The 288,358-nt window shown below is 32.7% G+C and overlaps 2 protein-coding genes across 3 annotated transcripts; one reads left to right on the top strand and one right to left on the bottom strand.

Annotated features, from left to right (window-relative positions):
• Nucleotides 1–50,509: 50,509 nt before the first annotated feature.
• ptc (protein patched) lies at nt 50,510–157,164 on the top strand. Its single transcript, XM_035363184.2, has 25 exons — nt 50,510–50,873; nt 51,539–51,731; nt 77,716–77,905; nt 79,265–79,334; nt 79,426–79,523; nt 96,688–96,811; nt 115,600–115,692; nt 116,565–116,686; nt 116,831–116,978; nt 117,231–117,371; nt 119,858–120,016; nt 121,753–121,848; nt 122,280–122,527; nt 128,071–128,273; nt 130,072–130,250; nt 131,392–131,704; nt 134,003–134,148; nt 136,524–136,976; nt 137,077–137,214; nt 138,070–138,212; nt 142,179–142,278; nt 143,499–143,771; nt 146,335–146,527; nt 147,686–147,789; nt 154,602–157,164. The coding sequence occupies exons 1-24, from the start codon at nt 50,733–50,735 to the stop codon at nt 147,766–147,768; spliced, it is 4,047 nt and encodes a 1,348-aa protein (XP_035219075.1). The 5' UTR covers nt 50,510–50,732; the 3' UTR covers nt 147,769–147,789; nt 154,602–157,164.
• Nucleotides 157,165–174,246: 17,082 nt separating this feature from the next.
• LOC118192260 (macrophage mannose receptor 1-like) lies at nt 174,247–286,146 on the bottom strand. Of its 2 annotated transcripts, XM_085818571.1 has the most exons (25): nt 285,993–286,146; nt 279,505–279,675; nt 276,276–276,415; nt 268,581–268,664; nt 267,097–267,212; nt 260,251–260,396; nt 249,490–249,701; nt 241,658–241,773; nt 235,349–235,410; nt 231,036–231,203; nt 230,241–230,279; nt 226,890–227,074; nt 223,729–223,900; nt 217,544–217,681; nt 216,659–216,781; nt 210,498–210,649; nt 207,854–207,886; nt 201,727–201,826; nt 199,675–199,916; nt 199,301–199,478; nt 195,288–195,437; nt 186,558–186,671; nt 177,144–177,317; nt 176,672–176,719; nt 174,247–174,457 (listed from the first exon to the last, which is right to left on the bottom strand). In XM_085818571.1, exons 1-25 carry the CDS (start codon nt 286,048–286,050, stop codon nt 174,309–174,311), a joined length of 3,270 nt encoding a protein of 1,089 aa, XP_085674697.1. In that variant the 5' UTR covers nt 286,051–286,146; the 3' UTR covers nt 174,247–174,308. The 2 variants fall into 2 exon arrangements, with proteins under 2 accessions (XP_085674697.1, XP_085674698.1); XM_085818572.1 differs by lacking the exon at nt 207,854–207,886.
• Between the last annotated feature and the right edge of the window lie 2,212 nt (nt 286,147–288,358).

The raw sequence follows: 288,358 nt of genomic DNA, 5'->3' as shown, positions 1-288,358 counted from the left end.
GACCCTTACTACTTTTACCTTAGCTTTTGAGTTCTAATATTTATTAAACATTTCCTTTAGATAAATGTATTCCGACCAGAATAATGAATTTCAGGCGCTGTTCAAGAGGTATGCTTTTGAATGTAATTCCCTTTTTTATTATATCGTGTCTATTTTTTAAATTTCACATACTTCTAAATAAATAGAACCACTGTTCCTCTGCTTTGACAGAAAATCAAAATGTAGCAAATGTAAGATTCACGTTTTAATTTTTCAAGTTTCACGGTTCCACCGTTCACGGTTTTAAAGAATTTGAGATGTAGATGTGGTGGTCTTAGAAATGGACCTGGCATTTCACTGGCAATGTTTGTTTATGTTCACAAGAAATACAGGTATCTTTCAAAAGGAGACCTTTTAAAAATATCGTCAATAGACATAATTTTCTATAATTATTTTCTAATGGATAATGGAATTAATTTAATCTAAAGTCAACTAGAAAACGGCTATTCATTTACTACGGATTTTATTTCTACGGAGATTTAAGAGAAATATAACTGTAATTTTTCTTTCACAATCAGCTGTTATATAAGATTAGCTGCTTTCTGTGTATTTGTCATGTTATATGAATGATATCCATACTTCTTTAACAAAGATACAGCAAATGCAAGTCAAATTATTAAAAATTTACAATTTGAAATATTAATGTTAATTTTCTATCACTGTATAATACTATTAGTGAATGATGAATTTATGTAATATGTATACTTAGAATCTAAAAACGATAAACTTTGAATCTGATGACTCTATCTTCATGTAATTACGAAAGTTTATTAGATGTTATATGCATAGCTCTCTGTAATCTTCACAAACTCTAATAAAATGCTGCATATTTATTACTATAGTTTGAGGTGACTGTACTTAAATTTGTACATATGTTGACTTTTAAGAATTGTTCCCTCCCCCCCAAATAAATAAATAAAATGAAAATTAAAAACACTATTCCAAATTGCTGTAGTTGAAAGATTAAGAGGTTACACTTGGAATTCATTTTCTGACAGGGTGTCAGCTCACAGTTTTAATTTATTCAAAAATCTAAAAGAAAATATCTCTAGAACATCGCCAAATTATAATTGTTACATTCAAAAAAGCTTTTAGTCATAAATATGTTTAAACTTTGTTAATAAGCTCATCTAAGATAAAGTTTGTGTGTGTGATTATGGCAAAGCCTCGAGGGCTATCTGCCTAAGAGGAGGGATGCATTCGTGGAGGACTTTCTAAGAGAAACTAACTCGTATACACGTTACACATGGGGAAAACCACGAAAACGCCCATGCAGCCAGCCCGTTCGCGGGATTCGAACCTCGGACCGAACTACCAGTGTTCAGCGACTTTACCGCTCGGCCGCTGGTGGGCTCTAAGATAAAGAATAAAATACCTCTTAGGCAAGTTTTTATTGTGCTTAATTACATAAAACTGTTTTAATATTACTAAAGCAAAAAGGAACTAAAGGAAAAACCAAAAAGGAAGAAAAAATTCAAGCGTTTTTCAATTAAAACGTTAATAGTTTCAATAATGAAACATAATTACAAATAATCTCAGCCATATTACCTTAAAAATAGCGTGTGAGAAACTTCACAATTATATTTTCCATTTTCACATACACATAAGTTAAATAAGTAAATGAATAATGAAATGCATTTTCAGATTTATCATCGAAACGTTATAGGTAATCACATAATTAGAGAGCAGAAAGTTTACTTTCAAAATAATAAAATAAACAAATAAAGTAGTGATAAAATATACAAACAGACATATTTTTGAGACATTAAAATTCAGATCTGAATACTCCATTTACTATAATTAAAATTATAAATACATTTTATAGTAAGAAAAAAAACATAAATCCCTTTTGATTATGTGATCAATGCGCGCTTTTATCAGCGTGGGTTTTTATCAATGTGGGCTTTTATCTGCGTTGGCTTTTATGAATTTGCGATTTTATCGCTGTGGGTATTTGTCGCGTGGGCAATTATCACGGTGGCCTTTTTTTGTGGGCTTTTATCACGTGTGCTTTCGTCCAGTGGGATTTTTTCTCGGAACCATTTAAATGCAATAATTACTTAAAATTATTTCAACTGATAGCTCAAAGATCTTCGGAGAAAACGATAATATCAGACGTTGTCACTATGGCTGGCTTAGAAGGAATAATTTTCATACGTTTAGAGATACTGATTTTTCCTTTGGATTAAAAAGCATAAAATAATGTGCATGGAAACATTTTATATGTGTGCTTTTGATTTAAATTATCAAATAGTGATAAAACTATTTTTCAGCTTTCATAACAGTCTTAGTTACATGTATGCGACTAAAGTTAAAATCATGTAATGTTACTTAACTTCACAATTTTATTATATATGAATTACGTATATTGAACAGTAGAAAGTGTATATGTCACAATGATTTACTCCGAATAAAATTTCTGATTGACAGTTTTGATTTTAAATCCGGCATTATTAACAGCTCCTGGAATTTATTTCAGTCACTGATAACCAAGACTAATATGATAGTTAAATATTGATTTAAAAAAAGGTAAAAAGGTTCTCAGCTAAAATCCTGTTATTTAAAAAATTATATATATTTTATATGCTCTATATTAAAATAACAATGCAAAATTTTATTACTTACAAAAAGCTAGAAAAGTATTTATTATAAATTCAGAAGAGAAAATGCAGGCTGCCATTATAATAGTGCCATTATAATTGTTCCATATCAAAAATGCTTATATTTAATCGAATTTCCGTTTCATAGAATCAACTACATTTTTTTTTTTTTTTTTTTTTTTTTCTTAATTAAGTTTAAAAATTTGTTTTACTCTTGTATTAATATCTATTTTATTGCCTGTTTTGCTCTACCAATCTTTAGTTTATTATTCTCCACTATTCTAAAATTAACATTTAATTTTCAAATCAAAATTACTAGTTATCTTCAATCAAAGAATATTTCACTTTAGAAGTTAATTTTTGGTTCGTGGTTAAATTTCACGCATTTTTGCAAATTTGAAATAATTAAAAAGTAAAGTACGAAAAACTGTATTTCGCCAAAAAGCACTAAACTCGCCAACTAGTTCAACCTATGGAGAATTGAATTGTCAGCCCTTGACGACCAACTTTTGAGCATTCTTCGAACAGCGTCAGTGGAGCGATAGCGCCGAACGGACGCAAGGGTATCTCAATCCCGGCAGGTAGAGCTGTCCTATACAGCCAGCGGGGCCTGCGTGGCACGCGGCCACATCCACTTGGGTGGTCTGCATCACGTGATGTTTCATTTCTACCCTCCCCCCTTTACTTTTTCCCAACGGCAATTCAACTCTTCTAGGCCTTTCTCCCTGCAGGTTGGTAGAAGCTCCTTTGCTCTTGCAACTTACAGGTGTTTCAGGAAAGAGCAGGACAGCGCCTCGCTTTTTATTAATAAAGCGAAGGTAAACAAAATGGAGCTCAAAATAGTTATTAAGTGTGAAAAGCAGATTTTAAAGCTAAAATGTAAAATCATAATTAAATAAATTTAAAAAAAAAAAAAAAACCGTTTAAAACAAACAAAGTATTTAAAATAAATCAAACTAACTATATCCTGTAACTACTCAATCGGTATGAGTATGCCAAAGGGTCAATTAATTAAATTTTAATGATTATCTCCAGCAAAACTGTTTGAAAGACGATGCTTTTAATTAGGCACAATTTAATTATTTACTAACATATTTTAAAAAGGAAAAAATTAGGTTAAAAATAACTAGAAATAAGAAGTCGAGGTATTAATTTTCGCTAAGAGCTTTTCTCCTCCCCCCTCTTTTTTTAAAGGAAAGAACGTTTAATTCGAAAAATGGAATAAAAAAAGGAGACAAAAGTAATTTAATTTAATTTAATGATTAATTAAAATTTACGCAGTATTTGAACACATAAAAGCGAGGGCTGTATGTCTGAGAGTAGGCTGATGGGCAGTATAAAAAAAAAAAAAAAAAAAAAGAAAGAAAAGGACTCGCATTTACGTTGCACATGAAGGAAACAGAGGGAGCCCCATGCAACTGTTTGTTCTACTCTAATTTAGAAAGTGGGTCAAAAATGCAATATTCAACGGTTTCAGCCACTCAGTCATTGATAAAAGTGAATAACTATCGATCTGATTCGCGTCAAGGCAAAGTGATCAAGCAACTGTTTGGCAAAGGAAAAGGATACCTTCGTGGAGCACTTCCTGAGAGTAAATGATTAGTATTTTCACTATTCATGGGGAAATTGCGCATAGCTAACCTGCTTATATCTACGAAGGTCTTGAGAGGTAGCAGAACACAGTTAGCTAACCTTTTTTTATTTACTACGATTTTAGCTATTACACAGTTGCAGAATTTCACTTCGAAATGTTTCTTCAAATCCAGCGAAATCTACTGCAGACTCGAGAATTTCAACTGAAATTGAAATTGCCGCTTCAACAGACCAACAACTTTATAACAGGATTCTGTTCGAATAAATGCAATGTTTTTATGCGTTGATTACAAATTGTTTCAACTTCGAAACAACTCTCCTTTCAGGAAACCAATTTCAGGGTGAAATATTTACATAAAAAATGAAAAACTGATAGTGGTATGTCCATGATAGATTTTCAAACGTTTCTGGGTCGCAACCCATTCTTCTATAGTCGAAATCAATTATAAGACGACTGAGAAAGTACCTTAATGCAAAAAAAAACATTTTTCCAGGCCATCATAACGTTTGAATAACGATTTCATGTGCTGGTTTTCTGCTTAAAACATGCGCGGGGTTAGTGTGATTGGTTAAAATTGTCAATCATTTGTATAACTTGCCTATATGCAGCTAGTCTGAAATATAAAGCATAAATCATAATTTCAGCTGGATAATTTTATTTAAATCTTTCTTACGGTGTAGTAATTTAGAGCTTTACAAATGCATTTCACGAGAAATACCGTTAACAGAGGAGGTTCATTTTGCGATGGCTACATATGTATGCATATTCATTAGTTATATTCGTAAACTGAAATGCACACTTACACACACGAAAAAACTGCACCCAAATTTTCTGGCACTGATGCTCCATCTGCACGCATTAGAGTACCAAACATCGAGATAGAGGACCACTGTAAAAGAAAAATCCCCCAAAAAACATATTTAGGAATCTTAAATCATAAAACATAATTTTATCATAAACATAATTTTCACATTTTATGGTTTTAATCAACCAATCGATCTTTAACCTCAGAATGAAATACACAATTCATATTAAAAGGCAGCTACCATACTTATCCTTAAGATATTGCATGCATTTACTGTTCAACAAATGATGTGCCTCAAAAATAAGAGCGAAAACTTATTTTCTTCGTTTTTACGTAGTATGGCGTTTTTTTTGTAAGATGAAAAAAGAATCTTACAAATTATATATATACACTCATGTCCATAAATTAAGAATAATTCGGAGTCACGCAGAAATCGAACTCTAAAATAAATATATCACCTGTAAAATCACTACACACATCTTCAAGAATCATATGCAAATTTCAGGAAGTAACCAGATGACACCGATGGTACGTCACAATGACGAGAGTGTAAGAGAGTGATATATAAGGAATACAGGCAAAGAAGTAAAATTGTTCGCAGGCGCTTTATAAACATTTCTGTGCAATAACCGAATAGTTATGACACAAAGGACGCATTTGGATGTTTTTTACGTGGTAGAATTATCGGCCGTCTGGAATGTGGGCGTACCCAACTGGAAGTATCAGACGAACTTGGAATTGCCCAGAGTGTCATCTCCAGGCTTTGGCAACGATTCCAAGATGATGGTAATGTGAGTAGACGTTACAGCACAGGTCGCCCCAGAGTTACAACGCCGAATAAGGACCGGTATTTGGCAGTTACTGCCAAAAGAAACAGGCGGAGCACAGCCTCAGACCTGTCTCGTCAGCTCTCTTCAGCCACTGGTACGACAATTTCAAGGCAGACCGTGTACAGACGCTTAGGGCAGATTGGTCTGTATGCTCGTTGACCTGTCAGATGCGTTTCACTTACTGCAACTCACTGTCGCCTGCGGTTAGCCTGGAGTAGAGAGCATGCATTGTGGACACCGCAACAGTGGGCTTCTGCGATGTTTTTCGACGAGTCCAGGTTTAGCTTGCAGTCTGATTCTCGCCGGACTTTCATATGGAGAACTCCAGGTACCCGTTACCACCAAGAAAACATCATTTAACGACACCGTTACGGTGGTGCAGGAGTGCTCGTTTGGGGTGGAATTATTCTGAGTTCCAGAACTGACCTGCAAGTTCAAACTGGAGCCATGAGAAGCCAAATCTATCGGGACGTCATTCTGGAACAACATGTACGTTTGTTTCGGGACGCCATGGGCGCACAATTTGTGTTTATGGATGGCAACGCCCGTCCTCACCGTGCAAACATCATAAGCGAATGCCTTCAATCGGAGGATATCACCCGTATGGACTGACCAGCATTCTCACCGGACTTGAATCCAGTAGAGCACGTGTGGGACGTGTTTGGCCGACGAGTTGCAGCCCGTCAACCTCCTCGTACATGTCTACCGGAACTTCGGAGAGCATTGCTTTTTGAGTGGTGTAATATCCCCCAAGATCAGATCGATAATTTGATACTCAGCATGCCTAGGCGTTGTACGGACTGTATTGCATCGTCTGGGAGACATACAATGTATTAACAATCATACCAACCATGTAATATTGGTTTCTTGTAAATAGGTTTTTTTTTTTTTTTTTTTGTAATTTGCTCCAGGGAGAAAAAATCGCTATTTTTTTAATAATATCAAACATATAGCATCTTTTTTTGCTCTTTACCTTTTGTTTAATAAATAAGCTTTACAAATAAGTCAAATTTGTTTTGCTTCTAACTCTTCCTTTGCCTGATTTTGCATTATCCTTAATTTATGGACATGAGTGTAAATAAAAAATTTAAAGCGGCAAATATTTTTAGATCTTTTAATTTCAAACATCCTAAGTAACCCACTTTACTAGTTTTCTATAATTTGGAGTAAAATCAATCTACATTACTTCATATTTGAGACTTTGCTTCATTTATATCATATAATACTAGGATTTAACTAAGTATAGCGTATTAACTTAGCCGCTTCAACGCTTTAAATGTATCACAGGCTTTAAATGTATCTTTTACTCACAAAATATTTCTTGTTGTCTTCTTTTTTCTTTGTTTTATTTTTTTATTTATGTGTATCACTTCTAATACATAATTATGTTTTATAACGTACATCAATCACATCCGTGAAATGATCTTGAAGTTTTCTGAAAAATGCATTAATTCCAACTAATTCCAAAATAACGTATTAAAAGCTACGTCCAAAAATAATTAAACATTTTTTGCATACAGAATATCACCTGTCTTCTAATTTCTTCAACTATGGAGCGAATTAAAAAAAATAAAAAATTCAAGCATTGTCCCTGCTTACTATTTTTCTTCACCATCAGCAGGACGTAGGAAAAGGGAGTTCTGCAAAGATGACCTTTGCTTCTATTTTCCAGGGAATAGTTTACTTAAAACAGAAGGATGTACAATGAATGTTTATTACCGTCTTTTGCTATGTAAACATTAATTAAAGTTGTCTAGTTGTCTTTTGACAAGGTGATTAATTTCCGTATGAGAATTATGTGTTGAACACTAAATGCAGGGTATCTCCTGGTTAGCTGTTTTCTTGAGATTTCAGGCCACAACAATGCGGTTTTTAAATCTGAGATCAATTTCTGTGGTTTCCAAGTACACATTTTCGTTTTTGTTGTTTATTCTCTGTTAAATTCGTGTTTTCAAATTTCCATTTTGGTTGAAAGGTTGAATTACGGAAGAATTTTATCTATCCGAATCGAAAGTTCGTTTAAGTGCTTCGTAAAATAAGCCTGGTGTTCATTTACGCATTTTTAATTTTTTTCATTGATGCAAATATGATAAAAAGATGCTATTAGACAATACATGTTTCTCAGTAAGCAGTCCAGTTATTTTAATGATAAAAGTCTATAGTATGCAGATTAGCTTGCAGTGTTCAGCATACCGTTTAAATTAGTTTTTTTTTTAATTTTTTATTTAAAATTGCATTAATTTACTGCTTTTATTACGTTCCATGTTTTGTTATTTACTAGTAAATATTAGTAGCTGTGGTTCTTCCTCACTAGTCATTTCGTAATCTATAAAGTTACTGCATAATCCTAGGTTTTATGTTTTACTTTTATATTTGAAATTTTCCTATTAAAATTTTTCATTGTATGCTAGACTGGTTTCATTTTGTGAGGGAAATCTGTATCTTGAGTCTCTAACCAATTACTTAAGTAATACCTCTGTTCTTATTTTCTGACAAATAATTCTTTACATACTTGCAAGTTAATTCGTCGCTCATAATTATTGGATCTAATTCTTTACTCCATGGCACAAAAGCAAGAAATTTTCATATCCGGCCCCCTGGATCATTTCATAATTTGTTGTAAAGAGACCAGAACCTTTATGTGAGTAAGCAACTTTTCGCCAAGGTTAGGACCTTCTCATGCATGTCCCAGCAGCCTTTCGCTTGCTCTCTGTCAGCTTGTGAAGGGGTCTTGCGATGGAAGAAAAGTCCTTCACGAATCTCCTATAGTAGGTGCAAAGCCCTAGGAAGCTTCTCAGCTGATGGACATTTTCGGGACGTTTCCAGGATTTAACGGCTGACACTTTTTCAGGATCCGTGCACACACCTTCTACAGAGATGACATGTCCCAGGTAAGTCACTTCCTTTCGGAACAATTTGCAATTATCGGGACTCAGCTTCAGATTGGCTTCTTTCAGTTTCTGAAGCACGTTTCTAAGATTTTCTAGATGCTCTTCAAAACTCTTTCCGACGATGATGATATAGTCCAGGTATATCAGACAGGCTTCGTAGGAAAGACCTTTCAAAACAGTCTCCATGAGGCGTTCGAATGTTCCCGGCGCATTACACAGTCCAAACGGCATCACCTTGAATTGCCAAAGCCCTTGTCCCGTAGTAAATGCCGTCTTTTCTCGGTCATCAGGGTGTATTTCCACCTGCCAATAGCCACTCTTTAAATCAAGCGTTGAGAACCACTTGCTTCCAGAAAGAGTGTCTAGAATGTCGTCAATTCTAGGAAGAGGGTAACTGTCTTTCTTCGTAACCTCATTCAACCGGCGATAGTCAACGCAAAATCTTGTTGAGCCGTCTTTCTTTCTGACGAGAACGATGGGAGATGCCCATGGACTTGCTGAAGGCTCGATGACATCGCCTTCTTCCATATCTTTTAACAGTGTTCGCACCTCTTCCTGTTTAGCAAACGGCAGACGCCTTGGATGTTGCTTGATCGAGGGATGATCGCCGGTATCTATTCTATGTTGTGTTAAACTAGTTCGACCCACGTCAGAAGACGAGCGGGAGAAAACAACTTGAAGATCTTTAATGACGCGATCGGCAGCATTCCTCTCTTTATCGTTTAATTGCGCATTCTGCAATAACTCCGATGTAATGCTCTCTGAGGACACGGATTCTGGGATGTTACTCTTTCTTTCAACGCTGGTTACTGGAGTATATGTTGCAACAACTTCACCTTTCTTAATAACTCTCGCCTTCTCAGTTACATTGGCGACTCTCACCGGGATAACCATTCTGGATAGGTCTACGAGTGTTGAGGCTACTAGTACTCCTTTCGGGCTATTACAGTTATTGGGATATTCTATGATGCCGTAGCGGAAATTTCTATTTTCGGCTATGGACCCAGGAAGTAAAAACTCGGTTCTTGCGGGTATTGTGATATCATGTTGAGCTATAATCTTGTGGATAGATTTCACTCCATCATTAATTTCGAACAGGGCTATGCCCTCAGATGTAGAATGCAATTCGTTATTTTCAAAGTGCAAGGAAAAATTGTATTTCCTTAGAAAGTCCAATCCGAGTATGCAAGAATCAGTGATCTCTGCTACATGTGCCGTGTGATGGTAAGCGGAACTTCCAAACGTGATGTTAACCTTTACTTTTCCATCGATGTCGATCTTCTCACCGGACACAGTCTGGAGGGTAACGCAGGGCGGCGTCCAGATAAGTTTGTTTCCCAGTTGTTGAGCCAAATCTCTTCGGATGATGGCAACGTTGGCTCCTGTATCTATTATCATATTGCAGGGAACTCCATTAATATGTCCTATTATGAAAAGTGCATTACTGCCGCCTCTCACTGCAGAAATCTGAAACGCTTTAAACTGGGGCTTTTCATTATCTGGCAACCTCCGCCCCGCGAGATGGCCGCTAATTAGTTTCCCTGCTGTCTGTTAGGAGCGGTCTTAACATTCGTACCCTGGAGTATTCTGCAGTTTCGTCGTATGTGTCCTTCAGCACCGCAGTTTCAGCACTTAACGGTCTGTTTCTTCTCACCAATATTCCGTCTCAAGGTGTTCAGTTGTATAGTTAAATCGCCTAGACGAGCGGTGACTTGATCCCCTGGCTCCTGGACTTGAGCAGCTCTGACTGAGTGGCGGTCTGAACGAGTGGCTTGCTGGGCTGCCTCGAATTTCATGGCGTGCACTAAAGCGCTTTTCAAATCTTTAACATCCGCCATTCGCAGTGCTTTCTGTATTTCAGGGTACCGGATGTCATCGATGAAATATTGCAGCGACAGGATTTCCCTCGTTTCTCTCGGGCACTACGTAAAGGCGAGGTGGGACAGCCTTTCAACATCCGTGGCGAGTTCCTGGAGTGATTCGGTGGGCTTCTGTTGACGGGATTTTAATTGAAGCCTGCTGTAGTCTTTTAAACATTTCTCGCCAAAGCGCAGCTCCAATGCGCCGGATAGAGCTTCGAAGTCAAGCCTTTGGTTTTCGGGAAGCGTCAGCAGAATATCCGCTGCGTCTGCTCTCAGCGAAGCGGCGAGATGACAGGCCTTAGTTTGGGAATCCTATCCATTCGCATCCGCCACTATAGAAAATTGTGTTTTATACACTTGCCAGGAGGTGTTCCCATCATAAGTGGATAACTTCAGAGAGGAACGAGCAGGCATGGGTAAAAATTTAAAACCATCACTATTGTTCCCTGCCGTCGCTACGAATTTCTTTAAAATATCTACTTCTTTGGCTACTGCAGAAACCCTATCATCAATTTGTTGTTCGATTTGGTGTTGGACGGCACAGACTCTTCCTTCAATTCGTTCCTCCACAGCAGAAACTCTCCCTTCTATATGTTCTTTTACAGAAGAAACTCTTTCTTCTATTTCTTCTTTCACCGAAGAAACTCTTTCTTCAATTTGATCTTTTACGAAAGAAACTTTTTCTTCAATTTGTTCAACTTTATTTTCAACTGTGTTAATTCTGCCTTCCATAGCTTCAGATTTATTTTCTATTATGCAGGTAATTTCTCTTTTCATTTCTTCTTGACCTGCTTCAATCTTTTCTTGACCAGCTTGAACGGCTTTCATTTCGTCCTTAACGGAGTCCATCTTTCCTTGGCTGGATTTCATCTCTTCTTTGATTTCTTCTTTAAACGAGGCTGATATCAACTGCCTTAACTGCTCTTCCATCGCTCTTGTTATTGGCATTCAAACCCCACTCCTGACACCAAAAATTGTTGCGTGCGTACGGGTTCGTTACGAAATAAATGCACAAGTCCGATGAAAAATGAACAAAAATTTATTATTGTCACAACAAATATGATTAAACGTCCTCAAATAATCGTGCAGTATCACAATATATCACAGTAGTTATCTTCTAACTACTCAAACGTTCAAAAGAACTTAATTCAAAACAGCTAAAGAAAGCTAATCCGCGAATTCGCTGCAGTCAACAAGAGCAGTTTTCTCAACAACAACAAACTAAGTAATTACCACGAACTGAAATCGAAATCGAAATCGAGTGAATGGTTAGGCATTTAGTAGCCTCTGCTACTTTAACCGTCTCTGTTGGAGATATGCCCTAAGGCGTTGGGAAGAATTAAAAATTAAGGTGATTTACACCGCACCGGCAAAGGTGAAGCAGGAACATGTGCTAATGCACGTGAGTTGGTCAAGTAGACTTTGGAGAAGGAGGGTTAAATCATCTGGCCACCGTACAAGCTGTGATGTATCTTCACTAGTTGAAGAAAGATACGTCGAGGCCAGTCACGTGGCTGGTCACCCACCCAAGTACTGACCCCGAGCTCTGCTGCTGTAAACAGGGGAACCTGTGTGTTGAAAAAGTGAAAGGAAATCGTAAACATAGTGAAATTCCCTCAAATGCTTCTAAGCTGGTGATTACTCTTCACTTTCAGCAAATCTCATCAGTGTCATGGCTGCTTTGAACCCGGCAGTAAACTTCTCAGCCGGATCTTCTCAACGTGCTCAACCATACTGTTCAGAAATTTTTTGATTTTAGGATCTTGGATCCAGTTTATGATATCCTTGTACTCTGTCGGTGGGTTTTCCAATTTTTTCTTTACTCTATCACTGTAGAGAGGTTTCATCTGGGTTTTACTGCTGTCTTCCTCTGTTTCGATGAATTTCGGAAAATCTGCCGGCAAAGGGATCTTAGTTGCTGGCTTCGCCTGCTGCTTCTTTGCTTCATATCGCTTCTTGTACACGGGGCAACCCCTGTATGAACTTACATGCGGTAGTGAGCAGAAGATGCACTTAGGTTTTTCTTCTGGCTTTAGAGGGCATTCTTTACTTCTATGGTGCTGTCCACACTTGCAGCATCACTCAGGATTTGAGCAAAGATGTTGCGAATGTCCATATTCTTGACATCTATAGCATTGTATTACGAGTTTTTTCGGGGCAAACTTCTCGATCTTGACATTAACACTTAAAATATTGTTGAGTCCATGAATTGCACGTCCTTCCTTCGTTTTCTTCAGCTCCAACAGGAAAATCGGAAGTTTCTCGATAGCGTCTTCTCTTCGTCTGGAAAACTGCTTGACTTTAATTATCGGGAATTTCCTTCTCTCCAGATCTGCCTGGATTATTCCTTCCTTCATCGTCGATGGGAGGTCCTTAAGAACAACCTTAATAGGTTTTTCGCTGAGTAACTGGAAAGTATGAAATGGTATATTTCTTTTCTACAAAACCAGAGTTGCTTTTCTGTAATCTGTTCTACTGACTTTAAATTAACATATAGTAGTTTCATTGTCATATCGGCTTCGAATTCTTCACTGCAGGTATTGATAAGGATTTCGTGAATTTTAGGCGAATCCACTTCGCTTTGCTGGAAAACTATTGGGGGTGGAGTTTCCTCTTTTTCAGCTCCTCCTTCTTCTTCCATACCTTCTACTTCACTTAGCTGCTCAAATCGATTTTCCGTCGTAACTTTCATTGGAGCTTCGTTTTCTGATACTTTCGCGGTTTTCTTAGGAGAAATCCATTCTTGTTCCCTGCTGTCTGTTCCTCTTTCAGTTATCTGCCTTGGATAAAATTTTTTCGTGAATGTCTCTACATCCATCTCACCTTTAGTTCTTTTATGAAAGTAATTGCAAATTACGTCAAATCCAAATTTCGCAATCTGGTCCCGGATTTTTTCTTTAGAACATGACTTGAATTTTGGGATGTCCTCATCATTTCCCATTGATAAATCTTCTGGTGTCTGTTCATCAGTAGCTTCTCCATTCGGTGTTTGAATGTCTCTTTTTTCCTTACCAGGTTTAACATCTTTCTTCTTACTTGGTTGTTCGCTTTCCGTATCTGACATAGTTTTCGCTTTTTCGCTTTACTTTTCTTTTCTTTGGCCATAAGGATGAAATCTTCTTTCTTCAATGGATAAGTCTTGTTGGTTTTGGACGAACGCTCGCTTCGGTAGTCCTCTTCATCAGAACTATCGAATAGTGTCCTATAAAAAAGCATTTTTGTTTTTCGGTTTCGCAAATGAATGAATTATTTATAGACACAATTTTTGACAACAGCGTACGTTTAGAACTCCCCAGTAGACTCTACTGACCACGAACTGAGAGGTTTTCCTCCTTTTATAAGATTTTAAAATCACGCGCGAGAATTTTCTAGTACTTTCTCGAAATCAAAAAGAGATATTTATTAAATGTTTAATGCACGCGCTCTTGTATTTTCAATTTTCCGGCTTAGCTTTCTTTTAATATTCGTCACGCGCTGCACTGCGCAGGAAATAAAACCATTTAATTTATAATTGAACTAACATTAGCTTTTTAAATACTAAATTCGTAACCATATTTTGCTATATTTTTATGTTCATATTTTGCTGTTCTATTTGTGTAAAATCCCCGAATTTTCAAGAAATTTGAACTCAATGTTTTGAATTAGTTATATCGGTTAATTTTTGCCGTATGGGGGAGTGAAGCTTTTCATGTTTTATTTTTTAGAATAAGTATAAAATGTTATTAAATAAAACTGTAAGTCTTTGGGGGGGGGCGTATAAAAGCTAAATTTCGAAATTTTTGCAGAAATGGTTTTCTAATTTAGGAATTGTTAAAACATAAATTTTTGCCTCATGTAGAATATTTTTTTTTTTTTTTAAATTTGGAAGTACATGTTCTGCTACCAGCGGTTGCGGAAGATTTTATGGGGATTCTATATAGATACATAAACAATGTAAAAGGTGGCTTTTCAGAAATTTTGATCCTAAACATAAACTTTGTTTCCAAATTACGACTGTGTTTCTCAAAATAACGTAGATAATTTTATGAGAATAGTTTCAGCAATAGCGTTAGAAAGGTTTTGAAAATGCAAAATTAAATTTCTTCCAGGGCTCAGGTAGACGAAGAAGCTTTTTAAATCATACGCTATAAACGTTACATACATTTACATGAAAAACCAGTTACTTTTCTCCAATGAATATTTTCTCGAATGCATTTATAAAATTAATAATTATTGCTGTTCTGCCCGACATAGTTTCCTTAATATATTTTGTTGTTATTCTCCAAATTAAGGGACAATTTAGGGAATTCGTAAATTTCGTTGATAATATGCATCGAAAAAGGATCCAAATTAAAAACTTTTATCATAATATCTTTCTGATTTTTATACACAGCTTCCCTTTGTACTTAATTCCCAAAAGCATAATGAAAAAATTTTGCTAGGAGTTCTTATTTTAAAGTAATTATGTGAAATTATCCATCATAGTTTGAGAAACTCTGTTAAAAAACAATATATGTTTAAGCTCAATATTTCAGGAAATAAAACCAGTTAACGTCTATTTTTTGAACGCCTTACATGTATCTATATATCTGCCTGCCTACCTGAGTGAATGAGTGAGTCAATGAATGGAAATTCCTCATATAGCTCATATAGCAAAGCACACATAAAAAATTTCTTCTTTCCTCGTTCATTTTCACCTAGAATCCCACTTGAAGCAATATCCTAGGAAATTGTTATGCCGATCATCCATTTCGTTTCAGAAATGACATTTTCTATCGAATTTTGTCTGCCTGTGTAATTAACAGTAAAATTTAGGGGCCATCTAAAATTTTTATCCGAAATCTGTTTTTTACAATAAGTTCTTTACCATTAACCTGGCTTGAGTTTTTACTGTTGGATGAGCGGCTAAATTTTAACAAAACTTTCAAAGTGGTTATATTTACAGCAGAAAATAACATCTGTTACTATGGAAAAAATATTAGATCAATAAAAATTCATTTCTGAAATTTAAACCTTTGTCACAGCTAATTTCCACAGATTTCAGTCATTATAAAATTAAATTCTTCAATTCTTTCTTGTCCATTCTTCGCTTTAAGGAACCCGGCTTGTCACCATTTTCACATGCGTTTCACATGCCAGGTGCACTAGATAAAGTTAATTTATATTTTTAAAGGGGGGGAAGTCAGTGAATATGAAAATGTGTCACAGTTAGATATTTTCAGCTGTTATCACCATAATTAATTTGAAGAGATAGGATACAGTTTGGTACACGCTTTTGAAAACTGTGCAAAGTTACATTATGTGTCACTCTGAAAGATATCTATTGAAGATATCTATTGAGATATATCTCGTGTGACTTTGAGATCTTGAGAGACACTTTGAGAGGCCATGTAACTTTGAGAGATATCTATTGAGAGAAGTGGTCATAGTGTCTATGTGAGGTGTCTGCTGTATTCCCTAAATTTTCCTTTCTTTGAGTATGGGATAACTGATTCTCCACTTTAGATAGAATACCGGGTTTCCGCAGGTATTATCTCTATAGTATCCTATCAAATAAGCCGTCTTCACCAGTCAGTTAATGCAAACTTTCATTGTCCAGACGTCATCGTAATTAGGAGAGCCTAATACGGTATCCAAGGGCCCGGGCTGAAATCCCGGAGAAGGCATGGATATAACTGCCTATCCCTTCATAGGAAGAAATGCTGGCAGCCTATTAAGTGCCTCCACAATGAAAATGGCTCCCACTTATGGCCTTAGGAGTGGCGAATGCCAAATAGGCAAGTGCCCGCCACTGGGAAAACATGTTCATTGCAAATGAAAGGTACTACTACAGAATGAGTCCTTTATGGCAGAATACATTTTACAAAACTTGTGATAAAATTACAAATTGACTCATCCGTCTGCAATAAATTTGATACAATGACACATTATCAATGACACATTATACATGATGACCCATTATACAATGACACATTTTCGAAAGTCTATAGACTTTCGAAACGTATATTATCACAACTAAGATCAAGGTTGACTTACAGTACGCATCGCCGTTGTGTTAGTATTTAGTGACGCATGACCAGTTCGAATCGCAAGTACAAGCAATTATGAACCATTTCAAATCTTTAATGCACATACGTACGACTCATACAGTGACCATGCAGACCGGCCTTGACATTTACAAAAAGCATTTGGTAACAACCTCTGTTTTTTTAGACATGGGTTCTTTTAAAAATTGCTTTCTTAGTCGTTTCAATAATGCAATGATTCACTGTTTTTATGACACAATTACTTATAAATATGTGCCCATTTGATATCATCGAATATCATTAGTTAAACCTTGAAAAACTGCGTTTTCTTTTGGGAACATAAGTATTTTTGGAGAGAGGGGGAAATGGAAAGTCCATCCTATATAATATGGCATTAAATGGCGTTTCCATTTTCTTGTTCAGTTTTCGAGCCGTCAGTACACGTGAAAGGCTATGGGAATAAACCGGTGACTTTTTGAGACTTAAACAATTACCAAATGAAAGGCCTAAATAATAACTTTTTTTTGAGGTGTTGGGAGGCTATTAATGCAGAGATGAAACTTTCACACAGCTTTTCATACTTTCTGCGAGGCTTTATACGCCAATAGTGCTCTGAATGAATGAATAAATAAAACAATCTAACTTGGGTAATATTTTACGTAATGAATCGCTGCCTGGTATTTGCATGACTCTGTCTGTGACGTTTCATGGAATCCGCCTGTAATCAACAGAAGTTATATAAGAGAAGCTTTTAGTATCAATGTATGAATCCTTCCCCTCCCCGACGTGGTTGCATGATAGATTACTAGGATCAGAATTATTTTATATTAAAGTTTTCAAGAAGGAGTAAAGGTGCCTTAATTTCTCTCCGAGAAACTAATAAAACATTTATATATATACAAAAACTATACAGGATATTAAATTTATTTAAATTGCATTTTCTTAAAATATGCTTCTGAAAGCTCTATATACATTTTAAATTTCAGGAATCGTAATTTGTACTATAGCTGTTAGGGTATTGTTTGCTTTTGTATGTTATTATTTTTAAAGGTTTCCTTCACTTTTTTTCCATGAGCATGAATTATCGTTTCTGAAGGCAAAAATCTTGTTACGAAACAGAATTTCGCTTAAGTGCCTGATCAGGAGAAAAACAAAAGCAACCAGCACAATAAGGTAGTGGCTTAAAGACCAAACGCCATCAATTGTTGTTAATCAGGAAAGCTACCGAAAAGTAGTTTACGAACATTATTACAAAGACATCCTGCATAAATTGCTACGTAGGATACACAAGATTATGGTCTATGTAAAGTTAGGTTACAATAATCTTGAGTGGACTGCCACGTAATGCAAAATATGTACATTATATACATAAAAGTTGTGCCAATTTCTATATGCGTTAGAAATATGTAAATGAGAGCACACAGATATATATTTTAAGATTATTAAAGTCCAAGAAGTGATAATAGATGGATTTCTATGTGTAATGTCTTACATTTCATAACAGAATAGTGTAATACGTTGGTGATCATTAATCAATTATGCATACTGTTGGTAATTACGTTATGCGAACCAGCAACAGAAGCATATAATTAGTACTTTAATGCATTTTTTATGTTGTTAGAATTTCATATCGTGAATCAATATAATATTTTAGACCTGGTATAATTGGAATCATGTAGTGCAGTGATTAATATAGGGCATTTAGTGATAAAATGCATGAATGCGTTAGTCGATAGTGTTTAGTCAATAGGCAAGTTTAACGATTTAGTTTCCAGAACTGGATGGTTTCATTTTTTATTTAGCAACAAATTATTTTTTAAAGTTAGGCCAACTCCAAAATTTAGTTCATGAGAGTAACTTTTTTAAAAAACTGTTTCAGGTATTATGCATAGTGGATGAAAAGACCAATATGTCACATGCATTTATCTTTTATAATTTTAAAACTGATGGTAACGTATGTTCAGCACTTCTGAACTTAATTTTCTTCAAACTGGTGCCCACCAGCGGCCAAGCGGTAAAGCTGCTGATCACTAGTAGATCAGTCCGGGGTTCGAATCACAACGAACGGGCTAGCTGCATGGGAGTTTTCGTAGTTTTTATAATATGTAACATGTGTACGAGCCAGTTTCCCTTAGAAAGTCCTCCACGATGGCATCCTCCCCTTAAACAGATAGCACTCAATGACTTTGCCGTAATCAAGTAAACCAAACAAACCCTCTTTTGTTGGTACCATTCGAATACTGGCAGCCGTGTTTCCTTAAATCAATGATGTTAAGACTAAACAAGCAACTTTTGTTGATCTTTGTAACATGCCTTTTTAAATAATTTTTTGTGAATTTTTAACATTGCTGTTTTCCTCTTATAGGCAGTTTTCAGCAGTTTTGTAAACCTGAATTTCTCATTAAACCCTTCAATAAGCCGATTGATTATGTATTTAATATTCTATATTTACCAAACGTACATGCTGACGTCAACCGTGTTTTTAATTACATTAATTTAATGAAGTCAAAGCAAGAAATTTTCACTGAAACTGACTCTTTTATTAGTACCTTGAGTGCAAAATATAGTTAAAAAACGTGCTAACAAATATAATCTGGATTCTAAATTTTCACTCCGCACCGATCGCTGTAGTTGTTATGTTTTGCTGCTTTGTTACGTTAGGGTTCGATTTTCGGAGAAGGCGTGGATGTTTGTAAGCATATACTACAGTGAAATACGTTTAACGCGAAAACGCTTAAGACGAAATATTGGTTAACACGAAATAATACAACGGTTCCGACAAACTACTATATATTTTCATGCATTTTGTTTCTCTTAACGTGAACAGATATGCTTTCTGAAACTGAACAAAATACGGAAAACACAGGCCTCGCAGGGAGGATTAAGAGAGGTGTGAAATGAAAGAGAGATGGTTTCACATGTTTCGTAGAAAGGAGGCTAACTTGGCTTTGAAATATCCTCGGAATAGCCTGCGACATTAGCCAGTTTTGTTTATCTAAGCTACTTTCACCTTCCACTCCTACAACCGCCCCACAAACATCTCATCTCTCATCAGTTCGCTTTGGAATTCGGTGACGAGTACATCGCAGTGTGAGTAAAAATCTGTCAGTTTGGTTCATAAGTTGGACTCTGCATGGAATTCAATAACTCCAGGGACGAATGAAAATTGTTTCGTCATGCATGATTCTCAAAAGTATCAGATTCTTTGGCGCCAAAAGAAATGAAGAAGAAGGATATTGAAACTGAGCCGACACTTAATGAAATGTTTGAGAAAGTTTCTTTATTATTGGACTGTCCTACTGTATTATTAGAAGAATTCGTTGCAGTAGTTGATGATAATGTGTGTACAGCCCCAATTATGGCAAAGACATTTTGGAGTTTGTTCAAAGCTCAAAATTATCATCGATGCAGATTCCGAAGACAAAAAGAATAATGCAGCTCCTGTTTCCACGTCATCCGAAAAGAGGAACATCATGAAAAGTATGCGTAGTTATTTAGCCGCACATTCCGAATGGTGAAATGAATAACAAAATGGACGACATTGAACAATTTGATGCTAAAAAAGACAATGCAAAGAAAAATATAAGATTATTTTCCAAAATCTCAATAAATGTTTTGTTTTCCAAAAAACTTGAAAGTTTTGTATTAACTTTCATGACGTTCTTGTAGATGTTTTTGTTTCATTGATTTTTATTAAATGTATGCATACATACATATCTATGTAAACAAATGTACTCTAATAAACTTAAGTTTGTTGAATATATGTTTTATCTTTTCAATATCCTTTAACAAGAAATTCTTTTAACACGAAAAAATTTTTCAGTCCTCTCAGTTTCGTATTAAACGATTTTCACTGTATTGCCTGTGGGACATGGGGGCCACTCTAAATACACAATGAGCCGAAACTTCTTGTGATTAGTGGAAGAGCCTGGGACCCGTAGCATGATAACTGGAATGAAACTGGACAAAGTCGTTCTGCCCCCTGCATGATTCTGAGGGTGAGTGTCATCATGGCCAACTACAGGCATTTTGCTACAGGATCGGCCACGGAAGCTCAGTGATGACGTCATGTGATCTGACGTCACGAACTCCGTCTGAGGAAACAACGTTTGAGTGTGAGACGTGGATGTGTGTCATTGGAGTATCGTATATATTTAGTGTCCCTCGTTAATAACGAATATTAAAAACCGTTTTATTTTATATTATTTATAATACCAGATCGATGCTGTGTCCCAGGATGCCAGTCAAATTATGACAAAGCAGGAACGTACGTTTCTGTTTTTAAATTTCCAAAAGACGTTGAAAAGAAAAGTATATGGTGCAAGAAGATTCCACGAAGAAACTGGTCGCCGTCTGCAAGAAGTGTTGTGTGTGAAAAACATTTCATTCAATTGGATATTATAAGAATTGACGAAATATCAGACAGAGATGGTACTATCTTAAAAGTGCCAAGAAAATGTCCAAAACTGAAGGAAGATGCTTATCCGTCTATATTTCCTAATTGCCCAAAATACCTGACGGAAAACAAACCTACTCCAAGAACAAGTAGATCTGAAAAACTTGCAAAATCAGATGAAATTGCATTTCAGCAATTTTTAGATAAAGACGAGTCAAAAGTTTGTAAGGATCTTAAGTTTTACTAACGTTTATTTTATTTTAAATCTTTACTATCACTTCTTATTTTCTACTTCCGGCCAGAATTATAAGCGTGAAGGAGTTTATGCAAAGTTGTCTGGCGAACGCCAAGTATTTAAGTGTGGCCTTTTTGCCAAGCAGAAGAGAGGAAGCCGTGAGTTCGAAGCAGGCCGCTTACCTTAGAAGTTACGCAGTTGCTACTTTGCCTTCCAGGCCAGAGGTTTTAATCCTCTTGATAAATTAAACGTATTGTAGTGTTCACAGTCTCTGTGCTACATACGCTTCCTGTTATTATAAGGCCAATCTTATTCTAAAGTTAAATTAGAGTTTAGTTTTATTTTGATATCTTTTAAGTTAGATCCCGAGTGGAGGGTCATTGTATTCCGAAGTACGGAAGTCATTGTATATAAAGAAAAAAAATAAAGGGTTTTGTATACCCTTCGTCTGTATCCTGTCTACTTACTACAATTAGTGAACATAGCTTTAGTAAGCTCTCTGTTCTAGTCAGGTCATTGTATGTTTCCGAAGAAGGTCAGAAGAAACATTGAACCTGATAGTGGCGCCCGACGAAGAATAACCATGGCCGAGTTTCAAGAAGGACCTGTGCTGCCTGCAGAAGCGGCTCAGAATCCAGAAATGCCAGCTGCCGCCCTGGAAGGATTTGGTTACATCGTCCAGACCATGCGCGCTTCGATGAAACCAGAAGCAACATTTAATGGAAACTCACCGGTAACCAGTTTTTTGGAAAAATTGGAGAACCACTTCATGATGTATCCCGTGCACGAGTTCCAAAAAGTTACCTTAGCTACCAGCGCTTTGAGGGGCCAAGCGCGTAATTGGTTCAAATGCATAAGCAGCAGAAGTCTCTTGGGTCAAGCGGGAAGTCCCACCTATACTTACGAAAATTTCAAGATGGCCTAGTAAAAGCCTTCCCTGTCGTAAGGTATCGTGCGAAATTAGAAGCGGAACTTTTCAGCATATATCAGCAAAGAATCGAAAATCTTTCCACCTTTATTTTAAGAAAAATTCACGTTTTCAAGCTCTTGTATGGAAACCGTCCGGATCCTGAAATAATTCAAGTGATTTTGCCGAGGTTACTACCCCAAGTGCAAGACTTTATTGAATTGAGAAATCCGACTACACTGGAAAAATTATTTGAGCTAGCAATCCAGTTTGAAAGTAGAAGAACGGCGGACGTCGAAAGAAGACGCCAATATCAACAGCGAAACCAATTTGGTACGCCAAGACTACAGCAAACTCAAGCACATGGCTACGGAGAAAAAGCGAATCAGTGGGCAAGGAAACCCGAGCATTCAAAAACAGCCGGCGAACGTCGACAGTTCAATAGCAACCCAGGAAAAAAGTCTCAAGGCCAGTGGAGAAAGAAGGAAAGCACCGAAAGAAAAAATAATTTAAACTAAAACGGATTTCTGCTGACGAGAGGGTGCGGAAATCCGAAGGCCACGAAAACCCCTCTTCCTACAAGTTAAATACAGTAACGGTGAAAAATTTAACTCTTCCGAAGATTGAAGTCTTGGTAAATAATATCCCGGCCACCGCACTCCTGGATACCGGCGCGCAGTGTTCCTATGTGGCAGAAGTCTTTTTTAGAAAGTATTTTCGCAAATACCGCATATATAATGCGGATAATACAACAGTATTAGCGGCGCAAGGAGAACAATGTAAGTGCGTAGGTAAAGTACCTTTGTACATCCGTATCAAGGACGAACAAGTAAAGGTGATGTTTTTTATAGTAAAGAATTTGCAAGCACACTTAATACTAGGAATAGACTTTCTTTCAGACGCACAAGCTACACTGGATTTTAATGAAGCGTCTCTTAAGCTGACGATGAAACCAGTGCGTGTAGAAAAGGTTGAACCGCCGAGGTTAAATCTTGACCACCTGCCTAATGACGAGCAAGATAGAATCCGACAAGTGGTAAGTGAATTTGCTTCCTTATTTAGTGATATTCCAGGATTTACCCAGGTTACTAACCATAGTATTGACACCGGAGATGCATTGCCGGTTCGTCAAAAACCATACCGGTATGATAAGAATAAGGAAAAAATTATAGAATGGCATATTACCGATATGCTACGTAAAAAGATCGTAACGCCTATCTCAAGTAGTTATGCTAGTCCGGTGGTTTTATGTAAGAAAAATAATGATTATCCTTTGGAGCATCCAAAAAGGTGGAGATTCGCTATTGATTACCGTAAATTAAATTCCATAACGAAATATCCGGTATATCCGTTACCGATTATAGAAGAAATTTTAAGGAACATAAAATCAACCAAATTTATGACAACTTTAGACTTAACGAATGGTTATTTTCAAATAGGGATCAGGCCTGAGGACGTGCCTAAGACTGCTTTTATAACCAAGTCTGGCACTTATGCATTTTTGCGAATGCCGTTTGGCCTTTCAGGCGCCCCAGCAACATTTCAGCGATGCATGGACATTGTGTTAAGACCTGTTCTCGGAAAGTCCACATTTATCTATTTAGACGATATCATTATTACTAGTGATAATCTAGACCAACATGTACAGGATTTAAGACAGGTGTTTTCTTTATTAAATGAGGCCGGTCTAAAAGTTAATGTCGAAAAGTGCAAATTTGCAGCCCCTGAATTAAAATATTTAGGTTACAAAATATCGCAAAAAGGGATCGAGACAGATGAATCAAAAATAATCGCTGTACAAAAGTATCCGACTCCAAACACGGCAAAGAAGCTCTCTTCTTTTCTAGGACTTTGTTCATATTATAGGTCCTTTATAAAAGATTTTGCGGCTATCGCTGAGCCATTGTTAAAATTAAAAAGGAAAAAGGAAAGATTCTCGTGGACGGCCGAAGCCAATAGTGCTTTCGAAAAATTAAAACAAGCATTAACGCAAGCCCCTGTGTTGAAATTTCCTGAAAAGGATGAAAATTTAGAAATTTCAGCGGATGCTTCGGATTATGCGGTAGGAGCGGTACTTTCGCAAAATCAGCAGCCAGTGGCATTTTTTAGCCGAACTTTAAATCAAACACAAAGAAACTATTCCGCGACCGAGAGAGAGGCACTTGCAGTTCTGTTAGCAGTGCAAAAGTTCCGAGTCTATTTTGGAAAGGCGCCGATAACAGTATATTCTGATCATGCGGCGGTAACTAGATTGTACTCTGGAAAAAATTTATCCCCAAGGTTAATAAGATGGGCACTCAAGCTGCAAGAATATAATCTGGTAATCAAGCATACCCCCGGAAAGGAAAATATCGTAGCAGATGCCCTGTCACGAATTAAATTAGACGAACAGGGTAATACCGTAAAAGTTGCAATGCTGACAGCGTGTACAATAAATTCCCGAGAAACTGTAATAACCGAACTGGGTAAGGATCCTGAGTTTGGAAGCATTTATGAGTATTTGAAGGATCCTGAAAATTTTAGCCACCAAGATATTGTGGCGATAAGAAATAGGGCGGCCCATTACGAACTAATAGATGGTCTATTATTTTATACAAAAACTACGAATTCCAACAACGAATTTCGACCTGTTATCCCAGCTAGTCTTAGATTAAATATCCTGCAAGAGCTCCATGACAGCCCTTTAGCTTCTCATGCTGGTATTCGAAAAACTACTCAACGCGTACGCGAGGCAGTCTACTTTCCTGAACTGCAAAAGTTAACAAGGGTGTATGTCCAGTCCTGCCCAACATGTCAAGCCGTTAATTATATTAATTTCCGCCCGGCCGGGTTTCTAAATAGTATTAAATCCGAATTTCCAAATGAAATAATCGGCATCGATTTATTGGGCCCTTTCCCAAAAAGTCAGTTAAACAAAAGTCGCTATCTCCTTGTTATAGTTGATCATTTTAGTAAATGGACCGAAATTGTTCCCTTAAAACGAGCCTCCGCGAAATTAGTTACCGATTCTATTTTAAATAAATATATTTTAAAATACGGGGCGCCCCTAAAAGTTATATCGGATAATGGTCCTCAATTTGTAAGTAATATATTTGAAGACATGTGCCAAAAACTGGGCATACGTCATTTAAAAATGGTCCCGTATCGGCCGCAATCAAATATAGCGGAACGGGTCAACAGAAATATAGTGAAAATTATCCGTAGTTATGTTAAAAATTTTCATAAAAGCTGGGATAACTATGTCAATGAATTTGCTTTCGCCCTTAGGACCGCAAAACATGATACAACGGGCAAAACTCCTGCTGAGTTATTTCTAGGCAGAAAGGTTATAACACCGTTAGATAAACTATTTTACGTGCAACAAAGAGCCCCAGAATTTAAAATGGGTGATATAGAAAAACTAATAAAAGAAGCAAAAAAGAATACGGAAGTAGCACAAAGAAAACAAAAATTGTATTATGACTTGAAACGACGGGGAGTAACTTATAAAGTAGGGGATGAAGTACTAAAAATTAAGCATTCACTTTCTTCAGCACCAGAAGATAAAACTGCCAAATTTTTTCCACGCTTTGAAGGACCATATGTTATAGAAAAAATAACTCACGCTGTTGTAGTGTTAAAGGCAAGAAATGGTGAAACCTGTTCCGCAAACATTGACCAGATAAAACCATTCTATGACCGTAATAAAATGCAAATCTTTTCAGATCTTTTGCAGGATCCGGTACGGCAGACACCGCAGGTACAAGTTCCAGAGGTGGGAAAACGACAAGTACAAGGGCAAGCCAATGAGAGACAGAAGCAAGTGAAAAGAAAATTGCCCCGCGAAAAAATTGAAGGTACAAAGAAAAAGAAGCCGTTCCACCGTCCAAAAAACAGAGTTCACGAACACCCCCAGAATGAAGAAGGGAGAAGGACGACGTATGTGGAAAAGACCGGGAGAAAGGACGGCAACTATAACCCGGCTGTGAAACGGAAGATTGACTCATCCGACAGAACTCTCCGCAGCAAAAGTCGCCGAACTGCGGAAGGGCCATCAGCGGCGGAGGAAAAAGTACAAGAAAAATTTGAACGGCCAACAACGAGGTCCAAGCAGGATCACGACAGAAGTTTCCCGGTTCCACCAAGACCAGCTGCCTTCAAACGGCCAAGACCACAAGCAGAGGACAGAAGGAAGATGTTCAAGGGTGGCCGTAGTGGTGAAAAACGGAAGCTTCCAGAGGAAAGCACTGAAGGGCGAGCCCGTACAAGAAGGAGGATCAACCAAGCTACGGTCTGCAGCACCTTTAAAGATTGGGCCCAGAAAAGGATGTCTGAATATTACAAAGATAAGTAAAATTTTATGTTACTTTACAAACTTAAATTAATCTTTCATTCTTACTGCAAGTGGCAGATTTCAAGAAGTTTTACCTCATGCGAGGTCTACCTTTATCGCCAAAAGGGCGAGAAATGAGTTGTGACCGATTTTCTTATTATGTTTTTCAATTACTCGCGCGTAAAACTAAAGTTGATGTATAATAGCGTTGTATAAAGACTTAAATATTGTAAAAAGTTATTGTATAAATTTTATTTAAAACATTCTAACAAGAAAGAAGTTTTAGTCTGAAAGACTTTTTGAAATGTAGTATTATTTCAATGTAGAAAGAATTGGCACTTGCTTTGAAAAGAATAGAAGTTAACAATGTACTACTAATGTATGTTTTCAAATGTGTAAAATTAACGGCATCTTGATATGTTCTTGTATACATGTGAACTGTTATTTTGAATGTTTAGAAATACCGTGATATGGTAAAAGTGAAAGTAATGTTAAAAATTTGTTATTCGTGTGACTGTAAAGATTAAATCATGGTGAATATGTGTTAAAGGTTGAATGATGTAGTTAGGCTCTCTGACGCTACACTTTAGAGTTAGCCACTTTCAGAATAGTACCTCAGGGTCTAGAGTTGAAATTAGGGTGTGTTAAGAGGTCTCGTATGTTGAATTTTAACACGTTAGTGTTTTGATTGTAGGAGGAAGTGTTGAACACATAGACAGAAACACATTCGTGTTTGGTGTTTTTACAACACATGTCAGAGAGCACGGGGAGAGATAATTAAAATAGTCATGAATGAAATAAGAATGTTAAGAAAAGTATATTCTATATGTTATTTTCAATGTCATTCTGTAACATTTCATTAAACTAGTTTTCCTTCCAGATCTCTGGAAGGAACCAGAATTGAATAAAGCTCCTGTTTAGATGCAGTACAGATGAAAAAGAAAAAAGATTGTTGTATATTCCGGGAGCTGCTATTGTAACAAATTTCTTTCTTTTAAAATTTTCTAGTTTCTAGCTAAGTTATGACTGTAAAAGGTTGGCCTCGCGTTAGTTTCTAGAGCTAAAAGTTTTCAACAAGGTCGTTTTAGACCTCAGTTTCAAACTAATTAACTCTGGCGGGAAGTATGTAAGGATCTTAAGTTTTACTAACGTTTATTTTATTTTAAATCTTTACTATCACTTCTTATTTTCTACTTCCGGCCAGAATTATAAGCGTGAAGGAGTTTATGCAAAGTTGTCTGGCGAACGCCAAGTATTTAAGTGTGGCCTTTTTGCCAAGCAGAAGAGAGGAAGCCGTGAGTTCGAAGCAGGCCGCTTACCTTAGAAGTTACGCAGTTGCTACTTTGCCTTCCAGGCCAGAGGTTTTAATCCTCTTGATAAATTAAACGTATTGTAGTGTTCACAGTCTCTGTGCTACATACGCTTCCTGTTATTATAAGGCCAATCTTATTCTAAAGTTAAATTAGAGTTTAGTTTTATTTTGATATCTTTTAAGTTAGACCCCGAGTGGAGGGTCATTGTATTCCGAAGTACGGAAGTCATTGTATATAAAGAAAAAAAATAAAGGGTTTTGTATACCCTTCGTCTGTATCCTGTCTACTTACTACAATTAGTGAACATAGCTTTAGTAAGCTCTCTGTTCTAGTCAGGTCATTGTATGTTTCCGAAGAAGGTTAGAAGAAACATTGAACCTGATAAGTTTTATTGATTTTTATGAACAATTGGATCTACGGGTAAATTCGTTCAATTTAATTTCAAAACCAATTGTAATAAAAAAACAGTGATCATGTGTTTTTAATTAATTTAAATTTATTGTCAGCACCAAGGGTACTTTCAAGCATAAAAATCAATAGTGATATGAGTTTAAATGTTTTTCTTGGTGATATTTCTGTTCCTGTATCTCACTTCAAAATTATTCTAAATAATCCAGATCATCTTTTACGATGGAGTGAACTGGAAAATATTTTAAGTTTCATTAAAAATATGCAGAAAGATGACTTAAATGAAGTGCTTCATAGTGAAAAAGAAAACTCTGTGTATCATTGGAAAAAATGCATTTCTCCTGATGAAGATATGTATGACAATAAAAAGTTCATATTAGAGCAAATGAACTTGTGTGATAAATCTAAAATGGCTCGAAGGTACAGCAGTGAACTCTTAATTTTTTCGTATTCTTTATACATGAAGTCCTCATCATGTTATTCTTTGTTGTACGACAGCGGTTTATTGTCAGTGCTATCAACCGATCATTTAGGTAAAATTACAAGTATTCTGAATCTCGACAATTCGTTACAAAACGAGAATACAAAAAAGTACATGAGTGAAAAATTCACCAAATTGAACGATGAAAATAGAATTGTAAATCTACTAATTGATGAAATCTATGTAAAGAAATCAATCGCTTATAAAGGGAAATCAATATCAGGTTTTGCAGAAAATAAATCCGATACCGAAGCTACAACTGTACAAGCTTTCATGATAAGCTCTATTTATTCATCTTATAAAGAAACTGTTGCCTTAGTTCCTGTTAATAATATGAATGCAGATTATTTATGCTGCCTGACCCGCAAAGCTCTTCATATTCTGGATGAAGCAGGATTTTCAGTTGTTTCGAAGATTTCTGATAATAACAGAATAAACAGGAACATGTTTCAGAAGTTAGGTCATAAACAAATGTCAGCTCATGTCTGCAACCCTGCAAATAACGAGAAAAAATTATTCTTACTTTTTGATTCGGTACACCTTTTGAAATCAATAAGAAATAATTGAATTAATCAGTTAGACACCCAAAAAACATTTTGTTGTCCTGATTTTGATGATCCATCAAAATGTATAATTCCTAAATTTTCCCATCTAAGGAATATATATCATAAGGAGAAGACCTCAATTGTGAAAACGAGGCCATAAACTTTCATTCAAAAGTTTATATCCTTCAAATTTAGAAAAACAAAATGTGAAGTTTGCTGTAAATATTTTTCATGAGAGTAATGATGCTGCTCTTCAATTATTGGGAAAGAAACACTGCATTGATAATTGGCAGGATAGGGTAAAATTTTTGCAAATTATCAGAAAATGGTGGAACATTATGAATGTGAGCCACCTAAACAAAAGCCTTTATATAAAATGTGAAGACAGCAAAGCATTTACTGCACCTGATGATAAAAGATTCAGGTTTTGGGAAAAAATCTGTTGTTGGCTTGAGCAGTGGAAACAGTCTCGTTGCGGATGTTTAAGCGAGGAAACTTTGCTCTTTATCAGACAACAAATGCAATCATCGATGTAATTAAAGAGCTTTTAGTAAATAGCTCAAAATTTATTTTAACGTCCAAATTTTAGACTGATAAATTGGAATACAGATTTTCGCAATATCGTCAGATGTCTGGAGGAAATTACCATGTTTCAGTTCAGCAAATTCTGGAGTCTGAAAGAAAAATTAAATTGAAGTCCATTCTTCAGCTTCATTCTAATTCATATGGTAACATCTCTTTAAAACAGTTTGTTACAGAATTTTCAGACATTAAAGAAATGAGTAAAGATGTTGATCTTACACTTTTTAATGAAATTATTTGCAATGCTGTAGAATTGGCTGCAGTTTCGGACACTGATGCAGAAGTTCTCACATACATTGCTGGTTATTGCACAAGAAATATTAAAACTAACTGCAGTGCTTGCATAGATTTCTGTGTCTTGGACAAAAAATTATTAGTTGAAACTTGTGATGGTACATTAGCGGAAACAAATTATGCATATATTGATATTGTAAATCGAGGAGGTTTAAAATTCCCGACAGAAAATATGGTGTTGTTGATATGAATTGCATATTTACTTTTCCAAACTATTATATCTGAAAAATACGACGTATGAGAAGCATTTTATCCACAACAATGGAAAACAACACCAGCTTCTTAAAAAAATAACTGAGGCTCATCTCAAAATGAATGATGTAGTGTGTTTTAGTGAGAGATGCTGTGAATGTCATTTGCCATATGAAATAATAATCATGAGTGTCGTCAAGTCTTTTCTTAATATTTGTTTGAACAATTATATAAAAAACATTTCTTTAAAGTCCCTTGAAAGAAGTGAGAAAAGAGAACTGAAAAAGTTCAAGAATCGGTGAAAAGCAATTTTTATGTGAAAAGCACTTTTTATTATCATAGCAATTTACAATCAATATTTAAGAATTATTTTACCATCTTGTTATTTGTCTTATAAAATAAAACATCATAATTTAAATAAAAAATCGGGTTATTCAAGGGCATCGCAAAGAAAAAATACTTAATTGCAGATGTTTGCTTATACCCTTTTCAAATTTATTTATCTAACTTTAAAATAATTGTTATTGCCAACTTAATCATATATATAATTATTATATAATCCTGATGTTTTAAACACTTTTCACGAAATACCCTCATATGCGGTCAGGTCGTAAATTTAGAACCCCTTTTTTCACAGGGGGGCTGAAAAGTAGGAGATAATTTTGCTCGTGGTCTTGAGGAAATGTGAGGGTCGTTTAAACATCTAACTTCTCTACATTCAGTTTTATACAGAGGAAAATACAAATTGAATTCTTCGAATGAATGCAATTTTGTACAATCAAAATGTATTACTTAACGATAAATTGTAAGATAAATAACATCTTTTTTTAAAGCCATAGGTGTAGAAAGACAGATATTTGTTACACGAATAAATTCGTAGTAAATATTGAGTTTTTCATTTCGAATGCTATGTTCCATGTATGCGAAGTAGCTGAGTATGTGAGATAATAGTCATAACCGAATGGCTTTCAACCTTTTCACGGCTAAGGACTGTTTCTCAATTACATTGTGGTCGCTGCTTTTTGGTTAATTTTCTAATGACATATAAACAATAGTTGTTTTTATTTAAGACTTATGAATAAAATAACGCAAACTAGACTGCAGAAAATTCTTAAGAATGAAGTTAAATAATACTGAAAAATACATTATTGATGCACTTTTGTGCTTTATATGTAGAAGTATTAACTACTACTATAATCCTTAAGTGGAATCCTTAAATTATATATATCTATGTATAGGTATATATAAATGGAACCAAATATAGTACAAAATATAAAATATCTTTATTATACAATGTTCATTACCATACGTATATTTACGTAATAACAATATAGTTAGTTAGGTTTCGTACATATATAATTTAATTTTATATTTTGTATTTTTTGTATTAGATTGAGTATTGTATACGTATCTGAAGTTTAATTTGTTCTCTTTTTGGGTTACGACTTTAAGTGAGAAAGAATTGTTAGGGCCTTCATAAGGATTACATTATATACAATAAGGATTACATTATATACAATCAGTTAGAATCCGACTTTTCCTTTCTTTTAATCATTATATATATTGAAATACTACTTGATAAGTATAATAAAATATAGCAGTTTTTTAAGCTACTTATTTATATATCTATTGTTTGGTCTGGTTTGTTTGATTATAGCAAAGCATTCGACGGTTATTTGCCTAAGGGTGCCTCGTGGAGAACTTTCTAAGCAAAACTGACTCTTATGCACGTTACACGTGGGGAAAACCTCGTAAACGCCAATGATGCCATCCCCGTCGATCCGGATTCGAACCCCGGATCGACCTTCCAGAGTTCAACGACTTTACTGCTCAGCCGCTAGTGAGCCACACACACATCCTCACATATACATTAAATAGTATTTACATGTCGTTTATAAAGTATAATTGAGTGCAATTTAATCATAAAGAGTTTGAAAATATTCTGCGGAATTACTTCACTTCGTAGTCTTTTTGTTAAGCTTTACCATATTTCTTAAAGAGAATCTCAATGCTAGTTCCATTTCCAAGCTGTTTATGTACCTTATTTTTTATGCTTTGAATTATATTTAGAAAATTATTTCGCTTAGCTGAAAATGCAGTTTTTTTATTGAAGAATTTAAGGGTAAGAAGAGAATTATGCACTTTTCTAATTATTCTTGAAGCATTTAAATTTTTTTAAAAAAAGCGCACATTAATACGGATCACTGAACTAAAGTGCTCGATACAGGACAGATTAATTAGCTACTAAATTTTGATTTTCGTTGAGTAAAAATGAATTCATCTGCATTCTATTAGAAAGTAAATATTCAAAAAATGTTTTTTTTTCCTATTCTCGCAGTCATATATTTTTCTTAAATATTCAGCTAATTCATATTCAAATATTCCAATCAATTACAATAAGTAATAAATCGATACAGTAAATAAATAATTAAAATCAATTAAATGGAATTTTAATTGATTTTAATTGCCATTTTCCCTCTGATAAACCCCTTTTTAGAGTTCAATAGCAGTCGATCAGCTTTTGTTGGGGTTCATTTTTCTTTATGGTATGCTTTATATGTATGTATTATGCATTGCTCATACTCGTCAGTTGCAGCTTTTAATACCTTTTGGAAAAAAATCAATATGAAAATCCAGAAAATGATTCTTATCGACGCTAAGACTATTATTACTAGGCACTGTCATGCCACAGTGTTTAAAAAAAATCCCATTGCTTAAAGGTAGATTCTATGCTCATATTTTAGTCTAAAATTAAAAGCTGCGAGTCAAAATTAAGGGGGTTGCTCTTAGAAAGCCTCAATTAGAAGTAGTTATAGGATATGTTAATCAATACTTATAATCTTTCAGATTAAACACTTATTCCCTATTTGATCACGTGTATATCAAACAGATATTCGTCATTCATAAAGAAAAGAAAGGTGAATCAAAATGAGTTATATTCTTGTTTTTCCAACTGCAAAAACATCTTAAGATACTATCGGATTTAATCTTTAAATTATTCCAGTAATAATCAGAACAATGGGGGCCATTATTCTTAACTATAATTTACTAATGCAAATCCTATTTTGTTTTCAAATGGCTTTCATTAATTACGTTAATGATATACTGATATACTGATATTGAATGAGACCTAAAAACACTTTTTAAAAAAAAATATATCTCCTCTTATGATCTTTGACACAGCCGTTTACTTTCCCCTTCCGTAATTAACGTCAGTCTCCTGCTCTTGACCGCATTTCCCAAGCCACCCTTTTCACTACTGAAAAGAGTCCTTTTGTTACAACTTTATGGCATTAAAATCTCCCAAAATAGTATATTTGTAGGTTAAAATATTTATTAATAAGAATTTTATTTATTTGCATAAGAGTGAAGTAAAAAAATTATTTCTTGCTTATTTATATTCATAAAGATGTATTTCTAATATAAGTAATAAAAACTTTTGAAGATAAATAGAATTAACGTAAAAAAATTATTTTGGGATTCTGCTAAAATTTGGATATTTAAGGCCTTAGTTGTAAAACACTACTGCAGATATTCTCTTAAATTAATTAAGTTATTTTCATGCTGTATGTGTTATATTTAAATGTATGATTTATGTGAATTCAATCATAAATTTGATGAGTGTTTCATGGTTTTTGCTGTACTGAAGAAAATGCTTTGTAAATTAGTTATTGGAATTAACATTCTTTAAAGTAGTGTGCTTATTGTTAAGATTTGATTTATGTGAAACTATTCATGCATGTTATGATTCTGAAAATAAAAAAGGCTATTTATGCTTCTTATTTATAAACATAATAGTATATTTCTAATGTAGGTAATGCGCCCACCAGCGGCCGAGCGGTAAAGTCGCTGAACACTGGTAGTTCGGTCCGAGGTTCGAATCCCGCGAACGGGCTGGCTGCATGGGCGTGTTCGTGGTTTTCCTCATGTGTAACGTGTATACGAGCTAGTTTCCCTTAGAAAGTCCTCCACGAAAGGCATCCCTCCCCTTAGGCAGATAGCCCTAGTGTGCTTTGCCATAATTAAAATACACCACACTAATGTAGGTAATAATAGAATTTGGATTTAAATAGAATTATCATAAAAAAGTGCTTTATGATTCTGAAAAAAATTGGTATAAAAGGCATTTAAAGACACTGCTAATGGTTAGTTACTTAAATCAGTCGGGTTTTTTTTAAATTGTATGTGCTATGTTCAAATGGAAGATTTATGTGAATTTAATAATAAATTTGATTCTGATTTGATGAGTGTTTCATGGTTTTTGCTGTATTGAAGAAAATCTTTCGGAAATTTTTTAATGCCATTCATGCTGTTTCAAATAATGTAGTTATTGTTAAAATTTGGTCTATATGAGTCTAATCATAACAATTACAGTTCTGAAATAAATTCAGAAAACTAATATTCTCCTTATTTATAATCATGATGGTATATTTTTGACATAGGTATTAAGATACTTTGGATGTAAATAGAATTATTATAAAAAAAATTTATGATTTTTGTAAAATTTAGATATTTAATCCCTTTATAGCATTTAAAACAATGATGCGGTTATTTGTTTAAATCAACAAAGTTCTTTTCAAATATATTTTACATGTTCAAGTATATGATTTATGTAAATTTTATCACAGTTTCAATCTGATATATTCTGGGAGTTTTGTAGTTTTGTTTTGGATATTTATTAATGGCATCAAGTTTAGTTTATGTGAATCTACACTTGCATATTGTTTCTGAAAAGGACATCAGAAAAGAAAATACCTACCTATTTATAATCTTCTAACCTAGATGCTTGTATGTTACGAATGTGTGTACAGGTAATATAAAAAATGTTTGCGTTTGTGGTAAATATTGGATGTTTGAAACTTTTGCCTTGAAATTGTTTCAAACCATAAAAACAATGTTGGGATTACTGATTTAAATTAGAATATTTTAAAACTCAGTGTTTAATATTAAAATGTTTGGTTTATATGAGTGTTGTCGTACAATTTAAATGTTTTATGCTGTTGGCAGCATTTAAAATATAGTTACATATCAAAGGCATGAGAATATCTTCAGGCAGTTGTGTCTAACATTCAGATGTTTGACTTAAGTTAGTTTATTGGAAAATGAAACTAGGGAATTGATTACTTGCTTATTTTTTTATTATGAAGGTAAATTACTAATATAACAATAGCATGCTATAACTAAAATTAAGTAAACATTTTATTATAAAATCAGATAATTTTTTTTTTCCATTGTGTAATTTATTACACACTTTCCTTTATATCATTCTATTAATTTTTTTTTTTTTTTCTGAATTCTTATATTTCCTAATTTTTAAACTCTTGGAATACTATTATGAAATTTTTCTGCAAGATATTTGATCTTTTGATTAAAATAAAAATTTCTCCTTTTTATTTGTGTTTTGTTAATTTGTGAAATTTTCTTGCTCTATGAAAGGATCATTTCTGTGCATGATATGCAAAGCTCATTTAAGAACATTTTACTATTTAAATTATTTTTTAATATTTAAATTTGAATTAAATTAAATATTAAAAAATTGAATGAAAATATAAATTTATAAATGAAAGCATACATGAAGGAGTGCGTGATATTTAATTAATCACACTATGTAAGAGAGAGAAACTTCTACGAAAGTCGATAAATATGTATTTACACTATTTGGTCAATTATTTTTTGCATTTTAAATTGTAATTTTTTTAAAATTTTCTAAATTAGGCATAAATAATATGATCACAAAGATAAAATAACTCCATATTAGGTACATAAGGCATTTCAAATGTGATATAAGAAAGCATATTTTATTATGTTTCGCGACGATGGAAGTTTGATCATCGGGTTGAAATCGTCGAGTTTAGACGGAGGTTGTGACGTCACGCCAGAGCTTCCGTGGCCGTTCCTGTAGTTGGCCATGGTGTCATCAAGGCAGTGCTGACGATAGACGCAATACTGCACATCTTACTGAGTTAAAAAAGTAAATTTGTTTTTGTTAGGCTAGGCAAGTGACTTCACTATCGCCAGCAGTTAACCAACCTGGAGTAGAGAACATGCAATGAGGACATCGTCACTGTGGGTTTGTGTGATGCGTTCCGACGAGTCCAAGTTTGGCTTGCAGTCTGATTCACATCGGAATTTCACAGGGAGAGCTCCACGTAACCGCTACCACTAAGACAACATCATTGAACGACACCGTTACGGTGGTGCAGCATTGCTCGTTTAGGGTGGAATTATGCTGGATTCCAGAACAAATCTGGGTATTCAGATCGGAACCATGACAGGTCAAATTTATCGGCACATCCTTCTGGAACAACATGTATGTTTGTTTAGGGGTGCCATGGGTGCAGGATTTGTGTTTATGGATGATAATGCCCGTCCTCACCGTGCAAACATGCCTTTAACAGGAATGCTTTTAATCTGAGGATATCACCCGTATGGAATATCACCCTGTGCTGCTAACATGTCACCGCGCTCGGCATGCTCATATACTCAGCAACCTATGCGCTCCACAAATATATATTCGCCGGACCTCTACGTGTCCCCCATATCAATGTCCAGCAATCACATGTTATTCCCATCTTATGGCCCCTCGTCTGTAAACACACCCGACAATGTACAGTATATGTGATCAATGAGGCCAAATATGTATCTGACATGTGGTATATGTGTATTATTATTTTTTAAGTGTGTTTTATTTGTCATAAGTCTTCAGTGTTAATCAAGTGTATCCCTCTCCCCCCTTTTTTCCCCTCTGCGTGTGTGTTTTCTGTACATTTTCATGTTTTTGTGTTTTCATACATTTAGTACCTAGCTCTGAGCCCCTCACCTGTAAATCCGTCCCACAAGTCTCATACCTGTAATTATGTAATTAGTCAAGCAATGTTAATAAGTCGCCCCTGTTTGGCCATGTAAACTCCTGCACCCTTAATAAGCTCCCGGTGTGGACTCTTGAGGCCACAGGGAGTTGTTGCCATTAGATAGTGGAAGGCGAGGGACACATGCCTGTTTATCTCTGGTAGCCACCAGGCGTCCCCGTCTTCCGTCACCTACCTACCTACCTACCCGTATGGAATGGCCAGCATTCTCACCTGACTTGAATCCGATAAACTTATATGGAACATGCTTGGCCGACGAATTGCAGCCCGTCAAGTATCTACTACATGTGTACCAGAACTTCGGAGAGCACTGCTTGCTGAGTGGAATAATCTTCTCCCAAATCAGCTCAATAATTTGATACTCAGCATGCCTAGGCATAGTTACAGACTGCATTTCATCGTCTGGGAGACGTACAATGTATTATCCATCATACCAACCATATAATGTTATGTTTCTATAAGGGAAATACTTTTTGTAATTGTTCCCGGGAGCAAAAATCGTAGTTTTTATGAATGGTATCATACGTATACCATCTTTTTCGCTCGTTATCTTTTGTTTAATAAATAGGCTTTGTAGAGTTTCTCACTTTGGAATTCTAAGTTAATGTTGGAAGGGAAGAATCTAAGAACTGATAAGCGAATAATCGCTTTAGTTTAGTGACAAGAAACAACAAGATAGAAGGGTAACTAACCCTTTATTATTCCAATAAGATTTAACAAAACTTCGCCTGGGAGTGTACAAGCAAAGCCCGCACTTGGACTTGAACTTAAAAGACTAAGAATTAAACTAAAACTAAGATTAACTAAAGAAGTATAGCCGAAGCTATCAAGGTTTAAAATGATTGGCCCCTTAACTTATTTGACTACGAAGCTTAGCAAGGGCCTGAGTACGGCCGATCGTAATAACAGCTTTGAGAGAGGGAGTGGCCAAAAAGGCGGACGCGCGTCAATCAGAAACTCTGATTCTCTCTGACTCAGTAAGTAACTTCGTGGTTTAAATACCGCTCCTCCTCATTAAATATTCAGCAAGATTCCAAAACTACGTTCTGGCCGGAAGTAGTTGGCCGGAAGTAAGTTGAAATTAAGAATTTGACAGGAAAGGAACTTTAACTTAAAATTTAACTGTTCATAAAATTAACATAATCCTTACAGCTTTATGAATAAGTCACGTTTGTTTTGTTTGTCTACCCCTTTATTTGCCGTAGCTGGCATAATCCTTAATTTATGGACATGAATATAAATGTTTCTTCTTGAAAAACAAACTGTGAGTATAACATAAAAGTAGGCATAACTGCTTGCCTTCGAAATCGATAGAGTCTTGACTAAATTTATGCTAAACACGAGGCTATTGCTATGCCTAATTTTGTGTTTTACTTTAGCGTGTTTCTCACTCTCTTGAAACTGTTAATACTTTCCAATATTCGGAAGAAGGTTGTTAATTAATTTCCCTGCCTAATTTTTATGGTATTTATATGGCTCTTCTATTTCAAGATAGGTCCACCAACGGACAAATGGTAAAGTCGCTGAACACTGGTAGTTCGGTCCGAGGTTCGAATCCCGCGAACAGGTTGGCTGCATGGGCGTGTCCTCCATGAAGGCATCCCTCTAGGTAGCCCTAGAGTGCTTTGCCATAATTAAATAAATCAACCAAAACCAAACCCTTTCAAGATATTATTAAATGTTACTTCTGAGTATTTTGCTCCCTGTGCTTGTCAATTTAGACGACAGCGTGAAGAAAGATTTAACGAATCACGTGGGGATTGCTCGTCTTCAGTCATTAAAACCGCTATTTCGCTATTCTCATCGCTCCAGCCATTAAATCTTTTCTTTAAATTTAGCGGTCGGCTGTTAAATTTAAGCGACGGGTTTAGATACGACAATATTTCTTACAGCTTCGTAGCAAGACCAGTTTTTCATCCCGGTGCTTCGTTTCGCACCTTTTAATAACACCGCCTGATTAACCAACTTTTTAAAGTCTCGAATGAAGGGTTCTTACCTTTGGATCACTCAGGTTGGTTTGTTTATTAGATTACGGCACAACATTCGAGGGCTATCTGCCTTAAGGGAGGGATGCCTTCGTGGAGGACGTTTTAAGGGAAATGGCTCGTATACACGTTACACAAGGGGAAAACCACGAAAACACTCATGCAGCCAGCCCGTTCGCGGGATTCGAACCTCAGACCGAACTACCAGTGTTCAGCGACGTTACCGCTCGGCCGCTGGTCGGCCTGATCACTCAGGTTGTATGTAAGGAGAATACCAGTTTAACCATCAATCCTTACGGTTACTGGACTGGCTAAATTTAGTGACAAGTCTCCAAGAGGAAATTTTTATTTACTCGCGTGTTGTAGATAGAGCTCATAAACCGTAAAAACATTCCTATTGAGATCCATTGATGAATGTTGGCACTAATGTATTTACAAGTACAGGAAAAATTAAGCAATTTGCTTAGTCTATGTTATTTAAAGGGCGATCAGACGCAGGTCTTTCTAATTCATGAGCAAAATATATTTCTTTTTAAGCCTAACTAAAACTTTTTTTTGACGCGCGTTTGTTAAATAAGATTAAAATTGTCTGTGGACTGTTCAGTAGAAATGATACTTAGTCCCTAACCAATTCACCTGGCTAATCGGCCAGGCTGATATTTCCTGCTGTTGAATTAAACAGTTGTCGTGAGCTTTTTACTTTCCTTTTCGAGTTAGTTAAAAGTTAATCAGTGGTCTTGTGTACGTCTGGCAGAAAGTTCTCTGAAGCAAATTAGAGCGGAGAAAAGGATTAGTGCAAAAGTGCTAGAAGCTAGAAAAAAAATGTGTCAAATATGGATTTTTCGAATTTTTTCTTTACCGAAGGTAAATGATGAATGGACGTCAAACGAGGGATAGCATTTATATGCCAGTACCACAACAAAATCATGCAGATACTAGTCCACATCTGTCTCGAATTTATGTAGTCCTTTAATTCTGTTTCTTGAAATGAAAGAAAGCAATAAGCGTCATTTCTATTTAAGGGAACTTTACATTTCATACAATTAGATTTGTAAATCCCCTTATCATTGATTGAGTTACAGTTTTCGGAGACTTGTTGCAGAATATTTTCAATTATTTTGTAGCATTTTCAATAGACTGGTCAGTACTATGGAGATTATTTTATGGACGTTCACTTCATATGTATAACAGAGCTTAATATACGAGTTTCATTTTTTGTTACGTTAATTCATCTTGCTAGTTTTTATGTACTTTATCGTAAAGGGTTTTGAGAAGTTTGAGAAAATGCTGGATTATATGATGTCCACTTTTAGTAGTGGAAACTGAGTCGTAAAGGAAAATAGTGAATTTTGGACGAAAATTCTCCTCCTCCCACTTAAAGGGCTCAAGGAATCCCTCTTCTTTAGGGGGTATATTGCAAAGTATGCATTTAAGATTATACAAGGATTTTCTTGCTTTAGTATCAGACAACGAGATATCAGTGTGACTGGATTCCATGATTGTTTCTAATGTAAATTAGCATTCTGGTTATTTGATACAAAAAATTGCTTGTTATGAAAAAAAAGGAGGGCCTCTTTAAAGATGTTTTCCTGTAATCAACCGTACTGCAGATTGTGTGGTTCACTATCTCTAATTTTTCGACGTGTTCTCTGCTCTATTCTGTTCAATTTCCATCTGTGAAATCTAAGCTGATATATATATATATATCAGTATGGATGCACACTTTTAAAATAATTCTACTTTAATTAAACTTAGGAGATAATATAATCAATTAATCAATACTGTTTAGGAAATAAATTATATATATATATATTAATCTTGCATTTACAATGCTAGTGGCTCAATTTTTACATATCACCAGGACGAAGCATTCATAGTTTGCTCAGAACTTCATTAGAACTACGAATAATTTCCGCAATTTGCCTCCTTTCCCCAAGCTATGGGCTGATAAATTGAAGACCTGATCGTGATGTTTACTTGCTTGTATAATAACGAAAATTTGATCCTATAAATTCCTTGAAGGAAATATGTTCCGCGCTAATGAAACAGGTTTCATTAGTTAATGAGCGCATCGTCTCATCACTAAATGCCCCTATTCTATCCAGCTGAGTCGCACAAAGTTTTTATTTTGTTTTATTTTAATGAAGAATGCCTCATTATTGTTATTATTTCTCTGCTATTAACCGCTAAGAACACTAGTAATACTTTCCCAACTAGTTGGCGTTACTTATGAATTATTTATATTTTTATAACCATATCATTTACTGGCTCTGATTGCAGTTGTCTCGTGTCATTATGCAATTTAATAATTTCAAATGCTACTCGGATTGTTAACATAAATGTAGGGAGCAGAAAAGGTTATGTTGCCAATATTTTTAGCGGCGAAGAGCCATTATTCTTATGCTTACCAAGCCAATCTAGTTTAGTGACACTAAGATAAAGAATGGAAATAATATTTAACATGCAATTAGTCTTAAAACAATCTACGCCGTTTAAGACATGGAATTAGACTTATGTGTAGATGTTTAAAACGCCATAATATAGTTTTTGGTCAGTTATGGTCATGCGAATAATTAAATATTTTTCCAGTTAGCAGAACTGGCAAATTAATATCGTGATAATGAAATGATAAAGAGAAGTGCAACACCAATACAAATAAATTGCTATTTAATTTACAGCTTCAGAGCGGCAGGTAACTAATTAAATCTAATGCAATTACAATAATAAATTTGACTTTCTTAGTTTGGACACTCGTTACTCGGATTTCAGTTACCAAACATTTCAGATATCCTGATCGCTTGTTTTAATTTCCTGATTAAATAAAATTTAAGTAATTATTTACTTATTTTTAATTTTTGATTCTGTCATAAATAAAATTAAAAAGATGATACAATACATTGTTAATAACGCGAGTAACTTATGTCCAAATATGACTACGATACGCAACCCATGCTTTTTCTTGGAGTAAATAAACAAGCAAACAAAAAAGAGGGGTGCACTTTTTAGAGTTAAAATTTAACAAAAGGCTCTCTCAAGACTGTCAAAGTTCACCATTGCTTCTAGACCATAATTTTCAAGTCTTATAGGATGTAACCATCAAATAGAGCAAATAAATTTATTAATAAAAAGGTAATTAAGTGTTCTTTTACAAAATTACATAAATCATGGTTGTTTTTAATTTTTACAAAATTACATAAATCATTTACAAAACATTTACATTACATTTTACAAAATTACATAAATCATGAAAAGTCGACAAAAAACGCCTTTTTAAAAAAATTGACAAATACCGTACATGATCACCCACGACATAAATAAAAGTTTGATACCTCCTCTTTATGCTGTCAATGAAAATGTCACGGACTTCAGCTGATAACAAATCTCTCATATATTTTACTTTTGTTGCAATTAATACAAAGCTCAGGAAAGGCGAGAAAGTTGTTACCTTTACCTGGATGGTTCCATATATATTCACTCGAAATAAATCGAGATGGCCAAACTCCATTTGCTGAATTTTGTGCTCTTCAGTTTACCATTGGTTACAACCGTTTTGTGCATCCTTAGAGCCTTCGTTATATTGTTTATAGAAACATATGCTGCTCCATTAAGTGAAATACAGTTATATATGTTACAGACCATATTTAGACAATTGTTTAAATTTTCAGTACAGTGGCAAGTCGGTATATGCCATTAATCCATTCCATATCCTTGGGAATATACCAAACGAACTTTTCCAATAGGAAATAATGAAGAAAATAATTTATCCGTTCTTACAAAAAAAATCTTATTGTTATTATATTAATACTCTTTAATACTAAAATGCTGATGCAATGGGGGAAATTTATATTGTACATAGATAAAGACATAGAATTGACACATATACTCTATTGCATAAGATGCTATACATTGTATGTGAATGTTTTTCTCCTATCCAGATCAAAAGCAATTTTGCAACATATTGTAACATCTGTGATCTTTACTAGGCAATTCGTGTCAGCCTCCTTCGCAACGTTAGCAGAATTTACTAATGTTTTTGTTTTTTACTGTCGTAGATACCATCGTACTCGGCATACAATATGTAACAGCCAAATCTTGGGTACGCATGCCATTCTTTTCATACTTTCAACTTTCATATATTTCAAAATTTTCTTTTTTGACTCCATGGTGATAGTAACAAACTTTTCTTTGACTCTTCTTATTCACTTTCCTAAAGTTCGTTGTTAATTCATTGTTCAGTGTTTACTGAACAGTAGCAACAAGCATACTGATATTCATGTACAGTCGTAGGATTGTCACAGTACCGAAAGTTCAAAAACAAGGGCTATGACATTCAAGAAGCAGAGTGCTCAGGCCGGCCTACTCATGAGATGAAGTCCTCCTGCTAGAACTTGTGGGAGATTTGTATGCAACCACTGGAGAGCTTGCTAAGGAGAAGTAAATAAGTGTACTGCGGGCATTTGCGTTTCATCAAACTCAAATCGTATTCCAAAAAAAGTTTCGCATCCAAAAAGGACGTATTTCAAAGCAAAAGTATCCCGAATTACTACTGTATTGCGCATTTTTCTAAATACAACATATCATTAAAAAATTATTATCATGTCATTATTCTTACACATTATATGCTATCGCTTATCTTCTTAATGAAGTTGAGCTTCCTTCCACAAGTTTACATAATGTAATATATTTTTAGAAAGAAATCCGTTTAAAATTCTTTGATGATTTACTTTCATTGTTTACTTTTCAAGACGAAACGTAACTTAAAAGAGGAGTCTACTGCACATTGCCAGTCGTTCGCTTATTTTATTTGAAGTTCATTCATCGCAACAAAGTTTTTGAAATTTATGTAAGTTAAATTAATTAGTTTTCTTCGAAAATTCTGAATAAACAATTTTGTCCCTATGATATTTCGGCTCAGTCAACAAATATTCAAAATTTTAAATATTTTAAAATACATTTAAACTTTTTTTTTCAATGAAGGAACTTTAAAATCCAAAGTGCGAAATTTTTGATTGGGTTGTTGCAACTGAAACCGCCGATTTTAAAGATACATGAAAAGCAGAGAATAAAAAGAAGACTACTTGTTGCCTCAAAGTAATCTCCAGCAGCATGAATGTATTGTTGCGTTGTTATATGGCAAGGCCATTTATAAAACATTTGTAAAAATGCTGACTGGATGTAATGAGGCTCTCCACTATCTGATAAATTGACGCCTCATTGGCAAAACATGAAGCTCAAGTGACGGAAAAATTGCTAGGCCATAGGGAAAAATTCAAGAGCACAATGGAGGATAAGGTATACTTTCCCATTTCAAATCCCTGATTAATTTTTTTAAAGATATCGGCTGATATTGCTGTTTATAATGGGGCGTTATCCTCGAGTAACAGGAGTTCATGCCGTTTGCCGCATGTCTGAACAATACTGAGGTGCATTTATTATAACACCAGCAGAAATACTGAGGTACCAGCAGAACAATACTGAGGTGCATTTATTATACCACCATACAGTAAATAGCACTTTCTATGGATTCAAGGGGTCCCCTGGAACGTCGTCTTTCACTCCTCTGCAACGAACTTGTACGGTTATCGGAGAAAATTAGCATCTCATCTGCAGTCTCGGTTCATGAAAAAGTAAAACGCACTTCTTAACGTCGTGAATTGTTTACATCAATGAGTTCGTGAGGCACTTAATTGTCGAGTTTCTTCTTTTTCCTGTTATTTCCATGTGTTATGAAACAGTTGAAAAGTGTACATTCATGAAACCATTGATAAGTGCATATTGGTCTAGTCTAAGCGATCTCTCATGCAATTTGATGTGAACCTGATTCAGGTAAATCATTTATTTAAATCGAATCATTGAAGGAAGGGCAATGGATACGGAGTTAGTTTTGCAGTCTGGAATTAGCTGAACAAAATTTGCAAACCAATAATGAGTGGAATACCTTATTAGTTGTTCTTCCATAGAACGCTTCATGATTGACTTGATACTTGGAATATTCTGTGTTTATAGCTTGTTGATCGAAACTGCTATAGTAGCATCCTCCCCTTGCAATGTTGTCATGACACTCGCACAAAGAATTAAAACTGTATTGATTTCTTTATAAACTGTATAAACCTCCCAACTTGATTTCATTCTCAATCAGTAGAATCCTGGCATCATTCAAATGAAGAAAGGGCTTGTCACAGTTTCAACGGTATATAGGTCACGAGTATCACCTTTTGGAATTCTGACTACTACTCTGTTTAACGTGTCATCAAGTCTTTATTTTCTGATAATCGATATGCAACGCTGGCGCGAAAAACTCAAGAAATTAACTTTCAAATTATTTCATTAATTCTGGGCATAGTTTCTGGATGTTTCCAGCAACAGTTGGAGTTTGTACAATGAATGATGACATCGAAATATTTCTAGCAGCTCATGCAGATCACTGGATATAAAATACATCGTGCACATGACTCCATGATATTTAAAATAAAGGTATTTGTTTTATCGCAAGTTTTACAAATGTATTACAGTGCAAACTTTTGAAAACTTTAGCTCTGTTATTAATTTTACAGATATAAAAAATGCAATTAAAAATCAGAATTTTTAAAAAAAGTAGGCAGATTATGTTAAATTCAGTTTTTATTCTCCGAATATTGTTGAAATATTTCAGCTGCTATGGATCTTTTAAATGCAATAGTTCTTCGGATAATTTGATATCCACCAATATTCTTAACTTATTTACATCTTCAGTATTCTCATTTTCTTCAACAAAATATTTCCTTTCAAAAGTTAACCTTACCCCCAGCATTCTGACCTTCCATTGAAATTTTGAACACGAACGCGATTCAGTAAAATTCCTGTAGCTAACGGAATTACGTTTTCAATTTTTCTTAGTGCAAAGCAAAGCTAGAATAGAAATTTTAAAATTCATTCACTAATTTCTGTAATTCTAGAAAACTTGATTCTGGAAATTCGTTCGTTTCTCATAATTGTTTCATTTTTTACTTGAATGAGCAGTAGCAAACCTGGAGTTAATAATAATAATAAAAACTAAGATGGTTTGTGAATTTCGGGACTTCGAGATAGAGTACTGAACTAAAATCAGATTTTCCTGCGTAGTCAGGCACGTCTTGTCACTATACTCGACTAGAAGGTATACAATAATTTTATGTTAAGCTTTTAACATATTTGAACGGTTAATTTAATACACCAGGGTACACAGCCCCCCAAAAATAGAAGCGAAAAAATATAGCAAATAATTCTCCGAAATCTTTTATAAATTTTTTAATCTTTTATCTTTTTTTTTATAGTACTTTATATAAAGTACGCTTTTATTCAGAAGTGAAGTCTTCTGGCATTAGAAAATTAGGGAATTTGTTGTATTTCAGTCATAATGCTCATGAAAGGGCCTGTTTAAAAGACTTACTAATAATAATTTCTGAAAGGTTATCACTTTGCGTTTAAAAGACTTACTAATAATAATTTCTGAAAGGTTATCACTTTGCGTTTAAAAGACTTACTAATAATAATTTCTGAAAGGTTATCACTTTGCGTTTAAAAGACTTACTAATAATAATTTCTGAAAGGTTATCACTTTGCGTTTAAAAGACTTACTAATAATAATTTCTGAAAGGTTATCACTTTGCGTTTAAAAGACTTACTAATAATAATTTCTGAAAGGTTATCACTTTGCGTTTAAAAGACTTACTAATAATAATTTCTGAAAGGTTATCACTTTGCGTTTAAAAGACTTACTAATAATAATTTCTGAAAGGTTATCACTTTGCGTTTAAAAGACTTACTAATAATAATTTCTGAAAGGTTATCACTTTGCGTTTCTCAGCGAAATATCGAAGTGACATTGTTTTCGACTTTTGTAAAATGATAGCATAGAAGAAGAAAGAAATTTGAAAATTGGTCATTCAGATTCCAATTAAAGTTAATAAAGAGAAAACAAAATTTAGTGGACTGAAGGATTTTGCTATTATTACTAGGTTATTTTTAATGCCAAAGGGATAGGGCCATTCAGAAGAAAAGTGATAAATTCTATATTCAAAATACTACATAACAAATAACTTTTGAAACTTAATGTACTAACTTTATAAATATCAGTATTTTATTTTCGAGTAACAATGAAGTTATTGCGCGGAAACTGCAGCTCAAAAGACAGATATTTTGTATATAATTAGGAGGCCATTGAAAAGTGTCAAAACTCTGCAGTGACTTGAAACTAAGACGACCCTGTACTTGTTTCACAAGGGTAATTAAAAGCCCTTCATTCACATTCATAGTATCAATTTAAAAGCAGACTGCATATTTAGCACTTTTGTTTGCAGCTGTTCTCCAACTCTTATTGTTCTATTATGTGTATAAGGTGGATAAATTCGTTTGTTGCGAGAAGGAAGAAATTCTACGGAAACAAAAATAACAAATAATGAAAATGGTCACATTTCTCGTCGCGTTTTTGACAGTTATTTCATTGTTGTGAATTAAGGCTGCGAATAATAGTAAAGAACTCATTTTTCTAGTGGAGCATCATTTCAGAATAAATTAATATGTTTAGTGCCGTAAACAATTTTGCAGGAAATTTAGGAACGAAATTCTGAGAAAATAAAATTGAAATGCATGCATACATAATAAAATTGAAATGCCATGAATACAGATCAGAAAAAATTCCATAAGAGTGCTAGAAACAAGCGGAAAAGTGTTCCGCAAATATACTGAACTAGAGAGATATTTTCGTCATTTTTCAAGAAATATACGCAAGAAACGTTCAAGAACGTTTTGAAGCAAAATTAAATGAGCATGTTTTCCTCTATCGGAAGGTATAAGTAAATGACTTTTAAGGGGTAAATGGATTGCTTTTAAAGGATAAGTGATAAATTATCTTCATATTTTTAGGTGTTAGCGTGCCCACAGTACAGGGATATGGTTTATAAAATTTCATTTTAATGAAAGAAGTTATATTAAAAATAGTAATATACGTAAAAAATATTTTTTTTAAATTACTCTAATAAGCAATATAGTATTAAAATTTCTATGATAAATGAAATACTTTATGCTTAGTGGAATTCCATAGGCCCCGTTTTTTTTCTCAGAATGAAAATCTGATCTATTTCCATTTATATTTACTTTAATGTATATGCATTTCGAATATTTTAATCTTTTCTATATACCTTATTAATATACAGATCTTAAAAAACATTATTTAAAGAAAAAAAAAAGGTTTATACCGATCAATAAAATTAATAGATTATGATTAAGCATAAATTTAAAATAAGTGCAAAAATAAAAGAATAATATAAGATTAATTTTATAATATTTTATATTAAAATTAATTTTATAATATTTTATATTGAAATTAATTGTTGCATCTGCCCAACTTAAACAATTATTTTAGAAATTTCAGAAAAAATCTTAATATATATGAAAAGTTTTATGATTTTATATCAAAATCATATAGGAATAAACAGTCATTTGAAAATATTGAAATATTTGCTGTTTTTTTTTTTTTAATTACAGGTGTTAGCGTTCGGAAATGCCTCCAAAATGTACACGAGTTCAGAATTTCTTTTAATAATTTTTTATGATCTGAGAAATGTAACTGAGAGATGTAAGATAGTGCCTGATATTTTTCTTATCACCTTTTTCTCTCGACGGATGCATATTTTGGACAGAATAAGTATTTTTCAAAAAAAAGTTTCCTATGCTTCGTGTGTGGTCTTACGACGTTGGTGACTCGTTGCCTGGATGCTAATGTGAAAGTATCCCCCTAGCTCGGGGACGTGCGCCCTCTGACCAATCAGAAGAGTTTCTACCATCTCATCTATCTTCTGACGGACGTTTTAATGGGTGGAGCATCCCATGCAAATACAATCGGAGGAACCAGGAAAAGACTTTTATCGCTTCCTATTGGCAACAGTGATGAACGTAATACAACTTTATTTGGCTGTTTTTAGAGTATGAAACAGTGGAATCTTTAATTTAAATACAGCAACTTTTTATAACAAGTGAGTTTCTCGGTTTTTATTTGAAAAGGGTGTAAAAACTATATTATTTCCTTGCATTATATGCCGCTTATAAGTTTTTTTTAATACTAGTGGCATGCCAAATTAGGAAGTGTATATTCTCTGAGACGCATAAAAAATTTACTATTTGAAATTAATTAGACTTTTTTTTTTTTTTTTTTCTACGATTAAAATGCACTTAAATTTCATTTTCTTTTCTAACCAATTTTTCACAGTTTTGATTTTTGTGTAATGCGAGTGATATGCATGATTAGGATTTAAGGATGCATTTAATGGATAAACTGTTACGAATGCATAATTCTCCTAAGAATGGCTGTGTTTACTAAACGATACATATTAGGCCGGTTAGCAATTAATAAATACATGCAACGAAATTTTAATAAATACAACTGAAAAAACTTTTTTTTTTTTTTTTTTTTTTTTCTTTTTTAACGTATTTCTACTTTTTCGATCTTCATTTAGATTATACTGGATTACCAAATCGCTGTCCCTTTCTTTAACAACCTCGTAGCCTAATAAGTCTGCTCTACGAATTTCATATTTCCGTTACGTAATTCGTATAATTTATCACTCAAATTGTAAAGTGATTATAAAGGAAAGATAAAGCAATTAAAAACAAATACACATACATATTTTTTATTCTGTTAAAGTTTATACGATTAGTATAACTACTAAAAGTATTTCTAAGATAGTGTAATATTTATGTTCACTACTGAACTGTTTTCCTACACATTATTTGCCTAAGCTTTCGACTGCATTACAAATTAATGAAAATTAATATTTTACTAAGCATTCATAATAAAAACAATGCTTACTTTTATGTTTCTTTGCTCAGTTGCAAATTGTTTTAAGGATAGAAAAAGTACTCAAATGAATGAATAAATATATAGCAAAAGAAATAAATATATAGATGATTTTTTTAAAGTATAGTATTTTCATTTAAAATTCAAATATGAGCTCTCTTTTCTGTTATACGGGGAACAAAATTTGCTTCTCTATTGAAAGCATGTTTATTGTCTTCTTTCGCAAGCTGAACGAACGAATAACACAATTTATTGATTTTCTGATTTTAATTAATAGTTTTTCTTCCAGTATTTCTGTTCAATAAATAAAATTTATGAAGAAATTTCAACCAGAACTAAGTAATTTTCAAATCAATAAAGTACGGCATAATGCTTAGAAATCATAACTAACAAATCATTTGGTTCAATTAAAAAAATGAAAATCCTTTTGTTTACAACTTGCGATAATCTCGCCAAGTGTGGCGCTTTTCTGAATGAATTTTGGCGCGAAATAGAACAATGGTAACCCTTAATTCTAGAGACTTTTCATCGCGGCAACCTCACGTCTGAACAAATCATGTGTTGTAGTGAGTTGGACGTGATGAGTTTATTTAGCAAGTTTGGAACTGAAGAATAGTTACGGAATGGATACAGGGCTGAGGACATAGTGTACGCATGGGAATTTGATTGTTCGTCTGGCCAGTGACTTATTGGAAATCCTTCGTTCGCCCAGCTCAAACCTCGCTTGATAACAGCGGGCCCGCTGGACGCACGCAACATGGCTTCAGCGGCAAAATGAACTCAATGCAAAGACCAATAACTTCGTCTCAGGGTACTAGAGTTCCGCACCGACAGGCATCTCTACGGCCCGACAGCGATCTGCTGACCCGGACTAGCTGGGAGGATGCATCCGTTGGATTAGCGCAGATCAACAAGGTGAGTGTCACTATGTAAGATGCAGTTCATTCACTGTATTGGATGTATCGCTAAGCCTAATCCATGAAAAATGTAAACAGCCTAAGCGTAGTAACGGTCTTCTAGTTGTTTGCCGGTCGCTATCACTATTTTGATCCAATTTCATGCATTTGTATCCTGGCTTCAGAATATCTAGTTTGATACATCCTAGTGCATTTACTTGTGATATTTCTTCATTTCGATTTTACGATTTTTATTAACTATATAGGATGCGTTTTCGTTAGTATTAGTGGTATTCTGAATTATTATTTCAGAATAAGTATTGGTATAGTTCTAGCATTTATTGTTTTTGTAGCAGCAGTAGCATAACAAACATTAATATTTTTTATCTGTCATTAAAATATTTTAATTGTAAGCATTTTTTTACTATTTATTTTTGCTACTTTGCCAACTTTTTCAGATTTACATCTTTATTACACATTCGGCTTAAATAAAAATATCATTTCTTATTTCAAGTATGTTTAATATAACTAATCGATTTTAATGATATTTGAAAATATATTCAGAAAATAAATTAATTTAAACTGAAACATTTTTAAATTTATGAGATAGTAATAACTATGCCTTACAACTGTTTGTAGCCAATTTTAATTCAGGTAATATAAATTGTGCAATTTAATTTTTAGGGTAATGCAACTGGTAACAAAGGAGCATTATGGGCCAGGAGTTGGTTACAGAAACACTTCTTTCACTTAGGATGCTTCATCCACAGAAATCGAGGAAAAATAATATTCGTTGGACTTCTAGTTTTATCATGTTTTTGTGTCGGACTAAAATCAGCAACTATAGAAACAGATATAGAAAAATTGTGGGTCAAAGGTAAGATTTTTCGCTTATGTATGCATTAAAAGTGCATGTGCATTAAATGTTTTTGAAATATTTAGGTAAAATATTAGTGCTTGATCAATTAGATTATGTCTTAGAATCCCTATTTTTTGGAATACAAGTCAAATTTTTATTCCATATGTGTTGTAAAAAATACAGGAATTATTTGAAATCTGCCTTATGCTTCTGTAGTTCTAGAAGGGTATAGAGTTCTGTGTTAGTTGTCTAAATCATATATAAGATATGAGTAGTATCTTATAAACATTGACCAGTTATTTGTTTTAGGCATCACCTTGTGTACTGGCTTAAATTCCTTTACTAATTTTTGAAATAATTTTAAAGTTGGAGCTGAAACTGCATATCCGAAATTTAATTTTACACTAACCTACCCAAATACAATTCATGTAAATGAAAGATCGTAATCAAATTAATTTAAACTTACTTCAACTTAAGTATGAATAAAATTATTTTCCAATTTTAATTAAAATTTCTTTTAAATAATAAATAAGGCACCATTAATTTTTTTATTAACCTCCATGAAGAATTTTATGTATTCATCTCATAAAGAAAGGTGAAAGTTCTATTTTTCCTGTGATATATATATATATTCTGTTTAGTGTTCAATCCAAAGTAAAGTTTGTTCATTTTATTAATTTTATGTTTATGTGGTTTACAAGGGCAGTTTATTAATTTAGAAATTATGACAGCTATTTTTGCCCTTGTTTTTGTAACATTCCCTTAAATTGTTCTAAAACAAAATAATATTTGGTATTCTTCTGTTATCAGGATTGAATTCAGAAGTGTTATGCACATGTGTATGTAAAAATGTTCATATATGTGTGTGTACACACTCATACATGAACACATACATGCTTACATATGTACATTTCTGGACCCGGTACTGATAAGAGAACAGTACCTAATGTTTTTATTTTCAGTTTTAAAAATGAAATCTGCTGGTAGTTAAGTTTTATAGCAGTGTGCCCACCATTCGAATAAAAAAATTATAGTGGTGAATCTTTAATTAAATCTATAATATACAATTTGCATGGGTACTAGAGGAGTTTGTTGTACTCAATTATACTGACTGATAGGTTTGGGCTGGACTAAAGGTTGGGTTGTATTGTTCGCTGTTTAGAACTTAATGAAGTACCAGAGTGATAAAAAATAACATTTTTGTAAACATTTTGCAGGGTGATGATACTATATCAAAGGGTTCATTTTGCTTAGGATAAGAAAATATATGTATCTGGTGCTGTGCTAGGTTCCAGTATTAATGCACACAAGTTATGCTACTTCTAGTAGTCTTCTTTCTTCTAACTTCTTTTGTAAAGATATATTTATAAAATTAGCTTCATTATGTTAGACATTCTCAGTGCTAATTTAAAAAGAATTAGCTATAGTTTTGATTGTAGTAATGTATTTCTTGTTCTTAATGCTTGTTATTAAATTTCTCCTATATTGATTGTGCATTTTGTGGAAATTATGTACATTGATTTGGCTAATATAATTTAATGCTTCCATGAGAATTTATTTTTTGAGAAATTATTTGAACTTATTTCTCATTCTCATTTTTTATATCTTTTATTATATAAGAATGCATTTTTTCTGTAACTGAACTCTAATAATCATGTACTTTCTAATACTATTAAACCTTTTTATATAAGGATCCCATACTAAAGACCCAGGTTATGCATTTGTTGCATGCACAGTCAGATCTGAAATATCATTATCAAATATAGTGTCACTCCAGTTTACCAAGTCATCATTATTATATGTTTCAGTGTTTATCAGGAAGTTGTTTAAATATTAAAGTCATGATTAATAACTTCAGACGGGGCAGCGGGTTTTTTTTTTTTTTTTTTTTTTCCCTGCTTGGTGTACAGTCTCTACAACTCCTAAATTCTGTGACTTGGTGCAGATTCACTGATTATGTAGGTTTTGGTACAAATGCTGACTTCCAGATGTTTGATGTAATATAAATGTCTGACCCATTTTATTTGCTATCTTTCCCAGTTTTTTGCCACATCTTCTGGTTTCTGACAGATTACTGGACATCTTGTTTTTTTTTTTTTTTTTTTTTTTAATATTAAGCTGTTCTTAAGGAAAGCGTTTTTTTAGCAATATATGAAATTATTTATTTATGAAACTTGAATTGTGAAAATTTAATTCCCCCCTTCCGAGTGATTTTCAAAATAATTTTCTTATTAAATTTTATTTAACTTGAATTGTCTTACGACTTCAATTGTCTTATTTTATACATTTGAAGAGTTACCCTATGTTTAATATAATGTGTGCATTTTTGTTTTACATCAGTATAGAGCACATTACTAAGTTTATTCACATAATAGTATGTATATTAATTATTAATTTTTTTTAAAAGCCTTTTGATAAATTAAAATTTTTTATCTCAAAAAATCTGAAAATAATAAATAATATTTGAGTGTAAAAGTCTAAGAAAATTACAAAATAAAAGTAGCCAAAGAAAATAAAATTTTTATTATCTAAGTAAATAAATTTTACATTAAAATTGTAACCATTATACATAACTGAATAACCTAAATCATACATTATAAAGCAAATCAAAGTCAATTTGGAATTCTTTTGATATGGTGCCACTTGGGAACCTCCTAGTTTTTCATATTTCAAAGTTGGCAGCTATACATTTTGTTCATAAATAAAATTTTCAGACAGAATGTTGCTATTCAGATAAATTGATTCGTATAAATTCATATAACACTAATTATGTTAAATTTACTTAGATATCTAAAAAATTACAAAAAGGATATTAATGTATATATTTTAAAAGGTTTAGCCTTCTCCGTGTTGCTGCTGAACTTTATAATTGCATTATTGTATGACTTGTATAAATGTCATTCTACTTATAGTCTCTCTAGTTAGGACTATAGGAATGACCTTGTAATAAGATAATGGAAGTTCACCTTGCCTTCAGTCCTTCACAAATAGGTTGGTTTCTGCATTTTTTCAGTTTGTAAATACTAGCAAGTTTCTTTAGAGAGTCCTCCATGAAGGCACCCCTCTTCTTAGGCATATAGCCCTTGTATGTTTTGTCATATTCAAATAATCTAACAAAACCTTGATTGTTTAGTGATCAATAACAATAAAATGTGTATAAGAATTTTCAGTAAGATAATTTATTTATAATTGTTTATGACATAGCATAAATGAGATATAAGAGATACACAATTTTCATTGAGGGACACAATTTTCATTGGGTGATGATTTTATTGACCTGGTCTGCTTTAATACATATTTAAAGAAATGTAAACAGATATATAGTGAATCATTTATTATCTTTCAATTGCCCTAATTCTGTACTCCTGTATTTTTAGCGATAAAAGGCTGTTTAAAAATTAAAGTTACCAACTTTTATTTAAATGTAGGTAATTGTTATAAAAATAATTTTTACATGTTATAGGATTATGTTAGATTTTTATCCTAAAAGAAAAAAAAAAAAAAAAAAAAGAGTTGCCGTTTTTATCCCAAAAATATGTTGCCAAAAGATAAAATACATATTTTAATTATTTTTAACAAATAATTTGAGTTAAAAAATAAGATTAATTTTATATTTTGTTATGATTTTATAATGAAATAAATTGCGTTTTAAGAATGCCTAAAATAAATTTTAAAAAATGTATACATTGACAAAAGTGTTAAAAAGTAATACTATCTTGAAGCTAGGTTTTAAAGGAAAAATGGGTTTTGTACTGACCCCTTTTTGTGTACGTGATGTTCTTCACAGAATCTCCGAGTATGTTTAATTAAGTGTCTGTTAGTCACTTACGATCTTACTATTTCCAAACACTTCTCAAGTTTTAAAGCCGGAAATACTGAGCCCTTTCGCATAAAAAGTTATGAAGTAAGAGATCTGGTTATATGAAGGAGTGCTTCACTAGGGCAAAAATGGGTCCTTGGGTTCGCCAACTAGAAGGTTAAAAAACTCAAGCTTGCCTTCGAATCTGGACAATTTGGCTAAGTTCCAACGTACAGTCACTCGTCTAAAATAAACAGAACAAAAATATTAAAAATATTTCCTCCTTTTGTCGATGAATACTATCTGGTTTGGTTTCGAATTGAGCGGTGTTAAGGTGCGGGTCTTTCTTGGTATATTTTTTCTGTCTTTTTTTTTTTAACCCCAGTAAGAAAATCACGTCTTTTTTTTTAACCCCAGTAAGAAAATCGTGATTAAATCGTAGGGGGTGTTTTATTTTTCATCTTCATTCACGACTTAATTCACTGTGTAGTACATGGAGCATATTTGCTATTCGACCAAGTTCCTCTCAAAACTATTTGCATAGAAGCTGTCACAAGAATTTAAAAATTGTGCCTACCCTGTCCTATAAGTCTAAATTTAAGAAAATCCCAGTATAATGGTAATACGTGATAGAAATGACGCGTTCCTCTATTATGAATGCATTTGTGTGTATACTCATTTATCCGGGAAAAGAAACGGTAACGGGGAAATTTACTGTCACACGCGTGTGATTCAAAATTTCATTGAATGCGAATCGTTTTCGAGGTTGCTAGTCGTGCTGATTTTTCTGTCTTACGTACAACTATCGATGTGTCTTTCCGGCAGACCGTAATGGGGGGGGGTATTTTTACACCAGTATTACGGATAAATAATCAGTTACCGATGAGTTAAAGTAAACAGATCATCTGAAATTAGCAGTTAACTCACTAACTTAATTACCAGTTATTGTCTCTTATTAATAAGACTAATTATTTATTGATACTAAATTCAGGTGCTTTGGAATGGGGAATTAATGCAACTGTTTTAAATTCAAGACGTGTGGCATGAATTATCTATAGAGCAGCATTTAAGTGTACTATAGCAGTAAAGTAAATGGATATGAATAAAAAAATGTAGCTTTTTCTTGTTTATATCTGTAATTTTATGTACATATGATAGCAATATTAGCTTGTCAGTATATGTAAGTTTAAATTACAAGCAAGAATGTGCGTAATTTTCTCCTTTTACATTCGGTTTATGTATTTTAGATTACTGCTAGGGAAGTTTCGAAATGCTTTGATTTTTCATTAAAATGAGTGTCAGTTTATAGATGCATTTTCCTGAATTCTAAAATTTATCCCTTCGGTATGCAATTTAAAATTATAGAAATATAGGAGTGACGCAAGTATGCTTAGAAAGTCCTTTGACTGTTTTGATGTCTATGAAATTATTGCTACACGTAATGTTGTTTACCATTATCCATATCATATAAATAAATCAATTTATTTTCAAAAAACATTTAAGTATTCTAAACAAACATTCATTTACGTGTTTACCGAACATTCATTTAGACAAAATATTAAATGATATCTTTGTAGAGTAAACTATGCAGTCTTAACCGCGATAACTAAACAAGAGTGCGTATCGCGTGGAAACCATTCGCCAGTTTTTTTTACTTTACTCATTCATCTTTATTCGCAGTTCCCCCCCCCCCAAAAAAAACATAAAGGTTTCAGATTTTAAATTACTTCTAAAGGGGCTTTTTTTTTTAACGTTTTGTATGTTACCTTTTTTTTATTAAATATGTTCTTTGCACTTAAACCATTAAATTCAGTTCAATAGCAATGTCGCAAAATAATTTTAAAATGAGTATATCTTTAGAATTTCCGATACACAGTTCCGCGTGCTGGAGGTAAAAAGTTTTTTTTTTTTTTTTTTTTACTTCCCCATAGAGTGTTGCCATAGCTCGCTTTGAAATCCTTCAGTTTGTTAATCAAAAATTCGTTAAAGGTTTACAAATTTGAAATCGATAATAAAACAAATTCCAAATTTGTTCTTCCACATGCCCATATTCGTAGGAGGATTACGTCATTCAAAATTCGATGGCTGTATGTACCGTTGTTTTATCACAATGCGAGAAATATACATACATTTATGCAGATTTTTCATTATTTAATTTCCTCAAATATAATGCAGGACTCTAACATTTGGTGGCAACAGTTTTATCGCAAAATAATGTTAAATTAAGCATATCTTTAGAATTTCCGATATACACAGTCTCGCGAGCTGGAGATAAAAGTATTTTTTTTTTCCTATATAACGTTGCCATTTCTCGCTTTTAAAACATTGAGTTTGTAAATCAAAAATTCGTTAAAGTTTTACAAAATATAAAATCTATAATAAAACATTCCAAATTTGGGATTTCAGATGCCCATATTCGCAGTAGGATTTCGTCATTCAAAATTCGATGGCTCTATGTACCATTGTTTTATCACAATGCAAGAAATAGACAATCATTTATGCAGATTTTTCATTATTTAATTTCTTCAAATATAATGCAGGACTCTAACATTTTGTGGCAACAGTTTGAAAAGTGAACCGACGTTTATAGGAGTCCGAAGCAAAATCGCAAAACGAAAACAATAGTCCTTCAGGGACAAAGCCCCTTTGGACTAAAAAAATCTGAAAGGTTTCAGATTTTAAATTACGTCCAAAGGGGCGTTTTTTTAACGTTTTGTGTGTTACTTTTATTTATTATTAAATATCACGTTCTTTGCACTTAAACCGTAAATTTCGGTTCAATTTTAAAATGAGCATATCTTTAGGATTTCCTATACATAGCTCCGCGAGCTGGAGATAAAAAGCTCTTTTTTCCCCGTAGAGTGTTGCCATTGCTCGCTTTTAAACCGTTGATTTTGTTACTCAAAAATTCGTAAAAGTTTTACAAAATATGAAATCGATCATAAAACAAATTTCAAATTTGATCTTCCACATGCCCATATTCGTAGGAGGATTACGTCATTCAAAATTCGATGGTTCTATATACCGTTTTATCACAATGCGAGAAATATACATTTATGTAGATTTTTCATTATTAATTTCTTCAAACATAATGCAGGACTATAACATTTGGTGGCAATAGTTTGAAAAGTGAAACGGACATTTATATTGATTCAATGCAAAATCGCAAAATGAAAACAATAGTCCTTCGGGGACGAAACCCCTTTGGACTAAAAAACTCGGGAAATTTCATTTTCGTGGTATAGTAGTAATAATTTCTTTGGTCAGTTTTAGGGCATATGATTTGAACCGGAAGTTCTGCATATGTAAATAAATGCCATAAACATCCGTTACTGTACAAATTAAGTCTATGTTTCTTTCCTAAATTAATATTATGGAAACAGATTAAGATAAAGAAAATGTGTAAAATAGGTAATCCTTTTTTTATGTATTTACGGGCGTTTTTAAAAGACTATAATGGTACAACCTATCAAATTATTTAAAAACTTAAATAATAATAATTATTTATTTATCAAGTTCTTTTGGGGGGATGCAAATAATGGCAGCATCCCTGACCGAATGTAAATTGATTAAGAGCATACAGTGTATCATTTTTTTAAAATACCAATTTAAAAATCGAAACTATCAAAAAGGAATCTCCCAAAACTGCTCAGTTTTTCAGTTATATATAATAACCATTATATGTAACTGCTCATTATATATTTATACTGCTATATATTGGTTATTATATAGCAGTATATATAATAACCGTCATCAAAGCACTGTACTTTCATTTCAGAATAATGGGCCATGAACACAAGAAAAGCATATACGCATTAGCAGCATAATATTTTCCCCCTCTTGCAACAATTATTATTATTATTTTAAGGGGCATTTTGTCGTCTCAAATGTTTGTCACAGAATGCGGATCCCACCGGGAATCATGACACTTGATTTTCGCTACTTGCAGTGGAGTACTTTCTCTAATTTCAAAATACCATGATTTTGTTGTGAATATTTATTAAAAATACATTTTAAACCATGCCAAAAGCATGCTTGATTCAAACTGATGAACAGGGGAAAACACGTTTAAGGTTTGAATACTGCGGAGAAGCAATGACTTCTGCTCTTTAGTATGAAAGATCGAAAAACTCTTTATAAATTTTGAAAATAAAGTAAATAAAGAAAACAAAAATATAAACTCAAGATTTTAACCAAAAGACTTATTGATTGTCTAGTAAAAAGTTATAGCGCCATCTTGCGGCAAGAATGTTGATAAAAGTAGTGCTGGAAACCAGTGGTTGCTGAGTAATTGGATTTTAATGTATATCGGATACGAATGGAATAATAGAGTATTTTTTGGCTTCTTCAGACGAACATGAAATGCAATTATTGAAAAACTGCCTTATTAAAAATAAAACGGAAGTGCGAAATGTTAATATAAGCAGACTAGATTATGTAGAAGAATCATGTTTTATTTTTTACTAAAACTAATAGTTTTATTTTATTTATTTTAAATTATAAGTTTTTCTCATGATCTAGTATTTTTTTTTTTTTTTTTATTTTTTATTTTCAGTTTTTTAAACCTTTATAAAAGCATGGTGGCCATATGGGGAAAACATGCAGTGTTAAAACACGCACACATATATATATATATTGTTAATGCTGTTTGCCTATTCGATTCTATGCCGCATTTTGTTATATATGTATAATAATTTTTCCTTTTGGTTTATTGATAATTTATCTACCCCATCGAAAATTCGGGGAAGAAATAGTGCCTGGAAGGGAAGGAGGACAAAGAGGAACGAATCACGTTTCACGTGAAGCCGTCAGCACCAGGAGTCTCTTACTGTTGCTAAATGAAGTCCTCCATCCCCTTCATTGAGGATCGCCCTCAAGGCACCGACTCTCCGCCCCTTTTTTCCTCTCTTCCCTCATTCTTTGGAAAGTTTAGAGTTGAAATCGGATCTTCCGAGTCGCCGGAAATCGTCCCCTTTTGGATGTCTCCTGGAAAATCTCCGCGTGAATGGTGTCCGAATCCTCCTAATTGAGTCCTTCCCTGAGCAAACGACTTTCTTCCCTGATTTTCTATGACTGGGTGACCATTTGGGGACTTTGTAAATGAAAGCACCCGCATCATGAGTGATGAGTCGTATTCACACGCATCCCCTCCGCTTCAGCTGATAGAACAAACGTGCTGCCATTCTGAGTTTCACCTTTTTCCTTTCTTGGAACAATTTATGAGTGTTTAATGGAGTGCTTTTCTCTTTTCTTTGGACTATTGCTCATTCCTTTTCATTATTATCGATAAAAAAGCGAGCTTTTTGATTTCAATTGAAAAGTTATAACGGGAAAGAAACAGCGACGCGGTTAAAAAGTGCCGGAATCGAACTATTTTGTTAATGCGTTTTACACCTGATATAAATTAATGATAAGATTTGCCACTGTGCAAGATGTTAAAAAAGAGAGGGAAAAAAGTTGGAGGTACATAAATTTGAAAGGAATGGAGAATGACTCAGAAAATGTATTTTGAGTAGATACACTAACGGGTAGTGTATCAATGTATGCATTAAGGTTTTGATAATGCAGTGAATTATGTCAAGTATTGTATAAAGTAATGAAAGAGATCATCATCTGAAAATGATGACTTTCGACGGTGCATTCCGAATATATAGAAAACTTTACTTTGAGTTTTATACCGTTAAATTTGCTCTTGTAGGACTTTATGAAAAGTCGAGTGTGAATGGCAACACCACAAGCTTCTGACATCATTACTCACTTAAATCTTAAGTTAGGAGCGAGTTTCTCATAGAAAATCGTACAGACGTATTACCTCATCGGATAGGTGTGGTTTGATTTGCTATATCCGTCTAAACAAAGAGATCTGAGACTGAAATACTGATCATGGATTGTTATAATTATTTCATGAGAAAACATTCAAAAATATTCTGGTACCTGTTGTGTTCCATTATTCCAGTATCAGTAATCAACCAATTAACATTTTATATTATTCAGATACTGTGGCGCGCCATTATCCCAATATTAGTAATTAATCAATTAGCTTTTCATATTATTCATATACTGTGGTGTCCTAGAATTATTAATCAACCAACTAACATTTAAAATATACAGATACAGTTATGCTTCAGTGATCAACCGATTAACGTTCCATAATATTCAAATACTGTTTTTCCCCAGTATCCGCAAGTTGTACTTTCTAAGATTTGCCAGGGATAGTAAAGAAAGTTATATGAAATAGGATATTATTGTAAGATACATAGATATGGTCAAGTTTAATAGAAAAATCATCTATCAAGTAAAATGATGATAATGTATAATATATACTAGTAGCGGCTGTGGCAGGCGAATGATGCGGCTTTTATGCAAGTATATGAAATATGGTGTATATATATATATATATATATGAAATAAGGTAATGCATATGTATGAAATATGGTAAACTAAAACTTATGCATATGTATGAAACCTAACACTTAATGCTATGTATGCGTATGTAACTTATACACTTGTCTGAAATACAATAAATTTAAACTACTCAGCGTCCCCAAAATTTATTTATTATTATAAAATTTAAAAAAAAAATGTTATGAATGAAAAGTACATTGGAACGAAGTGAGAGGCAAATGCAAGTTGGAATTGGGGAAACGAAAGCAAAGTGTCAAATATTTCTGATAGCCACCTGTGGCATGGCAGCGGCTATCCCCTTGCCAATATGTTTAGAATTATGGAACAGAGTGTTAGCAAAGAAAGAGGAGAATCTGATAGATATCCTGTAAGCTGAGAACACGCATAAAGTTCTGCTTTCTCATTCCCAACATTTGCTTGCATCGGTCCGAAGCATGCAGGTCTGCTAACGGTTATGGCTATTGTGGCAAGTCGATAGTGAGTGGGTTTTTTTTTTTAATTTTTGCTACTAAAATTCTCTCTATGTTATATAGCCCGTTTTTACTTGGCATGTACTTTCTGGAAGGAGGACGGAATGGGGTGGTTTTATAAGTCACTGATAATTGAAATCGCGAATATCAAACTGACAAATATGAAGGCATGAATGTAGAGAGAACAGAACATAAACGTGCGTTTGCCACCCTTTAGCCTTATTGCGAAGTGAATGGTGAAGATGGCTAAACCGGAGAACATACGAACTTAAATTCAGTCATAGCCCTCTTCCTTGGATATGCAACCGTGCGTATTTTTTACTGAAAACAAAATGGTGTCATTGTGAAGGAAGAGATCTTACGCTGGCGCTGTGTGTGGTCCGATAAGGATGCTTCTCACGGTTTATATCGGAAGGGTAAAAAGAAAAACTAAAATAAAATGTTTAGCTGCCGTAGAGATAACGCACTTTCTTTTTTCCTCTGTGCTTTTCGGCATGTTTTAATATTAGACCTTTGCTGCAGTACCGAATGCTAATAATGTTTTTAAAAATACACTTTCTTCCTTATTTGCGTCATTAGTCCTTCAGCTTCATTCATAACCATAAATCTTAACTTTTTTTTTTTTAAATGTATGTGTGCGGTAGTCATGTTATTACCCAGATAGTGATGCTTTATTTCAGGAACTTAAAATTCTGTCAAGAAGTTTTAATTTTCGTGTTTTGCTAGCAATTTTGAATTCGATTTATGAATACTTGTGTGGATATGTTCTAATTTCCGTAAATGCCAAATGGTGAAAAAGCCAGTTTTTTTTGGTTACATTTTTAGGAAGTCCGCAAAAGTACTAGTGGTACTTTAATGGGTTTTGCGAGGTTCTGTGGTATTAAGTTGTACAGGTGTGCGTTTATGAACTGTTACTCAATATCAGGAGACTGAAATATAGAATTATTATTTATTTGTTTTCATGCTTAATTTAATTTTTTAAATAAATATGAAATTGTGAGGAGAAATATGGTATTAATTTGAAAAACTTATTGTAGTTCAGAATTATTAAGATTAATGCATTTTGCATAAATGAACCTATCTAAGAAGTCAGATTCTTTTAAAATGTCAAAGTGTGCCAAAAATTAAATAAATGTGCCAAAAACGTTAAATTTTATGAGAACAAAGCTAAAAGTTTCGCAAAGGCTTCCGAAATATTGGACAACAAATGATAAGTTTTCAGAAGTATGTTATTAACCTATGAAGACAAAAAAAATATTGGAAATATGGACAACTTCAGGAATGTTTGTTGTGAAAGGAACAAAAAACGTTTCACATAAAAACAACAGGACATGAAAAGTTCTTTCCTGTCTAGCGGAACGGTACAAAATTAAAACCCATGGTTGTTTTTAAAAGAAAGATAATGCTGAAATATAATTTCCTAAATGATGTTTTCATTTATGCTCACGAGAAATGATGAGCGGACGAAAGCGATGCGAAAGGAAATAAAAAAATGACTGGCAAAAGCGACCTGTTGCCTTACAGAATCCAGAAAGGTTTTTAGTTTGGAAAATGTTCAGATCCCATTTAGGCTTATTAATTTCATTATTACAGACTTTAGATGTGTGTATCAATAAATCATTTAAAAAAATAAAACGACAATGGAATACGTAGACATTAGAAGGTGAAAAACATTCGCAAAAGGAGGCCAATTGCATCATGCCAGTCTAATAGTGTTTGAGTGGATAATAAAAGCATGGAATAAAATGAAATCTGATGTAATTCAAAAGTCATTTAAAAATGCATTATATCTAACAATCTAGACGGAACGAAAGAAGATTATTTATTTATGGATCAGAGTAACTATGATAACAAAGATGAAATAGAATTCGATGATGTGCCTGATGATATAACAGAAGACACATATGACAAGGTTTTTATGCTATCCGATAATAAAAATTTTTAAGTTCATAAGGTATGTCATTCCGTTTAAATTCATTCCCAAAATACAGCATTTAAGGTGCGTATAGAAATCTAATTTTTGTATGCTAGTTTTTCCCTTATTTTTAAATTTATCATTTTTATATCTGGCATATAACGCCCACTTGTAAATTTCGATCTTATTTTTTTTGCCTGAAAAGTGCGCGTTATAAGCCGAAATAACGATAACTAAGTCATTGCATCAGACGCTTTGTAGGATTCTATAAAACTGATTATCCTTCAGTATTTTTCTGATATTTGTTAAACAGTTAAACAATAATCTCTGATGCTTTACTATTATCAATATTTATCTACTCCCTTAACGTCTTGTCGAATTGAGACATCAACGTTTCCATTTTCATTCTAACTAGAGGCTATGTTCCCTGTCATGCCCCCTTCTTTCCTTGGAAACGGTTGAAAATCGAGCTTTTTAAGCGTTCTGCAGCTATATTTTTGCAATAGTAATATGACTGAGGATTTCATCTGCCCCCCCCCCCCCCGCCTTAGTCGGAGGCGTAACTGTGGCAAGCGGCCTCCTTTGAAGGTCGCTCCATTTTGGCGGTAGGTGAGCTTAGCCTACTGGCAGATGACCTTTTTTTTTTTGTGCAAAGGGGTTCGCCCACAAATTACGAGAATTTTATATTCCTGAGTGAATATAAAGGTTTGTTTACTTTATTTTGGTTGGGAAAGGCTTCTTCTGGCACTTGCAAAGACCAATTTTACGTTATAGTTTTTTCACAATATAGTCACTTGTATTTACGCCTTTTGTTTCTTCATTTTTTTATTGTATTAGGGCATTTATTGACGATGTTTAATTCGAAATGAAACGTGCATCTACTATGTATTAATGATGTAGGAATTTTATTGTGTAATTGTTGAACTCTAACTCCCCCTAGCATTATACTATTCCTTCAATTTCTGAATCCACTTCCATGTGATGAATCGATCGCCTTTCCACCGTTTTAGTGTTATGCACAATAATCTCAAGATTTATTCGTTTCAGTGTGAATAATGTACCTTAATCCATGTTGCAGGTGTCGCAGCGGCTCTTTTGTGTTCTGCGTTCCATCCCCCCTGTTTGTACAACCCTTGGGTCGGGCACGTTTGACGTTTATGGGGACAAGGGGCGCAATTTGTGGCGTTGCCTTTTGTAGTTAACTGTTTCGTGTGGCATTTTTCCGAGGATCACTTCATTGTTGAAGTCGGTGTTAGCGACTGTATTTTTGACTTGCTATTTTGGTGTCGTGGTCCTTCTTTGGCATTTGTAATATTAATCTGCTCTTCTATTGAATGAACACCCTAGATCGCAGATTAAAGACGTTTATTACTTCGAATCCAATATATTTTTAGAGTTTTAGAAACGACTTTTTTTAAACTAAGTTTTGAGCACTTTTTGAGACTTTTTAAAAACTAAGTTTTGAGCACTTTTTTGCTACTTTATGAGCTCCTTTTGGAGCTATGATTATTGGACGAGAATATGACAGATTCTGAGAACTTATTATCTGTATTCTTTAGGAAAAAATTAGATTAAATATGGTGATTAAATATATGATTATATTTTGATAAAAATTAGATTAAATATGGAAAAAAATAGATTAAATATGACAAATTTTGTAAAGAAGCCCTTTTACATGAGACTTTCTGCATTATGTAAGGAATCTTCCAGCGTTTTATGTTGCACTTGTGAAGAGGATTTCACCACAAATTTCAGTCAACCAACAACTTTGAGAGAATTTTAACCATTTGGTGTCAAACAAGCTGATTTGCAAATGAAGGAGTGATAGAACAGTTTTCGATAGAAAATATGTTTAACTTGCTTTCTTTAAAGTGTTATTTAACATTAATTCTTCTTTTTTAAAAACAGTATGTATTATAAACTTGTACATTTTAACATTTTCCTTCTTGTAATACGATGTTATGTCGCGATGAATTAAATTTGCCTTCATAATTTTGATTTCTTGACTTTTTTACATTAACTGGGGGAAGAACTCTGATCTCCATTATTTACACCACTAACGGCATATTTGTAATGTGGGCACAACTGACTGGATGTAAGTTTTGCATATATTATTAATGCAAGGAAGTCAAAAAAGAAAGAAGAATTAGTTTGTTTCCATAGTGGTAAAATAATTTACATATTTCCTTCCAACTTTCGGCGGAAACACGTTTTCGCTTAGCATCCACAAAAATGTTGGGAGACAACACTGAAGAAAATTTCTTTAAAATGCTTTATCGCAATGGAGATGATGAATTTATTGAATTCTTGTAATTTCGATTTGGATTTCAAACCGAAAGGCAAGTAAAAATCAACTGTCAAGTTGTTTAAAAATCTTTAGTGTTGTCAAATTCTGCTTTCTATACTAGGTATAACCCTAGTATAGAATTTTATACCTAGTAGTTAACGCACGCCGTTTCAGATTGTGACTTATTGATAAAATTTATCAAAGCAACTTTGGTTTATTCATCAAAGCAAATGCTGCTTTTGTTGATTGTTGAAAAATAATGGCTTTGGGGTATAGTATCATTTTAGAAACGTACAAATTCTTGTAATACATACAGTGTTCTGTATATTCTCAGTATCTTGTAAAAGACACTAATTCCTAGAACATTTTGAGTTACGTATTATTAAGCAGCTTAACAGTGACTTAGTGAATAAAGCTGTGAGCATTAACAATGGTTTTAGTTTTGATTACAGTTGTTCCGGGGAGTTTCTTTATTAATTTCTCTAAGAATGCACCTTTTCCAAGACAGATACCTACGCAAATAGCATTTGAATACTTTTCTTAATTAGGCATGTACTTAACACTAACCAGTTCTTAGTATAAAGGAAAATAAGTTGGCGTATTACCATCCGTTCGACAGGTAATAAGATATCTGCAGTGACCAACCTTGCTCATTTAGCCAGTCCATAAAGACTGCGTTCTGATTTTAAATGTGTATTAAGATTTAAATTTCTCCCAATTTAAAAATATTTGGTATAAATAGCGGCGTATTTCATTTCGAGCAATTAGATGTTCTGAGTTTTTTATGCCAAATTTCTTACCACCTTGTAATCGTTATAGAACGAAACAAAATATCTTCAAAATATCAAAAAGTGTGGGAATTATAACGGTTTACAATCAGACTAAAATCGGTTTTCCGGAAAATTTTTTCAAGTTTGTTATTGTGGTATTTCAAAATATTAATAGAAAGACATTTTTAAACCAAGGCTTCGAAGAAAATCTCCTAAAACTATTTAATGATTTAATAAATTAATTAGCCGGTAAAAATTTAGTTTAAAATGTTTACTGCCCCTTTTTACTTTCTTGTACGAAGTAAAAAGGAAGTATTGTAATCATGAAAAGTTTCAGGCAGCATATTTCAAAGAAAATATCCATTTTGACCGCTATCGAATGCAATTTAACGATGTTTTTGCGTGATATCTGTACGTAAGGACAGAATAAAAGACTTGTTTCCTCCAAGAAAATTATAAAACTGCTGTAAAATTAATTCTGAATAGAATTTTTCGTGGCGTCTATACGAACGTATGTACGTACGTACGTATCTCGTATAACTCAAAAACGAGTAACCTCAGAACGTTGAAATTTTGTGTATAGGACTGCTATAACATGTAGATGTGCACCTCGTATTTTGGTTGCAAACGGCCGCACCAAACGTATATTTATATATATATCCACTCTGTTACCCGGCTCAGTGATCTCAGTTTCTTTACTCTTATATGTTTGTCAATTGTACATTTTTTGCTTTAAAAATGATTGATTTATGTTGTTCTCATCTTCCGGTTAAGGTTTTTATGCCTTTAGTAAATCTGTATGCAATATTTTTTAGAATTATCAACAATTTTAAAGTTGTTTAAGTGCCGCTAAGACTTTTTTAGATGGCGGCCATTGATTGTTTACATTGGAAACAGCAGCCTAGTGGATTTGTTGCCAATCTAGAGAAACATAGCTTCGCAACAACAAAGATAATGCCTTCATGTATTATTGCCAATTAAATCATGCCTAATCCTTTCTGGAATTTTTTCGAGGAAATAAGTGTTTGAGATTTACTTCGTAATTTTTAATATAGATATTTTGAGTTTTTATGTATTTTTGCCTTCTCGCGAAGTGAGAACTGAATTAATTGAATGAGAAATACACAATCGTCTGTGAAAAACTGTTTCTTTTCTGTTTTGTTTGCTTAATTTCTTTTATGCATCATTCTAGCTTTATTATAGTATTTGAATAGAACATATGGCAACGATTAGATAATTCTATTCTTTAAATGATATAAATTTTCTGCATTATGAGTTATAATGTGAACAAAATATAATACTGTTAAGTGAACCTAGTGCCAAAATGTCGCTATGATAAACAAACAGAATGAATTTTAAAAAATACATTTATTCTACTGTGGTTTATGCGCTGTCGGCGAAGTAGATTTAATTCAATCCGATAAGTTTAAATGAAATGCAAGAAAAAATGCGTATAATTTAATATTTCATACAAGGAAGTCATGTGGTGTACACATCAGATTTTTTTCTTTTTGTTTTGCCACTCTGCTATTTTCTTTTGAAGATTTATTTGGAAGATTCCAAGACCACGACCTCTACAGGTTTAATAATATATATAGCATTTTTTGATTGGTAAAATGTTCTTTTGGGAAACTGCTGTTTTTCCCGATGATATGAAAATTTAAAGGAGGGATATTAATGCTGATTCTAAATATAAACGGAAAATTTCTTTACTTGCATTTGTATGTGCATTCATGTTATATATACTGTGTGCACCGCGGAGTCCAGTTTAGGCAAATTTCAAACTTAGAGTAGAATGGATAATGCAGAAAAGCTATTCAATTCGAGGAATCCGTATCCTTCCTCGAAATCCGTAATTTTCCATTTTCCCCCTCTGTGGAGAATCGGTTTCAGTTTGAATTTTATATATTACTTTTATTTACATCTGAGAAGTGCAGTTCTCAAAAACCTTGCTTTCATTACTCCATTACATTATGATTTGAGCTTGTTTAATACACAATGATTGAATACCGATTTATTTATCAAGACTACATCTGTTGCATTTTAAATTGAGTTAAATGAATCCAAACAGTTAAGTTATGAGTTCGAATAAAATTTTATTTACCAGTGGCCATTTTCTGCTGTTATCTACAAATGCGGGATAATTTAAGAAGAAATGACATATTCAGCAATATATTATTAGTTGAGGATTGGCGTACTTGTATTTCACTCCAGCGTATTGTCGATAAAACCAGTTTTTTCTTTTCAAGTGGTGGATTTTTGACTTTATCCGGTTGAGCACTATATTTAAAAAATTAATACGGTTATTGTTCAGTTATCTCTCGATACAGTAATTAAACATTATAACAGAGTAATTCAAAGCTAATACATATTCTTATTCAACAGAGTTACAAATATTAATAATCGTTTAAAAATATGTATGTATATAAAAATATTCTTGGCGATAGTTGTCTCCATATATACTAGTGCTTAAATTTGATATCACTTTGGTAAAAAATTTTTATTGAGGAAAAACTTCGAAGTAAGTTAAAATATATATTGCCAATAAATAAAAGTAGATTGCTGAAATCTCATACACCGTGCACATTTTTGTCAGCAAAAGTATTTCAAGTGTATATCGGTCAACATAGTAACTGTAACCGTACGAGGCCTCGCTCTCCACACGATCTCATTCACGTAGTTGGAAGTACGCTCTGCCAAAGAATGAAAATCCGAACCGACCACACACGGAGTCCCTTGGATAAAGCAGCTGGCGAGATGGGGAGATTCGCCAAGGAGGGGTGGAAGGCAACAGACGCCAGTGTGGGATGGGCAGGAAATGCCCATTGCTATGGAAACCGAGCGCATCAAGCAGCATCTCACTACTAGACGCAGAATGGGGGAAATTCTTTCGGGTTCTGCACCGTTTTCCTCCCATTTTTTTCCTTTTTTCCCTGGCCGCCGTGCTAGTACGGTTCTACATTTCCCCTACGGTTTCTTAGCATCTTATTTTTCACGAGGCTTAGTGCGTATGTAAACAAACCCTGTTTTGCCCGCGAAATTGTGAAATCAAAGTACTTTGTTTCTAGCTGAGTTATATTTTGGCGGAATTTTTAGCGTTTTAGGAGATATTTTAGTTACTTGTTTAGCTTGTTAGCGAAGTGCGTGGGCATTTTTATATATCTTGGAGAAAAAAAAAAAAGAGAAAAAAGATTTATAACTTTTCCCGTTCACACCTTATGATAACACTTCATAAATATGTAAAATGCAATTGCCATGTATTTTCCCCCCATCTTTTTTTATTCTAAACTTAGAACGCGTTTTTAAAGACAAAAATTTGCCTGCAAATATTTGTGGAAGTGTGGGAGAAAAGAGCGTTTTCAGTGTTCCAGCTGTAAAAGTTGGTTTAGTTTAAAATGCTTGATTCTAAGTTCATTAAAAGATTCATTTTTTATTACTCATTATTCATTTTTGCAAACTTTTATCACTATTATTATTATTATTATTTTTAAACGCAGAATATTTTTTAACTATACCGCGAATTATTAATGCTTTTGTTTTTCCTTTTAAGAAATGTGCATAATGATAAATGCACATAAAATTATTTTTACTTTCCAGTAGCAAATTAAAACAGTCAAAACGTTTTCTGTAATATATCATAAACAATTCTTTCATTTAAAAAAAAAGTAAGTGCGTTTTATTTTGATAATTAACCACATATCATTTAATTTGTATACCAAATCAGATTTTAAAAGGCTGTAGAATGTAAAGATTATTTCTGAATGTTGATTTCCCATTTCTGCGCTGCTGAAATATGTTAAACACATTTTTTAACTTCAAATTTCTGCATGACTGAACGCTGTAATGATTGCACTTTTCCCGTTTAAGACAAAATTAATGTAAACAGCTCTAGCAGTAATTTTTTAGCCATTACTTGTTTATTAATTCCGAAATCCTAAAAAAAATTACCATTCGAATTTAAGAGCTTCACTGTCATAAATTTAAGTTATTAATATTAGCAGTCCTGAATTAAGTATTAAAGTAGATAAAATTGTTGATTAATATTTTAAAATTTTAAACAATTTAGAGCAAATACAGTGTTTTACTTTTATTTCAGAATTACATTGGAATTTTCGCTATTTGAATATCATGATCTGTTCTTTTGATTTTATATTTAACCTCTTTACAAGAATGCAATTATTAATATTGTTGAGGAATGGCCTTGCTTTGGCTATACTTTTAATTTTAGATGCTATAATTTTATTATTGTTTTTGTATATGATTTTCCTTTCTGTGAAACGAGAATCTCTCCCCTTCCAGCAATAACTTTTTTCAATGTATAACATTTGTATTTTATCTCACATTATGTATCAAGAAATATTTTATCTGTGTATGAAGATAGAAAAATGAAATAAGTGTTTTTAACTTACGTTACAAATTATAGACTCAAAAAGACAATAGTGTAGAAATGCACATGTACAAAAGTTACAAAAGTTCATGTACAAAAGAGAGTGGATAATGACTTTATTTTAGAAATGCAGAAAGGTTTCCCTCTCGGCAAAAGTTTAGAACCCGTTGACCATCAAATTACTAAGTTACACCAAAGTTGTGTACATTCTGTGCTATGCACATATTCTCCATTCGATTTTTCCGTTACAGTTTCAGAATCTTAACGCATGAATTAACAGCTTATCCCGTTCTGGATCTTTCACTTTGTTTACGTTGAACCCACGTAACAAATGGAGTATGTTCTTGTAATTCCTTTTTCTGCTGTGCCATGAAATATAGTAGTAGTGACTATAAACTGGTTAATGACTCAGTGAGTGAGGAGTGGAGTTAGTTTGCGGAGGGAGAGGAGGAAAAAAGCAGAATAACAAAACATACCTCTCATATTTATCATTAATTATGGCGCGTGTGGGGTCGTTGATGTCATTACGGTATGAATGAAGAGGAATGAAAGGCTTGGAGGGGAACTTCCTCTATGCACTTGGCGGGATTGTTTTGAGGATTACGTCAAAAAATCGTGTCTTCGGATGCGCCAAAACATCTTATTTTTCTTTTCTTCTCATTTGCTGATTCCTTCAATATGCGTCATTGTTTGTTTGTTGGGATACTTTTGGGTTTCGGTGCGTTCATGTTCAGGAGTTCTAAAGTCCGCAGATATTAGACTGGTATGTGTTCTGTAGAACAGTTTACGGTGAAAAAAATGCTATCTTTATTGTTATCTTTTTTTTTTTTTTTTTTTTTTAATTACGTCGTTTATTGAATACGTTGAATTATAGTAAGTCAATTATGAAGCATATCGATTTATTACAAAAAAGTTTCGTACTCGAGTTCGAAATTATCTCACCACGCTCATGTTAATGGTTCATGTCGAGAGCGTTGCAGATTTCCATTTAGCTATCTAAGAAAACCTGATAAGCCACAAAAAAATGGTCTTTTTTAAATACTATTTCGAATTCTAGAAAATCAAAGGTAACAATCAGTGTTCCCCATCGTCGTCTCACACCCTACAAGGGCGCAGTTTGATTGTTGAGGTGAGAGATTCGGAAATGAGCTCGCATACTATGTATATGTTATGGAGGGGACATATCAGCATTTTAGAAAGGCTTAAGTTAGGCATGATCTTCCCCTGGGGGAAAGAAAAAGTTGGGAAACACTTCGTTTGGATGTCTAAAGTTCGGCCAGAACTTTTTCAAATATTATGATTTTAATCGTAACTGGTGTCTTATGCTTCTTTTCGGAGTAAATTAAAATTTTCTATACCTTGGAATAGAAATTAAACTTACCGTTTAGTTTAACGATATTTTTCATGATGATTGATTTCAGTAGCATGAAAGGCCATGAAATTTGTCCACTTTTATTTTTTAAGTTCCGTGTTCTACAAGGGTAGATTGATCCTTCAAGCATTAGCATTTCTTTCGCAATGAGACATCTTTTTGCAGATTCAAACTTTGTAGTCTTTATGCCAGCGAATAAATACTTTTGGTACAAATTTTGAAGGAAACAAAACAAAAAGGAAAAGCAGAATACAGTCAGTCGACATAGGTAATCTAGCCATTGAATGGAAATACAGAGGGTGTTTTCACATTTTTGTAACGATTTTGATTTTGTCCATGAATTTAAATTTTATTTTTAAAAAATACAATTGTGACTTGCATCAACCTAGAATAAAGTTTAATTTGGTCTGCAGCATTAAAAATGTTCTTTTCATTAAAATGTCGCTGAAAAATAAACAATGGATCGAAGGCTATATTTTTGCGTTGAAGTGAAATACTCTTATTCAATTATTATGAAAAGATGTGAAAAGCAGGGTTTTAATATTTCTACACGTAAAATAAGTGACATAATTAATATGAAAAGAAAGAAACGTCAAAGTTTACATCTGACTAGCAAACGGCAAAAAATGCATACCCAACAAAGGTACGTACAGCTCTTATGAAATCTGAAGTCGCATCTTATGTTTAAAGGAAAGTCCGGCTCAAAGAGCTATTTCGAAATCTGTTAAATATCTCTGTAGGAACTGCTAACAAAATTATAAAATCTGATTTAAAACTAATCAAAACAAACAAAAACACCACCACCACCAAAAACGCATGATGTTCATCGCCTAACACAGAAACATGTTTCTCAGCGGTAGACTATTTGGAAATTGCTGTTTGAAAATTATTTGGCTGGGGAAAAATGGAAATATATAGTTACAATTGATGAGGCTTAGATATATTTATCCGACTACAATAGAAAAAGATCGATTTACTATCGATAAAGAGGAGAAAAAAGACTTATTTTGTTGGTTCAGAGAAAACAAGAAAAGTTTTTCTAAAGGTTCTATGGTTATTATTGGATTCTTTTATGACGGAAAACTTAAAATTAAAAAAAAAAAAAAATGGTTTACTATGAGATATGTTTTAGCACCTATTTTTAAAGAAGAAATTCCATCTTTTCATCCAAACAATCTTCGCTATGTTAAGTTCCATCAGGATAAGGCTCCAAGCTATACCTCTAAATCTACAGCACTATTTTTTGAAAAATGAGAAATAAAACCGTAATTGAAGCTATTTCCTTCAAATGCATCTCACCTAAGTCCCCTGATGTGTCTCCTATGGGTTTTGAAACTCCTATGGACTGTGCATTTGGACAAGCTCTTTATAAGCGGCATCCCAAAACATTGGATGAACTCTGGAATATGAAGGAGGAGTGAATAAAATCAACCTTCATGTTTTAAGACAAGGACTTTTATCTTGGAAATCAAGATGTAATATGAATGTTAAACAAAAGGGTTATCAGATTGAACATATTAGAAAATAAAATTCTAAGGTTCCTTTACATATAAATCTTTCCAAAATTGATTCAAAAATGTGTGAAGACCCTCTGTACAATCCTGAATGAGTAGCAGTCATGATGTCAAGTGATGTGAATAACGAAGAAAAGTCAGACTTGAAATTCAAACTATAAACATGAAATTTTCTAACAGGTGTGACTAATTATGGACAAGTGACACTGCCGGAAAGCCTGTCAGAAACAATCAATCAGCCTTGTGATTTATTGACATTTTTCTTAAGTAGTGTCCATTCCTACTGTGACGTTTGTTCTTGTGTATCATTAATTATTTTTCTTCTCTCGAGTATTTTTAGAACATTTACGTAACATGAATTTCAGCCTTATTGAAACATCTAAAGGCTAACAATGCGCAGTCTATAACTACTGTCGCTATTCGCAGTTTCACGTTAATGTGAGATCTCACATTAATGTGAGATCTCACTTTGATATTTTAAAGGTATCTGACTCCTTGAGTTATTTATCATTTTTTTACCCATTAATACGTACACAATGTAAACATTTTCTTGAAATATATATTTCTGCAGTCCAGTTGCTTCAGATTTTGTAAAACAAATTATAATCTAAGTCACTGTTCCGAGTTAGTGAAAATTAATCGAGAAGATGTGGTTTTGTGCGGAAGGTGTGCTCCACTAAACTATACAAAGAACTATTTAGCCATTGAAGCAATGAATGCTTCTTGTACATAAGTGCCACTAAACCGTTGAAAACAAGTAAAATAAAATGTTAGTAATTAAATTCTATTTTTATTCTGAACACCATTATCGTAATGTTGGTTTTAGTAAATAACTGTAATCATTTATTAAAAATAATGAAACAAATGTAAGGTAATTTGAATTTAATTACGAAGGGAGTTGATCTATCATAATTAAATTAAGAAAATACCTGCATTTTTTTAAAATTTATAAACTTGGGGCCTGTTGAATAGTATCACTTCGCTACTTAAATATACCTTTATTACCCAATATTTCCACTATCATTTCCCTGTTCATCATCGCACATACAGAACTAATCACATAGTAAGCAGTTATTTATGTGTGTGTATTGCTTGCTCGCGTGTAGCAATTTGTTATTCAATATATAAAATTGCCAATATGACAGTGCTCTGCACACTTGCTGTGCAAGGTAAAAAATCCGATACAAAGGTAAAATGAAGCTAGCGTCTAAGAGAGACTCACTTTTTAAATAAAAAAATAAAACAAGATCGAGATTTCCTAAAAATTATTGTAGATTCTGGCTCTGCTTCGTCCTCCCGTCATCGCTGAGTAATTTGATGGAACTCCAAAATCGTTTGTTCAGACACGCATATAAAACAACCTTAATGAAGTATCATGAAGCGATTATAAAAGCTGGAAGAACACGAAATAAGTACTTCTGTACTTGCCAAACCATGAAAAAAAAAAAAAAAAAAAAAAAAAAAAAGAAAAGAAAGAAAAGAAAAGAAAAAAAAATCAGTTTTGTGATTAACCGGGGGAAAAAAGTATGCTTTAAGTCGAGACCATTTGTTGCGGCTATTCATGGACCGATTTCCTTAATTTGGCTATTAAAAGAATCGGAGCTCAATGGTGTACAGTCTGCTCATTATCTTACTGCATTCAGATGAGAATGATGAAATTTATACATTGCGATATTCATTCACAAGTTACTTTTTTTGGAACATTTTTTAACTGTCCATGTGTGTGGTTCCTACCTTTGTGACTACCTAAAAGGGGTATACAGTTTTTGCTCTTTGAGTCTCCACCTATCGTCGCTTATTACTCGAAACACTATTAAGATGCGATCATTCTTTCCCCCTGATTATTCGTATATATTATTTATTATGTTTAAGATGAGCATTTAAACAGAACCGCTCCAGTATTTTGATTTAGAATTTTTGTGGCCTGTAAGGAAATCGAGTTAAAAATGCTGGATTAATAAATGTTTATGCACGATAGATTGCTTCGTGCATCTTGACTTTTAAGGAATGTTTCTAAGCCACCGTAAGAATACGAAATTTGCTTTCGATCGTTAAATAAATTTTTTTCTTGCTATATAACAGTTTTGAAACTAGTGACTGTAACGTAAGATTTAACTCGCTGTAATGTAATCTTTCTGGATTTGTTTTGCCGATCACATATAGTACGGAATATAAAAGGAAATGATGAAATACTTTCATCAAGCAATAAAGACATAATAATCGGAACGATTAAATATTATTCTAAGTTTTTTTTCATGCTGAAAAGTTCTTTAACGATGGTATATTTGTCTAGGAATAATGGCACTGTAATAATCTTTAATTAATATATTAAGTAACTTGAACTGTTGGATAATGTAAGTAACAATGGTCCTTATATTGTTGCTTTATCTTTCGACTTCACATGCTATCATGAACTAATAACTTAACATGTTGCATTTTTGCTTTTAATTATTCCTTTTTAATAATTTCATTTTAAATTGGCTAATGAGTAAATTCATTTCAATAGAATTCTAACTACCTTTTTTCAAAGGAGATAATATATAATAATTTACTAGAAAATAAATTATTTTATTACTTTGCAGCTTTAGCGCAAGTATTAGGCAATTTATTGCATATAATTACTTTATATATATATATTTTGAAAGTGGTGTTAGTAATAAATTCAGTGCATTGGTTTGAGAGCAATAGTAAACAGTTGGTTCTTTAAAAAAAAGTGTTGCAGTTTGAAAACTTCAATTAATTTATCATTCATGTTTCAATAATAATAATTAAATAAACAAATAAATTAATTTTAAAAATATTAAAAATTCTTTTTTTCAAAATTTGGTTTAATACGTGAAACAAATTTAAGCAAAGCATTGTGATGATTTAAGAAATAGTCTCTCATAAATTATAAAAGTCTGCAGCATAAAATCGTATATTTTAAATGAGCTATTCAAATAGCCGAGTCAAACCGGGCGGATGCTGTGATACCGTTGCATCGTAAGTTAAATTTACGTGGAGAGATGTGTACTTATTTAATAAAGAAAAGACTGTTCAAGACATAGTTGTGCATTAATTTTACTGGATCATTTGTTTTGCAGAAGGTGGTCGACTAGAGAAAGAGGTGAGGTATATGCGGAAGACACTGGGCGAAGGAGTCGGCAGCACAAACCAAATCCTTATCCACACTCCAAAGCAAGAAGGAGCCAACGTTCTGCATCCTGACACTTTGCTCGCTCACCTACAAGTGCTCAAGGCAGCTATCCAAGTTTCCGTGGAGGTCTTTGACATGTGAGCACTCCTCCTTTTTTTTATCCCCCCCTTTTTTTTTCTTTTTTCCAGCTCGCTTCGTATTTGCAGTGACACCGTATTACCTTGCAGGATCAAACTCTGCATCGTATCTTTTGTACGATTCGACGTACATGCCTATTAAGGGATCACGGTAGTCAGTTTCTTTACCCCTTCCGTTAAGTGTAACCAGACCTGTTCTACCTTCTTGCAAACGAAAAATATTCAGGAATAGTTCAAATGCTCTTGAAACGCCTGTTTTAATGTTTGGTAGTATTGTTATTTACAAAGTCAACAGTAATCCGTTGATCTAGTCAACTTTTCAATGAACGTTGTGCCATTAATTTTTTGCCTGGCAAAATAAACAGAGAAGTGGACTGTAATTTTCGTGATTTTAGATTATAAGGTGCAAATTTATTCATTTTCTATGCATTAGTCCCTTTCTTCCAAAATTGTTGCAACTGTTCGAAATTTACAAATTAATTAATAAAGTAAAATTGTTTTAAATGGTACTTTTAAGCTCAGCATGGTGAAACTGTAACGGCCAGGTGGTTGTAGATTGTCCGAGTACTAGATTTTTAGTTATATTTCCATGGAATTTATAAATTTTCAAGAAATCGCTAAATTAATCGCTAAAATTAATCCCTAAAAATCAATTAATTTATTGACTGACTGGTTTTGAATATTTTCTGCGACATTCTGGAATTTTGGTAATTAAACTAGTAGAATTTTATAGGAATCTGCTTTCTAGTAACTTGATTTTCGAGATGTGTTGGGGACTAATTTCTTTTGTCACGAAATGTTTGTGATCGAAGAATATACGCAAAACTATCACATTTCTAAGTAAAGGTAATGATGTGAGGAAAAAATCCGAAATTCTCAATCTTATGCAGAAATTAAAAATGTATCCATCTAATTCAGAAATGAATAACAGCAGTTTATTAACAGTTTAGTAACTTCATGTTTCAGTCTGGCTAAGTAATTAGTTTTTTAACATCCGCTGTGCATATTTTTCGACACCACTGTACATATTTTTCGACAGTATGCTCTTAAATAGTTTGTAATGTATGTGCTTGTTTTTAGATTATAAGATGCAATATAAATGATAAACTATAAAATTGGAAAAATTGTTATGAGCTTCATATTCTCATAGCTTAACATTTTTGGTTTTCAGAACTTCCAATAAAAGCCATCATTTTGGAGATTAACAATTGTACATTTCAAACGTACTAATTTCTATAACATTCTATCTTTTTTGTAAATTTTATATAATCTAAAGAATGACCTAGTTTGTTCAAGTTATGTTATTTAATTGAACCATGTGGATGTCTTTTGTAAATAATTGGATTTTATTTTTTTCAGCCCCTGGAGCTTAAAAGATCTGTGTTATTCTCCAAATTTTCCTCTTTTTGATAAACATTATATAGATATGGTAAGTTTCTTTCTATATTTGATCACATTTTATTTTTAGAAGTTCCTTGGCCTGTTTTCGAGGTTAAATGAATATTTTCCCTTGTTTTCAGCCCTTAGAGAATTTATTTCCCTGTGCCATAATTACCCCTTTAGATTGTTTCTGGGAAGGATCCAAGCTTCTAGGCCCAGAATTTCCTGTTAAAATTCCGTAAGTCAAATTTTTTATTTTTAAGCATATTGATGACCATATATATTATTCCTGTAATTAAAAATTTTGCAGAAAATGCTTGAGGTGCAGTTATTTTTTAATACAGTCAAAAGTCTTTAATCCGGACTCGTCAGGACTTCGGCAATTCCGGATTATCGGTTTTTCCGGATTATAGATCATCAGTTTAAATCTGGTAAGATGGCATGCAGAAATTATAAAATTAAAAATATGGAACCATAATTTAGGAAATAAAGAGCAATTAAGATCTAAAGGGTATCAGAATTTACAAATAAAAGATTAATATTTATTTGTGTATTTTATTAAACATTTCTTTCAATGCGCGCATGTGTAAAGCATACATTACGCATAGTCGAAATTAGAAAATTGTAACCAGAAAACTATTTGGTGTGTATTCGTGATATTTATAATGACAAGGAATTTGATTTAAATCCTATCAAAGACGGAGTACATCGAGATGAAATGCTACATTTAGTAAGGAATTACAAGCCGAACAAAATAAAAGCATCTGCCCTGAAGATAATGATAGCGCTGACAGATCAACTTCTAGTTCATTGCGCGCGGCGACATCTCCCCCTCCGCAGAGCAGCGTGAAATTGATAAACAAATTTCGGAACGGTTAGAGAAACAAAGGATATGCCTTTATCCATTTTTTGCAGCAATTCCACTTTTTGTTTAATATACATCAAAACATGCTTTCACTTTGTAGATCCTTTTGCAGCTCCAGAATTGGAAATTCTTTTTGACATAATCGAAAGTTCAAGCTTACTTTTATAAAATTGCTCTAACAGTCTGCAAAAAATAGTAAGCGGGATCCAATTAGAAGATTAAGGAACAACGTAATCTGCAACATTAAGTGAAATAGATAATTTTAGCTTAGCTTATACCGCCCTTTATACATTAAACGCACATGCGTAAAGGTATTATGCACTTGCGTGAATGCATATGTGCATGCGCAGAAAGTTTGTAGCTTTGAGGTCTGGATTATAGATCATTCCGGATTATGGACGTCCGGACGTTCCGGATAATGGACATCCGGACGTTCCGGATAATGGACGTCCGGAAGACTTTTGACTGTAAAAATTATTAACTAGTCAAAGTAATATCTATTAGAATACACCAACTTTGGCAAGCACTCCTGGCATTCCTAGTAGCATTACTAAAATGCTTGTTTTAGTATCTGCCATAGACAAACTCTTGTGCCAGTTTCTATTGCTCGAAGTCTTTAAAGAAGTCAACCCTATGGAACCACTTTTATGACAAAGAATAAAAGAATTCGAAAATACAGGAATTTGTTTCTAATCAAAGACTACCAAGTTTACATTGTTGAAATGCCCATTTTTTGAAATGTGACACTGTACTGAATGATTGAAAGGTGCTTTAAACTCCATTTGCATTGCATGCAATCATTAGCTTCCAATTATAAAATCTTTTATAAGCTACATTCCATGCGAAAACTTATTGTAGCAAGTATTGCATCATTATTACTACAATAGCCTCATATGTACTATGAATTTGTTCTTACCAATCTGTTCAAACATTAATGCTGGAGAAGTTCAAATTTGTACCTTGAAATTCAAATTTGTAATTGCAGGGTGGCGTCTATTGACTGCAAGGTAAAATGCTGGTGTTGTCACCTGCTATCAACTATCTACAGAGTATGTGAATGTATTCTAACAGCCAAATTCAAATATTGCTCATTTTATGAATGTGATATATCTCTTCTGCAAACTTTTTTAACAGTATTTTTGGATTTTACATCATGAATCAAAAGATTTGAAAAGAGCAATTCAGTATTTTATTGCATCTGTAATTGCAGTACGATTATTATTTGCCATACAATTATCAAGTTCATTTTGATAAGCGTACTGCAAAAGCTTCCGTGATTGTAGACATAATTGAAATGCTGTTAATTTAACTTCGTGAGGGTCACCATTTTCTCCCCTTCTATAATATAAAATATATATGTATTCTTTTTGGAGTGCCAATTACTAGAAGTTTTGGAGAGCCAGAGTTACTAGAAGATTGTTTTTGAATATTATGTTAGAGCTCCCCTTGCCTCCCAGAGAAGAAGTAGTCATGGAATTTTCCATTTCTTTTTTTTCTTTTTTTTCTTTTTTTTATTTGACGTACATTATACCAGGAGCATATGATAATCACACTGAACTAGCATAACTAATTTCAAGTTTTATAGCTATATGCCTGTTAGGTGAAGACTGTGAGAAGAGAGAACAGTGAAAGTTAGCAAGCGACTAAATGGATTTTAATTTTTCTTCCTGAATGACTTTTATCGAATTAAGTTGTTGGATATTAAAAATGTCAGCTGAATATGAGATTGGATAAAAGTTTGACATCTCTACCTACTACTACAATATTTCATATATTATCTACAAATAAAAGCCAAATGATCAAGAAGAAATATGCTGTAGTTAGAAATCTGTGATTAATGATTACATGGTATTTCTAAGCTGAAGTAAACTGATGAAAGATAAAACTAGATGGAACTTTAAAAAGATAACAATGCAGTTAAAAATGAGACCAAAATCTAAAATTAAATCAAAATTTTTATTTTACATGTATGTAATATTTAAATAAAGATAATAAACGTTTAAAAATGATTAAAAGTGTAATGCTTGCACATATGTATGATATGTAAATTAAGCAACAATTTTAAAGATAAATAATAATAAGAACTGTACTTTTGTTGAAATAAAAACCAGCCCATAAGTTATACCAGTGTTTTCCTTTCTTATGTATAATTATTTGTCAAATTCTCCCTTCCCCTGAGGTCTAATGAAAGGTCTAAGGCTTTACAATTCATATAAAATTAAAAGAGAAAGGAAGAAATATAGTACAAACAATTCATCGAAAATTTTATCATGATTTATTATTTTTTTTAAATGCAGCCAATCGTTTATGGGTTTTATATTTGTCGAGAAAATATGTAGCCAGATATGTAGTGTAGAGGGTGGTTGATAAAATATGTAGCCATAAAAAATGTATGCATTTAAAGTTTTTAAATGAATATCTTTTTCACTGAAAAGCAATCTGCAGTTGTGATATGGAAGATAAATGAAAGTGTCATGAATTGGCTATAACTTCCTATTTTGTTAGGGTAGTATTTTGATTTCATATCGAAATATGTGCAACCTTTTTCAGATGTTAAAATCACGATTATTTAATTGCAAAATTTGGATATAAAGTAGCTGTGTGTCACAGTTATGTATATCAAATATCATGTAGCACGTTTTTTCCCGTACCAGCAAATGTTAGGTATCAGCAAGGTGTTAGCACAGAAAATTTATCCACTTATAATATTCAGAGCATTGAGGATGCCGAGTACTTTTTTTAAGTGGAAGAAGTCCGTTTTTTTTTTTTTTTAAGAGTTAAAAAAGAAAAATAATTTCGTACATTTGTTCCGACGCTGTGAGGCAGCATGTAAATAAAACCGTGACCGCGGACTTTATTCTTAGTTCGAAAGAAAATAATAAGGCCTTACTATCCATTTGGCAGGCAGCAGCTTGGTTTCTTTGCGCGTTTCCCCTTTTTATTATTATTTTATTATAATTCTTCCCAGCCTCTCCTTGTCGAGCTTTGAAAAGAAGCCGGGGTCTCGGGCCAGACCTCCCAAGTGGCTGAAGGTTTCTTATTCTTAGAACGCAAAGGTAGCCCGTCTTTTACTACTTACTTCTTACAGTTTCTCAGCCTGGTTCGATTTTTATTTTTATTTATTTTTAAAATTTTATTTTAGCTACCTTAATTTCTAATTTATTTGATGTTCTTTGTTGTAGTGCTCTTGAACTTGCTTTTTTATAGCAAGAATGGTATTTTTTTAGTACATTAGTCAATCGGTTTTACATCGCAGAACCAAAAATAGCATTTGTTAGTTTTTGAGATAGAGTCATGAATCGTATTCTTATTTCTGTAATTTTGTTTTTGTCGCTATGTTGGTATAACATCTGGTGCATATGTTGGTATGGAGCTTTTCTAATTCGATATTACAATTGCCGTCATTTCTTGCGTAATGAATTCTCTGTTCTGTAAAATCAGCCCATCTAGTTTATAAATCATCATTTTAACACTTTACATTTACATTACTACATACCAGGTTGTTCAAAAAGTTCTCGGAACGGAAATGAAGAAACCAATTTTTATTTGTAAAAATGACTTTATTTTTCAACGTTGTTTCCCTCAACTTCAATACGGTCATCCCAACGGTCTTCTATTTTATGGATCCCTTGACTGTAGTGGTTTTTCGGCAGCTCTACAAAATATCCCTCCACGGCAGCTATTACCTCTTCGTTTGAAGAAAATCGTTTTCTACGGAGATATTGTTTGAGGCGTGGGAAGAGCCAGAAGTCGGAGGAAGCTAAATCTGGCGAATAGGCGAAATGTTGCAACAATTCGTACTTCAATTCAGTTATTTTAGCAATGGTTTTTTTTGAGCTGTGTGCTCATCTGCGTTATCTTGGTGGAAAATGATTTTCTTCTTCTGTAATCCGGGTCTTCTTTCACGAATTTTTTCGTCTAATTGATTCAAAAGGTTACAATAATAATCCGAATTAATTGTTTTGCCAGTTTGAAGGTAATCTATAAACGAAATTCCTTTCGCATCCCAAAAAACTGATGCTAACACCTTCTTGGCTGATTTTTGCACACGAACTCGCTTCGGCGCCGAAGAGTCGGGTTCACATCACTCCTTAGCCTCCTGTTTAGATTCAGGATCATGATAGTAGACCAAAGTCTCATCCATTGTGATAAATCGACGGATAAAGTCGCTTTTCTTCTTCTTAAAACGCTCCAAATTTTGCTGGCAAAGTCGCATCCGAATGTGTTTTTGCTCCATCGTTAGAGGATGCGGCACCCATTCTGCACAGTTTTTTGAAACCCAAATAAACACTCAAAATATTGCTCACTGTGCCTAATGAAATGCCTAAAGCCTCTGTTAAATCTCTTTCAGTCAATCGACGGTCTTCCAATACCATATCTTGTATTTTTCCGATGATTTCCGGTGTTGATGCAGTTTTTGGACGTTCCTCTCGCGGGTCGTCTTCTAGGCTGGTAGGACCACTTTTGAATAAACTAACCCACTTGCAAACCTTTTTTTTTTTGAAGGAGCAGATTCACCCAACACGTTCACCATTTCAGTATGAATTTCTATTGCCTTTAAACCTTTCCTTACAAAGAATTTCATAACTGCACGTTGCTCAATTTTACCCATACCTGAAAAAAGGCACAGCACGTTAGATATAAAGGGCGGTTAAACAATGAATAAATTAACAGATCGAAATGAAACTTTTGACGTGTTCCTAAGAACAAATATGAAAATGGCGTCGAAGTTTTAGGTCTAATATTGAGGAATAGATGGCGCTCCGCGAACTTATTGAACAACATTGTACATTTATTAATGAATTTTGTAATTAGCCGCTTGAAAAAATAGTTCATGTTGGGAAAGTAGGTTACCCTACGTCTTCCATAAATGATTTTTTTCTATGTAACTGGTACACAGAAAATGCATAATAATTTATCACTGAGTATTATGCGGTTATAGTACTTTCAGTACTATGCAGAAATTGTGGTTATAAATAATTACTTACTACAAGCGTACTCGTGAAATCAATCGATTGGATTCTAAAAATGATTTCCTAAATACCTCATCTTTTTTGTTGGAATCGTGCCTTTGATAACAGTTATGTGTACATTCCAGAGAGGCAAGAACTTCAAAATAACACTATGTCAAAATTTTTATTAAGAGCAGACTGGCAGGTGCTAACTAGAACTTGATCAAAATTGAGCAAAATCCACACTTATGCAAGATCGATGTAATAAGGAGTAAGGGTTAAGGCATATTTGTTACCTGCAGAGGCATACGATCGTTGTGGGACAAAATTGACAGTCTTGCGTAGAATCGACATCTGCATAAGATCGATCCCGGCATAGAAAGGATACGGCGTAGAGTCGATACAGTCATACTTTATGCTTTGGTACAACGTAGACAGAGCTTATAATTAGCAGTGGTGCATAATCAAACGGACAAAGAAATGTGACTGAATTATATTTTAGGTTACCTACTTGAGCTCGACACTGGCATAGGATCGAAACTGCCATGTCGATTGTGTTACAATTGAGAGGCTGTTGATCCTATGCGGTGTCGATCCTCCAATTATTATACTGTTTTATGCCTTTGACTTATAGCCATCATTGAAATGAGATCTGAGAGCAGTAGATTTTACACTGTTGTATTTCGTCTAGCTTGTATGACCTCATACATGCATTATACGCCGAGTGTATAAAAGCGCTTGCTCCTAATTGTTATTCTTGTAATTTGGCGTCAGATTAATTCATTATCTTCTGTTACATAGAATTAATTGGCAGGTGTAAGATATTGTTTATGGCAGGAGGTCAGTGTACTATTCAGGACCCGATTAAGACCTTCAGAAGCCCCTACATTTATTATTATTATTATTAATTCCTTCTCTCTCTCGATTTTGGTTTAGCTGCAAGATGCATTCCGGGGTAAAATCGGTAGCGGGAAATTTTTGGTGCTGCCTTTCCTTGATACGCCTAAGCACATACTCATATTGTTTTATGATTATTCCGCCCCTTATACTAGTTAACTCAAGAAACTCTGCTTAATCAGAAAAGTAACGTTTTGATTTTTAAAACATTTAAAAGGTTCGAAATTTCAACTTTTCTGGTAGTTTTGATTTATAGTTAGATCCCAGTCTTTCCTTCCCTAGCATCAGAAAAATACTTAGGACTTTGGAAACATTTCTGCTGCTACTTTATGTCACTATGAATGTATTAGTCTCTTCCTTGGTAATTGTTACAAAGTGTAAAACCTAATCTTAGTCCTCAGTGTTCCATTTTGGCAAAAATACCATGTTTGACTTAACTTCCGAATTTAATCATTCCTTAACTGCATTAGAAACTGAGCAATTTAAAAGCAACAAATATATTTCCTAGCAGTTTAGATCTTTAGTTTATGTTTTTAACGATATACGTATTAACTAATATGAATTAAACCACATGCAACATTATTGTAATTATTAAAAGATGTTTCTTAACTCCATATAATTTGCACTTGGTATAGAACCATTTGTTGTTTAATTGTCGGCTCAGTTACTGCTTAAGAAGTTAATCCTAACCAGAAATTACACATTTCGTGTACTTTTATAGGCTTTATATTACTGTAAATTGTATTTCAAAATATCTTCATTTATAATAAATCACTGAAACTAACATTAAAATAGATCAATTTCAAAATTAAAGCGTTCTGTATTTAGATATGCTTTGTAGGTGCATTAATAAATGCGCATTGCACAAAATTGCATTTATCTGCTATACTTAAGCAGCTTTACAAAATTACTTTTTAATCATTCCTGTCAATGTGCAATCTCCAAGAAAAGAAGCGAGAGCGGAACAAGAAAAGGGCGCGCAAAATGTCTTTAATCATGCAAATGCACAACGTCACCGCGCAACACCTTTTTAACACCCCACCGACATTTTGATAAATGATAAATAAGGTGAAAGCGCACGTTGTCTTTTAATTATTTGACCATTTTTTGAGGTCTGGTTAGAGAGTTTTGATTACGCGCGGAACTGGTTTGTCTTAAATAACGGGTAAAATATTTTTGTTGGTTGTCACGATTCTCGTGTTTTTTTTTTTTTTTTTTTTTTTTTTTTTTTTTAAGATGGGATTTAATCGTGTTTTCTTCCGGGCGAAGAATTAAATTGACAAACCTCGAATGTCGAATTTATTTTTTTTCTCCCCTTTTTTACTTGTGATCGCTGTCGTACGGGAGTTGGAAGAAGTTTACTAGCCAAGAATTGCGTTTATGAATCTACTGAAGTAAATTAAGTCGAATTTTAAAGAAGGCTAATGCTATTATCAAAGCTTTAGAAAAAGTCGACGCCTTTACATTTCTTCTTTGTGTCCTTTGAAGTATTATTATTATTATTTATTAAATAATTGGGACATTTGTATGAGAAAAGAGAAATTTTGTTACATTATGAAATCTAAACGTATATAGTTTACGTATAATAAAAAGTGTGTTTTCGATTTGAAAAGTGGCTGCCATCGTCATCTTGTAGAGTCATGTTTTTTTGAAGCAGGAGACGTGAAAAATGTGCATTGCCTTCGTCGGACTCGAACCCTGGACCTCTCGAATTCGCGTCGAATATGCTTTCAGTAACACCATTAAGGCATGCGGCAGAAGACAGAAAATGCTTTATATGAGGCTTTGTTAAAGAGAAAATGCTTTATATACTCCCCCCTTTTAAAGGGTGATTGGGGATGAGGGGACCCAATCGCCAAACATTGGTGACGAATTATCGTCCACCCCTTATAGTTCGGGCGGTACTTGTAGAGTCATTAGACTATTTTAAAGCAGGAGACATTGAAAAATGTGCAATGCCATCGCCGGGACTCGAACCCTAGATCTCTCGAATATGCGTCGAGTATGCTTCCAGTTGCACCACGAAGGCACGCGGAAAGTAGAGAAAAAGTACCTTATAGCTTAATGCCATTAATTACTATTTTTGCACATAGGAATATATTAAAATGTAACTGTACAAGTATAAAACTCTGAAAGGTCTTGGAAATTCAGCGAAGAGGGAAAGATGTGAGGTTTGAGAAATAAGTGAAAGGGACCATGTTACCTGGTTGGGGCACACGTAAATTTTTTTATGCTAATAATAGAGTCTATGGTAATCATATTGGTATATTTTGAAATTTATGATGTCTATACGAAAATTTTCATATGAAAACGTTTTTTCCAGTTAAGTTAGATGCGACTAATTTGTCACGTGAATCAATTTATTTATATCGTTACGGTATTTATGAGGGCATTAGTTTTAGTGAAACGCTACGGAAACTATATCTGTCCTTATTTTGCATCTTTACAAATTCCCAAATTCAGGGTTATTTGTAATTGCTAATACAGCAAACATCTGTGCGTCGCTGGTAGGATTTATTTGGACATACTCTGGAAAATTTATCAGCACTACAGATGAAGGAAAACGGTGATGATATTTTAACAAGATAGCTCACTTATCGCTAACAACCGTAAAGATTCTTATCGAGATCCTTTGAGAAAATACTCCTGCTTTTAAAATTTCCTACAAAGATAGAGATCATGTGCGGAATTTTCTCAATCGAATTTGCAACTGGGGGATAGGACACTCAGGACGAAGATATGTCATGTAAATGCGATGAGTAATAACAGTCTTCGGATTTAACCACATGTGACTTTTCCTTTTTGGGATTTATGATGTTTTGTTAAAGATATTGTTTTTGTGCCTCGTCTTTCTGTTAATTTCGTGGAGCTTCGCAATCATACTATGGCTGTGATCGTTACATATACACATTGGCATAGGTTGAGGCGCAGTGGTTTATGGCATAGATGCTTTCACAATTATAAAGGTGGGCACACTGAGTATTGTGAAATATATGGAAAAAGCTTGGTAATTTTGCTTTCCTTTCAGAGTAAGAAATATAATATCGGTTGTGTAGTTTATTTTTTAAGAATTTTTAAAACATTTCACAAAATGATGAATTATCTGATTTACTAGTTTAAGTGAATTTTCGCTTGCTATATTCTTCTCTCAATGTTTGTTAGTATTAAGAAATTAAAAATATTTTTTGTACATTTAAATTTCTCTTCACCAGATTGCTGTCGAAATGCTTGCTAATTTAGAACAGCATGTTTCTTACCCATCACTTGATCACTGCTCGTGGTCTGCCTCGCGACATCCATCTTAAAATAGACGTCTGTTGTCCGATGTAACGCTTGTCTGCTCTTCAATGATAGGTTCTAAAAGCGATAGAGCGTAGCTTTAAATTTGTTCTGGTCAACGGCCAGCTGGTTTGATTTCCTGTGTGGTAGAATAAAAAAGAACACTTTCAACCCTTCTCGTTTCCTTCTTCGTGTCAAAATGGCCCTATCGATTAGATTTTCGAACACCGGCAAAATACTTCAGCCAGAGATCGATTCTGAGCTTTATAGACTGTAGTTTTGTGTGGCTAATAAACATCCACCAGTATTTGAGAGGATGAGACTGCGAAGTATTGATAGTTTATCTGATTTCTTAGTCAGAATGAGCCGGCTGCGTAATGTTCTTATGCTTTTGGTCAATTGGAGAGGTAATTTTCCGTTAGAAATTAATCTACGGCAGTATCTCTTTCAAAGGAAATAATCATAGAATGTTCTGCTATAATAAATGATATGCCCTAACCTAATAAATGATATGTAGCGTGTTATTATGGAATCGTAGCATTTTTATTCAACATAATCTTGCGTTATTGGAAAACTGTGGGAATCTTGGTTCTAATTTTACTTGAGGAAAATACAGAAAGGAAAAAAAAAAAAAAAAAAAAAAAAAAACCTGTTGTTTTTCTCCACCAAAATAAATAAATAATTGTGGAGAAAAACAGTAAGTAAATGTGGAACGTAGTTTTCTCTTTTAATTTTTTTTTCATATGGTAGACTAGGTAACCTTATATATATATATATATTATATTGTACTCATTATCTGTAAATTTTAAAAATTCTTTAAATTTTTCTTCTGCCTTAAAAATACCTGTGTGTTTTAATTATATTCATATGCATACAAGTTGAAGGAAGAAAATACTTTTGATCATGTCAGATAATTGAGGAATAGTTTGAGCATAGTGCCCCAGGTCTTCTTAATCATTTCCTCCCCATTTTTGTATTATAACTTTGTGTGAATTAGTTTACTGTGTCATTCTCCCAAAATTTCTATCTGTGTTAATTATCATTACAGTGCGTTTTCTGTATTTTTGAAGCATTATAAGAATTTTAGTAACGTGTTTAAAACGTTTACTGTTTCGCATTTTAAATCGTCGAATTATCTCCGTCGAATTTTAACTTCAAAGAATAAAACAAATTTTGTGTTTGGCACAGTATAAATTTCTTGGTTCTTGGAGAAATTTAAAGAAAGTGACCAATGCGACAGTTTCGTATACCAGGCAAAACTTTAAGATAAGCAGAATATTTATATAAATAAAATTTCCGAAGCACTTTAGTGTCTTATGCCTATTTTGCGGGGGGATGTCCTCCATACGATTTCCCTATTAATCTCGCGCTGCAGGTGAAGTAACAAATTACCAGTATTTAATTCCTTATTTAAATTTGTTCGTTACACAAGCTGGAGTTAAGTTATTAGACAGGAATTTTTTTGAAATGTCACCGAAGTACTTTACGGACGCGGAGAAGGCAATTAAAATACAACTACCCATACTAAATGCGGAAGTATGGCAAACCTAGTATTATTAAGCATTTGCAGTTCTCTTGATTTGGTTTTCGTATTTTCTGAAATATACAGCAGTTTAAAAATTGAAGGGCTCAGTGGGGGAAAAAAAAGCACAGACTTCAAAAATGATTAACTTGGGAGGAGGAAAAAAAAATAAAGGTGCATGAAAAATCTCCTCCTTGTAAAGTAAAAATGTGATGCACTATTGGAATTTCGCGTTACATCTAAATGAATATGGATATTACACGATTTTTATTGTATTCAGGGGGGGATAGGACGCTGAGCTGTTTCTAGTGATTTTATTTGAAAATAATATAAGTAAAGCTGTGACAATGCCCTTTAGACGTAATGCTGCTTAAAAGTGTTTCAGGAATCCAGTATTAAATTCCGTGTTAAATATAATTATATGCACTAGTGTATATTGCTTGATTGGACGTCTTTAATGTGCTTTAGCATTGCACATATGTTATATATTATTATTCCTTTTTGTTATCAAAACTGAAAAAATGCTTCTGCAGGACATATTGAAGTTTTTCAATCCCCTCTGAAGTGGGATATGTATCTTAAAAGCATTTTGTTTTAAGTATAACTTTTAATACTATGGCTTGAGTTACTAGAAAAATTCATTAAGAGTAGATTATCTATATACAGTATTATGTACACGATTTAAGAGTTAGTTTCGAGAAAACGCAGAGCATTGAATAATATTTTTTTAAAAATTTCGAGTGATATTGCTAAGTGGGGAATGAAACGCAGCAGTCTTGAGGATTGCCACGAGGAGACTGGCGACCCAGATACCACAGAAATGGCAAAAATCGCGCCCTTTTTCAAAATGAATTCTTTTATAGGATGTCAATGAAACTAAGCTTTCGAAAATTTTTAACTAAAACGTTTCAGAGGTTAGAACTAAACGTTGTTAGGTTAGAATTCGAAAATTTCGAATGATAATAAACGAGATTCCATTTTTTTCAAGATTAATAGGAGTCCAAGATTCGAATGTCTCATCTCTAATACGTATTGTTTTGATGATAGTTTTTAAATGACATTATTTCAAATTGCCTTATTTTGCAACGTAAACTGAAATTCATAGACACGTGGCATTTGATTTTCCATCGGGCCATTCAGTTTCTGTACTCATTCCGTATGTGTTGTTACATTTGTGAATGTAAAGGAGATAGATATTCGTACTGTGCAGAGAATGAGACAACAGTCAGTAAAAAAAATGTGTTCGTAGGACCAAACGAGACATTTTATCCATTGTGGTTGGTTGCCTTTTCTAGAGAATTAATCTCCCTGTGCTGTTCTTCTCAGAACTTGACTTTCCTTTTGAGATGTGTTTTTTTCTGGTAATATTTTCCCTCTTTTCACCCCCCTTTCCGTTCAGCTCTCAAGCATTCTTTTGTATGGTTAACGGTTTGCTTATCTTTTGAGTCGCCCCACAGTATTCGGTTCTTATTCCGGGTGGTCTATTGTGTTTTTCCTTCCGATAATAATAAATGAAAAAAATGAAAAATTTTAAATGTCGATATGTTTTTACTGCAGTTTTCACCTTTGTCCCATCATGGGTTGTGTCAAAAGGTGAGAATGGGCTGAAAAAGCAGCAGATACCATTTGAGAAAAAGTTTGTATTAATTCGATCACGAAGTCAGCTTTTTAAGCCTGTCTTTGTGTCGCAGTCATCTTATACGGCATTTGTGTTTGTTGCACCATAGTTTCAATATAGCCGTTAATGTTAAAAGTGATCAGGTATTTCACTTTAGATATCAACTCTAGCCTTCTAACAAAATAATGAAAAATTGTTCCTTTTATGATTTTTAATAGTCAGGCATTTTTATAGCTTTTGTGGCCACTTCAGAATTTCTTTTAAGAGACCTATTTCTCTTAAAATTTCTGGCAAGTGTAATTTATCCTTCTGGCTCTTTTATATATAATATTTAGCCTTTTGCAGCTTTAAAATCATTATTTTTTTATCATGTGTTATATCTGACATCTTTTTTCATATTAGATTTGTTTGTCGACTGAAGACATGGATTTGCATTTTTCTGCACATCTTGTTTGTAAATTTGGAAATTTTTTTTAAGCAGCTGGCCCCTTTTTTTCCTTTAAATTTTGAGTTTTGGATATTTAAAGTGCAGTTCTTCTTTTAACCCAAAGGAGCGTTAGCACACAAGGGCTATTAATTTCGTTTTGGCATTTTGCGTCGATTCCCTATCAACGGCGAAACACTTTTAAAATTGTTGCCACCAAATATTATCGCCCTGTATTATAATTAAAGAAATTAAATAATGAAGCATCTGCATAAATGTATGTATGTTTTTCGCATTAGGATAAAAAACGGTACCTAGAGCCATAAAATTTTGAATAACGTACGTCTCCACTCGAATATGGGCATCTGGAATTTGTTTTACTATCTTATTTCATATTTTGTAAAGCATTTTGATTAAGAAACTCAACGATTTCAAAAGGAGCAATGGCAACACTGTATTGGGAGGGGGGAAACATTTTTATCACCAGCGCGAGACTTAATCGTAAACGTGTATCGGAAATTCTAAAGATGTGCTCTTTTAAATAGTTTGCGATATTGCTGCTGGTTTAAATTTTATGGTTTAAGTGCGAAGAACATGATATTTAATAAATAAAGGTAACACACAAAGGTAACATTTATTTAAAAAATAAACGTTAAAAAACGCCCTCTGGGGCGTAACATAAAATCTGAATGCTTTCGGATTTTTTTTATCCTTTTAAATATTCTATACATTACGTAATTTTCCATCTTGTGTCTTTTTAAGTATGTAAATTAATCGACAAATTGAAATGCTCTTTTCCTTTTCTTGATGCAGTGTAATATTCCAAATTTTCACTGCGAAGCCATATCTCTTTCTGTATAAAGTGTATCGCCTTGAGACTGGAGAATAATTTTTGCCTTAAGTATGGTGAAAGAATAAAATAAATGTGTTGAATTTCTTTTACAAGCATCACAGATGATTAGTGAATGATATCTTATTGAACTGTTCTACTTTAATCCTCTAGGTTTATTAAATGTTATAGTGGGAAAAAATCCACTGTGGCATACTAGATGAATTTAGCTTAAGATATCTGCAATTCTGTTTCGTATAGGAAGCCTTCCATTCTTGTATCTAAATTGGGATCAGCAGCTGGTTCGTAAGTAGCTAGGTTTCGGTATTTTTGTCTTCCATGTGTTATTTCAGCAATAGATTCAAATTTGTAATCTCCAGCTGTATTGCTTTCAGAGGAGAGTCTTTGAAGGGAGGCGAGGCAAGTTTGGCCATATTTACTTTTTTTTTTTTTTTTTTTTCATTTTTGAGATTTATATTATTAGCAGTTTTTGCCAAGAGGTCGGTTTCATTCGCGTTAAACATCCATTGTTCGATAGTTGGCTTTTAGTGGAATATGACGAAGACGCCGAGTAGCAACCCGTAGCACTTTGAGTTTCTTTATAGATATATAGATTCACCTTTTTTAATAAATAATTATTACGTAAGCAAAGCTCTTTTAAATATTTCCTATAATTGCTTGCCATTAGTATGTTAATCGCATCCCTCTAATGTGTATGTCTGATAGAACCAACCTGTTATGACCAAGGTCCGGATTTCGGTGACATATTCAATTTTTTTCAGTATTTTCCTCTTTTAAAGCATTTTTCAAATTTTAGAGCTTTTTTTCAGATTATCATATTCTAGTATTGAAACTGAATAGTTATTATTGAAATAACACTGTCTCTTATGAACAGATAAGAGCTTTCTTACCTTTTAAAATGGAGAAGGGGGGCTTCTCAGCAATGCGCGTTAATGTGGCAAGACTTTTTTCGGGCATGGAGTAAATTTTAAAATAACTAGCTTTATTTTTCTGTTTTACAACCTTCGAAAATGTTTGATTGATATTTTTGTCCCCCTCCAAAATATTGCCATTCCTACTAATTATATTTACCCTCGCAAAATGCCTCATATAAATTGTTGCTCAAGGTCATAAGTGTTTGTTGGTCACATACTTTTAAACCGGTGTCGTATTTGTTACCTTCCCTCAACAGCGCATCGAAAGAAACATTTCCGCGAATATTCTCTTTCGAGATATCTGACTGATCGACAAAAACCATTTCTTTGGGGAAAACCTACGCGGAATACAGCTTTAAGCGAAACGTTTTAATTTAAATTGCAAAATGCCCCGCGTGGCTAGCCGAAGTTTCATGAAAACATGCTTCGGCTAGGAATCTTTGAATGATAGGAGAAGCTCATTTATCGAAAAAGTTTCTGCTAGCCTCACACGTCGTTAGATGTGATATCCCATAAGTTGGAAACAACATTCTCGCCAAATAACTCGCGATGTTATCGCGAAGTTTTGAAAAGTTGCACAGGTTGTTTTTCTTTGGCATGCACTATCAAAATAATCCAAATAATATTCCTCGCGGTCCTAATTCGTTCTTTGTAAGTGCTGGTTCATTAGCTGAAAACTGCTCTGTAGTTCTTTATTACAAAGATTTATAAATTACGGATAATTCCTTTTCTCTTCGATCATACTCATATCTTTGAAAGAATACTTACTGGAGATGTCTTTCTCACTTTCTGTGCCGGCTTACTTATGACGGTTGCTTTTACCAAATTATCTCATCACATTACAATTAACAATTACTCTATGCCGGATACTTTTATCTCAATTAACAGCACTCTTCCAAACGTAGTTCACACTGTTCCGCTCTGTTCATGACGCAATGACTGCGTTGCGTAATGGTGGGAGAAGGCATTCGTCTACTATGGTGGTAAAACTGTCGGATGCTGCCCTCCCAGACTTTACTTCCCTTGACAATTCTGTCTTGCGCTCGGATCAGTGATTTGTGGCAGTCAGCTGCGTCATCCTCCTCTTCCCTCTTAGAGCCTGCTGATTTGTTTTATTTCTGTAATTTTTTCCTTGTCATTCTCCCTTCTCTATCTGAACTGATCTGTTGACTGGTTTTGTTCGCAGTATGGAGCTAGAATTGCATTCATTTATAGTCTTCGGACGACGAATTTACACTATTTTAATTTCACTATACATGACGTTCACTATAGCGGAACTGCAATGCAAATTGTGCACTGGTGTTGTTATTACGTAATAGTATTTTTCTGTCATCGGTGCGGAGGAGACAAACTTGCATCGGGAGCATGCATGTTCTGTCCATCGCCGAGATTGCTTCAGAAATAATGCGTATTGGCGGTACGGATTACACCCCCCTTTTTTGCATTGTTTAGGGATAATTAGTGGAATAAATACGAGTTATTTCAAGACAGTTGAGAATTATAATTCAAATTATGTTTTTTAAATGCGTTGCAGATAGAATACTCTCCGGATATGCATGTAAGAAATTTGCCACTTTTTAATGCTTGTTCTCGTAAATTTGTTTTTTATTCTCAAGGATTTCAAATGTAAATGAATGTAGGAATATAAGTTAATGAGAAATCGGGAAACCCAAATTGTACAGCGAACTCTGCGGTTTTTATTAATTTTCAGCATGCTTGATGGTCAAAAATATGAAAATATGTGCGTATCAGGAATTCTATAATTTATAATAGAAATTATAATTGTAATAAATCTTGTAAACTTTTTCCTGCATGGGTACAAAAATGCCCTCAATGATTTTGCAGATTTGTGAATTTAGCTTCGTGCCGAGGATATGTCAGATAATCTGGATCATACTTTAATGGAAAATTTTGCATTAAAGGAGCTGCGTATTATTTGAACTATTGTAGAAATCCCACTTGCTTCAAATTTGATATAACTATGATTCCTGAATTTAAGAAACCCTAGTTATAAACATACAGCAGAAAATCAATAGCTGTGAAAGGAATCATTTTATCAAGTATATCACTTTTTTTTTTAGGATCCTGAATTCCAATGTCCAGTGGACAAATTTAAATCCCCAAAGGCTCATAGAAGTGATGAAGAATTTTGCAAATTATGTGCCTACTATCACCTTACATACCATAGAGTCTTTCATGAAAAGGGTGAGTTATTTTTATATTATATACGTACTTTTATAGCTTTTATGGAATGTTGTCTAAATATTCTTTGTGAAAGAATTTGCGCTGGGTTTCCTTGTTACACGTCAAATATGAGACTTGATTCTCAAATGGAGGTAGTATTGTAGAGACATTAGGATTTTTTTGTAAGCAGTTATAACAAATGAGCAAGGCTTTCGCCGGGAATCGAGCCGCGGACTTTTGGAATATGCGCCCTGCGTGCAGACCACCACACCACGAAGGCATGCCAAGAAGGTGGGAGAAATACCTTATATACAACTCCCTTTTAAAGGGCGACTGGAGTTTTTAGGGTACCCAATCGCCAAATCCTGGGTGTGGAGGACCATCATCCAACACCTTTTTAGTTCGGGTGCCACTGTAGAGACATTAGGATTTTTTGGAAGCAGGAGTCATGAAAAATGAGCAGCGCCTTTGCCGGGAATCAAACCACGGACCTCTGGAATACGCGCCCAGCGTGCAGACCACCATACTACGAAGACACGTCAAGAAAGTGGGAGAAATAGCTTATAGTATTTTTCTGTAGACTTATTATTTTTTTGTTGCAGTTTATCAAACTGGCGGGACATGGTAATGCATATAGAACGACTTTTTTCCTAATAATTCTGGGATGATTTAAAGACGGTTTATTGAAATTTAGAGCTATAATGTAGAATGCATTGTATAACTGTTTTAATAATAGTTTAGAAAGTAATATTTTACTGTTCATTTGAAGTTAGCATCAGTAAAAAATGATCGCTAACATTAAATGTAAAGAAATTGGCTTGTTAAATTGGATATTCTGGATCGTTAAAACTGATTATTTTACCGTTTCTAGAATTAACATTGCAAATAATCTTCCCCTCCTTGCAAGGCGTTTAATTGGTGTAAATATTTGCTCATTGACCCAAGCATTCTAACCATTGCGATGAGCATTTACTCATCTCAACGCTTAGAATAAATTCGTTATATATATTATTGAAAAATGTTATTTAAAAATAGAATTAAAGATGCCTTAAAATTTAAAACCTCGTGTGAAACATTTATGTTCCCCCCTTTTTTAGAAGAACGGCTGTTTAACCTTCCGAGCGTTACGGGTTTAGCCCTGAAATTTTAAAGTTCCTCAAACTGTCATGAATAAATGGTGTTTTCTTGATTATAATTAAAAAATGACTCTCTGACTTAGTACCTTGAATTCTCTTTTTTCTTATACATCCAACCCGCAATCTGATGCATTAAAAGCTGGTTCATTTGCACTTTGGTAGCTGAGGCTGATGTTTCGGTAAACCATCGAAACTAGCCCTGTGAAAATTTGCAAATATAACGCTGATTTTTGTTGTTTGACTATAAGGTATTTCTCCCACTTCCCTAGCATGCCATTGTAGTGTAACGGCAGACGTCCGTGGTTCGATTCTCGGCGAAGGCGGTTGCATATTTTTCATCTCGTCTGCCTCCAAATAATCCTAATGACTCTACAAGTGGAGCCCGAACTGAAAGGTAAATGATGATTCTCCGCACCCAGGATTTGGCGACTAGATCCCCTAAAACCCTAGTCGCCCTTTAAAAAGGGGAGTATATAAGGTATTTCTCCCACTAGCGTGCCTTCGTGGTGTAACGGTAGCACGCCGGGCCGGTATTCCAGAGGTCCGTGGTTCGATTCCCGGAGAAGGCGGTTGCATATTTTTCATCTCGTCTGCCTCCAAATAATCCTAATGATTACTAAATTAATATTTGTTCGGCGTGTTATTTTAACCTTAATTATAAGTAACTTGTTTGTTTACAAAATGGCATCATTTAGTGAAAAAGCGATGTGCGTTCTCTGTTAAGGTCATGGAAAATAAAATCTCCGGAAGCAGTTCACAGAAGATTCTGACATGAATTTTATAATTCTCCACCAATGGAGAGATCAATTAAAAATTTGTTGAAACATTTTTAAAAAACCGGGCATGTTTTGTTTAAAGGAGGCGCAGATAGGCTAAACGCCAGTGATGAAAATGTTTCCGCCGTTCGAGATGTGTTTGTGCGCAGTCCCAATAAATCCATTCGTAGTGCCAGGCTGCAGACGGGAATTCCCAGGTCGACTGTTCATAGCATTGTTCTTGAATGGTTGAAACCGACTGCGTATAAATATATATGCGACTGTATATAAGTTGGAGATTTGTCAACAAATGATCAGTTTCTTCAAAAAATCGTATTCAGTGATGACGCAACATTTCCTGTTGCAGCAGAGGTTAATTAACATAACTGCAGGATTTGGTTATTCGAAAACTTACACTGCGTAAGGGAAACTGCTCGAGGTAGCTCTTTTGTTAACGTTTTAGCGGGTACTAACTTATAACAAAGTGATTGGTCCCTTTTTTTCCAGAGTCATCAATTAATTCAGACATTAACTTTGATGTGCTGAGATTGTTTGTTGTACTGCAATTAGAAGAAATGCAGGAAATGTATTTTCTTAACAGGATATGATGCGCCCTGTCATTGGACTATGCATGTGCATTATATGATGAAACATTCTCAGATCGTTAGATTGGTAGACAATTGGTGGACAATTTCATGGCCACCCCGTTCTTTGGATGTCACACCACTCGACTTTGTTTTTGGTGTGCGGAAAAAATGTCACCCGGAAAAAAGGGAAACGGAAAGAATGTCCCCGGAAAAAAAGGAACGGAAAAAATGTCACTCGAAAAATAAGAAACGGAGAAAAAGGAACTCTAAAATCTCGCCAAATAATGTCGCCGATTGGAGTTGGGTGAACCTGCCAAATTGTAATTTAGCGGGCTCTCTTGAGGGAGGTTTTAAGGTAAGATAAAACTTTTATCACCCAGCTTGGCGATCTTTCTAAACATGACTTATATTTTCTATTGCAAACGAAGGGTGACATTTTTTTTTCCGTTTCTTATTTTCCGGGGACATTCTTTACGTTTCCCTTTTTTCCGGGTGACATTTTTTCCTACAACCTTTTTTTTTGGGGGGGGGATACTTGAAGAACCGAGTTTATGCTACAGAGATTTGCAGCATCGATAAATTAAAAAACCAAATCACCACAGAAACAGCTACCGTGACTCTTAATATTGTCTAAATCGGAAATGGTCTTCATATTCTGTGAGCAACTAGTGGTGCTCATGTTGAAGTATATTAATATTAAATTCTCTAGAGTGCTAAATAAAATTCATTCAGCCCTTTTTTTCCCTATCTATCATTTAGTATTATTTAAAGCATATTTCTATCTAGTGAATAAATTATGGATACCCTGTATAATCAGAAACAGGGAATTAGCTATATTCCTGGAAGCTGACCAAGATAAATATAATAACCGTTTAAATTCATATTAGGCTGGGAGCTATCTGTTTCTAAACTAGCAAGGCAGTTTTGCATTGAAGTTCTTTTATAGTTTCCTCTGTTTTGCAAAATACTTTAAAGAATTCCATCAATTTATATATGAAACTGTCAAATATAGATTCCAACACATACATCCGGCACCTGTATTTATTATTTTTATTTGACTGAAATTATTTCTAAAGTATCTTTTGTAACATATTGAGAAAAGATCTCTCTTATTACTACTTTTGGCAGTTTGGTGTTATGGTGTCCAGTTTGGCTAAATATTCTACAAAAATGCGAACAGCTTTTAATGCTTTACAAATGGTATAGAGATACGTTAGATTATATGATACAGAAATAGAGTGATTTGAATTTAGTGCTCATTAAAGTGGTAAGATATAATACAATCAACGGATATACGCGTTGCCAATCTATCACTTGCAAAATTTTCTTTCCACTGTCAACGCCGCGCGTAATTAAGATATTCGGTATTTATTATTCCACTTGTGAAATAAAAAGTAGTTTCATATACTCTTGTACGTGCTTCTAGTTTTCGGGTTTCGCTCGTAGTAAAAAGAAACTCATTCCGACCACTCATCGGCTTGAATGAAGCTGTACTCACGTAGAGAGGAGGGGGCTGGGAATAAGAAACAGATTTCATTAGATCAAAGAGCTCCAACGTTAGTGGGATAAACCGATGGATAGCTCTAGGCTGCGCCTGATATTGACCACCCGCCTCACGATCGGGGTGGTCCCTCGACTACGTCATGCTTCCCACTCCCCTACTTTCCTCTCTTTCGCCCACCACCGAAGCTGGAAATGCCACCCCACCCTTTCAAATCTTCCCCCTTCTTCATTCTCCCCGCGATACTTCGGGCGAATATTTTAATTCTCCTTTCTCGTCCACATCCTCATATGGAGCGAGGCTGGTAGAGTGAGCTGTTTGCCTACTTGCCAGAGCGCGTGCTTAAGCAGGTTGCACTGTTGACGGATGTGAACGCATAGTATCTTTCAGCATAAAAAGATAACGGCGGGAATCTCAGTGCAGAATATAGTATTATCTCATGTCATAAGCCTTCCACACTTCGACTGTTGTACTTTTCACCAACAGACATAACATCGTTCTTTCGCCGTTTTAATGAATTTTTATAAATGTGAATTTGGTGCATATTTTTCTAAACGTTGGTATTCTTATATATTCAACTATAGGTTCTTATAATAAATAGCTCACATGTATCTGGATGTAAATAATTGCTAGCACGTTTAATTTGTAAGGTTCAATTAAGTTGCAAGTAGCTCTCCTTTCAACATTTTATAACGTACAGCGTTTCTTCTTTTCTGCTAAAGTGCGCTGGCGCACACCGATTTCGTTCTTTGGATGTCACACCACTCGACTTTGTTTTTGGTGTGCGGAAAAAATGTCACCCGGAAAAAAGGGAAACGGAAAGAATGTCTCCGGAAAATAAGGAACGGAAAAAATGTCACTCGGAAAATAAGAAACGGAAAAAAGGAACTCTAAAATCTCGCCAAATTGGAGTTGGGTGAACCTCCCGAATTCTAATTTAACGGGCAGGGTTATAGCGGGCTCTCTTGAGGGAGGTTTTAAGGTAAGATAAAACTTTTATCACCCAGCTTGGCGATCTTTCTAAGCATGCCTTATATTTTCTATTGCAAACGAAGGGTGACATTTTTTTCCGTTCCTTATTTTCCGGGGACATTCTTTCCGTTTCCCTTTTTTCCGGGTGACATTTTTTCCTACAACCATTCCCGGAGTTACATTAAGGGCCGTTCATAACGGATAATATCTAACACAACTGAAAGTGCTCTTTGTCGGGGGAAAAAAAAAAAAAAAAACCAGTTTTTCTTCATTTGAAAAAACTTGTATAGAGGAAGGAGCTAGTCGATACATGGAACCGACTCCGCAGCTCAGATATGTGATCGACCGTTTAGGTATCGTCGGGCCTTATTAACTGTCAAGATTGCCGCCCCAGTTTTGATGGATAACACCCAGGGAACGTTACGAGGGTCTGTCACCTCTTTTCTCTTCCACCACCTACTCGAGAGAACTTTCGCCTGTTTGTGTATTTTGAGTGCCCCTTTTGCCGTACAGATACATTTACAGACATCCATACTTTCTCTGGGTATCGAACCTGGGCTCATTGGTATGGCAATCAGTGTCACTAACCGTTATACCGTCTGGGTGCTACATAATTCTAACGTAATATTTTGTTCATATTTTCATTTAGATTGCAGTCACTTATTCTTTTAATGGAACCTTTTGAGAAACGAAGATGTTCTGCACGGAGTAAAGAACAAAAGTTTTAAATTTTTACCTGACATATACTTTGCAAGCTGTTTATTTTCAGGAAGTGTCCTAACTTACTACTGTTTTATAATAAAACACTAAAAGTTGCTATGTCTCATTCACTGATAGGGAAGTTTCTTTTTGTCTACCTAGAAAATGACATCAGCTTTGTATGTCAATCATGCTCAATCCTGTTCTTCATATAGAATCCTACTTTTATGGAAGGCATGATGTTCTTTATATGAGTATACAGCAGCATATAGGTTAAAAGGTGTGTCTGATGAATAACTCATTCCTGAAGAATAATGTTCTCAGTAAGGAAATGCCTTACCTCCTGGAGGGAATTCTTCACTGCATCACCACCCACATACTTCATTGGTGGGTGGGGGGCTATAGAAACAACTCCCCTTCCGGCAATTTATCCATGAAGAGGGAACTTAGTTTGTTGACGCGTGTGCAGAGATTTTGACCTCACCCGAAGGTTTTACGACGAAAATGGGGTCACAAAATAAATGGAAGAATAGGCTTATGTGTGGCACCTCTGTCTTGTCTTGGAAGAGTGGATTAATTAGAGCCATTTCCTTTATCTTGCCGCGCCTTTCCGTAACACTGTATCTCATCAATAATCTCTAATGCCTTTTAATTATAAATTTTGAATAATGAATAAATGAAGTAATAACTTTTAATGAAGTAATAACTGCCAGATTGCTGACAGAATAAGCAAGCCAGTGTTAAAAAAAGGGCTTTAAATTTTGGAAATTTGTGATGCATCTTTTATTCTAGTATTGAGATATTTCCCGCGCATCTTACAACTGTTGTGAGAATTAATCATGAAAGGAATTATATGGAAGAAACGCGTACTAAATTTTTAATAATAATAGTAAGAAACTTCCTGTAGGTTTTAATTCTCCTGAAAGACGCTTACATTTCAAAAGAAAGTACAATTATTCTTTTTTGGAATTTAGAACTGTACTGCATTAGAATAGTTTTTGACTGCTGACAAATGTTCCTTCAAACAGAGGCGGCAAGAGGAAGTAAAAGTTTGTAATTTAGTGTTAAACTACATTTATGAGTTGTGGGCATCACAGATTAACGTAAAAGATCAGTTTAAAGGATTTTCTTCCTTCCAGAAATCTAGTTTATGAATGAAAATTAAAAAAAATAAATAAATAAATAAATAAATAAATAAATAAAATAAAATAAAATCTTTTTAAATAAAAAGACAAATAATAAAACCAATAAGCAGTTTTTCCTCTGTTTAAATCTTTGTACAGGTATAAATTTTTGTCTGTTTACATTTTTGTAACTGTATTGTCTATTTGCGAATAAAAATGTAGACTGAATTCCTTCCCATCATCATCAGTATGTGGACATCTAGAGTTAGCAGCACTTAACTCAATATTATTATTATTTGGCTGCCTAATTTATTCATACTAATGATGATGCATTGCAAAAATTATCTTTAGGGTTAATCTGCAAAGTCGTATTAATATGCAACAGTATAATTCCCAGTACTTATGTGCAGGATGAAGCAAGGCATTTTCAGGGGTGCAACTGGCCCTCATTTTTATGGAGACTATGCTCGTCCACATAGGCGTAATCTTGAGTGAACTGAAATTTCTTTTCCCATACAGAAGGAGAAATAAAACAGATTAAAAATAAATAAACGCTTCCCCTCCCAATTTTGCCCACTTTATTTGGAGGCTAACTTTTGCTTATATCCAGTATCTTCATTTGGCTTACATTTGGCAACCATTTGCTAAATTTATCATATTAATTAATAGAACCAACTTGTGCAGAGAAGACTACTTGCACTTTCTTCGTTTGATCATAGTTTAAATGAAATTACTCAGTATGCAATACAATTTATGCAATTTTGATCGTGCTTAAAAACTGAATACGCAAAATAACCTTGAATTTGAAAGAGAAAAAATTTTACTCTTTGTAATTTAAAAAAAAAAAAAATCTAGATAAATTAACTTGAAGAAAACTAAAATGCGTGAATTTATAAATAACTCCCTTCTTTAATAAGTATTAAAAGTAATTAGTTCATTCAACTTGCTTGACGTCTTTAAAATGGAAAGACAAAGGTAAAGCTTTCAAATTTTATTCTTGGAAGATGATACTTTTATTTAATTTAAGGTTATTTAATTAAATTAAATTTCACAACAGAAATTATAAAAATTATTTCATTAATATATGTTATGATTTGTAATTATTTAAAATTAATCGAAGCCGCAAGTGTAACATGTATGACAAACGGTTACATTCAGACTTTTTAGTTCAATCACTTATTTGATATTTCAAGGTTAGATACAGAAACTGAAGTCAGCATTAATGAATTGTTAAAGCTTTAAAGACAAAGCAATTAAAAAAAATTCTTACACTGAACTATAAAGCTGCGTTCTGACGACGGTATAAAGGGGATAAGTGATTTAAGCCACTTATGCGTTGCCAGACAGCCAGTCTGTACTACGTCACAAAATCTGGTTTAGGGCTCTTTGGCATAAAATGAGTAACTCTTTGGCATAACGTTCGAAGTTTTCAACTTTGGAAGCTACTCTAAGTATGTACGACGTGGACCTTGTGTCGCAGGTGTAAACAGAACTTCCGCATTTTATTCCTTATGACTATGTGACATTTACGTCGCCGCCTGAACGCAGCCTAACAGTGAACTAGTGAGGTAGGTTTGGAAGATTGATTCGAACTGTTTTTCACGAGAAAAGGAAAGACTACACAAAATGTTACTGTACCCGGCCCTCCCCCCCAAAAAAGGGTCGTTTAATTAATTATGCAAAGCATTTTAATGAAAAAAGATACCCAGTCAAAAGACTGAGTAGCAATGCTAATACAATATGTTTCTAAGGGATAATACCCATTTATCTTTTTATACACTTTGTAAGAGCAATGCTTCCTAAATTGCACTTCAATTTATTAAAATTTTCAGAAAAATGCAAGATTCTCAAGTTAGTTGGCTGCAAAGGCGTTTTGTTATTTTTCTCCATGTTTAACGTGAATGGCAGCAGTTTCCGTTTAAATGTCCACTAAAGCATCCTCTTTTTATTGCTTTATCATAAGCTGCTAAAAAAAAAAAAAAAAAAAAAAAAAAAAAAAAAAAAAAAAAAGCAAAATATGTGCACTGATAAGTTTTGATCGTAATTTGTTGCAGTATGTTTGGAAATTTTATAATTCATCAAAAATTGCTGGAACAGATTGGAGAGCCGCATATGGCGGCGCTCGTTTCGTAATAAACAGTAGATTTATTAACGAAACATATAATTAAAATTAACGAACACATTTTTGCTTTAAATAATTGAATTGCTTTAAATTAATACTGAATTGGCGAAGTAATCAACGAAAGACAAAATATTTCGTTTCTGGACATTGGAGAAATTGTTTCTAGAAGAGACATTAACTATCGAGACAACATGAAAGACATCCGTTGAGAATACACTCTACTAACTCTACTACATCTACTACTACTATACTCTACTACATCATGGATGTATGTAGATATAGATTGTAGTGGGAGAAATAAACTGCATCTTATAATCAAATTTTTTGTGTATTCTGAATAAATCAAATAAATTTGAGTTAGGTGGGGATCTGTATTTTGGTCACCATGTAGTTCTGCATGAAAAATTAAATGATAGATTTTTATGAAAAACCCTGCTAAGCTGATAGCATTTTAAACATAATATTTTCAAGCATTAATTTGAAATTTCTCTTCTCCGTGCGATCTCCATCTTCCCTTGTTTTTATTCTTTCTTTAAAACTGTGCACGGATTGAGAGTAAAGAAAAATATGCGGTTCTTTTTTTCAGAACACAACAAAATTCTTTACTTGAGTTAAAAGCTACATTTATTATTCTAAAGAGTATAACTAAAACATAATTTTTCATATTCTGTTTACTCTTTTAAAAATCAGTTGTCAATTATACAGTTACGAACGGATAAAAACGGGAATTACGATATTTGATTTTCTAACCGAATAAAATATTTTCAGTGCGGAACGGAAATGTTTAATACTTTTCAATGCAGGATAACAGCAATAAAAATTATTTATTTTTGTTTATGAACAGTAGCATTAATTAATAAACTATGAAATAACCTGTTGGTTTATTTGAAATATTTCTTTCTAATCACAAACTCTCTTTTGCTTTTAAAATAATACAATCCTCTAGTTTTGTCTCTTTGTAGTTATATAGCTGCGGCTCTTGTCGAGGCAATTTTGGCCACATTTGACCTAAGGTGAAAGAACTATCTAAAATACATATTCAGAGCTACGTTAAGTGCATTGAAAAGCATAATGATGGATATACACACGGCTTTCGCCCTCAGAAAATTAGTTCACTGTTGGATATACTATTAACCAAAGCAGCGCAACTCTATTAATTTGCTCCAAGTTACAGAAAAGAATTGTAAAAATCGAAATTTCATCGTGTTGTTCATCGATCGAGAAAATACCATTTTGGATTTTAAATAAAAGTTGGAATGGGAAATAGTCTGCCTTAAAGCTCTTGTTGTTCAGTTCTTTTTTCACCTTTAATAGCATTCATTCTCATGCAATAATTTTTAAAATATGAATACTAGAAGAGATGCAATTATATTTTTTTGCGTATATACATGCACAATCGATTATAGAGGCCTTCTTAAGTTCTTGATCTTATTAGACACTGAATTGAATAAATTTTAATAAAAGAAATTGGAATTCTTCAAACTACTCAAAATCTCTGATATAGATGGAGTGTCAGTTTACTGTATTAAACGAATTCTTAGGGAAGAGTGATATTACAGACCTACATAATAAGATGTAGAACTACCAAATGCAGGCTGCCGTGTAGATGCTAATTAATAAAAGTCCGTATTCATTGTAGTTCTTATTAAAAATTTCGAATCAAACTAAACTTTAATTGAGTGAAATAAAAATAAATTTTAAGAAAATAGCACACAAAATTATTTTTAGTGCGTAACTGATCTATTTTTTTCATTGTATCATCAAATTTCTTTTTATAAGATTTTAAAGTTATGCGATACAATGCATAATTTAGTTTTTCTGGGGTTCCCCATTGTCTGTGCTTGTGCCTATGCTCAGGCTTTTTGTTTTGAACTCTGACGGCTGTCGCTAGACAGCAATTGAAAAAACCATCATTATTATGACTGTTAAACAGCTGAACAACTATACAAACAAATGTTGGCATGATTGAAACTTTGTCAGAGCATGTAATGGGAATGGATTCCAAAGCTGAACATGAAGTCTTTGCTACAGAAAAATGTCTGAACTGTATGAAAAGGCCGAAGTTCTACAAAAAAAAACATCTGCAGACATCGGGATTGAAATTTTTAGGCAATAAAAGGTTAATTGCGATAAATATTCATTTTAAAAAATAATTCGTTATAAAGGCATTTAAATTTATAAATTGCATTTTTTCCCTTGAAAAATAGAAAGAAAATAGGATTTTTTTTTGGCGGGGCGGAACTTATTACCATTTTTTCTGTATGCATTTAGTTTTTCAATCAGTTCTATTTCAAGCAGCATGGGATAATAATGGAACGATTAGACAAACTATGCGAGGTATTGCTGTATCTCAGTTTTAGGTCAATCTTTATGAAAGACATTTATTTTCAGTTTAAAGTACAGTTTTTTTTTTTTTTTTTTTTTTAAATCATTCTCAAATCCGTTCAGCATTATTTGGTAATTTTGTGTTTGAAATAGCATAACAAAACTGAAGACTTTTCCCTTTCATTTTGATTTTAAACTGTAATTTATTTTAAACATGATCAAATTCAGTATTTCACCATTGTTCGACTGTTCTATCGAAGAAAGAAGTGCTGTCCATTAATACGCGAAGTTTAGCAAGTTATTGCAAAATGTGCATTCAAACTATGGAAATCCGACATTCGGGGACAGTTGTGCATATGGATAACTGGAGAAGAAAACTGGCCAACCAAAGTTGTTAAGTGTCCTATTACTCTCATTTGTTTCTTTCAGTGGGGGGAGAATTTTGGCTTCAAGTCCACTATTTTCCTTTCCAGTTCAACATCCTCCGGTTGAAAGGGGACATCATCTTGCTACGAGAGTAGAACTGACCGCCTCAGGCACTCATAAAACATTTTTAATATCAAGACATTTCCAGTTAGCAGGTCATGTTGTGAGAACTGTAGAGGGGCGCCATTTCATCTGTTTGCTTTCTTTTTTGTTCGATCTTGTGAAGTCTCTTTTAGATGTTACTTCGCTGATAAACCTTATGCGTGTGTACTACGACTGTTGTATGATACACTGGTTATTATAAATTAAGGAAAAATCACAAAGATATCGATAACTCCCTCAAAAATAAGGCAAACCGTGTAAAATTTGAATATGTTGCCAAGTAAGAGTAGCTGAATAAAACTGCAATATGCAAATTATTGGCGCTGCACTCGGAATACGTCATCTGCGAGGAGAATAAAAGTCCATGTTTGAGAGCAAGCCAGCATATTTCACTGTGATAGTGACATCAGAAATCTGAGATAGCCACTTCGTAACAATGACCTCCAGGCATCATTTGCCTGCAGAACTACTATGGGAGACTAGAGGCAGGATTTAGTCGAACAGAAAAGGCTAGATGGCTAAATGTGAGTGCTTCTGTGGTTCATAGACTTTGGAGGCGATTTCAAACCACAGATTCGGCATTTAGGAGGTTCAGCCAAGTACGGCCAACTGCTACGACGAGCGCCGATGATCGATATTTGACATTATGTGCACTCAGGAACAGAACCGCTACTCCGACTCTTCTTAGATCCTCCCTTGCTGCAGCCACCGGAAGGTTGGTGTCAACGTCAACTGTGTGTAGAAGGCTTCAGAAAGGTGGTTTGTATGCGAGGCGACCAGCCATTTGCGTGCCCTCATGTTACGCCATAGGAGGGACCGACAACATGTCTACTGGACGCCTGATCAGTGGAGGGCTGTTCTCTTTATGGATGAGTCTAGGTGTAGTCTAGAAAGCGATAGCAGGCGTTATTTGATATGGAGAGAATCTGGAACCCGTTATCATCCTTCAAACATCCGTTAAAGAGATGTATACGGAAGAGGCAGGGTCTGTGTTTGGGGCGGAATCTCTTTGGGTGGACGCACAGACCTCCATGTCTTTCCAACGGAAATCGTGAATGCTCCGGTTTATAGAGATTTCATACTTGATGCTTATGTGCGCCCATGTGCCGGGGCAATAGGTGATGCTTTCCTGTTACAGGACGATAACGCAAGACCACACAGGGCTCACATTGTAAATGATTATCTTCAACAGGAAACAATTATGCGCATGGAGTGGCTACCTCGATCCCCGGACTTGAATCCTATCGAGCACGTTTGGGATGCTTTAGAGAGACGTCTAACTGCTCTCAATCCGCCCCCCTCAGACCCTTGCTGCGCTTACATTTGTGCAAGAGCAATGGCTGTCGCTTCCTATGGAACCGATAGAGCGCATAATTGAAAGCATCACGCATCGCTATATGTGCTGTATTCCTTCTAGAGGCGACCGTATTCCATATTGAAGGTACTTTTCATATAGCAAACTGACACCTTCGATTTGTTCATTTTATACATGTGCTAATTTCTATACTACCATAATGGTCTGGTAATTTATTTTTATGTTATTTGATACCTTACTATGTGTTGTATATTGTGGGTAAGTTTAATAAAATTCTACATTAATAAAATTCTACTTTTTCAGTAATCGTGATTTTTGTGATTTTTCCTTAATTTATGATAACCAATGTAATTCTTTTTTGCATTATGTCAACCTATGTCCATACAAAATTTCGTTAAAGTCTGTTTGGTTGTTTTGAAGATAATCCACGAAGTGTGAAAAATCTCGTCATCTTGAGCACCGATGTTGGACTTCGGGATCAGCCTTGACAGTTTCGGATTTGTCTTGGTTTCGAAAATTGTCTGATTAATCAGTTTCACAGCTTAAATGTGTCACCTGCTGTAGAAGGATTTTTGTTTTCAACTATGACCAACATTTAAGTCTTAGAAGCCGATTACAGCAGTGGTCTTCTAATTGTATTCCGTGGAACCCCAGGCTTCTGCAACCTTGGGGTTCAAACTCCGGGGGGAGGGGGTTTCGTGAGTCAAAATAAAAATTATAAAGCACTCATACTAGCTGACTAGCGTTTATCAACTAAAAATACATATTTAGTAATCTTTGAAATGCAAGCATACCCCATATCATTGCAAGGGTAGGTGAAACCTGGAGCACGAGTTAATGCTATTAATGAGTATATAGAGTTTGACTTGTTTTGGTAACACAAACTGCATAGTTTCGAATTCCTAACAGACTTAAAGCGAATGATCGCTGTGCCTGAAGCAACAAAATAGTCAAAAAGCTTTAAAGCCTTTTTATTGAAATAAAATTTAAATATATATGTGCACTTATTGTGCTTGACAATATGAACTGCCATCTGTGGTCATGTATTTTAAAGAAAGTCATATTCAAATTTAAAACTAAATAAAAAATAAAGTACTCTTTTTGTCTTTACATAAAATGCCTATTACTTGTACTTTTGTAATAGTTGAACAAAGAAATACCCACGAAAAAAAAAGTGCCTATTACAGATTGATTTGTTTTAAATGTTATTTTATGATACATTGTTTAAAGTTTGAATGGGGTTCCCCGAAAAGTCTTTGTAATTCTAAGGGTTCCGTGAGTTGACAAAGTTTGAAGACCGCTGGATTACAGGACGAAACCCTGAAACAATATTTAATCTTGAACATGAATTCTAGATTTCATGTAGTGATTTATATGAACATACATAATCCAACAAAGGGTTTAAGAAAAAATATTAGCTAATGAAAAGTATGCGAAAGTGAAAAAATAACAAGGATTCCAACCATCTACATCATCTTCAGAGTAGGAATGCTGCAAAAGGTATACCGTCTACTTTTTAATAACTAAAATATTTTGTTGTAAATGCTGTATAATTCTCTTTTATTCCTTCATTCCAGCTTTAATCTCTTATACAATCTCGTGCAGCATCAATCACTTTTATTTATTTTTTTAATTGGGGTTCACAAACAGATTACAGAATACAGCATCACGTTGATAAAAATACATTTATTATAAATATACTTTACAGAACACATTGTATCGCATTGCATCAATGCAAAACACATTTTTCGGTTGATTCCAAAGGGGTCATATGCACGGTGGCGTGGCAAATGCGGTCAAGAGCAGGAGACTGACGTTAATTACGGAAGGGGAAAGTAAACGGCTGTGTCAGGGATCATAAGGGGAGATATATATTTTTTTAAAGTGTTTTTTGGCTAGTTTATACATTCAAAGGAAAATACAAGTTACTCACTGAACTTCGCACACTAGTCTGAATAACCTTTAAACCCGATGAACAGTACATTTGTGTGACAAGGCGAGCTTTCTGACTGTACAATCTGTTTTACATTTAGCGAGCTTGTGCCGAATAAGTTTATTCGCCATTTTATGTAATTTCTGCAATATTTTGTAATTCTTTTATTTTTTTCTTTTAAATTTTATTTTTTTAAAGATAATTTCTTTTTATTCACAAATATTTATATTTTATTTTTCTAATAAGTGAAACATTTAATTAAATTCTGATATTTTGTTTTCATAAGATAAAGTACGAAGCCTTTGTTAAAATTTTCATCACTGTAGCTCACTGTAGTTCAGTGACCGTATTTTAATGTGCCATTTTACTCGCGAGTCCATTCATCCGATTTGAAACTTGGGAATGAATTAATCGATCTTTCCATTCAATTGGTCCTATCGACTTGAATACAGTGAGCCTGAGTAAACGGGAAGTATCTTTCATAAATATAAAAACCATTATAAGCGCATTTCTAAATAATAATTTTAAAATATAATTTTCACAGCTGTTTGACGCTGCTTTCATTTTTTAATTATAAATATAAATATATGTACTGAAAATTACGAAGAGAATAACACATACGTATCTGTTATTACGAGAATAAGTATTGCTAATGTATGCGATAGGGCTTGAAAACTAATTTTGATTCACCTTTCTTTTCTTTATGAATGACGAATATCTGTTTGCCATACACGTGATCAAATAGGGAATAAGTGTTTAATCCGTAAGATTATAAGTATTGATTAACATTTCATATAACTACTTTTAATTGAGGCTTTCTAAGAGCAACCCCCTTAATTTTGACTCGCAGCTTTTAATTTTAGACTAGGATATGAGCATAAAATCTACCTTTAAACAATGGGATTTTTTTTTTTAAACACTGTGGCATAACAGTGCCTAGTAATAATAGTTTTAGCGTCACTAAGAATCATTTTCTGGATTCTCATATTGATTTTTTTCCAAAAGATATTAAAAGCTGCAATTGACGAGTATGAGCAATGCATAATACATACATATATAACGTAAGCATACCATAAAGAAAAATGAACCCCAACAAAAGCTGATCGATGCTATTAAACTCTGAAGAGGGGTTTATCAGAGGGAAAATGGCAATTAAAATCAATTAAAATTCCATTTAATTGATTTTAATTATTTATTTACTGTATCGATTTATTATTAATTCTAATGGATTGGAATATTTGAATATGAATTAGCTGAATATTTAAGAAAAATATTATGGCTGCGAGAATAGGAAAAAAAAAACATTTTTTGAATATTTACTTTCTTATAGAATGCAGATAAATTCATTTTTACTCAACGAAAATCAAAATTTAGTAGCTAATTAATCTGTCCTGTATCGAGCACTTTAGTTCAGTGATCCGTATTAATGTGCGCTTTTTTTAAAAAAAATTTAAATGTTTCAAGAATAATTAGAAAAGGGCATAACTCTCTTTTTACCCTTAAATTCTTCAATAAAAAAACTGCATTTTCAGCTATAACCAAGTGAAATAATTTTCTAAATATAATTCAAAGCATGAAAAATAAGGTACATAAACAGCTTGGAAATGGAACTAGCATTGAGATTCTCTTTCAGAAATATGGTGAAGCTTAGCAGAAAGTCTATGAAGTGAAGTAATTCCGTAGAATATTTTCTCTTTATGATTAAATTGCACTCAATTATACTTTATAAACGACATGTAAATACTATTTAATGTATATGTGTGGATGTGTGTAGCTCACTAGCGGCTGAGCTGTAAAACCTGGCAGGTCGATCCGGGGTTCGAATCCGGATCGACGGGGATGGCTGTATTGGCGTTTTCGAGGTTTTCCCCACGTGTAACGTGCATAAGAGTCAGTTTTGCTTCGAAAGTTCTCCACGAGGCACCCTTACCCTTAGGCAAATAACCGTCGAATGCTTTGTTATAATCAAACAAACAAGACCAAACAATAGATATATAAATAAGTACCTAAAAAAACTGCTATATTTTATGTATACTTATCAAGTAGTATTTGAATATATATAATGATTAAAAGAAAGGAAAAGTCAGATCCTAACTGATTGTATATAATGTAATCCCTATGACGGCCCTAACAATTCTTTCTCACTTAAAGTCGTAACCCAAAAAGAGAACAAATTAAACTTCAGATACGTATACAATACTGAATCTAATACAAAAAATACAAAATATAAAAATAAATTATATATGTACGAAACCTAACTAACCATTTATATTGATATTACGTAAATATACGTATGGTAATGAACATTGTATAATAAAGATATTTTATACCTTGTTCTATATATGGTTCCATTTATATATACCTATACATAGATATATATATAATTTAAGGATTTCATTTAAGGATTAAAGTAGTAGTTAATACTACTACATATAAAACACAAAAGTGCATCAATAATGTATCTTTCAGTATTATTTAACTTCCTTCTTAAGAATTTTTGGCAGTCTAGTTTGCGTTATTTTATTCATAAGTCTCAAATAAAAACAATTATTGGTTATATGTCATTAGAAAATTAACCAAAAAGCAGCGACCACAATGTAATTGAGAAACAGTCCTTAGCCGTGAAAAGGTTGAAAGCCATTCGGTTATGACTATTATCTCACATACTCAGCTACTTCGCATACATGGAACATAGCATTCGAAATGAAAAACTCAATATTTACTACAAATTCATTCGTGTAACAAATATCTGTCTTTCTACACCTATGGCTTTAAAAAAAGATGTTATTTATCTTACAGTTTATCATTAAGTAATACATTTTCATTGTACAAAACTGCATTCATTCGAAGAATTCAATTTGTATTTTCCTCTGTATAAAACTGAATGTGGAGAAGTTAGATGTTTAAACGACCCCCAAGACCCCGAGCAAGATTACTCCCTACTTTTCAGCCCCCCTGTGAAAAAAGGGGTTCTAAATTTACGACCTGACCGCATATAAGGGTATTTCCATATGCACTATCCCTCCCCTTGTCGCGAGTTTTGGTGGTCCGAGATTCTCGTTCTTAAAATATGGTAATCCTAGCTAGTGTACATATTATATTTGGGATGAATTTATAAATCTGTGTGTAAAAATTATGCGTGGATATTGTAAGGCTGTGGAACAATTATTTATAAACTGCAACTATAAAAATGAACATTGTCGGAGGTACCATTTCAAATCGTAGTTTAGTTTTCCATCATAGCCAGGGGAAAAAAAAGTGTCGGCTAAGAAATCTTTCAATCGCGCTTTCAGATGAAATGGCACTTTGCCAAGCATCTTGTGTGGTCTTCTGTCATTGGGGTTAGTAGTACGCAAAGCAAATTGTATATACTATCGGATCCTTCAAGCGGCACTTCATAAATTTTTCTATTCGTGCACCCTGTTACTCATCCAGTAATAGAGAAATCGGGGAAATTGTGCACTTCGTTTTATCCAACATTCTAGTTATCTGGAAAGGTAACTGAAATTTTAAGCATTCACTGTAGATGTGATTATTAATTCTTTTGTATGCTCTACTATCAATTCATTTTAAATAGAATTATAACATAAGTTAAAGAATCATAGTCTGTGTATTAATTTACATAATCTCCTTTCAAATCAAGTTAAACTTTCAATCAGTAATCAGTTAACATATTCTGTTTGCTTAAATAAATTTAATTTCTGACGAATTTGTAGGTGGTACGTATTAGAATCGATTTATTAATTCTTCGATTTCTAATTATTACAGGTTTATTAAAGTTATATTTTATTTCATAATTATTATTGTTCTAGGCGGGTATTACCACTGCCTACCAAAAGAAGCCTTGCTTGAATCCAGCAGATGATCAGTGTCCACCAACGTCTCCTAATAAAAAAAGTAGTCAGGTTGGTAATTCTACATGCTTTTCAAGCTAATAACGTGTAGAAATTTTTCTTGACATCCACTTTTTTAAACAATTAAACAAAATTTTTAGGGCAAATACTCTTTTTAAGATTCTTATATTTGCTTTATTCATGAAGCATTTAAATGACTTTCAGTCAAAATTTATGTAACATGTATCATTATTGTTTATATTTTTTTAATAAATTAAGCAGTGAAATAATGATTCTATTAAAAATCTAACTAATAAATCTGTACTCATTCTTTTGTGCTTCTGAGACATTAGAAATGCCAAGTAATGCATACCATGATGAATAAAATTTTAAGAGGTTTTCTAACTTAAGTATCAAAGGATTTTGTGTTAATGTATACAAAGTACTTAAAGTCTGCAAGTGAAGATGTGATTATTAATTATTTTGTATACTCTACTATCAATTCATATTAAAATTCTAGAATTATAACATAAGTTGAAGAATCATAGTCTGTGTATTAATCTGCATAATCTCTTTTCAAATCAAGTTAAACTTTCAGTCAGTAATCAGTTAACATATTCAGTTTACTTAAGAAATAAATGTTTTGTTAATGATGCAATCATTGTATCAGATTCATATACTTATATTTTACTTTAAATCTTGATGTTATATAATTGGAATATGTGGTGTTTAAGAAAGAGGCAAATATAAAATTCTGCTAAGTGCTTTAATTAAATGTAACTTCTCAGAAATAGAAAAAATAATTGTCCTGTCTTTTATGAACTAAGTCTTTTAATTCAAAAGGAATTTAAGAAGTGTTTTAGAAACAATTAAAATTTTGTGATACATAATTACATATTTGTCTAGATTATGTATTGATTACTCATTTAGTTTGTTTATTGCAGCCTTTAGATATTGGGGCAGAGTTGACTGGTGGTTGTCATGGTTTTGCAGCAAAGTATATGCACTGGCCTGAAGATGTGCTGGTTGGTGGAGTTACAAAAAATAAAACTGGATATATAGTAAGGTAATTTTGATTTAAGTACTTTTTCTAAATAAGGTAGAATTTTTCCTTTTATCTTTTATTCTTTATTTTATTTTTTTACTAATTTATTTTTTATAAACTGTTTTACTTCAGTCCATTAAAAAAAACAATGAATTTATGTTTCAGGGCTGAAGCTTTACAAACAGTAATTCAGCTTATGGCAGAAAAAGAAATGTATGATTATTGGAAAGAGCATATTAAAGTTCATAATTTAGATTGGACACTTGATAAAGCTAAAAAGGTTCTTGAAGCATGGCAAAGAAAATTCACAGAGGTATGTCAATATAACTTCATATATATTTTTACCGATGCCTACTTTATAGAGGGATTAAAATTGAGACACATAGTATTGATTTTTAATTGTTTATATTGAATTATTATATTTTTTCCACCAATTTTTTAATGATTATTATTTACTAATTTTTATGCTTACTAGAGGCTAAGTAAGTAGCATTGTAAAAATGTATTTTATTGTAATTATATCTGAATTTTTGTTGATCTGTTTAAGTAGTGTTTTTAATTTTAGGCTGTATTGCGTGAGGCTCAAGTGCCGAACATAACAAAAAGAAATACTATGAATGTGTTCTCTACAACTTCTTTGGGTGATATAATGAAAGATTTTTCTGAAATGAGCATCATGAGATTTGCTGTTGGATGCATTGTGATGGTACATACATATTTTATTTTGATTAATTTTTGTTAAATGTTTTTTTTTTTTTTCTTTTTTTTTTCTCTGTTCCATCAATAAATACGTCTGTGTTACATATGAAGTGAAAAAGAAGTTAGTTTGACTTAATAGTTAAGGTCACAAATTCTGTTCCTATACTTTCTGCAGCTTCATTTTTCACATGTGTAAGTACCAGCTTCGAAAATTTGATGATTAGCAAAATCAGACTGCTATTCCTTGGTCTTGCATTGACATATTGGATAAAGCATAGCCCTTGCAGAATAGGGACACTCTCAGTTTTTAATACTTCTCTTCAAAAGATGATCATTGGGAAAAAGATGTGTAAAAGCCTCATATTCATGATTTTTGATCAAATTTTAGGCCGAATTGAGCAAAGGTCCAATATCATCAGATATACCAAAATCACTGATCAACAGAAGATGCTGCTCTTGCCCTCTTTCCTGTACCCGAGACTTATTTATGAAGGTATTTCATTTACTGTATATCCAGACATGGGAATAAGCAGCAGTAACACATTCATGCTATTATCTTCCTAAATCCATAAAGGAGGTATGCATGGACTGTGATTAGTGAACTTACATTGACTATTGGAATGAAAATCCCGGTTATAGTAACTGAAAGAAAGTGGAGGAATTACTTTCCAAAGATTAATTTTTCTTTTATTCTAATATTCAAGATTGTGCTGATGTCTAATATATCATAAAGTGAAATTTAGTGGTATTATAAGTTATTTACATGGAATGGGTCTGAGAACCTATACATTAGAAAATTAGATTCTAATGTTAATGCTAGGTCTTTATAGTAGATTCATTTAAGATTTTTGATTAATATTTTCTAATAAAAAGAAGGATAATTGGGTAAAAGTATATTTTAGGGTACCCCTTAGCGAAACTTGATGATTTTTGGTGGTACATGGATACCCAGTTTGTGCAATTCTTTGACTTATTATTTTGGCTTGAGTAATGGCGATTTTTGCGCCAAAAATCGTTGCTACACAAAGACAAAATAACAAGACAAAGAATTGCACGAACTCTGTATCCATGTACACATCGACCTATTTTCACTTAAAAAATATCCACGAATTGCACAAAAATGGCATCGCACACTCCCTTGACTTTATCCATGTGCACGTCGATCTATTTTCACTTAAAAATAGTCCCAAAATTGCACAAACTTGCATTGTGCACTCCCTTCACTTTGTCCATGTACACATCGATATATTTTCACTTAAAAAGTCAAAGAAGCCCCCAATTCTACAATACAGGCAAACAAAAAAATACATAATCTCAATAAACTACATTTTAAACCAAACAATAACATAAAAATGGAAAAACATGCTATACATTTAAGCACTACAAAAAGCAAACATCCACTTACCCTATTTAGAAGTTCTTTCATCTTTAGTCTGTGGCACACCAAATTCCTTAACTGCAAAAAACTTCCTAAAATTATCTAAACTCGAATCCGTATATCGGCATATCCGTACATCAGCACATCTGAACCTTTCTTCCTACAAACTCATTCAAATCCATCTAAATGGTTTTTACGTTCGACTAGGCACATATCCTTCCTATATACAGAATGCTTATAATGGCTACTATACTTATTCTAACCAATAATTGTTTTGAAAACCAGCTTCCTTGCACTGACTCAGACATTTCCTGCACTCATTCTGTTATATGTATATTTTTGAACTGTTTTGAGGCAAGATATTCGTGTTGTTTTTAATATTCTGTTTATATACTTTTTTTTAATAAATCTAGTTTCTGCAAAAAATCATAATTTGGAAAGATAATGAAGGAATAGTTACTATTCTCAAGATAACTTTTTGATCTCAAATAATAAATGATAATACTGTCTTTCTGATCTCAAATGATAAATGATGATACTATATATACCTTAATATTTTTTTAAATATAATGGAATGTTTATGCAATTTAACAGATATCAAGTTTGGTTTCCTCAGAGTGAAACTATGTATGAGAATGATCATTTATAATTTTAGTATAATTATAGTTATGTATAATTAAATTTCTATACAATATTCTGTAGATGTGTTATTTTTATTATATTTTAAAATGTGAGGTATAAAAATTGATTTCAGATTTGATTTGTTGAAGTCATATGATGTACACAAAGCTTAAATTTGCACTTTTAGCTCTTGTAATGACAAATTAAAAACTTTCTTTGCTACATATTAGTCTTGTTATTTAGAAATTAAGCTGATAAAATTCAAAAGTAATACTATCAGAATAACAGTATTTGTTATAAGAATATATTTTTACGGTTACTGGTTCTTAATGACTTTAGATCTTTTTAACTCTTTTAAAGTAGCATTGATTTGAACAGTTGATATATGGATATTTGATCTTTGTTACAGATATAATATCTACATATTTGTTTCTTATTTTTAAGGAGTATTTATTTTTCCCATGTTATTTTATGCCTTTATTTTGATCTTGCAGCTTTTTTATGTTTTCTTCTTTGGCATGAAGTGTTGTGATCCTGTAAATTCTCAGAGTGGTCTTGGCATAGCAGGTGTTATATTAGTAGCACTTTCTGGGGCAGCTGGTCTAGGATTTTGTGCCATTCTTGGCATTAGCTTCAATGCTGCCACTACTCAGGTAACATCATCAATGGAATCTTTCTGAACTTTATGTTTGAATTATAAGCAATTTCCATTAAATAATTTTGTTTCTCTGATTTTTTAAAACATTCTTAGTTTCTTTATCTTGTTTTAGTTGGTGGAGCATTTTTATATCACAATGTATATTAAATATATTTTCATTATTACTATAATAGAGTTGCATGCCAAAAATGTTCATATTAAAAGTAACTTGCCATTCAATTGAAAATTCTGGTCTCCACCAGAACATATGGATTGGATAACTTGGGCAAAATAGACAAGGGTTATTTGCCTAAGAGCAGGATGCCTTCAAGGATGCTTTTTTAAGGGCGATTGGTTTGTCTGACATTACATATATAGTAAACCAAGAAAATTTCCATGTAGTTTGCCCATTTGCACCCAGGTTAAGCTACCAGTGTTCCATGATTTTGTGGCTCCACCATTAGTGGGGCGTATGTGCCAGGAATATGGACAGTTAGTACATACATGCAGAAATATGTCCATGTGGCTAATACCTATTAAATTTATTTATTTATTTTTATTGTGTTTGCCCTAAAAATTTGTCTTTTCTGCCATACAACTTCTTGCAGTAATGTATGTGGTGATATAGACTTCTGATACATAAGTTTAAAAAAAATGTACTTATCTCTCAAGAAATCTTGTCTCTGTTTTAAATTTATATAATAGTTATCTTTTGTTTTGTAAATATTTTTGCAGTAGTTCATATTAAAGTTTCAAGATATAGAGCAATATGTTGTGGTCCATAGGTTTGATTATATCTAGAGAAGGAGGAGAAAAGACAAATGTTATCATAATTTCTTTTTGTTTTGTGCAAATGAAAATGAGCAACAGTAATTTTCACCAGTGTGCAAATAACTGAACATATGAGCTATGAAGCTTAGACATAGGAGTCACTTGCCAATAGCTAACAAAAATACCCATTGATAGTTTACATATTTAGTAATCAATTGAAGAATTATTTTAATTTAATGAATAGGGGAGACTTCAGAATAACAAAGTACTTAAAAAGTTTTCTTGTTGACTAATAGTGCTCTCTATATAGTAAAATTATAGATAGGGTTTAAGAAAAATTAATTACTTGGGTTGGATTAACCATTGTGAAGGAATGCTTTTGGTGTAAAAAAATACTCTGAAACACCTGGTGCAGAAGGGTAGAAGCTTTGCTGAGGTGTGAAGGCACAGGCATAAATATCATTGTTCATGTTCACAATAATTGACAAATATTTCTCTTGTTCAACATTTTTTTTTTTTTTTTTTTTGAACAGAACTCTGTATCAACTTTGCTTACTTTTTGTTTCATACTACTCTGCTAGGAATTTCTTGGCAACTAGCCAAGTAAATTTTTTAATCTTATTACTGGGATAAATATTAATTAATTTTTCTGTTAAGTTAATTTTCATTGCTATATCCACTTCATACTTAAAGGCTTTGTGGTCATATTAATCAAATTTTACTTGGGTGTCTAATATTTTTTAGAACCATAATTATAATTGGCCACATATTCTCATTATCCACATCAAAGGAACACATCCATGGGTATAACAAAGGGTTGCTATGTTTAGGATAGAAAGAATATTTATTTATTATGTACTATTAAATTGTTTATTTTTCTGTTATTATTTGCTGTATAAATGGTACTTTTAAGTGCATTTTTATATTAATATAAAATTTTACATTTTTTGTGTGTTAAGAAGTTTAATTATTTAATTACAGGTTGTGCCATTTCTGTCTTTAGGGCTAGGATTAAAAAGCATGTTCCTTATAATCTATCAATATATCCTTATTTCTAAGTCAGAATCAGCACAGCAGGTAAGTTCAGATAATTGTTTGCATAAATATGCCTCTCTGTTACAATAAATGATTTCAATAAGTTTTAAAGTATGTAGTATTCTTAGGAGGCTTGGCACTTCTTAAAAAAATAATTTGTATTTAATAAGTTGTGAGAGAATGTTATATAGTTTAACCCAGTTAGTGATTTTTTTAAATATTTTGAAAAGTGTGAAATGATTTAACAGCAAGTTTTCTGCTGTAGTGATTAGATTTAACTTAAGATTTAATTAAAGCAGGTTTTAACTTTAGAATGATGTTGATAAAAAGGATTATTTTTATTTATTTGAAATTTAATTTGCATGTGTTAATTATTTCCAAGCGGGGAACAAATTATCTGTAAATTAGGATAAATAAAATTTTACTGTAATTCATAACACTTTGTATCTATAATGGATATATTTCAATTATAGGAGCTACTAACTGGAGAAGTTCTTAAAAGAACTGGTGTTAATGTTGCATTGACATCCTTCTGTAGTATGTGTGCTCTTCTTGCTGCTGCTATTATTCCTATACCTGCTTTAAGAACTTTTGTTCTGCAAGCTGCAATAATTGTTGTATTTAATACTGTTACTCTATTGCTCATCTTTCCTGCAGTCATCAGTATAGATGTCAAACGTAGGAGGTTCAAACGGGTGGATATACTTTGTTGTTTCAGTTGGTAAGTTTTTTTTTCATTCATTTTTTCCCCTTGATTGTCTTTCAGTGTAAAAAAATGTGGTCACGTGAATGTAATAAAACAATTTATAAAAAATATTAAAAAAATTTCCACTGTTTTCTAATCTTTTAAAGATTTGATTTGAAGACCAGAATGCTAATTTCTTATTGTTAGTATTATCCTGGTTTTGGTATTTTCTAATTATCTGCATCCCTATCGGAACGTAGGCAACTCTGGAAAGCATTCTCAATTTTATTGGTGACTTTGTGAACTTTTACATTAAACTAATACATGAAAGGCAATAGCTATTTTCAAAATAGTGACATATTAAAATTTCTATACAAAAACTATCAATTAATAAAATAAAAAGAAACTAGTAAGATCAATAAAAAAATGCTTACCTTCTTGAGAAATTCCCCTTTATGCTGTTCTCCGTATGTACATAACAATGTATTTTCATTAAAAGAATATCAGGGTCAAAACTAGACATCTTGTCACCTCATAGATTTGTCTGTTTTCTTGAGCCAATTATGTAAAAATGTCCATAGTCATCCTTGCATTCTTATTTGCCTTAAATTCTAATGACAAAATTTTAACATGTTTTTGATTTGAAAATTTTAACATGTTTAGTTTTGTGATTGAACTCAGGGAGTCACTTTCCATACCTTCAGCATTACCACTTCTGCATTCCATGCCACAGCATTACCATAAAACAGTGAGACTGTGTACTTTGCTTAGCTCTATGATACTGGTCATCTTTGAAAGCTAGAATTCTTGCAGGTACAGTCAAAAGTCTTTAATCTGGACATTCATAATCCAGACCTCAAAGCTACAGACTTTCTGTGCATGCGTAAACACGTGATGCGTTTGCGTTTATGCATGTGCGTTTAATGTATAATAGATGGTATAAGCTAAGCTAAAATTATCTAATTATCTATTTCAGCTAATGTTGCAGATTGCGTCGTTCCTTAATTTTCTAATTGGATCCGGCCTATTATTTTTTGCAGATTGTTAGAGCAATTTTATAAAAGTAAGCTTAAACTTTCGATTATTTCGAAAAGAATTTCCGATTGTGAAGCTGCCCAAGGATCTACAAAGTTAAAGCATGTTTCGATGTCCATCAAACAAAAAGTGGAATTGCTACAAAAAAAGGATAAAGGCATATCCCTTGTTTCTCTAACCATTCCAAAATCTGTTTATCAATTCCACGCTGCTCTGCGGAGGGAGGGGGGGCGTCGCGGTGTGCAATGAACTGGAAGTTGATCTGTCAGCACTATCCTTATCTTAGGGCAGATGCTTTTATTTTGTTTGGCTTATAATTCCTTACTAAATGTAGTATTTCATCTTGATGTACTCCGTCTTTGATATGATTTAAATCAAATTCCTCGTCATTATAAATATCACGAATACACACCAAATAGTTTTCTGGTTACAATTTTCTAATTTCGACTATGTGTAATGTATGCTTTATGCATGCACGCATTGAAAGAAATGTTTAATAAAGTAAACAAATAAATATTAAGCTTTTTTTTTTGTAAATTTTGATACCCTTAGATCATAATTGCTCTTTTTTTTTATAAATTACGGTTTCATATTTTTAATTTTATAATTTCTGCATGCCATCTTACCAGATTTAAACTGATGATCTATAACCCGGAAAAACCGATAATCCAGAATCGCTGAAGTTCCGACGAGTCCGTATTCAAGACTTTTGACTGAAAAGAACAGTTTCATTAACATAACAAATGTCTTTTAATCAAATCCATGTCCTTTTTTGTAAAAATTGTTGAATCACTCTTTAACTGACTCAGTAGGAATGCTTTTTAATTCTCCATTTATTGTATTCTATGAGATTCCATGCCACAGTTAAAATTTACGCAGCCAAGCAGTTGAAAAGCAAGCTTTCTTCACTTTTAATCGAAGTGTTTTTATTATTATTGTTATTATTGTTATTTACTTCTCGATTAGAACCATTCATTGAAATTCACAATTCACTTAGATGCATGAACACTGAATTAAAAATTTTAGCAAACTAGCTTTGACCTTAGGAAACTTTCCATGTCATTCCTTTGAAATGAACTAACACAATGCCCACAGATTTCTGCTCTTTGTTGAACTTTTTTTTTTTCCCCCTATCATGAACAATTGTATTTAGTGTTATTACAGGAATTTCTTTGCTAATCAACTTTTGCCAAACTAATATTCTCATCAAATTCTTTAAAGAATTGAATTTCATCTCTTAATGAGAGTGCCTTTCACTTTCAAGACATTTTGCATCAATTAATTCTCCTCTGCCTAGTTTGCTTAATGCAGCATTCTGTTCTGAAGAAAAAAACATATATATGTTTTTCCATCCTAGTATCCCATCTATTCATGAACTGGTTTTCAACTCCTTCTTCAGACTGTGATGTCTGATGTTCTTGTGTCCTTCTGTTATTTTTGGAAAAATACTTGAATAGTAGGATTGTGAAGAGTAAGACCAGTCCAATAAGGCAAGCAAAAATAATGTGCAACTGAGGTATGCAAACATGAAAGAAATATTTTACTTTTAAAGTAAATAGCACTGAATCGGAACCAAGATGAAATTATGTATAAATGCAAAATGCATATAAATTATGCTGTACTTTACTTTTTGATGTCATTGTGGATTGCCTAATAACTATTTTGGTGACATACTGCATTGCCTCATGAATAATTTTTCATGACTTTTTGGTGAAGGTTCAGATAATCAGAAAAAGTACTCTATACAAATGTTCAATCAAAATGAAATATTTTGAAGGCATTAAAACTTGTGGGTAATGTTCTATTATTAGAACCGGATTCAGGAATGTATGAAAATGTATGCTTGTGTGTATGTATGTGCATATATGTATATATGTATTCACACACCTATTTTCTTACATATATATATGCATATATGAAGACATACATGCTTGCATGTATGCACACATTTCTGAATCCAGTGCTGATAACAGAACTTTAGCAACTTGTGAAATAACAGCATATTGTTCCTCTTTTGGGAGACATTTCTGGGTACTATTCGGTTTCGAGGGCCGTAAAAAATCGCCAAATTATTGTTGATGCCAATGCTGCCAAAAAGAATTAAGGCAACCCTAATAATTGTGGCAAGAAAGGAAGTATAATAGTAAATAACTACCTAAGATTGATGTTTTAATTTAGATGAAAGGTTAATTTCATATAATACTTTTTCATTATTAAATTTATATGAAAAAGGCTAAACATGACTGAATGGAAGCATAAGATTAAATAACTAGTTCAGATCATTATTATAAAATATATAAAAATTGCTAAACATAACTGAATGGATGCCTGCATTGCTATTTCGCTACCGACTTATCGCTAAAACATAATTTCATCTCGTTGGTTGTTCAAACATAATTTTCTATAATGAATGATGCCTTTTCTTTGAAAATATTCTCGGTAAAGTGCAGAATCGCTCAGTTATTTGTTTGCCACTTTTTACAAGGGTAAAAACAATTGGATTTTCGTCAATTTACTTTTACTTTTTAAGTAAAAATAAGTCTATATGTACATAGATAAAGTCAAGGGTGTGCGCAGTGCCATTTTTGTGCAATTCTAGGATTCTTTTTTAAGTGAAAATAGGTCTATGTGCACATGGATACCGAGTATGTGCAATTCTTAAAAACGCATCAAGCAGTGGGTGATTCTGCACTTTACCCAAAATTCTTGTCGACTTTTCGTCATGGTCAATTCCCAAATTGTTAAATCCATAGGATATATATATATAAAAAAAAAAAAAAAAAAAAAAAAAAAAAAAAAAAATCAAAAAAGGATTTAAAAATTAAACTAGTATTTCAATGGCGTCTTAAGAAATATAAAACTGTATAAACTTACGCAATCTGAAATCAATGCGTACGCTAGATTTGGCACACTGTTAAATGGGTGCATTTGCTAGATTTGGCACTTTTGCGCATACATTTTCCCTGCAATTTTCTTACAGCCCTCAAAACAGAATAGTACCCATTTTTGTTTTGAAAAGTATCATAGTGCTAATGGATCTGTTATAAATCAAAAGTTTACACTCAGGGCGGGTGCCAGGACCTGTCTCATTTGATGCACCCTTACTAGGTAGCAGACTTTAGGGGCAACAAAATTTTTAAAATTAATTAAGGAACGTGTGGCAATTTTGGAGCTCCAGATAGTTATACTGTATGATTTATTAAATTGCGTAGTGATCCCTTGATACAAGGGATTAATTAATTGCTGAAAAATATATTCTTCTTAAATAAAGTAGAATTAAATTAAGATCAAAATGGCTGTAAGGTAGAATCATTCATCTAGCTATCTGATTGTCTTTTTATATACTTTAACTAGTTGTAGAAACTTTAAATCAAGTAAAATTCCATAATAACTCATGTATCTCTTCTTTTTACTACTTGAAATTGAGGAGGAAAAATAAAACAATTTGACATACAGTTTCTGAGAAGGAGTAAATGGGTGCATAAAACACTTAAAAGCATGTTTGAATGGATGCACTGTTTATTATAATATTGAGCATTTTGAGGAAGTCGGTTATAATTATTAGTTTTAATAATATTATTCTTACTCACACAAACTGCTTTATTATTCATTTGCACCTTTTGTGTAACCAAAAATCAGAAATTTCTAAATCTTACAGAAAAAAGCTAGAGGGGGAAGCAAAGAATATAAATGCAAATCAATGTAGTAAAATACTGAAAGTTATAAATGATTTTAGTGTAAAACAAAGGTTTAATTTCTTTTTTGAGAAGAAAGGTTTCAAAAATTACCTTATGTTATTTGGATACATTATGTAATTATCAAACACATAACAAAATTTCATCTCCCCCTTGAAAGTTCTCTACATTTTTGCATCAACTCTTCAGCAGGATGAAATATTAACTGGTAAATTCATTTCACATTTGAAAATAGTTTTGTCTCTAAATAATTTTGCCATCTATGTATACTTTCTATTGATTTACTTCATGTAATTGCTATTGCTCAGTTTTTTGCAATGAGTTCAATAATTATGCTCTCTATTGATTGAGGTGACATAATTGCTGTTGCTGAACTCTTCATGGTGTAAGTTCAATAATTGTTGATTTTGTGAAGTTTGCTAACATAGGTCCTGATTACTGATAATTCCTGGTTAATTTAAGAATAATAGCCCTTCTGAGTTATTGCTCTTAAATTATGTATGGAAATATTTAAGACTATATTGGGAATGCTTAAGATATGTTGTATTTAAATATTTTGTGATTTTGTTCTTAAATTTTATGCAGCACAACTATAAAGACTTCAATGCTTAATTATAAAACTAAAAACTTAATTATAAAACTAAAAAGACACACACACACACACAAAAAAAAAGCTTTATGAGCAGGAGCGAATACGAGCTCAACAATAGCATAAAAAAACGCACAAATTCTCTGGTTTGACATTAAAATCTGAGTACTTCCAGATTTTCTTTTCCGTTGGCTTTTTCATTTAATGAGGAATTATTTGCCTTATATTGAAATAAAGACACAATTCATTTTGTTGTTTAGGAAGAGTCAAACACCAGCAGAGTATGACAAGCAACAAATGAAATCTCTTAAACATTCTCAAAGTAGCCCATCTGTTGTAATTCCAATTCGACAGGCTGTTACTCATGCATTACCACCTGATGGAAGTCATGTTGTTACTGTCCTTGCTCCTTCAGTTAACCAACAACGAAAAAATCGTTTACATGACACAGGAATAAAACAAGGTATGTAGTCTTAACTAGTTCATTGTATTAAATTGGCATACTGCTTAAAATTACTTTTTCTTTTTAATGAAATGCACATCTTAATGTAAATAAAATGAATTAAAACTTAGAATTAAAACTAAAATTAAAATGTGCTTGTATGCTATGATAGTTTTCTAAAACAAACCAATCTATGTGTTTTCTTGTAACATATCACAAATTATTATTCAAAAAGCCACTTGTTAAAAATCTCAAAAAGATTCTAATGCTAACATTTGAATGGGTATATATCCTGCTGTGCATTAACATTCCTCACATAATAATATCATTTATGTGAAATGAAATATCCGTCTAGGAAAATGGCCAGGTATTTTCTATTATATTTGTGAATGAAGCTTAAACTTGTCCACTAAAAAGCACTTAATGTGCAATGCATTGTAATATTACCAGCTTTTTAAATATGTTGTTTTACACATGTTCATTATTTTCATTTGCAACATTCAGCCTGGAATGAGATCATAAATTAAATAAATTCTCTTGGGTTTTTTAATTATATTGTAAAATAGACCAACAAAAATTTTGAGCTGTACAATTTTTGTAATAAATTTAGTAGCTATAGTGTTTTACTATTACAAGGAATTTCTGCATTGCTGGCACTGATGATCATTGTGAAGAAGCATTTAAAATAAATTTTTAGTAGGATTACCTTTTTTCATATTCTGTGCAAGAGAATTTTCTTCTAGATTAACCCTCTGACTGCTCAAATTGTCGACCGAAATCGCTTCAAAAATTGTGTAATTTTTTTTTGCATATTTTAAATCTATATATATTGGAGAATTGAAAAATGAACTTTTTCTTTCTAGGAAATACTTTTTATATAGATTTTTATCAAGAGAAACTAAGTTACCAAAAAAAAAAAAAAAAAAACAATTTCAGATGTACCTAAAAAATTTTAGTTAAATTTAAAAATAAATTTCAGTTGAATTACAGTTAATTTCTATTTATTGCATAATATGAAAAAGCAAAATGTATAAAATTTAAGAAAATATAAAGCTCTGAGGAATAACTACCTTAGAAATGCAGTTTAGTATGATAGAGTTCAAAACAGGATTCAAGGCAAAGTCCAACAGCACAGTCTTTGCACCAGATTCAATAAATCTAATTAATGATCAATCTAATTATTAATCTAATTAATAATTCAATAATTTAATTAAGTAATGGAGATAATCGCTGAACGTTTTCTAGCAGCCATTTCTGTGAGAAAAAAGTGCCAAAAGTGAAGCTTGAACAGTAATACCACAGGCCTTAAAGAAATGCCGCATATTTAGTGGACAACTAAGGATATCTGTTGGCCAAGACATAAACTAAACGTCTAATACTGTATATAATTTATTTCAATGGTTAAATGGGAGAAAAACGGGATGTACTTCTCAAGAAAGGAAGAAAAACACATGCCCGCGGAAATCACGGGATGAGCAGATTTTGCTACATTTGAGTTGCCTGTGGAAATCGCAGATGAGCAGCCAGAGGGTTAAACATTGTTTATGTTATGGTAATGCAGCCTTATGTTTTTTAAAGTGGTTTTTTTTTTTTTTTTTTTTTTTTTTTTTTTTTTTTAAACTATTAGAGATAGATTTGCCTCAGGTATAGGCCTATATTTATTCTTTTCCTATGAATGTGCTTAATGTGACTTTTTGATAATGTTCTTCTTAATTCTGTAAACTGCCCTTTTTTGAGTTTGTAATTTTATATGCTAATTTTTAACACATGTATAAAATTTTTTCTTTGATTTGGAGCTAAGTTTTGGTTTTATTTTTAGGTTCATCGATTGAAAATTTATCTTCTAGTTCTTCATCGAAAGACTTATTGACAAAGAATAGAAGAATGCAAGACCACTGCATTGATATTTTTCATACAAAAAAGTGTTTAGAATTATCTTCATTAACATGGATTGTGAATAACTATATTGCTCCATCACTGCAAAGAACTACAGTGAAGGTGATTATTATTATTATTATTTTTCAAATATTTTAATTTTAATTTTATATTTATGTCAAAATTATTTGTAAAAGTGATATTGTCTCATGCTGTCAATGTTGTAACTTATATAACTCTCAATATAATTTATTATAACATTCCATAAAGGTATTTTATGTTATGAATTATTAAAATTCAAATAGAGGAAGAACATATAAAATCATTCATTTCCTTAATATTAAATATTCATTTCAGATGTATATTTTTTGATATATTGATATACTTAATGCATTGAATAAGTTAGTTAAATCTTGTGTAGGAGGATGTGTAAGAAGGCAAAATCTTACATGACGTGTAAGAAGACAAAATCTTAGCATTTTTGTGTGGTTTTTGTATGGGTACTTTTCCCCATTTCTTTTTGGTACTAAATGCTAATAAGCTTTTTACTATAAATTTTTCTTCAAAAATCACTAGGAGATATTTCCCGTAGTATTTTACTAATATTACTTAACAAGCATTCTATACTCACAGTATATGTATCTCAGATTTGTTTTAAATTTTTTTCTATGTATACACTCATCATATTCAAGTACACACAGATACATTATAATAAATGCATGCAGTATCTTATTTCAAAGTTTTTAATTTAATTGGTTTTGACTGGTAATGTTTAAAATCCTCTTTGTCTCAAATTTTTTGTTTGCACACATTTTTGGTCCAAAATTTCTTGTTTGTGAAAGTTTTTAAGCATTTCCCATAATTATTATCATTAACAAAGTCTTCTCATCAAATTTGATCTATCATTTCATATTCTATTAAATTTTCTGATTTTGTATGTATGTTTATAATGTTTGCATTTTTTAAATTGATAAAAGTATATTTTTAGTAAAACATCATTTTATATTGAATGATGAGATATGTAACTAACTTGCTCAATGCAATTTGCATATCAATATATCCAAAAATATACATCTGAAATGAAGAATATTTTAATGTTAAGGAAATGGATGATTTTCTATGTTTTTTCTTTCTTCATTTCGATTTTAATAATTTAGATGCATTATGATGAATGAATATGCATACTGGAAAGCTACCTGTACTGCCATTATATTTGTTTCACTTTTTAGGTTAACATTTATTTATTTATTTATTTATTTTACAGTTTGTTACAATTGTGTCATGTGTCATTCTACTTTGTTTTGGAATTTGGGGAATTTTTCATGTGAAAGATGGCCTTGATTTGACTGATATTGTTCCCAGGAATACAAATGAATACAAATTTCTCAGCCAAAGAGCCAAATATTTTGGCTTTTTTAATATGTTTGCTGTGACTCAGGGTAATTTTGAATATCCAACAAACCAGAGACTGTTGTATGAATACCATTATGCATTCACAAGAATAGACAAGATACTAAAGAATGATGATGGTGGATTGCCAGATTTTTGGCTTACTATGTTTCGAGATTGGCTTTTGGGTAAGTTTGTTATAAAATTTAAAATGTTAGATATATGTATATATTATTTTACAAATAATAATTTTGTAGTCATTTGAATTTATCAACTTATATTATGAAAAAGAATTTGACTTTTAATAGTGAAGTGCAAGGCAGTAGTTTATTTTTTTTTTAAATTTACTTGTGAAATCAGCCTAACAGTAATCTGATTAGCATGTTAGAATATTAGACTTTGTGATTTTTACAAGATGGTGATTTGTTTGAACTTGAGTCAATTGTAGAACTTGGGTGAAACTGTGTTTTTCCGAAGCATAAAGTTAATGTGAAAGACTTTCCTGCAGAATGTCCTCCACAAAGGCATCCATTCACTAGATTAGCCTTCATATGCTTTGTAGTATTTGTTATTTTTATTTTCTATTTATTTTTTAAAAGCCCTTAAAAAGTCAATATATATAAGCTCTCCTTCCTCAAGCAGATTCCCTCCTATGCTTTTCCTCAATCAAATTTACTTGATCCTTTCAACCTTAAGATTTCAAAAATAAGTAGCGAATTTTTAATACATACATTAATTTTTCATTCATATTTAAAAATTGAGCCATAAACTAACAGTATGTATTTTTAAGAAATTGTTTAATAAAAATTTGCAGTTTTAAAATACCTCCTGTAAGGTGACTACCCGTGGTTCTAAATTATTTTAATATCCTATGGACGGAGTGATGTTAAAGAAGGAATATTCAGTAGTGTTATGTACTTAATTCTCAAAAGTACTGTTCACTTTTATAAGGAGTTTTATTAGGAAGTTAATGGCCTAAAAAGTGTCACTGTATTTTTATAATTTTTGCATAAATAAACTGTTATTTGTGATTGAAAATCTTGAACTAAGAATATTTCTAAATTATTGCAAATGAATCTATTTAGCTAGAAAAATGTAGTGATTAAAAATAACTGCTGTAAACAGACAATTTCAAAAATATTTTTAAAATGGTAGTTGATGATATAGCACTATCAATCAGTGATACTTGATGATATGAATGATAGTTAATGACATAGCACTGTTTTTCCAGAATTTCCATATGCTGTTTCCCAAATCGTGCTGGAAAAATAAACTGTAATAAACAGATGAGAAATATTAATTTGCATTAGCTGTCCATTTATAAATGTCCGTCATTTGTTACATTTGGTATTTTTGGTCGTCAGAATATGTATTTTCAGCCACTTGTAAATAACACTTTAAAAAAGAAAATAGGCTCTCTCACTCTCTCTCTTTCTCTTCTTCTTTTTTTCTTTTTCTTTTTTTTTTTTCTTTTTTTTTCTTTCTTTCTTTCTTTCTTTCTTTCTTTTTTTTTTTTTTGTCAGCACATACAAAGTCATACAAAACTTTTAAATTATTCAGCTCATTTCAAAATTACTAATGTTAAAATTTATAATAATATAGTCTGTTAAACTTTGTAAAAACAACCTTTGGCAAAGAAGTCAGAATGTTAACTAAATTTTGTCAGGAAATTATTATTTTTTTTAAATGCAAAAAGTATCTGCTTGCCAGTTTTTAAAATCATTTTTAGCATAGCCAATTTTAACTGATGTTGGTTCTGTCTGAATGTATAAATTATGTTCGTTTTTACCAAATTATTTTTAAAATTTAAGGCTTAGAACATCTTTTAAGATGCAATTTTTTCCCTTTGATTTTTTTGAAATTACATGCAAACTTTCCAAACAATTGATATCTTAATGAATAATATGCAAATAAATTTTTGCTTTTTAAAAATATTTATAAGTTTTCATCTTTACACTGTAAAACAAATCATAAATACTTCAATTAACATAAAGTATTAAAATTATAACAGTGATTATTATCACATTAGTTAGTCCTCCAACTACCCTCAAAATACCTTATTTCAGGATGGGACAATGCAACATCTTGAGATTTTCGAAAATTAACTGTTAAACTGTCTCTGGTGTGATTCAGTGCAGAAGCAGTGTAGAATACATAAAATCTCTAAATTCTTCACTACATTTGATGCATAGTAAAGCTCAGCTTCGTAGTGACAAGTATGCTTTATATAATTGCATTTTCCCTAAGTTTTTCTGTATTATTTCTTTAGTTTTATAATTATCATTAAATGTTAATAAAAAGGGTATGACTGTGTGAAGGCTGTCTGCTGTGCAGACCTTGCAGTCTGATTTCCATTGGCCACTTCAAACTAGTAAGAATTGACTCAAAGTCTTTAAAGCATTAAAAAATATTCTAATGAATATATTATTCATTGTGTATCAGTTATTCAGAATTGAATTTGACTTATATTTGATCTGTCTTTGCAGGTTTACAAAAATCATTTGATGAAGACTGGAGCAGTGGCTGTATTACTCAAGAAGGCTGGTGCACTAATGCATCTGATGATTCCATCTTAGCTTATAAGCTTTTGGTTCAGACTGGACGTATTGATAATCCTGTTGATAAATCTCTTGTGAGTTGATGATTATATAGTCTTATATTATTAACAATATTTCTTTCATAATTGGTGTAAATTTGCATATGTCAAGACTGTTATTTGTTTTTGAAATGTAATAATAGTTATGTACTGTGCTGAAAACATATTCTAAATATAAGACTTCATAATTACTTATTTTAAGAATTCATGACAAATGTCTTTATAGTATCCAAATTTTTTCATATTGAAGTATAGAATAAATTCAATAATTTTTTCCCTCTACATATTTCACAAGTGCTGAGTCTTTGATGACATTAAGTTGATTTTTTCGGGCTATTAGGAAGCTGGTCATAGTTAAATGAAAACAGTGATGCTTACCTCTTTCAACTGGACAGTTGTCTGACTAAAGTCCCTATCACATATGCTTCCGCAATGTGGGAGTGGTCTTCGAAAGGGACATTTCTCAGAACCCACACATTTCCAGGAAACCCACATAGCTAGCTTACCATTTTCACTTACTACAAAGATTTAAACACCAAACAGTAATTGATTATTGCTCAGATGGAATGGTGTGATCCTTCAGAAGCAGAACTTTCATCTGATTGGTTGATCTCTATGCGAGATAGAGCTGCAGGCAGTAAGTTTTCAGCGAAGTTTCAAAATATCCCACATAGTTAGGTGGGACTTCGCTTCCAGCAAAGCCTTTTTCTTCTAGGAATCCTCCCGTTTAAACCTATGCTACCAGAATCTTGTTTCTCAGAAAAGTCCCATCTAGCAGGGACTGTTGCTAGATGTGTTAACCCCTTAAAACTAAAGCCATTTGCTGGAGTCAAAAATTGGCCCCACATTATCTCAATCAAAATGTACTGCTGAGGTAGGTAAGATGCATAGGATGAGAAGATAATTTTTTAGTAGGTGATTACCACTTGTCTTCACATTTAATCTCATGTTACTTTTTCTTTTGGGAGTAATCTTTCTCCCTCTACTCCCCTCTGATATCCGGGATCCTCACCACTGTATCACTAATGCTATGTCTGTGGTTGACTATAATTTACTGAGCACAAAATGTAAGTAGCAGTCATAAGTAGTTAACATAGCACAAAATGGTTACCGATATATACAGTCAAAAGTCGTTAATTCGGACACCCATAATTCGGAATGATCTATAATCCGGACCTCAAAACTAAAACCTTTCTGTGCATGCGCCGCGTTGACACATGCACATAGGCGTTTACGCGTGTGCGTAAGACCTTTTACGACTGCACATATGAGTGTGCGCAAGTGCAGAATACGTTTTCGCGTGCGCGTTTTATATATAATGGACATATAAGCTAAAATTATCTAATTATCTATTTCAGTTAATGTTGATGATTGCATTGTTCCTTAATTTTCGAATTGGATCCGGCTTATTATTTTTTGCATGACTGTAAGAGCAATTTTATAAAAGTAAGCTTAAACTTTCGATTATATCAAATAGAATTTCCGATATATATTTGTTAATATGTAAAGGATCTAAAGCGAAATTATGTTTTGAAATCCGAAATATGTTTATCAATTTCACGCTGCTCAGTGGGGGGAACGCCGTGGCAGACGCGTAATGAATTGGAAGTTGATCTGTCAGCACTATCCTTATCTTCAGCGCAGATGTTTTTATTTTATATGGCTTATAATTCCTTACCAAATGCTTTTCTTTTTGCAAATTTTGATACCCTTTAGATCATAATTGTTCTTTATTTCATAAATTACGGTTTCATATTTTTAATTTTAGAATTTCTGCATGCCATCTTACGAGATTTAAACTGATGATCTATAATCCGGAAAAATCGATAATCCGGAATCGGCGAAGTCCCGACGAGTCCGGATTAACGACTTTTGACTGTATCTGTTAAGATGACACGTTAAGCCTTTGGTGAAATATATATGAAAAAGTCTTATTGGAGTTTGCCTCTATTTTGGTATGATTTGATTGTAATTTCATCGTTATTGATAGTAATTTCATCGTTAATATTACAGATTTTAATGGATAAAATATTTCGAGGAATTATAAATAATCATGGATTTTGAAATGTATTTAATTTTTGTGTGGTCAAGATAAGTATAGAAAAGATTTTGTCTTTTTTGATTCATATTTAGATTTGATTTTCCCAACATATTGGGGGAAGAAAATTTATCACCTAAAAATTTAATTTATAGTGGAGGCAGCAACAAAAATTCAATTTCTGAGTTTTTAACGATCTCTACTACAAAAAATGCAATCAGATCACTATATATCCAAATCACAATCAGTAAATTGGACTAAAAATTTTATTTTGTCATAATATTTTGTGCAAATTGATTTACTTCACAGAAAACTTGAAATGTTGGCTTTTAGAAAAGAAACTTTTTTTTTTCAACATTGAACTTTTTTTTAGGTTAAAACAGTCAGACTTGTTGATAACAATGGCATCATAAATACAAAGGCCTTCTATAATTATCTGACAGCTTGGGTCTCAAATGATGCACTGGCCTACTCTGCTTCACAAGCCAATTTTGTGCCTGAGCCTCGTCGCTGGGTGCATGATCCTCAGGATGTAGAACTTAAAATGCCTAAAGCTCAGCCTCTTGTATATGCTCAAATTCCATTTTTCCTCAACAACATGGGAACAACTGAAGAAATCACGGAAACCATACGTGATGTGCGGTTAGTTTGTGAGAAATTTGAAGAGAGAGGACTTCCAAATTTTCCTACTGGCTTGCCTTTTATTTACTGGGAGCAGTATCTTGGATTGAGATACTATTTTTGGCTTGCTATGGCCTGCATATTTATTATCATCTTTCTTGTGATAGCAACTGTTTTGTGTAATCCTTGGGCAGCATTCATAATGGTAAATATATATCTCATAATTAATTGTACTAATGTTTGAAACATCAAGAAAAATGTTTTAATTTTTAAGCATTTTTTTCCAACTTCTCTTGTACTTTCAGGTATTCCCTTTAGCTGTGATAATTATAGAGTTATTTGGATTTATGGGATTGATGGGAATAAAACTTAGTGCAGTCCCTGCTGTAATTCTTATTGCTGCGGTTGGATTTAGTGTTGAATATGTTGTGCATATAATGATGGTAAATAAAAATTTAGACTTTTTATACTTACTTTCTGTCATCTTTATTTATTTAGTTATTATTTTCTTTTCTTTTATATACTGATGCTAACAGTCTCTTAGTATTTTTGTCTCTGTTGTTAAATTTTTAATTTCAAGAATTTTAGTACTTGAACAATAAATATGAAATCTGTATTTTATAAAAGGTACCAAAATTTTTCTTCCTTAGCATTGCATGAACAATGTGGATTATTACAGAGTAAGGTTTAAATTCACATAAATAGTATTTTAAGAAACTATTTATACATAATGCTATAATTATTTTCAAAGCTAGTTTATTTAGTAATATAACTAATAGCTATTTTTTTACCATGTTTTGAAAACAGAGAAACAGCTATTTTAACTATGAAGATACAGAGTGTAGGTTATTTTTTAAGAACAAAAAATTTTTAAATTTTTTAAAATGCAGTATTATGAAATATGTACATATCTAAGCTTTCTGTGTTGCTATTTAACCATGCGTAGGAAAACATGAAAACATACATACTGTAAGCTACTACTATAAAAAAGTTTGTTTTATATGAGAGCAGTGAACTTTTTTTCTTTCTTATATGTTTTCCATTGTTTCAAAATATACATATAGTCTCTTCAATATGTATGGTTATACAAAATACCATCAGTTTCGGCTTAATAAGAATAGAACCTATTGATGGCATATCTTTTATAAAGAATAAATTAAAAATTGTATGATTATTCTTTAGTATGTTGTGTATTTTCTGTGAAATGTAATTTTTAAATTACTTTGTAGCTTAACATTTAAAGCAAAAGTTTCCTTTATCATGAATCTGTCTCATAATTATTTTGAAATTTATTTTAGGGTTTTCTCACTAGTATTGGTAATAGAGATCGTAGGATGGTTATGGCTCTAGAGCAGATGTCTAGCCCTGTTATACATGGAGCTATAGCTACTTTTATCGGTGTGGCTATGTTGTTTTTCTCCGAGTTTGATTTTATTTATAGGTTAGTATAGATCTAATAAAATGTTTTTAAATATTGTTTAATTAATAGTTACTTTATTGTTGATTTTAACAGTAGTTACTGCATAACATGATATCAGTTAATGTCATTACTGATTATTATTAATTGCTTGTATAGAAAAATGAAGGAAATGCATTCTTTATTGTAATCATTTAATGTGATTCGAATTTCTTTCTCTTAACTGAAGTCGTAAGACTAGAAGTCACATTACAAAGTTACTGTTATGAATTTTATAAATAATTTTAGTCAAATTGTATCTTTTGTATGATATAACATGAAATGCTTCAAGAGATGAAATTCTGGTGGAAAAAGATTACAGAGGCAAGTCTGTTTAACATTGAGGTATCTTGCTAAATTAGAAATATATCACCAATCTGGCAATGTGTTTGGCAACTCATTTTTGTCACTGCCAAAAATCGCCAACTTTGGCAACATTTTAGTCTGATCCCTGTATAACTAACTATAATTGGTACTGTAAATGAATAACTGTAATGGATTCCTATATGTAACTGTAATTTTATCTTGCTGTTATGTATATTTTACCCGTATATGCCTTCAGTAATTTTGATAAACTGAAGGTATTAGAGATTTCTTGGTGGCCAAGGAAAAACTATATAAGACCAGAGAAACATCAGTTTTCAGTTTCTAGTTCTCCCTGCGACCTTCACTCTGTACACATAGGTTTTGCATTGCATTCTGTTTAAAGTGGTAGTTACTGATTGTGTTCTGTCAAACTGAGAAGAGCTGTACTAGAACTGTAAAGTGTTTGTCAAACTGAGAAGAGCTGTACTAGAACTGTAAAGTGTTTCTTTTGTGAAGGTAAATTTTAGCAAGGTGTCAACAGTTCTGTATGCGTTCAATCCATTATAAACCCATATACTCACAACAGTGTATATTAGCTGAGTAATTTTTGAATAAATTTTGAAATGGCTATGTTAATGAACTGAAAATTATTCATCTTTCAGTTGACAGTAATGTAAATGTCTTTATTGAAGTTGTAATCCTTCTGGTAAAACATAGCATCAATAATTCACCTGTCTGGTCAAAGGATGAAGCTGTAAAAGGATACTATAGCATTGAAACAAGTAGAATCTTGTTTCATAATCTGTAAGATGTGAATATAAGTGCAGCGGATTAACAAGAATTTCTTCTAGTTGCATCTTCTGAATATCTGGGCAGGAACCATGTCTAGGAAGGGAAAATTGTTTTAAGCTTGATGGCCTTTGAATATATGATGAACAAAGGTAGTTCAAAAGGAAAATGCAGCATCTATAATTAAGGTAAATGAAAAAAACGGGAGAATTGTTCAGAGTCGTAGCTAGGGTTTTCAGCGCCCAGGGGCAGCTGAAGATTTCGCACCCCCTACTGCTTGCCAACGATGGAAAACATTTAATTCTAAGATATCGTAACGTCAGTTTGGCACCCCTTGTATTCTGTGCTCAGGGACATATGCCCCCCTCTTGCTACGCCCCTGGAATTGTTGAAAAATTCAAGTTGCAAGATAACAACAAAAGTTATTGTTTTCTCAAATGCATCCAGGCCCAGTATGTGGAATAAATTCTAAGATGTTAATGGTGATTTAAATAAAGAATTTCTTATTAGGACTAAAATTAGAGGAGGTACTCCACTAATCAAGATATAATCAAGAATATATAGTATTCACTAATCAAGAGTATATAGTATTGGCTAGATCAATTTATCAAGAATACAAGCATTTTATAATTGAAATTTTATGTAATTACTGCTGTCTGTCTTTTATCTGTGAATTTTCTAGCTAATATTTATAACTTAAGATATATATTTGGGTTTTCCAGTATATTTTTCTTAATTTACTTATACTGCATTAATGTTGAGAGAGAATTTTTTCTTACTATTTAATGTTATCATTTGGCTAATATTATCAAAACAGCACTAGACAAACGTGATCAAATTTACCTTAAGACACAATAACACGCCGAATAAATACTAATTCAGAAGTCAAACAACAAAAATCAGCGTTATATTTACAAAATTTTCACAGGACTAGTTTCGATGGTTTTACCGAACCACCATCTTCAGCTGCAAAACCGCAAATGAACAAGATAGGAAATAATGATTAGATAAGATAAGAAAGCCTGGACAAGAATAAGCAAGTGGCGCCATCTGTTGGCGAAACCAGAACTAAAACATAATTTCTCTAAAAGCCGAAGGCAAATTTGGATTGGAATTAGGATCGTTAACTAGAACAGAAAGATTTTTATGAATGTGAAATGCCTCTAGAAAATCCAGTTCTCCAATGGAAGATGTTTTTTGAATAATTTTGGCAGCAGAAAAACTGAAAGTGTAGTTTTCGGACCAACAATGTTGAGCAACAGAAGATTTCTGTGTTTCCTTTTTTCTAACATATGCCTCATGTTCCTTGATGCGAAATTTTAAGGCTCTCTTAGTTTGGCCAATGTAAATTAAACCACACTGGCAAGGAATCCTATAAATACCCCAGGAATTCATATCCGGAATGGGGTCCTTGAGTATGGAACTTGGAATTTTATTGATTGGAGAATAAACAAGCAAACTGAGGGATTAGCCATGGGAAGCCCCCTCAGTCCCATCCTGGCTGATATCTACATGCATTATTATGAATCAAAATTGTTTGAAACTTTAAACTTCCCGGCATGGTTCCGCTACGTAGACGATACTATTACTCTGTTTGAAGGTAATAAAGATGATTTAAATAAATTTCTTTCAACAATGAATTCTATTGATCCTGCTATTCAGTTCACTTTTGAACTTGAGACTTGCAATTCTCTTCCGTTTCTCGACATTCTGGTCACACGTAACACATCCAACTTCAGTACTACGGTTTACCGTAAACCTTCATCGGTTTGCCTTCCACCACACTTTAAATCATGTCATCCGATTAAACAAAAGTTAGCTTCATTTTATTCCTATGTTTTCCGTGCTCTTCAGGTTTGCTCCTCCAAACTAGCCCTTGATGAAGAACTAAATTATTTAAAAGCAATAGCTACTGACAGGGGCTTTCCACCCAACATTATTAATCAAGCAGTTAAAAAATTCTCATCTCAACACACTAAAAGGCACACTCTTGTTTTAGGAGATTATAAAAATTCTGTTGTCATTCCCTTCTTTCCATCAATTAGCTATAAAGTTGCACATATTTTGCAGAAATTTAACTTTCGGGTTGTTTATTTTCCCATCAATAAAATTCTGAGTTCCATACTCAAGGACCCCATTCCGGATATGAATTCCTGGGGTATTTATAGGATTCCTTGCCAATGTGGTTTAATTTACATTGGCCAAACTAAGAGAGCCTTAAAATTTCGCATCAAGGAACATGAGGCATATGTTAGAAAAAAGGAAACACAGAAATCTTCTGTTGCTCAACATTGTTGGTCCGAAAACCACACTTTCAGTTTTTCTGCTGCCAAAATTATTCAAAAAACATCTTCCATTGGAGAACTGGATTTTCTAGAGGCATTTAACATTCATAAAAATCTTTCTGTTCTAGTTAATGATCTTAATTCCAATCCAAATTTGCCTTCGGCCTTTAAAGAAATTATGTTTTAGTTCTGGTTTCACCAACAGATGGTGCCACTTGCTTATTCTTGTCCAGGCTTTCTTATCTTATCTAATCATTATTTCCTATCTTGTTCATTTGCAGTTTTGCAGCTGAAGATGGTGGTTCGGTAAAACCATCGAAACTAGTCCTGTGAAAATTTTGTAAATATAACGCTGATTTTTGTTGTTTGACTTCTGAATTAATGGTACCTACTGTATCTAAAATTCAGCCTCAGATTTTGCCTTAGTTTCAGAATAATATTCTAGTAAAAGAATTTTAATTCATTTACTATTCCCCCTTTCCTTGTTTCAAATATACATGCTACTTATAGAAATGTAAGCTGTAAGAGAAGAGCATTCTTTTTTTCTGTCTAATATTTATTTATTTTTTAGGTATTTTTTTGCTGTTCTTTGTGTCTTAGTTGTACTTGGGTTATCAAATGGACTTATCTTGTTTCCAGTAGTTCTTTCAATTATAGGACCACCTGGGGAGGTAAGATGCTTTCCTTCTTTTATTGTTATAGTGTATGACTTTACATTTAAAAATCATATATCTTACATAATATAAAGCTGATGTATTATATATAATAAAGTTAATCTTAATTCTTAAATTTTTCTCATACTGAATGTTTTAAAAACATTTTTTGTTAAAAATTTGCAGTTATTTTGTAATATATATATATATATATATATTTTTTTTTTCATGATAGCGCTTTTATAATATCATTTGCAGTTTTGTGTATGCATTTGAGAGTGAAGTATTTGTTGTTGTTATAAATTTTTTTTAAAGGATTATTGAAACTGTTATAAATAATTATGTGTTTATGAAAAGCCTCTATTTTCATACACTTCTGTCAGTGCAAATATATTCAATTTCTACTTTAAATTATTATACTATGATCATGAAAATTCTGTAAAATTTTACTAGAATTATTTCTTCTAGATTATATTTTATCTGATGATTTCCGTAAGGAATTCATGTGTTTCACCCGACATAATTTTTGTGTTTTTAATTTCTTAACAAGCAATTTTTAATATAAAATGACTTTTTTTGACAAAATGTGGTTGGTGTAATATAACATTTTGCAAAAAGAGTTTGGTACTTTTATTTTTCTAAAACAATTATATCAGAAGTAATAATAAAAATATTTAAATATTCAAAACTGACCTTATGATGATGAGTTAAGAATGTCAGTTTTGTAATTTATCACAAATTATGCAAATGCTAAAATTCTGTAACTTTTTCTTGCAAATTGAAAAATAAATATGAAGGAGGGAGATATTTATGTTGTCTATTTTGGAAACAAATTTTGCGTTACTTTATCCACAAGTGACAATTTCATCTCTATTAAGAATAAATTAGGAAAGTAGAAAGGTTATACTGGCATGTTTCTTATTTATTTGAATGCTAAGATCAGATTCATCTAATTCAGAGAAATTTACTTTCACATATAAGAACATTAGGCCATTTATGAAGTATCTGTATGTTGAAGAACCCGATAGACTCTGCAATCCAGATTTTATCTGCTAACTGCAAAACTTATTTATTTTTATGGAATATTAAGAATTGCTTAGTTTTGTAAAATGAATTATGATAAGACAAATTTATGTTGTCTGTGTCAGTATAGGTTTTCCTTTTTTGCACATTTCATCATTATTTATATCCTTTTTTAGTAATTTTTTTTTTTTTTTTTTTTTCTTTTTCTTTCAAAGGTTATTCCTCTTGATGATCCAGAGAGGATACCAACACCCTCACCAGAACCTTCACCTATCATTCATAGAGTGAAACATGCTCGTCCATTCACTAGAAGGATATATCCTCGAATGGCTTCTGAGATCTCACTGTCTACTATTACTGAAGAATCTAGTTCTTGTCATTCCTCACATGAGATTGTTGTGCAACCAGAAGTAGTTGTTGAAACTACAACAGTCACAAATACCTCAAACGGTTCTACAACTGTTAATACTACAACAAGTTCTCCTGAGGTGAATATATGTTTATTTCTTCCTCTAATGATTGTATATCTTTACTTTATTGTTGCTGGTGTAAAGTTATCTAGAAATTATAACTGCTTATTCTAGTGTCCCAGTGTGATTAAATGTAATTAATTTTACATGTTTGTAGCTGAGAAACTGTAAAATATCATATAAAATTAGTTATGCATTTGTAGTCTTGTGTGAGATGTATTTCTGATAAGAACTTACTTTAGCATTAACGTATTGATGAGATAGTAATCAAAATAGCAAAATTTAACATGGAATTAATTTCTGTTAAATTCATCTAGATACTGTCTAGTTTTATAATATTTCAGGTAAAAGGAAATGGTATGGATAATTGGATGTTCATCTAACATACAAACAAAACAAAATAAAACAAAAATCATCAAATTTTGTGTTGCAAATTATGATACATAAACTGTGTACAAGTAATACATTACCAGAATTTAACAAATAAATAATAAACCACACAGTATATGAATTTTATTTGAATATTGTATACTATACTTTCTTTCTCACTTGGTTTCCCTTGCATATACATCAGGGAAAGTGAATGAGGCTGAACAATTTATCATATAACTATACTGTAAACTACATTTTCTGCCTCACATGCTTTACCTCATATAAAAATATGTAAAATATAAAAATATGATAGAAATTTACTAACAAATTAAACTTAATTAGAAGAAATTGACAATATTCCTTAAAGTCCTAATTTTAGTCTAAGTACAATCCCCTTTAATCCATCTATATTGCATCATTAATGTCACTCTTTCCCTGCATTATCTGAATTGCTGTAGACCTTTGCCCAATCACTGCGAGAACAACCCGAAATTATAAATACTGCTAGCTCCTTAGTATATTGCCTTTTTTATTACTAGCTCTGCATTGAATATTTTCATAATACTTTGTTTTCATCCTCAGCATTCATTAGACAAAAATCTACAGCAATGCAGTTACTGCAGGAAAAGAGTAATATCAATGATGCATCATAGTGTTTAAGACAGTTGTACTTTGTTTAAAGTTGACTTTCAAAGGACTATAGACAATTAGTTCCAATTAAGTTTAATTTCTTAATAAATTTCTATCGTATTTTTATATCTTACGTATATTATTATTACCATCATCATGATTATTATTTATCAAATCTTAATATCTTGCTGTGCATAGTTTATCTGTTTACATATTTACATAAAGGGAAAGTAAGGCGTTGTGTTTTTTAAATCATAATCGTTTAAAGCATTTCAAGAATTTTCTTTGAATGTAATTTTTGAAAGCAATTATACATGTGTACTGTTAACATATATAGTTTCAAAAAAGAATTAAAAATCACACATTTCTCTTTGGCATTTCATGTTCTGCATGCCCACTTTTGATTATGATCAGTTCGCTATGGGAAGATAGTACAGGGCTATTATATGTCATTATGCTATGGTTTATTTTCACTTGATGCATTTATGTAACAAATTCTTTAATTTAATAATGCAACTAACAGTTTAGGATTTTTACTTTTTTAAATATCTTTCAGTCCATGGAAATGGACATTGAGCGGATCTGGTGGCAACATTATGTAACATACGTAAAAAGTGATTAACACCATAAAGTAATGTTAACAATATTTCATTTATATATTAGAATTTTTGTCTACACAGACTCATTTTTATAACAGAGAAAAGTAAAAATAATTTTGAAATTAATCAACTTATGATATGAACTATCTGGCATAAAAAAAGCAAACTATAAAAAATCCCGGAAAAGAAAGCAATTAAAATCATATACAAAAATTCAGTAAAGTTGAATAAATCTTGATTTCTTTTTCAAAAAGCAGCTAGCGTAAAGCCACAAAGTTCCAGATTTATATCTGAATAAATTGAGTGGATAAACTGAAATTATTAAAAAAAATATGAGAATCAGATGTTCTAAAGTTTTTAAAATAAAATGCAAAATAGAAATTTGAAATGAAATAAAAATTAATAAGCACTTGAGAAATTTCTGAATTATTATTGAATTAAATGCATAACCTGCCCCAGTGGAAGAAAATATGTCTTTATATTTTTCAGTCACAAATTTAGAAAAGTATAATAATTTGAGTAATTACCTGAAAGAGTATAATGTACTATTTAGTCAAAAAATTAATATAAAAGTTGTTACTTAGAAGTTCATACTTAAAAGAGGCAGTTCATACTGCCATTTTGTAACAATTTCTTGACTGCCCCCTTTGAGAAATCGTTACAAAATGTGACTTGTTACTAATGGAGAAATTCAGTGTAAGGAATGAATGCTATTTTCAAGAATTTAAAAAGTGCGAGTAAGAACTGAATAATACAAAGGACAAATTGTTCAAAACATAATTTTGTGTGGCTCTATATAATTATGTTCCAAAAATTAGCAACTTTTCTTCCATATGCATGAGTAGACTTGTGTATGCAAAATGTAAGTATAAAAAGTACATTCTTTTATATGTTTTGAAAGTAATTCTTTCTGATGCATTTAAAATTGGTACACATTTTCTAAAAATAAGTAGGTAATTATTTTTATTTTCCATTTGTAGAATACTGATAGTCAATCAGATACTGATAGTCGAAAGTGCAACACACCTAGTGGGGAAAATGTTTCAACAACTACAACTACAAATACTAATACAACTGGAAATCAACCTTCAGTGACTACACAAACTGCAGTTACCACAAGAGTCACTGCAACTGCAAAAGTCAAAGTAGAAGTTCATGCTCCTTCTTTATCTAGTAAGTATTATTTAATATTTTGTACATGTTACTTAGCATCTTATTCTCTTAAAACTGTAATGCTATTAATTTAGGTGTTATAAAATTTAATTACACTTCTTAATATTTGAAAAATGACCAGCTGTTAAATTTTCCAATTCAGAAACTAGTCTTTTTCTATCTAAAAATTAATAAAAAATTTTTACTTACATTCAGCCATTTCTCATTTATAATGCTTTATTGAAAATTGCTGCAAAATATTTTGGAAAAATATAATTTTATATAAGAGTTGATTCTTTTGATCTACTAAAGTTAAATTTGAATTAATTTCAGAAATATTGATTAGAATAATGAAAAAGCCATAATATAGATTGCATTGCTAAGTGTATCATGTTCTGTCTAATGAAAATTTATTCTTTATGTATTCCCTGAAATCATTTTAAAGTAAAAATTTATAAAAAATCTGGGATAGCTTTTATCTTATGGAAATTTTTAAGAGATGTTCCACAGCAAATAAAGTGAAAAACGTATATTTATGTAAGCTAAAACATATGTTTATGTAAGGATTGAATGCTACTTACTAGTGGATTATGTTATTTAGCTTATTAAAAGGGAAAGAGTATATTTTTCTAGCATACTTTATTATAAACTGCTTGCTTTTGAAGTAAAAAAAAAAAAAAAACCAAAAACACACAATTCATTTACTCTGTCTTATTTTATATGATAAAAAAATAATAAATGAGTGATATATATATATATATAACTGTGGTTTGCATAATTGGAAATTCAGAATAAAATATTTGCTTATAACAACATTGCTTTAGTAGTAATATTGTTTAAAGTGTTTGATATCTTTCCTAAGAGCAAAATTACTGTTGAGAAAGAATTTGAGTTAAATTGATTTAACTCTTTCTAGTTAGCTTTAGAAAAAAGTGTTTTGAACATTAATTAAAATTATCCTTAATATGAATATAAACTTTTATGTAAGTTATGCAAGAGTTAATTTTGTTAGTTCATCTGTAGATTTCTAAGCCTTGATGTATAATTATTTTATTTCATTATTAATTTTGTTACAATAATATGCCTTTAAGTTAATGTGCTAAGTGCTGATACCCAGTATAATTTCTGTTAAAGTAGTGAATAAAACAAAATTGAAATTATCTTTCATTTTTATTTTAGGTAGTATAGAAAGCTCAAGATACAGAAGGAGGCGCGATAGTTCCTCTTCTCGAAGCTCAAGTGCTCGAAGTTCTCCAACTTGAGCATTATAAATAGGACATTAAGTAAGCATTTTTTTTAATAAAATTTTTTGCTAAATTTTATTATCATTACTTATGATAATTACAGAACTTCACTTAATCATGTGACTCAATATACAAAAATCTGCTTTTGCTGACTGCCAATTCTGAGACCCTTAGTTTCATCTTCTATTACATTTTGGTGTGTGAAATATTATTGAAAATAAAATTTGATGAACAATGTACACAAAAGTCATTTCCTGGATGTACATAAATTTACTATTTTTGCATATAGTTTCCTGGGATTATTTGTTTTTGGTGACATCTGATTAACCCTTTGATGGGCAGTAGGATACCCACTTTTTTATCAGTTTTTATCTCCCAGATGAAAGCTTCAAAATTCCATTTAAAATACATGCAGTTACACCTTTTAGTTCTCTAAATGTATAACAAACGGCAGCACTAGTATTCATTCAGTGGAAATAATATGAAATAAAAATTCTTTCTAATTTTGAAGCAGGTTTTTTCCCCCCTTAATTTCTAATGCAATTTAAATCATCTGAACTACAACTTTTGGTGTTAAAATGAATATTTTTATGTGAAAGTTTCCTTTTCTAATAAAAATTATTATTTTAATTCATATATATTAATTAAGAATTGGTGAAATTAAAAGGTGGGACAAATACGTCCCACCGGGCATGTAGGAATTGCTGCTACTAGATGGCAGCACAGTTCAAATATTTTTTAATTCAACTATCATATTCATTTTATATGGTGAAAATGCACATTTTTATTTTTTGATAAATTGCAATTATGTTGAAACTTAAAAGAAATGAAAATACAGTACAAAGTCCGAAATCCGGATGTCCATTATCCGGAATGATCTAAAATCTGGACCTCAAGGCCACAAACATTTTTTTCTTTTTTTTTGTATGCTTTACGCATGTGCATTTGATTTTTCCTGCCATAATAAAACACGTAAAGATTTTCACTTAAAAATTCTGATTCTTAATTTCACTTAAACCTTTGACGCTCGGTGGTCGCACCCTGAAACCACCATTTTCCGAATTTTTTTTCTCCTCTTTTTTCCGAAATTTTTGAGTGAAAATGAATTGATTACTGATCTTTTACATCTAAATAACACAAAATGACTGTAAAATCATATATGTTTTAAGTATTAATACTTCAGATCGGAGGCCTTTTAAAATTCATTTTCGATGATACAAAATAACTTCCTTTTATTAATTAAAATCCTTAACTTAAAATTTCAAAAATTAGTCATTGCACATCATGATTTCTATCATAAACAATAAAAAATTGCAGTAATTAAACTGCATATATAAAAGAAAATCTCTATATGTATGGCATTCGCTATGTGGTTTCAGGGCGCGACCACTGCGCTACTAGAGCATTGTGTCCCAATGCTTACAATCCTCTAGAGGCTCAGTGGTCGTGCCTTGAAACCACTGATGTTTGCTTCTCAATGGCATTCGCTTGCTTTTCAAATAAGAATGTTTATTTTTACCCGGATATAGGTACCCTTTGAAACCACAGAGTCATTTTATTACTAAACAATACATGCACCTGCCCAGTAAAAAGTTCTTTCTTTTCCAAATACTTTTCTCTGACATCAACACACCTGCTCCCCAAGCTAGTATTGTGATTTTATAAATTATTTCCTGTGGTTTAAATTTAATGTAAATATACTTTGCTATAATTAAAAATAGAAATTGCCTAAAAGTTTTATTTAAATTAAAAATATTTTCTGAATATTTTGGGACGAAAAACGAAGAAAATAAGTATGAATGGGAAACGAACGATCCGTACAAAGCCAAAAAATTTCAAAAAATTTTTTAAATTCATATATTAATGTCTCTAGGATCATAATATTCAATTTCTAGAGTTTTTAGTTAAAAAATTATAAAAATAATATCGTGTGCATCAAAGGGTTAAATACCTCGTTATGATAAAAAATCAAAGGGTTAAAGCACTAAATAAAATACCTCATTATGATAAAACGATCATGTAAGCATAAATTTGTGAGATTAATAATTTGGCTCCGTAGCTGAGTGTCTTCTTGGTACAGTCAAAAGTCGTTAATTCGGACACCCATAATCCGGAATGATCTATAATACGGACCTCAAAACTAAAAACTTTCTGCGCATGTGCCGCGTTGACACATGCGCATAGGCGTTTACGCGTGCGCGTAAGATTTTTACGACTGCACATATGCGTGTGCGCAAGTGCAGAATACGTTTTCGCGTGCGCGTTTTATGTATAACGGACGGTATAAGCTAAAATTATCTAATTATCTATTTCAGTTAATGTTGATGATTACGTTGTTCCTTAATCTTCGAATTGGATCCGGTTTATTATTTTTTGCAGACTGTAAGAGCAATTTTATAAAAGTAAACTTGAACTTTCGATTATGTCAAATAGAATTTCCGATGCTGGAGCTCCCAAAGGATCTACAAAACGAAAGTATGTTTCGATGTCCATCAAACAAAAAGTGGAATTGCTGCAAAAAATGGATAAAGACATGAAGAAGGTGACAGAGAGGTTAGTGAAAACGAAAAAATTTTGATTGACAAGTTAGTCGGTATTCTCGGCACAGCAATTATGGGACTTAAACAGCGGAACTTTGTAACTGAACAAGAAATTATGTCTGTTTATAGAATTAAAGAGAAAGTATTATCACATAAAACGAAGCAACTTAAACAACTTACATTGAAAGAAATGTTTAATAAAGTAAACAAATAAATATTAAGCTTTTTTTTTGTAAATTTTGATACCCTTTAGATCATAATTGTTCTTTATTTCATAAATTATGGTTTCATATTTTTAATTTTAGAATTTCTGCATGCCATCTTACCAGATTTAAACTGATGATCTATAATCCGGAAAAATCGATAATCCAGAATCGCCGAAGTCCCGACGAGTCCGGATTAACGACTTTTGACTGTATTACATCTCAAACCGAAACATTCACCTAATTTATATCTCCGACGCCAACCTGGCAAATCATTATTTATTATATTTTGCTTTCATCAACACATGTTAATCAATACATGACGGCTTCAGTAATAACCCATGCAGTGATGTCTAAATTTTTTTTTTTTTTTATATTAGTAATTGAATAACAAGAGTAAGGCAACCTTTTCTGCTAACATTACACTTGGCGATCATTATAGGTTTTTATATGCTCTAAGAAATGTTCATGAGAAAAAATTCATCAAAAATTTCTTATATGCTAAAAATAGATTTTGTTAATGAAACTCATAGGCCAAAAAAGTGCTGTTTTTATTAAGAATAACTGATATGTTATTCACCATAAATTCAGAAGCGGAGGCAGTATATGGCCGCACCGGACACCAGAATTTAGGGAAGACAAAATTTTTGGAATTTAGGGAAGCACCGAGCGGCAAAATTAAAGGATGAGAAGTTTTTTATAATTTAGGGAAAGCACTGGGATCCAAAGTTTAGGTGTGGCGAAAATTTAGAACTTAGGAAGATGCTTTGTAGCAGAATTTAGAACCCGCAGAGACTGCACCAGGCGGTATCTAGCACTGGTTCTAGATAAAGCCTTAAGTATATATGGGAGTTTATTTATTTAGGACTCAGATTAGTTTTAAGCATGTGCAAGAAATAAACGTAGGTATAAAAAAAAACTAAACTAGTACAATTCAGGCTTAATTCAGTATGCAATAGGAGCAAGACAAAATTTAGCAGAACAACTTGGCTTTCATCGCCAAGCTTGTAATACACAGCCAATAATGTATAATGGATGCTATTAAGCTAGGCTCAGCTAATGTAGCAGACTGCACTGCTCCTTAATCTTCTAATTTGATCCAGCTTATTATTGTTTGCAAACTGTTATTACAGCAATTTTATAAAAATTAAGCTTGATCTTTCAATTATGTCGAAAAGTGTTTCCAACTCTACAGCGAAAGCTTGTTTTGATGTCCATTAAACAAAAAGTGGAATTGCTGCAAAAAATGGATAAAGGCATATCCGTCTCAAAATTATGCAAGGAGTATGGCATTAGAAAGTCAAAGGAACTTTTTGAGGATTCTGACACCCTACTCGCAAAGAATAACAGAAAAAGTATTCGTTGTGCTAATAGTAATGATCATGACTGAATGGATATGTGAGAGGGATTTACCACAGAAAAATATCCCAAGCATAGGAAGGAGAGGTGAAATTTAAATAAACATGAAGGCCTTCTAAATATCTTTCTTTTCATACCTGTAGCAAATAGAGTACTGGAGCAAAAATTTTCTCTATTTCAAATCTATTATGAAATCATTTTAAAGAATACTTAAAAAGTTGTACAGAGAGTGATTTTTTAAAAATTATGTAATTTTTTTTGAAAAAATATTTTTTATTTTGCGAATATGATGAATGTTTTCTAGATAGTTATTCAAAAACGTTTTTTATATCTTGCATTTTCATTTGGTTGCTAAAACTAGTACTGTAGATAAGCATGTTAGGAGAATTTATGCACAGGCAAAGATGTCATTTTACTATTCTAGATGCACGGTGAGACAAGCGGTATGCCACCACGTCATGAATTACCTTAAAAGGATTACCCCCCCTTTTTTTTTATGAAATAGCATTGTATTAGGGGCTAGTTATGTATGTGGTAAAGTTATTTTTTTCCAAGAAATTTTTTTAATTATTTTAAAAAAATATTTGCAGATTTAGTTGGCCCTGTCTTTAAAAAAAGTTTGTGTACAAAATGATGGCAAAAATTCTTGTCAAGAAAGCATAAAATAAAAATGTCTATGAGAAATAAAAAAAGAACGGAAAAAGTGCATGTGATAACAGAAATCATAGTTAAATATCATTATCATTTACAACTTTGTTTCTTCATTTTTAATAATTTTTATTCTTATGTTCTTTATACTGAGTTTTTTTTAAATACTGATTTAATTTATGTAACCACAAAATTAATTCCAATTAAACTGGGCCTGCCAGGGGCCAAGCGGTAAAGACGCTGAACACTGGCAGTTCAGTTCAAGGTTCGAATCCAGTGAACGGTCTGGCTGCATGGACGTTTTTGTGGTTTTCCCCATGTGAAAGGTGTATACGAGCCAGTTTCCCTTAAAAAGTCCTCCACGAAGGCATCCCCTCCCTTTAGGCAGATAGCCCTCGTGTGCTTTGCCATAACTGAATAATCCCAATCCCAAATTAAACTATTTTGAAAATGTAAATACATTGTCAATTATATTTTCCATTTAACAGATTTACTACTAACATGTAAAAGGGCACTGATTCCCTAGATTCATAGTATGTTTTTGCATAATAAGTATTTGAAACTAATACCAACATGAAAATTCAGTTTTTTTTAAAATCAAAATATGATTGTAATATTATTTAACAATTTTAATGTTATATAATTACTTTTATGTTATTTAAACTACAAACCTGAGACCTCAGGTCCCATACCTTAAACCATGTGTCACAAATATTAGTCATAGCTTCTGAGGAACAGCACAGGCTGTTTATAAATGAATGCTGTGAGTTTTAAAAATTAATAATAAATCTATGTATTACCTTACTCATGGTAAAACCTACACTATAAGCATTGACAACTGTCCAAGTTTCTCATTTGCTACCTGCTGTTTGCTTGTCATGCTTACTGCACAGCTGCAGAGTCAGTTACCAAGATGGCACCAAAGCATGACATTCTGCATCCTTTATTTTGAGGTGTCTAGATCTGTAGTTTTAGTGCAGTGTCTAAGAGAAAGTGCACAGCCTGTTTTTCTTCAAATCAGAAACTGTGATCAGTGACACATTTCTCGATGTGTTGGAAAATCTGGTTGTTACCCATGTTGTGGCATATTACCTGGCTATGGATGAACACCAATTACGATGATTACATTTTGCAACTGGGTGGTGCTTCGCCTCATTTTCACAGGAATGTACGAGAACTATTTAATCGTCTTCAGCAATGCTGGATTGGATATGCTGCGACAGCAGACATCAACCTTTTCCCCTAGCCGTCCTGTTTACTGGACTTAACACCATGCAATTTCTTTCTTTGGAGATTTGTTAAAGATCGAGTATATGGACCGCCAATGCCGTGCCCCTTGAGGAAGTTTGATCAGATAAAGCATGTCACACTGAGTATGGGAAGAATTTGATTACCATGTAGATGTGTTTCTTCTGACCAAGGGTGCACATTTTGAAGGATTCTAATTAATGAATCAAAAACATGAACAGTTCTCACTGCTTATTTTGCAAGGTTTCCCATATAAAGTTATTCTTCAATTTATTATTAATTTTTAAAACAGCATCATTCATTTATATCCTGTGCATCATATGTGTGCAGTTGCTATGCACTTCACCAAAATATTATAAAGGGATGCTTCTAATGTCGTCCCACATAATAAGTTGTCAGTCTTTTTGATGAAACCATACGGCTCATATCTACTTACTGGATCACTTATATAGTGAGTTTCATCTGTTATGTAAAATTTTATTTACATTCCTCAGATTAACTGTGATATAGAGTAAATTGTGAGCTTATGTCCTTTTGTTATTTGGTTCATTTGGAGTTGGCTGTATTATAAAATGTAACAAATTTAGTTAAGTAATTATGCTTTTGAAATAATGATAAAATAAAAAACTGATCTTTAAAAATTGGAAGTAATGGGCTTTTAGACTGACCAATTAAGTGTTGTTTTCTTCTATTGTTTCTGTTAAGAAATGTGTTAGTGCAATTTAAAGTCAAATACTGTTAATACTATTGAAATTTTAATTTATTAATTCATGATGATAGACTGAATATTGTACCTCTTTTCTCTAATTTTCATTCTGAGCAATTTTTAATAATTCTTTTTTTTTTTTCCTAGTGTTTCAACTCCATTCCAAACAAGCCACCTTTACTGTAACATTGGCTTGGCAGAATTCAGTCATATGAATTGATTTTGTGACTGTTATTTCCTTCCTGGGAATCATACTTCTGTTACAGAAGATACACAAGTAATTCATCATATGACTGGAATATTGTATGTACAACATGAGCTTAAATGAGCAATGAATTCTTCCAGGTGGATGTATAGTGTAATAAACTTCTAGTGGTTGATTTGGTTACTTTATGTTTTTATTGAATGGACATGCTAATTCAGGGTTCTCCTCCAAATTGTCTTTTAATTCTTTTATAAGAATTTTGGTCTTTACATTTAAAACAAAATTTCATTGCTTGTTTTTATACGCATATATAACTGTTGTACCTAAGAGGGCTTACCCTGCAATGGCTGTCCTTCAGTACTGTCAAACTAAATCAAAATGTCAAACTAGTCTGTATATAATATAGGCATATATAAAATTTTATATTTGTTTCATCATAAGTACATTCTAAAGTTTTTTGTTCGTGTAGCAAATATATGTCAAATCAACCATGAATTTTATCATCTGTTTTGCTCAAGCTCATGTTCCAAAAAACATATAATGAGCTCAGTTGTGAAGAAGAATGTAAAGTTATATTGTTCCTCCATTTTTCTGGTAATTTATTTGAATGAATCATTTGCAATTTTAGTGTGATATGTGCTGATTGAAATCCACTTTCTCCTGTAATGTGTGCTTGTATGTGTGGGTGTTGCATCAATTAAATGAAGGAATGAACAGTGGAATTTTTTTTTTTTTTTTTTGTGTGATCTCTTTTAAATTGAAGCGATGCTATTTGGCAGTTGCTGAAGATAATTACATTCCAGCATTCACCTTCATTAATCTCTCTCTCTTTTTTAAATCTAGCTAAGTGAATTTTATTAATTTGCATTTGAGATAAAAAAATCAGTTCATGATTATTGATTCCATATTATCTCACTTATTAATTACATTTTTCATGGAAAAAAATTGTAAAAGACTTTAAATAGTATTCTGTTTGGTTCTTTGTACTTTATGTTGTTGCACATAATGAAAACATGAGAAATGTTAACTTTTGTGCTAACCTACACATAATGAAAACATGAGAAATGTTAACCTTTTGTGCTTTTGTTATGATAATTCAACCAAACTTTACTTTGATTTTAAAATTACTTCTAAATATTTTGGGGGGGGGCAAATAAAAAAAGATCTTTTTTTTGAAAGCAGTAGATAAATCTTATAAAGTTATCAGCTTCTTTTGTATGTTGAACTTTTGATAATATGTTTTTAAATATGCATTATTTTAAAGTATGTAAAATGATAAACAAACCTTATTATCATAATTTAACTCATTTATATATTTTGCATACATATACCTCTACAGATTCTCAGGTTTAAACTGATAGATTGTGTAATATGTTCAGATGTCTTTAAAGCCTTTTTTAATAAGTGTTCTGCCCTGTCTTTCTTCCCATTTAGCCAAAAATATATCATTTCCTTGTGATTTCAAGCCCAGAAAACTACTACTAATTGTATTGACATGTGATTAATTGTTTACTAAAAAGTTATATTTTTAATGTTTATTCTGGAAAGGATACTAACGTAAACCATGAATCAAACGATCTAATTCTTAGCCATGCTAAGATTATTATTATTGAACATTGTCATCTCAAAAAGCTTGAAAAGAATCCCATTGTTGAAGCTTAAATTAACTAATTTTAGACTTAGATTGACAATTGCATTCTCCCCCCCCCCTGAAAGAAAAATTAAGTGAAAGGAAATAATTTTATTCAAAGACTTTTTTTAATTCATGTTTTCCCATTTCAAGACTTTTTATTGAATTATTTATTATTACCCAGTAAACAGTAAAATTTTGCTTAATTTATATACAAGAGGTATTTCAAAATACAGGAATCAAGCAATAGACAAAAGTTGACTGTTTGTGCTAATTTCAATTTCAGAATCTCATTTTTCATAAAATTCCCTTTTCTAATATTCTTATGTGATAATCTTTAAGAGTTTGGAAGAACAGCATGCATTTGTCGCTCATATGTAGAAACATATTACAATGAAATACATATAGGGGATCATGAGAAAAGCTCATCTACTACTTTTATACTCAATGAGACCAATGTTTCTCATGAAATTCAGGGAATTTTTTTTTTAAATCTTTCACATAATTTTATGCAGGTAAATGATTTAGTACAAAACATTATATTTTACTTTTCATATGTAAACATATCTATGTATTTTAACAGATGCTATTTTGAAATACTTGATTTTGTTTTGTGAAATGATACTAAATAAATTAGAGTGAAAATATTATTTATTTATTTGTATGTATGATAATTTGGAGTTTTAGGTTGTACAGTTAAAGCTAGGCTGTGGTTTTTTTATGCCTAGTGACTTTGTCACTGCCTAAACAGACTTTAAAGTTGTGTAAATTATGTAAAATTTGTAAATAATATTGGCTGTAAATTTGAAAGCCATATCTATTGTATCAGTCTTATGATGAAGATTATAAATTAAAGTTTTATAATATTTTTATTATTTTGTTGTATTTTTCTTATTTTTTAATGTAAAGTAAAGCAGTTGAAACATCTATTGCATTGTAAAATAATGATTAATAATGTTATTAGTGTTCAAGAGAAATCAGTTAGATATAAAATCATTGCATCTATTAACAGCTTGATTAGAGGCCCCCGACTTTTTCTGGACCATCATCCCCTTCTAAAAACAGACTATCAAATGTAGTAAAAAAAATTTATTAAAAATTTAAAAATAAATACAAAATCAATTAGAAGTAAAAAAAATATGAAATGGTTGAGGCTGGTAGAGTTTTAGGAATTTGTTAATGTCAGGTTTCAGTTTCGTTAACATCAATCATAAACTGCTGTGTTCAGTGATATGCAGTCTGTTCCTTTTTTGAGGCAGTAAATTAGCTACTGCACTGAACCTTTATTATATATATATATTAGCCAAATATGGGGAAGGAAAAGTAAGTAAAAATTTCTGTACTCAATGCTCACAATCCAGAGTAGAGAGTTGGTACTGATTTTTTTAAAGCCAGAACTATTAATATCAATTTCTGAATTTTATATCTTCATTAGTTGTGAGTTCTACTAGTTCCTTTTTGAAGTTTTATGATTCTGCATGTCTGAAAGGATCTAGAACTCGGTTATATTCATATTTAAAATATTTTACGTGAAAAAAACGCCCCTTTGGACGTAATTTGAAATCTGAAACCTTTTAAGATTTTTTATTTATTTATTTTTTTAATAGTATTTTCTTTGGAATCTCTGACATATTCTTTAGAGGAAGTGTCATAGATTCCTACATAGTTGTACTGCTTAAATATATTAAATTGAATTATTCAATTAGTTATTGTACTGTATGTCTTATCTGCATAAAACCTGTTAGATATCAAATAATTGCTTAATTATTAAATTTATTTTCATCTTATTTAAAAGTACTTAATATATAAAAGCTTCTCTTAATTAACTAATATAAAAATATTAACATTTTCTTAATATAAAACTTTAAGAAAATTATAAAATGTAATTAACCAAAGAATATAAAATTTAGAATATCTAATTAAATATTAATATTTTTTCATCAGAATCATATTATAAACAGTTCAGTAACTGGAATCGTGAAATATAAAGTGAATTCAAGTCTATTTAGATCTATTTTGAATTTGTGTCACCTCGCAACTTGGAAAAACATCCTGGGAACTCTCCATTTTTTATATTTAAGGTTGGCAGCTGTGAAACAATGATAAAGACTTGCATTCAGGACTTGATTGCTGCCTAAGTCAATGTCTCAAACTTAAACTGCAGGCGGGTCGAATGCAGTATCTGAAAATAGTTGATGGGTCAGAATACTATATACAGTGTGACCCAAAAGTCCATTATTTGAAAATTCAATAATTCACTGAATAATGTTGGTACAGTGGGTAAAAACTGACACATGCTTGAAATGTCGTGGGGATATTATTGAAAGAAAAAAAAAGGAGTGCTTAAAACAACCAACAGATAGCGCTTTTTAAGATAACAAAAGCAATAATTAGGAAAAACATTTTTTTCCCATTCTTGAACTATTTTGTTTCCTTAAATACTCAGCAAATATTTCTGTGTGTATTATTAATTATTGTAGTGTTCAGAAAATAATTAATTTTACGTGAGAATTGGGTTTTTGAGTAGAGATGGAGCAAATTGCATGTATTCATTACCGAGTAACAGGTACATTGGTTGACTCGAAGTACCGATTCGGTACTCACAAATTCATTTCGTTACTCGCATCTGTCGTACGATGCGGTTTATTCTAGTACGAACGACGCGGTTGCTATTCGAATACGTATGACGCGGTTGCTATGCGAATACGAATGATGCAGTTTCTATGCGAATACGAATAATGCCGTTGCTGTTCGAATACGAATGATATATTTGCTAACAATACCCGTGTGCCACATTTTTCATTGATGATTTCGAATTTTTTTGGTTAACTCTTCGGGCAAACTCTTGTTTACATTATGTGTTTTAGTTGAAATATTGTTTAGTTGTTGATATTTAAGAAAATGATCAATTTTGATAGCGTGAAGCATTATTTTGTATTTGCTTTTTACATTTAGATTTATAGTGCATATTATGTTTGTAATTTGAAAATTTAGATGATTATTGATTTTTTTCTTGAGCATGCCATAGTGAGATTTTATTGATTTGAAATATTTATATTAGGTATTGTTTACATAAGAATATGTAGGTTAATATAAGTTCTTTACTTCCTTGTACGAAATAAAAAGGAAGTAAGTATTGTAATAGAGAAAACTTTTTGGGTATCATATTTCAACGGAAATATCCATTTTTCACGATTACAGAATCCATGTGAATTATTTTTTTGGGTGATGTCTGTACGTACAAACACAAATTTTTTTTTTTTCCCCAGAAACGGATTGTTAAATGTAATCCCATTTACTCTAAGCTGATACTTATGACTAATGATTATGACTGCCTAAGTCAATGTCTCAAGTTGTTACTTGAAAGGGATTTTTTCGTGATGTGTAAGTACGTATATATGCATTTCGCATAACTCAAAAACGATTAGTTCTAGAACGGTGAAATTTTGTATATGGGCCCTTTATAACATCGAGATGTGCACCTCCCTTTTTATTGTAATCAGTAATACTACAAAACGTAAATATGTATATTTTAAATAAATTATAATTAAATGTAAAGTACATAGTACATATATATATCCTTATAATTAAATGTAAAGTACATAGTACATATATATATATATATCCTTATAATTAAATGTAAAGTACACACACACACACATATTATATTTATATTTATATTTATTATTTTATATATATATATATATATAAAATAAAAGCCAAGTAAGACAAAAATAAAAGCCTTGGTTTTTATTTTATTTATTTACCACTAAGTAAGTTACTTGGCTTTTATTTTCGCGATCATTGGTTGTAGTCAGGACTTAATTTTTAAAATTAGAAGTGCTGGAGCTCTATGGAAGGCCATCAGGAAAGATGAATAAATAAATGAATAAATAAAATAACTAATGCAATAATAAAATAATTAACAACTAGAATATTAAATGATTATTATTATAATTAAATAAAAATGTAAAGACAAATGAAAATTTAATTAATTCTTAAATTAATGATGAACAACTAAGTAATGAAATAAAATACCAGACATTGTCTGGTTTGGGGGCTGTGGCTGAAATTGCAATTTAAGAACTAAGCCAAGCATTAGCTAAATTTAGGCCCTTGAGGAGCAAATAATGTACTGTTTACCAGAGTATAAATAGAAATTTGGTTATGTAGCCTATTCTAAAACAACGTTTCGTCGCTGCCTTTCCCCACCAATTCCCTTTTTTTCGGTTTCAGATTATTTGGTTACGGCAATGCACACTAGGGCTATTGCCTAAGGGCAGGGATGCCTTCATGGAGGACGTTTTAAAGGAAACTGGCTCATATGCAAATTACACATGGGGAAAAACACGAAAACGCCGTGCAGCCAGCCGTTAGCCGGGAATTGAACCCTGGACCGAACTATTAGTCTTCAGCGACTTTACCGCTCGAGCGCTGGTTGGCTCTTCGCTTTTTTAAAAACAGGTGTTCACTTTACGATAAAGAAAGCACCTGTTTTCTTCAATTAAAACAGGTTAGACGATATGACTCTTACTACTTCATTCTCACTTAGGTTTTGATTTCTAATATTAATTCAATATTTTCTGTAGACATTCTGATTAAAATACTGGATTTCAAACATGTGCAAAAGGTGTGTGTCTGAATATAATTAGGTTTTTATAACATAGGGCTCATTTTATTAATTTCTAAAGCAATAGAACCACAGTATCGCTGTTTTGAAAGAAAGCAAAAATGTGACAAATGTATAACGAACATTAATATACATGCTTCACTAGAAATTCACCCTTTCGTCATTAGCGGTTCTGATGAAAGGAATGGGGAGAAGCAGCGAACGAAATGACAAATAACGAAATCTAATCTTTAATGCGGTCTCCCAGTTTCTTTAGCCCACCAGTGGCCGAGCAGTAAAGTCATTGAACACTGGTAGTTCGGTCTGAGGTTCAAATCCCGCGAACGGGCTGGCTGCATGGGTGTTTTCGTGGTTTTCCCCATGTGGTTGCATTTAAAGAGGACCCTTTACTTTTAATAAAGAATGTAACATTAATGTTAATTGAACATGTTTTTGGTGTAACGTTACACGAGCCAGTTTCCCTTAGAAAGTCCTCCACGAAGGCATCCCACCCTTTAGGCAGATAGTCCTAGTGTGCTTTGCCATAATTAAATACACCAACCCAGTTTCTTTATTTGTATTTGGGAAAGTTTTATTGTCATTATGAAAAGTGAAATTTGATATGGATACCACATAACTTTTTAAATTATGCTTATTTTTGCTGCACTTCATTTAAACTTATTTCCTCGAATTATTCTAACTTAATTAAGTGATACCCGAAGGCAAGTTACAAATGCCATCAAACACTGCAAATTTTGAAATTAAATTTCCCGGTCAATCTCTGTCTACGACACTCAAACTTCTTGTATTTTTATTTTTTCATAACGAGTATAAAACTTTGCCAGCTATAAATATAGGAACCAGAAGACTCTTCTAAACCATTTTAATTGAAGTAAACAGACGTTCGTCTTATCGTAAAGTAAACACCTAAGGCAGCGAACGAAATGACACTTTCTGAAGCTGGGATGAAATGAGAAAGGACGAAAAGGTACTAAGCCAATAAGACAAGGTCTGGTATTTTACTTTATTATTTAACTATTCATCATAAATTTAAGAATTATTTTAATTTATATTTGTCTTTACATTTTTGTTAATTTTACTTATAAGTATTTTATATTTCAGTTGCTAATTATTATGTTACTTTAATTATTCATTATTTTAATCACTATTTTTATTATTAAGTTTTTTAATAAGAAATTTTTTATTATTTTAATTACTAATTAATGTTATTATTGTAATATTTATTTTATTTCTTTATTTATTTTTTATTTTATTTTTTCCTATTTTCCTGACAGCCTTCCGTAGGCGCTTCTGACTTTTGTGACACCACAAAAGGAGGTGAATTATTTCTACCCAAAAATACGACGCAAAACTCCCTATCGCATAGGGCCGTATACCGATAAAATAGGCTCAGGATACGGATTTTACCGAAAGTAACGAGTAACGATACGATAGTAACGAGTACTGGTTCACCGAGTAACAAATACATACGGGTACACAATTTCTCGTTACTTCTACAGCACTATTTTTGAGGGAGTGAAATAAGACATTGGAATACTAAGTATGTATACAGAAATTCAGATGTGTACCACCTTTTAGTTCCCTGAATTTAATCCTCAGTGCGATTCTTCATTAATATTCAGCAACTCTTCATTCCGTTTGCATAACAGTTTGATACCTCAAAAGAGATTTTAGCATTCTGAAAATATAGATAATAAAAAACTGAAGAAATATTTCGCCATTCGACAAAGATGTTTACTTTTTGAAATTTCAACGCGTTCCTGTATATACAGTTTTGCACAAAGAAAAAAATGGAGTAAGTAGCATAAAAATGGGGGTTCAGCGCCTGTGGAGCTGAGGGCATGGCCAATGACGTCACACAGAGGGCAGGGCCAAAGGCAACATCACACTCATAAAGTATATACAATTATATACAATTGCAAATATATTAAAATATCTAAAAGAGCTAAAGACTAACCAAATTCAAGAAAAATTAAAAATCAATTTCAAAATTTAAAATTAAATTCTTCAGTCATTGTATATATATCCTAATACCAAGGCTGGCTCATTTAAGTGAAGGAAAGTACTAACGTTTTTGAGAAATTGCCAAAGGAAAAATAAAATTGTAATTTCTGGAGCGAATCTTGCCAAAAAAGGCGATGTACGTGAGCTGTTCAGTAATATTACTAATGTTAATTTCTATGGCACAAAAAAAGTTTGTTAACAAAAGTTAACAAAAGCTACCGATAGATGGCGTGTACAGGCTCATGTTCCAGAGTATCACGTGATTGAACTGAAGCTTGTTTGCGGGCGCCTACGAGACGCGGCCAGTTGTCGAAATGGAAGAAACGATGGAACAACGTTATGCTATTAAATTTTGTGTTCGTCTGCAAAAATCAGCATCGGAGACCTTTGACATGATACGTGAAGCTTTCGAAGATGAAGCATCAGCGAGGGCGTTTTTCGCTGGCATAAAGCTTTTAAGGAAGGCAGGCAAAATGTGGAAGATATTGAACGTGAGGGACGACCTTCAACGTCCGTCACAGAGACAATGATTAACACAGCTGCGGTTATCATCAAGGAGGACCGCAGAATTACAATAAGGTCAGTTGCAGTTGCATGCTTTCTTGAATATTTCTGTAGGAAGTGTTCACTCAATCATGGCAGAACATTTGCAACTGAAACTTGTTTGTGCGCGATCGATTCCGAAATTGTTGACACTTGAACAAATGCAGCATACAGTGGATGTGTGCGCAGAATGGAAAGAAAGACTGGAAGAAGAAGGCGACAGTTTCTTAAAACGCATCATCACAGCACACGAAACTTGGTTGCATCACTATGACCCAACCATGAAACAACAAGATAGTGAATGGAAGCATCCGTCTTCGCCTACTCCCAAGAAAGCAAAAACTGTGAAATTGGCTGGTAAAGTTATGACCATACTTTTTTTTTATTATGAAGGAATTGTGTATCAACACGCTGTCGAACGCTGTAATACCGTAATCAGCTCGTACTACGCGAATGGTACAGCAAGTTCAAAGGAAACGTCCATTGCTCCGAAATGGCCTCCTATTGCATCATGACAATACCCGACCACATATTGCTCGTTGCGTACAGGTTGTTTTGCAGCAGAACAGCGTAGATATTTACCGCACCCTTTATACAGTCCTGATCTCGTTTCATGCGATTTCTGGCTGTTTCCTGAACCATTACGAGGCAAACATGTTGCAAGCAAAAAAGAATGTGTAAAGGCTGCGGAGGCAGTTTTGAAAAAGCTCTCGAAAAAACGGACTTTTATATGTTTTGCAGAAGTGGACAGAACGTTGGGATAAATGCATTGCGTGCCGCGGAAATTATTTTGAAAAAGACCATGTAAATGATGACGATTAAGGGTATTCTGAATTTTTTATAATTTTAGTCTTATTACTTATTGAACAGCCCTCGTATATATATATATATATATACTAGAAAGCCCGGTGGTCATTCGAAATGACCGCTGTTCTAGATATTATAAATTGTAATTAAAATGATTTATCCAAAGGTGTCGGCTAATTCAAATTGAATTACCCAGGGCAGGCGGCGAGGACGCCCGTTTGTTTACTGCCCCACGAGGTTTGTCCCTTCTACTTGCTTAATTGCTTAAAGTAGAGAGCGATGAAGGAAACCACTGGCATTACATTTCTTAAGAGCCACCGCTAGCTTAATAAATAAAAGTGATTTAAGTAATAAAATGTTAATTCACATGTCAAAGATCTCTTTGTACACAACTTTTCTTGTGTAGATCTTTCCATCATTTTTAAGCTCGCCTTGCAGATGACCATCAATTATTTTTAATTTTACGTTTGTTCTTTCATGAACTCTTGAACAGGCAACATAAAGTTGACCATGTCCAAATGCAGGCTCAGGTAAAAAATGCCAACGCTCTTAAGCGTTTGGCCCCGAGACTTATTGATGGTCATAGCAAAGGCAAGTTTTACAGGAAATTGTCTACGTATCAATTGAAACGGCAACCCTGTGTCGTAGCAAATTCACCCCATTGGCTAGTACAGTTACGCAAGCAACCAATAAACTACGGGCGACAAAGAGACACTTAAGCCGCATATATATATAAGGCGAAGTAACATCATCTCCTCCGAAATGGCTGGCTCCTGGGCTTAGCGAAGCACATCGTTGGATTCTGCAGGTCCATGGCACGCCATTTTGACCATTCACGTCTTCGTGGGACTTAAATTAGCCGAGATATTAATTAAAAACTAATTTTCCACTTTCTTGGATTTTCTCTGTTAGAGGGATTTGGCTACTTGCCAAATTCTTTTTTCTCGAAATCTATGGAACGGCGCCGCGTTGAAATTCGAGACGCATATCCTCGGATTCCAAAATATTTTATCTTATTTTGTAATCTTCTATGTTTATTTCAACTTTACTTTGAATTCGATTTCATAATTACAATTTCCAATGTTTAATTTCTACAAATAATACAGTACTCAAATGCATAAACATGAAAGTGTCGGGGACGGTTACTCGGGTTAAATAGGATTTCTCTACAGTAATTGATTTTTACTCCAAATTGAATTGACTAAAATGCTTCATAAGAATAAGTTCTTTGAGTATCAGCATAGGTTCATAATTCCTTCTATTCGCGGAAATATTTGGCCTGACTAGAATTGCCGGTTTGGCTTTAACTTATAACTCGAGTAAAGACGAAACACTTTCGTATTTACGTATTTTTTTCAATTATTGTTCAGTGAACGGGAGTTGGTTTGTTCCCCTTGAAAAGTCAACTAATTTCCGATCAATGACAATGATTACATGTTTTAATTTTTCCTTTTACAATTGAAATTTTATTCTTCATGATGATTTAACTCCAGTCCCCGTTAAAACATTATTAACATTTTGCTTTCAAATTACTTCAAAACATCTTTCAAAATATAACTTACCAGTATGGATTCACACTTTTAAAATAATTCTACTTTAATTAAACTTAGGAGATAATATAATCAATTAATAAATACTGTTTAGGAAATAAATTATATATATATATATATATATATATATATATATATACAATAAAGAAATATTGATTATATTATTATCTAATATTAATTTTAGTAGAAGTATCGTTGCTATTTTTAGTAGAATTAAAATTGTTTTATATCCCCGTGCAATGCAGCACGAGACTTATTAAAAAATATGAAAACAAACTTCTAAATTTAATTCACTATTACCTCTTTTATTTTCTATTTCATTTGAGAACTTCATCGCTCTGTCCTAAAAATAGCGGTGTAAATCTAAACTGCGTCATTCAAATTAATCATGCGATCTTACGTAACCCTTAATGCAGATGCCTCTTGACCAATCACCAAATTGCAAACCAAAACTTTTCTCTTCGCGTGCTTCCATCTTGCATAAGTAAGCATTGCAACTTTGCTCTCTACTCTGCTAAGATGTAATTTTGCTGCCTTGCTTTCTATCTCAACAATATCAAAGATGTAAATCTTCTGTGGAAAGGCACGACTATAATGGCAAGTGATTGTGGATACAAATTATCAACTGCAAATAATAATGGAACTAAAATCTCCTCGACTGCCAAGTTCTTTAGATATTAGTAAGTTAACATTATTAGTATACGACGCAATCAAAATTCTTCTTCAATATAGATCTAAGCAAGCATCGAAACTGCTCCAGCTCTTTCCTTGTGCTCATATTATTATTTCATATATATGTATATATATATTGTTATGGATTTTGTATTTAGTTTGCTATTTTTAGTAGAATTATAATTAAAATTGTTTTATATCCCCGTGCAATGCAGCACAAGACCTATTTTAAGAGAAATCTACGCTGGAAAAGTTAAAATACAAGAGCAAGCGCATTAACCATTTAATAAATAGATATCTGGTAATTGCTTTTCAGAAACTTCGAGAAAATAGAAATTACCAGAATGTTGCACGATTAAAAGGCTTTAAAAAGACGGTGAGAAACATCTCGGTTCAGTTGTCTTAGTGAGCTGTTGTTGTTTACTTAGCTGCTGTAATTTTGATCGGATTAGCTTTCTTTACGCTTTGGATTGCATTCTATTTAACGTTTTAGTAGTTTAAAATATAGCTACTGATTATATTGCGTAATATTGTGATATTATACGAAAATCTTTGAGGAAAAATCCTGCGTTTTGTTATTTATTCTTGTGATAAGAATAAATTTTGTTACCCTTTTATCGTATTTGCGTATTCAATCTATTAGGAATCCGTTCGCAAGCAATACTTTTTGGTGTCAGGAGTGGGGTCTGCCAACACCTCCTAGAACTAACTTAGGAGGTGTTGGGTCTGCTGGCCGATACAGCTTGGGAGTCTTAATTGCAGTGCTTGGCTTTCGCCGATCATTGGAATTTTTGCGGCGAGACGCGGACTACACACTACGGTACCTGAGGGTTAAGGCCCGTTTCCATTAGTGTGTTGCGAACGCATAGCTCATTGGGAGAAACGCATACGCAGACGGAAAACCGTTTATATTATTGCGATGGATTTACGCGTACGGAACTTCGGTGGTCGATTGCATTTATTGCCACCAGATGTCTCTGTATTTAACTAGACACTTAAGAAATTCCATGTTTTTGGAAATTTTTATTTCTGCTTATGAACTGTGAAAGTAAAGTACTCTAGCAATTTTTAGATAAGTAAGATTATAATGCATATTATGAACAACACTAATTGCATAGAAGCTGAAGTAAATTTAAAAAATTTCTTTGCGTTTCTAAAAGCCTTAAATATTAATGAAATAATATATATATATATTATTAAAACTAAAATGTACTGTTACTGAAAGTAATAAATAAAAAAGTTAAACGAATTAAAAATAGTTTGTACTTTAAAAATACAGAGCAACTGTAAAGAAAGGTTCACAATATTTACACAAAATTTACTATGCTTGTAATACCTCTGACTGCTAATGTGAGATTGTATATTTTTATATGCCCAAATTTGGGAAGAAAGAAGGTAATGTATTAAATTTAGCATCGATTTCTTCATTTTTAATATCTTCAAGGTCATAGCTGGATAATTTATTAGAAATCTCGTTTGTTTTAAAATGCACTATGTGCAGTTATATTTTATGCATAATCCATAAAATATTATTTTTAATTCATATCTCTTTTTATAGAAGAAGTTATAAAAATAAGCCTTTTCTCTTTATGTATATATATACACATTAGGTGAAGAAAATGAAAATATTTAATTAATTAATTCTTGCGCTTTTGCTGGAGAGGACTGAATTTAAAAGCAATTATTATAGTAAGTTTTTTAAAAAATGTTTAGGGCATTAATACTGTCTCATGTTAATTAGTAGTGAAAATTTAGAGCTGGAAACATCCCATTGTCAAATCGCCATTGGGATGTATATAGTCTCAGCTCATGTATATACATTCACATAAAAGTGAAACATATATATATATATATATATATATATGTACAGCATGCTTTAAATTCGTATTATATAATTTTCAAAATAAATTTTTTGCGGGGAAAATTTAAATAAATAGGAGCATAAATGAAACGTTATATTTAAGGCATATAATAATAGTAATAAATTATAAAACAGAAATATAGATCAAATTGGAACAAGAAGCTAAGAAAGTCACTGACAGAGTGGAAAAAGCATATGGGATTCGAACTCACGACCCCAAAAGTTACGGTCATCCTTTTATCACTAAGCTATCGTCATACGGCCGTGTTAAGCAATTTAGCTTATATACATTATGAAGTAAATGAATTCTTAAAAACTAAATTTTTTGGTTCTGTTTCAGTGTGCTGTCGTTTAACAAATTCACCAGAGTTTGTTCTTCAGCTTCTAGGATATTTCTTACAAAAACCGTTATCTTTTAAAGTGGCGTTCCGATTGAAGTTAAACGGGCTGCTAAAAATGTATTTCATGTGCTTACAAATATATTGTTGCGTGCGTACGGGTTCGTTATGAAATGAATGCACAAATCCGATGCAAAATGAACAAAAATTTATTATTATCACAACAAAAATGCTTAAATCTTCTCAAATTATCATGCAGTATTACAATACCTCACAGTAGTTATCTTTTAACTACTCAAATGTCCAATAGAACGTAATTCAAAACAGCTAAAGAACGCTAATCCGCGAATTCGCTATAATCGACAAGAGCAGTTTTCTAAACAACAACAAACTAAGCAACTACTAACTAACTGAGATGTTTTCCTCCTTTTATAAGATTTTAAAATCACGCGCTAGAATTTTCCAGTACTTTCTCGAAATCAAAAAGAGATATTTATTTATTTAATGCACGCGCTCTTGTATTTTCAATTTTCCGGCTTAGCTTTCTTTTAATATTCGTCACCCGCTGCACTGCGCGAGAAATAAAACCATTTAATTTAAAATTGAACTAACATTAGTTTTTTAAATACCAAATTCGTAACACTGCCCCCTTCCCAAGGACTGCACGTCCCGGGCAGTACAATCCCTGGACAGGAAGCTAAACTTACAACTGTGGCATAAACATTACATTACAATATCAAACAACATGAACAATAAATGCAATAAATAAAACAAATCAAATGGTATTAAATACAAAATACAAAACAAATACTAAATACAAATCAAATACTAAATGCAAATCAAATACTAAATACAAATTTAAAAACAAAATGGACCATGGTCTTATACTATTTACAATTATTTACATTATGTACTATGGCCATAATAATGAGCTAACCTGTCGTAATGAACGACTTTAGGTTTAGAGTTCGAAGACTTACGGATCCGACGTCATTGAGTTTGTTTTGCACTGTATATAGACCATCCGAAGGTGGCTGTAATTTAGGACTGAGTTCTTTTCGTCAAATCGGGTTCCACAACCTCACCTTGTCTCCTCTGTTGAATCTACGTCCAGTAACTCTTGTGTTGTATCTGGTTTTCCCTTTCTCCGTCGCTAGTTCACTCGCTTTCGTGTGGAACGGCGCATCACTTCAAAACGGGCCTTGACATCTTGCATGTGTTCCTCAGGCGATGAAGGCGCATCCATACGGCGATGAAACAGGCGGTCACAAGGCAGACGAAGGTCTCGGCCGAAGAGCTTCTGGGATGGAGAATATCTGGCAGTCTTGCGTTTCTGTTCGACCCTAGCATGATTTCGGCGGCTTCCCGAGCTGGGTCTTTCGGATAAGGCGTCGGCATTTCCAGGTGAGGATCTCTTCTGAGGATGGATAGTCATGTCACCAGATGCTGAAAGCAGTTTGTTGTTTTTCAAGTCTAAGGAAAAATTGTATTTCCTTAAAAAGTCTAATCCGAGTATGCATGGATCTGTGATATGCGCCACATAAGCCGTGTGATGGTAGGCGGCACTTCCAAACGTGATGCTTACGTTTAACTTCCCAGTTATGTCGATGTTATCACCAGACGCAGTCTGAAGGGTAACACAGGATGGCGTCCAAATAAGTTTATCTTTAAACTGTTCAGCTAAATCTTTCCTAATGATGGTAACATTAGCTCCTGTGTCAATGATCATATTGCAAGGAACTCTATCGATATTCCCATTAATGGACAGTCCGTTACTGTTGCCACTCACTGTATAAATTTTAAGCGCTTTAAAACAAGGTTTCTCATTCTCTGGTACCCTCCGTTCCTCGATATGGTCATTCATTTGTTTCCTGCATCGTTGCTGAGAAATGGTCTCAATTTTCGTCCCCTGGGGTGTTCTGCAATTCCTTCGTATGTGGCCTTCAGATCCACAGTTCCAGCATTTTGGTTTCTTGTCACTCCTTTTTCGTCTGAGAGTATTTAAATGTCTGTTCAACTCGTCTGTCTTATTTTCCGTGCTCTGGGGAGTTCTGCAGTTCCTTCGCACGTGGCCTCCAACACCGCAGTTCCAGCACTTTAGAACTGGTTTCTTTTCACTTCTGTTCCGTCTCAAGCCACTGACTCGTCTGGTAAAATCATCTGTTTTATTTTCCGTACCTCGGGGTGTTCTGCAATTCCGTCGTATGTGACCTTCACTACCACATTTCCAACACCTTAGAGCCACTTTGTTCTCGCTCCTACTCCGTATCAAATCGTCGACTTGTCTGGCTAATTCATCTAAACGAGCCATCAGTTGATCCCCTGGCTTGTGGACTCGCACAGCTCTGACTGGGTAGCAATCTCGACGGGTGGCTTGCTGGGCTGCCTCGAATTTCATGGCGTACACTAAAGCGCTTTTCAAGTCTTTAACATCCGCCATTCGTAGAGCCTTCTGTATTTCGGGATCCCGGATGCCATCGATAAAGTACTGCAGGGACAGGATTTCCCTCGTTTCTCTCGGGCACTCCGTAAAGGCGAGGTGGGACAGCCTTTGAACATCTGTGGCGAGTACCTGGAGTGATTCGGTGGGCTTCTGTTGACGGGATTTTAATTGAAACCTGCTGTAGTCTTTTAAACATTTCTCGCCAAAGCGCAGCTCCAATGCGCCGGATAGAGCTTCGAAGTCAAGTCTTTGGTTTTCAGGAAGCGTCTGCAGGATATCCGCTGCGTCTGCTCTCAGCGAAGCGGCGAGATGACAGGCCTTAGTTTGGGAATCCCATCCATTCGCATCCGCCACTATAGAAAATTGTGTTTTATACACTTGCCAGGAGGTCTTCCCATCATAAGTGGATAACTTCAGAGAGGGACGAGCAGGCATGGGTAAAAATTTAAAACCATCACTATTGTTCCCTGCCGTCGCTACGAATTTCTTTAAAATATCCACTTGGCTACTGCACTAATATCCACTTGGCTATTTGGCTACTGCAGAAACCCTATCATCAATTTGTAGTTCGATTTGGTGTTGGACGGCACAAACTCTTCCTTCTATATGTTCTTTTACAGAAGAAACTCTTTCTTCTATTTCTTCTTTCACCGAAGAAACTCTTTCTTCAATTTGATCTTTTACGGAAGAAACTTTTTCTTCAATTTGTCCAACTTTATTTTCAACTGTGTCAATTCTGCCTTCCATAGCTTCAAATTTATTTTCTATTATGCAGGTAATTTCTCTTTTCATTTCTTCTTGACCAGCTTGAACGGCTTTCATTTTGTCCTTAACGGATTCCTGGCCCAATTTCATTTCTTCCTTAACGGATTCCTGGCCCAATTCCATTTCCTCCCTAACAGATCTCATCTCTCCTTTAACGGAATCTTCCATCTTTTCATGACCAGCTTCCATCTTTTCTTTCATTTCTTCTTTAAATGCAGCAAAAGCACTGATGAGCTGTCTCAATTGCTCCTCCATCGCTCTTGTTATTGGCATTCAAATCCCACTTCTGACACCAAAAATTGTTGCGTGCGTACGGGTTCGTTATGAAATGAATGCACAAGTCCGATGCAAAATGAACAAAAATTTATTATTGTCACAACAAATATGATTAAACGTCCTCAAATAATCGTGCAGTATCACAATAGTATCACAGTAGTTATCTTCTAACTACTCAAATGTCCAATAGAACGTAATTCAAAACAGCTAAAGAACGCTAATCCGCGAATTCGCTATAATCGACTAGAGCAGTTTTCTAAACAACAACAAACTAAGCAACTACTACAAACTGAGATGTTTCCCTCCTTTTATAAGATTTTTAAAATCACGCGCTAGAATTTTCCAGTACTTTCTAGAAATCAAAAAGAGATATTTATTTATTTAATGCACGCGCTCTTGTATTTTCAGTTTTCCGGCTTAGCTTTCTTTTAATATTCGTCACGCGCTGCACTGCGCGAGAAATAAAACCATTTAATTTAAAATTGAACTAACATTAGCTTTTTAAATACCAAATTCGTAACAATATGTTAGTCAAAAAGGTATATTTATAAATAGAGAATTACAAATTTAACATACTCTTTAATGCAGTGGAATATTTAAAAGGCAATCAAATTTAATTTATAATTAACGTTTTTAGTTTTTACCTGTTTCAAAAGAAAAAAATAGCAAATCTTTTAATGCCATACCTGATTTGCTGTGGCAGTTTGATATAGTCAGACGTTCATTTTCATTAAAGGTAAATGTGTATGCAGAACTAGGAAATAATTGTCAGGACAAATTTTGCTATTTCATGGACTTGGAATTATATTTTTTGGGTCTGATTTTCTTGACATTAATCACTGCTCTCTGCGAACTAGTACTGCAGTTGCAGTTATCTTATTTTCCTCCATTTTTTTTAACTAAATCCAGCTAATTGTTGTCTTTTTCACTAAGAAGTGTAAGTGTTTCAGTAAGTGTCTTCTCGCTATAATAATGTTAATTAAGTATTTTTTAGCAAAATATTCTTTCAGCGTTCATCACTACTTCTGCCGCCTAAATTTTTTGGTGACAACACCTGATTGCTCCTTTTTTACCACGTGATCCCAATGCATCCGCAGACAACGGATAGAAGTTGAATATAGTTGAAATACCTTCCGTCCGTCATCCGTCACCGCACGTCGGCCGGATTGCAGATGTCAATCAAAATGAATTTGCAATCAAAATGATTGGAGAAATGCATACGCAGCGGTGTAAACGGGTCTGCCTTTACTATTGAACAGCCCTGCAGGAGGTCACTTTGGACTAATAAAGACCTTGCAGAGAGTTCTTGAGAGCTTCTACTGGAATAATCCGAAGGCGATACGCTCAAAGGGTGTAACGTTGCAGCCTGCCTTGGCTGCGTTTCTTCGGTCCCTTCCGACTTGCACAGGCATCGCAAGGTCGGCACCACGTTTGCACGTCATCCTTTGCATTATTCCAATAGAAGCGCTCACGAACTCTCTGCAAGGTCTTCATTACTCTGAAGTGACCTCCTATAGGGCTGCTATGTAGTTCTTTAAGGACATTCGGAATCCGGGATCTTTAACGGCTGACACTTTTTCAGGATCCGTGCACACACCTTCAGCAGAGATGACATGTCCGAGGCAAGTCACTTCCTATCTGAATAATTTGCATTTAGAAGGGACTCAACTTTAGATTGGCTTTATTTAGTTTCTGAAGTACCTTTCTAGGATTTTCTAAATGTTCTTCAAAGCTCTTCCCGACGACGATGATGTCATCCCGGTATATCAGACAGGCTTCGTAAGAAAGACCTTTCAAAATAGTCTCCATTAGGCGTTCGAATGTAGCCGGTGCATTGCATCCAAACGGCATCACCATGAACTGCCAAAGTGCTTGTCCCGTAGTAAATGTCGGCTTTTCTCGGTGATCAGGATGTATCTCCACTTGCGAATATCCATTCCTTAGATCAAGGGTCGAAAACCACTTGTTTCCAGAAAGAGTTTCCGGAATGTCATCAATTCTAGGAAGAGGGTAACTGTCTTTTTTCACTAGCAAATGCTTATAAAATAAATAAAGTAAAACAAGAAGGTTTACAATAAATAGGATTTATTTATAAAAAGCAAAAATGCACCATAATGAATTTATAGGTCTTTAAAATGATGCCTCAGTTTCTAGCAAATAAGGTTTCATCTTCTTGGATGGATACAAGTAATAAATTGTAACTCCTACCACTGCTAGTATTACTAGTATGCAAATTACGATGCCGAAAATGCCGCCAGCTGTTAACTTCTTGCTTATAACTGAAAAAGAATAAAAACAATTTGTTGAATATCTAAGTGAATAAATAGTTTTTTATTTCTCAATTAGAATCGCAATAAAATTTTCAGAATAAAACTATATTCCGTTAAAATTATACGTGAAAACGATGCACATATATATCACCAAAATTTCTAATACAATCAACTCAAGTTTATGCGAAACTTGAGTAATGTAACTCCCTATCCCATTATAAGATGATTTCAGTAGACGTAGAACCGTGCGAAAATTCTGAAGCGATATTTCGTTGGCCTACTGTAACTTTTCTTTTGACATAATGGCCAAAAACGAGTTGGCCTTCTTGAAAGCATGGCAAAGGAAATTAATAAATCTTCCCGCCCACTCCCAAGAAGACAACAAAAAAGGCAGTTACCCCAAGATTGCTTTTGAAACGCATTTTAAGCTCTTTCTTATTAAGCAAAAATAAATAATAGGACGATTCCTTAGACTAGTGGAACTTTGAGCCCAAAAAACACGTGAAAACTTAACGGCTGCACTTAAAAGTTAACTTTGAAGAATGTCTTAAAGGCGGTGCAGCTGCTCATCTGATGGTAAATAAATAAATAATAATCTGAACTAATGGAGACATCTGGCATAGCCAATGCAGCTCCAAAGTATGTTTTTCGTCATATCGGAGATAGTTGAAAAATCCGAACTTCACGTACAGCGGTGATAGTCGACACATGGAACTGACTTCACACTGGTGGTCAGACAAACACCAGTGTGAAGTGCTGATTAAACACAGCTGAAGCAAAAGTGTGCGACGTATTTATGAATAATAAGCTTAACACATAAAAAACTTCCGAAAATTCGTCTGTTGACAGAATTTATTTTCGGTTGATATGTTTGAAACTGAATGATTTTCTTATTTAAATTATCATTCATTGTTATCAAACACTTGCTGTTTTCAATTTATATGACATTCATTTTAAAACTAGCTTATGTAAACGAATGTGATAACTGTGAGCAGTTTCAAGATATAAAATTTATTATTATATAATTAGGCAAAATACGTGCTGTAAAAAATATCTAAATCAAAATTATAGCATAAATTAACAACAACCTCTTAATTCTTCATTTTAATTCGGGTATTTCGCCCTTCTATTCTAAATATAGTCATTGCTTGTAATAACGTTTTATGGACTAGTTCATGTCTAGATTAATTCATATCATATGAAATTTACATAACATTCTGACGAAAACATCTTACATAAGACTTCAGCCAATAATTATTTTAGAGATTTATTAATGTAGTGCCGAACCCTTGAAGCCGTGAAGAAATCCAGTAGCCATGACGTAATACAGAAGTTACCTTATCCTTTCTATTACCAGCTTCGAAAGCGAAAAGCGATAAATCAGAAGCACCTTTTAGATGCGAGACGAGTAGCGTGAGCAGAAGCAGAGCCGCCTGTTTAGTACAAATGCCGTGACGAATTATAAATACTTGTAAAATCTTCCATGTTCTAATCGTTTGTCTTCATTGAAATGTCTTCCATTAATTAATTTGGTTATTATTATTCCCTCATTAATTTTTCAATCAAATGGTACTGAAACCGAAATTAACGCGCTTTGAATTAAGATTGCGTTCGGAACGCTCCTGATTTTCGGCTTATCTATCTGTTGCTTGCTACTTCTCTTCTGACCGCAAAAAATCTCAAAAATGTAAATGTTATGTTCTGGAACAAGCATGATTAGTGTGCCAAGTTATTTGTCGCCACAAAAGTTTAAGTAAATAAAAGAGATATTATCTGAATCCGTGACTATAACTTCTTATTAAATCTGTTACGGCTGCAATTATGATTGATGATTCAATATCTCACGTGTGCGACATTTCCCAAATCATCACACACACACATATATTTTTAAATTTTGCAGAAAGCAAGAGTTTTTCATGTTTTGCATTTGAAACTGCATTAAACGAGGGAAAAAAAAGGTACTATGTGCTTTTACGTTAACAGGAATTCCACACGAGAAAAAATATAATTATTTAGAGACACAGTTTGTGCTTTCAAAAAAAAAAAAAAAAAAAAAAAAAAAAAAAAAAAAACTTTTTTTTTTAATTAAATACTCTTGGTAACTGATTGTTTTTAAATTGCAAGACAGGAAGAAAATATTTGATACAAAATTAATAATGGAAGTTAAATGAAAGTGCTTCAACAACTCATTTTCAGAACTCGAATCAAAAATATCTTACTTACTTTCTTCCTGTTTTGTAGCATTGACTGCCATTGGTTCTAAAAAGCTGCCTGAAAATAAATTAAAATAAAGAAAATGATTAAAATTTAATATTTACTGCTAACACACGTAATTTTTGTTACTCTAATTGAAAGACTTAGCTGTAATTTTTTATGTAGCTTAAAAATTTAATTATTACATTATAAATAAAATAAAATGCTTTTATTTTAAAATAAAATATGTTAATATTTGGAATACTATATTAATAAATGTCAGTTTTTATATTGAACAGTTTTAGACAGCATGTCTTAATTCAAAACTGATGTTTATTTGAATATAAACAAAATTGCCAAAAAGCTTCACTCAAGATAATTAAGTATCCTGCGATAAACTAAAAGATGCATTTTAAAAGCGGTATAAAATTTGACAGAATATACATTAATGCTGTATTGACTGAAATTTCGAGCTTTCTGAAGAATTCAGAGTAAAATTTACCTGTTTCTTTAGAAATAGAACATATGAATCCTCTACGCATCTCATCGCAATCGATATCATTCCATTTACCATCAATTACCGTCATCTCCACACAGTTACGATCACTGTGATCAGGCTCTCCAATTCCCCAGTTTGTGAAATCAAACGGACTGTTATCAACCCATGCATAGCTTCCTAAAAATAATTGAAATTTAGATAAATATCGAAGTTTTTATTAAATGTCAAAAAGTGTTAGATAGAAGTAGATACATAGACTTATAATAGACTACAGCAATGGTCAAACTAGCATCCCTAGGGCCGCATGCGGTTCCCCGAATCAATTTTAGGCCATTTCTATATTTGGTGCAATTATGGTGTTGCAGAGATTTCAAGATTTAATTTATCTGAAGTTCGAGTTTATATTATTTTAATTTACTTTATAAACGAACATGAATAACTCAAAATCTATAAATGAAGATAATTTATTTATAACGTGATATAAACCTCATTCAAAGTTGAGAAGATGCAGATTTTATGAGCTTTTATTTGAGCTTGTCAAAATAAATAAGCTCATTTACGATTTTTTGTACCAAGAATAATCCCTTTGTTTTTAAATATGTGAACAGCTTTTTCTGTCCATAGTTAAAAATGAATGAGAAAAGAATCGATGAATGATGAAACTGAAGATATGATCGATGAACATCAAACTGAAGATATTTCTCTCCAAGGCTACAAACTTTATCAGAAACGGAATCAAGTGCCGAAAAAGAAGCTTATAATTATTTAAACACAGTCATATATATTTTTACTTTCTTGTACCCTCGATGAGCTCCATTTTTAATTTTGTAAATTGTGGGTTTTTTGCTTTAAAACTAGTTGAATTATGTTGTTCTTATGTTCCGGTTAAAGTTTTTATGTGTTTAGTTAATCAGCATGCTACAGTTATTGAATTATCAACAATTGCTAAGCCTAAGGATACCCCATTTGTTTACATATGAAACACTTAGCAGAATAGGGATTTAAGTCACTTTGTGCACTAAATTTAATGTCTCTGCGGAGTGGGACCAAGAGTAAGCTTCTCATTTTTGTGTACCGAAAAACTGCTTTGAGTTTTTATGTATTTTTTGCCTTCCCGCGAAGTGAGAATAGAATTAATTGAATGAGAAATATATCTCTAAGAAAATTTCAGAAAAAAATTTAAATGAAATGCAGCAAAAAATGTGTGTGATTTAATAGACCGTACAAGGAAGTCATGTGGTGTCCGCATCGGATATTTATTTATGCATCAAAGGACAATTTTAGAAATAACAGAAGGAAACTAAGTTGCCATTATTTATTATCAAGTTTTGTCCTACTTGTAAACGTTTCTCTGAAAATTTAGAATGTTTTCATAATTTATTTAGTTTAAAATAAAGTGAATTACTTAATGATTAATTAAACTTATTAGAAATGTTTGAATGAAATGCCAGTTTACCAGTTTAATACCAATTAATTTAGCTGTCAGTATTCTTGAATTACAAAGTGTATCCAACGAACATGTTTTGCAGGTACCAAACTTAATATTTCAGATAGAAAAATTAATATCAGTACTTTTCATTTATGATATTATTTTATTGCTGTTTATTTCATATTTTATATTTAGAAATCGAAATTAAAAAAATTAAATATTTCTTATTTCATTAGTAATAGTTTTCATTTTGTAGGGGAAAAAAAATCTCGCCTTCAGTACTTTTCATATTATGCATGCGACCCGCACGCAATTTGAGCTTGAGAGCATTGGTTTAACAGAAGAGAAATATTATTTGGTACATGCAAATACAAAATACCTTTTTACATAAACGGTATTTATGATGCTTAGAGGCAAATATCTTTTTTTTTTTTTTTTTTTTTTTCCCCAAAGCATTTCGTTGTAAACAGTTAATAAACTATTTAGCTAATCTTTGGAATATGGTAACAGGTAGTTTGGCGACATTTTGGTAAGGCGATAAAGGTTACTAGCTAGGACTTTAGCAGTGTACATGGATAAAGTCAAGAGTGTGCGCAATGCCATTTTTGTGCAATTCTGGGATGTTTTTTTAAGTGAAAATAGGTCGACGTGTACATGGATGATACCGTGTATGTGCAATTCTTAAAAACGCGGCAAGCAGTGGGCGATTCTGCACTTTCTCCCAATTTCGCACCTAATCTTCGTCAAGATTAAGCACTTTTGTTCCACAAAAGTTCTAGAATAAGCGTAATTCGGCTAGCAGATTGTTGGAAAAAAATGTTGAGGAGAAAAAAAAAAAAAAAAAAAACATGCCCTTTACTTTGTGAAAACAAAATGGCGTCCCCCCCCAAAAAAAACTAGCAGGTTGCTGTAGCAGGGTTGGCCGCCAAATTTTCGCCAAAAAATCGCCAAGTTACCATAATTCAAAGATTAACCAACTATTTTTGTAAAATTAAAAGGCTTTCAAACGATGGTAAAACTGCCCAGGTTCCATAAGCCAAATTTTATTTGTTGAACAACTAGCCATAGCTCTGTGACGGAAACAGGTATAACATTCTAGCTGTAGAACTTTATGCCAACCTCGCATAAAAACCGACCAATCCCTAACGAAGCAAATGCAAACATGTGCTCGGCGATTTGACGGAGTCAGCTGCGAATTCAATGCATGCGCAACTTTACCTTCTCTGATTGGCTACAACTTAACCTCTGTTTCACAGGTGTGAATGAATCTAATGACTTTTATGCCTTGTAACTATATAATAGCTATACGACCAGGGGTGGCCCAAGAGCGATGCGTAGTGCCGGGAGAAAATTATGCCGTGTGCGCATGACGTCACGTGAGTGACAGCATGGACCTTATAAGAGATAGACTAACCCAGTGGGCGGGGCGCGCGTCACCGACATGTCGGCAAGAAAGAGTAGGGACGATCTGGTTTACTTTAACACTGAAACCTATGGCGTTTGTATCACATAACTCTTTTTAATTATTAAATGTGATACGTTGTATAGTGATGAGATTATGATAGCCACAGTTTTTTCCAAATAGGATTAATATGTCTCATTAAAGCACTTTTTACTGCATTTCACGCATTTTTTTCACGCGCAATTCTTGTAAAAACACCTTTACTTTGGTAAAACGGTAAAAACTCTAAGCACAAAATTTATGAACTTAATTTTTCGTAAAAATGAAGTAAAATTAAATAAGATTGATAGTACGTGATGCTTTGAAATAAATAAGGTAAAATTAAACAAGATCTGATAATTTAAAAAAAAATTAATAAACATTTTCAGGCAGTGATTTTCCAAACTATAATAACATTACGAAACGATCATATTTATTTGACTATATGATCATTAAATTATTAACATTAAAGTGGATTAGTTATTTTAATAATTCATAAATTTCGGAGCATAAAATTTTCTGAGCGTAATGAAGGAAAAGAAAAAAGGTAAAATAAAATCTAGAAGCACTCACATTTTATATTACGCCCAAAAGGAACATTTTTTTAGTTTTGCGTGTTACCTATATTTATTGAATATCATGTTCTTCGCCCGTAAACCACATACAATTGAAAACAGCATATCTTTAGAATTTCCGCACTGGAGATAAAACTGTTATTTTCTGTACAGTGCTCGCTCTGAACTCGTTGAGTTTGTTAATCAAAAATTCGTTAAAGTTTTACAAAATGTGAAATAGATTAAAACAAATTCGAAATTTGGCCGTCCAGATGCCCATGTTTGGGTGGAGGATTACATTATTCAAAATTTGATGGCTCTAAATACTGTCGTTTTTGTCACAGTGCAAGAAACATACATGTATTCATGCAGATTTTTCATTATTTAATTTCTTTATATATAATACAGGGCGATAATATTTGATAACAACAATTTGCAAGGCCGGGGCGTAGCTAGAGGGGGGCATCTGTCCCCGGGCGCAGAATCCAAGGGGCGCCAAACTGATGTTACGACATTTTAGAATTAAATGTTTTCCATCCTTGGCAAGCATGAGGGGGCGCGAAATCTTCAGTTGTTGCTGAGCGCTGAAAACCCTAGCTACGACTCTGTTGCAAGAAGACACGGACATTTATAGTAAAACAGCGCAAAATGCTGCTTCGAAACTAGCAGCCTTTCTATACCGCCGCTTTGGGCTAATAAATTAAATTAACAGTAAATATAAAAAATCTTATGCAGAACTCAAAATAAATTTTAAAAAATAATCACTATAAAATACAAGCAAAATTAATTATTACGGTTAAATACAATTTTAATATTAGAATTAAATGTATAAAAATTTTTAAGGACTCAAAAGTGTTTATCACTACGATGTATTATGAAATATAATTGAAATAAAATTCCTTTATAGAAATTGTGCTATAATACTCATCTATAATTTTAAAAAAGCAGCACAACTTAGAATTTAAACCAAATCTTTCAAAAATTCGTTTTTAAATATTTTAGTATTTTTCACTTATTTACACCAATAAAGAGCATAAAAATTGCAAGAGAAAATTGCTTGTTTGAAATTTTCTATTAGTTCAGATTAAAAATATTATTTTCTAAAAGAAGTAGTTACAAATTTCCTTACAGCATAGGAAAAGTTAAAAAAATATCCAGCCCTGAAAGCATGCAATAGCTTTATAATTATTTTGAACGTTAATTATGCTTGATAAATATGCTAAATTTTTAAAAATCAATCTCAATTTCAAAAATAAAAATATGTCGAAATTCTAATTTGTGAAATAATGCGCTACAACCAGCTTTATCTTGACAATTATATACGCTGCATTAGGCAACCAATGTTAAATTTCTGCAAGTCGTCCCTACTCCTCCGGATGTGATCAAGGTGACAGCCGGCAACGCCTCAGACGAGGGAGAAAACCCGCTTGGGTTAGTCTATTTCTTATAAGATCCATGAGTGACAGTCGTTTGTTCTTGGCGTTTGTTTTGCATTCGTTCATCAACAGTTTCATTTGATTTGTGTTGTTGATTTGCTATTATACTTAACCAGAAATTTCAAATTGTGCTGTATCGTTATGTCAGAGTTTAGAAGGAAAATTAGAAGTAAGGGTATCACATACCATCGTTTTCCAAGTGATCCAGAACTTCGTAAGTTATGGATTGTTCGCTGCAAAAAAGCAGATAATTCCAACATCGAAAATGCAATAATATGTGCTTTTCATTTTACACCTGATGACTACGTACGGGATCTAAACGCAGAATTGCTTGGTTCAACTTCTAAAAGGGTGCTGAAAGCCAATGCTGTTCCCACTTTACATCTTACATCATGATCGTGTGAAAATAACTCACCAATACATTATATATGTTGTACTTCAGAAAACTGAAGTTAATCTGGAGAGAAATATTTCTGACACGAATGATTCATCCAAATTTATGCTAAAAAGAGATAGAGCAAGCAGGTGTCGGGCTCGCGAAACAAGGAAACGAGCACTGGAAAATTTAGCTTCCCTGTTCCCAAAAAAGAAAAGGCTATAAGCTGGTAAGATAGACTGTGCAACTCAGTTTACACACAGTGACACATCTGATTTAGTTGAAGTCATCAGTGACACATTAGAGTTAGTCAGATACTAATACAGATAAAAATAATACAGATAAAAAATAATACAGATAAAAATAATACAGATAAAATATCTGCTTATTTTTTTTAATGAATTTATGTAGTTTTCATACATAACTGTGATCGAATGGATACATTAGTATATGTAATTGTACATTAGTATATGTATTTTTTACTAATATTTTACATTTAAATTAAAATTTTTTCTCATATTAAATCACTTTTTACCATAATCTTCATTTTGTGAATGAGACTTATATCACAATGAGATATTTAAACTCAGTGTCATGTTTACAAATATTGACTACCTAAATGATTAGCTAATTATTAAATTTGTTTATACAACTTCAATCACATGCCTATGTGTTTTGGTTACTTTTTTACATCTAAAAAGTAATTCTATATGTTGATGCATTGTTTGGGTTAAGCACTGCGTACAAAGTAAACTGATATATGCTTCACCCTGAGGGAAGAACAGTTTCTCGACCATACTACCATGCAAATATCGAATCAGTGACTGACATATTCCCATTAGTGTTAACTGAATCATATGTGTGATGTAATTTAATTAACTTAACTAAGTGAATTTCCCCATGCTTGACTCTGAAGGAAAACAAATGTGTATTGTGTTGGAATACAATTAGCGAAAGAGTAAAATATTCTCTTCATTGTTATTTAATTGCTGCGCATGCTTTTAATTTTGATTCCATATAATTTGTTTTTAATTATAACAGAAAGAAAAATATTTAAATACTGAACACTATTTCGAGTATAACAAAAACCACTTTAAGAAACAAGGTGATATAAATACAATAGTTATTAAAAATATTTAATTTGTACGCAGGCTTAATTGAAATTAAGAATTAGGGAAAGAGTACTTTTAGATAAAACTGAAAATATATGTGCTTCTGCTGACATCTAAAGTAAATCAATATAAGTGACCTTTCACCTTAAAAAAAATGTGATAAATCTATTTAAAAAGTATACAGACGTGGTAAAGAAATTTGTAGAATTTTATATTAATTAAGTATGAATTTGGTGATTCAAATCATTTTTTATATATTTTTACTTGAGATATGTAATTTAAACTGAAAATCACGATCATATATTACTCACAGAGTATCAAAATTCATTTGTATTAAAAAAATGCATGAGCAATGAAAACATATGGGAAAATACTTTTTGATTATGTTATTACCATGGTTTTGGCAGTTCTGCCTTCATGTATTCTATTCAACAAGATTTATTAAGTGCAGGCAATACAACGTAAAAATATTTAAAAATACCGCGTTTTACAATATTTAGTTTCATTAACCGAAATATAATTTTTCATATTCTAATGCTTTCCTTTAAGAAAAGGATGTTTACAATTATTTTAGTATTCGTACGAATTCTGAATATAAAATAAACATTTGCTTTGACAAAATATTTAATCGGAAAGTATATACCCGGTATTTCCAGTATGTGATTATACATACTACATGTAAAATGATAATTTTGCTTTAGTTTACATTTTTTCCATTACTGAAATCATGCAGCACACGCGTCGACAGATGTATCTTGTCACTCATGGCTGACACTCAGGCTCACTCGGGTGACGTCACTACCAGCAACCAATGGCATGCTTTTTTCTTTCCTGGCCTAACCTTCAGTATATTAAAGAACCTTGCTATACGACTACCAGATGATACAGTGGATGGACAAAAATATGGAAACACCTTGTGAAATGCATGTTTGAAAAGAAAGATTGATTTTAATGAAATATGTAGGTGGCGCTGGCATTTTTGACTACTGACGCCACCTATACAACTTCGTAAATGTGCTAAACAGTTCAGTTGTTGTCGGAGTACTGTTATGTGAGGTTGTCATTGCATTATGTCAGAGTTAACAGACTTCGAATGTGGGCAAATTGTTGGAGCACGTATCGTAGGTGCTTCCGTAAGCAAGGTAGCCGAGGTGTTTAGTGTTTCAAGAGGTACTCTATCGAAGATTTATTCCTTATATTTGAAAAGCGGAAAAACATCGTGGACAGCGCGGACGAAAGTGTGTTCTGAGTGATCGTGACAGACGATCATTAAGGGCAATTGTGACGAAAAATAAGAAGACCACAGCTGCAAAAGTTACTGCTGAAATGAATGTTGTGTTACCGAACCCTATGAGTACCAAAACAATTAGAAGGGAGCTTCATAAACAGGGAATTGCTGGCCGTGCTGCAATTGAGAAGCCACTCATCAGTGATGCTAATGCCCGTAACAGGAAAAGGTGGTGTTTAAGTCATAAAGCCTGGGCTATAGAGCAGTGGAAGCGAGTAATACTATATAGAGCAGTGGAAGCGAGTAGTACTATAGAGCAGTGGAAGCGAGTCTGACGAGTCTTCTTTCACATTGTTTCCCACTTCTGGCCGAGTCTACGTCTGGAGAACGCCATCTCAAGCCTATAATACAGACTGCTTGTTGCCAAAAGTGAAACATGGCGGGGGTTCTGTTATGGTTTGGGCAGCCATATCGTGGTTCTCTGCTAGCCCCATGATAACTGTGTCAGGGCACATGACTGCCAAGACTTATGTGAACATTTTGGCCGATCAAATTCATCCCATGGTACAAACTTTGTTCCCCGATGGTGATGGTGTCTTCCAAGACGACAAAGCCCCTGTTCACACAGCTCACATTGTCCAGGACTGGTTTTCTGAGCACGAGGATGAGTTGTCCCATCTCCCCTGGCCACCACAGTCACCAGACCTAAATATTATCGAACCTTTGTGGTATACATTGGAACGGAAAGTGCGTTCTCGTTATCCACCGCCAACATCGTTATCTGAACTTGCCACCGTTTTGCAGGAAGAATGGTATAATATTCCCTTGGCAAACATACAGGAACTGTATTTATCCATTCCGAGAAGACTGCAAGCTGTTTTGGATGCCAACGGGTTTCCTACACCATATTAAGCAAAAAAAAAACATGTTTTTTAAAGGTGTTTCCATATTTTCCATCATTATAATTTCATAATGATTTTCAAATCATATTAAGATTTTTCGTTTTTTCCCATATGGAGAATTGTTATTTTTTTCTGACAATTCAATATTTATTTCCGAAATTTCTGCATTCTCGTTTTCTCGTTGTCGATGTTATCTAATTTCTTCGTGATGATTTTCTTTTTTGTTGAATTCTCCAAATAGCTTCAGATTTTTCTCCTATAGTTTTGCTTCCGATATTTCGAATTTTTGCTTCTATCTTTTTTTTTTGAAATATGTATATATTCCCAGTTAATTTTCTTTTCCGATAACCTGTTATATACTTCATGCTATTTTGTGAAGTATCTAATAGGTTGTGGTATGTTATAGTTATGGTACGGATTTTGCAGGTACTAAAAATAAAGAAATTAAATCATTAGATTTAACAAAATAAGTGTTTTTGCTTTAGAATAAGTGTGAGCAAGCCCTATCGATAGTTCAGATCTGTGTAATAATGTGCTTCCCTTCGCCAAAAATTAATTTTTTTTATTCTGTTGCAGACTTTACAAAATTGAACGAAATGACTATTATAAAATGTTTATGTTTTGGGGCAATTACAAATTGTCAGTTTTTGTATTTTAGCTATTGATCTGCGGTCATAAGATCGATAATGATTTTTTGAGATGTGGAAATTAATTTTATGAATAAAAATAACTAATTTTATTACATATGATGAATAAATTAAAAAGAAAAATATTAGATATTTTATAGGAAATACAAATGATGAAACGCATCATTTCATCAGCCTAAAATGAGTTGTTTTTAAGAATATGCAACATTATACAATAATTTTTAAATTAAAATTTTTTTTAAAAATTTTGAATGATGCGTTATAGGTATTAATGAAAATTCCAAAATCTTACCATCTTTGCGTCTTCCAAGTCCGATGTGTAAGAAACGTGACTGGACATTACGAGTTAGATATTCTTGCACGAGTTTGACATCGTCGATTGAGTGGAAGCTCGTTAAATGGCCACCTGCGAAAGATCATTTCGGTGCAGAAGTTTATTATTTTCAAAAGGAAATAAATGAAATACTGAAGATTAATGTTATCATAACTGGACACATCTGCACGAAATATTTTCATCTGAAATATTTTGCGTAATACTCAAAATTTTCTTAGAAAGTAAATACAGCATTCTAAAGTTGGTCAAAAATCTTATTCTGTGCGCAGATCGCAGATTATATTTTGTATCCATTTACTGTGCTTACTAAAGTCCATATTCAGATATTATTTTTTCCTTGATTGTAGAAACATACTATTAAAATGTTTTGAATGACGCAAATGTTCGTGTTTCGGCATTTTTCAAAAATCCATTTATGAAAATTACGAAATCTGATTTTTTATACGTTCTTCAGTTCCTGTGGTTAGATGTAAGATAAATTTACACTCAGTGTGAAAAATAAAACATGCAAAGTTTGACTTCCGCTCGAACAAAAATTCTTCGAGGTATTTAATTTTAAATTATCAAAGCATGTTCGGGGGCCATTTACGAATAGAAAAGCTAAATGTTTGCATCTGTACGTAACTTAAAAAATGTCAGTTTAGAAAAACGTTTTCGATGACGAGAGATTAAGTGAAGAGCATTGCTATGCAAATATTTGTAAAAAGGATTATAGAGTACAAAATAGTATACTATGAAAGTATAAAATTTCTTCAATACAATTTTATGCAATTCTTGCTCTAGAAAATTTAGGGTGTCTATAATTAAAGGGCCTTATTTCAAGATTAAATCATTGTCGACACAATGCAGCAGCTGTTATAAAATAAGTTCACGAGATCGCTCTTTGTTAGTAAAATTATTTTACCAAAGCAGTAATTCCGCAGTAGCTGCTCTACGGAAATTTCGGACTCTGAAGATGATTTTAAGAGGTCCAATGAATCTTAAAACCCTTCGGGAAATGGAAATAAAATTTTAAGAAGGAGGATCGTTTTCTGTTCGTCCTGGAAGAGGAAGAAAATCTGTTTGCAGAAGCAGTATAGGAGGTTGCGCTTCAGGTCGTAGAGGCATGGAGGTAAGAAAGGCTAGGCGTTAACTTACTTCCTACCTCCATGTGTAGAGGACACAGCTTCAAACTTTCAGGGTAGCACCAGTGTCCGGCGTATAACAGAGGAGCTTGAGAGACCACCCTGAGCTGCCCATGAGATCTTCAGCATATCCTCCGATATTATTCTTACAAACTTTCACTAGTGCATTGGTTGCTTCCACATGATTTTGAGGCTTGACTCCGGTCTTCACTTCAGGTTTTTGCTCGCTGTGAAGTCGATACGGAATGGCATTGGAATAGCTTCTGAACAGACGAAGCGCCTTTTCGTTTGGACGTTGTACTCACAACTGCCGAATTTGGGAATCAGAAAATCCAAGTCCTGTCTTAGAGGTTCCATTGCATTCATCAAAAGGGACGGTATGGCGTGGATGTTCCACAGGTCTAGTGACATGCTACATCACCGAATAGCGATATGTATCACTGTTAGAGAACGAAATTCTGCAAGTGCGTCAGTGCCTTGCATGCGCAATCTTTATGGAAGATGAATCTCCGCTTCACATCGCACGGTGAGTTACGAACGCCCTTAAATATAATTTTACAGAAGAATGTGTTGGCAATTTCGTAATGTGCGGCCTCAAGATCCCCAGACTTCAGTCCATAAGATTTTTGGCGCTAGGCCCATTTGAAACATATGGTTAGTCGTGAAAATCCAAGAACTTTGCCTGATCTTAAAGCCAGCATTTCATGCCATTTCCCAGCACAGTTCGTCTAATCTGGAATATACTAGCTTGCGATTTAAGATGGTAGCTGAAAATAATGGCCATAATTTGGAACTTTTTTTTTTTTTTTTGTATAGAACTGTATAAAACTCTTGTAAAGGTATGGATATATGTATAATTTATTAATATAACGCCCTCTAATATTGCTATTTATAACTAATTTCTTTTTTTTTCGCTGAAAGAAATTCTCATCCCTTCATTAAGTCCGCGACAAAATTTCATGTTTTTCTGATTACTGGTTTCACTTGTCACTTTGAAATAGAGTTCGGTACTATTCGGTTTTGAGGGCCGTAAAAAATCGCCAAAGTATTGTTGATGCCAGTGGTAGCCAAAGTATTGTTGATGCCAGCCAGAAATAATTGCGGCAACCCTAATGCAAGAAAGGAAGTATAATACTAGTAAATAACTATCTAAGATTGAAGTTTTAATTTAGATGAAAGGTTAGTTTCATATAATACTTTTTTATTATTATAATCTACATAAAATAGGCTAAACATGACTAAATGGAAGCATAAAAGTAAATAACTATTTTAGATCATTATTATAATTTATATAAAAATTGCTAAACATAACTCAATGAATGCCTGCATCGCTATTTCGCTACTGAGTTATCGCTAAAGCAAAATTTCATCTCGTTGGTTGTTAAAACATAATTTTCTATAATGAATGATGCTTTTTCTTTGAAAAAATTCTCGGTAAAATGCAGGATCGCACACTTATTTGTTTGCCGCTTTTTACGCGGGTAAAAACAATTGGATTTTTGTCAATTTTCTTTTACTTTTTAAGTGAAAATAGGTCGATGTGTACATAGATAAAGTCAAGGGTGTGCGCAGTGCCAATTTTGTGCAATTCTGGGATTTTTTTAAGTGAAAATAGGTCCCTGTGTACATGGATACCGGGTATCTGCAATTCTTAAAAACGCGTCAAGCAGTGGGTTATTCTGCACTTTACCCAAAATTCTATTGCAGACTTTACGTCATGGGCAATTCCCAAATTGTTAAATCCATAGGATATCAAAAAAGGATTTAAAATCAAAAAAAGATTTAAAAATTAAACTAGTATTTCAATGGCGTCTTAAGAAATATAGAACTATATAAACTTACGCAATCTGAAATCAGCGCTTACGCTAGATTTGACGCGCTGTTAAATGGGCGCGTTTGCTAGATTTGGCGCATATATTTTCGCTGCAATTTTTTTACGGTCCTCAAAACGAAATAGTACCTACAGTTTTTTAATTATAGACTGTACTGTTAAGCTTCAGTCATTAAAAATTAATAGCCTTTCTAAATTAATAGATTTTTTGTATTAATAGATTGTTATTCTAAAATAATAAAAGTTCATGAAAATATTAATGCTTGAAAGAGCATTAATATAGAGCTTGAAAATTTTTATAAATTACTTGTATGAAAATTTTTTTGGCACAACAACTAAAGCAAAATTTTAAATTAAAGAAAGTTACACACTAGTAAATCACAAAAGGATGTTACTGAATGACATTTAAGCGAAAAGGAATCAACCTCGAATTATTCTGATTTACTTTAAACCAAGGAAGCTAAAACATGACGTCCAAAATTCGAAATTTTAAAAGTAAATATCTCGGTAAAATTTTGTTACACGGGAATCAAAATTTCTGTGTTTTATTTTTTATAATGAGTATAAAATTCTTCTAAACATATTTGTAGAGGTCGATAATCATATAACATATTTGATTTTATCATTTTTAAAGAACTGATTTTTTTAATTTAAAATGCCAAAATATGTGTGTATATTAAAACATTTTGTGATTAAAATTATATGTGCACGATTAACTGCTGTGAAAATAAATGCCACATTAGGACATCTGTGGATAGTGTCTCTTACTAAGAATATCCTAGTCCGAATCGTTTGCATCAAAATCTGAAAAGGTAGTAAATCACGCAATCGATTCACTCTTTTAAAAAATCCAGTCCATAAACTTGACAGATTAATTGCGCCATTTAAGTCACTTATGCCTCGACATTCGTTTCAAAAATGCTCTGTAACAATCCACCACTTTTGAAATCCACCACTTTTTATGATGTGTGTGTGTGGGAATATTTTTAAGTTAAATAAAAAAGCTGTTAATGAAGTGACTTTTTTTTTAAATCATAGGTCAATAACAAATCTATTATTCTTATTGGCTTACATGTTATAAAAATATTTCAAAATATTATACTCGCATCAAATGAGAAATAAGAGTGATTTTAGTAGCTATGAATGAAAACAGTACTGTCATAATGGTCAAATTTTTATGACTGAACTTAAGCTGCCATCTAAATGGAAAATCTACAGATTTTTTTATCGTCTCATATGAAATATGTGAATTTCTTTCAATTTCTACAGTTTACATCGTACACTCGTTGCATTATTGCCATCCCTGATCCACAGAAGCGTGAATGCAGAAAGAACATATCAAGTTCAACAAGAGTATATGTACAAGTGTAGATACTACATTTATATAAAAAAAAAAAAAAAAAAAAAAAAAAAAAAAAAAAAAAAAGTACAAGTTTGTTTTGGATGTGTAATATGTAGCATGACTTCATTAGTATAGGGGAATTCGGAACGCTTATAAAAACCATAATTGGTATGGATCAAGAAGCTGATTATACGGATATTGAGAACATTGAGGAAGATAGCAATCCAGAATTTCAGTAGAATAAGCCTGAAAAGCTGATTGAAGCATTAATTAATAAAATTGAGAAAGAATGATTCAAACTAAAAGATAATTCGCGACATCACGAACTGGAATAATGCACCTTGAATTATTCCAGTTTCGTGAAGAAGAAGACTAGAAGAAGAAAATGAGGCTTAGTAATTCTCTAAGCAAAATCTTGGCATATCTGGAATAAAAAACTGGAATGATAAAGTGAGCGACTCGTAAGGAAGATCAAAATATGAAGCTATTGAATTACAAAGGACTGAGCTAACTAACTAAATAATAAAGCCGTATAAGTAAGCCATAAAAGATGACTACGAGTAAAGCAAAAGACGAGAATAAACTAAATGATGGAAAACTTTTAGTGGTAGGAAAAAAATTCAGGTTGTAGACATCGAAACCATCAAAAATTATTCTTCATTGTCATCAGAAGACTAAGATGACGACATGAGGAAACAAACTAAGACAGCACCAGTGGTCCGGAAGAAACGTTTTTGCCGAAGATACTTACAAAATCCGAATTAATTAATTCATTTGAATGCTTGCGGAAATGGAAATTAACAGGAAGGCACATGATATGCAAGACATAAGTTCATTTTTCCAGATGATTTTGTAAGATTACCAGATATTTATTTGCAAGATGTAAAAATGCTGTATCACTTTTACCTTATGCAAGCGGCGAAGCTAGTAGCGGTAGTTATCAAAGTGCTATTAAGAGACATTCCAAAAGAAATCGTAACATAAAATATTAATGATAAAATTCCGGAGTTTAAAAAAATTAACGGAAAATCATTAATCCTAAACTGCTTTACTGAATTACCCGGGACAACTTGAAGGCAAAGCAACCTACAATTGCTCATATAGTCTTAATTTCAGAATTAATATTTAGAGACACAAAGCCTGGTGCAGCCTTAACCATTATACATTCTAGCAGTATAATCAGTTAGAACCCAGAATATTGAGGTAAATGGATAAGTTCATACTGGAGCTATAGGTGAGAACTAAGAAAGGAAGGAAAACTTAAATGTCAATTTTCGGCTCACCTAGCCTATATAAGTTCTGTCTAAAGTCCCCAACAAATATTTTAATGGAGAAGAACTGTAAACTTGTTCACAAAGACAAAGATTTTAGGACCTTGTAAAGGAAAAAAAAAGACGTTAGCACCACTAATGAAATTAGCAGCAAAAATATAGTGAAGCCACTTTAAAAAAACCACTAATCGCCTGAAGAAAAGATTACCAGCTGGTTTAAATCACATGCTCTCAAGAAAAACAAAGCGAAAGCACAAAGCTGGCCTTCAAGACAAAAATTTATAAGATATCACCCGAAAGAAAACGAAATTGGACTAAATGTTGTCCAGATTCTCGACAATTTAAAAAAATTCAAGTTATTTCCAAGTCATTTAGGTCCTTGCACTGATATCCCCGCAAATAGGTTTACAAATTATGATTGTTTTTATGCAAGGGGAATAGTCATTCGGGACGTAACTATTATTCTATATCATACAAAATGATACAGGAAAAGTCTGTCTGAAATAAACGAACATGTGATCAAAACGCAGTTTTTGAAACCACAATGGACACAACAGAAATACAGAAGCTGTGAAGTGAATGAAAACAGATTAAATTATTGATAAAGATTAATTCTATTACTGGAATCAGAAATCACTTAGAAAACGTGAGCCTAAAACAGAGGAAGAAATTTTTATCGATTATTGAAGTGGGCAACTATAGGTTTTCAACATAGCAACATAGCAAAGATTAGTTTGCAAACATAGCAAAGACTGAAGGACTAATAATACATTAGATATATATGATAGATTTGTCTGTGTTGCTATATCTCGCCCCGATTTCAACAGTTTCACTCCTATTTGAATACATATAAAAATTTAGTTGTTGTTTTAAGAGTAACTATCTCAACAAGACAGTGCTTATATGGAAGCAAAGTACAATACTGGAGAAATGGAACTTGTATGTGAAGGTTATTTATTGTTGGATACTTATGCGAATTAAAGCCTAGGAAAGAAGATCAACGAAATAAAGGTATGAATTTTTATAACTCATTTAATATAATCATTTTTTTAACTCGGAATAGATTTATGATTCATCAATTTTCTATGTTTTAATAAAAAAAAAAGAATGCACTATTATTTTTTAAAATAATAATTTAATTTCCCAGATTTCTTGGTTTTCTATATCGTAAATGAGTAATAATGAAAATAAATGTTATGTTTGGATTCAGCAGAATGAAAACTATAAGGAACATTTAAAGTATACATAGAGAGGATTAAAAAAACGCATTTGAACATAAAAGAATGTATATACTAGCAGGAGTTAATTCATAAAAGGAATAATTTCAGAAGCGTTTAGAGTAAGGTAGTAAATTAAACAAACTGCGTTAGTTTTTTTTCCACGTGGTTCATGTATATGTCATTCATTATATATGTCTAAAATTAAGAACAATGCGCAAATGGAAGAATCTATATAACAAAGATTCTTATTTACACTCAAATCGATATGTCAAGGACTGACAAATAAAAAAATTAAAAGTTAAAAAAATGGTAGTAATATTTTATATAAAAAAAATTCTAGCACAAATGACCGTTAGCCCAAAAGGGCTATTAGTTTCAAAATGGAATTTTGCATTCAGTCACTTTTTAAATTGTTGCCACTAAATATGATCTCCTTGTATTATATTTAAAGAAGTTAAATAATGAAAAATCTGCATAAATGTATATATGTTTCTCGCACTATAAAAAAAACGACGATACCTAGAGGCATCAAATTTTGAATAAGGTTTCTTCCCCCGAACATGTGCAACTGGAAGCCCGGATTTTGAATTTCGAATTTGTATTATTATCTCTTCATATTTTGTAAAACTTTAACGAATTTTTTTATTAATAAACTCAACGATTTCAAAGAGAGCAATAGCAACTAAGTACGGAAAAATACATTTTTATATCCAGCGCCCGAGACTGTCTATCGGAAATTCTAAAGATATGCTGTTTTAAATATTTTGAGATATTGCTGTTGAATTGAATTTTACATGACTTAAGTGCGAAGAACACGATATTTAATAAATAAAGGTAATTAGAAAAACTTTTAAAAAAAGTCCTTTTGGACGTAATATAAAAGGTTGTATTAAAGTTATAAGTTAACTTTAAAGTTAAACTTTATATTAAATCAGTATTAAATAATAATAGTAACTTTATATTAAAGTTATGCATAAGTTAACTTTATATTAAAGGGTTATATTAAATTAAAAAAGTGTTATATTAAAGTTTAAAAGCATTAAAATCATGCTATTTAAACTGTAAGAAAGTATAATAAAATAAAATTTTTCTGTGCTGGTAAAATCACATGCAAGTGATGAAATTTTCATTTTAGAAGTCTTAGAGTGAAATTAATGGAACACTTGAAGTTTTATAACTGATATATTAAGGGTACGAAAACACGAATTTAATTTTACATCGAATGCATTAATAGAGAGTGAAATGAATTTTATATCTGTGTGCTTCAATGTCACTTTAACTACTATCATTTTATCAAATTAAAAGGAATATTAATTTTTTAGTCTTGAACACTTTGCAGGCACTTTCAATATGCTTTTCACTTTGAAATTTGATTGTGTTGACTTTTTTGAACAGCTACTGCTTTTCCCTTTACAGCAATTAACTTATATCAGAATGTTTTTACTATTCTCTCTCTACTATAGTAAAATAACGAGGCATATTTTTCTTTTCTATTATCTTAATAATATGGCATATTACACATAAATAATTTTTAAACATTATTGACTTTTAAATAAGTTTGATAAAATTTTTTAAAGAAATGATGGTTTGAAAATAAAGCAGGGAAGTATCAATGACGAGATTTGTTTACGAATAAGGACTATAATAAATCTACATTTTTATAAATGATAGCGTACATTTCTTGATACAGTTATTTATTAATAAAATGACACATCAGGCATATGGAAATCACTATACATCATGTACATCGAATTCTTTCTGTCTGAAATAAAAACGCTTCTGTTAAACCTTGTTATAGTATTTTATGTTTTTACAAACATAGCAAACAATAAAATTTAGAATAACACATAAATGCCAGCATAATTTACAAAAAATTAAATATTATTTTAATATCACGAACCATGTCTGAAACAATAAGCCATAGCCTCATTCCAAGTTAATCGCTCATTTTCTTTAAATAAATAGCAGCTACTGCCTCCTATATCTTCCCACCCACCGGAGCTGTTTGTACACTCATGTTTTTTCGTCGGTGTAACCTCTTTGTCAAGATCTGTAAAAAAGTTATTCATAAAATAAAAATAACGAAAACAAACCTTTTTGAGGGAAAAGTATCATTAGGAAAAGTTATAAGCTAAAGCGAAAATATTTCAGAATATGGAAATAAGGATTTTACTAGAAATTTATTTACTTATTTAAACTTCAGAAAATTATCTAAATGCATCAGTACCAAACTGATATACAGGATGCCTTTTTAAGAATTAAAATGATAAGCTAAATTTTCTTAAACAACTTTGTTTACGGCGTTTTCCAGATTATTCACATTTTAGTGGTAAAAACGTTTAGCATCATCTGTCATCATTTTTGCTCGAGAGGCAACTAACAATATGTAATGTGCATTACATGGTATATTGCCACTGAACTTCTCTCTGCGGAACAGTTTTTACAAACTGATAGTAATTTCCGTCACAGCGGCTAACTTTTATCAATGAGATTTTCAGAAACTTTTTTGCACGTATATATCTTCAGGATGATCATCTTCACATTCTATATGAATCTCTTTTTCTTCTCCAATTCTTAAGTATCGTTGTTGGGGCTACTCATTTAAGTCTTCTAATTTTTCCATATCGAGCTCACTGATAGTTTTGTTAATTAACTTCTAGCCAAATTTTTAATGTACCTAGTTTGATAATTGGAAAGCACCTTGTCGAAAGGAATGGTTCGATACTCCAAACCGTTTCAGTTACATTTTGCTAACAACGTGAATCAATTGATGATTATGATCTTAATCGATAGTAAAGAATCAGATAAATCCATTACAGTACAAGAATTCTTAACCCTTTCCAAGCATTGACATCTTTTAAAAGAATAGATTTCTTCATCGATCCCCTTACACTTTTCTCTATATTATGCGACATACGTCACGGTCATAGTACAAATAATTGTTCATAAATAGTTAAAGATAAGAATTTAATTACAAATATGACAACAATTTGAAGCGAAATGCTTTATTAGATTTATTTTTTATTATCTTTTGCATCATTATTATTTTTAATTTTATAAATAGTAACAAGCTTTCAGAAACAAATCAAAAAAATATCTTAATTACATAAAGGTTCGATTTTAATTAATATGAAGGCTGCGCTTGAAGTGTTGATGCTCTTTTTTTTAACATTCGGCATAAAATTCCTAAACTTTATTCGTAAACCAACTTGTTAAAAATATTCACTTTGCTTCTGCTTTTTCATAGTAAATTATTGATTTGTCTAAAGTCTGTTTTTAGTATTTAAGAAGAAGGAGAGTCAATAGTGTTAGTATGGTAACAAAATTTATTTTGTGATTTATTTCTTTCGGATGACATTTAAATTCTAAAAGTTAACGTACTCGAGTGTTTTGAATGAAATTTCTGCTTGAAATTTCATTCAAAACATGGAATGCATCATAATATCAATATCAGATAAATCGCCGTTCGGTTCTATGAGCTATGCTGGTATATAAAAATTTTCAGTGTCCTTTGCAGGCATATGAAGATTTTCAATGTTCTGAAAGTGAACGTTAAAATCGTTTAAATTTTGCAGGTGGTTTGTACATAACATTATATCTTCTGATGAAATTACGATGCTTTTAAATAACGGGCGATCGTTATATTACGGTTGATAAGTTTTGCATTCTTCGTATATTTTTGGTTATGCTTTCTTATGTTTCTCATTTTACTACTTTAAATCGCACTTATTACATAAAAAATATATGCATTTAAAAACGTATTATTGCTCTTTTAAATATATCGATTTTATTGTATTTTGTCCTTTATATTTATTTCATACGCTTTCTTCCTTACTGCATTCCTCTTTATATCAATAAACAATTAATTATCAATTTTAATAATTATTTTTGTAATCATGAGGATTTTTATTATACCGATCAGGGTGTCGCATTATATTCGCCTACCGATCCTCAATAGACTCCTTGATCATCACTGACTCAAATACAATACTCAAATACAATGTTGGAAACCTATGGTCTAGTACTCGTCTGAAATTCGAAAAACAGTCTCTTTGTAATGAATCAGCTTATATCAGGCCAAGGTTAAATGAAGCCTGACTATGTATGACGGGTGAAGAAATTATGATAGTTTGAGGTCTATCCACTTCAGAAAATTCAAGTGAAGATCACTTACAAGATGAGGAGGGACAGCATGAGAAGGGAGAGTCTTGTTTTAGTAGAAATGGAAATTGTTGTAAGACAAATGCTGCTTCATTGCATAAGTAAGATATTACCTTTCTCCAGCTGATAGTATAACGCTCTTCATTACGTGTCATTTAGTAACTACCCTCTTTTGGCACTTTAGTAGTTAACGGAGGCTAACTGCTGATCTGAATTTGAGAGCACGAGTTCAAATCACGCTTCAGGTTTGGCTTCTGGTGTATGCCCTTTACTCTCTTTTCGCAGGTATGATATCAGTTGCATTCTGTACACCATGAGAAGCGCTTTCGATGATGAAAGGCTGAATGACAGATAGTTCGGCCATTCTCGACGAATGCAAGGAAATTGGCTTGCATTTATATTATACTTGGAGAAAATCAAGCAAAACGCTCATGTAAGCCTGTTTGAAGAATTCGAACTCGAATCGAACTGACAGTGTTCAGCTATCTTATGTACTTTGCCACTGGTGAAGCAACCAATAATTTACATCCCCATATATTAATATTTAAAAGTCCAGAATAGTACAGAAGTTATTGAAAATGCTCATTGTTCTCGCAAAATGTGTAATTTATTGACAAAAATTACGTAGATGACACATCGAAGATTGATTAAATTTGTCAAAATTCAGAACACAGAAGTACCTTCTTACTTTAAAAATTATTTTGATACTTTATTTTCTAAAATTCCAGAATTATTTAAAATAATAAGCCTGGGTATAAATTAATTACTAGAATTCAATTAAATGGAACATAATATTTTTTCTTTTGTCTGTGTTATGAAAGTCTTTACGCTAAACAAAAACATTTGTTATTAAACTTAACAACGTTATTAAATTTAACAGTGTTATTAAATTTAATAAATGTAAATTTAAACAGTGTTATTAAATTTAACACTTATCTTCTTTCGTATTACCTCAATGCAAAAACAGGTCAAGGTATTTCAGAGAATTGGCAGATCCTCTTCTTTAGCAGAAACAAGTACATCGAGAATAATGACGGCATCATTTAGATTACATTGAATGCCTTTTTTATTGAAATCAAAGCAAAATTAAAAGGTTAATTTCTTTAATTATTAACATTCAGTTGGTGTGTGTCTATTGCAGCGGTTTCTAATCTCTTCATTCTTTTACTTCGTTTAAATTTCTTACTGCTATGAATATATGTGACGCTCTGAAATTTGGAAAACTAGGGATACGATTAAATATCTGATTTGCTTTGAGAGCATATGGAGATACGATTTTAAAGTACAAATGCCCTCCTACTCTGAGGTGAAGATCATGTGACAAAAATTTTTTTTAATGGCCGGTCGCTTTATTTAATAGCTATTAGCCTTGCGCTACTACAAGGTCCGGAAATGGTGACCATTTCGTTACGGAAGCACCTAATAAGTGGCCACTGTTCCTCCTCTGAACGGACGGACAGTTAAAACCATGCCTTCTCAGCGGATTCGAACCCAGGCTCATCGCTACGGCAGTCGAGGTCGGAGGTCCATGCGACGGCGTTTCAGTCACTAACCACTGTACCGGCTGGGGGGCTTCAAACAGTTGAACGTACATAGATACTTGCTCTACTGCTTAAAGAAACATTAACTTCATATTTCGAAATAAAAACATGAGAAAATGTTAGAGTAATGACTTTAGAGATAAATTTCCTATTGAATAGTAAATATATTTTGATTAGGAAACTGAGGATAAAGTTTGAATAGTAAACGAACCTATATTCCATTCGCAAATGAAAGGATGTTGTTCTTGACAACTTCTAACCAGCCAGCGGTTATTGTTATTGATGACGACACAATTATCCATGGGTATAGAAGCTTTCTGAGGTTGTCCAGGTATCCAATTACTATTTACCAAACGTTGACCTGTTACCATTACATATGTATCCTCTTTCTGTTTAAAAAAATAAATTTTGAACTAAATGATTGCTTAAATTGAATTATAATTATAAAAGATAAATATTACTTAAAAAGGAAACTTTCAATGTAATTAAGAAATAAACTAAAACTGATTATTAATCATTTAATAAAAACTTCCTGTTATGTCATCAGTAGTCTTGAAAGACAAATAAATGACTTCGGATCGTTACCATTTCTCTCATTCCTGTCCAATAATATCCATCATCGAATGTGTATCTTCTTCTCAGAAACAAACCAACAGTAGTAATTCTAAAGGAAACAAGATTTGCTTCGTACGTCCGGCATTCTGACTGCGCTTCGATCCACGTTGAGTTTTTATTGAATACTTTATAGCAAGATGAACCTAATCGACTCCAGCCTTTAACAGTCTCACATGCGAAAGGATCTTCGGAAGGCTGTGTTATTCGAGGATCTATTAAAAATTGAGTTAATGTTACCAATGGTCCGAAAAACATTGCCTCACAATTAGTTATTTAAAAAATTCATTATGCTGATTAGTTGAGCTGTATGACTATTAGTCATTCAATCTCCTTTACATTATTTATTATAATTATAAATTTTACAGATTTCAGTTTACTAATACAATGACTTGTCACTGTTATGCATTTACAGAGTATCAGAAATTTATTATATTTTGTCAATGAAAATTGAACATCAAGGTAAAATATCAAATTTATAAATTAAATAATGAAGGTTAAAATGAAACCGATATATTTAAAATTTTATGCAACTTGAAATACACGGTGCATATGCAAAGTTTTAGAACTAATTGTTTTAATGAATTCCAGAAAACCTGTCAAGCGATAACTGAAAACTTTATTAAGATACCTTAACATATTTTACCTAAAATATTTTTTGCTTGCGGACAATATTATCTGGGCAGTCACTCGTTAACATTCGTTAACTCATAAAATCACTCTGAATCGTTAACTCGTTAACGATTCAGAGAACATCTGCTGTCATGAACTTGAAAGTTAAGTAAAGAATAGGTGTAAAGTTTTGCTTTAAAGTGAGGAAAATAGCAAAATGTTTGAAACAATCTGTGTCAGGGGATCGAACTTAGTGTTTTAATTATGATCTTGAGACATAATAATGGTTCTTTGCTTGGGTTTGGTTCACCCCAACCACGGAGTGTTCACCACTGAAGGTTCACCGCATAGACTTCGGTTTCAGAAATCTCGGGCAACGGCGGTATTGGCCGCTTTTTTTTTTTTTTTTTTTTTTATTAGAAAGGAATAAATCTGAAGGAAGTTGTGTTTGAGGGACAGATGATGAATCTCATATTTCATAAACAGGTGATGAAGAAATGTTGAAAAGAATTCAGCGTGTTAGACCTCGAAAAGCTTAAACTAATAATTGGTTTCTTGATTCAGAAAACCGTAAAAAGAGACTTAACATTATTCCAGAAGATGAGGTCTATGAAGTAATCAAGCAATTATGAGGCTAAACTTTTGTAAAGGCATAATCTCGGAAGTCGACCTTCTGTTTGTTTCTGATGAAGAGCTCCTTTACGAGCTAATCGATCTAAATGTCTATGCTGCCAGGCGGATCAAGATGTGTAAGGAAGGTCAACATGAAATACATGATCCTGACCTTCAAATCGCCTAATTAGTAGCTAGCCTTCAATATACAAGGACTGTATATTGAAGCATGTTGTTTTCTTCAACTTTTAATTCTGTACATATTCACTTTGTACCAATACTTTGTAGACGCACTGGGTATATTCCTGTAGAGTATACGTATTTTACTCAGTGCTTGAGTTTCACATAATGCTGATATACAATATATTTAACATTTAGGAACTTGCTTTTATAGTGGCTTTTCCTATAATTTTTACGAAATTTGTGTAAAAAGTAGATAGAAATAGGTAGAAAATAGCGCCCAAATTGAAATTATAAATTTAGTAAATAAAAATTGCACTCTTCAAAATATTTATTTTAAACATGCAGAATCTTTCATTTGTGGCACGTATATTGCAAGACATTGATTTTATTGACCTTGCATTTTTGGACGCCGTGTATATTTAGTTATAAAGAAAATCATTCATATTCCTATTTGTTAACTTTTTAATTGAATTTACTGTTGAATATTGGTCAGAACAATGTTCAAGACAGTTTTATAGAATTTCTGTGAAATTTATCTTAATTACTAATTGGATGCTTTTTATGCTAAGCTTCGAAAGTACATTTTCCTCCACTTGTAGGATAAATGAAACTTATCACCTTTAGATTTCTGGCATACATAAGCATTCTTTCTGTAACATCCGCAGCTATTCCACTTTCCCATCGCTTCAACTTCGTGCAAAACTTCAACACAGGAGTTCTAAAAACAAACAAGAAGAGCTTATAATGATAAAATACATACACGCACATATATATGTAAAATAAAAATATGAAAGCACACTTTTGATTTTAATTGGCTATAACCTCTTTTATTTTTTTATTTAATTCGGGGACTTCCTCTCTCTATCTAAAAAATAGCGCTATAAGTCTAAACATCGTAATTCAAATTAATCATGCGATCCTATGTAACGTTTAATGCAGATACCTCTTGCCCAATCACTAAATTGTAAACCAAAACATTTTTAAATCGAACTGAAACTTTTTGACTCCCCCCCCTTCTTCCTCTGAATTGCTGCGACACTTTCGTTTACGCTTCTCTCCTGGCAAGACGCTTTGCTGCTACCTTCTTTGTTCACTGAATATGTGCTGAGCTAACAAAAATGTAGGGCGCATAAGATGCCCGTCTGTATGTGAACCAAATATTGCGAATCCAGAGCTGCTTTCCTCAGTAATAAAATTATCTTGAATCCGGTCATGACTGTCTTGCCAAGTTTCTTTCCTAGGTATTTATTACGCCCCCACCAAGTTCCAAATCATTCATATCATGTCTGATATATATATATAGGAATTCAAAACAGTATTTGGATAACTAAATTGGATTTAAAATATCCATTAACTTTCACTCGTATCATCAATCGAAATTTAGTTGTAGAGACATTAGGTATTTTTTGAAAGCAGGAGAGATGAAAATTGAGCAATACCCTTGCCGGTACAAGAACCACGGACCTCTCGAATACGCACTGAACGTGCTGATCACTACACCACGAAGGCATGCTAAGAAGGCGGGAGAAATACCTTATATATTACCTCTTTTAGAGGGCGACTGAGAATTAGGGAACCCAATCGCCAAATCCTGGTGGTGGAGAATCATCAATCACCACCTTTTTTTAGTTACGGCGTCACTGTAGAGACATTAGGTATTTTTTTAATACAGGAGAGATGAAAACTGAACAGTGCCCTCGCCGGAACTCGAACCACGGATCTCTGGAATACGCGTCGAGCCTGCTGACCACTACACCACATAGGCATGCTAAGTAGGCGGAAGAAATACTTTATAAGTTATTAAAAAACACCTTTTTATTCCCATATCATTCCACCGAGAGCAAGTTAAGTCATCAAATTCTCACCTCATGCTCATTTGCTGCTGGCTTATTAAATTCCTTTATAACTTTTTTACAAGCTAATTAAAGAACGTCCTAACAAGAGCGGTTTGCTTTATTAGATTGAGGCAAAGTACTCTTCGGCTATTTGCTTAAATCAAGGGATGCTTCGTGGAAGGACATTGGTTCTTATTCATGTTACACATTGGTACTGCCATTGAACCATCTAGAATCGAGACCAGGTAGAACTATTAGTATTCAGCGATTTTACTGTTCGGACGCTGACGTGACCCCAATAAGAGAGGAAAATTTAAATTTGGCCCATTTTTCTGGTGTTACGCTTTGATAGAAAAGCAGTTATAACAGTTCAATAGTAGACATTTCTAAATTATTAAAAATGAATCACTATTCCACTCAACAACACGTTCTTACTGTTAAGTATTATTTAGAAAGGGTTAAATTTTGACTGCCCTGATTCGAAAATTGCCTCCAATTTTTAGTAAACAGTTCCAAGTGCATGAGATGTAAAGATCATAGTAAAAAAATTCCAGGGAACTGGGTTGATTACTGATGTCAGCCTATCGAGATGTATTCGTCGAGGTAGTTCAACAGAAAGCATCACGGTTGTTTGCCAGAAGCTGGTCGAGAATTCGGGAACACCCATTCAACATTGTGCTCAAGAACTGAACATTTCAAGAAGCTCTATGCAGAGTATTCTCACGAAAGATTTGTGTCTTCATGTCTATGAAGTTAAACTCAAGTCTGAGACCTTGGGAACAACAATTCAAGTGTAAAACCATGTAAAGGGAAGAGAGTGAGTCAGTTTGGGTCACTAAACAGCAAAACATGAATGAGAAATTTCAAACAAAATCAATTTTTATTGATGGGGTCTATTTTAATGTTAATGGCTTCCTAAACAAGCAAAATTGAGTCATTTAGAATGACAAAAACCTTTAGGTGATAGGCATAATGGACTATTTTTCTCAGAAAACGCTGGTAGAAATGCACAAAGAATCACTAGCAAACGATATCAAGGAATGATATAATTTTTTTTGTGCCTCAGATATTTGGTATGGATCTCGAAGACATGTAGTTCCAATAGGACGGTGTCATTTCCACATATCACCAGAAACAGTAGCATTATTACATGAGACACTCCAATGGTCATCCAGTCTTTCGTTTGGGCAACTTAGTATTGGCACCTAGATAGTGCGATTTAATGCATTTCGTATTCTTTCTCTGGGTTTTTTGAAGTCAAACATTTATGTCAACAAGCGCATGACCACTCAAGCCTTGGAAGAGGCGTTTAGAAGCAGTATCACAAAATCTAGTCACGGTTAGCATATTTCACAAGTGCACATCTGTGTAGCCACCCAGGAAGTGGCTTCTAGGATGGACCAATGAGCATCCGGTAATATTTCTGTCATGTCACTTGACCTTTCCGGTGCTTTAGGATTTAAGCAAGATGGTTAAAAATACTCTGCCACACAATTTTCTGTAAAAAATGATTAAAGCATCGTCGATAGTTCCTGAAACTTTTCATTGCTAAGTTAGATCAAATATAGGCAATTATGAAGATTTCACTACCTGGTTGAAATAAATATAAACACATATTGGATACTTCGCAAAAATATCGATGTGAAATATTACTTAATAAGTTGTAAATAAGATAAAGAAAGAAATATGTGATAAACATCTGAGTGCAAATGCAATCTTTACTCTACGCAAATCAATCAAAAAAATATTATATGTAAATAGAAGTCAGCACTTTTTATTGCAGTCTGTATGAAAAATGTTCTATAATAATCACCAATGCAGAATTTTATTCAAAGTGAAATTTACTAATTTTCATTCGTATACATTTAGTGTGTTAAATTTCACATTTAATAACTGCTGTACAAGAAATACTCAGCAATCAGAGTGAATTTATCTTAGTCACAACGAATATATTCAATTTATTCACATATAGCTTTTAATTTTAACAATGAATATAATCAGATCATATGTATTCTGAATCTTACACTTTCAAAATCAAAAGAATGCAAGCACTGAAATAAGAATCACTGGATTCATTGTAACACTTCCAGTCTTCCTCAGCTAAATTATATATACATATATACTCTTTTAAGATAATTCTACTTTAATTAAACTTAGGAGATAATATAATCAATTAATCAATACTGTTTAGGAAGTAAATTATATATATATATATATATATATATATATAAACTATACACTTGAATCCTTTTAATCCGCAGGTGTTAGTAAATGCATATTATTCGAGGCTAATTGTAGCTGAGTTATTTTCTCGATGTTTAGAGCGATAATATGCCGTGAACATCAATCCAAATATTAATGCGTGATAAAATATCGCGAAAGCGAACTGTCAGCAATTAATTAAACTCACAAAACGAAAGCACTACTAGATTTTCTACTACTATGCCATACATTTATAACTGCGAAACAAATATTAATTAAAACATAAACGACATACCCTCATATGCACGAAGATTTAGCGGCACAAGAGCAATAGAGGCTCATTGGTCCATTTTCGAAACCCCTCCCTCAATGTCTACGCTGATGTGCAATTGTGAAATATGCTCACGGTTATGCCATGACGTGATTGAATATTTCGTTAAAAAAGTAAATTCTCAAAAAAAAAAAAAAAAAAAAAATTAGAAGGACATTTATCGGATGTGTGCATAATTCTCATATATCTACTTTATGATTAAATCAAAGTGCATTTTTTAAAATTTAAATTTTTTGTTTTATTTTCTTTGGTATCTGCCTTTGATTAATCAGAAAACAAACTGGAATCCTACTTATTTAACGGCAGTACGAATTAAATATGCCGGCATCATACTGGATCTAAATCAAACACGGGTCCTCATAAGTTTGGAGGCATCTATATTTCAGGGCATTCCATGAAAATAATTGCCATCAATACGCTCAACACTCTTAAGGCTGTTGAAATTTCATTTCTGTTGGAGACATGGAGGGAAAAAGGAATATTTCTATCTTTATCAGTCTGAGTATTTTTCATGAACCATTATGCAACGTTTGCTATAATTTTGCGCATAACCTTTGAAGATTTAACTGGATTGATTTGTGTAAAAACCGTTAAATTCCACCGCAAGTTGTCGTTGTAAATCACGAAGTACGTGCCTTTCTGTTCTTAGTTGAAAATAATAAAGGGTTATTTTCACCCTTTTTCTATGCTGGTTCACTCCTGTTCGAGAAGTCGCCAGGTTCTTTAGTAGGATCTACTGAAGTTTATGTGGCCAAAGAGAATTAGTACATTTCACTTGGAGTCTAAGGACACTTGGCACCAGTTTGAAACCGGACACAAAACTTTCATGAATTATTCAAACTCGATACTGAGTTTGAACTTCGACAAGTCTGTGTCTTATGTTTTCAATAGTTTTAACAAGTTCAACAGAAACTAAATTTGCCGAACATTTGTACTCTGGCTGAATAAAGAGAATCTGGTCTTCCTTGCTTTTTAATCCATTTAACAATTAATATTGCACTGAAAAATTAAAAGTTTAGTAAAAAATTATTAAATGAAATGAGAGCTCGTACAAATGAAATATTTAAGTTTATTTTGGATTTTCATTTATTCAAATTTTACTGGGACTCTACTGAAACGGCTTATAAGACTTCATATTAAAAGTAACGATAAAGAGGTTTTTCAAATGAAATTGCCAGTTCAGTAAAAAACAGCCACTTCTGACGAGAATGTCTAACAAACCGTACAGATCATGATAAAGGAAATTAAACCTGGAAACCTTTGTTCTTTAATTCGAAAATTTTCTAAATTAAAGAGTTAATTTATTTTGTTTTCTAAATACAAGAAAGTGCTGAAAAATTTTACAAAACAAAGTATAATAATATTGATAATTTAATATATATGAGAAACTCATCGTAACGTAATAACAGTACGTAAAAACGTAAGTGAATCATCTTCACGCTAAATGTTGTGCCAAGATACTTCAAAATTGCGTCAATTTTCAGGGAATGTCTCTTCTTTTAATGTGTTTTTAATAATTCTTTTAATATTTTTTTAATCTTTCATAATTCGTTTTGAATTAGATTATAATGAAATTCATTACATTTGCAATTAATTAATTACCTTAAATTTTATATGGTAATTTAGGTATAGAAGTTTTGCGATTTTAAATTGATACACATATTTATTCATACATTTGTATCAAACCTTATTAAACAGTTATTTTGAATTAAATATTTAATCTATTTTTTTCTTAAAATATAAATATAAATATAAATGTTACTAAATATACAGAAATAATTTACCCCCAATATAAAGTCTTGAAGTTAGAAATTATGAAAAAACAATTGCTTAGAATATTTTGAGATAGGACTCAGACTTATTTTTCTTAGAGTACTGATTTTTCCCAAACCTTATACAGATTTCGTGTATGATAAACGAAACTAAGAAGCAAAGTGTAGACTAAGAAATAAATAACCTTTCTCTCCGTCTCATTAGTGCAGCGTTAAGTTTGGAAAAACTAATACAGATTTCGAGACCATTTCAGAAGAAATAATCATCCATATCATTTCTCTCTTCTATATATATAAATATTTTACACATAACATCTGTACACATTTATAGACATTAATACACACACATATACTATATTACACATATATAAGAGCTGATAAAATAATATATAATATATAAGACACAATGTAAGATTTTACACAAATTGTGCTTTTAGTTTTCTTTTTGAACGCCTACACATCTGAAGAATTTTCAGAAGTTGTTAAATGACGGGTTATTTGTTTTATAGAGTTTTATATCTCATTACACACATCCAAAAGGTTCAAGGAAAGATACTTCCCCCCTAGGTTTTAAAAACTGAAAATGATTAATATGCATTACATACCTCTACTTCGAATAGGCCTTCTAATTCATCATCCTGAGAGAATAAATAATATTATCAAAATAAATTAAATGAGAATTAATATAAAACATTGGATAAGAAGGGTAGCTATAAAATAGTGAACAAAAATGCCTGTTGTATCAATGAACATTTTATTTTATTACACGCATATATGTCATACTTTAATGCATATGAGGAATCAGCTGGTAGACGTCATGGCCGGGTTTGAAAGCGTAGAGACGAAGATGACGAAACTCATGTTTTATAAATCGCCTATCTTTACTTTCACACATATCCAGTTAGTTTGGCAGACACTTATTCAATCATAATAAAATATGATAAATTTCTATGTCACTGGTTTTTAAAGAATTGACACAGGCATTTGAGAAGCGAAGCAGCGCGGTGTTGTCAGAGCAGCAGTTAGGGAAAGGAAGAACAACGTATTTAACTTGCCAGCGGTATTTATACCAAAGTAGATGCAGTTGTATAGATAAGCTGTGATTGGTTAATTTTAGGTTGCTATAACATAGAAGAATCTCGAATTTGGGTGAACAGATGAATTTAGGGGGACAACACCAAATTTAGAATAGTTAATTTTGAGGTCGCCAATTATTTTTAAAGCAGCTACCGTATTTTGTTATATCTTACATATATATATTGCTAAAAGCATTTTTTCAGAAACATTATACTTATCTGAGAATATCTGGGAAAAATAAACAAACTTATTATCTACATTTATTATATGGTTTTGATTCTTCTCCTTACGGGACTATTAGAATTACGCACCATAAATAGAACCAGCCTCTCAAAAATTAGCTTTTAGAAGTAGTATATTATTATAAAAGAATGAATTAACTAAGTAATTGAATTTATTTAAAAATTATTCAACATATTAGTTTGCTTAATAAAGTGTTAAAATCATCTAAATGGAATTCGTAATAATAATAATAATAGTAACAACAGCAATAAAGTCAGTACTTTGGATCTGATATTCAAAATAAGTTAATTACAGCCAGATTATTCGGGAATCGTAAATAAAATAATGCATATATTTGCCAATTTAATTTAAACCCGATTTGAGTTAATAAAGATTTCTGGAGTGATACCTAAGCATTTATTAAGTTCTTTCTATTGATATACAGTATTAAAGCAAAGCTAATAAGCTTAAGAAATATAATAGCTACAGAATGGGGAAGTTAAGCATACATTTAAAGGGTTACCAAGGTCAAAGTTATAACATTTATGCTATATAGCGTAAGATTAATATTTTTCTTAACTTTATAGAAATTCGTTCTCTCCGCCCTACCGTGTTCTAAGTCGATAATTAGAGGAAATACTTTGAAATTTTTTTCTATTAACTTTAATAAAGTTTGCACATAAAGTCTGCCAGGTGGGTCGGGCTGCGTCCTTCATATCATATCATATCATATCAGTTAGAAATCGCATATTGACTCTTTAAGACCTGTTAGATACCATTAAATGAAATCTGATGAAATGTGTGATCTTCTTAATTATATTTGACATTAAAGACGAAGAAACTATTTGAAGCTTATAGTAGTGCTAAACAGTAGAACCCCCCAAATCTATCTGTTTTTATTAGGAAACTGCAGTAGCAGCATCATTTATCATTTTCATGAGTCTTTGTAATATTACATTTTAAACTCAGATTTAACATTAGCTCAGTTTTCAAAAGCTCCCACTTTTCGCTTTTATGAAGTAGAATTCGCAAAATATTTTAGCTGAGATTATTCTTTAGAAACCGACGTCATCATATTTCAACTATCAACAAGAAATTATAATCAAGTCTTTAAAAAATTATCTTTACTAAGCTATATGTCACCGCTATGGGACATTAATGTTATATCTAAACATTGTCTGAACATGAAGTTTAAGAAACAGAATGTCATCGAGACGTTTCGTGCATATTTGACCATCACGGGACTTATAGTAATTTTTTTTCTTTTCTTTCTTTTTTTTTTTTTTTTTTAAACTTTTACCCTGAATAGAAAGGCTGAAATTGGACGACTTTTAAAAGGCCTCAAGAGGGAAAGACTAAAATGGGACATAACCTTAATACTTAATTGCAAATCGACAACCAGTTGGTGGTACGACTGAGACTCCTTGCTTCTTTTCTCTGTCATTTATATATTCGCCTGTACTTTACAATTCAGCGAAAAAATATCTTTCAGTTTTGACTTAAATATGTAAATTATGTTTTGATTTATGATCTTTTTGACGATCTGATATTGTTAACTACTAAATAAGTTAAGCTGCCTTACCTGGAAGAGTGAGATTACTATGTCGTACTGATATGCTAATATGTCACGAAAAGTGATTTCGTTATTTTTAGCTACATATATACTACCAAACTGCAAAAAGTGTAGACTAATTATTGTGGTTACTATAGCACACTGATATGGGTAAACAATATTAGGTGAAATTTTAATCTCAGCAATACTAAAAATAGTTTGAATACTGCATGAAATTATTAAATAAACAAGCCTTAATTATTTAGAATTAGCTGTACATTTCTTTTTGAGGATGTTAAAACAAATTCAAAAATTATCAGTCAAAATTAGTAGAGAATTTTCTCAGAAGTTACGACTACTAAATACAGATCATTTGATGCAATATTTTTTTAACTTACTGGGTCGCCGCTGAACTGAGGTTCATCAGCATTCCAATTTGTGTAATCAATTCTTGTGTCGTCAGTCCACTGAAATAAAGTACCGTGTTCAAGGGTTTGAAGTCCAATCCAAACAGAAGTACCAGTTTCCATTATTAAGTCACTCAAGAAATCTGTCATAAAAGAATCAATTGAAATATAAAATTCCTTGCGAAGAATGGTATTCTAAAGAAAATTGACTTGTGTGTATGCTAGATATGGGATAGCCAAGATGAGCTTTAAAATTAACCTGTTTTATTGAGACTTGAAGCGATGAACGAATGAAGATTGTAGAAATATTGGAGAAGAGGTTAATAATTCAGGTTTTAGACCAGAGATACTTTTAGTCTCGGAATACCTTTTTGGTCCGTATAATTTTTATATCAATCAGTTTTCAAATTGTTGCCACCAAATGTTATCGTAATGTATTATTTAAAAAATTAAAATAATGAAGAATTTATATGTATGTATGTTCCTCGCGTTGTGGGAAAACAATGGCGCTTGGCACCATCGGATTTCTAATACACGTAGTTCTCACCGGAATATGAGCGTCTCGAAGCCCGAAATTTGAATTTCGAATTTGGCTTTCATTTACTTCATATTTTGTACAAATTTAATAAACTAAAAATTATGAGTTTTAAAAAAATTATTTCTTTTAAATAATGATTTTTAATTTACTCAAATAAAATTTTTTATGTAATTGTACACCAATGAATAGACTTCAGATTAATTTTACTTCTACTAAAATAAAACAACAATAATTATAAGCGGAGCGGTGTAAAGGAAATCAGAAGAAAATATTTGGTTTCTCTACATGAAGGGCCCACCAGCGGCCGAGCGGTAAAATCGCTGAACATTGGTAGTTCGGTCCGAGTTTCGAATCCCGCGAACGGGCTGGCTGCATGGGCGTTTTCGTGGTTTTCCCCATGTGTAACGTGTATACGAGCCAGTCTCCCTTAGAAAGTCCTCCACGAAGGCATCCCTCCCGTTAGGCAGATAGCCCTCGAGGCTTTGCCATAATCACACACACACACACACATTTCTCTACGTGAAGAAAAAACGCTTAATTGCTCAGTACAAGCGTTACATAGTTTTATTTTTTCCTGACTTAACTTTCCTAAAAACAGAACAGTAGATATAAGATGTATTTATTCATATTTATATGTAATCATATTAATCACATATTCATTAATTTACTTCAAAAGTTTCTTTATATTCAAAACCTGTCTCATTATTTTTGAAACGATATAAATTTGAACGTGTGGCTCTCGAACGTTCATAAAATCTATCATGCGGCTCCCATTGTCTTGAAGTTTGGCCATCCCTGCTATATAACGTTCCTATGTTAGTCTAAATGCATACATCTAATATCTTATAAACTGTTCGGCTACTGCACCTGGACCATCTCTGTAGATAATTCATTGGGATAAATCATATTAAACTTTAAAAGCATCCTTTTGAGCGATCGCTCATACCTGAACCTTTTTTTATGGCCTAATGGCTGAACTTGTTTTGCCCGAATGGGACCGGTGGTTTCACTCCTTGCAACAACAACCTAAACCTTTTCAGACTTCTCTCTTTCCTTTGTAACTTTTGATTGTTTTATATTAAAATAATTTTCGATAATCATACAAGGTATTTTCTCCCTCTTTTCTGCATGCCTTCATGATATACTAGCACACTCGCCGCGTATTCTAGAAGTGCAGGTTCCAGTCCCGGCTAGGGCATTGCTCAGTTTTTACGTCTCCAGCATCAAAATAACCTAATGACTGTACAATCAGTTGACATACTTTGGCGTTTTAACAGTTTTAATATTAATAAAAGCTTTAGGTATGTATTTGAAATTGCATATGAAAACCTTAAAACCGATTGGATTCCATTAAAAGTGTGTGACTTTAATTAACTTAAAAAAACAATAAAATTTTAAAAGGAACACTTCTTTCAAAGATGAGGATGAATCTGATTCGTTAAATTATGGATCTTATGTAATTTATCCAGAATTATTTATACAGTTCATCACCTTAAAAAGACTTAATATCACCTTGATGCTGAATAAAACAATTGAGCCCCAGTACCTGCTCTAAAGAATTTGCCACTAAGGAACCTCTAAGGAATTTGCTTACCACTAAGTAATTTGCTACCCATTTGCGAAAAGCAGTCAGATGAGAAAGGTTCCTATTTGTAAAAAACTAACTGCTGTTCCTTCTAAAGCCTAGATTTATTTCTTTTCTTCTTGTCTCTTATTTTTTGAAGTTATTTAAATATGAAAATTTTGGTTTTCGTGAAAGTCATGCATATTAAGAAAATGCTTAATTTAAAAAATAATAATAATTAAAAAAAAAATCCTTAAGGAGCTGAATATTTTAAAAATAATTAACTTCATTTTCTACATTATTTTAAAGATAAGAAAAATTAAATATTCGCGTTATTATTTATTTCCATTTTTTTAGAGTCATTTCAAATCATTCTCAATCACATAGGCGCTCACGGAGCCAATGAATTGCTAAGCCAATAAATTTCTTGACTTCATGAAATGTTTGAAAACAATTTTAAACACAGAATTCGCTCTGTTCGAGATATATGAAACATGTTATATACAAACGTTATCGAATATAATTCAAAATTTAGATTTCCCTAGACTTCAAACGAAAGCATATACTACAAGGAACAAAAATTTAATTCTCAAATTTTCCACCTATTCCTCAGGGCGTACCAGCGGCTGAGTGGTAAAGTCTAAAACACTGATAGCTCGGTTTGAGGTTCGTCCCGCGAACGACCCAGCTGTGTGGGCGTTTCGTGGTTTTCCCCACGTGTTATACGAGGCAGTTTCCCTTAGACATTCCTCCACAAAGGCGTCCTTATCCTAGGCAGATAGCCCTCGAGGATTATAGTAATTACATAAACCAAACCAAACTGATCACATGTTCCCTCTTTCTCACCACATGTTAGAAAGAATATTATTTCGCCCCCTTCAAATCTTTTATATATGTGGATCATCCCAATTAGAAAGTAAAATAGAAGATGCTCAAGCGAGGGCAGACGTTGCTCTTGTCCCTGCCGCCCCTTTGAGGAAAGCCACCAAATCCTTCTGTAGTATTAAATGTCAAATTTTATGTATTTTTTCAATCCTAGGTTTTATAAAGTTAGAAGAAAATTAAAGAAAAAATAAATTAAAGAATTCTTAAGGTTCTTTATCTGTTTTGTCGTTTTCCCCATGTACAACATGAATGCAAGAAAGTTTCCCTTAGAATGTTCTTCGTAGAGGCAATTATTTCCCTTCCCTTTAGGATTGTTGCCCTCGAGTGCTTTACCTTATTCAAATGATGTAAATAACGTAACTCTCTCAATTCGTACTTTCTCTTTATAGAGAGAGCTCTTGTGTAATACAATGCATAAAATACTGAAAACATAAAAATCAAAAGTACAAAATGAAACCTATTTTTACTTCCTTGTACGAAGTAAAAAGGAAGTATTGTAATCACGAAAAGTTTCAGGCAACATATTTCAACGAAAATATCCATTTTGACCGCTATCAAATGCAACTTAATGATGTTTTTGCGTGACATTTGTACATAAGGACAGAATAAAAGACTCTTTTCCTCTCAAAAAATTATAAAATGCTTTAAAAGGAATTCTGAAGAGAATTTTTCGTGGTGTCTGTACGTACATACGTATGTATCTCGCATAACTCAAAAACGAGTAGCCTCAGAACGTTGAAATTTTGTATATAGGACTGCTATAACATGTAGATGTGCACTTCGTATTTTGGTTGCAATCGGCTGCACCAAACGTATGATATATATATATATATATATATCCACCTTGTTACCCGGCTGAGTGATCTCAGTTTCTTTATTCTTATTATGTTTGTAAATTGTGCATTTTTTTTTTTTTTTTTTTTTTTTGTTTAAAGAATGATTGAATTATGTTCTTATCTTCCGGTTAAGGTTTTTATGCCTTTAGTAAATCTGCAAGCAATATTTGTACAATTATAAACAACTTAAAAGCGGTTTAAGTACGGCTAAGCCTTAAGTTTTAAATAACATTAAGTTTTAAATAACGGACATATTCGTTTACATTTGAAACAACAGAATAGTAGATTTGTTGCCAATCTAGAGCGACTAAGCTTCGCAACAACAAAGGTAACGCCTTCCTATATTACTGCGAATTAAATCATGCTTAATCCTTTCTGGAATTTTTTTGAAGAAATAAGTGTTTAAGATTTACTTCGTAATTTTTAATACAGATATTTTGAGTTTTTATGTATTTTTGCCTTGTCGCGAACTGATAACTGAATTAATTGAATGAGAAATACCGAATCGTCTGTGAAAAACTGTTTCTTTTTTGTTTTGTTTGCTTAATTTCTTTTAAACATCGTTCTAGATTTATTATAGTATTTGAGTAAAACATATGGCAACGATTAGATAAATCTTCAAATGATATAAATTTTGTGCATTCTGAGTTATAATATGAACGAAATATAACGCTGTTAAGTGAACCTAGCTCTAGAATGTCGCTATGGTAAACAAATATAGTAAATTTTAAAAAGTGCATTTATTCTGTTGTGGTTTATGCGCTATCGATGAAGTAGATTTAATTCAATCCAATAAGTTTAAATGAAATGCAAGAGAAAATGCGTATAATTTAATATTCCGTGCAAGGACGTCATTTGGTGCACACATCAGATTTTTTTATTTAAAAATACTGAGCTATATTTTATGAAATATTTTTAACTAAAATTGAATCAAAGATATTTGCTACGATGGGGGGGGAAGCGGACAGGAGATGTTCTTTCTAAGAGATTTCTCTCGGACTTGCAATTTTATAAATCGGTACACTTATGTCTAAATACAACTCTTTCAGTTCTGCTTGAACACATGATTAATTATGCCACAGCTGATCTTTGCCTTAAGTCTTTAGTTACAGTTTAAGTCAACTAGTATCAAGATGAACAATTCCTTCTCCTTAGGCTCCTCCACTGGGTTAGGAGCCCTTTCAAGCCATAAGTATCATTACGTATAAATAATTATACTAAAACTCATGTGCAAAAATATTTAGTTAATTTAATGAAAAATTTTGGCATCTTAAATTAAATACCAAAATAATATTTCAATTTTTTTGTTTAGCTTTCAAAATGCATATTTTTAAAGAACACCTTTCATGCATTTAGCATTTTAAAATGTTCCGAAGAATACTCTAAAATAGAGGTTTCATTATATATAAAACTAAATATTTAAAGAAGTCCTATTTTTATTACATGAAATTGCAAAAGAAGTTATAAAATTAATAAAAATTAAAAAAAGGATGTAAACAAAGACAATGGGTAATAATTATATCAGATGAAGATATCGATAATTATATCATATGACTTGCATTTCTGAGCGATTTTCAAAATCCATGGATTCAAAGAGACTGATGTACATGCTGTAATAGCATTCATTGTTTCAAAGTTAAAATAGACGCCCAACCGGTATAGTGGTTAGCGACGCTGACTGCCTTACCAAAGGGTTAGTTTCGAATCCTGGAGAAGGCACGGGGGTGTAAATGTCTAGTGTCTGTGCGGCATGGGGACACTTTAAATATGCGGTGAGCCGAAAGTCTTTTCGAGAGCTTAGAAGTGGTGGTAGGGGAAAAGGGGTGGCAAACCCTCGGATCCGTCCCCCTCGGGGTGCTGAGGCGGAACTGGACAAAGTCATATCGTCAACTGTATGGTGCCCGAGGCCCTTGATAACGACAGACGCAATATTGGCCCCTTGCCAAGATGAATTTCATAGGTTGCTCTGATGTCAGAGACCTGATCTGATGTTACTGTCGATCGGGTGGGATAAGTCACAATAATAACAAAGTTAGCATATTTAAAAGCAGATGTTTAATTTGCTTAGAAGGACTGCTTTTTGTCCTGATGTATATGGTCAAACCTAGATCTCACGATATACTTGTCAATATTATGCTACTATTCCCCACTAATGATTTTCTATTTGGCTCGTATTTCTGTAAATAGGCGTAAACAGCCTCCATATGGTTTTCATAGTTCCCTTTCTTCAGGCATAAAGTATTAGCTTTTCAAATCTAAATTAATATTACGAAAATTTTTAATATTATTCTTTATTTGAATTATTTTCTAAACTTTTAATTTTTCTTACCTTGCTCTTCGTTTGAGTGGATGGAAGCTAGAACTGCACCATGCTTTTCACATTCAGTTTTTGCTTCATTCCATTTTATCCTCTGAGACCAAAGACGTCCAAAAACCTTGTAACATTTGTTACCTAGAAGAACGCATAGCGAATCAGTAAGATTTGTTTGAATTACATCAAGTATTTTAGAGGAAAATGCTATAAAAATTTCATCTTAAAGAATCTTTCATGAAGGAAATATAGAGAATCAAAAACGTTAGTTTCAGTTATGGTACTTTTTTAAGCAAACGTAGAAATATACTTAAATTATCGTTCATTCAAATTTTGAAGAGAAAAATGCCATCGCAAAATAAAATCGGACAAACAAGCAACCTCAATTGGTGAAAATTTTGAATAGAATTGCCCTATTCTTCAGGAGGAAATATTTTTCTCACTACTAGAAACTACTAGAAGTTTTTCTCACTACTAGAAGAGACACTACTAGAAAATCAAGAATGAAAACTTCAAGAATCAAACTTCAAGAATGAAATCAACAAATTCTCACACTTAAATCACTTTCTCTCTTTTAATGTATGCGAACAGCAGTAATTTTGAATGGAATAAAATTAAGTCTAAAAGCACTATAAACGCTATACTGGCCGGTATACGACAAGCTAGAAAATAAATAATTAAGCTGCAGTCAATTGATGAAAATCCAGAAACACATTAGAAAACTACCAAAAAAGTTTTATTATGTAGTGGCAGCATTCTTTTTCTTTCTGGAAGATGAAGATTTCTTGGATTTTGGACAAAGACCAGAATTTGCAATATATACGCAAGGAAAAAAAAATAACTGTCCTGAAATGGAAAGAAATGAAAAATGATTATAGGAGCATTAAGAATCATATAACAAACCTAAAGAATACCAGACACTTTGACAATTCCCAGGAAGAGCAGGTGTTGTCGGTGGACTCGTGAATTCAAGGTTGTCATTTATACCTCTCTTGCACACCACCCCATATAGACGGTTGCAGTGGTCAGACGTCCAAGATCCTGAGGGTAATGGAGTTAGCAATTTCAAATTAAAAAATTAAAACCAAATCAATATTCAAATACATACAGAAAATTTTAAATATGTAAAATCAATTAAGCGTCAGTTAAATAATTGATAAAAGAAACTGTCTGAGCAATATTACAAATTTATTAAACAAACTACAATTTTGAGTCACCGCAAGAAACGTTTAGTATTGATATTTGCAAGGTAAAATTTATTTGAATTTACTTGCTTATTTTCTTAAAGCGAAGAGGATCGTTATATTAGGTATAATCGTATATTAATATGTTAGTTTAGCATAACTTCCTGAAATCTTATTCAAACTGTTTTGGATAGCTTGCGAATGCAAGCAGTTGGAGCTATTAGTTTGCATCCTTCAATGTCTTTGCATTACCGGGTGTTTTAGTATAACTGTCATGATTAAACTTCACGAATATTTAATTCAGCTGCAAAGTAATAGGAATTCTAGGTGCAGTTTACCACTGTAGAATTTCATTAACCGAAAGCAAACTTCATTAACTGCATCTAATATTTATGGTATATGATCCGAGTTTCACAATAGTCGACCACTCGTCGAATGATTAAGATCGCTGAATAATGCGAACCGACTCAAATTCTGGAAGGATTGGCCGCTTGGACGTCATGGTGGTTTTCCTCACTGTGTAATGTGAATATGATTTCAGTTTCCTTTACGAAGTTCTCCAGAAGAAATTTCTCTCTTAGTAGATAATCCTTTTATTCTTTCATGTATTCAGATAGATACATAAGGCTCAAAACTCCTAGTTTTTAAAAAATATATCATGCATTAAATAAGTGAATTCAAGTTTCCTAATAATGAAGCAAATATTTTAAATGTATTTAGAAAATGCATATTAAATGTAATTATTAATTTCTTATTAGATTTGTTTAATTATTGTATAATTCTCATTTACGTTTGTGTATTCATCATCCTTTGGCTCTCGTTACTAGTAGTTGAAGTTTAATATGCTTTTATTCTTCTTTTTCTGTTAATAGAGAGCTAAATCAATTTCCAATTAAACCATGCCAACTTTTATGAAACAATTGTAAATAGAGACCTAAAATTATTATTTTACTTTACCTCCATTGATACGAAAAGTATCAAATGTGATACTGATTTTAAAGTTATTTTATGGATTTCTGTATTAATATATATAATAATAACAAAAGAAATTAAAATTGTGATTGGGGAGATGCTCTACTGTACAATTATATTTTAAATTGGTGCCACAAAGAATGACATATCCACAGTGGATACTATTCCTTCCTAATAAGCGCAACAACATGTTTTAAATCAAATACAGTCCAAATGTTTATTGATTTGAATTTGAGTGGGAGTAATAAGATTAATTATAATGATTTTTCACGTAACCTTAATACTAGACATCGCTACGAATTACATAAATATTTGGTTGGCAAGAAAGTAATTTCGGTCTGCACAAATAGGTAGCGTTATGTTCATTTTGTAACTTCGCTGTCAGACTTATAATTTTTTACCTTTTGAGATTTGGCAGCTGACACTTTTAAGTTGCTAAAGAACGTATTTTTGTTTACTACTGATAGTTTATGACCAATTAAACATGGATTACAAAAATAAAACATTTCCGACACATTTCACTTTTTTATTTTCATAAAGACAAGGATGTAACTGAGGCTCAAAAAGAGATATATAAAGTTTAGAGTGTTGACTGCTTAACAGAACGCATGTATCAGGATTGGTTTAAAAAATTTCATTTTGGAGATTTTTCACTTGAAGGTGACCAACGTTCTGATTCACCTTCTAAAGCTGATGAAAAATTAAAGCCATAATTGAATCGAAACGTCATATAACTCTGACAGAAGCAAGAAAAGCGTTAAATGTATCACATACAACAACTGAAAATCACATAAGATATCTTGGGCTAATTAAATAGCTCGATATTTGGGTTTCGTATGAATTGCAAGGAATTCTCTTAACACAGAGAATCAATATTTGCGATACGCTTTCCAAACTTCATGCAATCTACCCTTTTTTTTAAACGAATTACCTCTGGTAATGAAAAAAAAAAAAAAAAAAAAATGGATCGTTTACAATAAATTAATCAAAAAATATTATGGTACAAGCACGATGAATCAGCATAAATCCCATAGAAAGCTGAATTACATCAGGAAGATAACATGCTCTCAAAAACAAAGTTCAACATTAAAAATCAGTGTAAATTGTTAAATTTTTTTTTTTTTGCAGTACTAGTTTCCATAGTTTTTTTAACTACATTCTTCAGCTGCTTAAGTACAAACGAACCAAATAAAAGGTAAAGAAAGACAAGATAAGGATAGAGATAAGATAAGAAAAGTTGGACAGAAGGTTAAGCTACTGCCGCCATCTATTGATGAAACAAGAAAAACTAAAACAAAATATCTTTAAAGGTTGAAGGTCAAGATGGATTGCAGTTGGGGTCATTAACTGCAACGGAAATGTTGTTTTGGATGCGAAACGCTTCTAAAAAATCTAATTCACCAATGGAGAATGTTTTTCGAATAATTTTGGCAGCAGAAAAATGAAAAGTGTGATTTTCACTCCAACAATGCTGAACAACAGCGGATTTCTGTGTTTCCTTTTTCCTAACATATGCCTCATGTTCTTTAACAGGAAATTTTAAGCCCCTTTTTGTTTGACCAATGTAAATTAAACCACATTAGCAAGGAATCCTCTAAATACCCAAGGAATTCATATCCAGAAGAATCCCTAAGCATGGAATTCTATTGATAGGAGAGTCTAGGAATTTTGTTGATAGGAGAGAAAACAACCCAAAAGTTAAATTTCTGCAAAATACCTGCAATTTTAAAGCTAATTGACGGAAAGAAAGGAATGAAAATAGAATTTTTATAATCACCTAAAACAGGATTGTACCTTTTGATGTGTTCCGACGAGATTTTAAAGTTTCTAATAATTTTGATTCAAAATAATGAATGTAGATATCAGCAAGGATTGAACTAAGAGGGCTTTCCATGGCTAATCCCTCAGTTTACTTATACTTATTTTGGAAAACAAAATGCGTTTATTTCAAACAGAATTGAGTAAGTCAAATTAGTTCATCAATTTCGATGCAGGAGATATAAAATTCACGAAGTCTAGTTTTTAGACATTTTAATGCACCTTCCACTGGAACATTGGTAAATAATGATTTGACATCAAAAGAAACCATGAGGAAATTTTGGAGAAAAATACTTTTAACTTTTACTTTACTTATACTTTTTTTTTTTTAACTCTATTGAATTTTTTATGGTGTAAATGTTATTATCCAATAAAGTTGAAAATCTAGAAACTAAATATTTCGCTAACAGACACGAAGCAGTGCCTGAATTTGATACAATAGGGAAGGAATACCACTATTATGAATTTTGAGAAGAGCATATAATCTGACACAATTCGCAACATGGGATAAGCGATCATTTAAAGTGGGTCGGAAGGATTTGTGAAAATTTGATCGCAGCCTTAAAACTAAATTAGATATCTTGCTGTAAATTTGGTGGGATTATAAAGGTGTTGTGTATTTTGAGTTGCTTCCAACCAACCAAACGATGAACTCACATGTTTATTGCCAAATACTTGTGAGGTTTATATTATTTCTATTAATAATTATTTTAATTTGTTAACCTTTTCTGTCATGTCTTGTTTCTCTCGCGTTTAATCGCCAGGATGTAAATGAGTTAGAGTGAAAGAGAGTGTACTAAAGCTGAAGTAACGAAAAGGTTAGAGAAAGCATGTTTTGCTATCGAGAGTTGTTGATTCTATCAGCCGTTTGAATTTTGAATCTTGGTTTCGCATTCTTGCTGTTTAGTATTACGATGGTGTAGGTTTCTGAGTCAACCTACTTTAGCTTCTTTTACAATTATCTTTAGTTTTAACCCTACAAGTGGATGGTGGATTTGTGAGCACAAAGCCTGTGCCGTCTGTTGATACTTGAGTTCAATAAAAGGGTTTTTTTAAACCCTTCCCATGTTAAATTCATCTTCTAGTCTTACCGATAAGTTGCTAGCAGACTTTTAAGTAGGTATAGTAGCAGTTTATGCTAGCCAAGAATACTAGACTTTACCAACTTATGAAACTGGAGAAAGAATCAAACAAAAAAGGCCATAATTGGCAAATCGCATAGGAGTCATGTTCCATAGACGGTACCTGGAATTATGTTGTATGTATATAGTTAATTTAATGTGTCTTGTAAATACTTGGTATAACGTAAGTATTCTGTAATAATTATTTCTTAATTGCATCAAATTTTTCCGAGATTGTAACGCCACTTGTGCTACGTCTGAGCAAAATATGTAGCTGTACTATACTCCATTTAAATTCCTTGCCAGAGATTACTAAGTTGGTCATTGTACATTGTTAACTATACATAATGCAGTCAACAAGAATGTATGTAGTTGTACTATATTCCATTGTACTACTGTATGTATGTTCCATTACTGTACTGTTCCACTGTACTACTGTATGTATATTCCATTACTGTACTGTTCCACTGTACTACTGTATGTATGTTCCATTACTGTACTGCATGTACTATATTCCATTCCATACGTAATTGTACTAAATTCCATTTTAATTCCTCGCCAGTGATTACTAAGTTGGTCATTGTGCATTGTAAACTACATCAAGCTCAACATAGTTAACAAAAATATAATGGTGTATGTGCCATAAATGCGCTTGGGTGTACCGTAGGCATTCTACTAATATCTATAGTTTTAATATATCGGCTATCACATTTCTTAGGAAATGGATAGGCTTTTAATGTAATTGCCAATGTAAGCTTTAATGTACGTTTTAGGTAGTGTAAATGCAATGTTTCGCATGCAGCTTTATGCGAGTGTCACATTAGGAGATGGGTACTACAATTACACAGTATTCTTATTATCTAGTTTGCATTTTTCTGTATTCAGTATTGCATAGCATTAAGTGTTAATATTAGTAGACTCTATACAACTGACCCTGTCCTATAATGTGAATTGTAACTAATTGTACTCAAGTTGTACTTAAAATACGTAGTAAATTCTTAGTATGTTCTTATGGAACCAAGTCTGCAAAGTAGCAGGTACAATTTATTAACATTGAAAGGTAAGAGTAGTTATATTTATTTAGGTAGGATAATTGTATGTATTTCTATTTTTTGTCACACTGTGCAAAACTGACTTAGTATTCAGCGACTCTCAGCAACTCCCCCTTTTTTAAAGCAATTTGTACATTTCTATTCCCAATAACTTTGTTTTTAATTACCTTTTTAAGTTCGATTTCATATTTAGAATTTGTACTGTGCACAAGACAGGGATTCCTTTAGTGATGGCGTTATATTTATGTCTTTGCTCTTCATTTTCTTTCTCTTAGCTTCAGTGCTGTTTGTTCTGTGAGGCCTCTTGCAGTGGCGGTGCAACAATAATATATGGCAACAGCAGAAAGAATGATAATGCTGTAAGGCTAAATTATAGCTACAGGGCTAGCAGTCCTCTTTTGTAGTGTAACTGTAACTGTTCCACCACGACAATGCGAGGCCTCACACGTCTTTAGCAACACGTATGAAGCTATTGGAGCTTGGTTGAGATGTGATGTTGTATCTCCCATATAGCCCCCCCCCATGTTCCATATAGCCCGACCGTCATATTGTCATGTATTTCAAAGTTTGCAAAACTTCTTAAATTATAAAAATCTCCCTGCTAACGCTGATCTCAAATCGCACTTAGTTCAGTTTTTGGCTGATAAAACTCAAGAAGTCAAATGAGCGCGGAATCAGGAAGTTACCAGAAAGATGGAAAAAAGTCATCGAACAGAATGGAAGATATTTGATTAATTAAAATTAATTTTTTGCACAGAAAAAATTAGTTAATAGTTTTATTTCACACTAAAAAACAGAAATTACTTTCTTGCTAACCCGATACTTATAATGTTTTATGTAATCGCAAAACTAGGCATTGTTAAGAATTACCGAAGTCCAATAGCGAATGAGTTAAATAATCGTGGACCCCCTGAGAGTAAAATAACATGCTCCATAATTACCTTCTCTTTTGTTAAAAATAACGCAGTTGTCCACCCTCTCAGTTGTATTCGCAACAAAGCTATCAGCCCAGTACAGAAAATCCACTGGTGTTTCATCTGACCAAGTGAAGGATGAATGGAGACCTCTAGAGTTTAGACCAATCCAAAAGTCTGTTTCTGGATAAACACTCGTCTAAATTCAAAGAAAAATTTATTCAAAATATTGCAAAATCATTTGTAAGGAAAGAAAATATGTTTTTCTGCGTTTGAAAGCCTCAAAGATGGTTAGCTACCAAACAAATATTTTTGATAATATGAGAAAAATATAAAATCAAAATGTATCAATAAATAAAAACTGAACCTGTGGTAGGTAATATTATTGCTACGCTCATGTCTAAATTATAGATGGTCTCAGTAACCGTTAGGAAGGATTCCCTGGTGTGGATTTAAATAAAATGCATAGATTTCGGAGGTCTCTTTTCTTTAGAAATTAAATATTTTTGCCATGCTTTTTTCTACATGCAAAAGTACACAAAAGTATTTTTACTCCTGAAGAACGGGAACCTATGTCCGAACGCCGTCGAAACAGATAGAGTTTCGTTCAAAATATTTGCCAGCCTTTATTATTTTTTTATTGTATTATTGCCAACCTTTATTAGCTAAAGTTACGTGCAAGTTTTTTATTGGCATGTTTTTCTTGCAGCTTAATTTTGTTGCTTATTGGGATCTGGATTTTTCAACTCATTACCTTCTTGCATCGTTTGGCAATTCAAGGAATTTCAAGAAAGATTAAGGAAGCAGTTATTGAATAACTTTTGAAATAGGAACCAGGAAGAGTCATTCATGGAAATTTTAAAGCAGTTGCCTTTGTTATTCCATGTGAACGGTAACTGAGAAACATTCACTTACATAAAAATATGTTTAAATCAAAACGAACTCATTTACGCACAAATTTATCAATATTTGTTTATCAAGAGAAATCCATCAGCATACAATTATTAATCAGAAAGTATACACTTGCGTAGAAATTAACTTCGTTAATCTAAAAAGGGTATTTGCATAAAAAGTTTTTCAAAATTAATATTGGACTGTGAAAGGATGTAACAGCCATTGGCTGATTAAAGAAGAAAAATTTTATTACCTAGCCGAAGAATTGCATACGGTATGTGTTGACAATCCATGACGTTTTAAAAGGGGGCGATATAAGGTTTTATGTTCATTAACCAATTATTTCATTATTTTTGTTTTTAATGTTACTTTTGTCAATTCCCACCAAAATTTAAATTAATTAATATATATGTATATAAGAGCAGAGTTCTCGTGGTCAAGAGAAGGTTTTTGGATAAAGAGCTACCGCTAATAGTCTCAGTACTGTTTTTTTCCTTTCAGTATCTATCCGAATCGGCTTTAGCCTTTGTTTTTCGTATTTGCTCGGATAAATAGAAGGTTAGAACCAAAACTTGTAGGCTCACTCTGTCTTGGGAATCTCATATTTTAATACTTAAATTTTAGTTTGAGTTTTGTTTCCGTTAATCCCGAAAGTAGCGGGGACATTCATATTCACAAATAGTTGTTGTAAATTGTTAGTTTAGAGAACTGATAAAAGTGTTTATTTTAAACCATGTGTTCGGTGTTACTTCACTAGAAGATTAAGATGAAGTGATTTGTCGCTTGACTTTCTGAAACTAGATTCTTTATACCTGGCCGCTCCAGCAGTGCTTTTCCATTTTGCTGTAGCAAAATCACCGGCCTTCCTCTTGTAGTTCAACGAACAGTATAGAGCAGAGGTTTCTTAACCAGAGAGGAGTTCCTTTGTGGTGGGAGTTTCACAGTTTCAGGTTAGGGAGGGGGTGCAGTCAGTCTTTTATTTACCAGTTAAATATTTAGTTTTAGTTTATTAATATAAAAAATTACTTTTATTGAAACATGGGCACTTATCAACTTTTTTATACTTTTTTTTTGTTTATTTTATAAAACAAATTAAAAATAAAATAAATTTAAATAAATTGTGATGTTTCTTTAATTCGAATAACCAGTTATTCTGTACTGTCATTCCTCTCTTTCCGTTTTCCCGACAGAATGCAAATGAGTTCTCGTGTATTTCAAGGTAGTTTTTGAGATTGTTAAGTTAGAGCTTGTTCTACATCTTAAAGACCACATTCCTAGGTTTTCTATTTTAGGTAAAAGTTCTTGTTTTCAGCCTTGCATTAGACTGCCGAAAGTAGAATTCACGTCGGTGAAGTTCTGAGTCAACTTCGCGTTAAATTTCTCTTTGTATCCTTTGACTATTAATGTATTTAAATTTAGCCTTACGTTTGATTTAATAATTTCAGGTTTCTCGTCATAACTGCTGGCGTATTTGTAAACACCAGGAGTACCTTCTGTTCGTCTTGCTTTTAAATAAAGTCCCTTTTCAAATTTCTGTGGTACATAGAGATAAGTCGTTTAACATCTACCAGGAGTTATTAATTACCAATTACTGCTAATTAATCGTTACCAAGAATTAAGGTGTATAATAGCTAAAGATATCTAACTCTATAAAACGTATATGTATTTAACGAGCTTTAGAGAGAAAGGGGGAGGAATGATAGTTCAGCAATGATGAAAGCGGCATATGGAGCAAAAGAGGTTGAGAACCACACTGGTCTAGAAATTTGACAGGCTTTGTACTTCGAACATCATTTTCACATATATACATTACGGAAAGCGTATTATTCTCATTTTTATTATTTCATTAAAGAACAGATTTTGATATTTTACTCACTCTGACAAAGAATTCTAGATTCAAAGATTTTGTATTTCTTTATCCTTGATGCTGAACTGAATAACATCAAATTAGAGAACCTGCATGAAAATTTGTTAAAATGTCAAGCTGCGTATCGTATTAAGATCAAATGCCCCGTGCAGAATATAGGTATTGCAAAAGATATGCAAAGGAGAACTCCTACTGTGTACTATTACCAAAAGATAATAAAGTGTATAATGTAATCAAAAAACAAAGTAATATAAATACAATTTTCATGGAACGCGATGAATATATCTGTATAAGTTTCGTATTAACTTCAAATAAAACTTATTATATTAAAGAAAACAAAATCTTGAAAAAAAGCTGTTTTTGAAAAGGATCATTAGGCATTTATTTTGACGTCTAAAAAGTAAATTTTGTTTAAATTCGTTCTTACTACTGTTAATAGGAAATCAGTCTCTTCAAAGGAGTGTACAGAAGCTAAGTGAGCACCGTTATCTTGGCAGAAGGTCTGCGCGGTATCCCAGGAATATCTCTTTTTCTCAACTACCAGGTAACAGTTGTCTTGATATAAATACCAGTTATGGAAAGCCGAAGTAGTTGTGAAATTGCACTTTATTTCTGTTCAAACAGAAAACAAAAAGTTATTCCTCGTTTAAATAACATATTATTTATAAATTATACAATTGATACCTCATGAAAAATAACAATTTTAATAAAATTAATTGCAACAGAAAAAGGGAAAACATTTCGCAAATATTCATAAAATGTTAACGCTGGGTTAGGAATAGAAAATATTTATAATGTCTATCAAGAAATTTTAAAGTCGTATTTTCACTCTGTAATGTTGGAGCAATTTTTAGCTTTCGCTAGATAGGCACGCCACATATACCGCATCTGGACCAAAAGCATACCATTATCTGAAAATATGTGCCTACAATTCTAAATATTAGTGATTCGAACTTAATGAAAGGACGTGTACATCTGTAACTTGGTCAGAAGATACCACTAGAATACCATAAAAATCAACATATTATGGCCACTACAGTTGCGATGATGAATATGATACGATATTTGTCTCGAAAAAACCACTACATGGCAGCGATATTTCACAAATTCACTCCCTCACATCTCTTAAGTATAGATTCTCCTAATAGTTACATACGTCTTCAATGCATCGGAGCTCATAAACTCGTCTATTAACACAACGGGGCTCGTTAGTGTTACAACTGCATATTGAATGTAGAACATGTTCATGGACGTCATGTTTAGTACCTGGAATCAGAGCATGTTTTCATCCAATCGATATAGTACGAATTTAGTAAACTGAAAATTCAAAATTCAGCACTAATCATGGAAAGTCAGCACCATAAATTTACGGCACCATAAATTTACAAACATCAAATCCAATATGGCGGAATTGCTCTTACATTTTCTATCAGAGATAATAACCAAAACTCAGTCGAATAGACTTAATTATCCTGAATCATCGTTTTAATTCAATTGCAAAAGCAAAAAAGTATCGTGTTAGCTATAGCTTTTATTTGAAAGTTTCTGGAAAATTCAAGCAAGATTATCTTTCTCCCATTTTTCTTCCATGTTTAAAGTTTTTCAACGTAAGCGGACCGCAATCACGTACCGATCTAAACAGCGACATCCAACACCTCAGCGCCCCATTCCGATCACATTTTCTCTTAAAAAACTGCTTATTTCTGGCTCCTCTATTCGAATTTATATGTTTTTTAGATATTTTAGAATCTCATCGTGCAAAATTTAGATTTTAATTTATTATTTATTGAATATTAAATACATATGGATGTTTCTTTACATACAAGTTGGACACAATTGAGAAATTTCAATGTCAAAATGTATTAATTCGAAATAAAATTGGAACTTAAAAGAGTTCTAAGTTTCTTTATAATCCTTTGCTCAACCAGTTCTTGTTAAGGGTTGGCGTCAATCAACTTCTGTAGAACAAACTTACTGACAACATAGTTGATATAGTAGTGAAAATGCAGTCAAAGTACTTGCCCACCACTCGGTACGATGACAAAGTCTGAGAAACGAAACTTTGGGTTCTTCCATTAGCAACGGCTTTCTACAATGCAAAAACCACCTTAATTATCAGTTTCCTCCTTTTATGAGCCCGATAGTCTCCTTATCAACATAGTTCCAAGGATTAATGGTTCAAAGAATTAAAACAATTCAAAAGAATGAGATCGCGAATCTATGATGCAGACAAAAAGATATATTCTCTCAGTATATTTCTCTCCAGGAATGGCAGAAACGCTGGATTATGTGTAAATGCTCCTATATATATTATTCCGTCCTACTATACAGCGTTTAGTCAGTTCAGTGGCTTTTCTGATGACGAAACTACATTCATTGAGAACATTGACTAACCTGGAAGAATCAGTTTCTGTGGGAAGCCTTCTTATTTCAACTTAAATAAGTCGTGTGTACTTTACCATGATCACATAGTGCTCAATGCGGTTATCCTTGAAGAAAGTACTCAGCATCCTATGGTTATCCTCAGAGTGCGATAAGAACTTGAAGTACGCTCCGTTGATTTTGCCTATAAATTTGGCAGTAGTATTCTGAGCCAATTTTTTGTAGAAAATCCTAATAATTTAGGGGGCAGGGATTCGCTACTATGGGTAGAATGCTCGTAATACGGTTAAGTGTCGGCTGAAGCTGCAAGACTTGTTCCAGTTGGTTTAAAGTTTGAGTTACTACACTGTTATCCTAAGATAAAACATTAAATTTATTACTTATTTGTTAGGAAGTGAATTTTTTGGAAAATCAGTTTTAGTCTGCTTCACAGTTTTGGTTGCTTTAATAAAACCAGTTAGATTAATATTAAGTTTAACTTCATTTTCCGTTTAATAACATTGCAATTAAGACTATCGTTTACAAGGCCTGAACTGCAAGTTTCAAAACACTTACTTCTAAGTACATTGACCTGCTTTCAAATCAGAGTGAGCTGCTCTACCTACCAGGTTATCGATGAAATGTGTATCTTTCTTTGCATAGAGATAACTGCTTTCATACTAGCTTTAGTCGTTTCTAAGTGGTCCGTATCAGCTTTTATCAAGTTCACCAGGATCAAAGAGAGTTGAGGTGTTGAAGGACCATGACCATGGACAGAAATATCCATATTTAACACAGAATCGTCCTGAGGCGTAAGAGCTTCCGATTCTCAGACATAATTCTGAGAAACCTCCACGAATGCAAATCATCTCATTTGCAGTGCCTCTATAGGTTTATATTAATCTCAAGATAAGAAAATTCTGCCCCTCTGAGCTTTAGTGCGGCCAGAAAATTCTAAAAATAGTCTCTTAAAGATAAATGACCGAGGACGGTAGACAAATTTTGGTCATTGCGATTTTAATGAAGTACTTCTTACCTAAGAGATAATAAGCTACAGTTTACTATACGCCAAATGAATAAACTACAAACAACTTTGATGGGTACAGGATGGATATCCTAATCACGTAGGTACAAGAGTCTTTAGCCGATGAGCCTTTTAAGTGTCGTAAATGAGAATAATAAATAGCGGTTTTTTTAATTGATTAGTATATATTTGCTTTGGCTCCAGGAAATTTGAACGTAATAAGTGGTTGATTTTATGAGCCAGTGAGTTTAATAAGCGACGGATACTGTATAATGAAATGGAGACGTGAAATTGATCATCTAATAAGTGAAATAATGGGTAATCTTTGAGCATAAGAGAAGGTTAATAAAGTTTAGCAATACGTTTGGATAAAGAACAAGAAAATGAACTTACTTGTAAAAGATGGTAGATCTGGCATAAGGCTACTTCTCACTAAAATTAAATAATGTTAGTCTATTACAATATATAAATATCTATATATATGCATACATGCACAGAGAACTTAACAGTTTGTGTTGTTTATCTTGCTTATTTATATTTCCTTATTATTCTATATACATAATAGGCCGTTATAAAAGTTTAAGGCATGTATTTATTATAGGATTCAGTTTTCTTCGCAGCATAAAGAAAAATATGTGGACCAAATACTTTAACATTTATTTCAAGAATAAACTGTAATTAAAATTGTTCTGAAAAGCATTGAAACATAGGATTAACATGCATAAGAATGCGAACAGGAACTCACATGGTAACAGCCATTTTTAAGTATCGGCTGCATTGATATCAAAGATTTTTTGTCATCTAAGCTCTGAGTAAGTACTTATTGGTTTACACAAAATTTGCGCTGTGGATATATATATATATATAAATATAGACTATTATAATATATAAATATCTATATATATGCATACATGCACAGATAATATATTCAGATATATATATATTCAGTTATATATATATATGTATATCACTGAATGACTGCAAATGCAATTGTCATTTCCAGTAAAATTTGGTGAAAGAAGAATTAAGCAAATTTATTCAAATATTTTTTCGCTGAATCAGCTAAAAAACATTTATCTTAACCAAAATTTGTTTCACATATGAATAACATTAAAATTACTGATCCCATTATTATATAATTAACTAGGTTTTATTTGTTATAACAAAATGTAAATTTTACTGTGACACCTAGGGGTGCTTTACAGACAAACCATCTTCGCACTCCGCAATAGTCCAGCTTCCATTGTGAATCATCGCTGCCATGCATAACGCAGAACTTGCTCCTGCTTTTGAGGTTGGGCTCATTGATTTCCCAGTTTGTATAATTCATCTGCGTGCCATCGACCCAGCGGAAGACTAATAATGAAATTAATAAAAAATAATCTTGTTATAAAAGTTATTTAATTTTTGTAAGCAGATTATTCAGTTTATCAATAATGATTCAGAAATTTCAATCCTTAAGAAGAGATCCCGCGATATTAATAATTTAGTTTGGAAAAGATAGAGCATTCCTAGATAGAAGCTTTCTTATATTCTTATGAAGATAAAAGTTTTTTTTGGATTATTTTTGTATAAAACTCTGTAATCAGATTTAAAATTTTAAGCATAAAGTTTTAATCAGAAAATCAGAAATTACTGCTTAATTTAATTTAATTATTTAATTTATTTTTTATTATTAATTTAATTAATTTATTTTAATTAGAAAGGAATTATAAATTTGAAGTGCAAAATATCCGGTTATGTGAAAAATTTCAAATATACCGTTATTCTAAATTTACTCGTAAGTAAACTATGTGTTAGAAATTGCAACAAATTTTAATTCTTTAAATCGATTTTTACTGAAATGAAAATTAGCAGAAAATCCAATAAAAGCTTTTGTTTAGACAAAAACAATACCTAATGTTACTATGTAATAAAATACAATTTTTACCCTTTGAATAAAGTTAAAAAAGAAAGTGCTCACGCTTAAACCTAGATGGATATATAAGTTTATTATTACGTTTTACTTTTGTTACAGAAGAGAATAAATAAGTAGATGAGCTAGAGAAAAACTCTGTAGGTGTATAATATGTATAGGTAACAGAAATTTTTAAAAATTAACCATACTTCTCCGTTGTTAAATAATGAAGAATCTTTTTTTGTATGTATGCATTTATGTATCTATATATGTATGTTCCTCATATAGGCGCGAAAAAAAGGTGGCTTCTAGAGACACCAAACTTTGAACATTTCTTCCCATTTGAATCTATTTAAAATAGAAATAATCTATTTAAAATAGATTCAAATCTTTCTATATGTCTTACATAACAGCATGTGCATTTCGAAGCCTGAATTTTGAACTATTTTCTAATTTTGAACTACTTGAATTTTGAACTTTAATTTATTTCGCATTTTATTCGAATTTGAAGAACTTTTGGTTAAAAACTCAGAGATATAAAAGCTTTGTGTTGCAATGGGTGAGATATTTAAATTTTATGTTTAATAAGAAAACTCATGATAAAAAATAAATGTGCTGCTACTCGGCAAAGCGCAATATATTTAATCAACAAACTCATTTAAAAGTAATGTGTTGCCAACGCCCCAAATGAAATATCTTTATCTTTCAGGTGGCAGTGTGCTTTCGTTCAAAGAGCTTGAGATAATATTTAATTTTTCTTTTAAATTTATTCTGTGATTAATTAACAAGCTAAATGATTTAAAAAGCAGTAAACGCAGAATCATTTCAATTATTATTAATTGCTGACTAGCCCCATAAAATTATAGAACCTGGATTCATTAAAATTATTGTATATGTTTTCCTTTTTGTAACAGCTATTTTAGGCGGAAATATAGTATAAATGTAACTTATCATCAAAATTGATCAAAATATTGTTAAGAAATATATATTAGGGTGAAGTAAAATAGGCAAAAGAAAAATGTTTTTAAATTAAAAAATTTCCTGACTCGAAAATGGTTCTGTTCGATGGGAAAAACACAGTAAAAAATTTGCAGCTCAGTCGCTCGTCATCCTCGGGTTCCACATGAAGTAATTAAAAAAAAATCAGTGTTCATGTATGTAAGGATTATATTAATTTTATTAACAGTTAAATTTTGAGTTAACCTCCCTTTCCTATCGCTTCTTAATTTCAACTGACCCCTTCCGGCCAGAACATAGTTTTAGAATCACGTCTGAATGCTAATGAGGAAGAGCGGAATTTAACCGCGAGGTTTTACTGTCTTAGTGAGAGAGATACTAGATATTCTGGCTGCACGCGTCCGCCTTTTTAGACTACTCTCTCGTAAGCTATTATTACGCTCGGCCGTACTTTAGGCCTTTGATAGCTTCGCAGTCAGTTAGCGTTAAGGGGCCAACTTTGTTAGAATTTTGATAGCTTCGGCTATATCTCTGTAGTTAAGATTTGTTTGATTCTTAGTCTCTAAAGTTCAAGCCCAAGTGTCGGCTTTATTGTACAACTCCAAGACGGAGTTCTGTTAAATCTTATTTGAATAATAAAAGGTCTTTTAAGCCTTTCCAAGTTATTGTCTCACGAATCAAGCGATTATTCGCTTACTAGTTCTTAAGATTCTTCACTTTTAACTGTAACTTAGAATTACACAGTGGAGAATCCTACATGCTAATGGAAACATCACATTATTTTTTAAAAATATTTTTTAATGATTTTTTTACAACATTATCGTTTCCTGACCAACATATGGTTGCCATTGGTAAAAAAAAAATGTCAGTAAAACGTTTCAGCTTAATCACGTCACTCGTCACCTTCAGGTTCCCCCCCCCCCAAAAAAGAAATTTATCTTGATGTCGAGCTTCATAATTTCGTTCCGGGATTTGATTCGACTGCGCATGAGCCCCTCCCTGGCTTCTGCACCACATGTTGGGAATGACGCTTTTATGATGAGTCTCACATGCCTCTCTACTATTTGAGAATGGCAAGGGAGCTTTCGTACTTTACCGAAATAGTCTCTAATCCGAAAATAGTCTCTAATCAATCTTATGTCTTCGTCGCTAAGGTTTAAGGTAGCCCTCAGCAACGAAGCCCCATAGGATTGTTCCAATAAATGAATCATCTGAAAATATCTCTGCTTTGAAATTCAATTTGGGAAGAACAAATTTATTTTCCTCTTCCAGTCAGTTTTTCTTGCTTTCAGTGTTCTTCTCAGGCCAAATTCGTGAATATGTGCTCGTTCAAATTTCCAGCATCGCCAGCAGGATGTTTTTTGAGTGAGCAAAATAACAGTTCCTGTAAATAACTTCGTGAACGATTGCCTTAAAATTTTCTGACAAGAATGAACTTTTCTTGATCATTTCGTGAACATGACGTGCTCCATATATTGCTCTAGGGGATTTCCTTATTTCAAACCAGGATGGCACATAAACTCAACATATTTCTACTAATAGCTTCAAGTCATCTGTTGGTTCGCCGGTTGATACATAAAAGAGAAGAATTTTGTTGGCTGTAGTGAGCCATTTTGAACGAGTCCTCTTCCCAGGACTCTTGTTTATTAGGTCTGAAAGGCGTATTTACTTCAGTCTTCTGGAAAAGATGACGAAGAGTCAGTTCATTGATGTGCAACAAGCATACAAACCAGTGCAGTTTATGACGGATAAAGATCTCAAAATAGATGCACTTCTAGTTGACCCCAATCTTAGTCTAATCTATCAATGACTGATAAAGCAGGATTGATAAAACACGACGAACAACCAATTAATTAACAAAAAAGTCGTTCAAAGATCGTGGAAGTCACGTGATTGTTTATACCAAACTAGAACCAATAGTCCGATTAGAGCTTGTTCTGGCATCTAGTACCATATGTTTGCATTAAATTTGATATTTTGGTTTACGAAGAAATTTCTCGGGCTAATAATGGCGTTTTTGACAAAGCAATTCATGAGAAAAGCATAAAAACCGTTAAAAAGTCATAAAAATATTCACTTGAGGTCTACAACCGCAAGATGTCAGTATTTTGGCTGAAATTTGAACACAATTTATTCTAGTTCATTTGAAACCATATAATGATTCAGTCATTATGAATTTCAAAAAGAGAGTGTTTTCGCCCTACCCTAATATACGTTGTTTCGAATGGTTCAGTACTGTAATTTAGAAGATGAACGAGATATTTTAAGCAATACCTTTGTATTAATAAGCCGATGTATTGATTATTTGTATACCTCGAATTAATAAGAATTTCTTATTTAATGTGCACTTAATTTTATTTCAAAAGCTGGAAATAATAGCCCTCTATTTCAATTTTTAAAAATTCATTAATAATTATATTGGAACATTCTTTTGCATTGTAGCTTGATGAGGTTTAACAGGAGATCAAAGATATTGATTATTGACGATAAAATTTTCATACATTTTGTAAAATTATGATCACTACCAGTTTTGTATAACTAATATTTGTGAAAGTATTTAGTAATTGTTTTGATACAAATTTGTTGTTAGCATTGTAGTAGAAATCTTATTGTAATAAAACAGCAATATAAATGAAACAAAACTCACTGTCATCTTCTTTTCCTCTCTGAATGCCGATCCAAAGCCCTCTAAAATGTGCTCTTGCCCCTCTATTAAATAAAAGTATATGCTTGATTAGAAGTGCAATAAAGAATTTTAAGTCGCATTAATAAAAATTCTGAATAAAAGTAAAGAGAATTGTTCAATAATTCTGAATTATTATCTCATATTTTTTCATTTCTTGCCAGACGCAAAAAATATTCAATGAAATTGAGTTAAAAAATATTCATTGAAATTGAGTTAAAAATATTCATTGAAATTGAGTTAAAAAATATCGCATTTACAGCAGTTTCTCTTCAAGGTGGCTCGGCAAAACCAAAATTATTCTAATAGGATACCCATTTCCTTACATGGACTTTAATGTACGGAAAAAGAAATCCTCACTGAGAATATCTTGAAGAAGTATTTTATATTTATATAAATAACTATTCCTAATATTTAATAACTGAGATAATAAACAACCAGGGATGCTTTATATATATAAAGTTCCTAAAAGACTTATTGAGTTAAAAACCATACAGTAACATATCCAACAAAATATTAAGGAGAAACAACACGATGGAAAATATCACTGGGCACATCGTAGTAAAAAAAAACAAAAACAAATAAAAACATTAAAATTCTAAAACAGTGAGATAAAAGCATCGTGGCAAGAAATAAAGTGGCAATAAAACTTCGCAATATTAAATAATATTAAATAATATTCATGCAATATTAAATAATATTGCATGATATCATAGCTATGATATATAAAATGAATAGCTATGATATTCATTTTCAGATTTTAAGTTCAACTCTATGTTTCCAGTCAGAAAATGTAATCATTTGGGAGCACGAGAAGAATTTTTACCCATACATATATTACTCCAAAAGTAGTAATATATGTATACTTTTCACTCAAATCTGTTGCCATTAGAAAAAAATCTAAGATATAAATATAATCTTTTAAGATATATTCCTTTTAAGATATAAATATAATTTGTCTGCTCTCAATGAATAAACTAATATATTAAAAAGCATCAGAGAGTAGTTCTTATAGAAATATTATTTTTTTTTTTACTTTTGAATCTGATAGAGTTAAACAAAAATGCATTTACATCATGATATAGCTAATTAAAATATTAAATAGTTTTTAAGTTATATGTATTTCACTTTTCAAATATAGAGAATATACACTTCTGGGCTTTAAAACTGCAACACCAGGAAGGAATGATCCTGTAGAGATATTAGGTTATTTTGGAAGTAGAAGTTATCAAAAATGAGCAGTGCCCTCGCCAGGACTCGAACCACGGACTTCTCGTATACGCTAAAGATGTGCTGACTACTACATTATGAAGGCGTGCTAAGACGGCTGGAGAAATACCTTATATACTCCCCATTTTAAAGGGCGACTGTGTTTTTTTTTTTTTTTTTTTTTTTTTAGCGGAATCGCCAAATCCTGGTGGAGAACCATCATCCACCACCTTTTAGTTTCGGTGCCACTGTAGAGACGTTAGATTATTTTGGATGCAAAAGTCATGAAAAATGAGCAATGCCCTCGCCGGAACTCGAACCACCGACCTCTCAAATATGGGCCGAGCGTGCTGAACACTACACTACGAAGGCGGAAGAAATACCTTATACTATGAGGAACGTCAAAATCCCATGAAAGGAAGAAGTTGGGATATGCAAATGATTAGTATTTCAGCGCATTTAGACGACGCAGGAGGGAGAAAAGTCATCTGAAGCACTGCATAAAAGAAAAGTTGTTCAGTGGATTTCTCATTAGGAAAGCGCTTTGTAAGGTTGGAGTTTACTCATAACATCGTGTTATACCTCGAATAAGAGCAGGAAATGTTTACCAGTAAGTGTTGGAATTCGAAAGAGGCAGGATCGTTGCCTATCAAGAGTGTGGATTATCGTTCTGTGATGTCGCCCGTCACACTGGTTGACATCCAAACAATATCCTGTGAATATGGAATCAGTGGATTGCTGAGGGTCATACTGAATAGCATGCAGAATCTCAATGTCCTCGCATAAATAACGCGCGAGAGGACAGACATATTGTGAGATCAGCCCTGCAAAACCGTATGACTACATCACGGACCATTAATCAGGAAATGGGCATGGTTGCAGCACGCTCAGCATCAGCTCTAGCGTCCTGGCGTCTAGGTGAGCCATACGACAAAGCTGGATACAGGAAGGACACAATATTGTCTTTTAGCCGAATTCTTGATCTGCGTGCAATATTCTGATGGCCGTATATGTATTTGGAGGCTAAGATAATGCAAGGCAACATGTTGCACGTCGTGTTCTGACCTTCCTTGATGCACAGGGTGTTCGATTGCTGCCCTGGTCTGCAAGGTCTCCAGATCTGTCACCCATTGATAACTTCTGGTCATGGGTTGCTGAGAGACTGGCCCGCCATCTCTCTCCAGCTAATACGGTTGATGGAGAGGGGCTTTGACTTGAAGCAGCATGGCATGAGTTTCTGACTTCTGTCATCGAAGCCCAGTTTGACTCCATGGCTAACTGGGTAAGGGCCGTTTTAGCTGCCAGGGAGGGCAGCTGTTTCTACTAATTTCGCACCCCTCTAAACCTCCAAACTGCTTATAAATTTAATCATTTTGTTTTCATTTATACCACATTGTGTACGTGCAATAAATATCTTTTTTTTTGTATTTGTTTTCCTTCATGGTGCTGCAATTATAAAGGCCGGCAGTGTATATAACGTTCCCATGTTAGTCTAAATGTATATTCATCTGGAACACTATAAAATATTTCGCTATTTCATCTGGGCTATTTCTATTGAGAATCTGTGCTGATAAGCCACATTAAATTTTAAACAGTCCTTTTCTGCGAATGTTAAAATATGAACCCTTTCAGGCATTTTGTTTTTCAGTTTTATTGTTTTTAATTAACTAATGAGTTTTAATTGAAAAGTCAAGAAGAAAATTACTTCAGCATTGAAAAATATAAAAATACGTATACCTATAATTACTTAGAGCAAGAGTTAATAGATTTTCAAGCTAGTATAGTTACCTATTCATTGAGAGTTACTATCTAATTGCATCTGCAAATTCTTATGAAAAAATACAATGTAAAACAGAAAAAAGGAAGGATGAATTAAAACGGATTTTAGAGGTCATTAGGCATTTTATGGTATGCACACGGCCCTCACCGGCCCTTGACCTTCGTTGCTTCCGACTGCTAGCCCGACGTGCTTTCCAGTTACCTTACGAAGGTAGCTGGAGTGAGGAAAACCTCACAGGGTTACTTGTATTAAAACATTTGATTAATTGTCAAATTATAAAGTAACCTTCTTTCGCTATTGTTAGTCTCGTACTCATTCAATGAAGATCATGTTTTGTTTTGCTTCAGTATATTCATGTTCTTAACATGCAATTTCGTTAAAATTTTGATATAGATAGATTTTGCATGTTGATTCCTTTTCCGACCTGATCAGTGCAATAATTAGCGGCGCTGACTGCGCATCACGAAGACTTGGATGTTTCTAAAATATAATGTCTATGGGTTACGGGCCACTCAAAACTCTGAAGAGCCAAAAGTCCTGTCAAGGGATTCGGTAATTATGGGGTAGAAAGTTGACAGCATTCAAGTCTTCTCCACAGGGTGTGCTCTATCAAAATTTGGTCGGAGCTCTTGATGGAGGTTATACATCGATGAAGGTCTGATGCGTCACTCCACTGTTCTCTGAAAAAACATGTCATGATGGCTATCTTGTATTTCAAAATTACATCTAGAAGTGTAAAGGTAAATTTTTCACAAAATATATTAAAATGATTTGCTCGCTTTGAAATCCTTGAGTTTGTTAATCAAAATTCGTTAAAGTTTTACAAAATATGAAATTGATAATAAAACAAATTCCAAATTTCAAATTTGGGTTTCCACATGCCCATATTCGCAGTAGGATCACGTCATTCAAAATTCGATGGCTCTAAGTACCGTTGTTTTATCACAATGCGAGAAAACGAAAACAATAGTCCTTCAGGAACAAAGACACTTTGAACAAAAAAAAAAAAAAAAAAAAAAAAAAAAAAAAAAAAAAAACTGAAAGGTTTTAGATTTTAAATTACGTCCAAAAGGGCGTTTTTTTAACATTTTGTCTGTTACCTTTATTTATTACTAGCGACCCGCTCCGGCTTCGAACGGGTATAAAATATATAGCCTATGTCACTCACTGAAAAAATTATTAAAATCGATCCAGTAGTTTTGATTTATTCATTACTGCCCGTGGCCCGCACGCGTCAAATTTGGAGTAAAACAATTCCCCTTTCCCTATACCATGAAGATCTCCTGCTATCTTTGGAATATCTAAATTCATACACTACATTTTTACTTATTTACTTTTTACATTTTTACCTATTTATTTTATTTTTACAACAATTAATATATTACAGAATGTCTTTATATACAACGTTCACAGCTTTCTTGTCATTAGTGAATGCGTAGTACAATGGTTGCCTAACTGATACGTTGTCGCGCTGAAAAGCACGTTTTTATTAAGTATATTGTTATTTTCCTCGCTAGAGAGCTCCGATAATAAACGCGTCCGATCGCTGCTAAATTCAAAGTGCTATAGGGAGAACCGCGGCCTCCGACGCGCTATTTATAGGCACGCTCCCTCCGCTCCGGCCGGCCGGTATCGCCGCAAACGCTACGTCTCGCAATTTTTAAATCTGAAGACCTTTTCAATGTGTACAATACTTAGTACATTATTTTGATAAATCTCGTAGGGTTCAGCCTGCGTTTGCAATGCAAGCGGAAAAAATGTAATTATTTACGACATCACATTAGAAACCTCAAAAATAACAGTATTTCTCTACTATTTAATGGACGTTATTATACATATAAACCTTCCTCTTCAATCACTCTATCAAAAAAAAAAAAAAAAAACCCGCATCAAAATCCGTTGAGTAGTTTTAAATATTTAAGCATACATAGGGATATAGGGACAGAGAAAGCGAGTTTGTTTTATACTATGTAGTGAAATATCACATTCTTCGCACTTAAACCATAAAATTCAGTGCAAGAGCAATATCGCAAAATAGTTTTAAATTGAGCATATCTTAAGAATTTCCGATACAGAGTCTCGCGCTGGAGATAAAAATGTTTTTTTCTGTACAACGTTGCCATGACTTGCTTTGAAATCCTTCAGTTTGTTAATCAAAAATTCGTTAAAGTTTTACAAAACATGAAATCGGTAATAAAACAAATTACAAATTTCTAATTTGGGGTTCCACATGCCCATATTCGCAGTAGGATTACGTCATTCAAAATTCGGTGGCTCTATGTACCGTTGTTTTATCACAATGCGAGAAATATACATACATTTATGTAGATTTTTCATTATTTAATTTCTTCAAACATAATGCAGGACTCTAACATTTGGTGGCAACAGTTTGAAAAGTGAAACTGACATTTATAGTGAACCAACGCAAAATCGCAAAACGAAAACAATAGTCCTTCAGGGATGTTCGAACTTTTCATAGTATAGGGGGCGCTGTTGCGCCAAAAGAATTCTTCTGTGTGTCTACATTATGTAACTGTGGGTTCGCCGTTGCGATGTCTCTGTTTTACTGTGATATATTTTGGTGTTTTCATTAAATATACATGAAAGATATCGTCATGTATTTTTGTATACCAAATCAAGATCAAATTTAGACTGATGCAAACTCGTCGAAACAAAAATAGCGTTCGAACAAGAATCGTCAAGTGTTATACTCGCATTTTCGAACTACGCATTCGTAATCGTTAATCGCTTCGTAATAAGGGACAAAGACCCTTTGGACTGAAAAAAAGGAAAAAAATCAAACGCGTATACGTAACGATTTATTAGAATTAAAAATTTTGGCCGATCTGAAGAACCTTTCATCTAATATTTCGCGTTTCAATAATCTGATAGACAGTTTAAAGGGCACTGAAGTCAAACAGTTGCTTTACGGCAAAACAGTTATGATTTACAGATAATTTTGAGGAATTAACTCATTCACAGTTTACCAAAAATTTTCATTTCATTGCTGTTTACCAAACATTCGTATTAAACAGGCAGTTTTTTCTCACTGTGAACTCTGAAAGAAAAAGCTGAATATATTAAGGAAATACGTTGTTTCAAAACAATTTAATAATTGCTAAAATGTCTGTTGGGAAGCTGATAGCATTTGATTGTGAAGAAAAATTCAGTAATATATCATGATTCAAATGGTGAAACATTTGAATATTTTTAGGTGTTTATACATAACTCAAACCGTAAAAAATAATAGATATAAAATAACTAAAATAAAGTAAATTTCTTACCCTACGCCCGTGTCTTCTTCTTTTTCGGTTTGATAACTAGCTAAGTCTCCTCCGAAAGCTTGGCAGTAGGTCCTAGCTTGAAACCAATTTAAACGTTCTGTTTCATATGTAGTTTCCTAAAATGTATTTCTAAAATAAGTCAGCAGTTACTTACTCTTCTCTCCGTACTTTCTAATAATTAATTTAAGATTTCCCTACCTTTGTTTGGAATTCCATTGTCCCTTGAATATGAAATATCCATTGAAATCGAAACACTTGGATCGAACACCTAAAATCTTCACAAAGCCTTAATTCCTTACGCCGATGCACCATCTAATATTTTTTTGTGCATCTCCAAATCAGATAATGGTGGTTCAGTGAGTTCACTAATTTTAACACTTTTACATTTTTAACAATATTTTAATTACTATACACAAAGCGTATTCTTAGGCCGCCGCCTTCGACATGGACAAACTTTATTCTCTCACAACTAAGCGAGCAACAGCGCCCTCTAGCCTTTTTCTTCAAATTACACAACATACTTATATTGCGATTCTGAGAACAGTGAAGTGATAGATAAAGACTTTCCAAGATTGTTCAGAACGTCAAGTTTGTAAATATCATAGTTTTCTAAAAAATATAAAAGAAATTTAGAAAAATTAAGATAGAGAAGGAAGAGGTTTCCCATTCTTAAGCTCAAAGATTTTCAACGATGACAAAGTTTATAACTTTTGCGGTATTGAACTAACTTTGACTGTTAGTCCTCAACACACTACCATTGTCCATAAAAGTATAACTAATGCTCAACGAGTTATCTCATGGTACTTCTCAGACGTAGGATTAGACTCAAAATCTAACGTAAATATTATTAACTACAAAGTGTGGGGAATAGAACTTAAAATTAAAACAAGTTAAACTATACAATTTCTCGTCATTTGACAAAATACTGCTTTCGAGATAATACGAAAGAAAATTATCACGTAATATATGGTCACTTTACTTAACATGTTCCGCCAAACCAAGTTAATGGCATTATAGAGTTAGGAAGTCATCCTAGTCGTTGCTAGCAATCTGACGGTTAGGCCGCCTTTCTACATTTTACATTAATCTTTAGTGTCTTGGATATAATTATTTTCATTCACTTGCTTCATTATCTCTAAGATGCCCTTGTTGCAGTAATAGTCTGTGAACAGTCTATTCGCAGGATATGTGATGTAGTCGGAAGGAAAGAACTGCTGTCGAAGGTGCTGAGTCAGAGGGCAGGAGAGCAGGTAATGAAGTGCGTCCGCGTCTTCCCCGCGAAAACCGCAAGAATAGTTGACGTCCCGTCTGAGGAATCGCCTGTAATACGCTGGGAATATCCCGTGGTTGGCACAGGCCTGGAGGAAGAGTCGGTTGCATTTGAGCCTTTTGAGAGTAGGTATTGGGAAGATGTTGTAAGTAAATCTTTCTGTCTCTTCTTCCTGCCATCGTGATGACCATGTTTCTTGGAATGTTGTCTTGAGGAGCCTTTCTGAGACTTCCGCGGAAAGCGGAACTTCCTTGTCAATTTCTGGTTTGAGAACTGCGGTCTTAGCTAGTTCATCAGCTCGTTCGTTGCCTTTCTGCCCGGAGTGTCATTTTCTCCAGATTATTGGATTTATTTATTGACGTAATATCCGATACAAGGGAAAAACTTTATTGGGAAAGTGGGTATTGGTATTTGCATATGTTAACCATGGAATATATTCAAAATGTCCACCGCACAGACCGAGGTATGCTTGCGCGCATATGTTGTATGCCTCGTCTATGTGTCTTGAAATGGCTGACTGCATATGTTGCAGCAGTGTGGTGTCCACCAAATTACAGCAGCATGAAGACGAGCAACTAAGTAACTTACTGTAGTAAGTAGGTAGACGTTCGAGGCAGCCATGAGACCTGACCCCCATGTCGAATCCAGCGGCCTAGGTATTCCATTTCCAGCCAGTTACGTACAAAATGCTAAAATGCGTTGGAGGCCCAATCATGCTGGAACCATAGGTTATGTATTGCGGGTAGGGGTATGTCTTTTAGGAAATCGATTAATAACCTCAGTGAGAAATCACAAGCACGAATGTTCCGCGAGCCAATCAGGCAGCAGATATTCTCCAGTATATGACTGCCTAATATGCCGTCTCACATATTTACAGATCAGCAGACCTGATATCTCTGCGGGCGGATTGCATGAAGATTCTACTCTGACCGCATATGTCTGTTGTAACTGTTGAAGACCCATTCGCGTGGGAAGCATGCTTGATCCATCAACAAGTTATATGCTTTCTTTTTTTCACGTGGGTTTCGTCATCTTGAGATTGTATGTGTTTCGGAGCCGCAAACGGATATTTTTCGCTCCCATTTTTGCACGTGGTGTAACCGCGATTTTGGGATTGCATGAGTTTCGGTAAGCACTTTTTTGCAATTTTTAAGTTCCATTTGTGTTTGATATATTTGAATATAGTGCTTTGCTTATCTGATTTCATGCATTTTAGTTGAAAATATTTTGTTTTCGTTTCATTTCAGTGTGAAATTTTCTGCTGTTTTGTGCGTGCTTTATAATTGTTTAGTTAATTTAGTTTGATTTTCTGATTGTTTATCATGCATTCATCCATTAATCGTTTCACTAAATTACGCCTGAAACTACAAAATTCCTGAATCATCTTGACCTTTTACTTAAGTGCAAATGTAAAATATTGATCCCCAATTTCATTAAAATCAAATCTAATCAAAAACCTTCCAGTCGCATTTCAAGAATTCTGTTAAACTGCAAGCTAGCTTTACTTCGGTCCATCATAAGGGATACACGTCAATAGTTATCCAAAATTAAACATGAGCTCTATAAGCTTCTTCTGGAACTCGCTACTTCATATCCAAAATTCACTGCTCTTGAACAAAAGTCTTGGTCTAGAACGGAGAATGCAGTTAATCGTCATAAAAACACGCTTGCAGTTAAATTCAAAAAACTTCTTTTACAGTCTTCCAGTTCACGTAGTTCAAAAAAATCTTCCCAATGTAAACATTAAGCCAATAGTTAATATTTCTAATGTTAGTTTATCAGAAGAACAAGAGAGAATTCTAAAATATAATTTTAACTTCTCACAAACCTCTAAACCCTCGATTCCAAAGATTTTGGCTCCTACCGAAAAAGCTTTCAAGTTTAGTAAAGTTTCAGATTCATAGAAAAGAAATGATTAGGCATCTTATCGCTCATAATGTGAAATTCAATAACAAACCTTTGAAACCAAATCTAACAGCGAGAGAAAGAGCTACAATGCGGAAAATTCATTCTAACCCGGATATTATCATTTCAAAGGCCGACAAAGGTGGCCAGATAGCCGTCATGGATAAGAACACTTACGTCGATGGTGTTACTGAACTCTTAAACGAAGGCCTATACAATCCGATCCCTAAAGATCCTTCACCTTCGTACCTGTCAAAAATAAAAACTACGATTAAATCTTCACAAATCCTTTCAAGCAACTTAAAACATTCGCTTATCCCATTTGTTGCGAATTGTGTCAGATTATATGCTCTTCCCAAAATTCACGAAAGTGGTATTTCTTTCCACCCTATTGTATCAAATTTAGGTACTGCCTCGTATCCCTCAGCTAAATATTTGGTTTCTAGATTTTCAACTCTATTAGACTATAACATTTACACCATAAAAATTCAAGAGCGTTTGTAAAAAAAGTTAAAAACATTTCTCCTAGAAATTTACTCATAGTTTCTTTTGATGTAAAAGCATTATTCACCAATGTTCCACTGGAGGGTGCACTAAAATGTCTAGAAATCAGACTTCGCGAATTTCATTTCTCTTGCATCGAAAATGATGAGCTAATTTCTCTCACTCAACTCTGTTTGAAACAAACGCATTTTGTATTCCAAAATAAATATTACAAGCAAACTGAAGGATTAGCCATGGGAAGCCCCCTCAGTCCCATCCTGGCTATCTACATGCATTATTATGAATCAAAATTGTTTTAAACTTTAAACTTCCAGGTATCGTTCCGCTACGTAGACGATAGTGGTGATAAAGGTGTAAACGATAAAGGTGATTTAAATAAAGTTCTTTCAACAATCAATTCCATTGATCCTGCTATTCAGTTTACATTTGAACTTGAGACTTGGAATTCTCTTCCGTTTCTGGTCGCACGTAACACATCCATTCTGGTCATACGTAACACATCCAACTTCAGTACTACTGTTTGCCGTCATCGGTTTGCCTTCCACCACACTTCAAATCATGTCATCCAACTAAACAAAAGTTAGCTTCATTTTATTCCTTTTTTTTCCGTGCTCTTCAAATTGGCACCTCTAAACTATTTCTTGATGAAAAACTAAATTATTTAAAAGCAACAGGGGATTTTCACCCAACATTGTTAATCAAGAAGTTACAAAATTCTCATCTCAACACACCAAAAGGCACACTCTTGTTTTAGGAGATTATAAAAATTCTGTTGCCATTCCCTTCTTTCCATCAATTACCTATAAAGTTGCACGTATTTTTCAGAAATTTCACTTTCGGTTCGTTTATTCTCCCATCAATAAAATTACGAGTTCCATCCTCAAGGACCACATTCCGAATATGAATTCCTGGGGTATTTACAGGATTCCTTGCCAGTGTGGTTTAATTTAAATTGGCCAAACTAAGACAGCCTTAAAATTTCGTGTTAAGGAACATGAGGCATATGTTACAAAAAAGGAAACACAGGAGTCTTCTGTTGCCCAACATTGTTGGTCCGAAAATCACACTTTTAATTTTTCTGCTGCCAAAATTATTTAAAAAATATCTTCCATTGGTGAACTGGATTTTCTAGAGGCATTTCATATTCAAAAAAATCTTTCTGTTCTAGTTAACGACCCTAATTCCAATTCATCTTTGCCTTCAGCCTTTAAAGAAATTATTTTTTAGGTCTGGTTTCATCAACAGATGGTGCCAGTAGCTTATCTCCTGTCGAGGCTTTCTTGTCTTATCTTATGATTACATCTTATCTTGTTCATTTGCGCTTTTGCAGCTGTGGATGATGGTTCGGTAAAACCATCGGAACTAGTCCTGTGAAAGTTTGAAAATATAAACGCTGATTTTTGTTGTTTGAATTCTAAATTAATAACGTATATTCAATGAAAGCATTATCGGCTCCCTGTTATTGCAACAGCAATTTGCAAAAGTCAGCGCGCCGCTGAATGTCATCTGGATGTAGACCTTGGAACGTTGTATAGCGAAATGGGTACAGTCCCACTTACTGTAACAACTTGTGAACAGTACTGCCACGCGCATTCTCCTCCCTGGCCTAGTGTGCGTGTTTTCACCTAGGGAGATTCTTCAATACTCAGAAATATTTCATCTTCCTGTGCTGACGTAAGTGCGCTGCGTGTTCTTTCACCAACATCGTGGAGACTATATGTCAGGTGAACGCTTCCAGCATTTCTCAATCTGTTGTCCAGCCTGTGTATGACTTTGACATCTGAAGGACGGCGTGAAGTATATAATCTGGCATACTTTCTAGCATTTCTTAAAGCATTACCCTTACATTGACCGAAGATGAAGAATATGTTGCAATATTCACAAACGGAATACATTATCACCATGCAAAGATTACCGTTATTGCAGACTTATTCTGGGTCTCTACAGCCTAAGCATTACTTCTTAGAACAATTACAAAATTCCTTTGAAGCCTTAGAATGAATGGTACATGAAATAAGTCCTTCGTAGGAGCTCCTGAATGGTGAAAAGAAGAGAATTAAGTTCTAACTGTTTTCATTATTATCTCCGTGCTTCTAAACGGCCAATGATTCAAAACTTCACAGATTCTTTCAAATGACAAACCGTTTCGACTCCTTACACTCTGAAATCAAACACTTTATTGTAGAAATTCACTCTGATATTCACTTTGCGCAAAATGTTTGGTTCACTGTCAGATGACATAACGCCTGTGCATATCAGAAATCGTTTGATAACATTTGATTGGATAACGCTAATTAGGTTTGTCTTTCACAAATCTCTCATTAGAAACATTTTGAAAAGTACTAACAACAAATCACATCGGAGAGATTTTGTGTGAAACGAAAGCTCAAAAAGCAGCCTAAAAATAGTCAAACGGTGCTTAAATGACAACGGGAAGATAAAATAAGATATGTCCTAAAGATGAAGACCCGATTGTTTTATAGAATGGGATGCCTTATACAAACGACAACATTTTCCTCGTTATTTTCTACTTATGGCCATTCACTCTGCTTTATCAAATACAGTAAATTTAATTACGTTTTTGTTTATTTTATTTGTTTAATACCATGTTTATCTTTTTTCATATTTAATCATTTCTATTGATTATAAACTTGTGCACAGTGTACTGTTGTAAAATTTAGACAAGCAGTTATCTGTTGTCCGATAACACTGATTGCAATGGGGAAAATTATTCCGGTTTACGAACATTTCAGTTAATGAACGACTTTCAGGAATGAATAAAGTTCATGAACCGATGTTTCATTGTAGAAGAAAAAGCATCATATTGTAAATAGGAAAAATGTAGGATTATGATGATCTTTTCAATAGTTTGAAACAAGCATGGCGACAGATACCGCGATGAATTTTAAAAAGATATATAAGTACATACACAGCATTTTTCCCCCAGCATTTCCAGAAAACGTAAGAGATTACGGCGTGTCATGTGATTCAGAAGAGAAAATGTCCACGTCCTGTTTTAGAATTATTAACCTATTAATGTGGAGTTATTAATAATTATTACTTCGAATTATTATTCTTCTAAATAAATAATACAACTACTGTTTTTACAAACAATTTAAAAGCATTGTTGTTCGTGCAAAGTTGAAATATTTGTAAGACTTCCCAAACGTGGAATTCAAATTTAACGTAATTGCGACGCCTTTCAGCAAAAGTGAAGGAAATCAACAGTAGGTACGATTCTTGAATTCAAATTGCACAACTAGTAGTTTGAAACGTTTTGCAAAAATGGTTAAAATTCTTTCCACAGAAATTGTAAATTTTGTACTGCCTGCATGATCTTGTGAGAAAGCAAAACAAGGCTTCTTCATTATAGGTGAGGCTATTTTGTCTATAGCCATGATGCTATTTGTATGTGACACATGGTGATCGCCTACGCTGTTGCATGAAATACTGGGAAAAATTCATGTCTACATGATCAGTACTCTTAAATTTTACTGCGTTTTGTAAAAATAGATTATTAAAACTCTGTGAGACTTTTGTAATAATCTTGTATAAAAATCAAAATATTGAAATTTTTTGTTTTAGACTTATTAAAGAATAATGAATATTCTACTCCCTTACTTGAAATTCTTCACAAATTAATTGCCGACTACTCACCATAACAGCATAATATTATCTCATATCTTTTGATGGTTTGGTGCTCTATATTGTCGTACCAATTCTAAAAGATAGCATTTTGATATGCAAATATTATTTCTCTTAATATGGACTGTATGGTGTTTGCATTGCCTATAACTGCTATTGTAGGTTTCATCTAACATCATTTGATTAATTACCTTTTGTACCGAGGATTGCTCAGATACGTTTACCATACTAACCAGACATTTTTTCCTCTATTTTATAGCCTGTTCGTTGCACAAAGATTTCCCCTGAAAATATTCTCCTATCTTATAGTGGAGGAACTGTTGTTTTGCAATATAAGAATTATTATTATGCTTTAAAAGATACGAAGCACGAGATATATCTGAAAATACTAAAATTAAACGAGAAATATAGTAGAAACTGTTGAATTTAAAAAACAACCCCCTGTTATCTTCTATCATAATAATAACACCTAACTGGAAATAAACGTAATATCACAATGACCACTTACCCAATAACAGTATTCGCCATGCCGCTTCCAGTTATTACCATAAGGGCAACCAAGGGGTTTTAATGCAGTTGTAGTCTGAACAGGAGCTGGAGTAGTAACCTTTACTGCGTCCATTTCGCACAAAAAATTGTGTGTTTCGCTGCAGTTGCTCTTGATCCAAGAATATAGTGTAGGATGAAAAGTTTCTGACAAGAGACCCATGCACTCCATGTCTATATTGAAGTAAGAAGAATCATGTTGGAATAATTTTTTAACAAATGTATTATGATTTGGCAGCATGCAAAACATTTAATCTTCTGTGTCTTAAATTTCAATAATAATCAATAATTCGAAATTTTCTTTAAGCTACATTCCACAAATTTCGCATTAAAAGTAGGCATTAAACTATATTCCACAAATTTCATATTAAAATTAGACATTAAAATATAGTATTGAAATTTAATATTAACTTTTCTTCATAAGCTGAGGATTTGTAGCTCGAAATGTTCTATTTATCAAGCTTGCTTCTTGAACCGAATTTGTGATGCTGGGATTTTTTTTACCTTTCTTTCTCGATAATAGAAGTCAAATACCACAGTAAAGGAGATTATTTCCCCAAATCTCCCAGAATATAGAATTCTTAGATGTGAAATAGTGTACACTATCGAGTATAATAATTTAATCTCATAATAAAATAATTTCCCTTTTGCTTTTAGTAATATTTGTATTTTCAACTGTAAAAATAACTGTAATTTATATTGAAAATGTGATTTATAACTATATATGACATCAAGCGAAGCTTAACTGTAAAATATTAGTTGCAGTTTGTTTAAAAAATATTTTTAAAGTAACATAATTCTTTAAAATATCTTTGATTGTTTGATTGATCTTTGATGTAACTTTGATTGATCCATCTCATTAATATTTTCATGCAATATTTTAGCTATTAAAATTAACTGCTTCTTAATATAAAGGAAATATTTTATTAATTATAATATTTTATTAATCAATTAACGGGTCAGACCTTAAGTTAAAAATTCATTTCGCTAGTAGTAATAATTAATTAGGGTCATATTTCTGAGAGTTAATTTAAATCATTAACTCTGAGATATTTGGATTTGCAAGGCAGCAAGCATAAATAATATTACAGCACTCGAGCACTTATTTGCTAATATAGAAAAGTTCACACAACTAAGTTTAACGATAAGAATTAAGTTGAAGTATTACATACTTAAATAAGCCCTAATGAATATTTTAAAATTAAAAGATGTGAAACTGCGTCCACTGAAAATATAGCGTATTACTACAAATAATTAAAATAAACAAAAGAAAAGGTCTCATAAATTTTAGAAAAGGGCAAGAGATTGCCAGAAAATAAAATGCAAAGAAAAATTAAGCATAAAAGATTAATAATTTATAGAATTTAAATAATTTAATGCAGGAAGTTAAAAAGTAGAGAAATTAAAATAATTTAAAATATAACGTTAAAAAGTAGAAAAAAGAAAAGATAATGGGTTTCATTAAAAGCATAAATTCCTTTTCTGATTTGAACTCGAATATATGAAAATACCTTTTTTATTCCCAATACTACATAAGAGACATAATGTCGATTTTTAGTATGGTTCAGAATCCTTTAGAAATAAATGCATTGTTTTCCAAGCTGAGTTACTGTGCAGTAGTGAATCAATTAAGTGGATATCTAATCATTTTTGTTTACGTTAAAAATTCCTTATTTACACTAATCATCATTTATCCTTATATTTTCTTATGAATAGTTTCTTCAGTAGTAACGTTAAAAAGTAGATAACGTTTCATAATCACTTTTTATGCAATTCTTTAAAATCTTAATAATAAACTTGATGATGTTATTTTCTTCCATTTAGGTGGCCATAGCGGCAGTCTGTTAAATGAAAGGACTGGGTGATTCACAAAGCGAGCTACAAATCTTCAGGTTAACATTACAATGACACTGCTTAATACTCGGTTTCTTCAAGAAACCGAGTTAGAGTAAATAATTCTCAAGTGGAAGGAATTATACAGAAATTTTCTACTGCCTTTATTTATTTTTAGAAATTTATTCTACTGCCTTTCTGACTAAATTATTTTTTCTATATATTCCTCGCAACTCAATAATAATGTTACGAAATATTAAGGCGCGGTAAGGTAGCTTTCCCGCAAAGCAGTTTTAGGGTTGCCAGAAAATGGCAAGGGAAGGCAGGGTTGCCACATTTGGTGACAAAATCGGCAATATGCCATAGATGGATGGAGAAACTTCTGGAACGAATTTTTACCGGTTTAGCCCAGAATGTTCTCGAACACAAGCCAAAAGCTATACAAATCCTGATGGTATGCGGAGAGTTAGTGTGTTTCGTCAGTTAGTTAGACCGTGCAGGGTCTATCGAGTTGATAGTCAGTGAGTGCCGAGTCCCGAGTCAGTCGTCAAGTGCACCGAAAGAGTCTCTTAGTGTATCGCGGTTAGGCATTGTCGAGAGAGTATGTTGAGCTCCGGGAACGACTGAACCGAGGAATCGGGAGCTGTACTATAGTATACCGTCGAGTGCATCGCAAGTTGTAGTGTGGAGAGTCTCGAGAGTACGTGGAGTTCCAAGAACGACCGAGCAGAGTCGGGAGCTGTACTTTGGTGCTTTGTCGTTAAGCTGTCTTCACCGTTATAGCCTGATTGCCTGAAGGCTATATTGCTGATTGTTACAGCCTGTCTGTAGTAGTTCTTCGACGACTGTATAAACGTGATTTTGGAGTTGTCCTATTGGCCAAAAAGTGTGTTTCGATACTTTAATCAAGTGCTGTTGTCGTTATTCACTCCAAATCGCATGAACCCGTAACGTACGAACGTAAAGGAAGAGAAAATTACGTAACAATACACAAATTTTAACCCAAAGGAGTTTTAGCACAGAAGGGCTACTCTCAAAACGGAATTTTGCGTTGAATCACTGTAAAAGGCTGAATCACTTTTCAAATTGTTGCCACCAAACATTATCGCTCTGTGTTATTTTAAAAGAAATTAAAGGATAATGAATGTAGGTATGTTTCTCGCATTGCGAAAAATGACGGTACCTAGAGCCTTCAGATTTTCAATAACGTTATCCTCCCCCCCCGAACACGGGCACCTGGAAGCCCGAATTTTGAATTCTGAATTTGTTTCTTTAAGTATTTAACATTTTATAAAACTTTACCGAACTTTTACCAAATTTATGATTAACAAACTCAATGATTTCAAGGCGAGCAATGACAACACTGTACAGAAAAAAAAAAAAAAAAAAAATCTCCAGCGCGCAAGACTGTCTATCGAAAATTCTAAGATACGCTATTTTTAAATATTTGTGATTTCGCTGTTGAATCGAATTCTATATGGTTTAAGTGAAAACAATATGATATTTAATAAATAAAAGTAACACACAAAACGTTAAAAAGCTCCTTTGGGCGTGTTACAGTTTATGTAGCTGGCCACGAGAGGGCGCAGCGTTTTTTACTTTTAGCTTGTTATATTTTTCTTACTGCATGATTATTGTTTTTTGAGATAGATGTAGTGGCAACCAGAAAAACATGATGAATGTTCTAATGTAAGCATACAATTCTTGTACATAGATGTAAATAAAGCTTCTATGTGATAAAAATGAAAAGGAATTCCAAGCGTTCCTGTGGATATTTATTAAGAAAGGTAAGCAAAATTTCACTTATTGTTGTTGTTAAAATGTAAATAATAAGAATAAGAAAAAAGATCATAAGTTGCAACATGGTGCCAAAATTCCGAGATAACAGTGATCTTTAGATATATTGTGATTTAAGTATTTATTATTGTTCGATTAGTGATTGAATATTGATTATTAAGATGGATAAGTTAAAAGCACTAAAAAAGAAGCGAGGAATGTTAAGAGCATCAGTAACAAGATTGATAGCTAAAATGGAAAAGGAAATAGAATCGGATAATATTAAATTTGATTTATTAGAAGATGATTTATCCATCTTAAATGAAAATGAAAACGATATACTAATATTGAGCTCTGAAATCGAATCTATCCTAACAGATGAAAAAGAGTATGAAACTGAAATACAGGATAGCTTGGAATATAAAAATAAAATTACCTTGTGTAAATCGAAGATCAGCAGAATATTTAGAAATAGAAAATGTGTTAAATTAAATGAGTTGCCATCTAATTCTGCTACTATAGATACGGTAGAGAACATAAATACAAATGGCGCTAAACTTCCGAAACTAACCATAAATAAATTTAAAGGCGAAATATGTGAATTTCAAAGTTTTTGGGCTCAATACGAATCTGCTATACATAATAACTCTGCTTTAAAGGATGTAGACAAATTTAATTACCTCACATTTTTACTAACGGACACAGCTTTAATGTCAATAAAGGGATTACCGTTAGTTGCCGAAAATTATGCTAAGGCAATAAATATTCTGAAAGAAAGGTTTGGTAGAAAGGACATTTTAATAAATGCACATATGAATCGTCTGCTGAATTTAAAGCCAGTTAAAAAAAATGGATGATATTAAAACATTACGTAACTTATACGAAAGCTTAGAAATTGAAATTAGAAGCCTTGATTCCCTTAACGTTACTTCAAATTCTTACAGCTATTTATTATGCCCACTGTTAATGAGGATACTTCCTAGCGAATTGGTTTTAGAGTTTAATCGATCTTTAACCCGTGACACAGAAACCACAGTGACTAACATTTTGGAATTTCTGAAGAAGGAAGTTGAAAGCAGAGAGCGTACGTTTTTCCAAACATCGCCAAACTATTCCGAGTTTAACATTAGAACCGAACAACATAAATATCAATCGCGAGACCTTATTAAAAGTGAGAAATATCATACTGCCTTCAAAAACAAACATTTTGTTCCAGCAGTTGCGTCGTTGAATACGAATACATCAACAGCCGATTGTATATTTTGTGGGAAGATAGAAAATGAATCTTTGAAACATTCTACTTCAAATTGCGCAATTCCAACTGAGGAAAAAAGAAAAAAAATTAAAATTGGCTAACGGATGCTATTTATGCTTTCGTAAGTCTCATACATCTGCCCGTTGCAGCTCGGATATACGCTGTGATTTATGTTCATTAAGGCATAATACTATTTTACATGATAATAAATTTGAAAATAAACGGGAAAATAAAGGTGAGCTTAAAACAGACACAGTGGTGGCATCAATTTCGGAAAGAGATAACAAAAATAGGGTTTATTTACAAACTGCAAATGCAATAGCTTTAGGTCAGAATAGAAGAAAAAATGTAAGACTCATTTTCGATTCTGCCTCTCATAAATCTTTCATCCTGACGGAAGTATCAAAACAATTAAAATTAAGTGTTGTGGGGGAAGAAGAACTTCAGATTTACACCTTCGGCTCTACTGAGCCTACAGTTAAAAGGCTAAAAAAGGTTAAGGTTATTCTTAAAGATATATGTGGACCTGGGAAAATAATAATTGAAGCTCTTGAAACTCCAAAAATTAATCAAGCTGTTATTGGTATGCCAGGAAAGGAAATACTTAATTATTGTAAGGAAAATTCGATAAGACTTGCTGATGCTACAGATATAGGTGTCCATAACTCTCAGATATCAGTATTAATTGGTAATGATTATTACTGGAAAATAGTCACTGGAAAAGTTAAAAGATTATCAAAGGGTCTTGTTGCCTCTGAAACCTTATTTGGTTACACTATAAGCGGAACTGAAGCATTAAGTAATGTTTCTACACTTCATTCCGGAATTACGGTATGTTGTTGAGAATACTTCACATCCACATGATTTGGAAATTAGTGCAGCTCTAAAAAGGCTATGGGATTTAGATGCAATTGGAATACATGACTATTCAGCAAATGAAAATGACACTGAAGTTATGCGTAGATTTGAAGAAACTACTGAATATAAAAACAATCGTTATGAAGTTTCATTACCTTGGAAGGACAATATGAACAAAATGAGTAGTAATTATAACATCGCCTTAAACAGATGGAACAGTTTACTTAGAAGGTTTAAGAAAAATCCTGAAATTTATGACAAGTATTCAAGGGTAATTGAAGATTATCTAAATAAAAGAATAGCTGAAAAGGCTCCGAAGAATTCTGAAGAAAACATCTATTATTTGCCACACCATTGTGTAATCAGAGAGAATCACGATTCTACGAAATTAAGGGTCGTATTTGATGCTTCCTCGCATACTCATGACAGTTTATCTTTAAATGATTGCTTACATTCAGGACCAAATTTAAACCCCGAATTATTAGATTTGCTAATTAAATTTCGTCAACACAAAATAGCATTTGCTGCAGATATCGAAGCTGCTTTTCTACAAATTCTGTTGAAGCCTGAGGACAGAAATGCAGTAAGATTTCTTTTGGACTTCAAAGGAAAAGGAGCAACCGACGATTTTAAGAATGACGCGTGTAATATTCGGAGCAACCTGTAGCCCCTTTTTACTAGCAGCAACTATAAAGCATCACGCAAGAAAGTTGAAAGCACAATATTCGAAGATCTGTCAGCTTCTTGAAGAAATTTTTACGTAGATGATTTGATTCATGGTACAGATGATGAAGAAGAAGCTGCAGAAATTTATGAAGATGTGAAAAGAATTATGATGCTTGCTAGTTTTAATATGAGAAAGTGGAGGAGCAATAACGCCCAATTACATGCGATTTGGAATGCAGCTGAAAATACGAAGTTTAATGGAGACGGAATGAATAGCACTTTGTTAGGATATATTTGGAATCATGAAGCAGATAAACTGAAATTTCGAATCAAAGATGAATTACTCAAGGATCCGGCTCAGGAAATAACAAAACGGAAGATTCTTCAAGTTGCGGGCGAACTATACGATCCTATCGGTTTTATATCTCCCTTTGTTGTTGCAGCTAAAATGATGATGCAAGAATGTTGGCAAAGAGGTTACCAATGGGATGCACCACTTGATCAAGAATTGCAGAATCGATTTAAAACCTGGTATAATGAAATTCCTAAATTAAAAAATGTTGAAATTCCAAGACATTATTTCAACAATCTGTCAAAAGGAAATCTGTGGAATATTCAATTGCACTGTTTTACAGATAGTAGCCAAAAGGGATATGGTGCCGTTGTATATTTGAGATACAATGAAAATGAGTTAACAAAAACATCATTTGTTATGTCCAAAGCAAGAGTTGCTCCCATAAAAAGGGTTACGTTACCTCGACTGGAGCTTTTAGGAGCAGTCATAGGAGCTCGACTCATTACATACATCCTACATTCGTTGAAAAACATGGAAATGAAGATTTATATGTGGACAGATTCAGAAATTGTATTACATTGGGTCAAGGCTGATTCGACAAAATGGAAACAATTTGTACGAAATAGGTGTCTAGAAATCCAAGAGAAAACTGATCCAGATTGGTGGAATTATTGTCCCAGCCAAGAGAATCCTTCGGACTTATTGACGAGAGGACAAAAGGTAGAAACCCTTTCAAAAAATGAACTGTGGTGGTATGGCCCACCTTGGCTTGTCAAAGATAACAACGTTTGGCCCAGATCTTCGAGAAATTTTAAGGAAGATGATAAAATAACAAATTCTGAGAAACGAAAAGGAAAGAAGCAAGAAATTTTAACAGCAAACTGTACTGTTGAAAATATCATTCCTATCGAGAACTTTAATGACATAAAGAAAGTATATAGAATAACATCTTATGTTTTCAGATTTATCAATAATTTGAAAAACCCAAAACTAAGAAGCATTGGACCTGTTAAGGCTGAAGAGATGAATGAAGCAGAGAATTTCTGGATCAAGAAAACTCAGGAAGAAAATTTTAGAGAAGAAATAAGGAAATTAAAGATGAAACAAAGCATACATAGTTCGAAAATATTTACATTAAATCCATTTGTAGACTCAAATGGAATACTCAGAGTAGGAGGAAGGCTTCAAAATGCTGGGTTAAGCTATAATCAAACATACCAAGCAATACTACCTGAGAAGTCTCATTTCACAGATCATATCATTAAAGATTGTCACGAAATGCAAGCACACGCTGGTGTAGCTGAATCTTTAACTCAAATTAGGGAAAAAATTTGGATACTTAAGGGTCGACAGCGTGTAAAGAGTAATAATAACAAGTGTGTGATTTGCTACAGATTTAAAGCTAAGCCACTAAGTCAGGATATCGCTCCTTTACCAATCGAAAGAATAACAGAGGCAAATACCTTCGAAGTTGTAGGACTTGATTTTGCTGGTCCTATGAGTACAAAGGATGAAACTGGGAAAGATTATATTGCTCTGTATACATGCGCTGTAACCAGAGCAGTGCATCTGGAACTTGTGTCTAGCCAAACAGCAAACAATTTTCTTCTATCCTTTAGATGATTTATTTCAAGAAGAGTAGTATGTCGAATAATATATTCAGACAATGCAAAAACCTTCAAAAGAGCAGACAAGGATTTACATTACATGGAATACCATCAAGGACACAGAAGTTCAAAATTATTTTGGTAATAAAGGTATTGAGTGGAAATTCAATGTGGAGAAGGAGGCTTGGTGGGGCGGTTTTTGGGAAAGGCTTATTAGATCTATCAAGTCATGTTTGAAGAAAATACTCATGAAGGCTTCACTTAAATTTGAAGAGTTGGAAACAGTTTTAATTGAAATTGAGGCGATATTGAATTCGCATCCACTGACGTATGTTTATAGTGAAGTTGGAGAACCAGAACCGCTGACGCCAGCTCATTTTCTAGTTGGACGAAGACTGACATCCTTACCATCTGGCAAAATTCTTGAACCTGATTCAACTAAAGAAAATTTAACAAGGCGATATAAATACCGGCTAAGGTTATTAGAAGAGTTTTGGAAAAGATGGAAAAGAGAATACTTACTTGAAATTAGAAACGTAAAACAAATTCAGAGAGGTAATGCCGTAACAGATCTTTTGAAAGGCTCTGTAGTTCTAGTACATGAAGAAAAATTACCAAGATTATTATGGAAGATGGGAGTTGTACAGGAGTGTCATCCAGGACGAGATGGGAAAATAAGAGCTTGCACTGTCCGTTTAGCTAATGGAACTCATCTTTGTCGTCCTGTGCAGTTATTGTACCCATTAGAAATGACTTGAACTCTTTGAACTGAATACAATGAACTTAAATTGCGAACACTGCATGTATGAACATTTAAACTTGTAGAACATTAAAAACATTTAGTGTTTAAGATAACTTCATAATCCAATCCTTTGATGAACCAAGAGTTCATCGAGGGGGAGAATGTTACAGTTTATGTAGCTGGCCACGAGAGGGCGCAGCGTTTTTTACTTTTAGCTTGTTATATTTTTCTTACCACATGATTATTGCGGTTTCTTGAGATAGATGTAGTGGCAACCAGAAAAACATGATGAATGTTCTAATGTAAGCATACAATTCTTGTACATAGATGTAAATAAAGTTTCTGTGTGATAAAAATGAAAAGGAATTCCAAGCGTTCCTGTGGATATTTATTAAGAAAGGTAAGCAAAATTTCACTTATTGATGTTGTTAAAATGTAAATAATAAGAATAAGAAAAAAGATCATAAGTTGCAACAGGGCGTAATATAAAATCTGAAATCTTTCAGTTTTTTTTTCAATTTTACAGTTTTTAACTAAACATGGTAATTTAAATATATATCATGAGAGATCTGGGCTATCTTATTTGGAGTTGTTTTCGTGCAGCTTCGGAGGAGAGTAAAATATATTTTTTCTATTTTTCTATTGTTGTTCAACATTCGTTGTTCTATTGTTCAGAGTTTACTCAGGGAAGAAAAATACTGACTTCCCATTTAAATTCTTTAAACATTAATTTTCCTCCCGTCTCCACCTATTCATTCAAAAGAAAATGGCATTCTGTTCTTTCTGTATAGTTATTTCATACGTTTTATCTGTGAATTTGAAAATTTAGTTTTATTACGCGTTGTATTGATTGTACTGTTTATTTTTTTACTTATTGCTGTAAGCTTTGTGTTATATATGTGGTATACAAGAAACTTAAGTACTTTTAAAATTTAAAAAGGTATTACATAAAAAATACAGCCTTTAGATCTTCTTGATTTAGCCTTAGAAGTGTTATTCTTCCTTTAAAGCATGTCATGAAAATTAATTTTAAAATCAATAACTGCGAAAAAGAATCTTCGACAACTGCAAGAGATTTAACGAAAGCAATCGTTGTTTTAACCCAAAGGAGTGTTAGCACAGAAGGGCTACTCTCAAAACGGGATGTCTCAAAACGGGTATGTTCTGGTAGATTAAAAGTGCATGGGTGCTACAACTGAAAGTAATAATGAATCTTAAACTAATTTGCAACTGATTGCGAAATACGATTAGCTAAAATATTACTGCCACTTCTGTGTATATTTTAACTAATGACATGTCAGCAGTTGAATGTGATGGATCGAACATAACAGACATAGTAACAGACACTGTTAATTAGGAAAAAGAAGAATTAAACGAAAGAAATTATCGACGATGCGTTAATACAGGTGTTTCGTTAACAAATTTTAGTAAAACAAGTAATATGATAAAAATTTTAAAAGCATTTTATACTCATAATAATGAAGATGAAATATTTAGTTTAATTTCTGAGTGGAAAGTTTGCTTTGAAAATTATATTGTACATATAAAATGTCACCAGGAAAGCATTACTGATTATTTTAAAACAAAGTAATACGTAGCCACATAATTATAAATGCATATTAATTTACCTTTTTTTATCATTATGAATTTAATGTATTTGAAAACTATTAATGATTATTATAATACTTTACCACTTTCTCCTTTAATACATTCTGAGCAGTTACTTTGGAAATCGTTCCCATTTGACCATTTGAAGCTGCCGTTAGTTTTTGACGCTCCTACAGTGTAGGCTATATTCCATCCTAAAACTATAGCTAATCCATAATGTACTTTGTCTCTAAAAAGGAAAATATATTTTTTAACACGTTAAAATATATTTTGTTTAGAATTTTTACAGCAAAATATTACTTTAAAACACACACACTCACAATTAAATAGAAAAGTCTTTCTTAGTTATAAATTATTGAAAAGGACGAAATGATAAAGGTATATTCAAGTATTACAAAATTTAAAAAATAGTTTATAACATATACCTAAAAAATTTTCGGAGAGACATGTGGAACAAATACTAATTGAAATTGAAATAAAATGTGTAATTCAAACTGTTAACGAAATGACTAAGCCAACAATTAAGTAGAATTTCTTTAAAGTGAGATTAGTAATTTAGCGATTGAAATTTACTTGCCACTAAAAATGGAATTCAAACCACTTATAAATATCAAACAGTGCTTAGCTTTGCATAGAATATTTGCCTGTTCGATGAAATTTATTATTATCTTCAAAATTATGTGGTGGAAGAAAAGTTAAAACATAACACTTATTCTTATGACAAATTTCATATTTTCGGGAAAATGGAAGATAAGGCTTCACAGTATGAGATGGAACCTAAGTAGGAAATGAGAATCGAAATTAGGTAGACCACAGAAAGGTGGTTGTTAACATGCACATACACGCGTATAGATACATACGCATAAAAAAGACATCTTAGCTAACATTTAGCGATTTTTGACGAAAGTGAATTAAGTCTCGACCTCGACGGGAATGCAAACATCTTCGACTCAGTTTTATGTAAACACCCAGTGCTGGTATAAAATTATCTCTTCCATTTAAACCGGAGTTCCAAAGCGCTTTCCTAAAGATTCCTTCTGCTTAAGCGAACTGTTTAATTTAGTGATGTGTTACTTAACAGTAAGTTACTCGGAAATTAAGTTATTCATTTCAGTTTCATGCTAAATGCTTCGAAGGTTTTGCTGCTACAATTAAATAACAAATGACCCACAAAACTTGACTGAAAATTAAGTCAAAAATCTAAGTTTAATAAACAGCCTGAAAAATTTAGCATAAAAGAAGTTGCATATTAGTAAGTAAAGTATTAGGTAAGAATTACTTGAATATTACTTAAGTTTCTGAGAAAAGATTACTTTTCCCTATTTGCTTAGTGAATCATTGCTCAGTCGAAACAAATGTTTATTTCTTAAAAAAAAAAAAAAAAAAAAAAAAAGACTTCATTTTGTAAAAAAACTTTCTCTCTGAAATGAAGTATGTATTTTGTGTCACGCAAACAAAATGTAAATTATTTGTAAAATTAATTGTAAATTAAAATTAAAATTAAATTCTAAATTACAAGTAATTGTAAAATTATTTGTAAATTTTTAAATCAAAATAGAAGCAAATCTAGGGTAAGGCTGTTATCAACGGGCACGCTCCTTCGTTGAGCCACCTTTATTATTTCTAGTTATTCTCAGTAGGCACTGTCTGTTGACTGTTTAGTATATTAGATTAAGCTTGAAAATTGCCATCTTGATAGGGAGTTGATCCACAGTTGATGTTTGACAGATCCACGCTCAAACAAAGTTCCTTTATAAGAAAATAAGATTTCTGTATTTATCTTGTAATTTATTAATGTAAAGAAAATATGGATATCAGTGAGACATTAATAGTGTTTTAGTTGTTACTGATAATATTTAAAACTGTTTTATTTGTCTATGTTAACAATGGTTTACTTTGTGATAGCCGAAATCACGGGCGTATTACATACCAACTGCTAGTTGCATTCAATTAGCCAGCCTGCGTCGCTATCTATGAATGGGTTGGTGGCCCAACCATGGAAACCATATAAGCTAATATTTTGTAAATTTTGAGTTGAAGAATAAAATGCACATCAATTGCTCCAATGAAACATTATTACGTAAATGAAATATTATTACATCAATGAAATGGAGAAATTTCTACGACTGAGACAAAGTAAAGGAAAATTAGAAGTTGCCGCCCAGTTCCATACAGCAAGATTGTTTGGGAAAGTATATGGACAAGCAGTAACAGTAGGAACGGCAACGAATGTTTTGCTAAAACAGGAGTTTGGCCAGTTAACAGAGATGTATTTCAAGACTCTCATTTTGTTGCAGCAGTGCAGTTCGAAACAAATGATGTTCTTGTTGTAGAAGCTCCTGACATAAGCCTAACTGCTTCGATAAGTAGAATGCCGCATGGCATGTAGATTTCACACAGAAAAATCTATTACAACCGCCAGCGGAACCAGAACCGCTTCCAGTTGGTGCATCAACATTATTGTCAAAAGTTAAAGTTTCTTTGGGTGAAAACTCTCCGATTCCATCTAAATTCTCACTTAGAAAAGGCTCAAACAAAGCACAAAATACAAGACTGATGACAAAAACTCCATACAAGCAGTTCCTAGAAAAAGCTGAAAAAAGGGGGGGGGGAAAAGGCACCGCTATGAAAAGACGAGTCCAAACGTCTGGATCGAAGAAAACAGTAAAGGATTACTTTCATTGACTTCAGTAAATACGCCTCTAAATTCCAACAAGAATTCATGGCTCTGTGCTATCTGTTGTGAGGACTTTAAAGAAGGCATGATTAAATGTTTCTCGTGTAAACTATGGGTTCATGAGAAATGTGCTTGTGTTAGAAATGGGATCAAAATGTATTATTGTGAATCATGCAACTGAACTCATCAAGAACGAATTTATTGATGCAGTGATTTGTGCAAGATTTATAGCCTTATATTAATACTAGGCTTAATAATTAGTTTATGCTAGTTGAAAGTTTTCAAGTTATGGTTATTTTTCTTTTTATACTAGTCTAACTATAAATTACCCTCAAATGCTCATTTTCCCTAAATTGTTTCTAATAAACGAAATTCAACTAATATTTATAACTATAACTATGTTATAGTTATTTAACATAGTTAACATTTAATTTATGCTATAAATATAACTATAATTTATGCTAGCCTAACTGTAAATCACCCTCAAATTTTAATGTTTACTAAATTATTTCTAATAAACGAAATTCAATATTATTTCTTAGATTCTCACATAAGGCCTATTTTATGATTGTAGAGACTAAACTAAAATCCAACTCCTGATTCCTTGTGAATAATGCGAAGCTATCAGTATGTTTCAATGTATTTTCAGTGGCCTTGATTAGTTTCTAACCAGAATTTTATATTTACGAATCCCGTTCAAAATAGTTTTAAACATTTCATTGACTTGTATTAAGATGATACTGTATTAAAAAGAAAATAGCTACCGACCCATTCTTAGAAGCTCCCCGGCTCAATGAAGGTGACCGGTTTCCTTCATTGGGCCAGTGGCACATATTCTTAGTTTTCTAATATATACTGAATATTTTGTAATTATGACGTGCATTCCTAGAGATGTTTAGTATGGAAAGTAATATTTACAATAACGTGTAAAAAACTGTAAAATTGCCAAATTTGACGGTTTTAAGGATAATTTTGTAGAATTTGCCAATCGATAGCAACCTTCTCCTGCGTGTTCAAGATATGAGTGAATAAAAATTAATTTCAATATTTTATTTTATTTCATATATGAAAGTGCCATGGGCTTAAGAAAATAAAAAAAAAATGTTTGATTGTTAATTTAATCAAAAAAGTCTGCTTTGTATTGGATTTTAAGAAAGTTAATGTACATTTTTTAGCTATGTAATCTCTGTTGGGAAAATGAGGGAAACGAAAATATTATATTCCTTTACCTATAATGCAATAAACGTGCATTTGATTTATAGAAAAAAAAAGAAAGATCTCACTGGGCCTGATTTCTTGAATATTCAAATGGGCTGTGGTCACAGTTATTCTAAATATTTGTTATCTTATTATAATATTATTCTCTGTATCAGACACATGATGCCTTTATTAATAGCGTTTTGTGTTCTAATAAGTGTCTGGTAACAGAAATTTGATGGTATAAATAGATACATTAGTATAGATAATGTAGTTAAAAATTCAAGCATTATTAGAAAATTTGAAGATGAAATTCGAAAATAGTGCATTTTTAAGTAAACTGAAGAAAATGAGGTGTTTGACTTTTTAATTATAAGAATTAATTCAGGGATATAAAGTCTGATTTCTAAGACGTCCATAGCTCTTGAATTTTGTGTTGAGCAAATGCCTTCAGGAAATAATTCATGCATTGAACTGTGGGATGTCAAAGGCACAACTGAAGTTAGCTTAATTTATTAGATAAATATGAGCTTGAATTTAACGATTTACTAGTTTATGAAAATATTTGAAAAAGGAATAAAGGAAAAAATTAAAGTCTTATTTTAATTCGGCGTTCATGGCTTACTTGTTCTACCATCTGAAGTCATTCTTTACGAATGTTGAACCCTCAATATTCCGTTCTTTTTGGTTAGCTAATGACAAAAATTACAAACTACTACTATTATTGCACAAAGTTAATTGTAAAAAGACATGAAATGGAAGAGAAGCTCGTTACGTTATTCATAACTAGGCAAAGACAAACAATACATTTTTCTGATAATGATATTTAACTTATTCTGGGTGAGCTTTGTTTTCTTTTCCGTGGCTTCTAAAAAACTTCTAAAAATCTTATGTCATGCACGTTTCACTTTGAACCAGGGCTTAAATTTCTGTCACTGCAGAGCAAATAATTGTAATAATACACATAATCATTCATTCAGTCTAATTCAAGACACTTATGCCATAAAATGTTACGGATCATGTGTTCTAGACTGAATGGTAGAAAATTAGAATACTAGTGCTCTTAATAAAGTAAGTTTTTTTCTTGATTCTTTTACCTGAAATTTCTCCCCATCGAATATAAAAAAAGGTATACTCGAGGCTTTTGTGTTTCTTGAATTTAATAAGAATAAAGAGCTGACCAAGACATTTTAAAAAAACTGCTTCTATTACCATGCTTCTAGCGAGTTTTTTAAGACTGTTTATATTTAATTTTAATACTAATTTTGCAATTAGATACGATGATCTTATATTAGGTGTATAAAGTCGTGTCCGAACTTGCAGTTGAGGAATCCGGGTTTCTGCATTTGATCACAGGTAGAGCATGTACCGATTACATCTCGTAGCGGCGGATGAAGAAGCTACTATGAAGATGCTTTTGAGGTATGACTTTTTTTTTTTTTTTTCGTTAAAGTTGGTAAGAATAGTGATGAAGTACTTGAAATGTTACAAAAGTATATAGTAGAAAAACACTTAGCAGTACAATAAAGATTTCATTAGTGGTGATATTTCAGAAGAAATAAATAATATGATGCCTGGATAAATCGATAATATGCTATCTGGAAGGTCACGTATTTCGATATCCTGAAAACGATATTGGGCAAACAGTGAACGACTAGACTTCCTTAGACTTATAGAGACTTATAAAAACTTCCTAGACTTATAGAGACTTCCTGAAATTCCAATCTGGAGCCATAATGAAGAAATCCGGTTTGTACTTCGGTTGGAAATGCTTATCTTCATGTTGCTGTTGTGGCACTGAGAGCCACAGCATGATGCCTGAATTCAATGGGATAGTACTCAAGTATCTTCAATTTAGACCAAGTTTTTAGCTGAAGTTTACTTCTAAAAATGTTATTAACGCTGAAATTGTAACTTCGCGGAAAGAGGGCTTCATCAGATGAAGTGAAAGAAACATTTTCAGTATGAAGGATTCTAATTTGAGAAAGGTAAGGATATAGAACTTGTAGAGTCTTCTAATTCTGAATTAAAGAACTAGCCATAAATTCATTCAGTCTATGCATATTGGTGAGTTTAGGATATTCACTCCTTTTGAAGAAAATGTTATTATATTTTGATATTACAGGAGTACAAAGTAATCATCACATTTAAAATTACGTTTAGGCATAAATGCAAAAACATAATGGTTTTTAGTTTATAGTTTAATCACCTAATTCAGTAACGAATCACGTCTAATACACGGTTAATTGCAAGAAATATCTGTACCTGCTATCATTTGAAATCATTTCGCCAATATAATTAACTCGTTCTCGAAAAATGCATCACATGCTGCATAATAAATGCATTACATAGTATAATGCAAAAGCAAAGCCTTTCTGTAAATAGGAAGTCTCTGGATATGAAGCTTTTACCTTACAAATTTATTACAATTATCCTTTGCAATAATTTGCTTTGTTAGATTTTCATATAAGTTATCTTGACCAATATATTAAAAATGAAACTCAATGCGGTATGCTTTACATAAAATACTAAGCATCCTAAAATTATTTTATGTTCTAAATATTCTCCTTTCTAACTTTTAAAAGCATAGTAAATTTTGAGAAAGAAAATTTTCATTGAGTGATTTGAAAAAAAAAAAAAAAATGTATCCAAAAGTCATTCATTAGAACTAAGGTATAAGCTATAACGTAGAAAATGGTGATTTATGTATCAATATAGGTATTAACAAAAATTATATTTTTTTCTTCTGTTATTAGAAATTTGCATTTGCTTGCAGTTTATATTAAATGTAGACATTTTAAACATATTTACAGTTTTTCCCTTCAGGAACTTATTTTATGATGAATATTGCACAAAAGTTCTTGCTGCCAAGTCTTAGTTATGACAGTTATTCTTAGAATCAGATTTAATCATAAGGTCATATTGCAAACTTTTAACAATAAGACTATATATCTGTTAAACAGTCACAAATATTTACATATTTAGTTACAATAAGAGATAAACAATTTAAAATAAAGATACATATTTGTTTAGAATTGTTTGTGTTTCAGCTTACTCGTTATCCAGAATAGCTAGCCTTCCTCGCTGTAATGAGCAAATTCCTGCTGCATCTGCATATGTAGCCTGAACAATGCTCCTCTTAAAGCAGTACGAACCGTAGAGATCCCAGGTCTAAAAGTAAATAATTTGCACTTTTATTGTTCTAACATAAAAATTTTAATTTTGGCTTTTTAGATGAAGAAAACAACGAATATTTTGGTTTTTCTCGCAATAATTGTTCTATATCGCTAAAGAGAATACATGTGCATGTTGTATCACTTTAAATTTAAAATACAGAAAGCATCTGAAATTAAATAAATATCAACACGGATGCAGATTAATAAATGAAATTAGATTATTAATAAATAATGAAATAAGTTAGATCTATTTCGTGATTCAACTCGTACTCTTACAGTCAAAAGCCGACAGAAATTCATCAGGAAAATGAAGCTTTTGGAAAATGTTAAATGTTAATACAATCACATCCGAAGAATAATTTAATGCTAAAACTGTCATCTTGATTTTATATTTTGAGCTGTCTTTTATAAAAAAAAAATGATAAAATATATTAAGAAATAACATAAAATATAATTTAAACTTGAAATTTGAATCAGGTTTGAAGAACAAGACTAAAATGATCTTTTACAGGTGTATCTTACCTTACAATAGAATTTATAAATAAATTAAGCAAGATTAATTAAAGTCATTCTGAAATTAATGCATCGAATATTAATTTCAATGAATTTTGCGTCTATCCTATTTGCAAGTATGAAATAATAAAATTTAGTCTATATCATTCTTTTCCCAGGTACATTTTTCAATAAAAGCGTCTGTGTTTTTAACCAATCATCTAATATAGCATAAATATTTAAACTGAGTCAGTTATTGAAAAACAATATTAAAGTATGCCAATTAATAATAAGTAATTTTATTTATATGCATCTTGAGTCAAGTTTATGAAGTTTATGGGACAGAACTGAAGTGTTTTCCTACAAAAAGAACTCCTCTGGAAAATAAACAAAATTTAATGTTTGTTTAAAATTAAAATTAATTTTTAAAGTAACACAACAATCGATAGGCGTTCCTACCTGTATGCTGATTTGAAGTTCGAAATTTCAGCGGCTATTTCCATCCATTTGTTGTAACTATCTGCATTTTTACAAGCATATTATTAGTAAAAATATCTATATTTCATCCATTATTAAGCTCCGTACCCAATTAGACTTTCCATTTAATCTATTATAATAATAATTAAGCAATAAGAAAAGATTATAATGATTTTAAATATATAAATTTATCACTTTAATAAAAACCTTACAGTGATTGATTGAAATTTTGAACTTTAAATCAGCGAGCAGTATCAAGTATTCCATTAAGTTAATTGAGAACAAGAGAAGAAATTATTAGTTGTACATATAACAGTCTGTTTCCAAGTTTAAAAAATCCATATCACAAACAGAAGCTTAAAACATTTTCTCTTATTTCTAAAATGAGCTTTACCTGTGGACAAATAAGATCTGCTCCTTTCTTTTGCACTTCGCAGATAAACGGATTGTTCTTATCGCAATCTTCTGGAGATATTAGCTGAAGGAAAAGTTTAATAGTACTTTAAATAAAAGGAAACAGGCATTAACTTACGTTATTACATTAGTTACATGAATACATATATATATTATGTGTAGTTTTAATACAGGGTGTTGTAACATTATTTCATTAACATTTATTATACACATTTCTATTACGATTATTAAGTTTCCTAGAGTTTTATAAAGTATGGAAAAAGGAAACTAATCGTTTAACCACTAGAAATCTAGGAAGTAAGTGTTTTCGTTTCGAGATTTTTCAACGAAGCGAAAATAATAAGCATCCTTTTTGAATATATATGCCTTATATGTTTTTAGAAATTCTGCTTCGGGTATTGGTTTTTACAATGTAATTATACCAAACTATTAATACTAACACTGCACTATGGGTTTTATGACGTAGATAGAAAAGAATAGAATTTTAGCACTGCAAAGAACAAAATTGCGTTCAGTGGATTACACACAAATTTTCAAATATATTTTCATTAACTCCGGAATTAAGCAATATGGCATTTGGCGGTGGTTATCTCAGAATCTAAAATGAATCAAATAAATGTAATGAGACTGCTCGCATCTTATTCTGTATCAAGTGGTTCGCTGATAAACTATTTCAAAGGATATTCGATCTAGTTTTGAAAGAAGTTTATTACAAATAAAATCTAATCTAGAGAATCTATTACCTAACATACAAGTTACATGTAAATGCAGCTCATAAAAGAAATGTTTTATTTATTTATTTTTTGCTACTGCAGCCACTTATCATTTATTTAGATTGAATGTGATTTCATTATTTGTTGTCATCCTGTAGTAGCCCAGATACGGCATCCGGTCCCTGTTGGGCCGTTCTCCAACATCATTTGGGTATGGAATTGGGCTGATATCGGTAAAACTCGGCGAAAGTTTCCATTTGTTCTGAGTCTGAAAACGGTTGAAGTAATCTTCACTTCAAAAGTTGCCAAAGCTAACTCCAAATCAAGTTTTTGAATAAAGATAAAAAACCTGTAGATTCAAAACATTAATACTGTAGATTCTTTACCTGTGTCTTTTAAACACGGGTAAAGAATCTACAATATTACTGTATTCAGTTATGGCCAGGAATTCATGGGTGAAAATCTGTTGAACGAGCAGAAATGAGTAACAAACTTCTATTTTTGCAGTTAATGGGCAAAGTTCTTCAAAGCTTAAAATCACTGGTTTCATAACTCCAGGGATTTTATATCCTATCGTTCACGGAAGTGAAAAGAAGGAGGAAGAATAATATTCAACATTATGCCATTTTTTAGAATTAAAGCTTTGAACAGGATCCGATTTCTAAATTGTAAGTATATAAAAAACATTATTTGCTCCCTTCAAATTTGTAACGTTATCATGCTAAATAATAATTTATCTCGATTTGGCAAAAGGCGTACTGTATCAGCTGTAAATGCAATTGGAGGATCTCTGAATCTAAGAAAAGACGGAAGACATCAAGGTTTAAATAAAGTCCTGTATGTAAGCAATTACTTAATAATAACTGTTCATGATAAGACTCATCAAATACAATCCTTAATTTATTTGTAACCTATCTTCCCTAATAACTCCTCTATGCCCCTAAATAAAAGGTGCTTTTTTTAAATCTTACCTTTATATTCTAGTGATATTTTTTCAATGATGTTTTCATTTATGTCTGTGAGAAATCCGTCCTGTACGACAGATTTGTATTCTGGAAATAATAATGGATCAGTTCTAAAAATGATTCTTAATTGGAAAAATATTTTGTTTATTTCTTGTTATCTTGCAACGATTACTTCGTTTTAATTTTCTTGTGTAGCATGAATGTGTGTCTCTTGTTTTAGAAGCTAATACTCACTTCAAAATTCTCTCATTATTTCATCAGCGAGAATATCTTATGAGATTCAGTTTAGACGGATACATTTTGTAATTATAAAAACTAACTTATTTCTGGTGGGAAAGTTACATTGCCAACAATGACATACTTAATAATTCACCTTTGAATTCAGACTGACCTTGGTGGCACCATTGTTTCAGAAACTATAAGTTTGTTTTAAAACATTTATATTTACTTGTTATTATGTCATCATCAGAATAATAATATTTTTGTCTCTGTATTCTCGATCATCAGCCGTTTGTAAGCCCTTAATTCCTTGTTTATTTTAGAAAGAGTCTTTATTAGAAAAATTAAAATTTGTTGCGCATATTTGATCAGGCTCTTAAGCTTCTATTTCAGTGTTTAAGAGAAGTTCATCTCTATTTTCGATTTTAACACTAAACTGTATATTCTCTCTGTTACTCGGTTTTAATAACTAGTAATTTACACTTCTCTGAATTGTCCCGTATTATAAAACTTCTCATTGATAATCGGCTCTAGACTATTGCCATTATTGAATGGGCATACCATTGTGATGCATGTTTGTAGCAACGTGTTTGAGAAAATTTCGTTTTTTTCAATTAACACATTTAAAAATCTACAGTACATTGTAAAATTGCTGGAACTATTTTATTTTTATTATTTTATCTGATTTAATGTCAAGTTGAAATCGAATAGATCATTTATGTTTTCTATTATGAACTTCATAAATGTTTCTCTTAAATAGGCATGGAAAATATAGGTATAGAGTAGGCATATATATAGGTATATGCCTACTCTATACCTAACATAGTTTAGAAGAGCCGCCTTAAAGGAAAAAAACAATGAGTTTGGTTTTTTGACACATTTTGTTTTTCTCATTCATACATTTAATTTCCCAAAGATCAGAATCATGTGATTCACTGCATTGTGTACAACTATTCTTAATAACTGAGGCTGTACACTCATGAGATTTCAGAGAATTATTTTCATCAAACATTTTATTGCATTTGCTGTTAAATCACCGCGCAGAGTCTGCAAATGATCTCTCGATTTATGTTTCCAATTATGAGTCAGCTCCTCTCGGTGTTTCCGACTTCGTTTCTCCATTCTTTCGCCACATTTTGTTTCTTCAGTAATAGATTATATTAGTTCTTTAGCATTGCACACTATTCTTCCTGCGACTAAACTCCAGTGCAGAATCTAATGGAATTAGGTTCAACAGTATTGGACAAGATAAATTGTTGTTCCACATTTAACTTGAGTTTCACTTTGATTATGTAATTTCCTATGATTATCTTTATATCTTGCATTTCAAACAGGGAAAAGATTCAACAATTTATTCATGTGAGCATTTATTGCTAAGAATTTACTGTCAAACCTGCCAGTTAGTTATACAGCTGAATCATTATTCTCATCTGGAAGTTAAATTTCGGAAGCGAGAGGTATGAACTATCCCCAGTTAACAGCTGGTTTAAATTAAATTAAATTATATTTATTTACTTTAGATGCCGAATCATTGTTTTAAACAGCCGCTCAAGGTACAGGTAAAAAGGGTAGCTGGCCAGGGAGCCATCAAGAATATCCTTCCACCTCCAAATTGAAAATAATGAATGTAAATGTTTCTTAATCTGATATACTTTAACCCTTTTCTTTCTAAATTCGAGTATCACTTGGGTTCAGTTTCTGATACTCTGACATGCAGAGTTTTGTATTGCATTTTTTTTCACACACCAGTCTTTTAATTAAGCAGCACCAACTAATGTCGAGTTAGAATCAATACATTTCGTTGTTTTTTTTTTTTTTTTTAAAGATTGCTCTGTTTTTTTTTTTTTTTTTTTTTGTGCCATTTATAATGGTGTTCCGTAGTGTTTTTATTACTTGTTTTTTGAATAAACAATTTAGATTTAATTTTTTCTACTTTTAAAATTGAGAAATGCTTTCAAAAATATTTATGAAAATAGAAAAAGATGTCTTCAGCAAGAACAAATCTTGAAGGAACAACTAAAAGTATTTAGTTCTAAGTCAAAAAGTGAAAACAATGCTAGCTTAATTTCCTCAGCTACATATATGTATCCAGCTATGTCATCTAATGATTGTGAGGTCAAATAAGTTAAAAATATTTATATTTTATTTTCTGAAAAAAATGACAACCTCATGCTAAGCAATAGCAACCTAAAAGACCAAGATCACAACTGAAATGTGGTTGAGGTCTTGGTCTTAGGTAATAATGTCACACTCACAGTCAGGATTGCTGGAAATGTTGAAAGTAAATTTAAAGCTTATATTAGGTTGTTTTAAAGCAGGAGACGTGAAATATGAGTAATGCAGTCTCCTGAACTCGAACCTGGGCGTCTCGAATACACGGCGAGTGTGCTACCCTTACACCACGAATGCATGCAGAAAGGAGGGAGAAAATACCTTATGTATTTTCCTTGTTAAAGTGAGATTGGGGATTACTTGACCCAGTCGCCAACTCCTGGTGGTAACGAATCATAATCCACCACCTTTCAGTTCGGTTGCCACTGTAGAGACATTAGGGGTTTTGGTGTTTTATAACTAAAAATTGAGCAATGCCCTCGCCGGGACTCGAACCTGGACCTGTTGAATACGCATTGAGTGTGCTACTGTTGTAAGGATCCTAAGTTTTACAAACTTTGTTTTATTTTAAAACTGTACTATCACTTCTTATTTTCTACTTACGGCCAAAATTAAATGCTTTAACTTGTTTATGCAAATAGTCTTGCTAACGTCCAAGTATTTAAGTTGTGGCTTTTTGCCAAGAGTTAGAGAGAGAAGGAGATTTAGGAAGCGAGCCGCTTGCCACTGCAATCTTACGAGTTTTCACTCGGTTGCTGTTTGCCTTTAAGGCCAGAGGTTTAGCCCTCTTGATATTTGAAAACGTATTGTAGTTTCAGCAGCTCGACGTACTACATACGTACCCTTTTAAATAAAGGCTTAATGCTAGGCATTTGTATACTAATTCAAAGTTAGCTTTTAGTTAGAGTTTTAGTTAGTAGTTTTATATTCTTACGTTCAGACCACAAGTGGTTGGTCTCTGTATCCCGAAGTTCGGGAGTACCTGTAAAGTATAGAAAATAAAGGGTTTCGTATACCCTTACTGCTTGTGTCGTCTATTCCACACATTTTTGAACATAGCTTGAGTGAGCTCCCTGTTCCTATTGAGGACACATCATGTTTCCAAAGCAAATCAAGAGAAACACAAGTCCTGATACTGTTACCCCGCGAAGGCATGCTGGAAGAAGGAAGAAAATATTTTATAAGCTCAACCAAAATAAATGTCAACTACAGTGATCCAGTATACTGGCCAGATGAAATATCAATAGATGAAAGTGACAACATAATTCTGAATGGGCCTCATCCTAATAATAAATATCCCAGTTTTCCAACAGATGAAAATAAGCATAGTATTTTTGTGACAATGATGTATAGGAAAGTAAACAATAAGGAGAGTTTTCTTAGAAGGCGTCTCACATATTCAGAAAGCACGAATAAAATTTATTGCTTCTGTTCAGAATGTTTTGGTATCTCCCAGAAGTCAATGTTAGAGAAATCTGGAATTAATGGCTGGAAGCTTGCTCATGAATACTTATAGTTACATGAAAATTCAGTACATCACTTGTATAATGTCTAAAGAAATAGTTTAAAACATCACTGAGATCACAGACTAATAAAATTATTGATAAGGAGTTTCATTCATAAGTGGAAGAAGAACGAGGGCATTGGTGTAAAGATTTAGAACGTTTAATGAGTATCACTCTCTGCTTAGCTGAACGCAGTTTGACTTTATATTAATTATTTAACCAGAGGTACTTTAGATAAATTATTTACACCATATAATAGGAATTTTTTAGATATTGTTGAACTACTCGGAAAAATCTGGTTTAACAATGAGTGAACATTTACACCGTGTTGTGTCTGTTTAAAAAGACCTTGCATTCACTTTTGCACAAAAAATGTTCAGAACGGAATAATCATTTTGTTGGGAAATTCTATTGAGAAAAATATACTTAACCAATCTTGAACTTTAGCCTGTACGCCGGACATAGTCATGTAGAGCAATTTTTAATTTTCAATGATTTGTAGTTATAAAAGGTATTTCGGCTCAAGCAAAGGATCCTGAAAGAAAATCCACATACGTTTTGTATGTCATGTGGTTGTCCTACGTATGTTGGACTTAAAACTTACAAATGAGTTTTAGCTGCTAATCTCCATGTAAGCAAACAATAAATTATAATGGCATACTCTTCAAATTCACATTTATCTATAAAATTTAGTTGGATGATGATCCAAGATTCAGAAGTTTCATTACATTTTCATTTAAGCTGATATGAGATAAAGTCAAGACCTTTTATTTAATTTGAGGCAAAAAAATAATTATTCAAAAATATATCAAATTTAATTTGAAATAGCAAAAATGGAAAAATTACAGCTACCGAAAACAATTATTGTTATGGTATTTCTATTTCAAAAAATTACTTTTGTTTGGTAAATTTAATGATTTTTGTGATTATTATAGTAGATAACTTGATATTAATTTTTCTTAAACTAAACTTGGGGGACACTGCGTGTTGTTGTATTAAGTGGCTTAGTCTCTTAAGACAGAATTTAAAAAAAAGTATTTGCATTTAAATTTATATTAATTTTTTCATTAAAATGTAACATTTAATTTTTATTATTTAACATCATTTAAAATTAATTAAATAATGAATTCTTAATTGTTTAATTAATTCAAAAAATATTTATTAGCACGTAGAATAAGAAACCAAGATTTTTTGCATCTGTGCTTTAAAAAATATGAAGGATCATTTATTAACTCCTAATCTGTTTTCATTTTGCCTTAAATAAAAATTTTATCTTTAACAAAAGTAGTGTTTAAATAGGGGCCCACCAGCGGCCGAGCGGTAAAGTCGCTGAACACTGGTAGTTCGGTCCGAGGTTCGATCCCGCGAACGGGCTGGCTGCATGGCTGTTTTCGTGGTTTTCCCCATGTGTAACGTGTATACGAGCCAGTTTCCCTTAGAAAGTCCTCCACGAAGGCATCCCTCCCCTTAGGCAGATAGCCCTAGTGTGCTTTGCCATAATTAAATACACACACACAGTGTTTAAATAGGATCTAGATATACGTCAGGCTAACAGTCTTTGTTAATAATGAACTGTTTTAGAAAATTATTATTACTCTTACGAGTCCTTTTCAATCTCATGTTATTCTTATTTTTTGTACTTTAAAATTAATAAAAAATGTTTTCATTATAAAAAATAGGTATAGATCCATCAACCCATACTTAAATGCAATCTAATCAACATTTTTTCTATCACATTTAACAATTCATGCGAGAAGATAAAATTACTAAGATCATTCATAAACTTTGCTGATTCGTAAATTAAAACTTTTTTCTAAAGAGTATCTTTAATAAAATTTCAATTACACAGTGAAAACTAAAGTATTTTATCGCCTATCACAAATAAATTTAAAGAATAAACAATACTTCGGGAAAGGAAACTAATTATTTTTCTGCCTAAAAACACAGGCATTACGTAACTACTGAGTTCGATATTCACTACAAACTCCAATTTTTAAAATGAAGAGGACGAAATATATAATAGTATGCCAGGAGAATAAGAAAAATATTTGCTAAAAATATCGCAAAGTGTTTTGTTTTATTTCAAGGACGCGTTTAAAAAATAGATGTACACTTCTGAACCTGAATCATAATCAGTGTTCCAAATAAAAAAGCTGCTTACCAGATGCTGCTTACTTGCAGCACTATTCAAATAAGGACACCCATTTGATAATGCAGTAGGAGGTGATACAGTAGTAAGTGGCGTCGAAGATCCATTGCCATGGTAACTCCCTTCTTTCACCCAATAATGTTTGATGCGATCTGAGAAAAACAGAATGACATAAAGTAAGATTTTCACAATTTCCCTGACTGAATCTGCCCATTGTCTATAGTTGTAAATCATGAGAATTTATTAAAACATTTGTGTAGATTAATAGAAAACTTCCAAAGGTATTTAAATGCATTTAGTTTCTTTTGATTTGTTCATGAGAATTTTAGGACCTCTAGTTCCTGAGTGTTTAAAATTACTGGATTCTGATAGTTCTTTATGGCGTTTGAATAAGCTAGTTGTGAGAGGTTCTTGTGGTATTTCTCAATATGCAGCATCATTACAGGTTAATTTCTGTTTTAAAATCTTCTACAAAGGCATCCTTCAACTAAAACAGAGAATTTTCATAATCATAACAAATATTCTAATCTAGCTCTCACCTTTTCAAAATTTAGTGTTAGAATTATTTTTTAACTGCAGCTATTTTTTTTTTTAAGTTTAAATTATTGTATGCTACTTGACAGTGTTGTTTACATGCAAAATGGCGTTTTTAATGAATCTATCGATGGAAGGCTATGTTTTTGCTGTTTCCGAAGGAAATTAATAGTGCCTTGGTTTTTAAAATATGCTGTGAAAGCCATGGTTGATCGATATCTAAAGCTACGATAAGTAATATTGTCAACAAGAAAGGAAACAAACATCAAAGATTGGCTTTAAATGGAAAAATTCTTCTAAATACATATCCAAGGGAAAAACGGAATGTTTCGAATGTTCCGAAGGTAAGACGTTTAATGTTAAAAGAAAATCCGCCAAGTCAAAGGACTATTCAGAATCATTACAATGTTCAGTGTGAACTATAAGCAAACTGGATAATGCTGATTTGAATTTCAAAAAGGCGAAAAAACATAATTTGCATTGTCTTTTTTGATGATACATGGTCGATCACTAAACGCGCTGCAGACTTCTTTACGAGAAACCTTTATTCGGACAAAAAGGAAAAGTGTTGTCACTATGGATGAATTTTGGATCTATTTAAATAAGTGCAACAAAAAGAGATCTATTTGTAATCGTCGAAAAGGAGAAAAAATCTTAAACATGGTTCAAAGAATCCAAGCAACCAAACTTCAAAATCCACTGTCTTGTTGGAACAGGGCGTTTGTGGGCTTCGAAGATAAAGCACAACTACTGGACGTAAGGATGTCAGAAACGCATCCAACTGCGTTCAAATTACCGTCGATCCGAACTGGAGATGTGCGTGTCGTGTACCCAATGGCTGCCCAAACCATCACACCAGGAGCAGTTCTCCTATGCCGATATCGAAAGCAAGCAGACGACGTGCGGTCCCCTCGGACACTCCATACACGTATACGGCCATCAGAATACTGAACGTGGAACCGGAACTTGTTTGAAAAGGCGGCATTATGCCACTCCTGTATCCAGCTTTGTTGTTTGACACACCAGAGTCGCCCCTCTCTCTATGCTGCATTGTCAAGGCAAGCCGAAGTAATGGTCACCATGCTGATAGTCCACGCTGATGCAAACGTCGATGCACCTCATGAGCTGATACTGGGCGTGCTGCAAACGCGCCCATTTCCTGATTAATGGTCTGTGATGTGATCGTACCATTTTTCAGGACTGACTTCACAATATGTCATCCTTTCAGGAGTTATTCATGGGAGGGCGTTGAGATCCTACATGTTGTTCAGTATCACCCTCAGTAACATTGGTAACAGTAACTCAGTCCCATTGGTTCCATACTCGCATATCAATGGTTGGATGTCGACCAGTGCGACGGGCGATATCACGGAATGATAACCTACACTTTAGATAGGTAAGGATCCTGTGTTTATCGAATTCCGAAACTTGCTGGTAAGCATTTCCTCTTCTTATTTGAAGCATAACACGATATTCTGAGCAAACACCAACCTTGCAAAGCACTTTTCGAATGAGAAATCCACTGCATAACCTTTCTTTTGTGCCGTGCTTCAGATGTCGTTTCTCCCTCCTGCTTCGTCTAAACGCACTGAAATACTAATCATGAGCATATCCCATTTTCTTCTTCTTTTCACGTGATTTTGACGTTCATTAGATCATTCCTTCATGGTGTTGCAGTTTTAATGGCTAGCAGTGTAGTTGTTAGGGGAGCCTACTGCGGTGCCGAAGGCCTCAGGTTCGAATCCCGAAGAAGAAATGCATGTTTGGAAATGTATAGTGTTTTTGCGGCATGGGAGCGCTCTATATACAGTCTCGTTATATATATAGATTGGTTGATGGTAGGGGAAGAGGAATGAGAGATCCTAGGACGTGTCCCCCCCCCGGAGTTTTCGCCATCAAAATTGGAGGTGAAATTGAGCGGGCTGTCACCTGTATGGTGCTTTTGCAACGACAGGCGCAATCTTGCTTTCTTTGCCACGAAGAAATTTATGGGCTTGTTTTGATGCCACAATCAGACAAGCGAGATAAGTCACAATAACACACAATCTGTGGTTGAATTTTGCCTAATTTTAAGTTTTTTGAACTGCCCAAAGACTTTTTACCACTGCATCTATTAAGTAAATTTGAAGTAGAAAGCAATAAGCTCTGTTGAATTGATTTAAAGTAAGTGATTAATCTGAACAATAAAATTCAAACTCGTAAAGTCTGCGTTATAAGCTCTTAATTGGATATAGATATTTTTGTGCTGTACAAAACAAACAGTTTTAAGTCCCCTATTGCATTATAATCACTTTCATATAGTTTCAGTAATAATTGGTTTCAAACGGTTAATTATTGAATAATAGAAACCTTGTGAATTTTCATCCTTATAGTCGTTTTATTTTAATTAATTAATTTATTTTCTCGTTCTTGTCACCTTTTACCCGAAGAATGTGCTTCATTTGTTTCCCATTCTGCTCTACTCGTGCCTAATAATACCTGATTTCTATGAAAAAGCAACGCGAATGATCCGAAAATTATCTTGCCAGAATTTCTCAAATTCCGATTGTATTAAACGATTTAGATTTACTCGAAAACTGTCATGATGTTTCTCTTCTAAATGACAGGAATATTAAATAATCTGTGCTGAATTGACATAATAAATAAGTAATAATTCACTTAAAAAGGAAAGAATAATACACTTAAAAGAGAAGAAAAAGAAAATTACCATAGTCTGGATGAACAGAGATTGATATAATTAATGTATTATTGTTAATGAAAGCTAAATCCCCTTTATAGATCTGGCAGACTCTTCTGGCCATTCGAAAATCATACTCGAACGGAAAAGGACGATAACATTTTCCATTCATTTCTGACCAGTCCGTGTTGCAACTCAAGCCTGTAATAAATATTATTTTTATGAGAGACAAGCAAAACAAAAAAAAAAAAAAAAAAAAAAAAAAATACATATTGTTTTATTTCTGAATGAACTTTGTGCGTTCGAATAAAGTTTCAGCATTAATTACGTTAATCTTGTCATCAGTTTCATACATCTGTGAAAAGAATATATTTTAGTAAAATATATTCGTAACATAAACAAAGCGTAACAAAAACTAAAATACGCTAAGCTTTATTCTGCATGAAAAGTTGATATTACTGTACAGAAAAAATAGCTTCCAGATAAAATAATTATTATGTCTTTATTATACTAAGTAATTTTATATTAAAACACTAAATGTGTATATCAAACAAATATAAAATATTTTCAAAGCTACAGCGCTGCAAAGTATGGAAATGGAAGCTATTGGGAAAGTTTTACACCAGTGTCTGATTTTTACAGTGTTCTATTAATTGTAAGAAGTTAATAAATCGGTCTTCTACGGGGAGGAATGGAATTTTTTTGAAACGAAATGAATTTCATGACTCTGTAGAGACATTAAGAGAGGAGGTGTGAAAAATGAACAGGAGGTGTTAAAAATCAGCAATGCCCTCGCCGGGACTAGAACCACGGACCTCTCGAATCCGCGTTGAGCGTGCTGACCGATACACCCCGATGGCATGCTAAGAAGGCGGGCGAAATACCTTATAACTCATTACCGGAGAGAGATGTTGTCTCCGGAGAGTTGATGTGAGTACAATAATAATAATAATAATAGTAATAATAATAATAATAATAATAATAATAATAATAACAATAATAGTAATAATAATAAAATATTAATAATAAAAAATAAATAAAAGCATTTTCGCTGCCTGATCACTTTTTATTAACAATATTCGAGATGTACTTTTGAATCCTCATTATCAATTATTGTGGCTGCTTTACTAATTATCCTGTGAGAAACAAAGCCATAGGATATTATTTAAGGTCCGAAAGCAAGAAATGTTGCATATAGTGTATATAGTGCATGGTATACAGAAACATGGATATTTTTCTATAAAATATCTAACTGTACAATGAATATATCACATTACTGAATGACTGCTGGATGCAGCCATTAATATTATAATCTTTAATTGTATTAACATCTACCTTCGAGATTTCTGAAAAACATTCAGTATTTTTTAAAATGTGCATTAAAATGTTTTCATCATTTAAAGTGTTAAAAATGCAGTTTATATCGGCCCACGATTAGTGAGGAGTATTCTAAATAACTTGTGAACGTAGATTTTGGTAGGTCTGTCAGTTTCTCACTTATTGGATTCTTTAAATTATTACAGTTTTATTGGAAGTTTGTAGGCTAATATAGCAAGCATTCGCAAAAATGCATCTATACTAATAATCTAAGTCACAAAGTTTCCGATCGAAGTCTTTCGGTTTGTTATTCTATTAAACATTCTTTATAACTAAGTACAATTTTATTCTCAGTTCTTCTTGCTTGAATGAAATAAATCCCTAACTATACTGAAATTACAGCTCAATAATACAAAATTTAATATTATATATAATTGAATCTTTGACGAGATCGAAGATATTGTCATTTGCATTTTATAAAAGTAGCATTTCTTTTCGTGTAGTTACAAAACTATAAATTTGTCATGATTTTTTTATTTTAATGACACTAAATAACTTAGCATTGTTATCAAAGCTATAACTGGCCTTTTGGCTGATATTAAAATGAGATTTATACCTACTTGACAAAGCTTTCTATATTTCCTTGCTCCACCTTAGAGTAAATGCGGTGATTTCTTGAAATAGTTTCGAAGCTTTAATGTTTCAAGATATTTTTAAGATTCTCTACATGTAATTTAAACTTATTTTTCAACAATAATAGATTTCTGTACTACATTTCTTTCTCCTGTTATTATACTGTTTCGTTTGTTCGCACCTCTTTTAAAAAACAGCAGACGCAACCACGTTTCACTTTTAAAAACACAGAGTCTTAAAATAAAAAAATAAAATCTTCAGACAGTTGCAATTTTTTTTCAACATTCTATCGTATAATCTTCCCATAACAACGATCTAGACTTCAACTCAGATTAAAACTGGCATAATAAATTAGCATTAGTTTTTATCATTTAGTTTGCATATGAGTAAAATCAGTCAGTTATACAGAATATTTTCTTTAAAGCAAAATCAAAACAAAAATTCATGAATTATTTTAACCGTCTTGTCTTGATGTCTTGCAAATTGTCTTGATGTCATAGTTTTACAGTTAGAATTGTCTTCTAAAATAAATAAATGTTAAAATACACATGCTTTTAAATAAACGCCTGTCTTATGAACATCACGTTGATGACCAAAACAAAATTAAAGCCTACTATATTTTAGAGATCAACTGAGAATATTTTCATGCGAGTTCGATCGCACCCAGAAATACACTAAAAGTCTTCCATTTATTTATTTTCCCACTATCAATGAAAATTTTTTTACATCTATAACTTTAAAGATCTACTAGTCAAACATTTTACTAGATTTTACTAAACATTAACATGTTCTTAATCACATACATCTGGTTTATAACCACCAGAATTAATTAAATTGAATTAAAATAAAAGGACTATAAATAGATTCATATTCACTATAAAAATATTGAATTTGATCTTAGACCGTGTACTTGCATTCTGTTCATATTGTTTAATGCATTATACTTATACGATTGTTTTCGGTGAATTTTTAAGAACTTTCTTCTGCTAAGAGCAGCGTATACTTGACTAACTGCGAATAATCATTTTCTTAGATAAATGACCACATTTAGTAGAGTTATGCCCCCAGTTTTAAAAATCTATCTTTAAAAATGATTTTTTGTTATCATTCTTGTTTTAAAAAGAGTGAAGAAAGAAATGTATACGGAAGCAAGAAAAATAGTGTGACTTATAATGATGACCCCGTACTGCGATTCCCAGCGATCCACTTGGCATCTAATGAAGCTCTAGTTTCGTCATATACTTAAAGTCATAGAGTAAAATATTTTTAAAAATATAGAAAATCGCCAATTCATATCTTTCTATAATTTTTCCTTTAAAAGAAGGCGAAGAGTGTATTTTATGATCAGTGAAAATTTCAAAACTACAACGGATACATTTTTAGATGCTGAAATTTTAAAATAATTCAAACAGTCGCAAAAGTCGAGCGAATTTAAAAATTTTCCAAAACATCAAAAATTGTGTTCAAACTTTCATATGAACACTATTTAAAAGATTTTTTTGTTGCTCTATCCGATAGTGCAAAAAGCAAAATTCTAGGTTTTTTTAAACTCTTCTTTAAAGAACGAAATGTGCAAAAAATCATTTCAAGATTCATTAAAAAAATCTGAATCGAATTTTCAGACTTTTGCTTCACCAAAGACGTTTTCACTATATTATCATCCACAAGGATTGTACGTTAAAATCTGAGCTCGATAGCTCATCAGAAAATAGTTTAAAAATCGTTTACAAATATTTGACCTTAGCAAGAAACGCCATCAGTAAATTAATTAAAAGCTTTAAAAATAGAGCTTTTCACAAAACTCTAAAATTATGGTATGGACGGCATAATTAGAAAACTGTCATGGTAACAAAAATAAGATATTTAAATTAGAAACAATGAAGCGAATCTTATATTTTTTTATAATCAGAAAATTTATTATAGCAGAAATAAAAGAATGATATCAATTTATTCAAAATAAAATATTTATTCAATGAAATAAAATCCTAAAAATCGATTTTCAACTATTTTAAAGGTGTACTGTCCCCATAACTACCTCTTATTCCCTAACTATACTGAAAATACTTTTCCTTAGAGTACATTCTAAGCTAATGTACAGTAAAATATCTCGTATCGAATTAAATTGTGATATCAAAATAATGGCATTCTTGTAAGTATAAGTTTAAATTCAACATTTAGACCCATAATATAAAATATTTGCAATGGACTAATAATTTAAAGAATTAAATGGGAAAGATATTTGTTACTTAATCTCTTGCCTGGAAAGATACAAAGAGCATTAATTTACGGCTCTGTTGGCATAAATTGTGGCTTATGCTCATGCTCATAGATGACAATTCTAGAAATGAAAATTCTCTTGGTTTCAAAGCACGTCTGGCTCCCGTATGTTATACCTTCGATTTACGAGTTCGCATATAGTTATTAGTGAAGAGGAGGTGCCTACTTGAGTGGATGTAGACAATTTTGTTTTCATCACGCTCTCTCAGAATGACGATGAAATAGTGGGACTTGTACTGGAGAATGAGAAAGAGAATAATGATGAGAAGAGAAGGATGAAGATGAAGGGAACACATAAAGCAAGAAAGTTATGTGAACGGAAGCTGAAAATTAATTGTGCAGTTTTATAAGAATGACCGAGAAAGCTTCAAGTCTGTGAGCACATAATGTTATGGAGTTTCATTGTATATTCAGCAAATTTTTAAAACTCTGGCAACAATTTTAAAAGCAGGAAGCTCTTTGAAGTTATATTTCATCGTATTAAGAAATTGATAAAATTTATGTGATAATACATGTTGTAATTATAAAACGTGGTTTAGTTTTGTTTTTCTGGAATATAAAATCATTTGTAAGATTTAAGTTTAAATAATCTGTGAGATTTTCGATATTATTTATATAATTAACTTCAATAGATCGAAAAACATGACCAACAAACGTCGAACGCTGAAACGTTTAAAATGGCATAACAGCTTCCGGAATTCTAGAAAAATATATCCAATTATCGGGAAAAGTCTTATCTCCGAAATTGGCGAGAAACTGCTGCTGCCAGTTAAGAGAGATCCTATTCTATTTGGCAACTTTAATTGCTTTTTTTCTAAAACAAATCAAAGCAACAAACTTAGGTACAAGATATTCAGTTTAAAAATGGACCTATCAAACAAAATGTTTATCAGACACTTCTTTATCCTATATGTTGGAAATGGCATTTCACCAATCCAGTGTGGTTACCCACATATTTCATCAAATTCTTAGCAAAAGTAACCATAGTGTATCTATGTACTCTGAATGGAGCAATGGTATTTATTATAAACATTTTTAAAATATGTAAACTATTTACAGTTTGTTTTAAATGTCCCAATGACAATAATCTAGCTATTAAGATGCTGAGATCTTGGTCGCTGTACCTTAGGTAAGGTTTCTAATGCCAGATTTACTTCAACATTTACATTCAAGAATATGCTGTCTGATATGTCTTACTGCATGAATGACGTTCATCACCCTGTAGAAAGACAATGAATTGCCAGATTTAATCACTGCAAGGATTTATGAGGAGGTCTTATAAGAGTTATCACTGTATGTCACCTCAGTGTTTGCTGTTAAAGCAAACCTCTCACAATCATGTTTCATCTTTCAAGATTAATCCAATTTCTCGGAAATGTTTTTTTCACCTTCCCTTCTGCTGACTAGTGCTTCCTTTTCAAATTTACAGGAAAAGTTTTCACTAACTTAACATAGTATTCTGCTAGAAAACTGCTTTCTTAATACTGATATAATAAATTATTCACAATATCAAAATAATAATCAAAGGCGCAATACAAATGCGATCATGTTCTTCAGCTGCACACGACTCATCAAGTCACTTTAACATCTAAAAAATACTGTTTATAAATTTCGTACACATAATAAAGCAATAAAGAAATCGAAGAACCATGCTACTGCAAAAGGAATTAGGTAGAGAATTCTGCACTTTTAAATGTGCGATCCACTTATAATAATCTGAACACTTTGTACTTAAAATATTACATGTAATACAACAACATAATCATCTTACACGTGTAAGACCAACTTTTTAACCTTTTGATAGTCATTCACGAGCTCAGCTGACTTTCCAGTTACCCACATAACTAGGCGCAAAAGGACACAGCTCGCGTTACAACTTTAGAACTGACAAATATCGAGAGCATTTGAGAAGAAAGAATTGCTTAATCTCGCAACCGTCTGAAGGTTAACTTGCAGAAGACCTCCCATATTGTGGGATCTCCTGATAAATAAAGCCATCTTAGATTAGTGTCTACGTAGAGTAATATATTTTTATTGTTTTAAAATATTCACTGAAAGCAGAAAGTAAAGAAAAACGAAAGGACTATTTTTTTTTTTAAATTTCAGAACGCATTTTACATAAAGTGCTTTTGAAATTAAATCTACATAAAAAATTAATCTTATCTTTAAACAATACATGGGGATATTAAATCTGTAATTTATATTTTATTATTCATTACATCTGTACTAAATTTCTCCAGTTTTACTGGTAGTTATAATAAAAAGGAATTATGATAGTATAACAGACTTACCAAGACTAAATATAGTAAATAAACAGATTATTTCCCTCAGAATATGCTGAATATCCATGATAGCTGCTCTCTTTCTTCGTTGTCGACTGCTCTCACTTATCACTTATGAATAGTAAATAGTACGCACTCTTTCCACAACCGTTTCGTTCGGAAATGTTTTTGTAACGTCATTTCCTTCCAGGAAGGAGAAGTCTCGATTCCGGATCCTAATCCGTGCTTGCAGTAACGGTCATTGCGACAATGCACTGCCGTGTAATGCATGCTACTCAGATTCTTTTATTAAGGGTTCGTCAAACTTCAGTACGAAAACTGCAGGACAGAAGAAATTATTAAATAACGTATTTAACCTGCACTATCAAAGGAATTCGTTATTTATAACTATAAGAAAAACAAAATGATATTATTAAATAGTATATTTAATCTGAAATTATCAAATAGTATGTTTAACCTGCATTGTCAAATGAATTAGATATTCGTAACTATAAGATAAACAAAGTAATATTTAGAGAGCGGGAGCTAAATTATTTCGTGATGAAACAATTGAGCATATTTATAATACTTGAGAGTTATTAATTTATCGAAACCATTTGAAAAGTACCCGATGCTTCTAAATGTTATAATTATACACTCTTAGTTAAGCTACAAAAATAATTTATCATCAACAACCTGAGAAAAGTTTAAATGGTATATAAGTTTATTAGAAGTTGATCATTGCCATTTCAATGCAAAGTGAGGCTTTGTATATTATATTTTAAAAGCTAATGCTTTTCCATCTCTCTGCTTTGCTGCATTACGTAATAAATTTATTATACGACATGAAAATAATTGAAAGTTATGGTTAAAAATAAAGTAAAATGATTAAAAAGTAATTATATATAATAAAATTTGCAACCTCGAAACGTCACAAATAAATGACAAGTATTCTGAAAAAATTCCCTTAGCAGAAAATAAAGTAACATCACAAATTAATGCAAATAATAGTAAAAGTTGTATCTATATCAATGAAATGAAATCAAATGTAAAATGAATGCTTAAAACGTTAGAATTATTTAAAAAGGCGTTAAATTTATAATATTAAATTTATTGCATCCATTTTTGTGTCATGACATAAAATTTAATGTAGAAGAGCTGTCAGAAATGAAATCTTTTTATTCTTTCTTACGTTTCAAATAGTTTCGATAAATTAATAACTCTCAAGTATTATAAATCTTTTTATTCTGCTAGAACTAGATGTTCTAAAATACACGTTGATGCCTACTTGAATCACAGGTGCATTACAAGTAATAACGGATATCACATCCATAAGGAGGGAAGAAGACAAAGCGCAAAGCCTTACTCGGTAGTCGAAACCACAACCTTTGTTTCGAAAAAAAAAAAAAAAAAAAAAAAAAGCACTAAAAAAGACGTCTGAAATGAACTAGTGAGAAAATGACTGCAGCTTATTAATAAACCACAGAAATATTAAACAAGAAGTCAACGTATCGTTTATATTACCCTAAACAGATCTGTTTAGGGTAATATAGTTAAGAACCTGTTATGCATAAATAATATACATAACAATGCATAACAAGTTCTCAATATGTAATAAGAAGAGTGTTCTCAGTATATTTTAAATGTCGTTAACGCAGCAAAGCGATTAATTGTAATACAAACGTAATTTTTAATTAAAAATTCTGACAAATTAATCATTAATCTGAATCTTGATTTCTATAAGGACACTTTTTAATTTTATTGGGAAAACTAAAATTAATTCTTAATTTTATTACATTTCTCTTGTACTGCTTTCTACAATCCATTCGAAGTCTTCGTCTGACGTGTAGAACGTGCCCCTTTTTAACAGTGCAAAAGCATACTAATATTCATTGCCGAATCAGAATACTTCCCTGGAACACCGTGAAAGGTTACATCTTTTATACCAGTGTCCATTTTTTCTAAAAACTTATTTATACATATTGACATGTAACTCGTGGTTTTGTGAAGTTTTACTTTTTTAGGCTATCCATATAGATAAACAAGATTTCTTATTTAAATATGGGCACAAAATATTGTTTTTGATTATATGTAGAAATAAGTTTAGCCTTTCTTCCGACTCTTTAATTTTAGTTTCCCGTTATATGAGAAATTAGTTATAAACATAAACTCTTTTCTGAAACTTCCTTTAAACTTTTAATATTAAATAATTTCTCTCCTCTTTATAATAGTAAATTATTTGTTAAAAGCAATAGAACATAGCCATGTTTCATTACGAGTCGCAAAAATTTTTAATTTTTTACATTGTTGAACAATTTACCAAAATAATCTTCATTGGATTTTATGCTATGCCATATGTCGCAAGCAAAGAATAATGAATATTATACTATTTTAAA

The sequence above is a fragment of the Stegodyphus dumicola genome, chromosome 6 (assembly GCF_044657685.1).
Source record: "Stegodyphus dumicola isolate Sdum_Otavi_A_Nest chromosome 6, ASM4465768v1".
Taxonomy (NCBI): Eukaryota; Metazoa; Arthropoda; class Arachnida; order Araneae; family Eresidae; genus Stegodyphus; species Stegodyphus dumicola.
Note: the sequence above shows the minus strand (reverse complement) of the source record. Positions and strands in the feature narration are given on the sequence as shown.

What these genes read in the sequence shown, in the direction of transcription:
- LOC118192260 (XM_085818571.1), bottom strand. Translation starts at nt 286,050, where the DNA reads ATGGATATTCAGCATATTCTGAGGGAAATAATCTGTTTATTTACTATA. An exon ending in ATGTATTAAAGGAGAAAGTG is followed by an intron (nt 249,702 to 260,250) that starts GTAAAGTATTAT and finishes ACTTCAATATAG; the next exon opens with ACATGGAGTGCATGGGTCTC. An exon ending in CTCAGTTCAGCGGCGACCCA is followed by an intron (nt 207,887 to 210,497) that starts GTAAGTTAAAAA and finishes TTATTCTCTCAG; the next exon opens with GATGATGAATTAGAAGGCCT.
- ptc (XM_035363184.2), top strand. Translation starts at nt 50,733, where the DNA reads ATGAACTCAATGCAAAGACCAATAACTTCGTCTCAGGGTACTAGAGTT. An exon ending in ATAAACATTATATAGATATG is followed by an intron (nt 79,335 to 79,425) that starts GTAAGTTTCTTT and finishes CCTTGTTTTCAG; the next exon opens with CCCTTAGAGAATTTATTTCC. An exon ending in CTAATAAAAAAAGTAGTCAG is followed by an intron (nt 115,693 to 116,564) that starts GTTGGTAATTCT and finishes TGTTTATTGCAG; the next exon opens with CCTTTAGATATTGGGGCAGA.